The sequence below is a fragment of the Macaca fascicularis genome, chromosome 15 (assembly GCF_037993035.2).
Source record: "Macaca fascicularis isolate 582-1 chromosome 15, T2T-MFA8v1.1".
In the NCBI taxonomy this organism is placed as follows: domain Eukaryota; kingdom Metazoa; phylum Chordata; class Mammalia; order Primates; family Cercopithecidae; genus Macaca; species Macaca fascicularis.
This window is the reverse complement of record NC_088389.1, coordinates 2,811,232-3,054,173: the sequence shown is the minus strand read 5'-3', so window position 1 is coordinate 3,054,173 and position 242,942 is coordinate 2,811,232. Positions and strand designations below refer to the sequence as shown.

The 242,942-nt window shown below is 59.7% G+C and overlaps 10 protein-coding genes and 1 long non-coding RNA gene across 66 annotated transcripts; 4 read left to right on the top strand and 7 right to left on the bottom strand.

Moving 5' to 3' along the window:
• The first annotated feature begins 9,793 nt into the window (after positions 1-9,793).
• GPSM1 (G protein signaling modulator 1) lies at positions 9,794-41,386 on the top strand. Of its 7 annotated transcripts, none has more exons than XM_074016006.1 (14): positions 9,794-10,006; positions 17,266-17,487; positions 18,539-18,674; positions 19,492-19,643; positions 20,012-20,135; positions 20,420-20,535; positions 21,125-21,280; positions 22,187-22,295; positions 23,340-23,463; positions 31,007-31,077; positions 31,890-32,060; positions 37,548-37,704; positions 38,194-38,402; positions 39,849-41,386. In XM_074016006.1, the coding sequence occupies exons 1-14, from the start codon at positions 9,939-9,941 to the stop codon at positions 40,053-40,055; spliced, it is 2,022 nt and encodes a 673-aa protein (XP_073872107.1). In that variant the 5' UTR covers positions 9,794-9,938; the 3' UTR covers positions 40,056-41,386. The 7 variants fall into 7 exon arrangements, with proteins under 7 accessions (XP_073872107.1, XP_065385906.1, XP_005580492.3 ...); XM_065529834.2 differs by having other exon boundaries at positions 39,187-41,386; XM_005580435.4 differs by having other exon boundaries at positions 31,884-32,060.
• A 2,305-nt stretch (positions 41,387-43,691) lies between these two features.
• DNLZ (DNL-type zinc finger) lies at positions 43,692-45,556 on the bottom strand. 2 transcript variants are annotated; one of them, XM_074016013.1, is made up of 3 exons: positions 45,147-45,556; positions 44,772-44,911; positions 43,692-43,971 (listed from the first exon to the last, which is right to left on the bottom strand). In XM_074016013.1, the coding sequence occupies exons 1-3, from the start codon at positions 45,507-45,509 to the stop codon at positions 43,803-43,805; spliced, it is 672 nt and encodes a 223-aa protein (XP_073872114.1). In that variant the 5' UTR covers positions 45,510-45,556; the 3' UTR covers positions 43,692-43,802. The 2 variants fall into 2 exon arrangements, with proteins under 2 accessions (XP_073872114.1, XP_005580487.2); XM_005580430.5 differs by having other exon boundaries at positions 45,288-45,556.
• A 184-nt stretch (positions 45,557-45,740) lies between these two features.
• CARD9 (caspase recruitment domain family member 9) lies at positions 45,741-55,637 on the bottom strand. 6 transcript variants are annotated; one of them, XM_045374163.2, is made up of 14 exons: positions 55,532-55,637; positions 53,874-54,072; positions 53,299-53,436; positions 52,834-53,138; positions 52,515-52,694; positions 52,287-52,430; positions 51,935-52,060; positions 49,365-49,556; positions 48,957-48,998; positions 48,536-48,581; positions 47,637-47,918; positions 46,942-47,018; positions 46,274-46,350; positions 45,741-46,189 (listed from the first exon to the last, which is right to left on the bottom strand). In XM_045374163.2, exons 2-14 carry the CDS (start codon positions 54,055-54,057, stop codon positions 46,093-46,095), a joined length of 1,890 nt encoding a protein of 629 aa, XP_045230098.2. In that variant the 5' UTR covers positions 54,058-54,072; positions 55,532-55,637; the 3' UTR covers positions 45,741-46,092. The 6 variants fall into 6 exon arrangements, with proteins under 6 accessions (XP_045230098.2, XP_045230102.2, XP_045230103.2 ...); XM_045374167.2 differs by having other exon boundaries at positions 55,572-55,637; XM_045374168.2 differs by lacking the exon at positions 55,532-55,637 and adding an exon at positions 54,943-55,002.
• A 1,901-nt stretch (positions 55,638-57,538) lies between these two features.
• SNAPC4 (small nuclear RNA activating complex polypeptide 4) lies at positions 57,539-85,083 on the bottom strand. Of its 10 annotated transcripts, none has more exons than XR_012424094.1 (24): positions 85,025-85,083; positions 83,178-83,320; positions 81,896-81,942; positions 80,521-80,688; positions 80,217-80,342; positions 79,720-79,798; positions 79,171-79,252; positions 77,095-77,199; positions 76,945-77,017; positions 76,369-76,533; positions 71,244-71,391; positions 70,482-70,588; positions 70,240-70,334; positions 66,513-66,607; positions 65,728-65,807; positions 64,854-65,336; positions 63,922-63,999; positions 63,495-63,701; positions 62,963-63,033; positions 62,407-62,517; positions 61,698-61,725; positions 59,479-61,175; positions 58,308-58,446; positions 57,539-57,767 (listed from the first exon to the last, which is right to left on the bottom strand). XR_012424094.1 is itself a non-coding variant. In XM_005580425.4 (24 exons), the coding sequence occupies exons 2-23, from the start codon at positions 83,305-83,307 to the stop codon at positions 58,315-58,317; spliced, it is 4,350 nt and encodes a 1,449-aa protein (XP_005580482.3). In that variant the 5' UTR covers positions 83,308-83,320; positions 85,025-85,083; the 3' UTR covers positions 57,539-57,767; positions 58,308-58,314. The 10 variants fall into 10 exon arrangements, 4 of the variants coding, with proteins under 4 accessions (XP_005580482.3, XP_005580480.3, XP_073872104.1 ...); XR_012424091.1 differs by having other exon boundaries at positions 62,391-62,517; positions 63,495-63,744; positions 83,178-83,316; XR_012424093.1 differs by having other exon boundaries at positions 83,178-83,316.
• Positions 85,084-87,125: 2,042 nt separating this feature from the next.
• Positions 87,126-96,637, bottom strand: ENTR1 (endosome associated trafficking regulator 1). Of its 11 annotated transcripts, none has more exons than XR_012424098.1 (9): positions 96,407-96,637; positions 96,169-96,318; positions 93,565-93,677; positions 92,684-93,299; positions 91,727-91,800; positions 90,907-91,018; positions 90,435-90,497; positions 89,790-89,929; positions 87,126-88,107 (listed from the first exon to the last, which is right to left on the bottom strand). XR_012424098.1 is itself a non-coding variant. In XM_045374161.3 (9 exons), the coding sequence occupies exons 1-9, from the start codon at positions 96,474-96,476 to the stop codon at positions 88,079-88,081; spliced, it is 1,227 nt and encodes a 408-aa protein (XP_045230096.1). In that variant the 5' UTR covers positions 96,477-96,637; the 3' UTR covers positions 87,126-88,078. The 11 variants fall into 11 exon arrangements, 4 of the variants coding, with proteins under 4 accessions (XP_045230096.1, XP_005580477.1, XP_073872113.1 ...); XR_010581317.2 differs by having other exon boundaries at positions 87,126-88,166; positions 90,367-90,497; positions 92,883-93,299; XR_010581316.2 differs by having other exon boundaries at positions 90,367-90,497; positions 92,883-93,299.
• Positions 96,638-96,710: 73 nt separating this feature from the next.
• On the top strand, positions 96,711-110,599 carry PMPCA (peptidase, mitochondrial processing subunit alpha). 3 transcript variants are annotated; one of them, XM_005580422.4, is made up of 13 exons: positions 96,714-96,807; positions 98,074-98,276; positions 98,903-98,982; positions 99,223-99,305; positions 101,277-101,371; positions 103,337-103,437; positions 104,008-104,271; positions 105,070-105,162; positions 105,434-105,552; positions 105,676-105,766; positions 105,892-105,954; positions 108,670-108,814; positions 109,927-110,599. In XM_005580422.4, the coding sequence occupies exons 1-13, from the start codon at positions 96,737-96,739 to the stop codon at positions 110,094-110,096; spliced, it is 1,578 nt and encodes a 525-aa protein (XP_005580479.1). In that variant the 5' UTR covers positions 96,714-96,736; the 3' UTR covers positions 110,097-110,599. The 3 variants fall into 3 exon arrangements, 2 of the variants coding, with proteins under 2 accessions (XP_073872112.1, XP_005580479.1); XR_012424097.1 differs by lacking the exons at positions 108,670-108,814; positions 109,927-110,599 and adding an exon at positions 107,418-107,593 and having other exon boundaries at positions 96,711-96,807; positions 105,892-107,273; XM_074016011.1 differs by lacking the exon at positions 104,008-104,271 and having other exon boundaries at positions 96,711-96,807.
• Positions 110,600-115,652: 5,053 nt separating this feature from the next.
• INPP5E (inositol polyphosphate-5-phosphatase E) lies at positions 115,653-127,742 on the bottom strand. Of its 4 annotated transcripts, none has more exons than XM_074016009.1 (10): positions 126,541-127,742; positions 122,041-122,164; positions 121,332-121,429; positions 120,382-120,506; positions 120,042-120,299; positions 119,573-119,680; positions 118,924-119,085; positions 118,649-118,764; positions 117,945-118,081; positions 115,653-116,771 (listed from the first exon to the last, which is right to left on the bottom strand). In XM_074016009.1, the coding sequence occupies exons 1-10, from the start codon at positions 127,350-127,352 to the stop codon at positions 116,639-116,641; spliced, it is 2,073 nt and encodes a 690-aa protein (XP_073872110.1). In that variant the 5' UTR covers positions 127,353-127,742; the 3' UTR covers positions 115,653-116,638. The 4 variants fall into 4 exon arrangements, with proteins under 4 accessions (XP_073872110.1, XP_045230093.1, XP_065385908.1 ...); XM_045374158.2 differs by having other exon boundaries at positions 120,042-120,161; XM_065529836.1 differs by having other exon boundaries at positions 117,987-118,081; positions 120,042-120,161.
• On the top strand, positions 116,801-117,724 carry LOC135967315 (uncharacterized). Its single transcript, XR_010581318.1, has 3 exons — positions 116,801-116,859; positions 117,449-117,514; positions 117,606-117,724. It is a non-coding gene; the product is annotated as an uncharacterized lncRNA (long non-coding RNA).
• Positions 127,743-128,013: 271 nt separating the features above from the next.
• Positions 128,014-174,911, bottom strand: SEC16A (SEC16 homolog A, endoplasmic reticulum export factor). 20 transcript variants are annotated; one of them, XM_045374150.3, is made up of 33 exons: positions 173,280-173,388; positions 172,716-172,868; positions 170,702-170,842; positions 164,244-167,879; positions 162,226-162,362; positions 158,524-158,621; positions 156,773-156,899; positions 156,081-156,279; positions 155,779-155,953; positions 153,918-154,060; positions 153,176-153,237; positions 152,960-153,098; positions 152,405-152,650; positions 150,694-150,791; positions 149,238-149,319; positions 148,944-149,061; positions 148,636-148,747; positions 148,326-148,431; positions 146,131-146,271; positions 144,427-144,540; positions 143,980-144,169; positions 142,449-142,694; positions 141,450-141,532; positions 139,240-139,392; positions 137,258-137,335; positions 137,026-137,082; positions 136,738-136,849; positions 136,167-136,304; positions 135,813-135,907; positions 134,306-134,380; positions 133,720-133,779; positions 132,509-132,586; positions 128,014-129,716 (listed from the first exon to the last, which is right to left on the bottom strand). In XM_045374150.3, the coding sequence occupies exons 4-33, from the start codon at positions 167,808-167,810 to the stop codon at positions 129,648-129,650; spliced, it is 7,098 nt and encodes a 2,365-aa protein (XP_045230085.2). In that variant the 5' UTR covers positions 167,811-167,879; positions 170,702-170,842; positions 172,716-172,868; positions 173,280-173,388; the 3' UTR covers positions 128,014-129,647. The 20 variants fall into 20 exon arrangements, 18 of the variants coding, with proteins under 18 accessions (XP_045230085.2, XP_045230089.2, XP_015291682.3 ...); XM_045374154.3 differs by lacking the exons at positions 170,702-170,842; positions 172,716-172,868; positions 173,280-173,388 and adding an exon at positions 174,748-174,911 and having other exon boundaries at positions 164,244-164,678; positions 165,390-167,879; XM_015436196.4 differs by lacking the exon at positions 170,702-170,842.
• On the top strand, positions 174,592-176,327 carry LOC102140032 (chromosome 15 C9orf163 homolog). Its single transcript, XM_045374159.3, has one exon. It carries the CDS (start codon positions 174,731-174,733, stop codon positions 175,298-175,300), a length of 570 nt encoding a protein of 189 aa, XP_045230094.2. The 5' UTR covers positions 174,592-174,730; the 3' UTR covers positions 175,301-176,327.
• A 7,916-nt stretch (positions 176,328-184,243) lies between these two features.
• On the bottom strand, positions 184,244-238,264 carry NOTCH1 (notch receptor 1). The gene is made up of 34 exons (XM_005580410.5): positions 237,949-238,264; positions 236,272-236,350; positions 213,660-213,922; positions 212,803-213,141; positions 209,241-209,363; positions 208,366-208,599; positions 207,919-208,074; positions 207,534-207,719; positions 207,063-207,176; positions 205,965-206,078; positions 205,451-205,684; positions 205,258-205,368; positions 204,477-204,669; positions 203,344-203,489; positions 202,974-203,087; positions 201,291-201,410; positions 200,790-200,942; positions 199,877-200,105; positions 198,954-199,155; positions 198,315-198,468; positions 198,038-198,222; positions 197,387-197,519; positions 196,799-197,056; positions 196,610-196,722; positions 195,399-195,970; positions 194,782-195,213; positions 192,962-193,110; positions 192,033-192,249; positions 191,763-191,850; positions 191,509-191,674; positions 190,333-190,628; positions 188,877-189,024; positions 188,668-188,765; positions 184,244-187,381 (listed from the first exon to the last, which is right to left on the bottom strand). Exons 1-34 carry the CDS (start codon positions 238,007-238,009, stop codon positions 185,891-185,893), a joined length of 7,671 nt encoding a protein of 2,556 aa, XP_005580467.3. The 5' UTR covers positions 238,010-238,264; the 3' UTR covers positions 184,244-185,890.
• Between the last annotated feature and the right edge of the window lie 4,678 nt (positions 238,265-242,942).

The following is a 242,942-nucleotide window of genomic DNA, read 5'->3' as shown; positions in this document are numbered from 1 at the left end:
CTATGGAATGAATGTGTGTCCCACAATGCATAGATTGGAGCCCTCACCCCCTGAGTGGGCAGAGTAAGGAAGTGACAAAGGTGACAGGAGGTCCCAAGGCCAGACCCTGATCGATGGGGCTGGAGTCCTAAGAAGGACACACAGTACAGAGCTCACTGTCGCCACCCCCAGGAGAGGCTGTGTGAGGACACAGCACAGGGACAGCTCTCTCTGTGTCAGGACCCAGCCCTCACCAGAAACCGAATCAGAGAACCTTGACCTCACACTGGCATTCCCAGTACTGTGAGAAATGAGCGCTGTCATTTAAGCCGCCCGCCTATGGTGACTTGCTATGCCAGCCCACGCAGACCAAGACACACAATTTTTGAAAACCAAGTCCAGGCCGGGCGCGGTGGCTCACGCCTGTAATCCCAGCAGTTTGGGAGGCCAAGGCGAGTGGATCACGAGGTCAGGAGATGGAGACCATCCTGGCTAACTGGTTCAGTAGAAACCCCGTCTCTACTAAAAATACAAAAAAATTAGCCGGGCGTGGTGGGCTACTTGGGAGGCTGAAGCAGGAGAATGGTGTGAACCAGGGAGGTGAAGCTTGTAGTGAGCCGAGATCGCGCCACTGCACTCCAGCCTGGGTGACAGAGTGAGACTCCATCTCAAAAAAAAAAAAAAAAAGGAAAGAAAAGTCCTGCTGGGCTACTGGACCCCAGTGGAGACAGGCACCCGACCAGGCATGTCAGGTTATGAGGTGGCAAGAGCTGCCCACCGTGAGCTGACACAGCTAGCCCCACCGAACCCTAAGGTGGCATGCCCAGCAGGGTTCGCTGTGCAATGGACATGGATGCATGACGACAGACGTGGGGAAGGCAGAAGGCACCACAGTGTGGGCAGGTGCCCAGTCCCAGTCCCGCGGGGCCCACCCACCCTCGGGGGCTCTCCCAGGACCGCTGGAGGAGGGGTAGCTGGCCAGGCCTGGGTTACCGATGGATAGGCTCAGGGAGCAATGAAATGGGTACAGCTGCACATCAGTGCCTCTGGGGAGGCTCTGAAAGGCTGTGGTGCAGTCACCCTCAGAGGGACTCTGACATTGCCCCGGTCACCCTCGCGTGGGGGAAGGGAAGCAGCCTGAGGGGAGAATAGAAACGGAGTCATGGGCAGTAGCAAATGTCCTCTCTGGCTGGTTAGGAATCTACAAGAAAAAGAAGGAGCCGTCAGGGAAAGGAGACCTGGGCAGAGGCGTGTGGGGAGCGAGTGGGCTCCTGGGAGGCCTGGGCAGAGGTGTGCGGGGTGTGGGGGACTCCTGGGAGCAGAACAGTGTGCCGTCTTTGTATCACAGTCTGCATTCTCTGGAGAGTGACTGCTGAGACACTGAGCAGCCGAGCACACGGCACTGTGCAGCCCGCCGGGCATCAGCCACTCCTGGTGGCCAGGGGCTCGCCCACAAAGTGACCGTGGTGGCAGACAGTCAAACTCTCAGGGACCCAGCGAGCGGTCCAGCTCTGCTCCCTTTCTCCATGCCGCGCTCCTCCCCAGCCGTCCAGTTCCACAGCGGGGTCTCCTCCCTGGGCCCCTGATCTCTGTGTCGCACAGTTTGAGATGCAAACAAACTCCCCGAGTCGATGCAGTGGGGTGTGCAGGGGGCTCAAAGCTGATGCACCTGCACAGGAAACGCAGTCTACCCTCCCCAGATGCCTGCTGGGCTTACCCTGGAGGCCCTGGGCCCAGGGGAGAGGAGTGGGGAGGGGCTGCTGCAGAGGTTGCAGATTTTCATGGCAACCAGTATCGGGTCACTGAGCCCAGGGTGGAAACCGCTCAGCAGAGGCTCAGGGGAGAGACTCCAAGAGGGTAGGTGGGGCCAGACGGGGGTGCAGTGCCTTAGTGTCATGCACATGGTCAGAGAGTCCATCAGACAGACGCACGGCGGGCGCAGGGTGGGGACCCAACTAAGGCCGGCACTGTGGCCTGGGAGGAGCCCCGCCTTGCACCCCATGGCCATCTGGCAGGACATGTCTGCTGCCAACAGTGAGCCCGGCCGGGTGCGGTGGCTCAAGCCTGTAATCCCAGCACTTTGGGAGGCCGAGGCGGGTGGATCACGAGGTCAGGAGATCGAGACTATCCTGGCTAACATGGTGAAACCCCGTCTCTACTAAAAATACAAAAAACTAGCCGGGCGTGGTGGCGGGCGCCTGTAGTCTCAGCTACTTGGGAGGCTGAGGCGGGAGAATGGCGTGAACCCGGGAGGCGGAGCTTGCAGTGAGCCGAGATCACGCCACTGCACTCCAGCCTGGGAGACACAGCGAGACTCCGTCTCAAAAAAAAAAAAAACAAACAAAAAAAAAACAGTGAGCCCAGCATGGGCAGGATGCCCAGCAACGCAGACTGGGCGCTTCTGTAGGCCACCTGGAGTAGCACCTACTCAGCTCCCACAGTGCCTGGTCACCTCCACCCCATGTTCCCCATAAGGCCCAGGCCAACCTGAGCACAGCCCCTGGTCTGCCCTTCCCTGGCCCCGTCCTCATGGTGAAGTGGTCCCAGCACCTGGCATTGTCCTCCCTGCACTGCCGTGCCCACTGCAGGACTGGAATGTGCCCCTCTGGCCTGCCTGGCTGCCCAGCGCGTGGCTGAGGGTTGCAGGGTCTGAAGCAGGGGCAGGCTGGGGCCCGCTGAACTGGGCCTCAGCCGACACCCTAGCTGGACCCTTTCTTTTTTTTCTTTTTTTTTTTTTTTCGAGACAGTGTCGTGCTCTGTTGCCTGGGTTGGAGTGCAATGGTGCCATCTCAGCTCATTGCAACCTCCACCTCCCAGGTTCAAGCGATTCTCCTGCCTCAGCCTCCCGAGTAGCTGGGATTACAGACATGTACCACCATACCCGGTTTATTTTGTATTTTCAGTAGAGATGGGGTTTCACCATGTTAGCCAGGTTGGTCTCGAACTCCTGACCTCTGGTGATCCACCCGCCTTGGCCTCCCAAAGTGCTGGGATTACAGGCGTGAGCCACCGCACCCAGCCCCCTTTCTTTTTTTAATTGAATTTAATTTTAAGCTCTAGGATACACATGCAGGATGGCGGGTTTGTTCCACAGGTAAATGTGTGCCATGGATACAGGTTTGTGTCCCACAATTCATAAACTGAGCCCTCACCCACCAGTGGGAAACTCGGAGTAAGGAGGTGACAAAGGTTACATGAGGTCACGAGGCCGGGCCCTGATAGGTCTGCTGCACCTATCAACCCATCACCTAGGTATTAAGCCCTACAGGCATTAGCTATTTTTCCTAATGCTCTCCCCCACCGCCCTCCCCCAGCGGGCCCCAGTGTGTGTTGTTCCCCTCCCTGTGTCCATGTGTTCTCATTGTTCAGCTCCCATATAAGTGAGAACATGCAGTATTTGGTTCTCTCTTCTTGCGTTAGTTTGCTGAGAATAACGGCTTCCAGCTCCTGCACATCCCTGCAAAGGACATGATCTCGTTCCTTTTTATGGCTGCATAGTATTCTGTGGTGTATACATACCACATTTTCTTTACCCAGTCTGTCACTGATGGACATTTGGGTTGATTCCATGTCCTTGGTATCGTGAACAGTGCTGCAGTGAACATATGCACGCATGTGTCTTTATAATAGAATGATTTGTATTCCTTTGGGTATATACCCAGTAATGGGATTGCTGGGTCAGATGGTATTCCTGGTTCTAAATCTTTGAGGAATCGTCATACTCTCTTCCACAATGGTTGACCTAATTTACATTCCCACCAGCAGTGTAAAAGTGTTCCTATTTCTCCACAACCTTGCCAGCATCTGTTGTTTCTTGACTTTTTAATAGTCACCATTCTGACTGGCATGAGATGGCATCTCATTGTGGTTTTGATTTGCATTTCTCTGATGATCAGTGATGTTTAGCTTTTTTTCATGTGTTTGTTGGCCACACGTATGTCTTCTTTTGAGAAATATCTGTTCGTATCCTTTGCCTACTTTTTAATGAGGTTGTTTTTTTCTTATAAAAGTTCCTTGTAGATTCTGGATATTAGCCCTTTGTCAGATGGATAGATTGCAAAAATTTGCTCCCATTCTGTAGGTTGCCTGTTCACTCTGATGATAGTTTCTTTTGCTGTGCAGAAGCTCTTTAGTTTAATTAGATCCCATTTGTCAATTTTTGCTTTTGTTGCAATTGCTTTTGGTGATTTCATCATAAAATCTTTGGCTGTGCCTATGTCTTGAATGGTATTGCCTAGATTTTCTTCTAGGGTTTTTATAGTTTTGAGTTTTACATTTTAGTCTTTAATCCATCTTGAGTTAATTTTTGTATTATGAGGTGTAAGGAAAGGATCCAGTTTCAGTTTTCTGCATATGGCTAGTCAGTTCTCTCAGCACCATTTATTAAATAGGGAATAATTTCTCCATTGCTTGTTTTTGTCGGGTTTGTCAAAGATCAGGTATTGTAGATGTGTGGTTTTATTTCTGAATTCTCTACTCTGGTCTAAAATTGGTCAATGTGTCTGTGTTTGTATCAGTATCATGCTGTTTTAGTTACTGTAGCCTTGTATTATAGTTTGAAGTCACGTGGTGTGATACCTCCAGCTTTGTTCTTTTTGCTTAGGATTGTCTTGGCAACGCGGGCTCTTTTTTGGTTCCATATGAATTTTAAAATAGTTTTTTTTTCTAATTCTGTGAAGAATGACAACGATAGTTTAATGAGAATAATATTGAACCTATACATTGCTTTGGGCAGTATGGCCATTTTCACGATGTTGATTCTTCCTATCCATGAGCATGGAATGTTTTTCTGTCTGTTTGTGCTGGCTGGACGCCTTCTCTGGTGGTCAGGCCAGGACCTCCCGGCTGTGTCTGCGTGTCCCTGCATGTCCCAAGCCCCGCCCTTCCCCAGGATTGCGAAGCTGTCCTCTCGGTGACATTGCCCAGAGTCTCCACCGGAGGAGGAGAAAGTCCCAAGGCTGTCTGAGGGCCATGAATGAAACGTGCTGTCCCCTCAAAGGCACGGTGGCTGAGCCCAGGAGCTGGGTCCCTCATGGCCAGAGAAACGCACTTCCCCGATGTTCTAGACGGATGGGGCCCTCCTGGAAAAAAGCCCTCTCAGCGTTCAGTGGTGTTTGTGCGTCAGCCCCCCACAGTGCGGGGATTCCAGCGCCCGGCCCGGCCTCATAAGAGACAAAGGCGAGTGTCCTCATAACAGACAAAGACTAGGGCTTTGGGGAGAGAAGGAGAGGCTGTGTGCAGACAGAGGCAGAGAGAGCAGCGACACGGCCACAGCCCAGGAAGGCCTGCAGCCCCCAGAACTGATCTGGGTGAGCATGGACCCTCCTCTGTGACCCCCCGATTCTGGACCCTGGCCCCCCGAGCTGGGAGGAAATACATGTTGTTTTAGGCCACCCGGTGCCGGGTCATTGGTACAGCAGCCCTGCGAGACTCCTTCGAGGCCCACAGCCCAGCACAGCCACGTTTACTGAGTGCCCTCCACACACCAGCCGCGGTGGTGACGCGCTCAGCCTCCCAACAACCCTCGGAGGTGGTGACGGGCGGGGAATGCGGAATGCGCCCTGGGCCTGACAGCTGGGACGTGGAGCCGGGATGTGTACCGCAGCACTGCACGACTTCTCTCCCCCAGAGGGTTCCAGACTCACACCCGGCCATTGCACTCCACAGATGGGAAACTCGCAACTCAAACCCCCAAAAGCGAAAGCTGGGGTGCATTTTCTGTTTGCCTTGGAAGGACTCCCTAGGATTTATTGGGGGCAGCTGATTTGCCTTCCTCGTTCTGTTGGGTTTAGGCTGATGTTAAAAGACTCCCCGCCTACCCCAGACCCTGGGGGAACCGGGGGAGCTGCCCTCGGAAGCCGAGCAGCACAGACTATCCCAGGCATGTGTGCACCTGTCTCTACGTGTGTGTGTGTGTGTGTGTGTGTTTCCTCGGCACTCACAGCATCACCATCTGCCAGGCTGGGTAGGGCACAGGTGAGGAAGACCAAGGAAGTTCCACGTGACCCGCCTTGCCAGGATGAGTGTGAGCTGCCTCCTGTGTGCCCTGCCTGCCCACAGACCCCGGGGACATCACCTGGGTGACAAAGCCTGCAGTTGCCAGCAATCGGCCAGGAATGCTGCACAGCCAGGTGTCTCATACTGGCGTGGGTGTCGTGCGGCCTCACGCAGCCCTTGAGCTATTTCCAGGTGTGGGTATCATCTCCCAGTGAGGTGCTCGGCCCAGGGGTTTCCTTCTGGCTCCTGGTGGAGTTCGTGGGCCCCTCCACCCACCCTGCAGTCCCCAAACTCCAGGGACTTGGAGGTCCCCAAGGAGAGGACAGGGCAGTGGGAGACGCTGTCATGAGGGGACTTAGGTAATGGGGAGGGACACATGCCCAAGCTGTGAGGAGGAATAAGTTCATTCTCAGAGAAACGAGATTATGTGGACATGGTAAACCCAAGTGTTCTTTTTAAGCGAGATTACTGGGAAACAATGTTAAGGCTGAGTGTTCTTTCTACAAGTGTGTGTGTGTGTGTGTGTGTGTGTGTGTGTGTGTGGGAGTCCTTCACTCTCTCCCTCCCCACTCCCAGCCTGCTTCTTCCTTCCCCAGCTTGGAATCCAGCTGAGGCTGGTCAGGAATCATCAGGCCCCAGCATGGGTAATGGCAGCTGCTGGTGGCCCTAACCCCCATTGGGCCCTGCGGGAGCTGCTTGTTGGGGAAGGGGCCTGGAGAGGTGCGAGCAGGAGGAAGCCAGGGTTGTGGGGCCATGGACTGCCACAGCCACCACAGAAACACTCCAACTGCCCCCAGCCCTGGCAAACCAGTGGAGGCGTGTGCTGGTGCTCTGTTCCCAGGGTGGCTTGGGGTCGCCTGGCTGCCTCTCCCGAGCCTGGTCCTCACCCAGGGGCCCACACCAGCCTCAAGTGCCCGCCTCCATCCAGAACCCGAGCTCCCCACTCCTGGGGGCTGAGCCAAGAACCCTGTGGCTGTCCCACCGTCGCCTCCCAGAGCCTTGTCCAGGGCAACAGGTCAAGGAAGAGCTAAGATTTAGAATCAGCCCGGTCAGGTGACGCCTGAGCTGCCACTGCTGTCACCACTTACACACAGGGTGTGTGGACAAAGTGGTGCGTGCCAGGGAGGGCTGAGTGACAGAGAGCAGGCATGTGGCAGGCGCCTGAAGGTGGAGGTGGCGCTGACAATGGCCACCAGTGAGCAGGGCCCTGAGTGTGCTGGGGCTGACTCGAACCCCTTGGCGCTGCCATGCAGAGGCTTGGGAGGGCCCCTCCCCAGGCACATGGGAGGTGATGCCTCCCTGACCACGGAGCCATCATGTCTGCCAGAGGCCCCCCACTGCGCCCTGTGCTGCTGCTCGGGGCCAGAAGGTCCAGTCGATGGGAAATGGCTTGCTTTCCTCTCACGCCCCTTCAGGAGTCAGGCCCGTTAGGGATGGAAGGGGCTGCGCTCCTGGTCCCCTGAGGGAGCAAGCTTCCCGGGCTCTTGGGGGGATCTGGTAAGGTGGATGGTGGGAGGTTCGAGGGTGTCCGGAGCCTGATGGGACGGGGTGGCAGTGGAGGGTCGGCCCCCTAGGGTCTCCCTTCTGGATGTGGACACCACATATCAGGCCTGTCACCTGGCCTCGTCACACTCTGTCTCCGGGGCCTTCATAGGTTTTCTCGACAGGAGAAACAGGTTCCTGGATAGGAGGAGACGCCCCTCTGTGCAGTGTGGCGGGGATATACCCCTAATCAGCCAGGACCCACTGCAGGGGCCCAGCAGGACCAGGCACGAATATGAGAACAATGCGACCCCAGCTGGTCTTGCTGTGTGCCAGGCACACGGACAAGCACCGCACAAACCCCACGCCTCATTGACCCTCCACACCCTGCAGGACGGGTAGCCCTCAGGTGACAGAACCGAGGCTCAGAGAGGGAAAGCAACTTGTGCCAGGTCACACAGCCTCGTAGCCCAGCTCGGCCTAACAAAGCCGGAGCCCTCGAGGGTGCAGGCTTCCCCACAAGTTCTGATATAATGTTGGGGCTCTCCCGGCCCAGGGACACAAGCTCCCAGCTCCCTGCATCAAGGCAGGAGACAAGGAGAAGCTCCTCCAGCAATGACAGCTACGGGGCTGCGAATCCCTCCCTCCCTCCACCATTTGTGCAATGTCATTTGTCCCCACTTGTCACCAGCCTCCCACCACTAACCCAGGGGACCCACAAGGGGCTCATAGTGGTGGTGGGGACCCTCTGTGGGCCTCCTGATGGCAGCAGTGTCTGGGGAAAGAGGGCTGAGCTGAGGCCTGGCACAGGCAGGGCCCCGGGCAGCCCCTGCCCTTACAATGATGCTGGCTCGGGTGCCCAAAGCCCAGAGGAGGCATCCCGGCCCGGAAGGTTGGAGCTTGAATCGAAGGCCTGTTCGCTGCCCGCAGCCAGGCCCAGGGCTGTGGCAAAGGAGGGTGGTGCCCCAGCCAGCCCCACTGCCCCTGCCAGCCAGCAGCCTCGGCCCAGGCTGGAAGGGAGCAAGGCCCTGCCCGACTCCTGCGGTCTTTGGGGGAGGGCATGTGGGCCCAGCAGGCAGCTTGTGCTGCGCTCCAGGGCACAGATGGTTCTCATTCCTGCTGCCTCCCTTACACAGGAAAAACAAACCAGCCCGGGGCCAACAGACCCCTTTTTAACCTCCTGTTTATTTTCCTTCCCATGCTTGAAGCCGCTGACTGTCCTGGGGCGGCATCTGCTGAGGGTCTGGCCAGGGCAGCACTTTCCTGACCTCAGGGCAGCTCCCCCAGGGAGGGGCTGGGGTGCAGGGAGGGGCCCTGAAGGAATGCAGCCCATTTCCTGCTCCCAGACTTGTCCAAGTCATACCCGGGGTCACAGCTGCCTTTCAACGGCCTGGAGTCTCCTGACACCCCAGGAAGGCCCAGGATGGGGTGGGGGGCAGGACAGAATCGGGTGAGGCCGGCTGTGGGCCTGGCTGGCTGCAGGACCCCTCAAGCCATCAGGAGCTGAGGGTGGGTGGAGAGGAAGCCACATCACACCACATAGGCCCACAGGGCTCCAGGAATTCAGACGAGGAGGAGGCAGTAGGGGCTGGGGTCCTGGGACCCCGAGTGAGTACGGCCCACGGTGCTACCTGCATCCTCCCTAAGCCTGCACAGCACCTCGAAGGAAGGAATGAGCAGGCTCCATCCCCATTCCAGGCGAGCTTGGGAGGGGGATGTGGCCACCCAGGGTCTCAGAGGTGGGGGCTTACCAACCATCCCACAGGCCAAGCAGAGCCTGTATTTGTCATCAGCGCCCCAGGTTTCTCTAAAGCAGGCAGACAGCATCCCCACACGGCCTGCACCCCATGGCCAGAGGCGGAAGTTTGGAGAAGGGGGCAAAGCCATGCTGGGGCTGCACAGAAGAGGAGGGGAGAACCCCCGAGGGGTAGGCCGCCCACCAAGGAAGGCAAGGAGGCCTCAGCAGCCCCTCCCCACGTGGACGAGGCAGGCGGCTCACCAGGCAGCCTGTGGATGAAAGGAGCCCAGAGGCCAGCACCGCGCACTGTGACCCAGGGACCCCCGCGGGCCCTCAGAAGTCCCCAGGGGACCAACAGCAAGGCCAGGCCCAGGCCCTCTCCCCTGCACTCCCTGGGGTGGGGTGGGCTGGGGCCCACACCCCCCACCCCCTCCCCGGGACTGCCGGCCTCGCGGAGCCCCTCCCCCAGCGTCCGCCCCGCCCCCCGCAGAGGGAGGCACGCGGCGGTGGCCGCCCGGTCCGCGCCCCCTCCCCGCGCGGGCGGCGGTGACATCACGGCCACGGCGGCGGGAGGGGCGGCGGCGCCCCGCGCACATCACTTCCTCGGCGCCTCCCCGGGGGAGGACGGGCGGACGAGGCGCGGACGGACAGGCGGACAGCAGGGCGGACAGCAGGGCGGGCAGAGGGCAAACGGCCACGGCGCGGGGGGCGCTCCCGGCTCCCGCTCCCGCGCCCCGGACCCATGGCGGGCCCGGCCCCGCCCGCGGCCGAAGAGCTCCCGGGCCCAGCCGCCAGGCGCCTCTACTCCAGGTAGGACGGACCGGGACCAGGGCCGGGGCCGGGGCTGGGGCTGGTGCCGGGACCGGGCCAGGCCGGGACGCGCGGGAGGCTGCAGCCGGGAACAAAGGCAGCTCCGGCGGGCGTGCAGCGTGGCTGGGGACGCGCCCCTCCCTCCGGGCCGAGCCCAGCCAGGCATGTGGCCCGCGTGGGCGTCCCCTGCAGCCCTCTTTCCCCCAAGCCAAGGGGACAGGGGTGGGGGTTGGGGGGCTGGAGGCGGGGCGGGCAGCTTCTCCAGCCTCACTCCCCTGGCACCTGGCAGGGGCACCGTGGGGAGCTTCTCTCCTAAGCCTGGCCCTGCCATGCCTGGGGCACTCAGGGGCATCATGGCCAAAGAGACCTGCTATGGATGGGGCTCTGCCCCTCACCAACCCATTGGGATCCAGCTGGGTTGGAGCCAGCCAGGTGGGTGTGTACCTGCCTGAAAAGGCACCTGCCCTCCAGGCACATTCCTGGGTGATCCCAGTGGCTGGGCTCTGTGCCCCACGCCTGTTGGCGATGACAGGGTGGCCCTGCCCCAGGTGGCATGCCTGCCTGGTGACTCCCAGTGTCCCCCTAGGGGGTGCCCTGGGCCCAGCCGGGCAGGTGCCTGGTGCCCCAAGCAAGGCTGGGTGGTGCCAGGCCTCAGGCAGAGCCACAGGAGCGTGAGGTCCAGGCAGGGGCTTGCGAATGGGTGGTAGCCGTCAGAGGCAGGCCTGGCTCCCCAGAGTGACGGACACTATGGTCCTGTGGACATCCCTAAAACCTGGTGACCTCCCTGATAGAGGTCCCAGCTGCTGACCCCTGGGGGCGCCTAGCCTGGCCCCCAAGGATTCTGTGGCCCCAGCCAAGCAGCAACCTCTGCCTAGGGCACCCAAAAGGAGGCACTGGTGGCGCTGGCAGCGGACAGAAGCCTCGCTGCCTCTGGTCTGCTCTGTGCTGTGGTCCCAGACACAGCCCCATTGTGCCGTCCTGGATGGAGCTCTGAGCCCCTAGCCTGGCTCCTGGGCCCCACGCAGGGGAGGGGCGTGAGGGCGGTTTTGCTGGCAGCTGCTGCCAGGGGCCTGCCCTAAAGGATTTTCAAGGGTTTCCTCCGCTGATCTGATCACAGCCGCATGTGCTCCAGGGCAGCTGTGCTGTGAGGGGGATGGATGGCAGCGCTGGCTGGAGTGAGTTTGAGTGTGAGTGTGTGACTATGAGAGACTGTGTGTGTGGAACTGTGAGACTGGTATCCAGGACCTTAGCCTTGGGTGAGCCCTGCACAGCTGACCACAGAGTCGGGCATTTTCCAGGCTGTGGCTGGAAGCCTGGGGTCCCCTGGGGGCATGCCAGACAGGAGCCAGCCCTGGGCAGGGGCAGTGCTCAGAGGGACCACTCAGAGAGACCCCCGGCCCAGCCTTGCATCCCCCTAAGCAGGGAGTCCAGGTGAGCTCCAGGGTTGAGCCAGGCCCAGACTTGGGGAAGCGCACCACGCCTTCCAGCAGGGTCTGTGATGAGGGCCCCGGGGAGTCTGGACCCCACCGCATGGCCACAGCCAGGTTTGGACAGGCGGTTCCTGGTCAGAGCTGACTTCAGAGGGGGTGGACATGGATGCCTAGAGGCGTCCTGGGCCAGTGGAGGCTGTGGGCTGGACGGGAGGGCCCTTTGCTGTCATGCTGGGACTGGAGAGCAAGACGTGGAAAAGACTCCTGTCTTCTGAAACCCACATGCTGGGGGCAGCCCACCTGCTGGCGTGGGCGGTGGGCACGTGGATGCCCTGCAGGTGGGTGGAATCCATTTGGGCACGCCTCGTGTGGCTGTACTGGGGTCCCTCAATGTGGATGGAGCTCCGGGTTGGCCCAAGGTCTCCTCTGCCCCGTCTAGCCCCTTCCCACACTGACATTCCTTTCTGGAGAGGGGAGTTCCAGTTTTTAAAATGGGGAACTATGCCTGGAAAACACACTGAGAGTGAAGCCCAAGAATGTGCCTGTGAGCCCACCAAGTCCCCAGAGGGGCCCTGGGTGCTGGGTCGGTGGGGACGGGGCCCTGGGTGCTGGGTCGGTGGGAACAGTTAATGCTCAGAACTCTGGCCCACTTGCCAGGGGCCCCCTGGCCCAGAGCAGGGCTTTGGGGTGAAGGGGCCTGGCAGGGACGGGCCGGTGGCTGAGGAGGCCCTGGAGAGTGGGGAAGCCCTGGGTGGTCCTCTCCTGGCCTCGCAGCTGCATTAAGGCCAGCTGAGTGCTCCCCAGGGCTGGGACGGGAGGGGGCAGTAGAGCAACTCATCTTGGGGTGACCCTGTTAGAGGTGCCCACCAAGCAGCAGCCATAAGCTCCCAGACAGGACATCCTCAGGTGCGGATTGGGCTCCCCGCAACCTCTCTGGCCACGTGGCCATGCTATCCCCCATCCTCACTGCGTCCTTCGTCCCTCCCCTGTCCCCCGTCCTGGGCACCATCCCTGGTGGGCCGCTGGGCAGCGACGGGCCCTAGGAATTCCTGGCAAGCCTGACCGCAGGTGCTTCCTACAGCTGGGTGACCTTCAGTCCCCTCTCCAGTGATTCCAGCTCCCGCCATGCTTCCAGTCCTGTCCTGCCCCTCACTCCCCCCCGCCACTGAAGGGGAGTCACTGTGGTTTTCCCTGGGGGTATCTGGCTGGAGGATGGGGCAGATAGAGCCAGCCGTGAGCAGGGTCTCTTGAGCATCTGCGCAGGGGCCAGCATGTAGGTGACAGCCCTGGGGAGAGGCAGGTGCCTATTCTGTTAGCAGGGCTGGGACTGAGGGACATGGCTGGAGGTGGTAGGAGCTGCAGTGCTGGCTTGGGAGCTGGCCTTGGTCGTGGGCACCCCAGCCACCATGGAGGGTTTGGGGGTTCAGTCTGTTGGCGGGGACTGGACAAGGGAGAGGCATTCTAGTCCCTGCCTCACTGTTTGGCCAAGCTATCTTGAAGGTGGACAAATGGCCCGGCCTGAGTAGGACCCCTGAGCCCACAAGGCCTCAGAGTGGGGAGGACAGAGCCCAGAGCCTGAAGACCCCCACCTGTCCTTGGATTCCTGCCTCTGCTCAGACCCCGTGACTGTCTCAGGGACCAGACCCGTCCCCGCCAATCCTCCACCTCTGTCGGGTTCCAGCCTCCTCATGGGCCATAGGTGGCTGGAGGAGCTGGGAGCTCAGCTGAGAAGGACGCTGGGGGTGTGGGAAGTTTGAGGAAAGGAGCCAGGCTAGGGGAGCGTGGTCCATGCCTCCCGAGCCCCATGACCTGGGGAGCGGCATCCCCCAGGCCCCGCCTGGCCTTCACCCCATTAGACCTGGGCCCCTGTTCGCACCTTGGCCAGTCGGGTGAGGGAGAGCACAGAGGGCCCGGTGGACATGGGGCTGGCATGGTGAGGACTCTGAGCCCACCTCCGCCGCCCCATGCCTGCACCGTGGGCTGGTGCCAGGGAGGCTGGGGAGGGGGTTGGAGGGGGGGTCAGGGGTGGAGCAGAGGAAGCACAGGGGCCTGGAGAAATGGGAGGGGGCCGGGGGTGTCAGGGGTGGAGCAGAGGAGGCACAGGGACCTGGAGAAATGGGAGGGGGCTGGGGGGATGGGGTGGAGCAGAGGAGGCACAGGGGCCTGGAGAAATGGGAGGGGGCGGGGGGGGTCAGGGGTGGAGCAGAGGAAGCACAGGGGCCTGGAGAAATGGGAGGGGGCCGGGGGGATCGGGGTGGAGCAGAGGAGGCACAGTGGCCTGGAGAAATGGGAGGGGGCGGGGCCGCCACTGCCCAGAATTCCAGCTTTGCGCAGCCCGGGCCAGGTCTGGGGGAAGAGGTGCTGGGCTGGGGGCACTCACATACTCTGGTGCTCCCGAGTGAGCCCAGTCCTGGGCCAGAGCAGCCTCCGCTGGGAACTGGATAAACGTTTGCAGAGGAGTTGGTGGGTGACTGGCAGAAGGGCAATGCCGCTGGTCCCAGTCCCCAGAGGAGCACGCTGGACAGGATTACCCCAGGGCTCCCCGCCCCGCTGCTGATAAGGCTGACGCAGCCTCTGAGCTGTCCTAGATCCCTTGATCCACGTCAGGGCCTGAGGAGGCCCCCGGGCACCTGCTGGAGGGCTGGCCGTCCCCCGCCGAGCTCTAAACCCACCATCCTGGAGGTCGGAGGGCAGGGAAGCCTGAGGCCAGCTCACCCGCCAGGACCCGTGGCCATGGTGGGGCGAGGGCTGGCTTGGGGGAGGAGGGCCTGGGGCCTGGCAATGCCATCTCCTGCTGTGGAGGGCCCGCCTCTGGCCCTGAGCTTGGCGGAGAAGGCCGTGTGCAAGGTGGTATATGGCGCCCCCCGCCCCCGCCCACTGCTGCTGCCGGTGGGCCTGGAGCTGTGGCTCTACGTGCAGAAGATGCGAAACCTGCAGAGGAAGAGGTGCGGCGGGCAGTGGGTGGCGTGGTCACGTGGGTGTGGGTGCCAGGGCGTGGTTGGAGGTTGTCTTGGGATGAGTGGAGGGGACACCCCACCTGGTGGCTGCATTGCCTGGATCCCAGACTGGAGGTGCAGAATGACCGAGGCCCATTCGTGCACCCTTCCCCGACTTTTAGGCCCAGGCCCTTCCCAGGCCAGAAGCCTCCTTTGCCTTGAGCCTCGAATGCTACGTCTCCGGCCGGAAGGGAGGCGGGAGGCGGCTCCCATAATCAGATCTGTGGAGCAGCAGCGTCTGGGCTCCGCAGACACCCAGGCCTCGGGCCTGAAGCCTCTCTCCTCCAACGTTGCCTGGAAGGAGGGGGCAGTAAGCCGAGTGAGACCACTTGACAAGCGGCTGGGCGGGGCAAGCGGGCCTTAATTAGGAAGCCCTGTGCGTGGCGCTGGCCGCAGGATGGGGCTTGACTGGTTGCCATGGCGACGGGGCTCCTGTGACCCACGTGGCATCCGATGGCCATTCCCAGAGGGATGGGTGAGGTGGCTGTGAGGCACCCGGCAGGTAGTGGGTGGGAGGCCCTGGCCCTGAGGTGAGAGGATCGCTTGAGCTCAGGAGTTTGAGACCAGCCTGGGCAACATAGTCAGACCCCCATCTCTACCAAAAAAAAAAGTAAGTTGGGCGTGATGGTGCAAACCTGCAGTCCCAGATGCTTGGGAGGCTGAGGCAGGAGGATGGCTTGATCCTGGGAGATGGAGGCTGCAGTGAACCAAGATCACATCACTGCACTCCAGCCCGGGTAACAGAGCAAGACTGTGTCTCTATAAAAATAATAGGCCGGGCGCGGTGGCTCAAGCCTGTAATCCCAGCACTTTGGGAGGCCGAGACGGGTGGATCACGAGGTCAGGAGATCGAGACCATCCTGGCTAACACGGTGAAACCCCGTCTCTACTAAAAAATACAAAAAACTAGCCGGGCGAGGTGGCGGGCGCCTGTAGTCCCAGCTACTCGGGAGGCTGAGGCAGGAGAATGGCGTGAACCCGGGAGGCGGAGCTTGCAGTGAGCCGAGATCTGGTCACTGCGCTCCAGCCTGGGCGACAGAGCAAGACTCCGTCTCAAAAAATAAAAATAAAAATAAAAAAATAATAATAATAATAGGGCCAGGCGTGGTGGCTGACGCCTGTAATCCCTGCACTTTGGGAGGCCGAGGTGGGTGGATCACGAGGTCAGGAGATTGCGACCATCCTGGCTAACACGGTGAAACCCCATCTCTATTAAAAAAATTAGCCAGGCGAAGTGGCGGGCACCTGTAGACCCAGCTACTCAGGAGGCTGAGGCAGGAGAATGGCGGGAACCCGCGAGGCGGAGCTTGCAGGGAGCCGAGATCAGGCCACTGCACCCCAGCCTGGGCGACAGAGCAATACTCTGTCTCAAAAAAAAAAAAAAATAGTAATAGCAAAATAAGTTTTAAAAAAGAAAAATAAAAGCAACAGAAAGCAAACAGGAGTGATGGGGCTGGCCTGCAAGCAGCCGAGGCTGAGCCCTTCCCCCACTTCTCTGAAATCAGGTCCCTCCCGGGCTCCAGGTGTGTCTGCCGCCTCCCGGGGTCCCCCCAGGCTGCTCCCTTGCTGAGTCTTGTGTGGCTCTTGCCCTCTGACCCTCGGGGGCACCCTGCAGATGGAGGCCCGCCTGCTCACACTGGGTACCCCATGGCATCTGCTGGGTGTGCCCTCTCCCCACAACCCTTCACCCAGGGCAGTGCAGCAGCCTGAGGCCCACGTGACCTGTAAGAGTAGGATGGAGGAGGACACCCAGCCCCAGGGCAGGCAGCAGGGAGGTGCAGAGCTGGGCAGCCATGGAGTGACCCCCACACTCCTCCCTGGCAGCTGAGTGCCGAGGGCAGCTCCCCAAGGCCCAGGGTGGGGTCCCTCGGTGAGCAGGGCTAGGGTGGCAGCTGACAGGTCCTTGGGGGTTGTGCAGGGCCCAGGGTGAGGGGTTTCTTCTCTGAAGTCCCTGCTCGAAGGTGGGGGACCCAGGGCCAGCCAGGGCATTGGTGTTCAGCAGAGGGACTGGTCCTTGGGGTTGGGCACCGCTCACAGGGTGGAGTTCATCTCGGGACGGGGCGCCATCCGCATCTTCCCACAGCAGCGTGGGGGGTGGTGGGCAGCACGTGGGAACAGCGGGTTCTCAGGCTCGTCCTGGCTGTCAGTGGCAAGTGCTTAGCTCTGTGGGTGGGAGACCAGGAGGACAGGGGCTGGGACTGGCTAACTGTCAGCCACACCTCCCCAGCACGGTGTCCCCTGGAGGCTTGGAGGCTGACTGAATCCCCAGGCCCCGGCTGGGAGAGCTTGGGGGTGGGGGAGGGGCTGAGATCAGATCCCCACCCCACTCGACCCCCATGTGGCCTTCACCAGCCCCCACTACCGTCTGGGAGCCTCAGTTGTTCTTGGTGGGAATTGGGGGGGGCCTCTCCCAGCAGCCGTGGTTGCTCAGGAGGATGGCGAGGGTACCTGGCCCCTGCAGCCCATACCGCTGGGATTTGGGTGAAGGCAAGGTATGGGGGCCACGCCCCCTCCAGCACCGGCCCCTGGGCCTGAGGATCTTGCTGGAGTCACAGACTCTGGCAAGTCACACCTTTGTCCCTGTGGTGTTCCTGACATTGGCCGCATAAGGGGTGGACAGGAGGTGTTGGCAGAGGCGTGCTGGCCGGGGTGCCCTTGGGCCCCACACGTGCTCCGGGCCTGTACCCCAAAGAGACACTTAGGTCTGTGAGCACAGATGTGGCGTGGACCCCAGCCCACACAGGGGCGTCCTCTGTAGTGAAGCCACGGAGGTGCCCGGGCACCGGGGCGACCTTGCCAGGAGTGGGCCATGACACCAAGTTCCTCTGCCCAGGATGGAGGCATCGTGCCTGGAGCTGGCGCTGGAGGGCGAGCGTCTGTGCAAGGCGGGCGACTTCAAGGCAGGCGTGGCCTTCTTTGAGGCCGCCGTGCAGGTGGGCACCGAGGACTTGAAGACACTGAGTGCCATCTACAGCCAGCTGGGCAACGCCTACTTCTACCTGAAGGAGCATGGCCGGGCGCTGGAGTACCACAAGCATGACCTCCTGCTGGCACGGTGAGTGGGGCGGCCCTGCTGGCGGGTGGACACTTCCTGTCCTCAGCAGTTACAGTTTGAAGAGGGGGACAGGGCGAGCAGGGTGTAAGGGAATGCAGCGGGGAAGGCCTCACCTGGAGGGCAGCCAGGGCTCCGGGACCCCCGCAGGGAGCCAGGTTTCAGCTGACAGGCGTGAGTGGGTCTGTGTGTCTGCTTGCAAGAGCCTGGGCCGTGACCCGCATGCTGTGTGTGAGCACTCATGACTATGCGTGGCCCGTCTGTGATCCTGTGTGGCTCAGAGCACCACCCTTTCCCTGGCCCCGAGCCCCGGGCCCACTCCCGGCCACTGCTCAGTGAGGTGCGATCCTGCCCTGGGGGCAGTCCCTGCTTTCCCATGGACCCCAAGCTTCCACTCACAGTCTCCTTCCTGCCCCGCGTCATCCACTCCCCAGTCTCCCCAACCCACTCCCCACCGCTTCTTGGGGTCTTGGGGTATCCAGTTGGGTCCAGCCCCCAGGCCATGCTTTGCAGGAGCACGATTCCCTTGCCTCAGCCCTGCCCAGCGCCCTCCTCCTCAGCCCTACAGCCGCCCTGACCTCCCAGCAGGGCAGAGCTTCTTGGAGCAACCCTCCCACACTGGCCAGTGAGCTCACACTTGCTCCTCAGCACCCAGCCCAGTGTCTGGTGGGCATGCAGCAAATGTCCCCCGAATGAGTTAGCAGGAAGTTAGTTCTCCACTATCAGGCCCCCCAAATCCTCCCCGGACCCTAACAGCTGCAGACCCCAGCCCCCTGCCCCAGGCCCAGGCCTGAGGTCCTGTGTATAGCTCCTGGCACCTCTGCAGCCTGTGTGATGATGGGCAGGATCCTGTGCCCCAGACCCAGCCCAGCAGAGCCCACACCCAGGGCTCTCCTCAGGCCTCACTTGCCCAGCATCACCTCAGGGGACGCAGGCTCCTGTCCACTCCACACTAGTCCCTGAGGCTCAGCTACCCCACCCCATGCTCAGCCTCCCCCGGCCCAGGGGCCTGACCAGTCCTCAGCCTGGCCCCTCACTGCTCCCTGCCGTCCAGGACCATCGGTGACCGCATGGGGGAGGCCAAGGCCAGCGGAAACCTGGGGAACACACTCAAGGTCCTGGGGCGCTTCGACGAGGCTGCCGTCTGCTGCCAGCGGCACCTGAGCATCGCCCAAGAGCAGGGAGACAAGGTGGGGGCTTGGTCCGGGGCTGGGTGCCTCCCACCCCTGCCCGGGCCTGCGTCCAGATCTGGTCGGGGCGGGCGGGTGACACACCATCATCCAGCTCCTCATGGGAGGGATGACAGGGAGGTCGGTCCCCTAGATCCCAAGTGACTCGTGAGAGTGTGGGCCCCCAAAGCGGCCCCCCCCAGCCCATGCTGACACTGCGGCCCAGGCCCTCATCTTCCACCCTCAGCTCTGCCGCCCCTCTCAGTGACCTCCCCCTGAATCAGTCCACACCCCCAGTCACTCACTCCCCGGGGGGCCCAGCGGGAGGCAGCGGGTGGTTCTGGGCTGCAGCAGTGGGAGGCCGAGCTCGATGGTGGTGGTGACAGCAGGAAGAGGGGCTCTGTCCCCGCTTGTGCTGGATCCGAGATAGGCTCTGCTGACCTCCCTCCGTGACCCTGTGAGGCGAGAAAACTGAGGCTGGAGGGACGTGACTTGCCCCCCATCACGCCAGCTGGAGGTGGCCGAGTGGGCTTGAGGCTGCAGCGTCTGGTCCCAGCTGGACCTCTCAGCCTTGGGCATCAGAGGACAGAGCTGAGGACCTGGCGCCCTGGCCACACCAATCCGCACAGGAGGGAGGGGTGGCGAGGGAGGACAGAGGCTGGCTTCCCAGGTGTCCCGTCCTCAGGCCTCCGCCCCTGCCTTAGTGTCTGTGACTCAGTGGGAGCCCCCAAGGCCCCCTGCGTCGAGGGCCGGCACAGTGAGGACACCGGCCTGCTGGCTCTGCACATCCCATGGGGGGCCGTGGAGGCACACCCCCAACCCTCCATGCTGCCCGCAGGTCGGGGAGGCGAGGGCCCTCTACAACATCGGGAACGTGTACCACGCCAAGGGCAAGCAACTGTCCTGGAACGCCGCGAATGCCACGCAGGACCCCGGGCACCTGCCGCCGGATGTCCGAGAGACCCTGTGCAAGGCCTCCGAGTTCTATGAGTGAGTGGGGCTGGGCCGGCCCTGGGACCAGGGCTGGTCTGTGCATTTCTGAGCTCCACAGACACTTCCAGACCCCCAACCCCAGGCCCACACCTCCCGGCAGCTCCCAGGGCAGTGACAGCAGGTCCGCCCAGCGCCCCCTTTCTCAGCTGCAAGCTCCTCCCCTGAGATTGCCCCTGTCTGGGACTGGGGGGACCTGACCAAGCCCTGGACCTCAGAGCTCGAGGACACTGGAGCCCACCCTAGCTACCATCTTTCCAGGGCGTGGCCCTGAGGGCCGCACGGAGGCCACTGCTCAGCTCTTCTAGCCTGGGGTGGGTGAGGACGTGGGCTGGGAGGTACACAGCTCAGAGGCACTCGGCCCCCAGGAGGAACCTGTCCCTGGTGAAGGAGCTGGGCGACCGTGCGGCGCAGGGCAGGGCCTACGGTAACCTGGGCAACACCCACTATTTGCTGGGGAACTTCACAGAGGCCACGACCTTCCACAAGGAGGTGAGCCGGGCAGGGTGACGGGGTGGAGGGGTCGGGCTGCGGCAGGGGCAGGGCTGAGCCACCCGTCTGGCGGTCCCTGAAAGCAGGGCGGGGTGGTGTGGCCCGGCAGCAGGCGCACCCCACCGAGCCCCGGCCTCATCTGCACTTGGTCCTGCGGCTCCTACCTGCTCCCCCAGACACACAGATCTCCGGCCAGCCACCTGGGCAGGGAGGCAGCCCCTGTCCACCCACATCAGGCCCCAGGGCTGCTCCATGACTGCCTGGCCTCGGGTCTGTCTCCGCAGCGCCTGGCCATTGCTAAGGAGTTTGGAGACAAGGCGGCCGAGAGGAGGGCCTACAGCAACCTGGGGAACGCCCACGTCTTCCTGGGGCGCTTCGACGTGGCTGCTGAGTACTACAAGTAGGTGGTCCCCACAATCTCCCAGGGAAACAGCAGGACAGGGGGAGCTGGATGCCACACCAAGGAGGTGCCCGCCCCAAGGTGGGAATCTGACTGCCTCCCCTTCCCTCCCCAGAAGTCAAGGTGGGGTTCTAGGCTGCCCCGGGAAGGGCAGATGGACAAAGCTCATGAGGAGGCAGGTGGTGGGGGAGCCGGCTTATGGGAGGTCTGGGCCATCTGCCTCCTGGCCTGAGCCAGAGCAGTGCCTGCCGGGTGGAGCCCGGCTGTCAGCACTGGGTCCTATACCCAGCCCTAAACTTAGCCCCATCTCAGCCTGAGCAGTGGGCACAGCAGTCCCAGGTCCTCCAGGGAGGAGTGGTGGCTCAGGGTAGTCAGGCGACTTGCCAGAGCCTGCCAGGACCGCCTGTCACCCTGGAGCCAACAGTCCGGCTCTGTGGCCATGTGAGGGTGGGGATGAAGCTGGACCCCAGAGAGGCCCCAGAGGGATTCCGGGGCAGGGGACCACTGGGCAGACTGCGTCCCCATTCTTATCTTCCACCCCTCACCCTGGAACCCTCCTCCTGGGGGCTGACCTTGCCACTGTTCACAGGAAGACGCTGCAACTGTCTCGGCAGCTCAGGGACCAGGCGGTGGAGGCGCAGGCCTGCTATAGCCTGGGCAACACGTACACGCTGCTGCAGGACTATGAGCGTGCGGCCGAGTACCACCTGCGGCACCTGCTCATTGCGCAGGAGCTGGCCGACAGGTGCGTGGCGCGGATGCGGTGGGCAGACCCGGCCCGGCCCACAGACTGAATCACCACAGCCCAGGCGAGGTGGCCGGGGTCCCATCCCCTGCTCTGCCACTGACCGTGCTGTGACCCGGGCAGGGCAGCACCGCTGTGGGGACTGAGCCAGACAGTGTGGACACAGGGCTGGCTGCTGACTCCTGGCACAAGTGGGTGGGGTCCTCCTCCCATCACTCAGTTCGCCACCCTGTTGACCCCCACCACCTGTGTATGTATGTAAATACCAGTCTCTGGACAGAGACAGGCTGGCAAACCACAGGCCCCTAAGTACTGTCCTGTGTGCAGGTCTGGGGTAAGTGGTGGCCAGAACAAGAGGCTCAGAGCCACAGGCCTGTGGCCTTTCACAGGCAGTGGAGAGGAGGAGTCTTCTGAAAGGCTGCCATGCCTGGAGGCTTAAAAGTGGCCCAGGGTTTTCCTTTGTGGGGTGGTGATGAGAATGTTCTGGAATAGACAGAGGTGCCGGTTGCACGGCATGAGTGGACAAAATGACTTGGGGGTGCCTCTGAGGGTGGAGGGAGTGCAAGGAAGCTGGCCGCCAGGGGGCGAGCGAGGCCAAGGGCCCAGAAACTGCCCACAAAGGCAGAACTGGCCACAGGCCAGGTTGCTTGGGCTCTGTGCACTAATCCTTTTAATGGGAATGAAAAAGGCAGAGCTGATTGGGTCTTCTCCTTGAAGGTGGCAGAATTTGTGGGAGGTCCTGGCTAGGGGCGTTATCCTGCCCTCCGGTCTATGCTCCTTGGACCTGGGGGCCCCGATGACCCTCGAAGCCAGGGTCATGCTGGGGCCCTGACCACCAGGGGAGGGGCTGGGGCTGGGGGCAGGCCTGGAGAGGGCGGGTATGAATCCCGTCTCCCTCTCTGGCAGAGTGGGCGAGGGCCGGGCGTGCTGGAGCCTGGGAAATGCCTACGTGTCCATGGGGCGCCCGGCGCAGGCCCTGACCTTCGCCAAGAAGCACCTGCAGATTTCCCAGGAGGTGAGCCAGGCCTGCCCCCAGGGGCCCCAGGCACTGCCCAGCCCACTCCAGACGGGCCGGGTTCACTCTGTCCCGAGCAAGCGTTTGCATGCCTGGGCCGCCCCTCATCCTTTCAGGGCCGTTGCAGCCGCCTGGTCCTTCTGAGGCCTGGTGACAAGGTGTCTACCGCACCTGGGGGTTTTTCCCGCAGCCCCCAGCTGGTGCTTTCCTGGGCAGCTGCGTCTCCTCCTCCTTGGAGAGGTTGCACAGGGTCTCTGTGGGCTCTGTCCATTAGCACCCTCCTACTGTGGTCAGGGCGGAACATCACAGATGAACTCTGGGCCTCCCAGCTCCTGGCTTGTCCTTACATCACTCACTCCCACGCCACCTCCCTCTGCACACCCTGAGTCTGTTCATGCTAAAGATGGTGCCAGCCCCTACTGACCACCATAGCCCCGTGTGGGAGGTGGCCGGGTGGGGAGGCCTGCAGGTGCCCAGGTGAGGGTGGAGAGGGGCAGGCATGCAAAGGTCAGCAGAGCCCTTGTCTGGAGAGCTTCTCCACTGGCAGCCAGGAGGCAGCCCCCGTGTCCCTCTGAGTGCAGGCTACAGCCTCCAGGGCCCTCCAGGGCTCCATGTGGCAGTGCCTCCCGTGCCATGTCACTCTCTCTTCTGCTTGACTTAAGCAAACAGTGCCTGAGAAATGTGGATGTTCCTGGGCGGGTCCCACGGAGCCTCGGCGCACAAGGGCTGAGAGAGGTGCAGCCGGGCGGGGCCGGGCTTCTCGCGCACCAGAGGGCACAGGCCTGGCTGCCTGGGACCCCGTGCATCTCTGGGGTGGGACTAGGGGCTGTTGAGGACCTGTAGGGCCACCTCACCCAGGGACAGAGCCCCAGACTCCACCTCCGGGTCCGCAGTGAGTCCTGGTTCCCTCAGGCCCAGGGGTCAGTGACCAGTTCAGGTCACTGAGGTGGTCAGGGACAGGTGTACTGGGGGCCATTGAGGTCCCCTTGGAGCCCACAGCAGGGCCCCCGGCCACACTTGCCCGCTCCGTCCCGCTCACTGCAGATCGGGGACCGCCATGGGGAGCTCACGGCCCGCATGAACGTGGCACAGCTGCAGCTGGTGCTCGGCCGCCTAACCAGCCCAGCAGCCTCAGAGAAGCCTGACCTGGCCGGCTATGAGGCCCAGGGTGAGTGCCAGGGTTGTGGGGGGGGTCTTGCTCCCCACAGGCACAGACCGGATCGGGAGCTGGGGAGGGGTGGGATAGAGGCCAGGCCAGCATGGCTGAGGTGGCAGCCGCCAGAAAATGGCCCTGCAAGCCAGTTCTTGTTGGCCTCAGGGACAGCACAGGCCTGAGGTTCACTCTGAGCCCCTCCCACCCTCGTCCTGGGTGGCGCCGCAGGGCTGCTGGCTGAAGGACAGGAGGTGGTCACCTACTGCCCGGCTGGCTGCTCCGGGGCCTCCACTCCCCACCTGCCCCTGGAGCACTTGGTGCAGGGAGGGCTTCTGTCCTCAGACCCAGGTGGGAGAGGGCCGCTGGGAGGCAAGAGGGCATCAGCCAGAGGGCTGGGCTGGGCTGGGGGAGCCCCATGTGCCTGGGGCGGTAATCAGGCAAGGCCCAAGGCCAGGCGAGGCCACCGTGGTGACCTCATTCATGTACCACTGGTTGTGCCATGCTGGTCAGCAGTGCTGCACACGGGTCAGAGCATCCCCCACAAAGCGAATAGACTAATAGGTGCCGGGGGTGGTGCCAGGTTGGGCTGGCTTCCTGAGGTGGCTGGCAGTGGGTGAGGGGCAGGTCTAGGGGGAGCAACTGCCCCACCCATGTGTCCCCAACCCCCGAGGGTCTTGAGTTTGCCAGGAGTTGAGCCCCAGCCCCCGAGAAGGGATGCCTGCCTCCCAGAACGTACCTGGTGCCCCCCAGGCCTGCTGAGGACCAGGCTGGGAATACCAGGCTTGGATGTGGTGCTGGGCTGCCAGAGTTTCTTTTTCTTATTTTACTTTTAATAATTAAATGTTTTTATAGAGATAGGGCCTCGCTATGTTGCCCAGGCCAGTGTCAAACTCCCAGCCTCAAGCGATCCTCCCATCTCGGCCTCCCGAAGTGATGGGATTATAGGTGTGAGCCACCGTGCCCAGCCATCCCCTGGGTTTTTGTGCCATGGTGCTCATGGATTTCTGACGATGACCTCTCCTGGGAAATTGGGGGTGCATGTCAGCCACCACAGAGGCCGAGGACAGAGGAAGGAGCAGAGGCTCTGGGGCCCTCAGCGAGCCCGTGGGACCAGGTGCTGTTACCGATGGCGGTGGGTGGGGTATGGGCTGGAATGTGCCCCCCCGGGATATCCAGGCCTATATCTACCCGTGGCCTGGGTTTCTTAAGAGTGGGGGGCTCTGCAGAGAGCTCCTGAGGCACCCCTAGTGCCCCTCCTTTGTCCCTGGCTCGGCACTGCCACCATCTGGGACCCCAGCAGCAACTAGGGGCAGGGCTGGGAGCAGATCTGAAAAGGCTCTTCGGAGGCTGCGGCTCCGGGTCCTCCCAACGTTTTCTTTCTTGGAGCCAAGGAAAAGGGGGGCCGGAGTGGGAGGACGCTGGAACAAAGCAGCTTCTGTCCCTCCTGGCTCCGCTGTGCCTCCCCGAGTGCGGGACCCCTTCCAGCCGGCCCGATGCCTCCTCCCCCAGGGCTGGGGAAGGGTCCGCCTCCCTGCCCAGGGCAGCCCTGCAGCCTGCCTGGGGCCGCCGCCCCGATGCCGCTGCGGGAGGCAGGCTGCACCCCTAGAGTCTGGGCGGCCCTCGGGGAGACCCCCGTTCAGCTGAGCCTGGCAGGGACAGAGCCTTGAGGCCGGAAGTCTGGACTCGGCGCTGCGGGTTTGGGGCGCCACGGAAGGACCCACGCAGCCTCCCCATTCTGCAGGTGCGGAACGCGGGGTGGATCTGCGAGCAGAAGGAGGGAAGTGGGGTGCAGAGACACGCTAGAGCCTGGCCCGTGCGGAGGGGGTGCCGGGGGCTGGGGGCACAGGAGGGCTCTGCCCAGCGGGGTGTGGGCGGGGCGGGGGCGGGGAGGAGGAAGTCGCCTGGGGGCGGGGCTTCAGCTCGCCGGGGACGTGGTGGGGAGTGGCCTTGCTGTTGTGGGCGTGTCCATGGGCGGTGGGCGTGGCAGAGGCTGGTGGGTTTGGTGCCCGGTTGATAAACACGAGGAGACTTAATGTGCGGCTGGAGGACAAAGAATCTTGACGCGGCTTAGTCAGCGTATTAATCTCACCGCCCTCTGCCGGCCCCTCCCCAGCCAGCAGAGAAGCCCCAGACGTGTGTCTGGGGGGCACCTCCCTGCCAGCTGCTGCCCTTGTCCAGCTTCTCTGGGTGTGCGGCCTCTATGAGACCCTGACGGCAACCAGCCCCCGCCTCCCTGGCCAGAGGGCACAGGCCCGGGCCTCCCACACTTGCTCTTGGGCTGCCCTACCCCTCACCCCAGCAAGGGTGCCAGGTACGATGGAGTTTCTGCTGCCGCTCTTGATGCGGGCAGCATAATTGGCATGTTAGGAGGAGGGAGCCAGCCCTGAACCCTACAGGACCTCCCCCTGCCCGTAGCCCGTCTCCGATGGCCCTGCCTGTCCCACAGGGTGTGCGACTGCCCTCGGCCCTGCTGACCGTGCTCGACAGCCCTTCACCCTCTGGACCCTGCTCAGGGCATCGTGAGCATGGTACACAGGAGTTCCCGGGGGAGCATGCCATCAGCCTCCCTGGGAGAAGTCCCCTGAACATCCCGACGGGTGGCCTTGGGGTCAGGGATGTGCCTGGCATGACATCCCTTGCAGTTTAGGCTGTGGGCTCCCGCCCTGGCCAGCTGATTGTGACTTGACCCACTTGTGCCTCAGTGTCCCCATCTAGGAAACAGACCCACCAGTAGTGCTGGGAACAGAACTTGGCAGGGGTGAGAGGCCAGCAAGCCTGAGAGCCCAGAAACCTGTTACGTTCGGGCCCTGGGTGGGCGAGGCAGGCGTGACTGCAGCACGGTCCTCCTGTTCCAGCAGCCCAGTGGCCTTTGGGCAGTCGCAGGGATGGAGGATGCACCCTCTCTGTGCGCCTAAGAGGGCCCAGAGGGGACAGTGTGTGAGAAATGGCACACAGGGTCCTGTACGCAGCAGATACACAGTAAATGCCCGCCGCTCGGTCACCAGGCCCCTGCCGTGTGCCAGGCACTGCTGGGGCCCTCACTGGTACCGAGAGTGCTGAACTGCGTCCAGGGAACCGATAGGTGAGGAAAGGGCAGCCTGGGAGCGAGCCAGATGGGATGAGCTTTGGGAGAAAGAAAAGCCCAGCAGGGGAGGTATGGATAGGAACAGGGAACAGGGGAGGCAGGCTGCAGCAGCTTCGGGAGGTGACCGTCATGGTCCGTTCCGACTGCCCTCACAAAGCACCGCAGGCCGGGGCAGCAGCAGTAGACATTTCCTCCTCACGGCTCTGGAGGCCACAAGGCCAGGGTTGGGGTGCCATGTGCTTGGGCGCTGGCGAGGGTCCTCTTCCTGACTGGCAGACGGCACTTTCTCGCTGTGTCCTCACATAGCAGAGAGAGGGAGGAAGAAGGGGGAGCTTGAGAACACTGGTGGCTTCTCCTAAGGCCACTCGTCATTATGGGGCTCCATCCTCATGACCTCCTGTAAACCTCAGGACCTCCTAACACCATCCCATGGGGAGTTAGGGCTTTGATGATGACACTCCAGCAAAGACTGGAGGTCAGAGAGAAGTGAGCCGCAAGCTTAGACGGAGGAACAGCAGTCTGGGCAGAGGGAACAGCTTGTGCAAAGGGCCTGAGGCAGGGGCCAGCCTGGTGGGAGGAGGGACAGCGGGGAGACTGTCTGGAGCTGATAGAACAAGGAGAGGGCCTTGGCCGAAGAAGGGAGGGCCTTGTGGGCCCTTGAGATCCCGTCTCCAGTGGGGCGGGGCCCTTAGGACCCAGCAGAGGAGGGGCAAGGCCTACGCCAGCCCTTACCACCCCCTTTCTTGGAGAGGGGACTTACGGGCAAGGCTGGGGCAGCAGGCAGGTGAGGGGCAGGTGATCCGGCTGCAGGGAAGTGAGGGGGGGAGGGACTCTGGGTCTGCAGTGAGGCAGGGGCTGCCTGGATTTCAGACCAGAGGTGGGTGTAAAGGAACAGTGGGCAGCTGAAAATCGGGGTTGCTGAGGTCTGAGCCAAGCCGGCAGGGGGTGCTGCCCTGAGGGGTCAGGCAGGCACAGGGGGCACTGAGATGCTCGGGGGGCTTGAGTCGGCCATGGCACATTGTCGAGCTGGGTGAGGACAGAAATGATGACAGTGTGACGGTCAGCGTCGGGTGGCCCTGGGGCGGTGCTGGGAGAAGTTTCCAAACGTTGCGCTCGTAGGCGGGAGAGACAGGAAGCCAAGCCAGTGGGCCGGGCCTGTCTGGACAGCTCAGCCAAGGGCGCTGGACTCACACTCAATGCCTCGGCCGACTCTGCAGACAGAGGATGCATTGAGCCGGGCGCAGCAGGCCTTCCGCTCACCATCCGTGCGTGGCTATGAGGGCGCCCGCCATGGAGCCAGACGCTGGCTGTGTCTCAGAAGGGCATTTCAGCCACTGCTCCAGCCAGGGCCCATCCATGCAGCGTCCTGGTGGAGGGCCAGGCCTGGCAGAAGCAGCTGTGCTGGACCCAGGACCTGGAGGATGCATTGGGGAAACCAAGTCAGGCCCCAGTGGCATTGGGGGGCAGCGGAGGGAGAGCCAGGCTCTCAGGGAGTGCACACTGGGAGATGGAGTGGGGCTCTCGCTGGGTGTGGTAAGTGAAGGGACTGCCCCAGCAGACGTGCCCCTCTGTCATTTCCATGGTGTGGGGAGCAGACCCCGAACTGTGTGGGGTCAGGAGCTGTCCTCAGAGCGACCTTGCTAGTCTGGGTGGGGGTGGGCAGCTGGCAGCCCTTCAGAGAACAGGACACCGGCCCCAGCCCCATTCTGTCCCATTCAGGCTGCACCACCCGAGGCTGGGGCGGCTCCACCACCTGAGGCTGGGGCGGCTCCACTTCAGTGCCTGGCCAGATCCTGAATGTGCCAAAGCTAACCTTGATCCCACTGACCACTGTGACCACAGGGCGGGGCTGGGAGCCCTGCCTGGGGCGTTCGTGTTGCCAGTGGGAGGCGCAGTGGACGGCCCCAGGTCCCAGCGTCCTGCTCAGGCCCTGATGGGCCCCAGGTGAGCCTCTGGCTGCACACGTTTCCATCTCAGGCCTCTGGAGAGCAGGAGCTCAGGGTGTGTCCTCGGAGCCCGGAGGCCAGGCCAGGGAAGTGCACAGCCCATACTCGGCCAGCTCCCATTCCCTGCCCAGCTCTCATGAAGCCCTAGGCATTCGCCGTGGGCTGGTCTGGGGCCAGCGGGCTGGAGGTGGAGGACAGCCTGGGCCCCCAAGTCCTCAGCTCCCTCTGCTCCTGTCCCCTTCCCCCCAGCCGCGTTTAGGATGCTCGCTGTTTAAACAGGTCACATGGACAGGCTCGGGAAGGGACTTCTATAGCAGCCAGGCCTGGCCAGAGGCTCCCGTGTGCCCCATAGGTAGCACCTCGCTGTCCGCCAGGCGCCTTCTTGGCCGTCTGAAGCCCCCAGCGCATCCTCATCGCTGCCGTTCACTAAGTGGGGGCAGGATCCCCTTCCCAGTGCGGGGTGGAGGCTTGGATTCCATTCGGTGGCACAGTACTCAGAGAGCAGCCCTCCAGCAAGACCCAGGCCTGTTCTCATCCCCAGCGTGGGCCTGTAAGGGAGACCCTGAAAGACCCTGACACTCTGGCCCATTTCCTCCCTTCCTCGTGGTCGGGGCCAGGCTCATATTTAAATCAGGGCCACGCTGAGGCTGGGGTCAGGGGGATGTTGGCTGAGTGACCCAGCTGTGCAGGTGAGGCTGGGAGGGGCTGTGTGTGCAGTCCAGTGCCTGAAATGACTGAGTGACTGGCCGCCTGAGCCGGCTCTCTCTATCTGTGGATGTTGCGTTCCCCGGCAGGGCCCAGAACCCAGGGCTAACGGTGGGGTCCAGGTGCACCTGAGGCTCCGGCACCCTGCGTGGCCATTCATGCTAACTTTGACGAGTGCCCCAGCCCTGGTGGCTGTGCCCCCTGATGCAGTAGGGCCTGGACGGGGTAAGGGCGTGTCTGGGACTGCCCTCCACGTCTGCCTGGTGCAGGCAGCCACCAAGCAGCTTCGCTTTAGGAGCTGAGCTCCTCGGGGGATGAGCACAGAGCGGCACTGCCCCACCCGGCCCATCCCTGCCGGCCCAGTCTGATGATAGGGCACTGAGCTCTGAGGCGTAGTAATGGGGCCAAGTCTGCTGGTCTGCAGGTGCCAGGACTGGATTCTCAGAGTGCCCACTGATGTCAGGGCTGGCTCTGGCCCCGCCCTCGGACTCACACCGGGTGTGCGCGGGGCCCCCGGGCACAGCCCGTATCCAGCGTGTCTGCGGGTGGAGGGGCACTTGGTTCCCAGGAAGACTGGGTAAGGGTGGGCGTGGGGGTGTGGGAGCTGTGGGCGAGCGGGGAGGAGGGCCGGGGTCCTCCCAGCTGCGAGAGGCTCCCTGGGGATGTGCCGGGTGTTGGGACAGCAGACAGGGTCCTCAGTGCCAGCCTCGTTCCGCCGTCGTCCCCTCTGCCTGGAACATTCTGCTACCTTTTCCACAGTGGCCGTGCCCCCGTCCATCCCGCCACCTCCTCAGGGAAGCGCCCGCAGACCCTGGCTCTCAGCCACGGCATCAGGCCTTCCCACAGCGCTTCTCGCCTGGTTGGGGATGTTCCCCACATCCCGGATTCCATCCCATTTTTCCGTTGGCCACCTCATTTCTGGTCTGCCAGGTCTGTTGTGTCCTGAATCTGGGTCCCTGTGAGTGCTCCGGGAATGGCTGGACTGAGGTAGGGCCACTCTGCCAAACTCCCAAATCCTTTCGGACCCCTCAGGGCTGAGTGACACCCGCCTCTGCCTGGGCCGTGTTAGGACAGAGGCTTGGAGGTAGGCCTGGCTGTGGGGCTGCCGGGGGGCCCAGGACAGGCACTGGTGGCTCCGCTGAGTCTGTATCTGGCCAGAGTTGGGTCAGGCAGCTGCGCCCCACCACCCCACTGTGGCTAGAGGAGATGGGGGTCGTTTGGGTGGAGACACGGCCAGTAGGGTGAGCCCAGGGCCAGGAGGGATGGACAGGAGCCTGGGGAAGGTCCCACGGCAGAGCTGGTCTGGGGGACTCATCTGAGGCCTTTGCCTCCCCCGCCCTGGCCTGGACTGCCGCAGTGAGCTGGGGGTGGACCCAGAGGCCCGCCCCACCTGCCTCTGGGGCACAGCATGACGCACCCTCAGGAGGGGCATTGGGTGGCCTCACAGAGGTGGCCGAGGGCCACAGGGGCCACCGGAAAGGGGTCCAGGCAGGAGGAGCAGCAGGAGTTGACGCCGGGAGGCCCTGTGCGTGGCGGGGGAGAGGCCTGTCCAGAGCCAGGCCCTTCCAGGACGGGGGAGCCAAAGCCCGACCCCACCTGGCCCCACCCAGGGTGCGCCCCGTCTCGACGCCCGTCCCCTTTGACTGACAGTACACTCGGGGAGATGCAGAGGGACACTCAGACATGGCACTCGCCTCCACAAGGGGGGCTAGCTGTCACAAAGCCACGGCCGGGTTGGTCCTGGGCCCCTGGAGACTCTGGCCTGGCCCACCTGGTGCGAGGTGCCGGGGGGTGCAGGCTGACCGGGTCCCTCTGTCCTCAGGAGCCAGACCCAAGAGGACGCAGAGGCTGAGCGCGGAGACCTGGGACCTGCTGAGACTCCCCCTGGAGCGGGTGAGCCAGGGACACACGGGGCCGATGTCAGCACAGCCGCTGCCAGAGCACGGGCACCGGGGTTAATGAGGCAGAGCCACCACCACCCACCTCAGCCCGTCTGCTGGGGGATAAATGTACCCTCCTGCACAGGCCCATCTGCCACCTGCTCACCCATGTCCCTCAGCGTCTGGCCAGCTGCGCCCCAGGCGAGGCGTGGTCCTCACACATTTCAGGCCCCCATGCTCCACCCAGCCGCTATGTCACTGCACCCTCGGGACCCACAGACAGGGACACCCACTCCTGCCTGCTCCCTACCCTCTCGGACTCTGCACCCGAAGTGGGGACAGCTGCTCCAGGTGCAGACACCAGCTGGGGTTCAGCAAACACAGACGGACAGATTCGGGGACTGCCTGGCGTAGGGCCCTGGGCTGACCCTGTGCCTGCCGGCAGTGGGTGCTGTGTGGCCTGGGCTGGCAGCCTGACCTCTCTGAGCCTCTGGTTCCTCTGGTGTGGCCTGTGTTCAGTTGTGGATGGCCGTCAGGGTTCTGCTGTGGGGACAAGGCCCAAGGACGCCCATAGTCACTGTCATTGCCGGTGTAAGCCGGCCAACATTTACGGGGGTCACTGGCCCTCAAGCGCCCCACCCTGCCTCTCCCGGCCCCAGCCAAGGCCCCACAGCCCCAGTCCTCTTCTCCTCCCTGGGGACTGAGTACCTACTGTGCGCGTCCATGAAATGGAGGCGGCCTGGCCTTCCCTTCAGGGTCCTGGGATGGGGACATTGGTTCACAATCGCCCAGGACATGCACAGCCTTACCCCTCCCCAGGAGCAGAATGGAGACAGCCACCACGCAGGGGACTGGCGGGGGCCCAGCAGGGACTCGCTCCCCATCCCCGTGAGGAGCAGGAAGTACCAGGAAGGCCCGGACGCTGAGAGGAGGCCCCGGGAGGGCAGCCACTCCCCGCTGGACAGCGCCGACGTCCGGGTGCATGTGCCACCCACGGTAGGCGTCTTTGACAGCAGAGCCAGGCTGAGCGGGAGGAGAGCTTGGCAACGGCGCCCCAGCTCCACTGCCAGCCAACGGGCCGGGCCGGGCCAGGCCCGGGCACTCCGGGGAGGCAGGGGTCCCTCCGTGGTGCACCTGGTGCAGTGCTGTCCTGGGAACCCGGGCAGGGGCTCTGGGCAGGGCTGAGGGTTCAGCATTGTGGTCACACCCGGCCTCAGAGGCCCTGGCCACCGAGGAGCCTCCTGGGCACTCTGGGCTGGGCTCTTCTGCAGGGAAGGCCCCGCCTCTCTTTGGGCCCCAGTTTCCATCTCGTTCACCAGTTGGGGGCTGGCTCTTCCAAGCCTTCAGGTGGCCTCTGTCTCTGACCCCAGCCCCCGCCCTCCTTCGTTGGAACCCTCCAGACCCAGCCGCTAGTCGCAGGAGCGTGTCCCTGAAAGGGACTGGCTGCCTCCACTGTGAGAGCTGGGCTGCACAGATGCCCTGATGGGGTGCCCCTTCCTGAGGCGGCTCTTGGAGGCTCTGGCCAGTGAGGTCAAGCCTGTGAACCCTAGCAGGGCCTCGGAGGGGTGGACGAAGCCATTGTAATCCCTGGGGGAATCCGGGGATCTCTGAAACCTGGCGGGGGTCCCTGAGTAGAGGGGCCTGAGGGGCACCCAAGGGGCAGGTGGGAAGCCCCAAGCCACGCCCATGGTTAGGTCCTGGTGTGGAAGTACCTGCAGTTCCTGCCAGGTCAAGGTGCTGGGGCCTCTCCTTGTCAGTGCAGTGGCCGGGGCAGGACCAATGGTGAATGGGGTCGTGGAGGGGATGCAGCTGAGTGGCCTTTGCATGGCTGCCGAGCCCCTGGTAAGGGGACAGCAAGGGGCTAGGTCCACCCAGGGTTCCTCCTGGTCAGGGGCTGGGAGGCCCCACCCTGCCCAACCCCACCTGGGCTCAGGGTCATGAGTGGAGCAGAGGGTCACAGCCCAGCAAGCAGCAGCAGTGCAGCCTGGGGGCCGCCTGGGTCCTCAGGCCTAGCCAGGAGCCCCCCGGCATTGCTGCGGCACACACAAGTGGAGGGAGGGGTGGGGCGATTGCAATGACTGCCAAGTGTATGGGTGGATGGACGGGGACAGACAGACCGGTGGTCAGACTCGGGGACGGCGGACGGACGGGGGACAGACAGACCGGTGGTCAGACTCGGGGATGACGGGGGACAGGCCGGGCCTGTGCCTGGCAGGTGTCAGCTGTGCCAGGGCCACTCCAGCCACGGGGGAGCTGGTTGGTGTTCAGGGGCATAGATGGGCCGAGTCCAGGTTCAGAGGTCAGTCTGGAGCTCCCCCGTGCAGAACAGCTGGGTCCAAACCACTAGAAACAGTCTGAAACTGTTCCTCCGTGGGCACCCACCTGCAGAGGGGTATGGGTTCCAGGGTGGGATTCGCAGCCCCCCGAGGCTGCCCGAGCCCATCCTGCCCACCAGCAGGGTGCAGCCTCCCCTCCCCTCATTCAGCCTCAGCACTGCCCAACCATCTGGGCTGCTTCCATCAGTCCACTGACGGGAGAGGTGCGGAGGGAAGGGTACCCAGGGAGCACCTGGTCAGGCCTTCCTGGTGGTCCTGGTGATCCCCCAACCTCCCTGGGCCTGGAGGGAGGAGCAGGACTGGGACCCAGACACCTGCTCTGTCCACAGCTGGCTCTGCCCACCACATCTGGGTTGCCAAGGAAGGAGCGGGAGGCTGGCAGCGTGTGTGGGGCAGGCCAGCGTCAGCCGGCCTCAGGGACAGATGGCTTTCTAGAAAGCAGAGCCTCTGAGGGCTTCCGGGCTTCACGTCCCCCCAAAAAACTGCCCTGGGTCTGGGCCGGCAGGGCCAGGGGAAACAGTTCCAAATGTCCAGCTGCCTGGCCCTGCTCCCCTGGCCCCTGCAGCCACCACAGGGCAGGACGCCCGGGACAGCCAAGATCCTGGCACCAGACAAACGGGGTTCACAGGGCCTGTGAGGACGTGGCAGGGCCTCTTGGCTTTTCTGCTGACCTGAACCCCACTGGCCTTCCTGAGGTCAGGACCTCGGGTACCGCCCCGAGTAAGGACCGTCTGCACCCTGGTGGCAGCCTGCATGGGGACTGCAGCAACAGTGGGTGGGGGACATATCCCTGGGCTTTCAGTGGCTGGGTGGCCCCCTTCCCTCTCTGCTGGGGTCCTCAGGCGAGGGCTTTCACCTCTGAGTTGGGGTTCTCCTCTGCAAAGTGCAGCCGATACGGACACTGCGCCGTTGCTGTTGCTGACCAGCCAGCCTCTGCCGCTGCCCACCCTGTGCCCAGACAGTGCAGGGGCCTTTGGGGTGTGAGGCGGTGCGGCTGGGTGTGGTCTGGGGGTCCAGAGAACTCATCCTGGGGTGGAGGGTAGGGGGCAGGGCAGGGTTGGCCTCAGAGGCTGGGGACAGTGTGGGTCCAACCAGGAATGAGACAGGGGTAGCAACCAGAGGCTGGAGCTGAGCTGGCCGGGAGGTCCTTGAGCCAGGGCACTGGGGAGCCACCGAGGGCTGTGGGGCAGGAAGGGCCGTCCCGGACAGAGGAATCCAGATGAGGAGGACAGCAACCCTCCCAGCTTCTCTGTGCCTGCCTCTGTAGTCAGGCTGAATAACGAGGTGGTTTTCCCCACCTGGCCCAGCTCTGGAGGGAGGCCCAGGGGCCCAGGTGTCAGCAGGGAAACGGCTCTTCAGCAGGCTGTCCTCCCACACAGCCCTGCAATGTGCCCGCCCACAGGCATGGGGCGGGGAGGCGGGAGGTTCACTGCTGCACTCGCTGGGGGAGGGTTTACGGAGCACGCCTGGGTGTGTGTGCGAGCCCGCATGGTGGATGTGAGCTTGTGCGTGTGTGTGAGCTCGTGCGTGTGTGTGAGCCCGCGTGGTATGTGTGAGCTCCTGCGTGTGTGTGAGTTTGTGTGTGTGTGTGAGCTTGTGCGTGTGTGTGAGCCCGTGTGCGTGTGTGTGAGCCCGTGTGGTGTGTGTGAGCTCCTGCGTGTGTGTGAGCCCGTGTGCGTGTGTGTGAGCCCGTGTGGTGTGTGTGAGCTCCTGCGTGTGTGTGAGCCCGTGTGGTGTGTGTGAGCTCCTGCGTGTGTGTGAGCCCGTGTGCGTGTGTGTGAGTTTGTGCGTGTGTGTGAGTTTGTGCGTGTGTGTGAGCCCATGTGTGCATGCGCTCAAGTGAGCAGGGGCGGGTGCTGGGAGGGCTGAGCCCTTGCCCAGGGTCCTGTTTAAGCCTCAGGCATCCCAGCCTTGAGGCAGCACTTGGCACTTTGGGCAGGGTGGTGGTGGCCCTGAGCACCTTGTGTCCTGCCTGCACTCCGTGTGGCCAAGCACCCAGCGTGGGGCTCCCCGCCGCTGTGGAGAGAGCCTGTGAGCCACGTGAGTCTGGGGTCCCTGGGGTCCTAACAGGTGGAGGCTGAGGGAGCACACGGACCTCCGTGAAGCCGGGTGGGGTGGTCTTGGTCCTCCTCAGGAGAAACTGGGCTTGTGCTAAAGCAGGAGAGACTACAGTCAGACTTAAGGAAGAACTCTGAGACCTCCAGGAAGGAGGGAGCCAGGGGTTGGGGCAAGGGAGGGGTTAGAGCAGGGAGGCGGGACCCTGAGTCCCACTGGAGTGGCCTTGGGGCCAAGGGTCTTGCTCCTGAAGGGCTCAAGGGGCCCCAGACTATCCAGAGCCTCTCCCTGTACCAGGCACTAAGCCTCAGTTTTGCACCTGTGGTCTTAGGCCCCTGCCCGCCATGTGAGGGATGCATTAGCCCCGCAATAGGTGGCCCCGGCCTCAGGGAAGGGGAGGGCTGCCCGACATGGGGCAGGGGCTTCGCCATGGTGCCTGGGACATGGCCCCTGAGGGGTCCTGCCTTTCCCAGGAGGGGCCTTGCTCAGTTCACCTGGGCCCTGGGTCACCTGGGGGAGCCCAGCTTGGCCTCCCACAGAGGCCCCCCCACAGCTGTGCCCAAGCCCATCACAGCCTGGGAGCCAGTCCCTTTTGGACCAGGAGGCCACATCCTCCCAGAGAGGCCTGTGTAGCACCCCCACTGGCACTCAGAGATGCTGGCAACCCCAGTGCCACCCTCTGCCTGGACCTGCAACTCCCGGAGCCCTGGCCCAAGTGGATGTGGCCCTCCCTGCAACCTGGGCCAGTTCTCCCCTCCCTCCTGCCTGGGGAATCGGAGGGAGTAGGGGTGTTGCCATAGACCGGAGCCAGGCCGCAGGAGGACAGAGCCCTGCAGGGAGAAGGAGGTGCTAGAACTCCCTCTCCCCAGGTCTGCCCCAGGGACAGGAGGCACTTGAGGCTTCCATGACAGCTGGGGACTGACTTCAGGGGCCAGAGCCAGGGGCCCTCGGCTCAACTCAGGGTTCCGAATCCCAGCTCTTTTTTGCCCCAGTGTGACCTTGGGCAGGTCACGTATGTCTCTGGGCCTCACTCTCCTGTGCCCTGGGCTGGTTCCAGCAGACAACCGGAAGCAGGACGGGAGCCCCGGTCCTGGGCTGTGGGGATCAGGGGTCGGGAATTCCAGTTGTCTGTCAGCTGCCTGTCTCCTGGGCTGTGGGAGTCAGGTATTGGGAATTCTAGGCAGCATCGGGTACCCAGGAGGTGCCATCTCCGCCAACGTTGCGTTAATTTGTTCAGTTGTGAGCCCAGCGCTGTGCAGGCCTAGAAGAGGCCACCAGCCGTGAGATGGACAGGCTGGGGCCAGGCAAGGTGTGCCAGCGCCATTCGGGAGGTGGACGGGGCTTGGAACCATCACAGCCACCCATCAGCCCTGGGGCAGACCAAGGCCTGTGAAGCTGGGTCACGGGGTAGACCTGCTTCAGCTGGGCCCCCTCGGGGGCGCCACAGGAGACCATGCTCTCCAGCCTCCCTTGTTTGGGTGTGTGGACTGAGGCCCAGGGCGGGGTTCATTCCTTCGAGTTCATTCACACAGCAGACACCGGTGAGGGCTGTGTGGGGCATGGACGCAGGGAGCTCGTGGCAGAGCTGACACAGGGTGTGGTGGGCATAGGGACAGGAGGCACGGGAGGCTTCCCGGGATGTCTGGGGAGCGTTCCAGGCCAAGGCTGGCGAGGCTGGCCCAGGGCAGGTGACGGACAGAGGGCTGGACTGGGGTGGCAGCGATGGGAGGAGAGAAGTAGGGGGGAGTCGGCGGGTGGCAAGGGTGGGTGGCACGTCCTGGGGGAGGGGTAGCTGGGTGCTGAGGGTGGGTGGCACGTCTTGGGGGAGGGGTAGCCAGATGCTGAGGGTGGGTGGCACGTCCCGGGGAGGGGTAGCCGGGTACCGAGGGTGGGTGGCACGTCCCGGGGGAGGTAGCTGGGTACTGAGGGTGGGTGACATGTCCTGGGGGAGGGGTAGCTGATAGGGGGCAGGTGAGGGTCCCAGCCTTGGCCAGGGTCTCAGAAGTGTGTGTGGCCTGGGCAAGCAGCCCCCGGTCTCGTGCAGGGGTCTGCGGGGCTAGCTTTGGCTGCAGTGACCCCACTCCCTCCGCAGAGCATCCCAAGGGCCCCGTCTTCAGACGAGGAGTGCTTCTTTGACCTGCTGACCAAGTTCCAGAGCAGCCGCATGGACGACCAGCGCTGTCCCCTGGATGACGGCCAGGCTGGGGCTGCTGAGGCCACGGCCGCCCCGACGCTGGAGGACAGGATCGGTGAGTGCCTCCCTCAGCCGGGCCCTCCCTTGGGCTTGTCTGCAGGGGCCAGGACCAGGGCTCCTGTCCTGCCTCCAGTGAGGAGCTTTTGGGGGACAGACCAGCAGACCAGCTGCAGAGCACCGTCACCAAGGGCGCCCTCCACAGCCCCCACAGAGCAGCATCCCGGGAAGCGTGTCACCAGTCTGCCCTCCGGAACATACTCAGGCCGCACGGGCGGTCTCGGGGAGGGGGGTGGGCAGGGCGTGGGAGACCGGCGTTGTCCTCCTGTCAGCCCCTGGAAGCCCCAGAGGTGGGCGTGGGAGCCACAGCAGAGGGAGCAGCCGAGAGCTGCCTAGGCTGGTCAGCGGAGACTCCGCCGGGAGCCATGGCCTCAGGAGCACAGTGGGCTGAGCTGGGCTCAGAGGTCAGAGCTCACTGTGGCCGCAGCCCGAGCCTCGGGCCTGACCCCGCACTGGGTCCCAGCCCTCGCCCTCTGCACCTCCGCAGCCCAGCCCTCCATGACGGCCTCGCCCCAGACCGAGGAATTCTTCGACCTCATCGCCAGCTCCCAGAGCCGCCGGCTGGACGACCAGCGGGCCAGCGTGGGCAGCCTGCCGGGGCTTCGGATCACCCACAGCAACGCAGGGCACCTCCGAGGCCATGGCGAGCCCCAGGAGCCAGGAGACGACTTCTTCAACATGCTCATCAAGTACCAGGTGGGCTGCGGCCCGGGCAGGCATGGCTCATGGCCCCTTTGCCATCCACTTGTGTGGTGGGAACTTGTGTGTCCTGGGGGGTGAGGTGGGTGCTGGTTCCTCCATCTCAGGTCATGTTTGAGGGACTCCTGGGGGACTCAGCCAGTGTCACCAGATGACAAGGGGTGTCTGAGCCTGAAGCGCCACTTCTGGGAACCCCAGGCTGCTGGGGATACCAGAGACCCCCACAGAAGGCAACCCCAGGACACCCCCAGGCTGTGCCACCCCCCTGCTGTGCAGGAACTCAGGGTGGGGGCTAGGGGGTCATAGGTCCTAGAGCTCATGGCCTCAGGGATTCCCCACCAGCCCTCCACACCTGGCAGGGAAAACACAGGCCAGATAGCATCCCCAGAGTGGGGAGGGCAGGGGGATCCAGGGCTGCCAGCCGGCTGGCGGGACAAAAACAGGGACCATCCAGGAACCACACAGTGGATGGCAGGGGCGGAGGGTCCAGCCCCAGAGGGCAGAGCCAAGGCTGGGGCTCCAGCCTGGCAGCCACACTGGGAATGCCCTCCTCACCTGTGTGGGGGTGAGCCAGGTAGGGTGGCTGGAGCGGGGACTGTTGAGCCAACAGTTGTCCCAACTGGGACCTCAAACTCTGGGGGTCTCACCATCCCTGTGGGGTGCAGCCACTGCTGGGAAGGGGTTCAGGGTCCCTAGACTTGGAAACAAGCTGGCGGTGGAGGCTACTTGGCCCACGATGCACCAAGCCAGCGAGTTTCCAGGTCTGCCGTCCTCCCTACAGCGGAGAAGAAACCGCGGCCTGGGGCCAGGCATCCGACCAGCCGCCTCCAAACCAGCCCCACCCAAGAGGCCCAGAGTCCCCCGTCCACATGCATGCCTGTGCCAGCTCCCATCCCTCCTGCTCCAGGCCCTTCAGAGAAGCCCAGATGCCCCCTTGGCCCCCTGGCCTGCACGCTGGAGCAGGCGAGGCCCACGGGGTCGGCCACCTGACCCAAGGGGGAGCCCTGGGGAGCGCCACAGTTCGGGCTCTGCAAGCTGAGACCTCAGGCCTGCCAGCGTCAGACCTGGCAGAGGGACGGCCACGCATGCCCGTCCCTGGGGATCAGCAGATCTGGGGAGCAGGCGTCCAACGCCAACCTAGCCACTGTCTCCTGGCCCTGGCGCACCCATGCCCAGTGGGAATCGTTGGACCTGCTTTTCCTGGATGGGCCTGCTGTGGGCTCCTGGGGGGTGGGGGCGGGGCCACCAGAAGACTGTGCGCAGGGCCCGGGCTCCCAGCACAAGCCCCCAGAGCGAGGGAGGCCCCAGAACCAATTCCTTGGGTAGACATGGGGAAGCCCATGAGCAGTGCACGCCGGCCCTCCGGAACCGCCCCTGTTGACCAGCACCCGGACCACTGGACCTGGGGAGGGTGAGGCCGCCAACCGCACTGTGTCCACTCAGTCCTCCAGGATCGATGACCAGCGCTGCCCACCGCCCGACGTGCTGCCCCGGGGCCCTACCATGCCGGACGAGGACTTCTTCAGCCTCATCCAGAGGGTGCAGGCCAAGCGCATGGACGAGCAGCGGGTGGACCTCGCCGGGGGCCCGGAGCAGGGAACAGGCGGCCCGCCCGAGCCCCAGCAGCAGTGCCAGCCTGGTGCGAGCTAAGGCCCTGTGCCCACCGCCAGGCCCGCCCTGCCCCCGCTCCTAGACGCTGGGCTCACAGTCACAGCCACGTCCTCCCGAGGCCATCGCTGAGGACAGGCACTGGGCACGCAGCCCCACGGCCTCCCCGACCCAGAGCAGCAGGCTCAGGCCGAGCTGCCCGCGGCGGGAGGGCGTTCTTCATCCCGGGCTGGCCCCCCATGGCCCTGGACTTGCTCCCTCCTGCCCCGCCGCAGGCCGGATGGGGTCTTCAGCATGTCGGCCCCGACCCGGTGCTGTCAGACTCCTGCACCCTCTCCCCCAAGCCCTTCTCGTTCTGTCCTGCCCTGCCAAATGTGAAACCTGCTGTCTCCCCTACTCTCCCCAAAGGTGTCTCTGAGCCTCTTCTCGGGGCCACCAGGGATAGGGCCACGTTCTTCCCCCCCAGAGCTGGTCTTGGGACGGCCACGTGGCAGGCTTTGTCCCCTCCAGCTTCATCCCGGGGCAGGGCTCCCTCCAAGCCTATCTCCCCACTCCTGCCCGGGCCGGAGGAGGTCTGCAACCACAGAAGGCCCCCCAGACCAGGTCGCAGGGGCAGCTCTGAGGTGCCTCCCCGCTGCAGGGGCCTTGATAGGAGCTGGGCCTGTCTGTAAAGCAGAGGGAATGGCTGGGCATGAACTTTAACACTCCAAACCCCCAAGCCAGGAAAAAGGGCAGGGCCTGGTCCTGGGGACGCTTGCTGGCAGCGGGCACAGTGGTCAGTCAGGGTGGGAGACGGCACCAGGCTCTGTGACCCTCACCCGAGGTGGGGGGTCAGTGGAAGCTGGGGAGGCTTCACTCAGCTCAACCCTGCAGAACCCCCGATGTGAGAACCCCCCTCCTCCCACCAGCTGGGGGAGATGACATCACTGCTGTCTCCCCATGGGGAGGGGGCTCACAGGGCACTGAGTTCAGGATCCTGAGACTGGCAGGACCTGTTGGAGCCTGAGATGGGCCTGAGGTTGCCTGCTCCTGTCCAGACCCAGCCGTGGCATCTCCCGGGGGCCTCACCATGGCCCCACAGCCCCCAGGGCTGGCAGTTCCATCTAGGAGGGAGCCCGCTCTCAGGCTGGGATGGAGAGGCAGTCCTGGGCCCGGCGAGGTGAGCTGCCTCTGGAGGGGCAGGGCCGCACCCCAGGGCAGGGACAGGTGCCCGGACACAGGGTCTCCAGGACGTAGCGCCCCCCCTGCATACTTGAATGTATGTGCGTATTTATTGCTCACATGTGTGTGCCATGTTGTCAGTGGGTCCTTTCCAACCCAAGAGGTACATTTGTTTTTCTGTTTTTTCCTGAAAAATAAAGTCGGCCAAGTGAGTGTGGTCCGTATGGCCTTAGTCCCGGGGGTGACCCAGGTAAGAGGCTGCACCGTGCGTGCAGAGTGTCCACAGATACCCACGGTCTGGGCCCTCTGAGACCTCAGAAAGATGGAGTTCCCACTGCATTTAACCACAGGGGAGCCGGGGCACAGAGGGGTGAAGTGGCTGCCTGCTGTCACCACTGACTCCTGCACCGCTACCTCCTCACGCTGCCAGCCCCTAGGGAAACAGAGCATGCTCTGAGCTGACACTCGAGTGGCCGAGGCCAGCCCCCGAAGCAGCAACCCCCAGGTCAGCCCCACGGCCCCTTGAGGACCCAGCCTGCTGCCATTCACCCTGCAGCCAGTGGGGGGAGGTCCTTTCCTGGAGTCTGATCCGGCTGGGCTCGGGGTCTGGACACTGAGCCACAGTACAGGAGCTGGGGGCAGATCGGCACTTTTGGGGCTTGTCTGGGCGCTGCTTGTGGTGGGCAGCACCCCCACAGGGCCCCTGTCGGGGGACACACAGCTGCGCCGGGCAGTTCGGCTGCCCCTCGCCACAGCCCATCTGGCCACGTTGGCAGCCACAGCCTCTGTGCTGGTTGACTCCGTTGCCGCCTCCACCTCAGAAGGGGCCTTGGGAACCAGAATCAATGTGTACTCCAGGTCCGGGGTCCCGGCCGGCTTGCGGGTGGCGGTACATGCACACAGGGTCCAAGTAACCGTGCAGGGCCTGGGACGGATCACAGCCAGGGAGGTGCAGCAGTGCCCCCCACGCCGCTGGCTGACGCGTGGGACAGCCTCCGAAGGTGCGGCTGAGGAGTCCTCTTAGAGAGGCACACGGTGGTGAGGGATGCCCAGGCCAGCAGCCGTCCCCAGGAGGCAGGGATGTCCTGGAGGCAGGGGGGGCAGAGTGCTGGGAGATCAGGATGGCAAAGCCCCTTGCAGAAACCTGGCTGTGGCAGTGAGGCTGGGGGGAGGGAAGGGCGGAGGAAGACAGGGTCCAGGGGGACCTCAGGCAGAAGCTGGTGGGATGTGTCGGGCACGCTGGGGGTGGCCATAGGTCTTCTCTACTCTAGGAATGTGCCAGCCTCGGGAAGGGTGTCCCTCCAGGGCCAACCTGGGCCCAGAGGTGCTGGCACCAGAGAAAAAAGACACGGTAACATCCACAACCCAACTACTGGCCTCCATCTCCCCAACTGTAAGAGGAGGGATTGGCCCGAGCAACTCTTCTCGCTTGAATCCTGCACTTCCAGGTCCGACGGCTCCCTGGACCTCCCCACGTGCTGGTCCAGGCCCTCTGGAGGCAGTGAGGCACCCAAGCCAAGCCCAGCCCACTGGCCTCTGCACTTCCAGGCCCCCAAGAGACCCCCAGTCAGTGCCTCCATGGAGAAGCAGGCCTGGGTGCGGGTGGCTCAGCGAGAGGAGGACAGTTTCCACAAATGGCACAGAAGGTTCTGGGTGGGAATAATAGAGGGTTGTTGGCTGAGAGGACGGGTAATCGAGTCAAAGCCCACACCACAAGCGCGCTGGGAACAATGCCACCAGGTCGCGGCCTCCCACGGGCCGGATGTGAGCTGGCAGTCCCGGCCGGGTCCTGCTGGCAGGGGCTGCACTGGGTCCCTGTCGTGCTCAGTTCTGCCTCCACCTCCCACCTCGCCCCATTCTCTTTCCTGCCAGAGTGTGGTGGGTGATTAATGCTGAAGGTCACACTGCTCAGAACGCTTCTGCAAATAAACGGGCTCCTGCGTGTGCTCGCTTTCATCAGCACAGGAGCATCCTGTGCACAAACAAGGCTGGGAGACAAACCCCACGTGCCTCGGAGGGCCCGGGGCATCCAGAGCGCCATCCACCAAGGGGAGGAGGCCCAGATGGCTCCCCCGGGAGGGGCCTGGAGCTCCCGACACGTGGCCACACCATAGCTGCTCGTCCTGCCTGGGCCAGCAAGCAGCCCGGTTTGCTCAGTGTCACCGACAGCCAGCGGCCGAGGGCCAGGGCTCAGGTCTGCACTGGCTCACGGAAGGGAGGCCGCCAGAGCTGGCCAGGGGGATGGCAAGGGGCTTGCAGAGGAAGGCTGAGGCTCACAGGGGTGGTGACCTGCTCAAAGTCACGCAGTGACAAACAAGAGGGGCTCTGACTCCACATCCAGCCTCCTTTCCAGGAGACTGTGGCCCCTGTGGGCAAGTCCAAGGCGACTCCGTGTAGGAGGAACTGGTGAGGCGAGAGGTCCTGCGGCTCCAGTGTCCCACCCAGCAGCACCAGGGATTCAGAGCAGTCATTCTAACTCCAGAAAAAGAAATGCCACCAGGGCCACCGGCCCCAGCATCCGTAAGTAATGTCTGTTTATTGATAGAAAACAGGCCATGTCCAGAGAGGCCCAGGGCCAAAACATCCTTCTGGAAGGCAGAAGTCCCACAGTGCTGGGGAGCACAGGGGTCAGCTCGGCTCCGTCTTGCCACGGCCGGGGGGACCCTCATCCTCACCTGCTTCTGGAGCAGCAGTAGATGTGGGGGTCCCTGCAGCCTCTAGAACAAACTCCAGAGCCCCCTCGCCCACCACACGGTGCACCTGCTCGCCTCTGGCCGCCAGGATCTCTTCGATATTTCTGGGAGGCAGGGAGGCAACAAGGTTCTTCAGGGCCCCTGCTCACCCTGCACTTCAGTCCCCTCAGGGTGCCCCATGGCCAGGCCAGAGCTGTAAGCACCAGGACCAGCACTCCTGTGGCATCAGGCCACGTGGGCACTTCAGATGCTGGCCTGTGTGCCCTCACCAACCCTGTCTCTCTGCCAGTATGTGCCACCTGAGGAACCCAGTCCTGCTCCTGCCCCCTATGCACCAGAGGGAAGAGTCTGCAGCCCCAGGTCGGATGGGAGGACAGCCCCAGCTCCAAGGCCCAGGTACCACCAAGTGCCCAGCATGCTGGTCTCAGACCTGCTGTCACTGTTACTGTCCTGCTCAGGACCTCCCGGCCAGGCAAAGCCCGGACCAGGCTCCCAACACCACCTCCACTGCTCTCCCAGCGGCCAGAGCCCAGGCCACACCGCCCGGCCCACACTCCACACTTTGCCGTGGGCCAGCCACTCCGAGACGGCAGAGGGCAAAAAAGTACCACGCCAGAGAGACAAGACTGGCAGTGAGGGCAGAGGGCAGGTAGAGGCAGGGAGGCAGGGCCACAGGGCTGGCAAGATTTAGCAAATGAAAACACAACCCCTACTTCTGGCATACTTAAACTAAACAGCTGTCTGGGGGTTATAGGAAATTCTAATTTAACTGTGTATCTTGTATTGATAAGGTGGCTGGATTGCCCAGGTGAGATCTATAGACCTCCACACTAGGGCACGGTTCCCCCAGGGAGGCCAGGGTTCTGGGTGGACTCCTGGCCCAGCCCTGGGGTACAGGCCTCACCTCTTCCCATTCAGGTCCGAGAACCAACCCAGGTTGTCCGCGATGATGTGGTGGTTCTGGCAGCCGGGGCAGGTCACAATGACCACGCCTTGGTGATAGGCCAGCTTGGAGATGCGCTTGGAGGATCTAGTCCCGCAGACCTGTCTGGGACAGGGCAGCTGGTGAGGCCGTGAGCGCCGCCACGCCCCTCCCGGGAAGACCCGCCCCTCGAGGGGTAGCTCCACCCACCTCACCCTCCAGGGAAGGCCCCGCCCCCGAGAAATAACTCCACCCACCCCCCCAACCGCACCCTCTCCGGGGAGGCCCCGCCCCCGAAACGGCACCACTCCTCCTCGTGGTCCGCCTCCCCTCCTTCCCAGAAGGCCCTACACCCACCTCGCCCCAAGTTGTGGCTCCACCCCTTCCTCTGACTTGACCCCGCCCTCTGCGGGAAGGCCCTGGCGGGCCGCCTCTCCCCGCAGGCTGTGTAGCGCCAGGTGCGGGTCTGTCCCCGATTCCGTGCCGCCGCGTGCCCACCTTGCAGGTGTAGATGAGCTGGTAGTGCGCAGCCTCCACGCGCCCCAGAGCCGCCGCGGGCCCCGGCTCGGAGCTTGAGCGCCGCCAGCCCCAGGCCCAGGCGCGCCGCCTCCCCGCGACCTCTGGACGGGCCCCGCGGCCCCACAGCCGCCTCACGCAGGGCCCTCGGGGCTGCACGCGGCTCAGCAGCCTCGGCGCGCCGCCCAGCACCGCCCGCAGCATCCCGCTCGCCAGCTCCGTCAGCCCCGCCCTGCCGCCATCTTGGAAGTGGGCACCAGGCGGAAGCGGCCTTCCTGGGCTTCCGTCCTCCGGGTTGGGGTCGCGCTGCCCTCTGCCGCCCCCTGGCGGCCTGATGGGGCCCTGCGTCCACGTGCAGCTCGCTGCCGGAGGACACCGAGGCCCCGCAGCGAGGAGGGACGGCCGCGGGGCTGCGCGCGAGTGTCCGAGCGGGAATGCGGGTCACCCGTGCTGTTTATTTATTTAAGCTGCCGTGTTTTCTCACACTTCTACAATGAATGCATGTATTGTGTGTTACATGGTGAAATAGAACAGACCCTGACGTTACACAGATGGCGTGTGCATGGGGGTGGCGAGCACCCGCATGGCCTCCTCAAGCTGAGTGCCGCTTAACAAACAGCCCCCAACGCCAGGCTGCCCGGCTCAGCCTTTCAGGGCACCAGATTCCTCCTTCCAGGCTAAGCCAGCGACGGCTCGGGGGAAGTCTGCGCCCCAGGGCGTCGGCACCCCCAGGTGGCGGGAGGCCGGGCCGGTGGGTGTGCCCTGGACGGGGCCTGCGCTGCTGCGGCTAGGAGCCCTCAGTGTCCGTGTTGTCGCTGCCGGTGGTCTCCTGGTCCGCCTCCCCCTGCCGCCAGCCTTTCTGCATCTTCCGGAGGGCGCGCTTCCTGCGAAGACACAGGTGTCTCAGGCGCAGACCTGGCTGCAGCTCCCCAGCCCGTTTTGGAGAAGCCTGGGGGCCGCCCGCCTACCTGCGGTAGTTCTCGAAACTCTCCTTGAGGCGCCGCCGCTCCTTCTCAGGCGGCTCCCCGCTGCTCAGGCCTGCGTCCTGGAGAAGGGGAAGGGCTTGGGCTCCGGCCGGCTCCCCTGAGGGCACCCTCCCTTCTCTCTCGCACCCCCACTGGCCCCGGTAACTGCAGACTGGTGGGGAGGCGGGGAGCTCAGACAGCCTCAGCTCAGCGCCAAGCTCGCCGCGCTTGGGACCTGCCTGTACCCGGGGAGTGAGCCGGTGTGGGTAGCCTGCATTTCAGATGCCAAGACACAGGCAGGAGGCCAAGCCACGCTCCGGCCTGGGCTCCTGGCCATTGTTTCTACAACAAAGCCCGAGGTAGTCCTTGCTCTCAGGACTCCTGTGTTCACCTACTCAGGGTTGACGCCGCATCCACTGTAAAGTCCCCAAAGAAACCAGGACCAGGCACATCCACCTCCAAGCCCCCCGAAGCTGCTGCAGTACCCAAGAAAACAGGGGCATCCACTTCGCGCCCCAGACAACCGCACCCCAAGCACTGAGGGCTTGTGGTCACCCCTCAGCCGTCGTCGGGGCCACTGCAGGGGGTGCCTAGGGCGAGGAGCCACCCTCCCTGGGATCGGCCACCGTGAGGCCCACAGCTGGGGGGACCCCACCCTGAGGAAGCCTTACATGGGGGGTCGGTGAAAGCTGTTCCTGGTGCAGAGCTGCAAAGGGCTGTTCCGGGCTCCCCGCACCGGCCAGGCATCCTGGAAAGGAGAGTCGTGCCTGTGGGGACTGCCCACCTGCAGGGCCACATACAGCAAGAGTGCCCCACCCCTCCCCGGCATTGCGGACACCTTGTGGGCCTGGTGGGATCCCCACATGGGTCCAGTGTAGACTCTGCCTTCTGTAGAGGAGACTGAGGCCTTATGGCCTCCCTTGCCCATTCATTGCTCCAGGATGCCGCCAGATGCCAGCCCAGGCCCAACGCTCCTGCCAGTGACCATCCCTCCCCGAGGCTGGCTGCCCCCCAGGCAGGAAGGCCTCCCAGACCTCAGGGGAGCTTAAACCCTGGCCTGAGCAGCACTGTCCCCCATCACTCCAAAGCATCTGTGGGCATGGCGGCCCTGGGGAGAGAGTTGGAAACAGCTACAGTGGCGGGGGCAGGGGTACTGCACAATTGGGAGAGAACCTTCAGGTGGCTAGACCCCCTCAGAACCCACCAGGACCTGGGCAGACCAGGGGTCAGGACCCTTGGGCAGAAACCATGCATGTCCAGTCTCAGCCCCGCTGTGGGGAAGGCCAGGCCAGGGCTGTCCTGGCCATTGGCAACCCCTCCTTAGAGCCAGCCTCTCCCCTGCTCACCCTCGGACCTTCATGCCTGCCCCCACTCCTGCCACAGCCACCCAGGGAGATGGTGGCAGTGCCTGAGCTGGACTCCTGGGTCTGCTCGCCTCTGTGCCTACATGGGGGCTTGGCGTCCCCAAGTTCAAGTGTTCTGGGCTGCGGCCAAAGGTGCTGGTCTTCACTTCCCCATCTGCGGCTCCTCCCTCCCCTTCCGCCTCTGCTTGGAGGCCACAGCCTGGTGCTCGGGAAGCTCGTCCAACTCCCACGCAGCCTCCCAGGGCCCCTCTGCTGGGTCCTCCCCGACTCCCACCTGACACCACCTTCAGAGCAAACACCTACCTCATCACCACTATCCGCTCCTGGGCACTCGGGGGCTGCTCCCAGCCAGCCACTCCAGTTCTTCCCCCAGAGAGGCACAGGGGGCCTGCCCTGCCCGCTAGAAGCCCCCACCACTGCCTTACCCCCACTGCACCGGGACACAGCAGGCCCTTGGCCACCCCTGCATTCGGCCCTGTCCCTCAAGCCACGTGGGGCCCCGTCTTGCCCCACTTTCTAGCTTTGTACCCCTGGGCATTTGCTCATCACCACCTCCCTCTGCTCACCTCTGCACCCCGGGGGGCTGCCCAGAGGGGCCCCACACTCTCAGGACAGTGGGCCTGCTCACCTCTGCACCCCGGGGGGCTGCCCAGAGGGGCCCCACACTCTCCACCCCAGGGGACACTTGTCCCACCAGCTGGGCCCCGGGTTCCACTGGGCTCTGTAGTTTGTTCTCTGGGTGACCTTGGCCATTTTACTTATCCCCAGCCCTAGTTTCCGTCTGTGGGGTGGGGGTTGTGGGGGCTGAGACAGGCATTGCGGCACGGGCTGCCTGTGCTGAAGATGGGCCTCGCTTGGGGCAGCCGGGAGGCCTCCAGGTGCACTGCCGTCCCCACCTTACCTTTGTCCGAGAGCTGGGTGTCCTCCAGGTCCTGGGGGAGCGAGAGCTTCCGAAGAGAGGCAAGATGTCCCGTTAGGTCACCCCGCCAAGGACTGGACCCGGCCACACTGCCCACCCCGGCCGTTGCCATCACCCCCTGCACAGAGCTTCTCAGAGACTCAGGTGCTCAGCAGACGGATGTGGGGGAGGCCAGCTAGGAAGGTCCCGCCATGAGGATGCAGGAGCTGGGCACTGTCCATGCCTTGCCTTACCCCTTGAGCCGTCGGAGGCCTTAGTATTTGGCCACCTGCTCTTCCTCCACCGAGCCCAGCCCACTGAGCAGGGCCACGTGACGGGCAGTGTGGGGCTGTGCCTGGTGGCGGCTCAGCCAGAACCCCAGGTGAAGGAAGGCCAGCCTCGTGCCGGCTGGGGTCTCACTCACCTCCTGGGAGCTCCTGGGTGAGCCATCCTCCAGGTCGGAGCTCTGTGGTCATAGAAAACGGGGTGGGTGGGCTGTGGGGGCAGAGGGCTCCCCAGGCACAGGGTGGGCAGGGCACAGAGCGGGATCCTCCAGGGAGCCCTGGGCATGCCCTTAGCCACGCCAGGCCCCCTCCATGCCCAGAGCAACGTGCTAGGCTGCCTGATGGCCAGGCCCAGCACCCACCCTGGCCCTGCAGCCCCATTTCCTGCTGGGGCCCTGAGCTGCTCCTGTGCCCTCACCCCACTGCGAGGGGGGGTTCGGTTAGGTGGGGGCCCGTCACAGAGGAGGGTTGGGTCAGGAAGGCCCATGTTCCCCCGGCCCTGCGTCCCACCCGCTGGCTCCCCTCCCTGCCCCAGGCCCCAGGCCCACCAGCACGAGCGTCTCCAGCTGCTGCCGCCTGAGCCTGCCCTCCACGGCCAGTAGCTGCGCCTCACGCTGGAACACCTGCAGCTGCAGCTCATCTGCCTTCTCACCCAGCTCCCGCACCTGCTTGCGCAGTGCGTCCTTCTCCTGCAGGCCCCGGGCATGCTGCAGGTGCAGCTCCTCCCGTGTGGCGATGGCCTGATGGGACAGTGCAAGGCCGACCCTCAGTGAGGCCCCCAAGCTCGCCCTGGGCCCTCGGCCTGGCTGCCCAGCTCCGAGCAGAGGCCCCGGAGGACGTCAAGCCGCTGGGTGTGGAGGCTGGCCACAGCCCCTCCCTTTATGTGCTCTGTGAACATGAAGTCAGCATCTGAGGGATTGTAAAGGTGACAGTTGTCCCTGCTGCCCTTCTGTCTCCTCCGAAGCCTGCACCCCCGGTGGACACAGCGTGTGCTGTGCACCGGCCCCCCCAACACACACACACGTGCACATTTGATAAATTTTGGATGTGGCTTGATATGGGGACCCTGACTGTCCATGGCTAAAACTCCTTCATGAGCGCAGCACTCTTCACCACCCCTGTCCCCACTGCAGATGCTGAGGTAGGTACAGGAGCGAACGTGCAAACATGACGGCGTGACCACCCCTGCAGCCGAGGCTGGGAGGCCCTCACCTAACCCCTGCCACTGGACTGGAGCAATGGCTGGCAGCTTCCCTAATCCCTGGCCTACCTGCCCCCGCACAGCCCCGTGGGAGCCCTCGCCCTGGGAGCCACACCAACCCCTATGGGGGCACGACTGGATCTGCCCTTTTTTCCCCATCTTGGGGTGGGCCAGGCGTGAGTGAGGCTGTGGTGGGGCCGCACAGGAGTTCTGAGCCTGTGCTGCTCTCATGGTGGCCAGGGCTTGCTTTATGGCCCCAGGGGTCTCGTTTTAAGGCTCCTGATGTGGACAAACTGCCATCCAGAATTTCGCCGAAGAAGCAGTGGTGTCCATTGGAGACAACCTCCAGGATGGGACTCGGGACGGGGCATAGGAAGCAGACACAGCCCTGCCCCGTGACGCTCTATCCGGCTCACAGCATGTAGCACTCGAGGCCTTGCAGGCCTCACTCCGGTGGCCCAGGCTGGAGTGCAGTAGCGCAATGGTGACTTGCTGTAGCCTCAGCCTCCTAAATAGCTGGGACCACAGGCATGCACCACCACGCCAATTTTTTTTTTTTTTTTTTGAGTTGGAGTCTTGCTCTGTCACCCAGGCTAGAGTGCAGTAGTGTGATCTCAGCTCACTGCAACCTCTGCCTCCTGGGTTCAAGCGATTCTCCTGCCTCAGCCTCCTGAGTAGCTGGGACTACAGGTGCCCGCCGCTACACCCGGCTAATTTTTATATTCTTAGTAGAGACGGGGTTTCACCATACTGGCCAGGCTGGTCTTGATCTCGTGACCTCAAGTGTTCCACCTGCCTCGCCCTTCTAGAGTGCTGGGATTACAGGCATGAGCCACCATGCCCGGCCAATTTTTGTATTTTTTATGGAGTTGGGATCTCACCATGTTGCCCAGGCTGCTCTGGAACTCCTGGGCTCAAGTGATCTGCCCGCCTCAGCCTCCCAAAGTGCTGGGATTACAGGCAAGAGCCACTGCGTCCAGCCAAGTTTTTTTTCAAGATTAAAAAAAGCTACTGGTGCCGGGCGCGGTGGCTCAAGCCTGTAATCCCAGCACTTTGGGAGGCCGAGACGGGTGGATCACGAGGTCAGGAGATTGAGACCATCCTGGCTAACCCGGTGAAATCCTGTCTCTACTAAAAAATACAAAAAACTAGCCGGGCGAGGTGGCGGGCGCCTGTAGTCCCAGCAAAAGTAGTCCCAGCTACTCGGGAGGCTGAGGCAGGAGAATGGCGGGAACCCGGGAGGCAGAGCTTGCAGTGAGCTGAGATCCGGCCACTGCACTCCAGTCTGGGTGACAGAGCGAGACTCCGTCTCAAAAAAAAAAAAAAAAAAAAAAGCTACTGGTAAAACAAGACAGAATGTTTTCATAAAATCAAAAAGATATATAGATAGATAGGTGATAGATAATAGATAGATAGATGATAGATAGATGGATGGATGATAGATGATTGATAGATGATTGATAGATAGATGGATGATAGATTGATAGATAGATGATAGATGATTGATAGATAAATAGATAGATGATAGATGGATGGATGGATGGATAGATGGATGACAGGTAAAAGTCTGTAAGGTGGAGCCGGAAGGTTGAACACAGTTTTCCCTGAGAGCAGGCTGGGGTAGGGAAGTATTGACTTCATCACTGTTTACTTTTTTTTAATGTTAAATATTACTTCTGTCATTTAAAAAGCAGGCCAGGTGTGGCAGCTCAGCCTGCAACTCCAGCGCTCTGGGAGGCTGGGGCCGGAGGACTGCTTGAGGCCAGTAGTTTGAGGCCACCCTGGGTGACATAGCAAGACCCCATCTCAAAAACAAATAACAAAGATTAAAAACTCCGTGACAACTGCCCTCAAGGGGTGTGGCCCTGTGCACCCACCTGTGAGTGGGGTGCTTTGCCCGCCCCGTGAGGTGCCCACCTGGTCCCGTTCAATGGCAACCTCCTCCATCTGCAGCAGGATGGCCTCAATGCGGTCCTTGTACATCTTGGAGTCTTTACGCAGGGCCAGGCACTGCAGCTCAAACATCTCCTTCTCCTCCATGCACTGCAAGGGGCAGCAGCTCAGCCCCCACAGGCCTGAGGCCCCCCATTCTGGCCCTTGGGGTGTACTCGGGGAAGGGGCTCAGGAGCATGTGGTCAGGCCAGTTGGGATGTGGGGGGAGGCCATAGGAGTCCCCAGGCCCCACCTTCCAGGCACGGAGTGGGCGGAGCTCAGCCCACCCAGCGTGGCTTGGCCCCCAGGAGCTGCGTCGCCCTGCCTGCCCTCCTACCCGGAGGCGTCGGGCCTCGCCCTGGCGGAGGTCCTTGCGCAGGGAGAAGATGGTGTTGGCCTGCTCCTGGTGGTCCCGCAGTGCCTGCCGCCAGTCCTCTTCCAGTACCTGGATGTAGGGGCTGCTCCTGTCCAGCTTCCCCTCCTGAAGGGGGCAAAAGGCAATGGCCTGGCTGGGAAGGCCCCGGCTGTCCTGCCCGGGCTGCACCCGCCCTGCCTGCGGCCCCACCTGGACGGAGGCCTCCAGCTCCTGCACCCGGGCCTGGAGCAGGGCCTTCTGCTGCTGCAGCTCCCACAGCAGCTCCTGGCTGGGCCTCTGCTCCATGGCGTGCCTCAGCTTCAGCGTGTGCTTGCGCTCCACCTTGCAGTCGTCCTCGGCCTTCATGAGGCTGTGCTTGAGCCGGTCAATCTGCGGAAGGTCCGGTGAGCCCGGCTGTCCCCTCCAGGTGGTGACAACGGACCCACGGGGCCACCCCCGACCGCCCCAGCCTGCAGACCCCACCAGGCCAGGCAAGGGGGGCCTGGTTCCCCGGGGGCAGTGGGCGCACCTCCAGCTGCAGGTCACGGTTCCGCATGAGCGCGGCACCCTTCTCCTCGCTCTGGCGTGCCAGGCGCATGGCCAGGTCGTAGTTCTCCTCCTTGCAGCGCTTGAGCTCACGGCTGCCGGCCTCGCACTCCTCCTTGAGCCTCTGCACCCGCTCCTGGTGCTTGCGCAGCAGGCTGTCCTTCACCCGCAGCTCCTTGATGAAGTCATCCTTGGAGCTCAGCAGCGCGGTCAGGTCCTGCACCTTCTTCTGCAGCTTCATGACCTCGGTCATCAGCAGCTGAGTCAGGCCTGACTCCCCGGACGCGTCTGTGGGCCGCGCCAGCGTTAGACGGTGCCTGTGTTCCCCGGTGGCCCAGCTCTATCACGCCCTGCGCTGTGGCAGGAGCTCAGGGCTCCTAGGGATGGGGCCTGGGCAGAGGACCCAGCACCACTGCCCGCCCCCACCACCGCCTTCCCCGTCACTCACCGATGATCATGGAGAAGACACGGGCCGGCTCCTTGCCCGTGACCTTCTTGTACAGCTGTGGGTAATAGAGTTCCAGGCTCTCGAGGAAGGCCACGTAGCCCTTGTGGCCGGTCCGCTGCAGGATGTCCAAGAGCACGCCTGCGGGCCAGAGGGGCCTAACTGGGGGCGGGGCACAGGCGAGGCAGAGGGCTGGGGTGGGTGGGCCCGGGGGCAGGGACAGATGGAGGCTGGGATGTAGATGAGGTGTGCTGTGGTTTGGGTCGTGGATGAGGCACCCTGTGGGTCTTGGTACTAGGCTGGGGACAAAGTGCTGTCCACCCATCCCTTGGCTGTCTCAGGAGCCCCCGTTGTGGTGGGAGTCCCACTGCCCCTCTTGGCAGCACCGAGCTGGCAGGAGAGGCTGGGGGATAGGGTGGCCATGTGCCAGGGTTGAGGTTGGGCCTCACTGGGACGCCAGGGGCAAAGCCAGGCGGGGCTCTCCTGGGGTCGAGGGTCAGGGTGGCAGAGCGTGCAGCCACCTCCAAGCGGGCTCCTTGGTTGGGTTTGGGGCCTGGGGCCTGCGGGGCAGCACTGACCCACTTTCCGTTTGCGGATGACCAAGTTGGGGTCACTGAGCACCTGCTCCTCATCGTCGGGGTTCAGGACCTTGCACTGCCGCAGGTAGGGCGTGATGCGCGAGGGGTCGATGACCGACGTGAGCATCACCCGGAAGCCCTCCAGGACGCTCCAGCACTCATCGTCGTTCTCGTAGTCCGACATGGCCTCGCAGGCAGGCTGGGGGGTGTGGGGCAGCCGCTGAGAGTGACGCCGGCTCCTGCCCCCACCCAGGCCCGGCTCCCGCTCCTTCTCAGACGCTGGGCCTGGGCTCTCGTCAGGGCTGTCGAGGGGGTCAGCCCAGGGGCATCCAGGAGAGGTACCCGGCTCCATGTCCCATCCCCATGCTGGATCCCCCAGGGAGGCGGCAGAGACAGTGACCCGCTCCCCGCCAGACCAGCCGAGGGCCCCTCCACAGCCTTTCCCAGCCCCTGCTCCTGCCCCTTGGCCATCCGTGTCACCCAGATATGCAGCGGGGGAGACACAGATGGGGTCTGAGAGAGGAACGGCCTCCACGGCATGACTCGCCTCTGGCCTCCGCCTCCTGGACACTCCCACCACGCCCTGGAGCCTACAGGGGCAGCCACCTCCACGGGTGGGCAGCTGTGGGCACCTGCCTGGCACTACGGCCAGCCCAAGCTGGGTGAGAGCAGGTTGGCCAATGACCCTCCCACTAGGGCAGCAGCTGGGGGAGCCGGTTCTGGCGGAACTTCCCCATTCCCCTGACCGACGCCTGCTCACATCCCGCGCTGTGCCCTCCCTCCTCCATGGCCGGCTGTTGATGATGCAAGAGTGGCCACCCAGCCCTGCCCCAGCTGCCAGGGTCGCTGCACCGGCCGGGAAGAGCTGCCCACAGGAGCGTGCCTCTGTCACTCCCCGCCGGCCCCGCAAGCTGGGAGGGGCTGTCGGTGTTGCCCTTGGCTGGCCAGGAGTGCTGCTGTGCTGTTTTCTCCAGGTTCTTAGGTGACGGGCACCCGTCAATCTCTGGACTCTTCTCCTGCCCCCGATGAGGCCCGACCCCCATCCCACTGGCTGAAACAAGAGAACTACCCATGTTGGGACCAGCCACTGCTGTCCCTTTCTGCCAGCGCGGTGGAAGCCTCAGCCGCTGAAAGCCACTCCCTCTGGGACTGGGGCAAGGCTGGGAACAGCCACATGGTCCTGCCTCCCACGCAGGTCCCCGGTCCTCAGCCTCCAGCCCCACTGGGAAATGCTGGTTTCCTGCCTAAAGGAGCTGGGTCACTACTCCTGGAGACACTTGGTCTTTTGAAGTGTTTGGTCTTGGTCTTTTGAAGAATTTCTCAACTTCCCACTGTACTTTGTCACCCCATTCAGGACAGTTTTGACAGACAAGGGGCTGAATAGAAACACCGGCCACACAGCGGACAGTCCTGGGAACACTGGGCCCCTTTCCTGCCTCCCCAGCCTGAAATGCAGGGTCCCATCTGCCACCGTAATGCCACTGAAATGAACATGTCTCCGCCCAGTGGCCATGAAAGGGATGGGGCAGCGCGGCGGAGGCTGCCTGGCTGCCTGTGGGAAGCCTCATGCTGCTCTGCGGGGATCAGCGCCAGGATTCTGAACGAAGCCGGCGCCGACCTTCTTGGTCACTTTTCAGAAAAGTACCAGACCCACCCACCTGAGGGTCTTCCAAGGAGCCACCTGCACGGCAGACGCACCAGGAGCCTGGGACGTGGAGCCTCGGGGAGATGCTGCCTGGGGCTGCAGGGAGGGAGGAGCGTGCCGGACGCCTGTGCACTTCCTGATGGCTTAACTCCACAGTCCCGCCAGTCCTCCCACAGGGGGACAGTCCCTGGTGGCCTGCCTTCTGATTCGTGCAGCCCAGGAGGCCCCGAGAGGCAGACGGAAGTGGAAGTCCTCTGCCCTCCACGGGAAAACTGCTCTCAGCCCTCCCAGCCTGGCCGGGGGCCAGGGGTCCTGAGAATGCCCCAGAGGCCCAGCCCGGGCACCTGGCAAGTAGAAGAGACAGCAGAGACCCCCAGGAGGCTGGACGAGGCCAGACCGCACCCAGCCGCTTTGACCTGGTCATAGGTTTCTGGAGGCTTCTTCAGGAGGGCATGCTCTGCCCTGTGCGGACACCCTTGCCCTCGCCGGCATCTCAGGACAGCGGGGCAGGGCATGTGCAGGGGGGCACACAGCCACACAGCATGCCCAGCACACGCCTTGGTCATGAAAGGGCTGCAGCCCACCTTATGGAGCCCAGGAGGCCACTGCAGCCTGCCAGGGGCCATGGCACCGGCCACCACCCAGCTGCACACGGGGGAGAAGCGTCCCTTTCAGAAGTGTCGCTCGGTATCATTATCCTTGTCACGAGGCATCCTTGCTCTTCTCCAGGATGCACGTGAGGACCGAGGCCACTCCCAGGGTCCCCCAAACCAGCTTCAGAAGCACCGGTGATGGCAGGGCACAGCCCGCCCCCCATCCACAGACGACGGGCAGCAGAGTCTGCCCTGAACTGTGCACTTCGGCGTGGGGGCTGCTGGAGCCTCATCCCTGCAGGCTGGGGAGCCCCCAGGCCCCGCCTCACCGGTAAAGCGGGTCGAACCGAGTTGCCACCCAACAGCTTCGAGAAGGGGGCTGCCAGGCTGGAAGGCCAGGAAGCTGGTGCGGAGCTCGCCTAACCGTTCCCAGCCCCCGGCCCTCAGGCCTGACATCACGCAGTGAGGAGTGGAGTTAGGGGTCCTCTGGGGCTCTCGGGAATGCCACACTCCAGGCTGGGCCCCTCACCAGCAGCATGAGCGAGTGTGCAGGCAGGAGCGCCGTCCTGGGCCCTGCTGGGGAGTGGGCCCGAGCTGGCGCCAGGCCCTCATGACCCAGTGATTCCCCAGCTTGTAAAACGAGGGACCCCAGTGATTTCCCTGTGGTGTCCGTCCTTAGGAATTAACACACATACCATGTTCTCTAACCATGTCGGAAGCTAAAAATCAGTAACAGGTATCTGGAAAATCCCTAAATATTTGGAAATTAAATAATATACCACTAAATAACCCACAGGTCAGAGTGGCCACCAGGAGACTAGGCACCAGTTGCTAGAGAACCAGGCACAGCAACACATGCTCAGGAGCGCGGCCGGCCATGGGACCGTCCTGTCCGCCGGGTGCCGAGGGCTGAGGCCCCACGGTGCTTCCAGTGAGGGAGTGAAACCCAGAGAGCAAAGGGCCTGGGGGCGCTGCTGCCACAGAGACGAAGGAAAGGGAGTGAGGGGACAGACGGAGAAGATGGGGGCTGGTCTTATGCCAAGAAAGGCCCACGCAAAAGGACAGTGAAAGTTGTGGGGGCTGCCATCGTGTCTGGGTAGCCAGGTCACCTGTTCCAGGGAACCCCCTGGGTCAGCTGGGGCGGTGCGAGGGCTGGCAGCCATCTGGGGAGGGTGCCGGCTCAGCATGAAGAACAAAGCCACAGGTGCTTTCCATGAAATGGGCGAAAGCCTGCTTCTCTGCTGGGAGGGCAGCCAGGGTACAGGAGGCCTCGAGGACCCCAGTGCTGGGCCCCCAGCACCCTGCCTGTCCCCGAACTGCCTGCACTAGGGTGGCTCAGCCACCAGGCAGTGGCCTGACCCCAGTCGGGTGGGGGATCCCTGTACACTGCCCAGTATCTCAGGACAATAAAACCACAACAGCCTGTGTCCGGCTCCACAATTAAAAACAGAACTTTACTCCTCCAAGTGTTCAGGTGTGCACTTGGGGAACAGCTGTGCCCCGGGCCACACGGTCAGTTGGCAGGCCTGCCTCTGTTCACTGCGGACCTGGTCGGTGGGTGGCCAGCAGACACCTGGCCTCTGGCTGCCTCTCTCGCAGGCTGGGTGTGGGCTGTTTCTCGTCAGCAGGGCCACGGGCTTCGGAGGCGTGCTTGTCCTGGAACACAGGACACCCAGAGGGTGGGGTGCCCTTGACCCCAGCCAGACCCCAAGCAGCGCTAGGACAGACAGACAGGAACCAAGGCCACCCCAGCGCCAGTCACTCCTGGTCTGCTTGGTGAACCTGACCCACATGTGCCAAGGGCCAGGCACCTGCTGTCTGGGCACCAGGGCCCCAGCAGTGAAAAGTCAGCCCGGTGGGCTGTGGTTGGTGATGGTGGGGAGACGACGGAGCAATGCACGGGAACCGGGCACCGCCAGAGCACAGCGGCCAGGGAGGAGCCCAGACCCCAACAAAGGTAGGGAAAGAACCTGTGGTCAGGGGCGCAGTGGTGCCAAGGCCCGAGGCACGGGTGGCTAGCAGGAAGGATGTGGGTTAAATGCTTCTCCCCCTGGAGGGCCTCCATGACCCAGGACCTGCCCACCTAACCCAGCACAGCTGCTGTGGGCGCTGAAGGCCGAGCAGAGGCAAGACCCCCTGTCTGGACCACTCTGTCCCCTGGGCCGTAGGGCAGCGGCCTCCCCACTCAGGACTCACCTGCTGCTCACACCAGCCGCCTCCGCTTCCGGCTGTGCCTGGCATGCCGGGTTCTGAGCACATCAAGGTCGTCAACATCAAGGTCATTAAAAGCATCCAGGCAGGAGGCGGCAGAGCATCTACCAGAGTCTGGGGGTCCCTGAAACAAAATCCAGGCAGTGGGGACCAGAGTGACGCCCATCCCCCGCGCCATGATGGGCGAGGAAGGGACAGGGAGTGAGAAGGGGTCCTGTGGGCGAGTGTACCACTTGGGACCGGGCACCCTCAGCTTGGGCAGGAGCTGCTCCAGGCACTCCTGGGGCCACACATGACTGTGCTCTCCCTCCCTCAGGGGCTCGGACCCCGTCTAGCCATCCCTGTGGCAGGCCTCCTGCTCCCCCATGGGGCGGCCATCACACCCCAGCAGGGCAGGAGGCTGTACACGGATGTGGCATGGGGGGCCTCTTCCCCTGGCTGGCCGGGGTCCTCCGCCCGCTCTCAGGCATTGCTTCCTCCCTCACTTCAGCCTAGTGACTTGTGAAGCACAACCCTGGGGAGAGATGGAAGGCCTGCCACATTCCCTACGACAGGCCCACAGGTTCAAGCTGAGGCTGCCTGCTCTGGTGGTTTCTCAGGGAGGCCAGCCACCGGCTGCTGCAAGTGGGCACCCTGGCACCAGGTGAGAAGGCCTCTCTGGGGGCCCCATCCATGTGCTTTCTCCTTCAGGGTTCCGAACATGGTTTTGCCTACAGAGCTTGGAAAACTCTTCCCAAGGATACTGAGAGAGGTGACAGCTGAGAGGGACTTTTGGGACCCCAGAAATCCAGGGACAAACACAGCCACTACCCTCCACTGTGCCCGTGGCCCACCCTGCTCAGAGCTGGGTCAGCGTCCGTCCCAGAGCTTCTCACTGACAAGGCCACCTGGCTGGGCAGCACCAGGCCAGCCAGGGGCTCCTGCACGAGAATGAGGCCTCTCTTCTCTTTTCCACACTGCCCCAGAGGGACGCCACTTCTGCAGAATCTACACGCAACTGAGCAGGCCAAGAGCCAGCTTCCTCCTCCTGAGACACCCAGCAGCCAGCCTTCCTGCCCACAACTTCCACCGGCCCCCACCCCACCGCTGTAGGCAGGCAAGGGTGCCCCGGGGACCGCCGCCTGCGTAGGGAAGTGGGGCCGGGCGCGTCCCTTACCTGAATGTGGCGTGTGGCCGCCGTGCAGCCCGGCTGCCCGTCCCTGTCTGCGAGTTCCAGCTCGCTCAGGAGGTCCTCGTCTTCGCTCTCGGAGCCTGCTATGGAGGCTGCTGAGAGGGTGGTGCGGATACCATGGGGGGCCAGGGTGGCCAGGAGCGCAGGGAGGGTGAAGGCCGCCAGGAACCGTGCCCGCAGCAGGAGGTAGGCTGGGTTGTCCCGGAGCTGCCCCCGCACCAGCCCCAGTGAGGCCTGCAGCGCTCCAGCCGGCCGCTCAGCCTCGCCCCCCGCCACCAGGGAGGCGGCCTTGTGCTCCAGGGCCTTCTTGTGGAGCAGGAGGCTGGACAGTGCTCGAAGGCTGCACAGGGCCGGGGGCTGGTAGGGCAGTCTGCTTCCCAGAAGATGTACCCGCACCCCACGCTGGCCCCCCAGCCACTGCTGTGTGGCCGCCTCAGCCTCCTGGGACAGCAGGCCCAGGTCCAGGGCCCCCTTCTCAGGCCCAGGCTGGGGCAGGGATGGCTTCTCCGGGTCCAGAGTTCCCTTGGGCTCTTGTGTTCCTGAGGGGGACCCCAGCGTCCCCCCTGGCTCACTTGCTGGAATGACACCACCAGGGGGTGGCAGCCTCCTGGGCAAGGGGGGTTCTGCTTCAGGGGGGTCGGCCTGGGAGGACGTCCTGGGTGCAGGTATCTCCCTGGCCACCTGGGCCTCTCCAGGGACAACAGCCACACTGGCATCCACTTCTGCAGGACTTTGGGAGGCGGCGTGTGTGGGAGGGGCTGGGGGGACTGTCCTGCAGGAAGGCTCTGGTCCTGAGTTCACATTGGCTGGGGGCTGCCAAGAGCTACTCAACGCTGGGGCCCCAGGGCCCTGGGCTTCAGTCAGGGGAGGCAGCAGAGTGGCCACCAGCCCTGTGGGGCCAGGCGTCCCTGCTGGACTGGAAAGGCCCACCACAGCTGGCACAGGAACAGGGAGAAGCCCCTGGGCTGTGAGCACCCAGGTGACAGGCAGGGGGACACTGGCCGCCACACGTGGCCCTCCTACGTGCGTCAGGCTGAGGGGCTGGATAGGCAGGGGGGTGGGACTGGGGACTGCAGGGAGAAAGGGTGATGCCTCAGGCAGGCTCTGCTTCCGGGATGCAGTGGGGGCCTGCGACTGTCCGAGACCGCTCCCAGGGCAGCTCACAGAGACCCGGCTGGGGCCCAGGCCAGGGGCTCCAGAAGCAGCAGGGGCTGTGCCCTCGGGCCCTGTGAAGGCAGGAGCGAGGGGCAGGGCTTGCATGGTGGAGAGTCTCTTGTCCTTGGCTGAAGGCCCAGCCTCCTGCCAGGAGCCTGAAGTGCCAGGCTTCGCTGCTGCGGGGGTCCCAGGCCCCGAGAGTGGAACATTTGAGACAGTGGGACCCAGGGCTGGGCGGCCGTGTGGGGTGTGCGGTAGAGGGGGCTGGAGGATCACAGGCGAGGAGACCAGCAGGTGGGACGGGAGCACCACCGGGCCCCGGGCGGCCTCCCTGGCACGGGCCTCCTGAAGCCGCTTCTCCTGAAGCAGCTCTGACACAGTCTTGGGCTTGGGTCGGGGGCCGGTCGGAGCCAGTGGGGATGCCTGGGGTAGGGTGCCCTCCACCTGGCTGGACGCCCGTCTTCGGCTCCCTTTGTGGCTGGCACTCTTTGAGGCTTCTTGAGCTGGCACATTTGGGAGGAGGTGGCCTGTGGGGAGGAAAGACCCACACTTGATGAGCCCCAGGCATCTGGCCCAGGGACAGCCCCTCGCTGCCATCCCCTCATCAGGAGGGATCCCATGAGGAGTCTAGGGTCTTGAGCCAAGAAGGGGTCAAGTGGCATGTCCTGGGTCTCCTGAGTCACAGGAGCTACCCCAGACCCCAACGCTCTGGTCAAAACCAGGGCAGTGGGCACTCTGGGAAGCCCAGCCAATTATGCTGGCTGAGACCAGCTGGGAGCCCAGGCCTTGCCCGATGCTGCCGGCGTTGGGCACGGGCGGACCCTCGCTCGAGATGACCCCTGCCTCCGGGCCCCATGCTGAGGAAGCCTCAGGGCTGCAAGGGGGGCCCAAGGAGCTCCAAGCTGGCCCAAGCAGACTCTCATCCCTGTGGTGGGACTCGAGGGATCTCTGTCACCAGGGGCCACAGGCTGTGCTGCTTGGGGGCTGCAGGTGAAAGCCAGGGCCAGGAGAGGCCTCTTCCCCACCAGGGCAGAGAAGCAGAGGGTTACCTGGGGTGCTCTGAGCACTTGAGGGCGCCTAGAAAAGGAGAGGAGAGTCAGCAGCTCAGATGTCCTTCGCGGGCCTGGACCACCTCTCCTAGCATTTGGGCTGTCCCCTGCCACTCCCTGAAATGGGGACGAGGCCCCAAGGGCTGCTGCTGGCCTCCCACACGCCTCTGCAGGAACTCCGGGGCCACAGAAGCAGCCAAGCGTGTGGCACAGCAGGCAAAGGCCTGGCCTCGTGCACCCCCTCAGTGCAGCTCCTCCCAAGGGCGCCTTTGAGAGCTCTTCCGGGGGGTTGGGGACAGGGTGGGGTCCACAAGGAGAGGCAGGGGGCTGGGAGCTGGAGGCCCAGGGGTACCCCACTGCTGTCCCTGCTCCTCCAGTGAGTGACACTGCTTTGTCACCGCACCCCCAGGTGACGGGGCTTGGGGTGAGGCCTTGCTGAACTTGTGTGAGTTTGGTTTCTGGAGCAGAAAGGCAAGAACCAGGCACCCCCAGCAGACCGCCCATGTTCATGACCACCCGGCAGGGCAATGGGGTAACACAGGCACGTGGGCCCCAATGTCAGCCCCGACCCGCACCTGCCTGACCTCCCCCAGCCTCTCAGGGCTGCGTCCCCTCAGGTGGGAAGTACAGATGCCTCCCCAAGGGGTTACGGCGGAGCGGGTGGGGCGGGCAGGGGTCACCCTCACTTCTCACCCCGAGCGTCTGCTACCTGCAGAAGATGCCCTGGTGGGTCCCGAGCACCAGCCTGGGGCAGCCTGGGCGGCAGGGCCTTCCTCTCTCGGACGACCTCCAGGCAGCCGGCAGTATCGATCTGGAACAGCTGAGAGACACGGGAGGCGGCCTCACCGCAGCTGCTTTCGGTAGCAGCTCAGAAGCTCCAGAGGCCTAGGCAGAGCCCGGGGCAGCCCTGAGACTGTGCCAGCCTCCCGTCTGATGCAGACGCGGGGGAGGCAGTGAGGCTGTGGACATCCAGGAGGGCCTCCCATGAGCCCCAGGCCTGCTCTCCTTCCCTGGCATCTTCCACTCATACTGGGGCCCCGGGCACCCCCTTCCCCAGACACCGTTTAGTCGAGGACAGTGCGCGCTGTAGCTGGCACCCCTTCCACATTCACTTGCTAACAGTGTAAGGCATGGAAAGTGCATTTTCAAGGCTAGAAAACTTTAGATAATTAGACTTTAAGGAATGAATCTACTGCAGATTTCAAAACTTCACCAAGAACTTTTTACAAGGCCAAGGAAAACGAAGCTCTGCGCAGGTAGCTTACCTGGGTAAACAGGGTGAACACAGGGGTGCTGGCCAGGCGGGCCTGCTGCAGCTGCTCCCTGAGGCCATCCGCTGCGGGCACAGGGGGAGAAGTGGAAAGCAGCCCCAGCGCCCACGGGCACAGGGGGACAGGTAGACAGCAGCTCCAGCTCCCACGGGCCTTTCGAGAAGGCTCTGGGAACCCTCAAGACTGGGAGCCAGGCCAGCGTGGGAGGGAAGCCTTGGAACCAGCACCCCACAGCCACGGCTGGACAAGGGTGGGCCCTCTGAGCCCTGTCACCACACAAAACAGTGTTAGTCCAGCTGCCACGTGCTTGGCCCAGGAAGAGTGGTGGGGCAGGGAGGGAGGGCTGGCTCTGACTGGGTGTTCTGAAAACCTTCAGGGATGGGAAGCTGACAAGAGGTGGGGCCCACCCCAAAAAGACTCCCCTGCTGAGGCCACTTCCCCAAGTGACCACCGTCTGCTAGGCTGGACGTACTCGTCACCCTCACCCCGGCCCCCAGAAGGCTCCCAGAGGAGCCCCAGGCCATACCTTGAGTCTGCACTGCGGCGGGTCTCTGGGGCACCTGTGTGCAGGGCAGGACAACGTCCCCCACCCAAGGGGTCACAGCCAGCAGCAGCCTGCGGTTCAGGAGCCTCCGGTGCAGAGCGTGTCTCCAGCGCCGCTGCCCACTCTGGGTGGCTCTGTGCCGTAGCCACTGCACATGGGACCGGGCCACGCTGTCACCGGAGCTGACCCCTGGGGACGAGGTGGGCAGGGGTGGTTGTCTCAGCTGCTCTTTCTGTAAAGAGAAGGCGGCACCTGGGGCCCCTGGCCAGGCTCAGCCCCTGGAGTGGACCCTGCCCGGTGGCCAGTGCTGTCCTCCACCCCGTCAGGGCATGATTGGCGGGGAGAGGAATCACTCAGACCAGGGCGGGGTGCGGGGTGGCGTGGGTGCAGGTGTCTGCGGCAGCCTCACCTGTGTGCGGCTCCGAGCAGCCGTGTTGGCCCTGAGCACCCTCAGCACGGTCTCCACAGGCACTGTCAGCCTCCCTCCCTGATGAGAAACTGGCCTGAGGCGGAGCACGTGGGGTGTGTGGCGCACATGGGGGCCTCCCCCTCACCGCCCCCACGCAACCGCCTCTTCACGCAGGCTCCAAAGCGTGCCTGTGCACAGCTGCTCTGCCTCATGGGAACGTCCACCATGGGAAGTGTGGGGTCCCCAGGCAGGGCGTCCCCACAGGGCCTGGCTCCTGGGACACTAACAGGGTCCCACGCCCCCCAGTCAGTTCCTCAGCCTGACAGCAGCAGCCCTTCCAGGTGACGCCCTGGCCTAGGGAGATGCTGGCTGTGCGGCAGTGAGTGCCATGCACTTGGCTCTGCCAGTATCTTCAGGGTCCACTGTCCCCGCCAATAACTCCCAGGACAGACGAGCCTGTTCAACTCTGACTGCTCCCACAGGCACGGCCAGAGATGGGCCCGCACCTAGGGCCTGACATGCTGAAGACCAACCAAGATGGGCAGATGCACCACGAGCCAGGCTGGTCCTAAGTGGGTGGACAGGCCCTTCCCAGGGAGGCCTCCAGGTGCACAGGCTCACGGGGAGGGAGGAGGGGCTCCTCCCGCTGCCGCCTCCGCCCCCCAACCCTGACTTGGGGGTGAAACGTTTCAGAGATGCCTCCAGGTCCAAGTGCCCATTCAGCCATATCCCTGAAACAATCAACGAACTGGGAAAAATGGAGGCTTCCCCAACAGTCCCCACCACGCGCAGCTCTCCAGAGCTCAGCCAGAAGCAGCGCGTTCTGATGCGCACGAACCCTGGGGACCCTGCTGCTGCACCATCCCTGAGCGTCAGCCCTGGTGAGCAGTGACGAAAGTGCATTCCCATGGCGCACCGGGGCCGGGGCCTACCTCGAGGGCCTGCTTCTCTGGGCCCACCGGGTGAGTGTCTGCCGAGTGGGAGGCCTGGGCAGCTCTCGGGACAGGGCTGTGGGCCGTAGCAGGGGCCTGCACTGCACTCGTCTCCTCTCCAGGAGCCACGGCTGTGGCGGAAGCTTCCTTGCTGCCACCTTGGCTGGCACTGGATCCCTTGGGAGGGCTGAGGGAGGCAGCGTGGCCTCCCAGCCAGGCCCCTGCCCCTCCTCTCCATGGCTGGCTGGTGCTCTGCCTGGCAGGAACCCACAGATCCATGTCCGGGACCACATACTGTGGGGACAGCAGGGCTCTGTCACCCTCCCCAGCCTGTGCCTGCTCTGGCTCTGGCTCCTCCTCCTCACTGCTGCTGCTGCTGCCCCTTCCGCTGCCACCACTGCCACTGCTGCTGCTGCTGCTGCTGGAGCTCCACCGGATGCTGTGACGGGCCCTCCGCCGCTGCCTCCGGAGACCCTGCTTCTTCTGAGGGGAGGAAAGGGCTAATTAGAGGCCTTGGCGACCCCAGATCACCCATGACGGCAGCAAGCAGGCCAGCCCTTTGGTACCTCTGGGGTCAAGGGCAGCCACTGCCGAGGCAAGGTCTCCCTCTGCCCTTGGCCACCCAGAAGAAATGCCAAGGCCAGAAACCGAACGCCCCCCTTCCCTCCACCTGCCCCCCCCACTGCCCCCGCCCTCCACTTGTCCCCCGACCCCTCCCCTCCTCCTGCCCCCCTCCTGCCCCCCTCCCATCCTCCTGCCCCCCCGCCCGCTCCTGTCTCCCTGCCCGCCACCTCCCTTCCCTCCTCCTGCCTGCTGGACCCCCGTCGACCAGGCTGCAATCTGGTTTCAGACAAGGAAAGAGCGAATGGCTCACCCCCATCATGATCTTCCACTTGCTCAGACACTGGGAGCCGGACCGATGGGGCAGTTCAGAAGCTATTTTTGCCCAGTGACCTACAAAAGCCAAACCCCATGAAATGGCTTCATCCAAAGATTCTTCCCCAAGACAGGCTGGCTGTTCCCCAGGAGACTTGCTGTGGGCCCCATCAGAGTGGGGCCTCCGGTGCACCCTCACGCTGGGCAAGAACCAGGGGTCAAGCATGTCGGGCACGTTGGGCACTGACAATTTGGCAGCATCTGATTCTCGCTGGATGCTCAGCCCCTTAGGAAAGTTCTGCCAAACGTGTAACTGAGAAGGAGAATCGTCCCTAAGCACACACAGCCCTCACATATCTGCTCCCCCAAAGGCTTCCACACCAGCCATCTCCCACGATTCACACTCTTCACACAGTGCGGGACAGCGGGAGAAGCACGGGTGCTGCTCTCACAGGGCAGAGCTGTGCTATCTGGTGTGTCCTTGAACATGGCAATACCACAGCTAGGATTTACTCTAAGGAGACATTGCAAATATAAGCAAAGACTTAGCTATAAAACACAGCTCACTGGGTGTGGTGGCACACACCTGCAGTTCCAGCTACTTCGGAGGCTGAGGCGGGAGGATGGCTTGAGCCCAAAAGTTTGAGGCTGCAGTGGGCTACAGTCGCGCCACCACACCCCAGCCTGGATGACAGAGCTTGCTCTGTCTTTATCTTGATCTCTTTTCCAAGAAACAAAAAACAACAAAAAAAAAGAAACTAGAACAAACTATCAACAACTTACCAACACCATATTTTCCTATTAATTCAATTAACTGTTCCTCTTCTTTCAAATTCCACCGTCCCTTTTTCAAGCTGAAATGTAATCTCCTGAGATACCTGAAAGTCACATGAAAAGCAAAGAACATTTTAGATGCTAAGATGCTACCCACCGCTGCCCCAAGTTTCTTCTTGGATACGACACTAAAGTGGTTTCTTGGATACGACACTAAAGGTGCAATCAACAAAAGAAAACGATAGAGAAAGTAGACTTCATCAAAAGTAAAGCTTTTGTGTCTCAAAGGACACCATCAAAAAAGCAGGCAGACCGCGTACAGGCTGGGAGAGAACGTTTGCAAATCACGTGTCCGGTAAAGGACTTGTATCTGAAACATACAAAGAACTCTTTTTTTTTTTTGAGACGGAGTCATGCTCTGTCGCCCAGGCTGGAGTGCAGTGGCCGGATCTCAGCTCACTGCAAGCTCCGCCTCCCGGGTACACGCCATTCTCCTGCCTCAGCCTCCCAAGCAGCTGGGACTACAGGCGCCCGCCACTTCGCCCGGCTAGTTTTTTGTATTTTTTAGTAGAGACAGGGTTTCACCGTGTTAGCCAGGATGGTCTCGATCTCCTGACCTCATGATCCGCCCGTCTCGGCCTCCCAAAGTGCTGGGATTACAGGCTTGAGCCACCGCGCCCGGCCCATACAAAGAACTCTTACAAGTCAGTAATACCAAGACAAGTAACGTTAAAAATGGGCAAAGGACTTAAAGAGACACTTCTCTAAAAATCTATTTCTATGAACAGTCACCAACCACATGAAAAGAGCGTCCACATCGGCCACAAGGAAGCGCACGTCAAAACCACGAGATGCCACTTCACACCCGCTAACATCAGCCACAGGGAAGCGCACGTCAAAACCACGAGATGCCACTTCACACTCGCTAACATCAGGCACAGGGAAGCGCACGTCAAAACCACGAGACGCCACTTCACACCCGCTAACATTGGCCACAGGGAAGCGCACGTCAAAACCACAAGACACCACTTCACACCCACTAACATCACTCACAGGGAAGCGCACGTCAAAACCATGAGACACCACTTCACGCCCACTAACATCACCCACAGGGAAGTTCACGTCAAAACCACGAGACGCCACTTCACGCCCGCTAACATCGGCCACAGGGAAGCGCACGTCAAAACCACGAGACGCCACTTCACACCCGCTAACATTGGCCACAGGGAAGCGCACGTCAAAACCACGAGATGCCACTTCACACCCGCTAACATCAGCCACAGGGAAGCGCACGTCAAAACCACGAGATGCCACTTCACACCCGCTAACATTGGCCACAGGGAAGTGCACGTCAAAACCACGAGACGCCACTTCACACCCACTAACATCACTCACAGGGAAGCGCACATCAAAACCATGAGATGCCACTTCACGCCCGCTAACATCAGCCACAGGGAAGCGCACGTCAAAACCACGAGACGCCACTTCACGCCCGCTAACATCGGCCACAGGGAAGCGCGCGTCAAAACCACGAGACGCCACTTCACGCCTGCTAGGATGGCTAGAATCACAGATCACAAGTGCTGGTGACAGTGTGGAAAAACCAGAACCTTCATAGGTTGCTAGTGGGAATACGGAATGGTTCAGCCCCTTGGAAAACAGTCTGGTCATTCCTCAAAAGGTTAAAAACAGCGTTACCACTGCCCCAGCAATTTCCCTCACAGGATACAGCTGGGTAAAATGAACAGATATCTATGTAAAAAAGTGCAAGCGAATGTTCAGAATGCTTTCAGGGTTCGTCCACATTGTACCAGAATTTACAGAAATGTGGTTATTTATATGAGAATCCCACTCCTTTTTTTTTCTGAGACGGAGTCTCACTCTGTAGCTCAGGCTGGAGTGCAGTGTGGCGTGATCTCGGCTCACTGCATGCTCTGCCTCCCAGGTTCAAGCAATTCTCCTGCCTCAGCCTCCTGAGTAGCTGGGATTATAGGTGCCCACCACCATGCGTGGCTAGTTTTTGTATTTTTAGCAGAGACAGGGTTTTACCATATTGGCCGCGCTGGTCTTGAACTCCTGACCTCGTGATCTGTCCGCCTTGGCCTCCCAAAGTGCTGGGATTATAGGCGTGAGGCACCGAGCCCTGCCAACCCCTTTTTAAGGCTGAATGATATTCCCTTGTATGCAAATGTTGTTTTCCACTCATCTGCTGATGAACACTTGGGCTGTGTCCGGCCTTTTACGGTTGTGAACGCTGCTGCTGTGGACATTGTTGTATCTGAGTTCCTACTTTCAATTATTTTGGGTTTTATGTTTATCAGTCTTGGGGGTGTAATTCTATGTTTAACTCTCTGAGGAACTGCCATGCTTTCCACAGAGGCTGGACCATTCTACAATGCGCAAAGGTTTCAATTTCTCGACATCCTTGCCAACACAGTGACTTTTTAAAAAAAAATTAACAGCCATCCCAACGTGTGTGTGGTTTTGACTTGCACTTCCCTAATGACTCATGACGCCGGGCGTCACTGCACATGCTCACTGGCCATCTGTGCATTTCTTTGGAGAGACGGCCACTCAAGTTCTTTGCCCGCGTTTAGATTGGGTTGTTTTCGTTGTTGAACGGCTTTCTTTTTGGGGTGATGAAATGTTTTACAATTGATCGTGATGATGGCTGCACAGCTCAATGAATACTAAATACCAAAAATCACTGACCTCTACAGTTCATTTTGTTTTGAGATGGAATTTCACTCTTGTCGCCCAGGCTGGAGTGCAATGGCGTGATCTCGGCTCACTACAACCTCCGCCTCCCAGTTTCAAGAGATTCTCCTGCCTCCGCCTCTCGAGGAGCTGGGATTACTGGCATGCGCCACCACGCCCGGCTAATTTTGTATTTTTAGTGGAAACGGGGTTTCTCCTTGTTGGTCAGGCTGGTCTCAAACTCCTGACCTCAGGTGATCCGCTGGCCTCGGCCTCCCAAAGTGTTGGGATTACAGGCGTGAGCCCCTGAACCCGGCCTTCTACACTTCATTTTAATTAATTAATTTGTATTTCCTTGAGACAGAGTCTTGCTCTGTCACCCAGGCTGGAGTGCTGTGGCGCAATCTCAGCTTACTTCAACATCCGCCTCCCAGGCTCAAGTGATTCTCCTGCCTCAGTCTCCCAAGTAGCTGGGATTACAGGTGCCCGCTACCACGCCCACTTAATGTTTGTATTTTGAGTAGAGACGGGGTTTTGCCATGTTGACCTGGCCTCAAGTGATCCACCTGCCTTGGCCTCCCAAAGTACTGGGATTACAGGCGTGAGCCACTGCACCCAGCTTCTGAACTATACACTTTAAATGAACGCACTGCATGGTGTGTGAATTATCTCAATGAAGCTGCTTTTGAAAGGACCACAAGCAGGAAAAGGAGGGAGCTGCAGCTGCCTGCCGGGGGCCTGACCATCTGCAGTCTGAGAGAACTCAGACAACAAGGGTCAGGAAAAGCTGCCCAGGGAGTTGTCTCAAGTGGAGCTTGTGCCTTGCTCTGGGCAAATAAGCAATAAAGAAGTCAGGGTTGGAAAAAATAGCTTATCTGGGCCAACCATGGCACACCAAGCACCCACAGGCCGCGCCCTGCTCCTGTGACAGCAAATCACTTCTGGCCGCCGTCGCCCAGCCTGCCCACAGCCTACACGAGAGTGAACCTCGCCACTGACCCACACCAGCCCCTCCCTCACCCAGCGCTGTGCGACTCACCGATCTCGGCACTGGGCATCGCTCCTACCTGGCACCTCTTCCCGGATTTTAAACCAATCCTGCTCCCCGTATTTGGCAACGGCTTGAAGCAACTTCTGCAGGAAGGGACAGGCAGACAAGTGAAGCCTCTGCAGGAACGGCCACAGCCTCCCCACCCCGAACCCAGTCAGAGAAGGGACCACCGCTGAGCACAGCCGCGTTACCCTCCCAGAGCCCAGCTCTCCTAGGGCCCGCACACTTACAGCGTCTTCCTCCGGGGCCCAGTTCCCCTTCTTCAGGCCGGGATCCAAGCTCTTGGTCCATCGGTAAATCAGCTGCATGGAGTCTCTCCCTTCCATATAGTAGACAACTGGAGGCAGAGGGACAGGGAGGTCCTGTGAGGCCGAGACACACACCCTCCATACAGTAGACAGCTAGGGACACAGGGGTCCTGTGGGGCTGAGACACCCACCCTCTGTTCGGTAGACAGCTAAGGACAAGGGGGTTCCGTGGGGCCGAGACACCCACCCTCCAGATGGGTCACACAGAAAAGAGTTACTTTGGCCAGGCGCAGTGGCGTCATGCCTGTAATCCCAGCACTTTGGGAGGCAGAGGCCAGCAGATCACCTAAGGTCAGGAGTTCGAGACCAGCCTGACCAACATGGAGAAACTCCGTCTCTACTAAAAATACAAAATTAGCTAGGCATGGCAGTGCATGCCTGTAATCCCAGCTACTTGGGAGGCTGAGGCACGAGAATCGCTTGAACCCGGGAGGCGGAAGTTGCGGTGAGCCAAGATCATGGCATTGTACTCCATCCTGGGCAATGAGAGCAAAACTCCATCTCAAAAAATAAAAATTAAAAAAAGGAGTCACTTTAGTCACCAAGAAGCGAACTGTGGAATAGCCAGGACTGTCTAAGCCCTCGCCTGTCTTGTTGCCTCTGTGAATTTTCCCTGCAAGCCTCCAGTGTCCTGATGCGGGGCCCTGTGACAGACTAAGAGCCGTCGGGGCGGACGGGCCTCACTTCTGCGGTAGGGGATGTGGCTGCCAACGCGCATCTCCTGCACCAGCTGCGTGAGCATGCGGTCCTCCTCCTCCGTCCACTCCTTGCGTTTCAGAGCTTTGTTCCGCTGCTGGAATTTCTGCAGGCACTGGAAGGCGCTGCGGCTGGTCTTCCCAAGTCCCAAACAAAAGCAAATGAGTGTTACTGCGCGGCAGGATGTCCAGATCTGGCTCTGAGAGTGCCCCAGGGCACAGATGGGCCCGTGAGCCACTGGAGTGACCCTTCTGCAGACTCCAGCTCTCCTCCTCCCAGACTCCTGTGGGCTGATGGAGAGCACCCCACGGTAACGGTAAGAAGACACTACACTCACTAAACAGGACCAAGAAGGACCAGGTGAGAGAGGAATCAAACCTTCACTTAAGAAAATATTTTTAAAAAATTCACAGTAGGTAACTGATACGACTCCAAAACCACATTGCAACTCACTCAACAGAAACTCCCAGCTTGGCAAGGGCTGGGAGATGCAGAGCTCTGTGTGTGGCATGTTCTTTAAATGCAGCTGCTAGCACCTTCTCTCCCTTCTCGAGCTCTAGGGTATCTCGCAGCTGAGGGGTGTGGGGTAGAGGAGGTACAGGACAGCCCTTGGTGTGGTGTCCATGTCTCAGGAGACGCCCTCAGAAGGGAGTGCCTCAAAATGACTCTCCCAGCTTCCCTGCGTGGCTCAGCTCAGCAAACCCACCCTCAGTCCACACGGTGGACCACCTGCCCAGATCTTTTCCTCATGCATCTCCTTATGGGAAGGGGTTTTCCAAGAGCTGATGAGTGTTACCTGAACCCTGTTCTCTGAAAGTGAGCTGCGGGTGGCAGAGGGCGCGCAGGGCTAGGCACGGTGTCGCTGAGCTGTGAGGTTTGTGTTACCTGAACCCTGTTCTCTGAAAGTGAGCTGCTGGGTGGCAGAGGGTGCGCAGGGCTGGACGTGGTGCTGCCGAACTATGAGTTTTGCTTCCAAGGCTTTCTTCCCCACCAAGTCCTTCCCAGCTCGCTACAGCACAGGTCAATCTGAGACTCATTCACCACAAACAAAACCACCACCCCGGGGTGTACGAGCTGTAGGGCAATCCTAGTCAACATGTGTGAACCTCGTCCCCACGCCCACACGGGAGCGCTTCTGGGAGCATCAACACACTCGAGGCCTCACCCGTCCTCCTATACTCAAGCTGGCGCTTCCCAACCAATGGAAAGAGAGACCCTTCTCACACCTATCCCAAGCCTGCCGAAGGATCTGGGAAGGCAAAGGACTGGGGGTGGGGCGGGATTCAGAGCTGGGCCCTGCTGGGAGAGCTGAGAGCAGCAGCTCTCAAAGGGAGCTGGAGTGAGGCTGGAAGGAGGCTGGAGTGAGCTGGAGGGAGGCTGCTGAGGCCTTAGCCTGGCTTTGACAGTGACTAAAAACACTTCCCGGGAAGGAGAAAGAATCTGGTGGGGGAAAGTGCCGGCGTTGCGCTTTCTGATATTAACGGAGAAGCATGTCTGACTATGTGTTCCAAGGAGAAAAAGCCATTAATGGATGGAAGACAGAATTCCCAAAAATCACAAGGAGAAAAACTGGACTTACGGTTTCAGCAAACCAGCAAGACAGAGTGGAAGGAAAAGAGGCCACAAAGTAAAATGGACTCAACACACCAGAGCCAGGGAGAGCACCAGGAACACCCAACCTCCCAACAAAGCCAGAGGCTGCTCAGGCGGTGGGGGACGCGAAACCCAGCGGCACGCTGCTTTCATAAAAACACCTGGAAATGACGATGCATTAAAAGGCTGAAAATACAGGGATGGGCCGGGCGCGGTGGCTCACGCCTGTAATCCCAGCACTTTGGGAGGCCGAGACGGGCAGATCACGAGGTCAGGCATCCTGGCTAACACGATGAAACCCCGTCTCCACTAAAAATACAAAAAATTAGCTGGGCGTGGTGGCGGGTGCCTGTAGTCCCAGCTACTCGAGAGGCTGAGGCAGGAGAATGGCGTGAACCCGGGAGGCAGAGCTTGCAGTGAGCCGAGATCGCGCCACTGCACTCCAGCCTGGGTGACAGAGCCAGACTCCGTCTCAAAAAAAAAAAAAAAAAAAAAAAGAAAGAAAGAAAACACAGGGATGGACAAAAAATGTAAAAAAAAAAAAAAAAAGCAAGAGTGGCAACGTTTCTACCAGGAAGATGGAATTTAAGCTCAAAAAGAATAAGGGAAATAGAGAGATAATGATTTTTTAAAAAAACATAATTTGCAAAGTAAATACAGTCATCACGGCCAGGTGCAGTGGCTGACGCCTGTAATCCAGCACTTTGGGAGGCCATGGCGGGCAGATCACTAGAGGTCAGGAGTTTGAGACCCCTGGCCAACACGGTGAAAACCCGTTTCTATTAAAAATACAAAAATTAGCTGAGTATGGTGGCAGGCGCCTGTAATCCCAGCTACTCAGGAGGCTGAGGCAGGAGAACTGCTTGAACCGGGAGGAAGAGTATGCAGGAAGCCAAGATCGTGGCACTGCAGTCCAGCCTGGGTGACAGAGCTGGACTCTGTCTCAAAAAAAAAACCAACGAAAAACAGTCATCATAAAGTTATGTGGGCTGGGCACAGTGGCTCACACCTGTGATCCTAACACTTTGGGATGAGGCAGAAGGAGTGTTTGAGGCCAGGAGTTTGAGACCAGCCTGGGCAACATGGTAAGACCAGGTCTCTAGTTTTTTTTTTTTTTTTTTTGAGACAGAGTCTCGCTATGTCGCCCAGGGTGGAGTGCAGTGGCCGGATCTCAGCTCACTGCAAGCTCCGCCTCCCGGGTTTTTACGCCATTCTCCTGCCTCAGCCTCCCAAGTAGCCGGGACTACAGGCGCCCACCACCTCGCCCGGCTAGTTTTTTGTATTTTTTAGTAGAGACGGGGTTTCACCGTGTTAGCCAGGATGGTCTCGAACTCCTGACCTCGTGATCCGCCCGTCTCGGCCTCCCAAAGTGCTGGGATTACAGGCTTGAGCCACGGCGCCCGGCCTAGGTCTCTATTAATTACATAAAGTTATGTGTGTGGAGAGTGGGGGGTGGGGGGTAGGGGCGGAGAAGAGCATCATGGAAAAGAGCTAATGCGGCCAGGCATTCATTGGTTCATGCCTGTAATCCCACATTTTGGGAGGCCTAGGCGGGTGGATCACGAGGTCAGGAGTTCGAGACCAGCTTGGCCAATACAGTGAAATCCCATCTCTACTAAAAATACAAAAATCAGTCAGGTATGGTGGTGCGTGCCTGTAGTCCCAGTTACTCGGGAGGCTGAGGCGGGAGAATCGCTTGAACCCGGGAGGCAGAGGTTGCAGTGAGCTGAGATCGCGTCACTGACTCCAGCCTGGGCAACAGAGACAGACTCCATCTCAAAAAAAAAAAAAAAAAAGCGAGCATGAAAGAAAAAGAGCTAATGAGCTAATGCATGCTGGGCTGAACCCCTGGGTGATGGGCTGCTCTGTGCAGCAAACCACCATGGCACACATTCACCTACGAAACGAACCTCACTTCCTGCACGTGCACCCCTGAACTTAATATAAAAAAAAATAAAATAGACCCCGATTAAAAAAAAGTTGTGTGTACCAAACTATGTAGCAGTAAAATATATATAAAAGAAAACCTGACAATTATATATATACTTATTTATTTATTCATGAGACAAGTCTCGCCCTGTCGCCCAGGCTGGAGTGCAGCGGTGCGATCTCGGCTCACTGCAAGCTCCACCTCCCAGGTTCACGCCATTCTCCTGCCTCAGCCTCCTGAGTAGCTGGGACTATAGGCGCCTGCCATCATACCTGGCTAATTTTTTATATTTTTAGTAGAGATGCGGTTTCACTGTGTTAGCCGGGATGGTCTCAATCTCCTGCCCTCGTGGTCCGCCTGCTTCGGCCTCCCAAAGTGCTGGGATTATAGGCGTGAGTCACCGCGCCCGGCCGAAAAACTGATTTTTAATATTATGATGTCAGGACATAGTCAAGTGACATCAACATAACTTTTCAGAATTAAACATTTTTTTTTTTTGAGATGGAGTCTCACTCTGTCGCCAGGCTGGAGCGCAGTGGCGTTATGTCAGTTCACTGCAACCTCCCCCTCCTGGGTTCAAACGATTCTCCTGCCTCAGTCTCCCAAGTAGCTGGGACTACAGGCATGCACCACCACACCCAGCTAATTTTGTATTTTTAGTAGAGACGGGGTTTCTTCATGTTGGTCAGACTGGTCTCGAATTCCAGACCTCAGGTGATCCACCGGCCTCGGCCTCTCAAGGTGCTGGGATTACAGGGGTGAGCCACTGCGTCCGGCAGAATTAAACATCTTTAAAGGCAAACTCAATTTAATAGCTGATATAGATTAGGCCCTACTTACAGAGAAGACTCCTTTTTCTTAAAAACAGTTTTGGCAAGTTTAGCTTGGTTTACTATAATCAGGTGCTCTGCCATAAAAAAAGTAACATATTTGAAAGATGGAGATTTTACACATCATGCCCCTAGTTCATGTTCCAATCAAATTCAGATAAAGAACCACCACAAGAACTCCCAGGAACCCAACTATTTAAAAATGGAAACATACATTCCTAGATAAACCTAGGTCCAAAGAGGCAATAAAAATGGAAACTAGAGCTACCCTGGAAATCTACGAAAAGAAGAGTTCACACCAAGCTGCTCCCAGAAGTGTGGCCTAACAAGCCTTGTTATCAAGACAAGAGACCCAAGTCAGTGAAGAACTGAGCCCTCACTCGGGAAACCAGAAAAGCGGCAAGAACTCACACTAGGAAAAAGCATCCCTTAGAACCATCAACAGAATAAACTCCCCAGGCTGATGGAGACAGACGAAGACGGGAAATAAGGAAGGAGACAGACTCCAGTACGCTGGGCATGCACCGCTGTATGGGGAGACCTGGAGGACTAGGAAGGCCCAGGGGAGCTGCGGCAACGGCCTAGTGGCAGAGAGGGCTGGGCAGGCTCCTTCCCCAAGGCCACAGCCTGGAGGTGGCAACACACAGAAACCTGGTGGCGAGTGAGGACTGAGGACCCCGCACCTGTCCAGCCACCTCCCGCTATAGGGCCCACAGGCCCTCAGGTCTCCTGGCCCCTGGGGTCCAGGCCAGGTCCTTACCCCCAGCTCCTCTGCAATCTTCTGCCACTCCAAGTGGCCGTGTGCAGCCGCGATCGCCTGCAGCTGTTCCACCTCCTCCCCGCTCCACTCCTGCTTGTTGATGCTGGGGTGCTCCGAGTTCTGCCAGAACTTCCGGATCTCCTCTGCGCTGCGGCTGCCTTCAAACTGCACGGACAGAGACACTCAGCCTTGCAGGCCACTGACCCCAGGGCACCCTAGATGCAGCTCCAGGCTGAGCTGTTGCTCTGTGGCAGCTGGAGGCTTCCATGGCTGCAAGTAAGCAGAATCTTCGTCCAACTCACTAGGCCTGACACGGCCAAATACGTAGACTTGGCTCCAAATGCAGCGCCAGGAGCCTTCCAGACTGTCTCAGAAAGGGGGCCAGGCACCAGCAGGAAAGCCCTGAGGCCACTCACCACTACCAACTGCCGGACATGTGCCTGACCCGGGTGGGCAGGGGTCACAGCGGAACCTGTGCCAGGGAGGGTGTGGCCTTACCACCCAATTCCAACCGCACCCGGGCTACAGGGAGCTGCGCTGCGAGCTGCTTGGGGCTCAGACCTGCCCCCAACTTACGTTAATATTGGAAATCTTCTCCCAGTCGTGGCTGTCCAGCCTGTTTCCCAGCAAGGCCTCTTCCGGAAGCTGGCTGGAGGAAGGGATGAGGGTATTGGCGCCACGCCTGGCCTGTGGGCTCCCCTGGGCCCTCCCGGGAGGCCTCCTCACTTGATGTCCTGGATCTCCTTCTCGGCTTCCCTGGCCTGCTTCTCCAGGGCCTGCTTCTCCATCTCATTGGAGACTTTGCTCTGCTTCTGGTGCAAGTAGTCAAGCCTGCAAAGCAGAGCAGAGGCAGAAGGGCTGCAGGCAGAAGGGCTGCTGGTGGGGGACGGGTTCTCTGCGCAGTATAGAGCAAAGAGTGTGAGCTCAGCAGAGATTCCGAGCCTCCCTCACCCTCCCTGCCTCAGCCTCCTCACCCATGAAAGATGCTGTAGCACCCACCTCCAGGCTGCCACTGGGGTGGGAAGGGCTGCAGTGCCTGCTGGCCCCCATGTCTCAGAGCCTCGACACAGCCCTCCAGAACCTCAGTGCCCCAGCTCCCAGCCTGTGCCTGCCTGCTGGCCCCCATGTCTCAGAGCCTCGACACAGCCCTCCGGAGCCTCAGTGCCCCAGCTCCCAGCCTGTGCCTGGCACAGAGACACAGCCATGGGCAGATGTCCTGACTGGTGCCCAGTGAGGAGGCCAGAGGCTGTGAAGTCACAGTAAAGAACCACTCCCCCGAGCAGGCCAGGGAGGAAAACCCAGCTCTCCCCAAGCCTGAGGAGAGACCCACCCGTCGTCACTGCAAACCCTGACCATACACATCAGGCCACGGCTGGCAGGCGGGCCCCAGGACCCCTGGCCTGGCCAAAAGCCTCTCAGTGCCCAGAGATGTCCTGGCAGCTTGTATCCTAAAGACACCCCCTCTGCCTTGAGAGCTCATGGTGGCCGCACAGAAGACAGGTGGGGACCCGCTGTGCTGCTGACGGAGTGGCCAACAAGGTGCTGCTGGGTCTCTGGGCTCTGGGAGCAGCTCTGTCTTTGATCAAAGTTATCAGGACAGCAGCGCCTTCTATCGCGTGTGGACAGTAAGGCCATGCTGTGCCTTGCTTTGGTCACATGATATCACCCCATCAGCAAACACCAGGTTTCAGGCACGGGGAAAGACAGACCCAGAGAAGAGAAGCTGCCCGAGCCACACCCCTTATCATGACCGTGTGGAGCGCCCCGCGCCCCGAGCCACGCCCCCCATCATGGCCGTGGTGACCACCCCGCGCCCCGAGCCACGCCCCCCATCATGGCCGTGGTGACCACCCCGCGCCCCGAGCCACGCCCCCCATCATGGCCGTGGTGACCACCCCGCGCCCCGAGCCACGCCCCTCATCATGGCCGTGTGGACCACCCCATGCCCCGAGCCACGCCCCTCATCATGGCCGTGGTGACCACCCCGCGCCCCGAGCCACGCCCCTCATCATGGCCGTGTGGACCACCCCGCGCCCCGAGCCACGCCCCCCATCATGGCCGTGGTGACCACCCCGCGCCCCGAGCCACGCCCCTCATCATGGCCGTGTGGACCACCCCATGCCCCGAGCCACGCCCCTCATCATGGCCGTGGTGACCACCCCGCACCCCGAGCCACACCCCTCATCATGGCCGTGTGGACCACCCCGTGCCCTGAGCCACGCCCCTCATCATGGCCGTGGTGACCACCCCGCGCCCCGAGCCACGCCCCTCAATGTGGCTGTGTGGACTGATCCTGTGCTTAGCCGCCTGGCCACGAGGAAGCCCCCTTCAGGGGGAAAGGGCATCAAGTCCAGGCATCAGCAGCTCTCCGTGGGTTGGCAGGACCTGCTGCAGAGAACAGGCCCGCAGCTAAGCTGAACCTCTGCCAAGCCCACATCAGCCAGCCTTGACTTTTCCTGTTGGCTGGGAAAGGTTGTTTGTTTTTGAGACAGGGTCTGGCTCTGTTGCCCAGGCTGGAACGCAGTGGTACAATCACAGCTCACTGCAGCCTTGACCTCCTGGGCTCAGTCGATCCTCCCACCTCAGCCTCCCGAGTAGCTGGGACCACAGGCGTGCACCACCACACCCGGCTAACTTTTTTTACTTTTTGAAGAGATGGGGTCTCATCATGTTGCCCAGGCTGGGCTTGAACTCCTGGGCTCAAGAGATCCTCCTGCCTTGGCCTCCCAAAGTGCTAGGATTCCAGGCATGAATCCTGCACCCAGCCTGAAGGCCATTTTTGACCTTCGTTTTTAGACTTACTTCAGTAACTTGGGCTGAAGCAATCGCTGCAGGCGGTCACTCACCACCGACTTTCGGAGCAAGGCCTTTTCCCAGTTTTTCCCTGAGGAGAAGCCACAGTGCCATCACTGAGGGTCTGGATCCTCTCCACGGCCCACTCCCGTGGTCGGTGTACACTCTCCCCAGGCAGTGATGGGGGCCCCACAGCGAGTAAGCAGCACACCGGGCCCACAGGTGAGACCCCTCCACCCAGCCGACATAGCTCCACCCGAGGCTTGGCACCAGCTCACGGGCAGAGCTGCCAGGGCTTTACGGCCCAAGACAAGGCAGGGAGACTGAGTAAGAGGGTAGGGTGTGGCCTGGCCCGTCCCGCATGACTGGCGTTCTGGAAAGGACCTCCTCAATGTGGAAAGGCAGGGGTCAAGGAGCCAGTCCCAGTGGTCAAGGCCTGAAGGAGCCATGAGGTCACAACAGAGAAAGGTCTGAGAACTTAAGAAACTGGGGAAAGCAGGGCCAGGGGGAGGGGTCCCCTGAGTTCAGCGGTGCCGCATGGCCGGCTGGGGCTCTTACATTTGGTCACGAGGAGCTCCTCGAAAGCCTTGATCCCCTGGGCAGCCTTCTCTCGTGTGTCCTCGTTGGCAGGGGGCCCCTGTCAGGGTGCACAGCATCACCACAGGCACAGACCACGTGTGCTCCCTGCAGGCCCGGCACATCCATCCAGAGCCCACAAAAGGACTTGAGCCCCCTGCCTCCTGCCTTCCCGTACTGTGAGGCTGGCGGGTGCAACCCTACCGGCCAATCCATGAGGCCTGCTGCGGTCAGGCCTCGCACAGTCAACACTGGCACTTCCATGAGGGCTTGCTCATCGCTTCACAGGGCAGTCCGGGCAGCCCAGCGCAGAGCAGAGGGCAGCCTGCCCACCACGGAGGAGGCAGTTTGAAGGAGGGTGGCCAATGTTATCTTGAACTCATGGGAATTCACGACTTCCCGCAGCAGGACTTGGGGACAAGGGCCCTTCCCACAGTGCACAGAGCCTTGCCGACAAGAGCAGGGCCTGGGCCACTCACCACACCCGTGACCTTGTCCTTGAAATACGGCTTCATGAAGTGTCCCATGTATGTGCTTGGGGGCAGGCTCCTGCCATCCTTCACCTTGGTGCCTTTGGACCCAGCCAGATCCCTCATGAGCTCCTCCTGTGACAGACACAAGGCAGGGACCCCTCTGTGGACCAGCAGCAGCGACTCTCCCTGTGGAGGGGACCCAGGGCAGAGGAGAGGCAGGAAGCTGGGGAGCCCTGGACCTGGGAGGTCCAGCTGTGGGGGGCTCTGGGGGTGGGGAGGCGTGGGCACCGGGAGCCGAGGCCCGTCCCACCTGCTGCTCCCGGTTCTGGGCCAGCAGCAGGTTGGCCTCAGCCAGCTTCTCTTGGATGACCTCCTGGTAGACCATGTTCAGCTGCAGGCAGGTCTCCGGGTCTTCAGGGAGGGTTTTATCCTTGGGGTCGTCCTCATCATTGCTGGCTTCACCCCACCTTTCTTCTTCCTGGTTATGGGCAAGAAATGGCATGTGAGGGGATGAGACATGGATGTTGCCCTGTCCTCGAGAGCCAGTCGCCCATCGCTGGGCCTCTGGGACACCGAGGCAGCTCCGGCATAGCAACACCCAGTGTGGCAGCAGGAAGTGACCCTGGTGGGCAGCAGGCGGCCGTCTAAGAGTTTGGGAGCGGAGCCTGTTGCTCTCGAGGTGGCCCGTGTGCGCCTTTCCTAATCCACGGCAGGCGGAGCCTCCTGCCTGGAATGCGCCAGGGCTGGGGCTGCTGCGAGGCAGGAGCTTTCCAGGACCACAGGCGTCCTCGTGAACCCTGCACTCTGCCCTGAGCCCCTGTGGTGTGAATCACCAGCGAAGCACGGGGAGCAGGCGTGTGTGGGAGGAAAGTCTCCGCAGAGCCAGGAAGTGGACGCGGTGAAAACGCCCGTCGGGACCCGGGGAGGTGCCCATGGGCTACGGCAGGGTGCTCACCCACAGAAGGCAGACCACACAGCCACGCTAACATGAGGCGACTCAGTACCTACTAACTCCATGGAAAAAGGAAGCAAATCGCCAATGTTTTCCAACGTAAACAAAAGGCAGCTAACAAAACAATGACTGGCCTCACAGAGCGGCTGCCACGTGCTCTTTAGGTGCTCGTGTATTTTTTTTTTTTGAGAGAGGGTCTCACTCCGTCACCCAGGCTGGAGGGCAGTGGTGCAATCACAGCTCACTGAAGCCTCGACCTCCTGGGCTCAAGTGACCCTCCCGCCTCAGCCACCCAACTAGCTGGGTCCACAGCCACGTGCCACTGCACCAGCTAATTTTTGTATAGCTGCTCGTGTTAGCTGACTTGTGCTGGAAACGTCCCTGCTGCCCCACAGGAATCTGAGGCACAGAGCGTTGAGCTGTGAGGGGCAGGACCCAGGTGCACAACTCACAGATTTCCATGAGTGACAGATGCCATGCAGGAGACGGAGGCATACAGCCATGAGCTCAGAAAGAAGTTAAGGGGTGTGATCACCAAGCTGTTAACAGTGGTTATTTCTAGGGACAATTTCAATGACAAATGCTTTCTGATTTTTTTTTTAATAACAAACGCGCATCATTTTCATAATGCAGAAAAACCAATATGGGTTCAAACCACACCCCCTCCCAGGCCACTTTGGAAGGTGCTGGTAGGCCTGACCCAGTGGCACAGCCAGATCAGGCCAGCAGTTACCGAGATCAGGGGATCGGCAGGGTCCAAGTCCTCAGAAGGCAGTGACTCTGTCAGAAACACAAGCAACACGGTGTTGGTGACCAGCATCTGGGTTGGCGTGCGGGCGCAGCTCACCACTGCTTCTTGGGCAGAGGAGAGAGGGCCTGGGGCTGTGAAGCGGTGAGAGCGCCTCAGGCTGAGGCTTGCAATGATCGGACCTTCCCTCTCTGACAGCAGGGTGGGCAATGGACCAAGGCCGGGTCAGCTAGATAGAGAAGACTCTGGCCACACACTGGGGCCCTCCAGGCACACAGGACAAAGCTACACAGGGTTCACTGGACGGCACAGGCTATCTCGCAGTGGAGAGACAGACGGAGAAAGCCTAGCAGAAAATGGACCTGTCCTTCGGGAGCTCCGCCAGTCAGATGGAAGGCACGGACGTAGAGGCCCTGACCACAGAGAAAGATAGCAGGCTGCCTCAGAGGCAGGCCCTAGGTCTGGGAGAGGTGGGAAACAAGGCTGGGGGGTATCCTGTCAGGGAGCAGCTGGTGGGGTTGGGGTAGGCTCAGAAGATAAAGGCAGCATGGAGGGGAGCACGTGGGGAGGGGAGTACGTGGGGAGGGGAGGCTGTGGGGTGGGGAGCCTATGGGGCGTGGAGCACATGGAGTGGGGAGCACGTGTGGTAGGGAGCACATGGGGAGGGGAGCACTTGGGGAGGGGAGCACATGGGGTGGGGACCACATTGGGGTGGGGAGCACACTGGGAGGGGTGCGTGTGAGGAGCAGAGATGCTGGGGGTGTGAGCTGTGGTGACCATCAGGCATGGACTGTCCAGGCTGCCATCGGGTGAGCTCCAGGCTCGCCCTCTCCTCTCAGGATGGTCCACTCCAGAAGCCCTGCACAGGCCCAAGGAGGCCAGGGCCAGACCCTGGGAGGTCTAGAGCCCAGGGTACACACACAGCCAGCTGGCTCAGGGGCTAGCAAACATGGAACTGTCAGAAGCTCTCTGGCTGGAGTACAGGCAAACACCAGTGTTGGCAAAAAATTGGGCTTGGTCTGTACCAGCCATCGTTTTATTACTGTTATTATTATTTTTAGAGGCAGGGTCTTGCTGCATTGCCCAGGCTGGACATGAACTCCTGAGATCGAACAATACTCTCGCCTGAGCCTCCGGAGTCCCTGGGGTTACAGGCCCGAGAGACCACACCTAGCTACCATCACACCCTAATGTGCCTGAGAGGAACCCAGGGAGCAGACCAGCTGTTCTCACCAGGACCCCAGGAGGCCAGGTGCAAGGGGCTCACCTGCTTCAGAATCTGACTCGAGACTTGATTCTGAGACCTCCATGTGGGTGCCCGCGGAGCTGGGATCTAAAATCCTTTCCAGCTCCTTGATCTCCTGTGTTATCTTCTCTCTTTCAGCATCTACATCCATGACTTCTGCCTGCCTCCAAAACACACCCCAAGATGTTAGAAACCAAGACTGTGCTGGGATCCCATTCTCCTTCACACACCTGCCCACAGGGGATGGCAGAGTCTGCTCGGCAGCGGGCACTGGGCTCCCCAGAGAAAGATTAACAGACCAGGCCCAGAATCAGGGAGCCCTGGAGTGGCAACCTCAGACCCCACGAACTCCTGCTATGTGCTCTGCCAGGAGCCTAAGCCCCAAGAACGTCTCCCGCCTGCTCTGAGGCTGCAACCAGCACAGGCAGGGAGTGGACGAACAGGGCAGGCCCCACTGTCCTGTCTCGGCTCCCACACCAAGCCACGCGGAAACTGGGCACCCAATATAGAAACTGTGGGGTGCAGAGGCAAAGTCACTACAGGGCAAGGGCACAGCCCGTGACCCGCTTTGGCCATCCTGCTCTCCCATGGCACAGAGCCAGACCACAGAAGGCATCTGAGAAAAATTCAGAGACACACACTGAGACTGCCCAGGTGACAGGCACTTCCCCCATGGAAGGAAGCTCTCAAAGGCAACCCAAAGGCAAGGCTGGCTGTTCTCTGTGCATCCATAACAGCCCCTGGAATGTGGCAGTGCCTGAGACCGAACAAATGTCTGTCAAGCTTTTTCCTTAGGAACTGTGGTCTAGGAAGTCTGAAGGAAGGACGCTAGAGAAAGAGAGTAGGAGAATGAAGCATCAGCAGAGAAAGTCTAAAGGAATCACTAGCACAGACCCGGGAGCCCAAAACACCCAACAACAAAGGGAAACGCCCTCCCCTGTCCTTGGCGTGGCTCTCCCTGCTGGACACTGACTGGGGCGCTGCCCAACTGGAACAAAACCAAAGCATCCACCCGCCAGCACCGTTAGCCACATCAGCAGCCCAGGTCCCCTCACTCCTTCCCAAAGCCCCTTGTTTAGGCCCGAAATGCTTGTGAACCTGTAAACTCAGCTAACAGCCGGCCAGAAGCAGAGCTGGCAGCGACCGCAGGCCGGTTCAGAGCCTCCGGGCCGGCGGAGACGCTTTCCCCTGGAAGCCTCACGCAAGAGGCGGCTGCTGCCTCCCCTCCCCGAGTTGCTCAGGAGAGCAATGATCGGCAGGAAGGAGGTCAAAGTCACACGTGCTGAGCCACCGACATCAGGGGCTGAACCTCTCCCCGCACTCCTCTCCCAAGGGCTGGTCATGAGGGCTGCCCACCAAAACGGAACGCAGCAGGCGGTCCCTCCCGCCCCAGCTGCGGGGACGCCACTCAGACTCGGCTTGGCCCAGGGAACCCCAGGAAGCGCCAGGGCGATGGGCGTTTAGGCACCGGCTTGGGAGACAGACCCGGCCCAGGCCCAGTTCCGCCTCCTGCTAACTGCGGGACCTGGGGAAACCCCCTCCGAGGCTCGGCCACCGCAGAATCGACGGCGCAGTCCCCGAGACGCACGCGGGCGCCCTGCAGCCGGGACCGCCCCGCCGACACCTCCTCGGAGCCCGCGGGGGCCGCAGCCCGCTCCCAGCCGAGGGGCTCCCAGGCCCGGAATCCTCGCGCGCCCAGGCTCAGCCGGACGGGGCCACGCCGGGCCTCAGTTTCCCCGACTCTGGACGCTGCCCCGCCCCCGTCCCGGGCCTCGGATGTCTGCTCCTCGGGACAGCGCCCCCTCCGCGGGGAGAGCCCAGGAGATGCCAGCGCCACCTGCGCCTTACCTGTTATGCACAGACCTTACCTGCTCGCGCGGACCCAGCCGTCGCCCGGGCGACCGCAGACTCGACGCTTCCGGCGGCTGCAGAACAAGAGCGCCGCGCGCCGGAAGTCCCGCCTCCTGAGGCGCGGGGCACGCCGGGACGGCCGCTGCCCCTGCCTGGACTAGTGGGGCGAACGGCTCGATGCTGCCCTCGCGTGGCCGCCCTGGGGGCCGCCTCCGCGTGCTGTGGAGGGACGCGGGTGGACGCGGGACCCCAAGGCAGGGGACAGGCGAGGACAGGCACCCGGCCACCTGGTCACGACCCGGAAGACCGGCCCTCACTGGCTGTGACCTTCGGTGGCCACCGCTGGACCTCTCTGTGCCTGTTTCATCCTCTGTTAACGGACATCCTGGGGTTTGGTTAAGCAGCGGATGAGAAAGTCTACGTGAAGGGCTTTTCCCGAGCCTGCCCTGCGTGCTCAGGACCGCCCAGGCCAGGCCGAGCTCCAGGCACGTGCAGGAGACTGAGGCCAGAGGGTGGGGGCCCACACCACGCAGAACTTGCTTCCCTGGTCACCTGTGCCCACCCTCTGGGCCCTCTAGGCTGTCCTGGCCTTGAGAACTGCCCCGGGGACCTCCCCTAAGTGGGTATTCATTCCTTCAAGAACGTGCCAGGGCTAACTCAGCCGGGAGCTGGGCAGGGGCCTACAGTTCCTGAGAGCTTGTAAGCACCAGAGGTGCTGCAGACATCCTGGGTCCAGCCAGTTGAGGGGGCCTCCACTCCAGCCTGTGGAGGGCTGGGGGCACCAGCTGGAGAACTATAAAGGGGGTTTGCCCCGTCTGCCCAGGAGGTGGGCTTTTGCTGGCAAAGGGCTAGGCGCCGGTGAGGGCAGGCTGGGAGCTAGGGATTGGCAAGAAACAGATGGAGGGGATGGAACCGGGCGGCTGTGGGCTCCTCGAGCGTCTTGTTCCAGTCCTTGTGTCGTGGTGACCTGCCTGAGCGGGGCTCGAAATCCGGAGGCAGAGGCAGGCAAGTTGTATTTTTTTTTTTTTTTTTTTGAGACGGAAGTCTCACCCTTTCGCCCAGGCTGGAGTACAGTGGTGCGATCTCAGCTCACTGCAAGCTCCGCCTCCCGGGTTCACGCCATTCTCCTGCCTCAGCCTCCCGAGTAGCTGGGCATACAGGTGCCTGCCACCATGTCCGGCTAATTTTTTATATTTTTGATAGAGACGGGGTTTCTCCGTGTTAGCCAGGATGGTCTCCATCTTCTGACCTTGTGATCCGCCCGCCTCGGCTCCCAAAGTGCTGGGATTACAGGCGTGAGCCACCGCGCCCAGCCTATAAGTTGCATTTTTAAACTTCTTACTATTAAACACTTTAAACACAGACAACAAAAGAGATGGGTGTGCAAAACCCACATGCCCATCCCCACCGCGCTTCCCTGGGCCCCATCTGCTCCATGAGCCGCTGGCATGAGGGCCGGGGACCACCCTGCTTCACATGCATCTGGTGGATGGGACCTGCCTGGCCATCTGGCCTTTGTGACTCCCAACCCATAAAATGCTCTCCCCCGAAGGGCCTCAGGGAAGGTCTGTGGCCTGAGGCATCCTTGCGGGATGTCCCCATCCTGCTGCTACAGGGCTCCCTGAGCTGCCTGCACACTCAGAACCTCATTCCGGCACTTTCCAACCACAGCACGCTGTCTCAAGTCAGCTTTGCTAGCAGAATCCAGAGCCTGCTTTCACCAACTGGCAGAAGCGGGAGGTGCGCGGGGCCAGGCAGCAGGGCCCTCCACAGTGGCTGCTGGAAAGCTCTGGCTTTCGCCTGTAGCTAAGACGAGGGGTCTAGCGGTTCAGACACCTTGTTTGAAAAATTCAGCCACGTGATCTGCAAGGATGATCCAACGCTAGAATCCGGTCTGTCCAGCTCTGAGATGTGCAGCTGCATGACTCACACGTCCATCATGTATGGGTCCCTGTGGTCAGGCCCAGGCAGCAGTGGTCTGAGTCTGCCCCTGACCCTGAGGGCTGAGGACCTGACGAGAACCCGCCAGCACAAGGCACCAGTTAGGGCAAGAGCAAGTGAGGTGTGGAAGGCCACGATGTTCTCCAAGGACCAGCTAAGTCAGCAGAGAAGAGACAGTGCGGTCAACTGCAGAATTTATTAAATAAAAAAACTATCATTTGGAACAGGAGGAAAAAAAAAAGTTTAAAAAAAATTCTATAGGAAAAAAGTCAAAAAGGCATTTAGTGTTCATCAACTTCCCTCTGCGGGAGGCCGTCAGAAAGGCAGCTAGGACCTCACACACCCAGGCGGGCGGGCTCTGCACATACTTGAAATTCCTGAATTCTAAACTGCATTGTACAAAATGCTACTTGAAACATCCACCAGAACCCCCAGCCAAAGCGGCGCATCTGGACAGCTTCACAGCACGGAATGTGTGGCCACGGTCCCCGTGGGTCCTGGGGGAGGACAGCAGCAGCCATGCAGTGGCCCCTCCGCACTCGAGCCATGACCACAGGGACCAGCCGCTGGGGCCACCAGAGTGACCCGGGAGCCAGAGGGAGCCCTGAGTGTCGGCGGAAGGCACAGGTCCCTGCCCAGGGTGGCCACCTCAGAGGCGCATTTAGTGTTTGTTCTACTTACGAAAGCAAGGGCAATCAACTGTACTTATCTTACAACTGATGTTCTGGGATGGGATTGGAAAACACTGATTCCAGAACCGCTCTTTTTCTTAAAATCGCTGGCTTTCATGACAGTGTCTTCCAAGAGCTCATCAGAATCTGTAAACACCGCAGGAATTTCGCCACAAAGGGCTGCATAGAAACCACGGGGGCAGCTCGGCCAGGGCTGCTCCCATTGCGGTGGCCAAGAACTGGCTGAGGGCACGACACTGGACTCTTGCGATAAACACTTTACTCTGGGTGAAGACTGCGTATTTAAGGACACAACTGCACATTCAGATCAAGCGGTGGTGATCTCAGGGCATACGCGGAGCTTCATGCTGAAAACACCCAGGGGTCCTCAGGAGTCTTCCTCCTCATCTTTAATTTCAGAAATTCTGTCTATAGATTTAAGGATTTCAGCAACGAGATTCAGTGTCTCAGCTCCGGAAACCAGTTGCCTGAAAGCAAGCACGGATACCAGGATGGGCGGCAGCAGCTACTCGGCAGCAATGGGGCTCTGGGGGGAGAAAGGGGAGGGGCTGGAGGGGAAGAAACGGGGGGTTCCACAGGGGAGGTCGGGGAGAACGGGGAGGGGTTCCAAGGGGTGGGGGAAGGGGAGAGGTTCTGCGTGGGAGGAAGGGGCGGGTCTCCAGGGGGAAGAATGGGGAGGGTTTCCATGGGGGGGGTGGGGGGGAGAAAGGGGAAGGGTTGGTATGGGGAAAAAGGGGGGAGGTTCTGAGGGGGAGAGAGGGGAGGGATTCTGGGGAGGGTGGGGAAGGAAGGGGAGGGATTCCAGGGGGAAGAATGGGGAGGGTTTCCAGGGTGGGGGAAGGCCTTGTTCCACAGGGGAAGGGTAGAACAGGGAGGGGTTCTGGGGGGAGAAAGGTGAGGAGTTCCAGGGAGAAAGGGACAGAGTTCTGTGGGGGAGAAACGGAAAAGGTCCCAGGGAGAAAGGGGTGGGGTTTGCCGGGGGGCGGGGGGGAGAAAGGGACAGGGTTCTGGGGGAGAAAGGGACAGGGTTCTGGGGGAGAAAGGGACAGGGTTCTGGGGGAGAAAGGGACAGGGTTCTGGGGGAGAAAGGGACAGGGTTCTGGGGGAGAAAGGGACAGGGTTCTGGGGGAGAAAGGGACAGGGTTCTGGGGGAGAAAGGGACAGGGTTCTGGGGGAGAAAGGGACAGGGTTCTGGGGGAGAAAGGGCAGGGTTCTGGGGGAGAAAGGGACAGGGTTCTGGGGGAGAAAGGGACAGGGTTCTGGGGGAGAAAGGGACAGGGTTCTGGGGGAGAAAGGGACAGGGTTCTGGGGGAGAAAGGGACAGGGTTCTGGGGGAGAAAGGGACAGGGTTCTGGGGGAGAAAGCGACAGGGTTCTGGGGGAGAAAGGGACAGGGTTCTGGGGGAGAAAGGGACAGGGTTCTGGGGGAGAAAGGGACAGGGTTCTGGGGGAGAAAGGGCAGGGTTCTGGGGGAGAAAGGGACAGGGTTCTGGGGGAGAAAGGGACAGGGTTCTGGGGGAGAAAGGGACAGGGTTCTGGGGGAGAAAGGGGAGGGGTTCCAGGGAGAAAGCGGTGGGGTTTGTGGGGCAGAAAGGGACAGGATTCCTGGGAGAAAGGGAGGCGCTCAAGGGAGAACCACGTTTTCCACTCCTAGCTCCTCTTCGAGGAGACCCATACCTGACTTCACAGGAGACGGCTCCCTTGTCCACAGGGAGTGCTCTGGGGGGCCAAAACCGCCCTGCAGAGCTCAGCCCAGTGGGCGGCAGACACTCACCACTGTCACAGTGATGGTGGCTGGCATGTCCCCAGCCAGGCACAGTAGTAAGGGCCTTCTGGGAATTTGCTTTTTCACCAGGAGGGAAACTACCACTATTTCCTTTATTCAGAGCTTTAGTGTCCACAGGTGGTGGGGCTGTCTGCACCTCCCAGGTGGGCCGATCAGACACTACGAGGTGGGTTAGAAAGCCTGTGGTCTGTCCACAAAGTGACCCAGAGAGCTATCGGGACCACTGAGCACGCGTCCCTCCTTGCGGCTCCCTGGTCCTCCAGCCACAGTGCTGTCAGCCTGGGCCCCCACCCAGTATCACTGACGACCACTCCAATCTCACCCCTTTCCCTGCCAGGCTTCCCAGTGCCTCCCAGGCACTCACTTAATAGAAGCCTGTGCACCGTTCATGACCACCCGGAGGTTCTGCAAGGCCACGTCGGCGTTCTGCTTCACCACAGTCAGGCTGGCGCCCTGGCCGCACCGCAGGGCTTCATTCTCTCGCTGGAAGTTGGAGACCTGCGCCTGGGGGGACGGTTATGGCTAAGGAGAGAGCAGCTTCGAGGCAATCCGGATAAAAGTCACCCCCCAGCGAGGCGAGGACTTACCCGTGGGGGCCTGGCACTCAGGACGGGTGCTCTGGCCTAACTGGGGGCTCGCCTCTGGGACTGGGGGCTTAACAGCTTCCCCTTCACTCCAGTATATGCCTAGCACCTAGCTCTATGGAAACAGGGACTCCCAAGTGGACGCCCCATGCCAGACCCCAAAGTCCCAACAGAACTCCAGGGCCTCCCTCTGCTTCAGGCCCCGACAGGAAGCAGGTGCTGTCCCCATTTGAAGTCCTTTCTCTGCTTGGGCCCAGGGGAAACCCCAGCAGAGTCTTTTATCTCCGTCTGCTTGAATTCATTATCTATGTGACTCCACAGATCAAAGGAAAACACTGAAGTCCTTTCTTTAATTACCTGGAGCAAACTGATTCTATGTGATTCCACAAATCAAAAAAAACACTGAAGTCCTTTCCTTTAATTACCTGGAGCAAACTGATTTCCTGTTTCAGTTTCACGACGTGGTTTTCTGCCTTTACAGCCCGTTTCTGTTACCAAAAAAAAAAAAAAAAAAACCCCACAAAAAGCATCACTGATGTCCTCACATTAATACCGGACACGGGCCTCAACGCAGGGAGCAGGAGGTCACCCAACCTGGCTGTGGCCCTTCACAGCCCCTGTGCCCCACCCAGTCCCGCCTCCAATCTCAGACCACGCATGGGAAGGGCTCACCGTGCAGCGGTTGTGCTCTGGTTTGCCCCCACTCCCCATAGACGGCCTCATGGGCCAGCTATCCCCAGGCACAGGGAGACAGCGATGTCAAGGGACACTGGTCCCAGAGAGCCACATGGCCCTGCTCCCAAGGGCAAGCTGTAGCAGCTGCTGAAGGCAGCCGCACTTTCTCAGGAGCGCTCCTGCCCCACCCAGCTCATCCGACTGAAAGAAAGAAACCCATACGGTCATCAGCTCCAGGTTCTGCTCCACCTGCTGAACCACCGACTCCAAGTCGTGGTAGTCGCTCTCCTCCTTGATCATTTTTGCTTCTAATTTCCGCTCAAGTGTCCTCACCCTTGTTAAAGAAAAATCCGAGTTGTTAATTTCTGTGGCTACTTTTAAGAGGACTACAGAAAGATACCTCATGAGCCAGATAAAACCCGCTAAGAGCCTGTGACGGAATGGGCCTCAAGCACAGTGGGGCGGCGGCAGCAGCCTCAGGTCTAGACCTGCAGCCGGCTACCAGGCAGGCGTGCAGGGAGGGGCTCTCACAGCACTGCTGCTCCAACAAGGAATCTGGTGGCTTTTTGTCTAAAGTTTAAAATAAACCTTCGCCAGACGCCGTGGCTCACGCCTATAATCCCAACACTTTAGGAGCTTGAAGCGAGAGGGTTCCTTGAGCCGAGGAGTTTGAGACAAGCCCGGGCAACACAGTGAGACCCTGTCTCTACAAAAATAAAATTTAAAAATTAGCCAGGTGCAGTGGCAAACACCTGTAGTCTCAGCTACTCAAGAGGCTGAGACGGGAGGATCACCGGAGCCAAGCAGGTCAAGGCGGCAGTGAGCCATGATTGTGCCACTGCACTCGAGCCTGGGTGACACAGCAAGACCCTGTCTCAAAATAAACTTTTATGCACAACACAGAAATGTGTTGGATGCTGAACATTTATATACAATAAAACCCAGATCTGGTTCGACTCTGATTACTTCATTATCATTTAAAAACGGATTTCCCTCTATGTTAGATGTTGTGGATTGCATTCCTAACTGAAAGCTTACATACATTTCTGTTTGAGCTTCAGAGAAGCTCTGAACCTCATTCAGCTTTCTTCTCAGCTTAGAATTTTCATCTTTCAGCTGTGGAGAGAGAACATCCTCATTAGAAAGTCAGCATGTCTCGCTCAAAAGGGTGTGCGCTTCTGCGGTCTGGCTCTAGAGCCTCCTGATAAGCAGAGATGGCTGGGTCAGTGCAGCGTCCACCTGCAGCGCACTACAGAGGAAGACCACGGAGGCCGGCACTTTTCAAAGACCTGTGGTCACAGATGCCAGTTAATTTTACTCAGAGGCCGGGGCAGTGGCTCACGCCTGTAATCCCAGCACTTTGGGAGGCCGACGCGGGTGGATCACCTGAGGTCAGCAGTTTGAGACCAGCCTGGCCAACATGGTGCCCTCGTCTCTACTAAAAATACAAAAATTAGCCAGGAGTGGTGGCAGGCACCTGCAGTCCCAACTACTTGGGTGGCTGAAGCAGGAGAATCACTTGAACTCGGGAGGCAGAGGTTGCAGTGAGCCGAGATCATGCCACTGCACTCCAGCGTGAGCAACACAGTGAGACACTGTCTCAGGAAAAAACAAAAATTTTTTCTTTTTTTTTTGAAACGGAGTTTCGCTTTTGTCACCTAGGCTGGAGTCACCACGCTCAGCCTAATTTTTGTATTTTTAGTAGAGACAGGGGTTTCACCATGTTGGCCGGGCTGGTCTCGAACTCCTGACCTCGTGATCCACCTGCTTCGGTCTCCCAAAGTGCTAAGATTACAGGCGTGAGCCACTGCGCCCGGCTAAACAAAATTTTTTTTTACTCTCATCTTACAAGCTTTTAGGTGATTATAATTTTGTAAAAAATTTTCCTCCTCTTAGACTACTTAGCAAGATGTCCTGAGCTGACGACTGCAGCCAGCCCTTCCTGAGGGTACAGCCCTTTCAGTGCCCAACTGCATCCAATTCACAGCTTCTAGCTCACCAGTCCTCTTTAGCCGGTTCTATTCACACGTGTAACCAGAGGCAAAGTCAAAGGGAAAGTGGATAGCAGGCTGTTACGCAAGTCGTCTCGTCCTGGAAATCAAACCAGGCCACCCAGGAGGCAGGGTAGCTCTAGGTTCTCCCTGGGAGAGGCTGCTCGGACAGGTGCTGTGCCAGAGGGCGTCGCAAGGCTCACTTACTGCTTCGTAACTTATCTGCAGCGTCCGCAGGTGCCTGTCTCCCAGAGACTCTCCATGAGCCGCAAAGTCTGCGCTAGGACTCCCTGCCGGAGAGGCCGGAGACACGCGAGAATCAGTGTCACTCAATGCCCATGGGGGCAGAGACTCAGGCCCTGCCAGCTCCGACGGGGTGGAGAAAAAGGAAAGGTATGTGCTGCAGGGCGATGTGCCGGCACGGACCCGCTCGGGGTGAGTCTGCTCGATGGCGGACGGCAGGTAGGCCCCACTCCATCCAGTGTCCTCATCCTCCTCCTCATCCAGGAGGTCACCGGCCCCTGTCGGGTCCTCAAAAAATGGCTGCTGATACTCCAGGCCATACCCCCCGGTTTGGGAGGGTGGGGAGTTGTGGTCAAGTCCCAGTGAATGCCTCGAGGCTTCCTGAAAAAAAAAAAAGACAAAAAACAGTGGAGGCCATGCTTCTGACTCGGAGTGCATCTTCCTCTCTGTTCTGCCTCGGAACACGAAGAAAGGCCCAATCTCATCTACTGGAAGGAGCCCAGCAGCTTCTGGGCCCAGAGCTGCTCCCCAGCACTGATGCCTGTCCTGCCCTGCCACACTCGTGCACAATCTCCTCCAAAGGAAGCCGCAGAGGCCAGAACAGAAACGTCCCGCGGAGCCATCGCCCACAATGCCGTGGATTTACCTTTGCATAAATCCTGCTGGCCGGGTCCTCTTTTGACAGGCCGAGGTTCTTGGTCTTCAGAAACTCTTTAAAGGAGAATGGATTTGCCTCTTCGAGATCTTCAAATTTGTCATCTGAAATAACAGACGTCACAGATGCATAAAGTCTACTGAAGAGCGCTGAAAGGGAACCTTCCTGTTCACCTGTCTTTCCGGAGCATGGCCACACGTGAGATCGGGTAGCCACGCTCGTCATTCTACCATGACTCAGGTGGCACTAAGAAGCGTGAAGGAGGCCGGGCGCGGTGGCTCACGCCTGTAATCCCAGCACTTTGGGAGGCCGAGGCAGGTGAATCATGAGGTCAGGAGATCGAGACCATCCTGGCTAACACGGTGAAACCCCGTCTCTACTAAAAATGCAAAAAATTAGCCGGGTGTGGCGGCGGGCGCCTGTAGTCCCAGCTACTCCGGAGGCTGAGGCAGGAGAATGGCGTGAACCCGGGAGGCGGAGCTTGCAGTGAGCCGAGATCGCACCACTGCACTCCCGCCTGGGCGACAGAGCGAGACTCCGTCTCAAAAAAAAGCGTGAAGGTGGCTGAAAGTGGGCAGTGACACGGACGTGCGTCTGCATTTGAAATCTTCTCCTTCCACCCCTCGGCCCCTGCTCCCACACTGTGCCGCCCACTAAAACTCCCCTGGGGAGCTTTAAAACGACCCAGGCCACTCCACTGCACACACCCAGTTCCCTGGTGTGAAGTCAACCTGTGCTGGGAGCTCTCAAAGCTCCTCAGGTGATCGGGCGCGGTGGCTCACGCCTGTACTCCCAGCACTGTGGGAGGCCGAGGCGGGCGGATCACGAAGTCAGGAGATTGAGACCATCCCGGCTAACACGGTGACAACCCATCTCTACTAAAAATACAAAAAAATTAGCCGGGCGTGGTGGCGGGCCCCTGTAGTCCCAGCTACTCAGGAGGCTGAGGCAGGAGAATGGCAAGAACCCAGCAGGCGGAGCTTGCCGTGAGCTGAGATCGCAGCCTGGGCGACAGAGTGAGACTCCGTCTCAAAAAAAAAAAAAGCAGCAGCAACGACAAGTTCCTCAGGTGCTGCAAAACTGGGGATCTGGCGCTCTTTGACCCTCTTCCCGACTTTCCTACTTAGGTAACCTAGCTAACGCCCACCTTTCTCTTCTCCCTCTCACCGCTTTCCCACCCTCCGGGGACTTAAGCAGCCACGCTTGGCCCTCCCAGCTGCGAGCCCCATGTAATGCCGGCTCCTGTGGCCCCAGCCCCTGAGGTGGGACTTCCCCACTCCCTGACGTTCCCTCACTCAGGTTCTTCTGCCCTTGCACCTCGCTCCTACTCTAGGGTAGGAGTGAACCCTTGAAATCCCACCCCCACCTGCTCTTTTGGGCTCCAGATACACCATGTAGCCCGTCATATCGACAGTCCTGCCACCAGACATGTGCCTGGCACTGTGTTGGATGGAGACAAGAAGAAAAGGTGACTGAACTACTCTACCTCCAAAATGTGTCTCGTGGCCTCCTGACGGGCTCTGCTTAGAATATTTCCCCTTTTCATAGCCAAAATCTGCAAAGAAACAATGTCACCCACCATGACGGCAGGAAGTCTTTATGACCTCACATTTGTGTTTTGGTTTTGTTGCACATGGAGTCTCCACTGCAGTGGTTCTCACAGCCTAGAGAACCTCTAGAGAACCTTTTTTTTTTTTTTTTTTGAGACGGAGTCTCACTCTGTTGCCCAGGCTGGAGTGCAGTGGCGCAATCTCAGCTCACTGCAAGCTCCGCCTCCCAGGTTCACGACATTCTCCTGCCTCAGCCTCCCCAGTAGCTGGACATACAGGTGCCCACCACCACGCCCGGCTAATTTTTTGTATCTTTTAGTAGAGACAGGGTTTCACCATGTTAGCCAGGATGGTCTCAATCTCCTGACCTCGTGATCCACCTGCCTCGGCCTCCCAAAGTGCTGGGATTCCAGGCATGAGCCACCGCGCCCGGTGGGCCAAGAGAACTTTAAAAAACACGAGCTCCCGGACTTGTGACCCTGGAGATGGCCTGACTCACACAGACTGGCCCTGGTATCTGTGGTCTGAAAGGGGTTCCTCAGTAGGTTTTGAAGCCCAGTCGGAGCGAGCGTGTCCTCTTGTCTTGTGACACCCCCCGAATGTCCTCAGACCCTGGCAGCGCCACACAAACACTCCCGCACACCCCGGGCACCCAGCAGCACTTCTGCTCGGGTAGAACGAGGATGAACCAGATCTGGCCGCTGCCCGGCTGTGGAGGCAGATGGAATGCTCCAGCTCCGTTTCCAATCACCGCCCACTGGGGTGAAGGCCCCCCCACTTCAGCCCCACGAGGAAAGCGGGCCGGCTCCTGTGCTCCCTGGGCACTACCCATCCTGAACTGGAACTGTCTGTCTGGGGGGAGGTCTCCCCACAACCAGACTGTGAGCTCCTAGCAGGGGACTCCGCCTTTGAATTCCGAGTGCCTGGCACGCAGTGAGCGCGGTGCTCATTGTTGGGTCAATGGACGAGCTCTTGCGGCAGCGGAGGTGCCACAGGTGGCGCGGGAACTGGAGGCGTCCCCGGGGCCGGCGCCCTCGTCTCTCACCTGTGTCTCCCACGGAAGCCAGCACCGGGCTGGGCACATAGCACATAAAGGCCGGCCGAATGCCGAAGAAGGGGGAGTCCAGGTCCCTGCCATGGGGGCGCTCACAGTCTAGCTGGGGGAGACAAGACCGGCGCTCATAGAACGCTGGAGCTGGAAGCAACGACAACAGCGACTTTACTGCGCGCCGGGGCGGCCGCCGCCCACCTGAACCGCTGGACTCGGCCCCTGCCCCGCTCACCGTCGGGAATGGCGAGGCTCCGGACTCGGGACAGCGGGGTGGCGCCCGGGCGGCGCGGGTAGCCCGACATCGCCGCGGGCCAGGCGGGGCAGGACCTGCCTAGCCCGGCAGCGGCGGCTTCATGGCCCCGGCTCCGCCCGGGCCGCGGTCCGTGTCGCCCGCCCCCGTCGCCTGCCGCTTGGCCGTCCCCGCTCCTCCGAGCCTCTAGCCGCTGCTTCCGCTCCGAGCACCGGAAGCGCGCGCCGGAACGCCTCGGGTTGTCGCCCAAGGGGGCGGGGAATCCGCGGGCGGAAGCGGAAGTGACGACAGAAGCAGGGGCGGAGACGCAAGATGGCGGCTGTGGTGCTCGTGGCTACGCGGTTGCTGCGGGGGTCGGGTTGTTGGAGCGGCTCGCGGCTGAGGTGAGCCAAAGGCGAACCAGGCTTCAGCCTGGGACCGGGGCGGCTTGAGTCTTTCTGGACGCTCCGTCTTTGGTTTCTACAGGCGACATGGCGCCCGTTCGACGGGCTCGCACTTCGGGACACTGGTGTGGTCCCCGAGGCGACGGGGGCCCTGCCTTGCCTTGCGCCTCAAGCCCGGGGATGCAGTCCTATCTGTCTCTCTCCCCGGCTGCTGGGTCCTCTCCCCCCCTTCACCTCCCGGGTCGACGGGCCTTGTCCGAGGCCATGCTTCATCGCTGCCCCGCGTTTTTTGCCCCCGTGCTTTTGCCGCGTGCTCCCTCAGGAGGCTGAGCCGGTGGGGCCCCAGCTCTGTTAGACCCGCAGGGTTCTGACACGAGGGTCCAGGCTCTCGGTTGATGCGCTCGAGCGTCCGTTGATCTCTGACGTTTAAGAACCCTTTCCGTCCCCACCGCCCCTCCCGCCCAAGTGACCGGGCCTGCCTTTCCCCACGCTGGAACTTTGTTCCGACAGCACAGGCATCGCGCCTCCCCACACAACGAGCGCTGTTTCAGGGGTGCGGAGGTGCTGCCTCCAGGAGATGGATACAGACTGGAGCGTGAACAAAATATCGGCAATCGCGTAAATGCTTTGGAGTAAACAAGCAGCCTTTCGTGATAGGAAATAACAGGAAAGACTAGAGTGATGAGGGATAGTCCTCCATCAGGGTGACATTTAAGGGAAGAGCTGAAGAATGAAAGAAGGGGTAGGCATGGGCAAAGGGCAAAGAAGCTTTGGGGGTGAAGAAGCTTTGGAATGAATCAAATGTGTTCCAGGAATTGACAGAAGAATCAGTGTGACCAGGACCTATGGGGCTGTGGGGGTTCAAGAGATGAGTTTGGAGAGGGAGATAGAGACCAAGTCACACCCCACCTTCGGACCAGGTTAATAAGGGGTATGGCTTCTAAGACTTCAGTGATACTGTTGGAGGGCAGAGCCGTTAAGTGCTTTATGTGTACAAACTGCATTTCGAGTGGGTTACTGTTAATAAGCCCTGTTTTACAGAAATAGCACAAAGACCCAAAGGATGGAACCAGCTTGCTCCAGGTCCTGTGGCTGAGCCTTTGTGGTCAGCCTTTGCTTTGTCTTCCAAAGTCTATAGAAATAAGTACTTTAGAAAGGCAGATACTTACTTTTAACCCAGACGAAACATAACTAACTGCACCTAAGAGGTCATCACAGATTCGTTGTCTCAAGCCTGTTGCAACTGGGCCGCTTTCTCTGTTTTAGGTTTGGACCTTCTGCGTACAGACGGTTTAGTAGTGGTGGTGCCTATCCCAACATCCCCCTCTCTTCTCCTTTACCTGGAGTACCCAAGCCTGTTTTTGCTTCAGTTGATGGACAGGAAAAGTTTGAAACCAAAGTAACCACATTGGATAATGGGCTTCACGTAGCATCTCAGAATAAGTTTGGACAGTTTTGTACAGTAGGAAGTAAGTACTGTTGTGGTGCTGTGGGTGGTCCCGCATTTTTAACATGCACGTGCTTTAGTTGACTGTTAGTTGTAGTTAGCATGCCAATTACGAATTGTACCCTGAGTGGAAGCAAAGTGTACAATTTCATGAATGTTGACCTACATATATACCTGTGAAACCATCAGCACAATCACTCTCATATAGTTAAATCTGATTATCATGTCATATTGAAATGTTTAAATGTTTCTCTTTTTTTTTTTTTTTTTTTTTTTTTTTTTTTTTTTTTTTTTTGAGACGGAGTCTCGCTCTGTCGCCCAGGCTGGAGTGCAGTGGCCGGATCTCAGCTCACTGCAAGCTCCGCCTCCCGGGTTCACGCCATTCTCCTGCCTCAGCCTCCCGAGTAGCTGGGACTACAGGCGCCCACCACCTCGCCCGGCTAGTTTTTTGTATTTTTTTAGTAGAGACGGGGTTTCACCGTGTTAGCCAGGATGGTCTCGATCTCCCGACCTCGTGATCCGCCCGTCTCAGCCTCCCAAAGTGCTGGGATTACAGGCTTGAGCCACCGCGCCCGGCTAAATGTTTCTCTTGATTAAATTTTATTTTGAATATCTGATTTAACCTGTCAATTTTCTTTTTCCTACTAGTTCTTATTAATTCAGGATCAAGATATGAAGCAAAATATCTTAGTGGAATTGCTCACTTTTTGGAAAAATTGGCATTTTCGGTCAGTGCCCAGTTTTCTAATTTTTTAGACTATACTTTTGAAGGATGTTTGAGATTTTTCTTCTCTATAATGGTTATTTTCATAAATTATTAAGTTGCTAAGTTAATGCTAATAAAAGACTTTTAAGTTAATAGATAATTTTTGTACGTAGTGTTAAAAGCAAAAGTAAATTTTAAAAAGACTTGCATTTTAGGGGTAGTCTGGATTGCTCATTTAGGTTTTCCTATTTATTTTTACTAGTCTACTGCTCGATTTGACAGCAAAGATGAAATTCTGCTTACACTGGAAAAGCACGGGGGTATTTGTGACTGCCAGACATCAAGGTACACCAGCTTTTACGTACAAAGTGACTTTGTGTCCGTGGGAACTGATGTCCTCGTCGTTGCTCAGATTCTGTCTGAGCCCCTCCCACTGGGAGGTGTGGAGATTCACAGGGAGAAGAGCCCTGTCCTGGATGGAGAGTTGGGTGGACAGCGCTTACACAGAGAAGCACAGCCCTCAGGACCTCAGTTCACCCCCGTCAGTTCATCCAGGCTGTTGGCTGCATGCCAGGGATGTAGAGCAGGCCCTGTTCCCACATAGAGCAGAGGGCCTTGCATACGTGCTGGACCCAGTAGCCAAAGGCGGTAGGAGCCAGGAGGATGAGCAGCTGACTTGGTCTGGAGTTGGGAAAGGAATAATAGGAGACGCAGGATTGGGCTGGTTCCTGAAGGAACGTGAAGGACTTTGCTAGACACACAGGGCAGAAGGCATTCCAGACCAGGAGACAGCAGGGGCAAAAGGCACTGAGCCAGGGAGGTGCCGGCTGCTTGGTGAAGGGAGGGGACAGTGTTGCCTGGAGCACAGTGCAGTGGTCTTTGCATGCCAGGTGTGGAGCTTGTTCAGAAAGTGCTGGACAATGTGAGATGGGTGGATACAGATCACAGATTTTTAAAATGGTTGATGTTTTAAGTTTGAAAGCTAAAAAAATTATACATAAAAGACACGTCAAATGCTAAGAAATAAAGTAAGCTTGGAGGTAACATACTCACATTCTAAAACAAGGCCTCTTAATACCCGCTGACTCCCAGATGCCCCTGCCAGGCTCCTGCCTGGTGTGTTTGGTCCTCCGACTCTTTTTTTTTTTTTTTTTTTTTTGAGACGGAGTCTCGCTCTGTCGCCCAGACTGGAGTGCAGTGGCGCGATCTCGGCTCACTGCAAGCTCCGCCTCCCGGGTTCACGCCATTCTCCTGCCTCAGCCTCCGGAGTAGCTGGGACTACAGGCGCCCGCCACCACGCCCGGCTAATTTCTTTTTGTATTTTTAGTAGAGATGGGGTTTCACCGTGTTAGCCAGGATGGTCTCGATCTCCTGACCTCGTGATCCGCCCGCCTCGGCCTCCCAAAGTGCTGGGATTACAGGGTCCTCCGACTCTTGACTCAAATCTGACTCATCCCAGATGAACTCCTTTTCCTGGCCAGGTGGCTGGTGTCCTGACTCAGACCCAGCCCCTCTCGCCCTCAGCTCAGGCTTTTGTTTCTGCCATTCTCCCCACGTGAGCCAAAGTCACTGAGAATGGCTCCTCTTCAGGGTGAAGGTCCAGCCAAGTCCCCTCTTCAGAGCCACTGGTGGCCACGTCCTGCCTCCCACGCTCCCTCTTCTTCACAGCTGTTGCGTCTGTTCTGCGCAGTCTCACTTGATCACACTTGATCTCAGATTACCCCGTGATTTCGTGTCTGTCCCATGGGCCAGCTCTGTGCGCTTCTGACTGTTCTGTGCCTTGTGCCGGGAACAGATGTTACAGCGAGACAGAAACTCCATACAAGCCAGCCGTTGCTGTCCCCCTAGCCAGCCAAGGCCGGCCGTGTTTCCACACTCACCAGTGGGTTCATTCAGTCAACAGGAGGCTGGGATGAAACACTTCACCTTTTGAGAGAGACTATAGTTACAAAAACCTCTCTCAGAAGTGGCTCCATTTTGACTCAAGCTGTGTGTAGCTGAGTCCTGCCTACTAAGCATTCACACTGTAAAACAGGAGAAGAGAAAGGGGAAAAGTGTCTGCTGTTCCCCGACAAAGGGTAGGAGGTGCCCCCGGCACGCAAACCTCAAGCATCCCCTGAAATGTCTGCCAGTCCCCAACAAAGGGTAGGAGGTGCCCCTGGCACGCAAAGCCTGAGCGTCCCCCTGGCTGCTCAGCAGAGTGTGAGCTCAGGGCCTGGCATTTGTCCCCCTGGCATGCAAAGCTTGAGCATCCCCTGACTGTTGAGCAGAGTGTAAGCTCAGGACCGGGCATTGTGGGCTTCTTTTTTCTTCCAGAGACACCACGATGTATGCTGTGTCTGCTGATAGCAAAGGCTTGGACACGGTGGTCGGCTTACTGGCTGATGTGGTTCTGCAGCCTCGGCTAACAGGTGTGGATCCCACCCGCTGGCGTTTGAGGTGGGCCTGGACATAGGGAAGGCCAGAAAGGTTTGTGGAAGCCCTGTAGCCGTGAGGAAGAGCACCTTGTAGTTGTGTAACTGGAGCTTCAGGCCAACACAAAGCGACAGCGAGATCTCGTAAGAAATAGTGCTAGGGGCCAGACGCGGTGGCTCACGCCTGTAATCCCAGCAGTTTGGGAGGCCGAGGTGGGCAGATCACGAGGTCAGGAGATCGAGACCATCCTGGCTAACACGGTGAAACCCCATCTCTACTAAAAATATAAAAAATTAATCAGGCATGGTGGCGGGTGCCTGTATGTCCAGCTACTTGGGAGGCTAAGGCAGGAGAATGGTGTGAATCTGGGAGGTGGAGCTTGCAGTGAGCCGAGATCGTGCCACTGTACTTCAGCCTGGGCGACAGAGTGAGACTCTATCTCAAAAAAAAAAAAAAAAGAAGAAAGAAATAGTGCTGGGTCCAGGCACGGTGGCTCACACCTGGAATCCCAGGACTTTGGGAGGCTCAGGCAGGCAGATCGCTTGAGCCCACGAGTTCGGAGTTTGAGACCAGCCTGGGCAACATGGCGAAACCCTGTCTCTACAAAAAAAGATACAAGAATTAGCTGGGTGTGGTTGCTTACACTTGGAGTCCTAGCTACTCTGGAGGCTGAGGTGGGAAGATAGTTTGAGCCTGAGAGGTTGAGGCTGCCGTGACCCATAATTGTGCCACTGCACTCCAGCCTGGGCAACAGAGTGAGGCCCTGTCTCAAAAATAGAAAGGAAGAAAGAAATAGGGCCAGTAGCCAGGCGTGCTGGCTCACGTCTATAATCCCAGCATTTAGGGATGCAGGGATGGGAGGATCACTTGAGCCCAGGACTTCGAGACCAGCCTGAGCAACATAGCAAGACTCTGTTTTCCACAAAAAGGAAAAAAACAAAAAACTGCTGGTGATTGTAAAAGTCCTTGGTGTTTCAGAGAGTGTGTATTTGAGACATCCGTGCCCTGGGATGTTTTTAGTGAAATTGGTTCTTCCGTTTTGGAAGGGTGCCTCCGACTGTCTTTAAACAACTTGAATGGTGTGTGCCAGAAATGTCCATTTCACTGTTTCCATTGCCCTCCTCAGCCTTGCAGATGGCAGGACTTTGAGTCCCTGCCAGGGGGCCAGGAGAGGGGAATGTTGGCTTTTCCAGATACCCTAAGGGTGCCCTGTTTCACAGCAGTCTGGTCTTGGTGTTCAAAGGCTACAGTCCCACGTTAAGATCTTCTTGTCGCAGCTGTACCCTTGACATCTGTCTGTGCCTCTGTTTCTTTTTGGAGATAGAGTCTCGCTCTGTCGCCCAGGCTGGAGTGCAGTGGTGTGATCTTGGCTTATTGCAACCTCCACCTCCCGGGTTCAAGCGATTCTCCTGCCTCAGCCTCCCCAGTAGCTGGGACTACAGGCGCCCACCACCACGCCCAGCTAATTTTTGTATTTTAGTAGAGACGGGGTTTCGCAGTGTTGGCCAGGCTGGTCTTGAACTCCTGACCTCAGGTAATCCGCCCACCTCGGCCTCCCAAAGTGCTGGGATTACAGGCACGAGCCACTGCGCCCAGCAGTGTGCCTCTGTTTCTATGCACCTTCATGTCTGGTCTCGTGTCCTCACAGCAGCACTTGGGATGGAGATGGACAGGTCCGGTATCCTCAGTGCCTTTCACCAGCAAAGAAGCCAGGGCTTAGCAGGCTCACATGGCTGCTTTGTGGCTGATGTGGGATGAGAGGCCCAGGCCTCCCAGCTCCTGCTTCCTGTGGCAGTCCCCCTCACTCACACAAGCACCCAGTCTGCCCCTAGATGAAGGCAGAGGTGACTGCCAACAGCCACCAACAAGCGGCGCTCAGGCCAGCACACAAGCTGTGGGTCACTGCTGTGTTCCTCATCTGTGCCATTGCAGACCGAGCCCGCCTTTGGGTTCTCTTGCAGATGAGGAAGTCGAGATGACGCGGATGGCGGTCCAGTTTGAGCTGGAGGACCTGAACCTGCGACCTGACCCAGAGCCACTTCTCACTGAGATGATTCATGAAGTAAAATGTCAAACTTGAGAATGCCCCTGCACCCCGCTCAGTGACCCTCGTGACACCAGGGGTGGTGGGGAGGGGTTGGTTTGCCTCCTTGATGTTGTCCTTGCAGGTTATGGCTGTGTATGTAACATTTTAGTTTGTGTTTTTTGAGATGAGATCTCTCCACATTGCATACATTGGTCTTGCACTCCTGGGCTCAGCTCAGGTGATCCTCCTGCCTCTGCCTCCCAGGTAGCTGGGATTACAGACGTGAGTCACTGTGCCCAGCTTAGAACATTCTTGATTTTTGAGTCTGTTGTTTATACAATGTTCGTATTTTCCGGTTCTTATAGTAACTAGGTCTTTACTCCTTAACACAATTAATCTTATGCTTTTTGTAAATTTTTATTCTGGAGAGGCAGATTACTCTTTTTATAAATACACACGCAGCTGCTATTGCCAAACTGCAAGTAAAATATCAGCTTGCGTAGGATTTTCCTAGGGCTGGCTGCAGATGGGCGCTGGTGCTGCTTGTTGGAGGAAGCCTGGTCGCGCTGTCTTCAGTCACCTGTGTCTGTGGCTCTTCCCCATTAGGCGGCTTACAGGGAGAACACAGTTGGCCTCCACCGTTTCTGCCCCACAGAAAACATAGCCAAGATCAATCGGGAGGTGCTGCATTCCTACCTGAGGAACTACTACACTCCCGACCGCATGGTGCTGGCCGGTGTGGGTGTGGAACACGAACATCTGGTGGACTGTGCCCAGAAGTACCTCCTGGGAGTCCAGCCGGCCTGGGGGAGCGCAGAGGCCGTGGATGTTGACAGATCCGTGGCCCAGTACACTGGGGGGATTGCCAAGGTGAAGTGGCGGGAACGTCTCATGGCCTCGGGTGGGGAACACGTCCCCTGGCCCGTGGCGTGGCATGTTTTTGTATTGATTCTGAGGGTGATAGGTGTTGACTGCACTTGTCGCTTTGCCTTAACACATACTGTGATCCTACCGCAGGGCAGGGATATGTCCCCTGCTGAGGGTGAGCACTGCTAGGCCTGAGCGCAACTCCCGCAGAAGGTGGACGCAGTTCTTTCCTCAAGGGTGTGGGTCTGCCAGTGCCTGCGTTGCATTTTTTGTTTTGAGACGGAGCCTCGCTCTGTCGCCCAGGCTGGAGTGCAGTGGTGCAGTCTCGGCTCACTGCAAGCTCCGCCTCCTGGGTTCAAGTGATTCTTCTGCCTCAGCTTTCTCACCACCACCAGGCCTGGCTAAATTTTGTATAGAGATGGGGTTTCGCTATGTTGGCCAGGCTGGTCTCAAACTCCTGACCTCATGATCCACCTGCCTCGGCCTCCCAAAATGCTGGGATTACAGGTGTGAGCCACCGTGCCCAGCCTGTATTTATTTGTTTGTTTGTTTATTTATTTATTTATTTTGTATTTTTGGTAGAGATGGAGTTTTGCCATGTTGCCCAGGCTGGTCTTGAACTCCTGGACTCAAGTGATCTGCCCACCTTGACCTCCCCAAATGCTGGGATTTTAGACATGAGCCACCGTGCCTGGCTGGCATTGGATTTCTGTGTAACCACTCTGAGGATGATCTGATCTGGGGTTTGCGAGCCCTCGCTGTTTTTTATGTGGCGACATTTGCTTGTTTTCTTGGTTACAGCTAGAAAGAGACATGTCCAATGTCAGCCTGGGCCCGACCCCCATCCCCGAGCTCACGCACATCATGGTGGGACTGGAGAGCTGCTCCTTCCTGGTGAGTCCTAGTGCTGGGTCTGGTGGCGTTCCTGGTGCCGTGTGGGCTGCTCAGCCAGTTCCGCCCTCCGTCCCTGGTGTCCGACGGCGCTCCTGACGTAGTCTGGGCGGCTCAGCCAGCTCTGCCCTCCGTTCCTGGCATCCAGTGGCACTCCTGACGCAGTGTGGGCTGCCCAGCCAGCCTGGTGTCCTCTGCCCTCTGTGCCTGGTGTCCGACAGCACTCCTGACACGGCGTGGGCGGCTCAGCCAGCTCTGCCCTCCATCCCTGCAGGAGGAGGACTTCATCCCCTTTGCGGTGCTGAACATGATGATGGGCGGAGGCGGCTCCTTCTCAGCTGGCGGGCCCGGCAAGGGCATGTTCTCCAGGCTCTACCTCAACGTGCTCAACAGGTTGGTTGCGCTCTTTTCTGTATTCTCCGGCCAGGCCAGGTGTGTTTTTGGACCATGAGGCCACCTTCCAGGTGACTTTTCTCTAGTTTCCCCTTCACTCCCGTGACTCTCGTTTCCTCCCAGGCACCACTGGATGTATAACGCGACCTCCTACCACCACAGCTACGAGGACACTGGCCTCCTCTGCATCCATGCCAGCGCCGACCCGAGACAGGTGAGGGCCCCGCTTGCCACCGTTCTCAGCACGGCTGCCCTTCCAGACCTGGGCGTCCGTGCCTAGACGGGTCAGCAGGCTGGCGGGCGCAGGCCACACTGTCATCACCTTGCCTTTCTTCACAGGTTCGAGAAATGGTAGAAATCATCACAAAGGAGTTTATTTTGATGGGCGGAACCGTGGATACGGTAAGTGAGGTGTGGCGCCATTTCCAGGCGTACCTGTGGTGTCTGACAGAGGACAGCCACAGTGTAGGAGTGGCCACCTGTGGGCCTGGTCCCCGAGCCTCAGGGCCGAGGTCCTGGCAGAGCAGGACAGGGCGGCCAAGGAGGCACAGCCTGGGGCTGAGCTGCTCCACCTGGGAGCCCACTGGGGCTGTTCTTCCCTGGTCTAAACCCCGAAAACAGAAAAGCAGACCAGCGCCCTCCCCCAGTGCTCGGTCCACTTCTTCTTTGTCTGAGCCACTGGGTGGGTTGTGGGACTGACCGTGTGACCCTCTCTGCTGTGCTGGGAAAACGTTGGAGGAGTTTGTGCATCCTCCTCAGCCGCCCGTGTGGGATGAAGCAGCTCGCACAGGTGGGCTGCAGTGCGGGGTGTCTCGAGCCTTTTCCTGGCTCCATTTTATGTTTGAAACTGTATTTGTTTACCAATTTTGTTTCTTCTATTTAAGATGGAGTCTCACTGTGTCAGCCAGGCTGGAGTATAGTAGCTCAAATTAGGCTTGCTGCAACCTCTACCTCCCGGGTTCAAGCGATTCTCCTGCTTCAGCCTCCCAAATAGCTGGGATTACAGGCACACATCACCACGCCCAGCTAATTTTTGTATTTTTAGTAGAGATGGGGTTTCGCCATGTTGGCCAGGCTGGTCTCGAACTCCTGACCTCAGGTGATCTGCCGCCTCAGTCTCCCAAGGTGCTGGGATTACAATTACAGGTGTGAGCCACCATGCCTCCCTGTTTGCTAATTTTTTAAGCTTAGTTTTTGATGCTTTATATGTTTGGAAACCTTGTTACTTCCTGGACCAGAACTGGTACAAATAAGCGCCGTTTTATACACGCACCCTTTTTTTTTTTTTTTGAGACAGAATCTTGCTTTGTCGCCCAGGCTGGAGTGCAGTGGCTTGATCTCAGCTCACTGCATCTTCTACCTCCCAGGTTCAGGTGATTCTCCTACCTTAGCCTCCTGAGTAGCTGGGATTACAGGTGTGTGTCACCACCATAGCTAATTTTTTTTTATTTTTGTTTTTGAGATGGAGTCTTGCTCCATTGCCCCAGGCTGGAGTGCAGTGGCGCAATCTCGGCTCATTGCAACCTCCGCCTCCCAGGTTCGGGTGATTCTCCTACCTCAGCCTCCTGACTAGCTAGGATTACAGGCACCCACCACCACACCTGGCTAATTTTTTGTGTTTTTAGTAGAGATGGGGTTTCACCATGTTGGCCAGGCTGGTCTTGAACTCCTGACCTCAAGTGATCTGCCCACCTCGGCCTCCCAAAGTACTGGGATTACAGGTATGAGCCACTGCACCCAGCCGCGTGGCTAATTTTTGTATTTTTAGTAGCGACGGGGTTTCACCATCTTGGCCAGGCTGGTCTCGAACCGCTCGACCTCAGGTGATCCACCTGCCTTGGCCTCCCAAAGTGCTGGGATTACAGGTGTGAGCCACCGCGCCTGGCCAGGAAGAGCAGCATTATTCAAGAAATAAAATAGTGGTTAAAATTAATGTGCTTCAGTTCCACTAGTGCACTGCTAGAAAAACAGTCCTCCACTAATGTGAAATCAACGTGAAATAAATATGAAGTATTTAGGTATTTGCCTAAAGTTGCAAAAAGATCTGTCTAAATTAAGAATTATTTTACTTAAAAAAAAAATGGTATACAGGCCAGGTCCGGTGGCTCATGCCTGTAATCCCAGCACTTTGGGAGACCATGGTGGGAGGATCACTTGAGCCCAGGAGTTTAAGACTGGCCTGGGCAATATAGCAAGACCCTGTGTCTATTAATAAAAAAAGCATCTCCACAGCCCATCAGTTTTTGGTGTTTGTTTTTCAGTGTGCTGGTTCCTAGATCTGCAAGCACCCCTGCCTGTGCCCTGAGGCAGTCGCAGGGCAGCCTGGGACCCCCGCTGCCTCCCTCAGAACCTCGCAGGGACTTTGCTAAAATCAGCTGCCTGGGCCCTGTACCTGAGGCATCTGGGGAAGCTCCAGAACCTGTGTTTCATTTGTATTCCCCCTGATTTTGCCGTGTGGCCCCTTTGGGGTCCTGGTATTTAGAGGTTGACTATTTTACCTTCTCCAGCCGTGTCACCCAGACAGTGAAAAGAACTCAAGGGAGGCACATGGCTTCCGTACGCCAAGTGTGGTGGAAGCCAGGCGACATGTAGCATAGCCCTCCCCTAGAAAACCCGAAGGGGAGACCAGCAGGGTTGCCTGTGACTTGGGCCTGTGTCCCAGTGCCCAGAGGGAGGCTCTTCCCTTCCTTCCTTTCTCTTTTGTTTTGGAGATGGAGTTTCGCTCTGTCTCCCAGGCTGGAGTGCAGTGGCCGGATCTCGGCTCACTGCAAGCTCCGCCTCCCGGGTTCACACCGTTCTCCTGCTTCAGCCTCCCGAGTAGCTGGGACTACAGGCGCCCGCCACCGTGCCCGGCTAATTTCTTTTGGTATTTTTAGTAGAGACGGGGTTTCACCGTGTTAGTGTTAGCCAGGATGGTCTCGATCTCCTGACCTCGTGATCCGCCCGCCTCGGCCTCCCAAAGTGGTGGGATTGCAGGCGTGAGCCACCGTGCCCGGCTTCCCTTCCCTTTCTTTTGTTCAGCTTTGGGCACAGAGATGGCCTTTGGCCATCGCTCGAGTGGGGGTGGAAGGTGGCACGGGGTGGGTGTGTGCCCATCTGACTGGACCCTGGCCCCAGGTGGAGCTGGAACGAGCCAAGACGCAGCTGACGTCCATGCTCATGATGAACCTGGAGTCCAGGCCTGTGATCTTCGAGGATGTGGGGAGGCAGGTGCTGGCCACTCGCTCCAGAAAGCTGCCGCATGAGCTGTGCACGCTCATCCGTGAGTACTGCGGGGGCAGTGAGGGGCTGCCACAGGTCTCAGCCAGGCTCAGAGGAGGCCGTCTCGCCCTCCCACAGGCCATGGGGGCCCGTGGTGTGTCTGTCACACCCGGAAGCCGGGGCCTTCACCAGTTGTCCTCAGCAGGGGTGGCCGAGGGCAGGGCCGTGGGGTCACAGACCTGGTCTCACTTCCTGGCCCCACCATGTACCTGCTGCCACCTTGGCAGGTGACCGCACCCTCTGCACCCCTGGGAGCGGCTGTCACTACTTCCCAGAGTTGTTAAAGAGGACGCGAGTGAGTGGGCGAGAAGGGCTCAGTAGAGGACTGCTACGTTCTATGTGGAGTAGCAGTGGATTGGAATGCCGCGCTACCGTTGCTGGCTCTCGGGCAGGAGTCTCAGCCCCAGGTTTCCGGGGCCCCCATGAGTGACCTTAGGAGGCCTGAACTTCCTCAGACTGTGTGCCAAGTTGTATGTGCGTCAGACTCTTCTGGGGGACAGGCTTAAAACCTGGCCCAGGCTGCCTACTAAGTTGGGGTGGCTCAGGCTTATGGTGTCACCTGTGGGTATCTCCTGTCCAGGCCTGGAGTCCCGGGCACTTGCCCTTCCCCATGTGGGCCCTTGTCCTTCCCTCAGGAGCCTCCACTGAAATCCTCCGGCAGTGTCCAGCCTCTCGGGCCTCGTCTTCTGTAGAAAACAGACCCTCCTGGACCCTGTCGCTCCTGTCCTGGGGTTCCTGGTGCAGCCCTCTGGCCCCTCTCACCCCACCCTTCTGTCCATGTGGCCCTCGGGCTCGGGGTTTTCCTGCAGGCCCATCCCAAAGGGAGCTCAGCAGCCAAGGAGCTCGCTCTTCTGTAAATGTGACTTCCTGGGCGGGTTCGTCCTACATTTTTAAGTCATCGCCATGTCCCCATTTACTGAGAACTCACTTCTGTCACTTTTGGACGCACCCTTGGCTACACCCAGTGGCTGCCTTTGGGCCCAGGTACCCCCAGCAGCAGCGCAGCGTGAGTGAGTGGTGCAGACTGGCCACCCCCTCCGTGTGTTTAGTGACGCAGCCTCGGCGTGGAGGCCGTGGCACGCTTCTGTGATGTACATTTGCCCTCTGCACTAGGCAACGTGAAGCCGGAAGACGTGAAGAGAGTTGCTTCTAAGATGCTCCGAGGGAAGCCGGCAGTGGCCGCCCTGGGTGACCTGACTGACCTGCCCACGTACGAGCACATCCAGACTGCCCTGTCGAGCAAGGACGGACGCCTGCCCAGGACGTACCGGCTCTTCCGGTAGAGCCGCTCCCCGGCCTGACAGACCCAGGGGCTGCAGCTGGAGCCTGTTCCTGTGCGTGTTAGTTTGGACACGAATTTAGTTTAAAAAGCTGTCTGGTTGTATGAACAGTGCAGACAATGTCACCACAGCACCCACGCAGTTTGCGTTGCTTCAGAACTCAATGTGCCGATCAGTGGAGTCAGTATTGTGCCTGACCGCCGCAAGCCAGCAAGCAGGTGCAGTGCCCAGCGCTGGAGTGCAGCGTGCCGTGAGGAGGCCGGTCAGTGCTCCCCCTCCTCGGGGGCTCTGGGCACACGGGGCTCCACAGGTTCCTTGGAGGAGCCCTGAGCCGGGAAGCAGCGGAGGCCAGCCTATCAGAGCCTCCCTGGAGGCCACCGTGCTCCTGTGTTGGTACCAGGACTCACCTCTGACAAACAGGACAAGGTGAGGGCCCAGTCTGCTCTGAGGAGCGCGGTCCATGCGTGTGCACGCAGCTTCCCTGGTAATAAACAGCTGGCATCTTAGCTCGGTGTTTTCCTTCTCGCCTGGGGAGGGGCGGTTCTTAAGGGCTGTCTGAATTGGCAGCTTTTCTAACATGGAGGCCTTCCTCCCTGATAATTATCTGGTTGACCCAGTGACTTGAAGCCCGTTCTCATGCGACGTGCTGATTTCACGGTGTCGCAGCATGCACGGGGCGGGGTGACGGCGGGTGATGGTGACTGGCAGCAAAGCCTGCAGATGCCTTAGAGGTAGGGAGTGCCGCCAGTCCGAGGAGCGGCCACAGATGTGGCTGTTTTCAGAGATCCAAAAGGTCGCATGGCTCAGGGAATAGCCACCACAGGGCAACTTTTCATGTGGTCTAAAAACTTGTACAAGTGGCCGGGCGCGGTGGCTCACGCCTCTAAATCCCAGCACTTTGGGAGGCCGAGGCGGGCGGATCACCTGAGGTCGGGAGTTTGAGACCAGCCTGACCAACATGGGGAAACCCCATCTCTACCGAAAATACAAAATTAGCCTGGTGTGGTGGCGGGCACCTGTAATCCCAGCTACTCGGGAGGCTGAGGCAGGAGAATCGCTTGAACCCGGGAGGCGGAGGTTGTAGGGAGCCGAGATGGCGCCACTGCACTGCAGCCTGGGTGACGAGTGAAACTCCATCTCAAAAACAAAAACAAAAAACTTGTACAAGTTAAAACTTGCAACGTTGTTCTCAAACACCCATAGAAACCTTGGGAGCTCCAAGGGGTGTGGGGAGGTCGGGCCTGGGAACCTGCACGGGCCACCTCCGATGCTGCTGTAGTCCAAGGGCAGCTACCTGCACGTGTGACTCAGTGGCCTGCACAGAGCTGTGGGGCACAGTTTTGTCAGGAGGAGAGAACAGTCTCTGGTCCTGTCTTCTGAGTAGCTGAGAAGCTCAGCCTCTGTGGTGTAGACGGGAGAGAAAGTGGATATTTTCAGGAAGTTAAACTTGTAAGCTTTACTCCTGTGAGCCTCTGACTGTCCTCTGGCTATTGTAGTTTCCGTAAGACCTTGTGCCTTTACAACACACTCCAGCGACGGTGCCTGCTTGAATTTGCCCACATGGGAAGCTCAGCTTGCTGCCCATCTGGTGGGATTGGAGGACCGGAGCGGGAGGACGACGGTGTCTGTTTTAACAGTGGACTTCCGTTAGAAACGTCCTGTTGTTGGCCGGGCGCGGTGGCTCAAGCCTGTAATCCCAGCACTTTGGGAGGCCGAGGCGGGCGGATCACGAGGTCAGGAGATCGAGACCATCCTGGCTAACACGGTGAAACCACGTCTCTACTAAAAATACAAAAAGAAATTAGCCGGGCGTGGTGGCGGGCGCCTGTAGTCCCAGCTACTCCGGAGGCTGAGGCAGGAGAATGGCGTGAACCCGGGAGGTGGAGCTTGCAGTGAGCCGAGATCGCGCCACTGCACTCCAGTCTGGGCGACAGAGCGAGACTCCGTCTCAAAAAAAAAAAAAAAAAAAAAAAAAAAGAAACGTCCTGTTGTTACCACACCTGGGACGGCACACAGCCCCTGATGCCCAGCTGCACGGTGAATGCAGAGCTCCCGCACCACAGGCGTCAGGCCTGGGGTTGAGCTGCTGAAGATGCCAGTGAAGCACAGTCCTGCTCCAACTACTGAGAAGCCGGAGGACATTCTAGAAACTGCTACCAATTAGCCCTCAGGGTCTGTGCTTTGGAAGCCAAGGCCAACACAGGTTCTCTCCGTTCCCTGCCACACCCAGCTGGCTCTCCCTCGCTGCCTCCACTCTAACCGCAGGTCACACGCCTGCCTTCCCTGCCACACTCCTCCTCGCCTCGCTTTTTCTTTTCTTTATTTTTTTGAGATGGAGTTTCACGCTTGTTGCCCAGGCTGGAGTGCAGTGGCGTGATCTTGGCTCGTCGCAACCTCCGCCTCCCAAGTTCAAGCGATTCTCCTGCCTCAGCCTCCCGAGTAGCTGGGATTACAGGCGTGCGCCACCACGCTGGCTAATTTTGTATTCTTAGTAGACGCGGGTTTCACCGTGTTGGTCAGGCTGGTCTCCAACTCCCGACCTCAGGTGATCCGCCCACCTTGGCCTCCCAAAGTGCTGGGATGACAGGCGGGAGCCACCGCGCCCGGCCCCACTTCCCTTTTTCTTTGGAACTAAGGTGCACTTGCTGCTTTTTTTAAGATGGTCACCTTCCCCAAGCAGGCCATTTGGTTCATTCCAGTATCGCTGCTGGTGGCTAGACCCTCTGGCCTGGAGCAGGGCTATGAAAACACTTGCTGGACGAAAGACAAGCAAAGCATGCTTGAGAGAACGAGAGCTGAATTTTTTTTTTTTTTGAGACGGAGTCTCCCTTTATGGCCCAGGCTGGAGTGCAGTGGCGTGATCTCTATGGCCCAGGCTGGAGTGCAGTGGCGTGATCTCGGCTCATTGCAAGCTCCACCTCCTGGATTCACGCCATTCTCCTGCCTCAGCCTCCCGAGTAGCTGGGATTATAGGCGACCGCCACCACACCTGGCTAATTTTTGCATTTTTGGTAGAGACGGGGTTTCACCATGTTGGCCAGGTTGGTCTCCAACTCCCAACTTCAGATGATCCACCTGCCTCGGCTTCCCCAGGTGCTGGGATTACAGGCGTGAGCCTCTGCGTCTGGCCCCGAGAGCTGAATTTTTGAAACCACCCTCAGGCGTATTTCACAATTTTTTTTTTTTTTTGAGATGGGAGTTTCATTCTTGTTGCCCAGGCTGGAGTGCAATGGCACGACCTCGGCTCACGCTACGTCTGCCTCATGGGTTCAAGGGATTCTCCTGCCTCGGCCTCCCAAGTAGCTGGGATTACAGGCGCCCACTGCCACACCCGGCTAATTTTTTGTATTTTTAGTAGAGACGGGGTTTCACCATTTTGATCAGGCTGGTGGTGAACTCCTGACCAGCCGCCTAGGCCTCAGGTGATCCACCCACCTGGGCCTCCCAAAGTGCTGAGATTATAGGCATGAGCCACTGCACCTGGCCACATTTGTTTTGCTTTTGCCAAATTTAGCAGTGGAGGATTGTATACCAAAGTTACCACTAATATGAAGCTCTAAGAACCCGCTACTATTGAGCCAGCTTTTTTTTTTTTTTTTTTTTTTTTTTTTTTTTTTTTTTGAGATGAGGCTGGTCCGGGAGTACAGTGATGTAACCACCGCTCATCAGCCTTGACCACCAGGGCTCAGTTGATCCTCCCACCTCAGCCTCCTGAATAGCTGGGACTGTAGGCGCGCACCAACATGTGGGCTAATTCTTATTTTAGAGGTGGGGTCTCACTAGGTTGCCCAGGCTGGTCTCTTAACTCCTGGCTTCAAGCAATCCTCCTGCCTCAGCTTCCCAAAGTGCTGGGATTGTAGATGTGAGCCACTGTGCCTGGCCGTATTTAACAATTCTTTTATTTTCCAGAGATTGGCCAACATCATTTGCATTAGTGTAAACTCCTGAGTGAAATTCCATTCATCTAAAAGCTAGTGGTGAGTGCCAAGGGCATCACCTGGCTTTTGATCTGTGATCGTACTAGACACATCACGCCCCGCCACTCCCCGCCAAAAGACTTGGAGCCTCTTACTCTCAAGCCACAGGACACACTCCAGGGGCGGATCAGAATCTCTTTAACAACTGTTTGGGTCGGAGAAAAGGCCTAGGAACAAGCCATAAAAGCTGACTCATTTTAAGCCCCATTGTCCTAAAACATTTTGGTACAAATTTTCTTTTTTTTTTTTTTTGAGACAGAGTCTCGCTCTGTCGCCCAGGCTGGAGTGCAGTGGCGTGATCTTGGCTCACTACAAGCTCCGCCTCCCGGGTTCACGCCATTCTCCTGCCTCAGCCTCCTGAGTAGCTGAGACTACAGGCGCCTGCCACGGTGCCCGGCTAATTTTTTGTATTTTTAGTAGAGACGGGGTTTCACCGTGGTCTCGATCTCCTCACCTTGTGATCCGCCCGCCTCGGCCTCCCAAAGTGCTGGGATTACAGGCGTGAGCCACCGCGCCCGCCCCAGATTTTCAATGAATTGATTTGAAACTTAGGGCACATTTGTTTGGGCAAAACCTTTTTTTTGTTTTTGGAGATGAGTCTCACTCTGTCACCCGGGCTGGAGTGCAGTGGTGCGATCTTGGCTCACTACAACCTCCGCCTCCCGGGTTCAAGCAATTCTCCTGCCTCAGCCTCCTGGGTAGCTGGGACTACAGGCGCCCGGCTAATTTTTGTATTTTTAGTAGAGACGGTGGGGGGGGGGTCTCACCATTTGGCCTGGTTGGTCTCGAACCCCTGACCTTGTGATCTGCCCACCGGGACCTCCCCAAGTGCCGGGATTACAAGCATGAGCCACCGCACCCGGCCCAAGAGACTCATTTTTATCAAGAGACTGGGTGTTTGTTTCCCTACTTTTTAAGCTGCTGCTAATAAAAGTTTTATGTATTATTCACTGGAATTGTTGATAACCAGCATGGTTCATCAGGTCTGAAGTATTTGTGTCTTCCTCAAACTCTTCTCCAACTAACGCTGATCTCTGGGGCAGTGAACTAGGAATGCAAGATTTCATTTATTTATTTATGTATTTTGAGAGGGAGTCTTGCTCTGCTGCCCAGGCTGGAGTGCAGTGGTGCAATCTCAGCTCACTGCAACCTCTGTCTCCTGGGTTCAAGCGATTCTCCTGCCTCAGCCTCCCGAGTAGCTGGGATTACAGGCACCCGCCACCATGCCCGGCTCATTTTTGTAATTTTAGTAGAGATGGGGTTGGGGGCGGGGGGGGGGTCTCACCATGTTGGCCAGGCTGGTCTCGAACTCCTGACCTTGTGATCTGCCCAGCACTCAGGTGATCCACCCGCCTCAGCCTCCCAAAGTGCTAGGATTATAGACGTGAGCCACCGCACCCAGCCGAATGTAGGATTTTAAAGACAGCAGAGATGAGCTGGACAAGATCACAGTCAGCAGTTAAGGGTTGAGACCAAACTTTTTGCCTGTGGATTTTACAGCCTTTAAAACAAGGACATTGTGAGAACAGGGTATGCATGTATATTGTTTCTTCCAGGTTTCAGTCTTTGGCCAGAAAGAGAGTTTAAGACTCAATATATGCATTTATTTAAAAATATAAATATGGAAAAATAAATAATTTAAAAGACTAGATTGAATGTCCCTAGATTTTCACACATTCAAAGACTACATTTTTTCAAGAGATGGAATGGGACACAAAGCAAGAATGAACGGTTCTAAACTCTCGAAGAAAGAAACCTGGGACATGGTGGGGATCCCTGGCCTAGGTGTTCAAGGTGGTGGCATCCTAAGCTTCCAGCAGTTCCCCAGCCAGGCTCCACTGTCATTCTGTGGCTGGAGTTACAGAAGCAAACGGTCTACGTCACTGAAACCATGAGATGGTTTCATGCCAACAGGCTTGGCTGATGAGAGGAGAGGGGAGGTGGCTTCTCACTCAGCCGGGGAGGCCCTTATGCTGGGGTGCGGGCCTCTTTGCGCCACGGCAGGCGACCTGCAGCCTCGCGGAGGGGAACCGCGCCACGTCCTGGAGGCCATGTGGCTTCCTCAGCTGGGCTCTGGGGCCCACTGAGAGGTCTGAGGCCCCAGGGGTCACCTAGCCCAGGTCCAGCCTGGCTCTGGACACCTGTGTGACATGGGGTGGTGTGTGTTTGAGGGGCTGCCAGGAGGACACAGATGGACGCCTGCTCCGGGTGTGGAGGGAGAGGCTGGCGCAGAGCACGCGGGGATGGGGTGGGGGTGGGGGGGCTCTGTGACTGCCCCCAGGGCACGGGAGCTGCTCAGGACCGGATTCTGACGTCTGCCCCCAAGAGTGGCTGGGGTCTGTGGTACTGCGGCGGGTCCACGCCCTGCCCACCCATGCCATGTGGACCTGCCATGGAGAAGGACAGGCTCACTTAGGGGTGGTTTCCTTCTTGGGACGCTGGCACAGTGGCACGGGCGCCACAGTCCCTCAGATCCGCAAAAGGCGGCAAACTCTTCGTCCTTCCCGCTGGGTTTTGATCAAATACAATCACCCCATGTTGCGGCTGTGGGTCCTCGCTCAGCAAACTTCAAGAAACGGAACAGATGGTGCTGGAGTTCTGACTCTGTAGTGCTTGCTGCCTCTGAATCTCCTTCGAAATCCGTCTTTTAATTCCTAGTAAGTATAGCTCTCTATCAAATTTGCCAGCTGCCAATGGAATGCTGTGGAGGAGGAGGGGGCATTAGGAGGAGGCCAGGCCCAGAAGAGGGGGCATTAGGAGGGGGCCGCGCCCGGAGGAGGGGGCGTTAGGTGGGGGACAGGCCCAGAGGAGGGGGCGTCAGGAGGGGACTGGGCCAGGAGGAGGGGGCGTCAGGAGGGGGCTGGGCCCGGAAGAGGGGGCGTTAGGAGGGGCCGGGCCTGGAGGAGGGGGCGTCAGGTGGGGGCCGGGCCCGGAGGAGGGGGCCGGGCCAGGAGGAGGGGGCGTCAGGAGGGGGCCGGGCCCGGAGGAGGGGGCGTCAGGAGGGGGCCGGGCCCGCAGGAGGGGGCGTCAGGTGGGGGCCGGGCCCGGAGGAGGGGGCGTTAGGTGGGGGCCGGGCCCGGAGGAGGGGGCGTTAGGAGGGGGTCGGGCTTGGAGGAGGGGGCGTTAGGTGGGGGTCGGGCCCGAGGAGGGGGCGTTAGGAAGGGGTCGGGCCCGAGGAGGGGGCGTTAGGTGGGGGCCGGGCCCGGAGGAGGGGGCGTTAGGAAGGGGTCGGGCCCGAGGAGGGGGCGTTAGGAAGGGGTCGGGCCCGAGGAGGGGGCGTTAGGTGGGCGCCGGCCCGGAGGAGGGGGCGTTAGGAGGACGCCCAGGGCCACGAGGAGGGGCGTTAGGTGGGCGCCGGCCCGGAGGAGGGGGCGTTAGGTGGGGGCCAGGCCCGGAGGAGGGGGTGTTAGGAGGACGCCCAGGGCCACGAGGAGGGGGTGTTAGGTGGGCGCCGGCCCGGAGGAGGGGTGTTAGGTGGGCGCCGGCCCGGAGGAGGGGTGTTAGGTGGGCGCTGGCCCGGAGGAGGGGTTGTTAGGTGGGCGCCGGCCCGGGCTGGCACTGCCTCTAAGCACACAGAGGCCTGTTCCTGGGAGAGCCACAGGAAGGACGGGCGGACACCTGAGCGCTTAAGGCCTTCCTCCCCCCAGCTGGCCACACCCAGCCCCCCAGCTGGGCCTCTTCACTGTTCAGAGCCGCTCCCCTTCCTGCCTTCTTCCTGCTCCAGGATGAGTCCAACCCATCCTGGGGCTGCACAGCCCTGAAGGTCCCAGGACAAAGCCCCAAGTGGAACCCCACGATGACAGGGACCCTCTCAGCTCATGGGACGACGGCCCAAGCCCCGGGCCCGAGAGGGAAGGAGCGGGAGAGCACTGACTTGTCTCGCCCCGGCCTCACTTTCACCCGGAAGAGGCCGTACACGGGGCGGTGGTCGGAGGTCTTGATCCCGGGGCAGGAGGAGTAGCTCACGGGACAGATGTCACCCTTGTGGCGGCTTCTGTACAAGACGCGGTCCTTCGGGAAGATTCCGGAGGGAGGAAGTCCAGTTACTCCTGAGGCGCTGTGGGGCGTGGCCCACTCACCTCCCCGCTGTTCTCAAGTGCCCCCCGAGGGAGCCTTCTGGGACCCCCGACACTTATGCCCGTTTTGTTGCCTGGTGTCTGTGGCCAGCTGGGCCAGGGCCTGTCCCTCGCCGCTGGAGACCCTGTGAACAGCGGCTGCTCCTACCCTGCCCTGCCTCAGTGGCTTCTTGAGGCGTCCAGCAGACATCGGGACATGCCCAGAGCTGCAGCCATGGGCCTGGCGGAAGGGTGAGTGAGGGTGCAACGGGCAGAGGCTCTGCACGCCAGGGGCGAGGGCATGGCCGGTGCCCTGTGTGCCAGTCGGCTCACCCAGCCTTGAAAACACCCATGGAGAGGGTGCCGTTCTCCACCAAAGGGGACTCGCCACGAGGCCAGGGTGTAGAGCTGAAGTTCAAGTCAAGGCCGTCCAGGTTCAGACCCCTGATGCCAGGCATTGGCTCCCGGCTGTGGGAGGTGCCCGCCCTGGAAGCACTCTGCGCCGGCCACGGGCGGGGCTCACCGTGTATGAGGGTGTCCTCTGCTTGGAGGTGCTGTCGTACGTGTCCTTCCCGATGTCAAACTTGTATGACGGGAGGAAGTGAATGTCCGGCTCCTGGAAGCCCTTGAAGATGGACCCTGCCACAGGATGGGCACCCGGACCGGCTCAGACCAACTCGTGCCAGCCGTGGCACCCCAGGCCCTCACCTTTCCGCATCTCCCGCCACGCCCGCCCCCCTCCCAGGCCCTCACCTTTCCGCATCTCCCGCCACGCCCGCCCCCCTCCCAGGCCCTCACCTTTCCGCATCTCCCGGATGAGCTGGTCATGCTGCAGCAGCGCCGGCACGTCCACCACCAGGCCCTGGCACAGGAGGGTGTCCACGGCCGTGCGCCCTCCGCTCAGGCGGAAGTTGAAGTCTCCAAACCAGAACACCTCGTCGAAGCGGGTGGTGACGTCCGCTGTGGCACAGTGGGCCATGCATGGGCACAGGCAAGCAACGGCAGGTCCTTCCCCTTCCCCAGAACACGGCCTGGCAGTGGCTCCCAGGGGAAGTGGGTCTCGGGTGCCAGCCAGAGGGGCTGGGCCCCGATTCGCATTGGGACAGCTCCAGAAGGCACCTGGAGCAGCCTCAGGAGCAGACGGCGCCCATGGCAGGGGATGACCATGTCTCCGCTCCTTTCCACACAGCCGGGGGAGGCGGCAGGGCGGGCAGTGGTGAGGACCAGGACCCAGGCTAGCAGGACACGCTGTGAGTGGACGGGATCCGCCCACCCCACTAACCGTGCTAAAGAACCATGAGGGGCTATGCGCTGGGGGCACTTGGACTTTTCGGCCCTCGCTTCCCAGAGCTCAGGACGCTGCCTCTGCAGAGCTGCCGTAAAAACGACGGGCGCCCCGCGTATGAACCACGGCAGCACCACCCGCATGCAGTGTGGGGGCCCTCACCTGCGCTGGAGCGATAGGGGTTGGTGTCGGGCACGTTTCTGGGCAGGGCCAGGGCTTGCACGGTCCTGGTGTAGTCCAGCAGCCGCTCCGCCACCTTCCCGTCGCCCGCTGTGGGAACAGAAATGGGGTAGGGGTCACAGGGTTCTGGGTCTCCCTCAAGAGCCGCCCCCTGGACCATGCCCTGACTGCGCGCCCCCTGCAGACGCAACCCCACCGGGCATCCGCTGCCAGGCCTGGCCAGGGACATTTCTGCCTCGGAGGACGGAGCGCGGGCCCAGCACGGCATGCCCTCAGTGCCGGGGTCTGCTGGGGGTCCTCAGCGTGCATCTTAGCAAGCATGGTGCCCGCCCCACGGCCCTGGGTGGAAGATGAAGCCAGCAGCCAGGATCCCTGCCCTGGGCAGGGTCCTGGTCAGGAGAGGAAGGCTGTTCTCACGCAGCACCTGCGGCACGGGCACCGAGCGACTTACAGGTGAAGTGGGACGTGATGAAGAGGAAGGAGGTGCCAAAAAAGGTGAAGCTGACGCCCAAGGCCCCCTTGGTCTTGATCTGAGACACGATGCGTGTGGTCACCGTGGAGCACTCCACCTCTGTGGGAGGGGCAGCTCTCAGCTCACCTGCGGGACGCTGCAGGCCGGGGGTCGTGGCCAGACCCGCATGCCAGTGAGGGCTCACTCTGGAGCCCGTGTGTGACATAGCAACCCCCAGATCCCAGACGCAAAGCGTGCCTGTCCTGCCAAGGCCACGGGTCAGTCGTGGAAAGTGGGGCTGCCACCCTCCAGCCGCGCCCACCCCTCCAGCCGCACCCACCTGAGCAGAACCAGATGAGGTCCCGGCGGATAAAGAGCGACATGTAGAGCACGCCGTGGGCCGCCGAGGACAGCAGCACGTAGTGCGGGCCCAGCGTCTCCTGCAGACGCGTCTCCCACTCCCGCCTGCAGAGGAGGAAGCGCGGCCGGCTGGGGGACATGGCCTTCCAGCTCCACCACTCCCAGACCTGCCACCCAGAGCCCCTCGAGGAGCTACCAGGGAAACCCCACGACCTGGCCTCGGAGTCCTGCATGGAGACGCATTTGCCAGAGGCCGTTGTGGGCCAGAGTTGGGACCTGCCGGGGGTCACAGGCCCCAGTTCCACTTGAGTGGCTCCCCTGGATCCCTGCCGAGACCCCAGTGAGCAGAGCTCCTCCTGCCTGCATGGCTCATGGGCCAGGGGAGTGGGGCCCACCTCAGCTTGGGGCCAGGGCTCCTTCTCCCAGAGCACCTGTGTGGGCGGCAGCCACCTGCTGTTCCCACCACAACGTGGGGGCCCCAGGAAGCCTCGGAGCCCGGCCGTGCTCCCTGCTGCCCTTCTACTCTCTCACGTCAACAATTTGTTACCAAAATCCAATCTCATTGATTTTAAACTCTCCAAGTTGCCACCAGAAAAGACTCATGTATCCCACCCAGGCGTGGAGGCTGCCCGTGCCCAGCCGCAACCCAGGTCTCAACGCCCACCCGTGCCCAGCCGCAACCCAGGTCTCAACGCCCACCCGTGCCCAGCCGCAACCCAGGTCTCAACGCCCACCCGTGCCCAGCCGCAACCCAGGTCTCAATGCCCACCCGTGCCCAGCCGCAACCCAGGTCTCAACGCCCACCCGTGCCCAGCCGCAACCCAGGTCTCAACGCCCACCCGTGCCCAGCCGCAACCCAGGTCTCAACGCCCAGCAGCTTCAGACACAGCAGCCCCAGGGCAGGCACTGCAGGGCCTGCGGCCGCCCTACCTGTCAGAGCAGCCCTCCTGGACGCCGATGACGTACAGGTCCTGGGCATAGTCGGCCTCGGCTGGGAGCAGGAACTCGTCCAGGCTGGGCGGGAGCTCCTGGGAGGAGGGAGCACGTGGTGGGCCGGCTCCTCCCGAAACCTGCAGGCGCCTGTGGGCGAGTCCCACTGCAGCACCTCGAGTGCCAGCAACTCCTCTGAATGAGGGAAACTGAGGCCACGGCCAAGAAGGGATCTACCCGGTCGGTCTCCAAGGCAGCCTCTGACACACCAAACACACCTCAGGTTGGCCCTCGGCCTCAGTTTCCCTCTCCAAACACGAGTCTATCCAACAACCACCCCTGTGTGACCCCCGTCACTGTGACCCCAGCCTGTGGGGCCCAACCTGCCCCTGAGCCGCCCCACAGGGGCTCTGCTGGCCGCCCTCCCGCTCACCTTGAGCAGACGATTCTCAGCCAGGCCTGGTGACCCAATCCCTTCCCCTCCGTTCTGCGGCCACACGGCCATGGAGGTGCAGGTGGGAGCTCGGGAGGACGGGGGTCCTTACCCACTCTCACCCTCCTGTGCCGCAGCTCGCAGTGGATGCGCCTCGGGGCTCTGCCCTCCCGGCCCCGGGACGAGGCACAGAACTGCCCCGTCTCCCTCACCCACGTCTGTCCAGCACCGCCCCGCCCCGCCCTTCCCTGCCCAGTGCCACCCAGCGCCACTCACCTTCTGGCCCTGCATGTTCCAGGTGGCCACGAAGAGCGCCACGTACCGGTCTGGGAAGTAGCGGGCCAGCTCGTCTGCCCCCAGCAGGGCCCCGCTGGCCAGGAGGCTGCCCTCCAGGTAACTCCTGTGACGGGAGGACCCCAAGCTCAGGGCCAGGCACAGGACACATCCCTGGGGGGGTCTCGGCCAGGTCCCCAGGGACAACAGCAAAACCCACAGAATGTCAGAAGCTGCCCCCGACCCCGAGCAAGGGCTCTGCTGGACGCTGCGGTGCTGCTGTCTGCTCTGCAGGACAACAAGGCCCGACCTGGCCACACAAACACCCAGAGCGGGCTCACACCCCCCCACCTCCCGGGAAGAGGCAGGAGAGGGTGACATCTGGGGCTTTTTGGTGGTGGGGTCCTGGGAGAACCACAGAGAGGAGCTCCCAAACTATAAGCCACGGCTGTGGGCACAGGGCGCTGTTCGGGCAGGGGCTGGTTCTCCTCCTTTCTCCCTGGGCCCCAACACCAGGCAGGATGGCCTAAGACAGGGAGACCAGGCGAGCCACATGGAAACGCGTTAATCTCCTCGACACTCGTGGCTTTGATGCACTTTTGGGTTTGCTTGTTTTGGTTTCTGGTGGGGACAGGGTCTCAGTCTGTGCCCAGGATGGAGTGCAGTGGCACCAACACAGCTCCCTGCAGCCTCCACCTCCAGGGCTCAAGTGATCCTTCTGCCTCAGCCCCCCGAGTAGCTGGAACTCCCGGTGCAGTGCCACCACGCCCGGCCAGTTTTTCATTTTTTATTTTTGTAGAAACAGGGTCTCGCCACATTGTCCAGGCTGGCACTTTCGGATTTTAATACGGCAGTGCACACAAATGGTTAAACACACCGTGTGGCACAGCGACGCCCTGCCCCTCCCCACACTCAGCACCTTCTGCCACGAGGGCTGGTAACCTGTCAAGAGGCAACAGCACACGCCCACTGCTCCGTGGGCCACCCAGTGCTGCAAAAGCCACCAGGGGATGTGGACACACGGAGCCGGCCGTGTGCCTGAGATGCTTGATTTACAGACACTGAAATGTGAAGTTTACAACTTTCTTGTAGTGTGAAACAGTATTAGAATTGTTTTGACCTTTTCCCAACCATGTGGAAATGTAAAACGCGTTCTCAGCTCGCTGACTACACAGAAAGGCCGTGGGCTAGGCTTGCCAGCCCTCCTCCCCACTCCTTCTCTAAGTAACACTTGTGCTGCTCCTTCTAGATACGCCGTCTTCTGACGAGGTTCCCTTTCACAAAGGGAGACGAGAGCACAGTGCCGGATTCTTGTGACCTCCCGTGAGAACTTCCTCAATCCTGGCTGCAGCTCCCCAAGCTTCACTGGACACGATTAAATCATGTCACAGGGAGGAACCTCGCTACCTCACCCCTAAAACTGTTGACAGTTCCAGTCAGGACAACTGTGTTCACGCAGCGGTCATTCGGGACAGAGAGTGTTGCTGTGGCCACTGCTGTCAAGTGATCCCGGGCCCAGCAGGGGCTCCTCGGTCACCAGACTCGAGGCCCATGGCGCCTTTGCCGGCAACGCCCATCATGTCCACACCAGCAGCCGCGTGGCCGGTCTGCCCAGCTCTGTCCAGAGCACGGTTAGTAACAGCAGGCCAGGGGCAGCCCTCACAGTCATCATTCCTGTGTCCCGACACGGGCAGGGGCAGAGCTGCCTCGGACCCCCATCCAGGGCCAGGACACTGCAGAGCTTCTGCGTGAGGATGCACAGGCCGGCTGCTGCAGCCTGGGCCGGCTCTCAGAGCAAAAGGAACTGGTGGGGAGAGCATCCCCCTAACCCGCCCTGGCAGCCCCAAGGCACTGGCAAAGGCCAGCAGCCATTCTGAAACAGGGCGGACCAGCCCGTGCACGTGCGGCCCACAAGCTCAGAATGGGTTTTACTGTGTGGAACGGCAGAGAAAGAAAAAACAGCGAGGTTCCAATGTGCGTCCCTAATAGATTCACCGGCACACAGACGCCCTTTGGTCCCCACTGTCCGTGCCTCACCCTTGACAGAAAGTGTGTGCCGACTCCTATTCTAGAACAGACCGGAGATCTGGAAATGGGAAGTTTTTAGACAGCAGAACTGAGTTAAAGGATCCACATCAACCCTCGTTTCCTGGTTGTTCGAAAACAATGACCTGATCCAAATTTGAGACACGACTGCCATTCTAACAGGTGTATCTACGTAAACTCAATCTGATTTTAAAATGTGATGCTTTAGACGCACGAAGAAATTTTACCCTTTACAAGAAACCCTGCAGTGAATTATTTTAACAAAAGCAACAGTTTTGCCCTGTATGTGACTGCACCTGCCCCATCCACGCACAGGAGGGGAGTATGGTGGGGGAGCCAGGCACAGGCCCTCACTCCATGCCTAAGCCCACCTGCCTGCTGGTGGACCACAGGCGCAGGGAAGTGAGGCTACCTTCGGGGACTGTGGTGAGCTGAACAGTGATCCCCAAAGCCATGTCCACCCCCAGACCTCCAGAACCTTGGAATGGGGCCTTATTTGGAAATAGGGTCTTTGCAGATGTACTTTTTTTTTTTTTTTTTTTTTGTGAGACGGAGTCTCGCTCTATCGCCCAGGCTGGGGTGCAGTGGCGCGATCTCGGCTCACTGCAACCTCCGTCTCCCGGGTTCAAGCCATTCTCCTGCCTCAGCCTCCCGAGTAGCTGGGATTACAGGCGCCTGCCACCACGCCCGGCTAATTTTTCGTTTTTTTTTTTTTTTTTTTTTTTTTTTTTTTTGAGATGGAGTCTCGCTCTGTCACCCAGGCTGGAGTGCAGTGGCCGGATCTCAGCTCACTGCAAGCTCCGCCTCCCGGGTTCACGCCATTCTCCTGCCTCAGCCTCCCGAGTAGCTGGGACTACAGGCGCCTGCCACCTCGCCCGGCTAAGTTTTTGTATTTTTAGTAGAGACGGGGTTTCACTGTGTTAGCCAGGATGGTCTCGATCTCCTGACCTCGTGATCCGCCCGTCTCGGCCTCCCAAAGTGCTGGGATTACAGGCTTGAGCCACCGCGCCCGGCCAATTTTTCGTATTTTTAGTAGAGATGGGGTTTCACCGTGTTAGCCAGGATGGTCTCGATCTCCTGACCTCGCGCCCACCTTGGCCTCCTAGAGTGCTGGGATTACAGGCGTGAGCCACCGCGCCCGGCCTGCAGATGTACTTAATTAAGGATCTTGAGATGAGATCACTCTGGATTTAGGGTAGGCAGTAAATTCAATGACTGGTGTCCTTACAAAAAGAGAGGGGAACACAGAGAGATGGGGAAGAGGACGAGAGAGAGACAGAGAGACAGGGAAGAGGCCACATAAAGACAGAGGCAGAGACCGGAGTGTGCCACAAGCCAAGGAACAACTGGGGCCCCAGGAGCGGGAGGCAGCAGGAGGATCCTCCCCCGAGCCTCTGGAGAGAGGCTGCCTGGCCACACCTTGATTTTAGACTTCTGGCCTCTAGAACTGGGAGAGAGTCCAGCTCTGCTGTTTCAAGCCTCCCAGTCCGTGGCCATGAGTTACAGCGGCCCCAGGACACCACACAGAAACCACCTCACACCACTCCCTTCTCACACCTGCCCTGCCTCCCGCCGTGGCTGACAGACAAGACTTGGGCACCATGGCAGTGGGGAGGGGAGGAAAAGAAGGGTGCGGGTGGTTTTGCCAAGTCACAGTGGGAGCATCTGAGGACAGGCCCCCAGACGGCGACCCCAAGACCAGACCAGGCTTGGGAGAGAGCCCGTGGGTTCAGTGCCGTTCCTTCCAGCAACAGCTCGAGCCACCAAAATGTTCCTCGTGAGAAAGTGGCTAAACAAAGTAGCCTCAACACATCTGGGGCCTCTTGCGGCAGAAAAAAACTAAGGGGGCAGGCTGGGCGCAGTGGCCCACGCCTGGAATCCCAGCACTTTGGGAGGCTGAGGCCAGGAGTTCGAGACCAGCCTGGCCAACATGGGGAAACCCCGTCTCTACTGAAAATACAAAATTTAGCGAGTGTGGTGGCAGGTGCCTGTAATCCCAGACGCTTAGGAGGCCTGAGGCAGGAGGATCCCTTGAACCCAGGAGGTGGAGGTTACAGTGAGCCGGGATTGCGCCACTGCACTCCAGCCTGGGCCACAGAGAAACAAACAAAAACAACCAAAAGGGCAGATCATATACATTGAGGAAATTTCTCAAGACTAAACAAGAAATAGCGCCAGATACATAATTGTATGCAAGATGCCATCTTGTCTACCTTAACACAACGTCACGCCCACGAATGGTTCTGAAACACACAGGAAAAGTTCTGGGAAGTTGGGGAGAGATGGGAAGGGCGCTGCTGTGGGGAGGGGCTGGGAGATGGGGTGGCTGCGGGAGACCCGCTTCATTCTTTCTGTTTAGGCATCCTAAACGCTGCTGATGGGAACGGTCTCACGAGGTTCCAGCAGCCTGAACACTACAATGAAGGCGGCGCAGGGGCTGCACCCACCAGGCCCTACCTGCTGCGGACGTCCTTGCTGCGGATGGGCGCCAGGAGGCTGAAGGAGGATTTGGCCGATCGAAGGGAACAGTCGTCGCAGGCCAGGGGGCTCCGGGGCCGGCCGGGGCCCAGGCTGCTGTGGGCCCGCACCAGGAGCGGCTGCGCGCGGAGCTTGTAGTCTGCAAGATCCGAGTCGACCTTGTTTGCTGTCCTCAGGGAGTCGGAGGCGATGTCCAGGCTCAGGGCAGGCGGCGGGCGCGGGGGCAGCAGGCTGGGCAGCCTGGGCGAGCTCCCTGCCACGGCGGCGTTTCTGTGCAGCAGGTTCGGGGAGCTGCTGGCCACCCCAGAGAGAGGGTTACCCCCCGAGGACGGGCTCCCTCTCTCACTGCCCAGGACCCCGCGGGACTTGGGGATTTCCTGCAAGGAGGTGCTCAGGCAGGGCGGGGAGCAGCTGTGGGCGGGGGCCCCGGGACCCTCGCTCTGCACTGAGCCCCTGGAGGGACTGGTCCCATTCCGGGCTTCCAGGTCTTCCTGGCTGCCTCGAAAACGCCTCCTCCTCCAGCCCTTGTCGTCCAGGGACAGGGCTCGCTCCAGCCGAGGCCTGGCGGGGGGCCGCGGGGTGACGGGTGCTGCCCGGGCTGGCGGGTCCTCGCCGCTGGGCGTGGCCGGGGTGCTGCAGGCAAGCGCCGGGCTCTCGGAGCCCGGAGCATCGGGTGGGGACCCCGCGCGCGGGGCCAGCGGAGCGCCGGGAAGCTGTCCTTGGAGCGTCCTCCCTTCGGGCGGCTGCGGGGCCGGCTCCGAAGGCCGCAGGCTCTCCGCCTTGGACGGCATGGACGGGCCCTCCCAGGGGAGGCCTCGGCGCGGGGCCGCAGGCGGGGCGAGGGGTCAGGGGTGCCGGGTCCGGGGTCGCCGGCGCAGCGAGGAGCAGAAACTGCGCTGCGGCTCCCGCTTGGGCCGGGGGTGGTCGCGGAGGGGCAGGGGCGGCTGCCGCATGGCCCGGGCCCCGGGTCCCGCCAGCCCCTCGGGGCTCCCAGACGCCGTCCCCAGGGCGGTCCGCAGGCAGGGCCTGTCGCGGGCGAGGCTCGACCCCGGCTGGGGCGCCGCTCGGGGAGAGGGGCGGGAACCGGGCACCCCGGGCTGGCCCCGCAGACTCCGAAGCCGACCCCGTACTCGCGGAGGCCCGGCCGCCCAGAGGCGGAGTCAGCCCGGCCGGGACCCAGCAACGGCCGCCGCGGGGCCGCGCCCGGTCCCCGCCCCGCGCCCCGGCCCCGCCCGCAGCGGCCCCTGGCGGCCGGAGGACTGCGCCGCACCGGGCCAGGTCGGCTCTCCCACGCCCCTCCCCGCCCGGCAGCCCCGCAGCCCGGCAGCCCGGCAGGTCCCAGCGAGGGCAGGTCCAAGTCCCCAGAGAGGACCTGGGCGCGGGCCAGGCGAGTGCCGAGGCCTGCGGACACCTGCACTCACTCGCTTCCAACAAACCAAAGGGAACCACAAGTGAAGGTGCTTGAAGGAGCGCAAAATATTTTATTCAACAATTTGCAATGTAACAATTCTCATTTAGGAAAAATAGCCGCTCCCGCCTGGAGGAAGCTTCTTGAATCAAAAGTCGTGGCAGTCGACCCCAGAACAGCGGGCAGGGCCGACCGGTAGAGGTCCCAGGAATCACAGGAGCTGACCAAGAAACAGAGAGGGCTGCCCCGTCACAGGGACTGGCCTTTCTCCAAGTGACAAGGACAAATGGATCCAGTGGGACACGCCTGTGAAACATTTTGGAAAACATCCTGGGTGGTCTGGGCTAAATGATCAAGTGAAACAGAAAGTCAGGAAGGGCCTGTGCTAATTCCGCATTCTACAATTTCTACACTTAAATTTAAACACCAAACAGTTTGTTTCCCCAGCAGAACCTACAGAAATTATCTACTGATTTGTATTAGTATTTAAATCTTTTCTTCAGTCTCTTTAGACTTGACAAGAATACGAAGAGTTTTCAGAACAGTCAGAGAAGCCTTAAAGCTTTGCATCAGTGAGAGGAGGCCCCTCTCTGAGTTCAACAGGGCTGAGTCCACCAGGAGCTACTCAAAGTCTCAGTGTGGCAAAACTTGGGGCAGAAATAAGTTCCAGAGCAGCTGTCAAGAAATTGTGTTAAGATACTCTCCCCAAGATGTTACCAACCCCTGAACCAATGTCCCCCAGGTGAGAAAGTGGGTCACGTGGATTGCACCAGGAAAAGTGCAGCCTTTTAGAGAACTGCATCCAGCCCCCTTCACAATGAGTCTAACCATGCTCCTACACACAAAATGAAGCCCAAATCAAACATCACACCGTCGGTTTTCACCCTGGATGACCACCCTGAGCCATCGTGTCAGACAGCCGGCTCCGTGGGGCTCCTTCCCAGTGACTGGGCCACACGGTGGGCAGTCGCCGGTGCTTTGGGTGCACAAAATCACCCATGGTCCTCATCAGGCCACAGAAAGTAAAGTGAGGCTGGAAACGTCTTTGTTACAGGAAAGAAATTCACTTCAGTAACTAGGGCCTCTCTCAAAAACTGAACTAATGCCGAAGGAACCCCGAGGCTCCTCAGAGACGCTGACTGAGAACACAGCGACCTCCACGCATTCGGCCAGGTTCAAACACGGCGAGGGCCCAGGCGCTGCAGAGCAGGGTCGGGGTCTGCCTCAGACAGTCACTCTTTGCTCCCAGCACCTTAAAGGAAGTGCGGGACTCACTGGGCAGGGACTCACAGCTCGGCTTGGAGAGGCCCTGGTTGCTACCGACCGTGTGGCTCTCCTGTGGCAGAGACAGCTCCAGCCGAATGAACATTCTTAAATGACCAGGAATGCTACATCCTTAAATCATCCTAAATGACTAAGAAAGTCACATCATTCTTTTCGGCAAACAATTCTGAGTCAAAGATTCAGTCTTTCCATCCAGTATCTGAGAGGATGGTGGAATTAATCTTCAAAATAATTCATTATGATGGGCGGTGAGGAGGGAGGCACAGCGTGGGACCAGCTCTGGGTCACTGCCGTGTCTCCCTGGGGGCGGGACGGAGATCGCGGCGGTCGGTCGGGCTCTTCGGGGAGAACAGCAGCGTCAGGGCTCCAAGTGCAAGTTCACAGCAGGGCAAGCCTAGTTCAGCACCAGGTGCTTCCTCTGGTCAATTCTCCCTAGCCTTGAGCTCCCGGAGGTGGCGCAGGCCTGGAACAAAATCAACAGCATGACCTCTGCATGCCTGCCCCCAGGGTGGGCAGTGCCCGGGCGCAGCGTGACAGGGGCTGGTCCACATAATGAACTGCATGGGCCATTGGCGCCGACAAGCTGAAGGCTTCGTTTTTGTTCCTCAAAGCCTCTGGAAACCGACAAGTCAGTGCCAAGTCCTGGGCTCCCTTGAAAGCACCGAGTCCTTAACCATCAGTGTTTACTGTGAGGGTCGCCCGGAGGTGCTGAGGTTTCGTCAGGGCCATGAGACCCAGAGCTGCTCTGCACAGCCAGCCTGGCTGTCCGGAGTCCCGGGAGGAGTGGTGGCCAGGCCTGGCCACTGCAGGGGACGCGGGGACCCCAGGTGCAGACAGCCAGCCAATGCAGGCATCCGTTCTTACTCCCTTGCAAAGCCTCATGGAGGGGAAAGCCAAGGAATTTGTGTAAAGGCACTAACTACATGGCAAAGGAAGCAGGACAACACCAAAATCGACTAGTCTGGATGCAGAAAAGCAGGTGACAGCCAGGGGCAGCTGTGGGGAGTGGTCCTGGGAGCCTCGGCCTTGTTTGTAGAGGACCAGGGCAGGAATGCTGGGCCCCAGCCCGGGAAGCCTGCGGTCAAGAGTGTGTGAGGCCGTGAGGAGTGTGTGAAGCCGTGAGGAGCGTGTGAGGCCGTGAGGAGCGTGTGAGGCCGTGAGGAGCGTGTGAGGCCGTGAGAAGTGTGTGAGGCCGTGAGGAGTGTGTGAGGCCGTGAGGGCAGGCTGGGGTGAGGCCGTGAGGAGCGTGTGAGGCCGTGAGGAGTGTGTGAGGCCGTGAGGGCAGGCTGGGGTGAGGCCGTGAGGAGCGTGTGAGGCCGTGAGGAGCGTGTGAGGCCGTGAGGAGTGTGTGAGGCCGTGAGGGCAGGCTGGGGTGAGGCCGTGAGGAGTGTGTGAGGCCGTGAGGAGTGTGTGAGGCCGTGAGGAGTGTGAGGCCGTGAGGAGTGTGTGAGGCCGTGAGGAGTGTGTGAGGCCGTGAGGAGTGTGAGGCCGTGAGGAGTGTGTGAGGCCGTGAGGGCAGGCTGGGGTGAGGCCGTGAAGAGTGTGTGAGGCCGTGAGGAGTGTGTGAGGCCGTGAGGGCAGGCTGGGGTGACGATGGGGCTGAATCCCAAGATGCCCCAGACCTCGGCCCCCGCTTGGCTCCCCTCCACTGACAGCCAGTCTATACTCCACAGGCAAGGGAGAGGGGAGGAGAGACGAGGCTGAGGGAGGGAAACCGCAGAAAACATTCTAGAACACTCCCCAGCTGAAGGGCATGCATTCAGGCCCAAGGGGACTGAGAGGGAAGCCCTGCAGGTCCCAGGGAAACAGGACCCCGAAAGGGGCTGCAGGCAGAATGGACCTGGAATCTCAGCAACCACAGGCACCAGGAAGCCTAAGGCCACCTGCAGTTCTGAAGAAAGCAAGTTTGGCCCAAGAATGTTACCAGCCAGCCAGAGAGGCCGGAGAAGAAAGGCAGCTCCAGACATGAAAGGCTTCTCCCAAGTCACCCCGGGACCTGTCTGTCAAGAAGCTTCTAAATAAACATACAAAAAAAGCAAGAGCTACTGGAGGATGTGTGTCACCAAGACAAACGGAGTAACTAAGAAAGGCAGCAACACAGGATTCCAAAGCTGCGGGACCCACTCCGGGAGACTCGGGTGCCCAGGCCAAGGGAGGAGAGAACACACTTGGCTCAGAGACCACAGGCTCCAGGAGGACAGAACAGCAGACGTGGCAGAGCTGGGGGCTGAATGAGGGATACACAAGTAGAAAGCCAAGCACATTTTACAAACTGCAACCTAGGAAAAGGCAAAGCGAATGCAGGAGCACGGAGGGCCTGGTGTCCACAGAGAGCTCCACACGGGAGCGCCGAGGGCCTGGTGTCCACAAAGGGCCCCACACGGGAGCGCCGAGGGCCTGGTGTCCACAAAGGGCCCCACACGGGAGCGCTGAGGGCCTGGTGTCCAAACAGAGGGAGAAATGGCAGCCGGGGAGGGCCCAGCGTGGCTCCTCACAGTGCCCTGTGGACTGCCACACAGTAGGTGTGCAACTTTCATTCAGAAAAGAGAAGCTGGGCACGGTGGCTCACGCCTATAATCCCAGCGCTTTGGGAAGCCGAGGTGGGAAGATCGCTTGAGCCTAGTAGTTCAAGACCAGCCTAGGCAACGAGGTGAGACCCTGTCTCTATAAAACATACAAAAATTTGCCAGGTGTGCTGACCGCGCCTGGAGTCCCAGCCATTCAGGAGGCCGAGGCAGGAGAATTGCTTCAGCCCAGGAGGTTAAGGCTGCAGTGAGCTGAGATCAGAGACTGTACCATGACACTCCAGCCTGGGCAACAGAGCGAGACCCTGTCTCAATAAATGTGTGCGTGTGTGTGTGTGTGTGTGTGTGTATATATATATATATTTTTTTTTTTTTTGAGATGGAGTCTTGCTCTGTCGCCCAGGCTGGAGTGCAGTGGCGCAATCTCGGCTTACTACAAGCTCCATGCCCGGCTAATTTTTTGTATTTTTCACAGGGTTTTTGTATTTAACACAGGGTTTCACTGTGTTAGCCAAGATGGTCTTGATCTCCTGACCTTGTCATCCGCCCGCCTCAGCCTCCCAAAGTGCTAGGATTACAGGTGTGAGCCACCGCACCCGGCCATAAATATATATTTTTTAAAAAGAAAGAGAAAGAGAATCTAGGGAAGAAAGCTGCCATCACCGAGCAGCAGGGTCAGGAAGTCAGTGGACGTGTCAGGGTCTCATGGAGAAAGGCAAGGGTCACTCACCTGTGCCAGCTGAGCAGGGTTGTAGAAGGGCACGGCCCCGCTGGGAGGGCCGCCTGCAGCAGGGAGGTCGCCAGGAGCCTGAGAAGCACAGAGAAGTCACCTCAGCGGGGCTGTGCTGCACAGCAGCTGGCATTTCAACTGCAGATACAGACGCCGCTTCTACATGGGATTTACGGTACTTGTAAATAAACTACAGAAGCAGACTGAAGGCACTTCTTGCAACACCAGATTTAGTATTTTATGGTTCATAGAAAAATGGTGAAAATCAAAGCAACGTGCAGAGCCAATGTTTTAAGCACCGGAACATGCAACAGGAAGGTGCACACGGCACTGAGGTGGCGCTGAGCGTGCGAGGCGGTTAGGAGGTGCCCATGGCTGCAGACCTAAGGCTCCAGCCACGACACGAGGCCCAGAGCTCTCATTTGCAGGCAGAAGGGTCACAGCAAGCCTTTCTGCTGAGCCACGGTTGCAGCTGGTGCCGTGACAGGCAGAAGATGAAGGGTTCGTTCACCTCCCTCCCACACTGGCCGCAGGACACCGCCACTGCTGCACTCGCCCCGGCCTCAAACCAATGTTCTCATGCTTGATCAGAAACGAGAAATCTTCCTTCCAGAGGAGAGCATCCTGACCCGGGAAACACTCACGCGGCGAGGCCACGCCCCAGGCCCGTCATTGGAAAAAACAATTCGAGCAAAATGACAGAACCCACTCATTCGCTAGGACACCTCGGGGTTGGTCCAGTCGCCCCGTGTATGTGGATACTGAACAGCAAACCCCCTTTAAAGGAACACTGCTGTAATCCCAGCATTTTGGGAGTCTGAGGTGGGCGGATCACCTGAGATCAGGAGATCGAGACCAGCCTGACCAACATGGAGAAACCCTGTGTCTACTAAAAATACAAAATTAGCTGGGCGTGCTGGCGGGTGCCTGTCATCCCAGCTACTCAGGAAGGCCAAGACAGGAGAATCGCTTGAACCCAGGAGGTGGACGGAGGTTGTGGTGAGCTGAGATCACACCATTGCATTTCAGCCTGGGCAACAAGACTGAAACTCTGTCTCAAATAAAAAAAAGGAACCCTGTAGCCTTGGTCACGTGACGCTGAGGGAGCCAACGGGCGAGGTTAGTGGCAGAGCGCACGCGGCGAACCGGCACCGCGTGCTCAGGGACACAGGCCAGCTCTCATGTTAGTGAGGACCACCAGCCACAGGTACCTGATTAAAATGCTGGCTCACTTCACGTGATAACGAACTCATTGAACTACAGCGCGAAAGCTACAAAACAGCAAGAACACACATAAAACACGGACAAAAGTCAACATGCGCGTCACTGTCCAATCCAAGCCGTCAGTTCCATTTCAAAAGCTTTGTGATGCCATTAGAATCAATATAACCCAAAAGGAAAAAAGCCAGTGTTAGCTTCAGATTCCTGCCTTAACGTAAAGCTGTTACCCCGAAACAACCACTATCTCAGGGGAGGGCTGGGAGGAGAAGTCCAGCCTTGGCCTAAGCCAGCTTCACCTCCTGACACCTCACAATTCAAGACGATTCCATGCTGTTGAGGGGAGGGGACCGGGACTGAGGTGACAACTCAAACCCCTTCACCCTTCCTGAAGCTCCTACATGGTTTTGTTAAAACAAGTGCAATTTTTTTCCCCCAGGAACACCACCTTTGAGGTGCTCTTGTTTCTAAACTGCCTCTTCCTACCCAGTGCCGCCCTCCATAAAGGAAGAGGCACCTGGACAGTGAGCTGCCGGGGAGGCCTGGGCTGTGGGAGGCCCTGGCGTTGGCACTGCTTACCTCTCCTCCCTGGGAACCCTCAGGCTTAGAGGAGGGGAGTTCAGAGCCAGGGAGTGACGCTGCAGAGCTTAAAACCTGCCAAGAAAAAGAAAAATTGCAGCAACCAAATCCCAGGGAATTTAAGCCTCTCACCCCAGGCCGAAAAATAGGAAGCTGTTCTGGCCTGGGTTGCAAACGCCCTCCTCTTCCACGTCAAGTGCTCCTCAGAGAGAAGTGAAAAGAAAGGTGCCTCACACGCGGCTCCAGCCGCACAACCCTGCTGGCTCTGGACCCCCGCAGCTCTCTCCCAGTTGCCTGTGTGCCTATGACAGGCTTGCAATCTGGGGCTACTGTTATTCCCATTTTACAGAGGGGAAAACTGAGGCTTAGAGAGGTGAGTGACTGTCCCATGCTTTACACAGCTGATGAATGGAGAACAGGATTAGGCCCAGGCCTGTCCCACTCCCCCTGTAGAGAGTGCAGTCTGAGCTGCTCTTTTTTTTTTGAGATGGAGTCTCGCTCTGTCGCCCAGGCTGGAGTGCAGTGATGCAATCTCAGCTCACTGCAAGCTCCGCCTCCTGGGTCCAAGCGATTCTTCTGCCTCAGCCTCCTGAGTAGCTGGGATTACAGGCACCTGCCACCACGCCCAGCTAAATTTCGTTTTTAGTAGAGACGGGGCTTCACCATGATGGCCAGGCTGGTCTCGAACTCCTGACCTCAACTGACCCGCCCACCTTGGCCTCCCAAAAAGCTGGGATTACAGGCGTGAGCCACCACTCCCAGCTGGTCAGAGCTGTTCTACTTCACATGGGAGTCATTTGTTTTTTTTTTTTTGAGACGGAGTCTCGCTCTGTGGCCCAGGCTGGAGTGCAGTGGCCGGATCTCAGCTCACTGCAAGCTCCACCTCCCGGGTTTATGCCATTCTCCTGCCTCAGCCTCCCGAGTAGCTGGGACTACAGGCGCCCGCCACCTCGCCCGGCTAGTTTTTTGTATTTTTTAGTAGAGACGGGGTTTCACCGTGTTAGCCAGGATGGTCTCGATCTCCTGACCTCGTGATCCGCCCGTCTCGGCCTCCCAAAGTGCTGGGATTACAGGCTTGAGCCACCGCGCCCGGCCCCTTTGTTATTTTTTTTTTTTGGATGAACATATACTTAACTTTTATTATTGGTAGATAATTTCTCTTTAACTTAGAGTAATTTTATTTTTTCCAATTTTAAAAATTGTAAAATACACATACCATAAAATTTGCCACTTTAATCATTTTTAAGTTTTAAGCACATTCGCCGTGCTGAGCAATCATCACCGTCACCATCCCCAGATCTCCGTCTTCCCAAACAGCTCTGTCCCGCCTGGCACCATGCATTCTACCTGCCGTCTCGATCATACACAAGTGTGAGGCATTTAAGACGGAACACTCTCTGCGTACACACTGGGTACTGACTTGCAGAAGGCAAGGCCCTATCTGGCAGGATGGGGAGGTGACTCCTCACTGGGCACCCTTCCCCTCTTTCCCACCGCAGCCACTCACCTTGGGCTCTGGGGCAGGCTCTAGATTGGCCAGGCCCCTAGCTGGTGCAGGCCCTTCCCTGCCAGTCCCGTCTGGAGGCTGTGGTTCTTCTGCATCTGGGGATGAGAGAGTGAGGAGGCCATGATTCCGTCCAGAACATCCCTGGGGTCTCACTGAAGACACCCAGAGAGGAAGAGAGTTTCGTGCTGCACACACGGCACACTCACGCAGAAACAGGCAAATCATAAAAAAACCACAAACCAACCCCAGGCTCCCTGCGTGCTGACCAGGTCATTCTTTTAACAGGACATTTAGGAGACCCACAGAAAGAGGGTCAAAGGTCAGGAGACTGGGGCTGGTGCTTGTGCCGCCTACCTGGGCTCGGCACAAACAAGTTGGAAGGAATCGGGAGTGGCGCGAGTGGAGCGACAAAGTCCGCAGGAGCAAGAGCCGGCTCGTTCCGCTGGGTCCCACTCGGGTTCAGGACATCCACGTAGCGAGCTCTGCTTCCGGCTGCAAAGGGGAGGGAAGCAAATTGAGGCGAACGCACCAGGCGGCCTCCAGTGCTCACTGTGTCAGAGCAAAAGCACGCAGGGACATGCTGGAAGCCACGTCGTGGCCCAACCCTGACGAGGACACCTTTCTACACGCAGATGTGTTTTGGCTTTTGGCCTTGGGGTGGTTCCCTATCTCACCCCGCTGTGGCACAGGCCCTCTGCTTCTGCACGGACATGGCTGTGCCTACAGCTTGTCAATGCAGACGGCTGTGGAGCCACGTAATGCTCTGGAGAGCTGCGCTCGTCCCCAAGGCTTCCTCCTCGTGACACCAGCGTTACCTTCCACGGTGTGACACCCATCACCTCCTCCCCACGCACAACAGCTACACGCTGGCCTCTCTCGGAGAGTTAATCATTCAAGCAAGCTCCCACTCCAAGGCCACCCTTACCTGCTCTTCTAGAGAACATGTTCACTGGGGCTCCAGGAGGCCCTGCGAGACCCGGCGGCGCAGCCTGCACAGCCTTGGGCAGCGAGGTTGGAGGCGGGGGCGGGGCTTTCTTCTGCAGAGAGAAACGCAGCTTCAGACACGCACTGCACTGCGTGCACCAGAAACCCACTGGGACGGCAGTCAGGACGCTCCACAGGGAGCAGCAGCCGCCCAAATAGCACAGGGCCGCACGAAGCTGTTCCCTCCACTCACACCTCACACCCAGCGGGAACTAAAATGACAATGTACCTCCTCTTCTGGCTCATTCAAATTCACCCACTGGTTTTTCTTCTCATCCCAAACAATCTGCCAAGATTTCAAAAAGAAAAAAGGTCAGTAGACTGAAGCTAAACAGAATTAGAATCTGATTAATGATGACACTTCAAAACTTCAGGAAACACCTACTCAGGTCTGCTCTGAAAGTGAGAGAAAAATCATTACAGTTCCTCGGACATCCCGTGCCGTATTCGACAGCACTCACCGATTTGTTCTTGTCATCTGGCAAATAAGCTTCTGTCTTTTTCTTCCCAGGTAGCCAACGAGAGAACCAGGATTCACCCTAAATATAAAAACCACAAGAAAAACTTTGAAAACACTACGTTCCATGAAATCAGCCAGAGGCAAAAAGACAAATTCTACAGGACACACTTCTGTGAGGCCCCAGAGTCGCCAGATCCAGAGACACCAGGGGAATGGAGGTGGGAGGGAACCGGGAGTTGTTGCTCCGTTTCAAGGGGACAGAGTTTCTGTTTGGGAAGGTGAGAATGGGAAGGTGAGAAAGTTCTGGAAATGGATGGTGGTGATGGTAACACAACACTGTGGATGTACTCAGTGAAACAGAACTGTGCACTCAGAAAATGGTTAAAATGGTGCATTTTGTTATGTGTATTTTACTGTAAATTTAAATAGGTCAGAACAGTAACGTGCCTTCATGAGCTTTTTACGTCTGAACACTGAGAAAGCTTCCGACATCCTGCCCTTTGAGAAGTGGAAGGCAGGCTGTCCAAGTCAGCATGTGTCAGAGGCAGACACGGCCCCTCTGTGTTTCCCATGCGTGGAGAATTTGGTTATTAGGAAAATTTACTTTATTCTTCACATGATGCACTTCATTTTCGTTTGTTTGTTTGTTGAGACAGAGTCTTGCTCTGTTGCCCAGGCTGGAGTGCAATGGCGCGATCTTGGTGTACTGCAACCTCTGCCTCCTGGGTTCAAGCAGTTCTATGCCTCAGTCTCCCGGGTAGCTGGGATTACAGGCGCCCACCACTATGCACAGCTAATTTTGTATTTTTAGTAGAGATTGGGTTTCACCATCTTGGCCAGGCTGATCTTGAACTCCTGACCTCATGATCCACTCGGCCTCCCAGAGTGCTGGTGTGACAGGCGTGAGCTGCCGCGCCCAGCCTCCCAGAGTGCCGGGGTAAAAGATACCATCACAAGTAAAAAGACAATCTACAGATTGGGAGACGATATCACAATCAATACACCTAAGAGGACTTATATCCACAATACAGAAAGGACTCCTGCGAGTCAGTAAGAGATCACCATTAAAAATGGAGAGGAAAGTCAGGTGCAGTGGCTGCAACTGCAGTCCCAGCTATGAGGCGGGAGGATCACTTGGGCCTAGAAGCTTGAGACCAGCCTGGGCAACATAGTGAGACCCCATCTTTATGGGAAAAAAACAACAACAAACAAAAAAATGGATAGAGACTTGAACAAGCACCGCCCCAAAAGGGCAATGAGATGGTAACAGGGACACGAGAAGGTGCCCAGCATCACACCTCGCTGGGGAGATGCAGAGTATAAGCCACAATGAGATGTCATCAGCCCCAGCACAACGGCTAAGTTAAAGAACTGGCACTGCCCAGTATTGGTGAAGACGAGGGATATCTGGGGCCCTTGTCCTCTGCTGCAGGACGTGTGACAAATGTCCAACCAACCAACCAACCATTTCAGACAACTGCTCGGCAGTGTCTCCTAAAGCTGAACACACGCTCGTCCTGCGACCCAAACCCTCCGCTCCTCCGTGCGCACCTAAGGAAAACAAGCACATTCACCAAGAGACTGGCCAGGAGGCTCCCGGGGCCTGAATGCTCCCAGCCCCACACTGAAAGCTGTCCCAAAGTCCACGACTGGGAGAGTCCGTGAGCCGGCGGCAGGCACACACCACAACGACAAGGAGCGGCGGCCGTCTGGTCCCTTGCGGGTGGGTCTGACAGGTAATGGCCAGAGGGGACCTCTGGGGGCCGGACTGTGTCCCCATGCTGACCTGGGTGGGCTATTATCCTGTTATCCGAAGGCACAAATACATAGACACTCATCATGCCGTGTGCACTGCAGACACTCGGCTGTTTGTATCAGGAGGCTGTCTGCATGTGTGGTGAATTAAGAGGCCGGCGCTCTGGGAAGCGTGCCTCCTGTCCAGACCCTGCTGGCCGCTGGGCGCACTGGGGGCAGCTGTACTACCTTCTTAGGTTCCTTCGTCTCTTTCTTGGCTGCTTGTCCGGGTCTCTTCGTTTCGGGAGCGGATGGGAGAGACAGAGGTGGCTGCGTGGGGCCCGAGTCGGCACGATCCCACCCTGGGGGGGCCTCTGAGTCTGGCGCCGTCCTCGAGGGGGCCTGTCACAAGGCAACGCAGAACAGGCTATCCTGGGGCTCCTCACACAGGAACCGAAAGACAGCGGGGACGCGCTTCCCCAGGTGTGTTCCTTAAATATGTCACTGAGAGGCCACATGACTCTGGTGCCCAGAGGGAGTCAGGGAGGGGGCTGGGGAGAGCAGCCCCCTGACTGGGCCTCCCGGAGCCTCTGCCTGGCCTGACTAGAGAAAGCCAGCCGCACTTAATAAGCAGCTCCATCTGGGAGCACTCAGCACTCGAAATGCAAATGCGGACCCTCGACGGAGATTCTGGGCTGGAAGAAATGGAGCGTGAGCACACACTGAGGGAAGACTGGCCAGAGTGGGGCGATGCGCATTCGCAAAGATACAATGATTTTTAAAAATATTTATTCCTGGGTCAAGTCCTAGTGTTTAATAGCTCAACCCTCACTTTTACTTTTCCAGGGACACAATATTTTAAAGGGTAAAACACCGAATGCAAGTTCAAACTACAGCAATCGCCTACTAATGGGATGCCCGGGAAGGGCTGGGTATAAGTAAAGAAGGTTCCAGAATGCGGTCTGTATAAAAGCAACCATCTTATACCAAACATGTCTAATCAGATAAATCTCTCTTTCAGGAAAACCAGTGAAAATGTTAGAAATTCTATTGTATTCCAGGATATCTTGTGAGATAAAAAAAATTAGAAAAGAAATTCTACTGTAGAAAAAGAGATGGTCCAGCCGGGCCCGGTGACTCACACCTGTAATCCCAATACTTCGGGAGGTGGAGGCGGGTGGATCACGAGGTCAGGCCCGGCCGGGCCCGGTGGCTCACACCTGTAATCCCAACACTTCGGGAGGCGGAGGCGGGTGGATCACGAGGTCAGGAGTTCAAGATCAGCCTGGCCAAGATGGTGAAACCCCATCTCTACTAAAAATACAAAAAAAAAAAAAAAAAATGAGCTGGGTGTGGTGGTGGGCGCCTGCAATCCCAGCTACTCGGGAGGCTGAGGCAGAGAATTGCTTAAACCTGGGAGGTGGAGGATGCAGTAAGCCAAGATCGCACCACTGCACTCCAGCCCAGGCAACAGAGTGAAACTCCATCTCAAGAAAAAAAAAAAAGAAAAAAAAAAAAGAAAACGAGATGTCCAGGTGCGGTGGCTCATACCTATAATCCCAGCACTTTGGGAGGCTGAGGCAGGCAGATCACTTGAAGTCAGGAGTTCGAGACTAGCCTGGCTAACATGGCAAAACCCTGTCTCTACCAAAAAATACAAAAATTTAGCCAAGCATGGTGGCACATGCCTGTAGTCCCAGCTACCTGGGAGGCTGAGGCAGGAGAATCGCTTGAACCTGGGAGGCGGAGGTTGCGGTGGACAAGATGGCGCCACTGCACTTCAGCCTGGGTGACAGAATGAAACTATGTCTTAGGGTAAAAAAAAAAAAAGGTCAGGCTTGGTGGCTCACACCCGTAATCCCAGCACTTTGGGAGGCCGAGGTGGGCAGATCACTTGAGCTCAGGAGTTCAAGACCAGCCTGGCCAACATGATGAAACCCCATCTCTACTAAAAATACAAAAATTAGCTGGGCGTGGTGGCACGTGCCTGTAATCCCAGCTACTTGGGAGGCTGAGGCAGAGAACTGCTTGAACCTGGGAGGTGGAGGTTGCGGTGAGCCGAGATTGCGCCACTGCACTCCAGCCTGGACAACAGAGCGGGATGCCATCTCAAAAATACAAAAAGAAAAAGAGATGCAGAAATCAGAGAAGGTGCCCATTTTGGAAGAATTAAAAATAATAAGGGGACTTCATGATATCTGGGTATTTCTTCTACTTAAAGTAACTGTTTTTATGCTACTGAATTCTCTTTCCCGTCTTTCCCTACCAGCGTTTTCACCAACTCTTCATATTTTAAGGATGAAAGCTATTTAGAAGCACTTCCGCTTTAAGAAACAATTTTAGAAACAATTTCATAGTCCTCACTACCATCCTCCTACTTACAACTCAGCAAGGAGTCTGGGTGCCCACTCGATGAACTTTATGGAAAACAAATAGTTTAAGAAAATGTGACAAAGTACCAGAGTAGCAAATTTTCCACCAAAATTTTCTTCGCTTAGCTCGGAAAGGGAGTTTCCAACAGGTGCCTCCGGCGGCACGATCCCTGTCAACGGGAAAGAGAGCAACTGTGATCTCGGTCACGAGGCGGCGGGACGTGTGTGCGGCACACAGATCAACAGGCACACCGCCTTCCCACCCAGCTACCGCCACACCAGCATGGTTTGCAGAAACCAAGACTGAACATCGTCCCACATGTGTGCACACTCTTTTATTTTTAAAGCTAGGCCTGTGTTTTGCTTTGTCCATATATACACATATAGACATAGGCACAGACCAGGGACAAGATCCACCAAATCAACTTCCAGACAGAAGTTCATGACCTGCCCCTGTCTGTCTCACCAGGCGGTCAGGAGGGTCTGAAGACAGATCCCAGGAGACCCATGGCCACCGTGCCCTGCCCCAGATGGCCATTTAAGCTTCTTATCATAACAAAAAGCCAAGTCACAAAAGAAACTGGCATTAACACTACTATCGTAGTGAGACTCTGAACCCATCCAGTCTGTAACTTCCAGAATGTTTGGTCTACATTAAGACAAGTAACGGGCCGGGCGCGGTGGCTCAAGCCTGTAATCCCAGCACTTTGGAAGGCCGAGGCGGGTGGATCACGAGGTCAGGAGATCGAGACTATCCTGGCTAACACAGTGAAACCCCGTCTCTACTAAAAATACAAAAAACTAGCCGGGCGTGGTGGCGGACGCCTGTAGTCTCAGCTACTCGGGAGGCTGACGCGGGAGAATGGCATGAACCCGGGAGGCGGAGCTTGCAGTGAGCCGAGATCACGCCACTGCACTCCAGCCTGGGAGACACAGCGAGACTCCGTCTCAAAAAAAAAAAAAAAAAAAAAGACAAGTAACGTAAGTTGTTTCAAGCTCAAATAACTTCAATCTCTTCCACCAATCCCCACAAACACCACCCCCAGTGCTGCTTCTGCTCTCAAGATAGCATCTCTGCAGCCCCACCTGGGTCTGGGCTCCTGGCTTCCTGGAGCAAGTGTCTCCTTTCCTGCAGAGGCGGCACACCAGGCGGGAGGCCAGGCCCCGGGCACAGCGCTGCAGGATCAGGCCTGGAGGGCTCCGGGAAGCCAAGTGCGGACCCTGGGGTCACACAGCCAGGACCCGGCTCCAGGGACCCCGGGGGCAGGGGCACTGGGAACATTGGCACCCTGGCAGGACTGGCCAACGGGCCGTCAGGGAGCGTCTGCGGAGCTGCATGGGAACAATGGAGAAGAGGCTGGGGTTACTGAGGGTAGCTTGAGTCACTGGAAGGAGCTGATACTCAACATGTTTATGACAAGTGATTTTGTACAGCCCCGTTTCTGTTACAAGGGAGGCCCAACAGAGCAAAGAGCCCTGAAATCACCACTGTACCGAACCATCAGTGGTTTGGAGAAAAGCACAATATTCACTTTCTTTTCCAGGGGTGGGGGCAGGAGGAACACTGTGTCAGAGCACCACGTGGGCTCCTGGGCATGGCCCAGCCCAAACGCAAGCCCACAGCGACCGTCTGGCACAGAGTTCTGCTAGACTCGAGTCCCCTCCTCCATGGTCAGTGGTCAAACAGGCCACTCATTCATTCATTCATTCTTCCGACTCGACATAAAACCTGGGAGGGCTGCTGCCTGCCAGCACCATGCTGGGCCCTGGATGCTTCAAGAACAAAAGAAATGCTGGGTGCTCATGGGGGTCAGGACAGGTGAACTGAGTAAGAAGAGCAAGCGCTAAGGAGAGCAATCAACCAGGACGTGGTAACGGTGTCTGAGGACGAAGCAGAGTGGACGTCAGGCAGGGAGGGTGGACAGCGAGGCAGTGGGCCCAAATCAGGAGTGTGGCTGGTCCATAGCATGGGAGTGGACACAGCACCAGGGCAGGAGGGCTTAGGGCTGACCCTAGAGGGCCTGTGGCCACTGTGAAGACCCTGGCTTGTCCTCAGGTGAGATGGAGACCCTGGAGGGTCTGGGGAAGAAGCAGGAGGCGAGCAGTAAGGAGCCATGCTAATCCAGGCATGCGGCCCTGCGTGCAGGCTGTGCTGGTGAGGTTCACCGACGAAGGAAGCCAAGGAGCATGTGAGAGGAGGGCATCTGGACTTGACTCCCTGCAGCTCTGGGCTGGCCCTTCCTCCCATGGGGCTGACTGGGAGAAGCAGGCTGCAGAGGAGCACAGCCGAGGGTGCTGCCCAGACACGGTGCGGCTGAGGCTCCCGAAGAAGCAAGCAGGGAGGCTGAGCAGGCAGCGGGCACTCAGGGCAGTGTCGCCAGCACATGGGTATTTATGGACATGGAAAGCCATGAGCCTCCATCTCAGCAGGGCAGGAAGCATGAAGGGAAGAAGGGAGGAGACTGAGGAGACCCACAACCACCGTGGTGGTGCGAGACGCTGCCTCAAACAGTCTGCATCTGAAAGCGGTTCTCCAGGAGGCAAGGGCGCAGACCACAGCTCAGCCAGCAGGAAGCCGGGGTCTGTCCAAGGGCAGCAGCCGCGCACCTGGGCTCACCTGAGGGCAGCAGCCGCACGCTGGGGCTCGAGTGCTCAGGGCTCGGCGCAGGCATGGCCAGCAGTGGGTTGGCGATCCCCAGGGCTGCTGGCTGACTGAGTCCTGCCCCGTCCTGCTCCACCTCGGAGCTCGGCGTGCCGGGACACTGCTGCGGGAAGGCTCCGTCCTGATGCCATACTCCAGCCCCCTCCTGAGGGAGAACAAGGCCTGCCCTGTGGAAGCCACTTGTGGCCGCACGGCAGCGCCGCCCACCCGCCACCACCATGCTTGCTGTGTCCCTACTTCAGGACAGGAGGCACTCAACGCCCTTTCTGGGGAATTGGGGAATTCTCATAGGCACACATCTGCAGTTATACTGTCTTTAGATACATACTTTCAGTGTGGACATAACAGGGACAGAAGCCACCTTACCAGATGCCTCTGGGCCACCCCAAGCCAAGGCTGTACCTTGATCTGCTGCTCCACCTGCTGCAGGTGAACCAGCCACGTGGGTGCGGCCAAGGACTCCTCTTCCGGCTTCTCTTTCAGCTGGGGATCGAAGAGTCGTAACTGGGAAGCCATCTAGACATGGGCAAAAATCAGAGGCCCCTGTCACCACCAGGTGATGGCAAGTGAGCCGTCTTCAAAATGTCCAGGCAATGCAGCTTCAGTGTTTACTGGGGATAAGGTCTAATTAGCTGCATACATGTTTCTAGTATGTGCTTAGGTGACATACACGGGATGCTGGGCGACTGTGGGAAGTTGCTGTAGACGACCTCTTGGCCCACGGGCACCGGGTCGGCAGCGCTGGGCACCCCCTGGAACACGCCTGGCCCGAGACTACCACCTGACCATGTGGACCTGACTCAGTAAGAGCTGCACTCCCAGGTAATGTCTGCAAGCTTTCATCGGGAATGTGGGAGACGCAAAGCAGGGCAGAAGGGGGCAGAACACAAGTTTGACCATGTGTTCATAACCACTGAGGCGGGGGATGAGCACCTAAGGATTCATCAATGACTCTCTGAACTTTGAAATGGATCTAAAAATGTCCCTAATACATTTTTTGGGTATCCCATGAGCACGTTCTCACAAATGGAACTACTGACGAGAGATGAAGATCCTGGGGCAACACGGGCGCCGCCTACACCTATCCCGTGGCACCTCCCATACTCTCTGCCAGTCACACCTCCTCCGTTTTACAGGGGAAGAAACTGAGGCTTGCAACAGTGCAGCCAGGACTCAAACAAAGGCTGCTGGACTCTGGACACTTAAGCTATCAACCACCAGACTAAATTTCCTCAAAATAAGAACATCCTGACTGGGCATGGTGGCTGACACCTGTAATCCCAGCACTTTGGGGGGCCAAGGCAGATGCATGCATCACTTGAGGTCACGAGTTCGAGACCAGCCTGGCCAACATGGTGGAACCCCATCTCTACTAAAAATACAAAAAATTGGTCAATCGTGGTGCCTGTAATCCCAGCTACTTGGGAGGCTGAGGCAGGAGCATCACTTGAATCTGGGAGGTGGAGGCTGCAGTGAGCCGAGATCGCACCAAACTGCACTCCAGCCTGGGTGACAGAGTGAGACTCTATTTCAATAAAAAAAGAATATCCTGGGCTGGGCGCGGTGGCTCAAGCCTGTAATCCAGCACTTTGGGAGGCCGAGGCGGGTGGATCACGAGGTCAGGAGATCGAGACCACGGTGAAACCCCCTCTCTACTAAAAATACAAAAACTTAGCCAGGCGCGGTGGTGGGTGCCTGTAGTCCCAGCTACTCGGGAGGCTGAGGCAGGAGAATGGCGTGAACCCGGGAGGCGGAGCTTGCAGTGAGCCGAGATTGCACCACTGCACTCCAGCCTGGGCCACAGAGCAAGACTCCGAGACTCCGTCTCAAAAAAACAAAAAAAAAAACCAGTATCCTACAGACAGTTTCTTCTGATTATGAAACTCGCACCAAGGTTCTGTGCTGGCACGTGGTGCCTGAGAGTCCCCAGACTAAGACGCAAAACACGAAGCCATTCAGAGATCTTCATCTGCCCAAGAGGCAGGTTCTGAGCGTCTACCACAACGCGCATCTGAACCATCGCCACCCCCACGCCCGGGGGCTCTGGCAAGCCCTCCTTCCCTGCAGTCAGCACGGCATCCTGAGGACCGGCGCTGGGGACAGCACCTGCACAAGCTGGCTGATCAGCACTGGGGAGTACAGGTGCGGCTGCGTCAGGATGCTCTTCGAGATGGCCTCACAGTAGTGGAAGGCTTGCGTGGCCAGCCCCATTTCCGCCAGGCGGCAGGAGTAGATGAACTTAAACACCTGAAATGACAGAAACCTTGCTGCCCCGCGGCTCCCCTGCTTCCGAGCATCGCGGATGGACAAAGCCTCACGCTGCCCGGGGGCTCCCCTGCGTCCGAGTATCGCGGATGGACAAAGCCTTGCACTGCCCGGGGGCTCCCCTGCGTCCGAGCATCACCGACGGACAAAGCCTCGCGCTGCCCTGGGGCTCCCCTGCGTCCGAGTATCGTGGTTGGACAAAGCCTCACGATGCCCCGGGGCTCCCCTGAGTCCGAGTATCACCGAAGGACAAAGCCTCGCGCTGCCCCGGGGCTCCCCTGCGTCCGAGTATCGCGGATGGACAAAGCCTTGCGCTGCCCGGGGGCTCCCCTGAGTCCGAGCATCACCGACGGACAAAGCCTTGCGCTGCCCCGATGTTCCCCTGAGTCCGAGTATCACCGAAGGACAAAGCCTCGCGCTGCCCCGGGGCTCCCCTGTGTCCGAGTATCGTGGTTGGACAAAGCCTCATGCTGCCCCGCGGCTCCCCTGCATCCGAGCATCACTGATGGACAAAGCCTCGCGCTGCCCGGGGGCTCCCCTGCGTCCGAGTATCGTGGTTGGACAAAGCCTCAGGCTGCCCCGCGGCTCCCCTGCGTCCGAGCATCACTGATGGACAAAGCCTCGCGCTGCCCCGGGGCTCCCCTGCGTCCGAGCATCACTGATGGACAAAGCCTCGCGCTGCCCGGGGGCTCCCCTGCGTCCGAGAGTCACCCTGGAAGCTGTGGACTCTTCTGGACGCTTCACTCATCATGTCTCCCACCCACCACGCCCGCCGACCACAGTCCTAGTCCCTGTTCCCTGAAGGATTTCAAGAGCAAAGTAAGTGACTAAGCTGGGAAGCAACCCACCCTGCTTTCCCCCCCAACCCCTTTCATGGCGCCACTCGGCTCTCACAGCCACAACACCCCAAGAGCACGGCAGGAAGACCACTGCCTTCCGTGCAGCTCCAGCTGCCCACAGGCATTCTCTAGATACTTCTTTTTTTTTTTTTTTTTTGACAGGGTCTCACTTTGTCACCCAGTCTACAGTGCAGTGGCACAGTCCAGCTCACTGCAGCCTCAATCTCCTGGGCTCAAGCGATGCTCCCACTTCAGCCTCTGAGGAGCTGGAAATACAGGCGCATGCTGCCATGCCTGGCTAATTTTTGTATTTTTTTTTTTTTTTGGTAGAGACAGGGTGTCATTACGTTGCCAGGCTGGTCTCTAATTCCTGAGCTCAGGTAATCCACCCACCTTGGCCTCCCAAAGTACTGGGATTACAGGCATGAGCCACCATGCCCAGCCTCTCTCTATGTATATTTTATACACACCACCCCCATACTGCATCAGAGAATACCTCCCTCAAATATTAAAAACAGCTCATACGGCCGGGCACGGCGGCTCACACCTGTAATCCCAGCACTTTGGGAGGCCGAAGCAGGCAGATCACGAGGTCAGGAGATCGAGACCATCCTGGCTAACACGGTGAAACCCCGTCTCTACTAAAAATACAAAAATTAGCCGGGTGCGGTGGCGGGCGCCTGTAGTCCCAGCTACATGGGAGGCTGAGGCAGGAGAATGGTGTGAACCCGGGAGGCGGAGCTTGCAGTGAGTGGAGACTGCGCCACTGCGCTCCAGCCTGGGCAACAGAGCGAGACTCCGTCTCAAAAAAAAAAAAAACAAAAAAATTAGCACGGCATGGTGGTGCTGCCTGTAGTCCCCGCTACTCTGGAGGCCAAGGGAAATGGCTGAAGCCTGGGAGTGATCAAAGCAGAGTGCACTCCAGCCTGGGCAACGAGTGAGACCCTGTCTCCTTAAAAAAAAAAAAAAAAAAAAAAAGCTCATGAAAATAACTGAAATCAAATGCAAACGGAAAGCCTCAATTCAATGTGATCTAGTTTTTTAGCATTTTAGATCAAATGTCTTCTCAAGATCCTCCCCGAAAAAACTCACATCATTTTTTTCCATAAGAATTCAAAAAATCTAAATAGCCAAAAGCTTGTTAGCACTGAGCGCCTGCCCACCCATGACAGCTGCAGGCTGGCAGCACCTGCTTACCTGGAAACTAGGCAGGGGGCAGGTCTGGGCACCCAGGGACTGGGCGTACTCATAGGCTTCCGTCCTCTGGATTGCTTCATTGGTTGCGAACTTTAAGAATGGCAAACTGTAGAGGAAGCGAATTATTTTGATTTGAAAAACATGGCCAATTATTAGCAGAGTCAACCTCAGAGCAGGTCATCCAGAAGTGTGTCCCACCATGTGACAAATCAAGACATGATTCTGTCCATTTCTGAATTAACTAAAGGAGAAAGATTTCGTCTTACTTTTAAAGGAAAACTTACAGGACTACACTGACTTGCTTCTTTACCTGTGATTTGATCCAATTAAGACAAGCTTTGTAGTTTTCTTCGTATAAACACCAAATCCAACCTGGGCCATAAGGTAGCAAAAGTGGGCCGCGTCTAAGAGGCCCTTCGAAGCTGGAGAGACACGAGAACCAGGCGGAGTCTCAGTGACTGCGGATGCCCGCGGAAGTCAAGCATGTGCACAGAAGGCACTAGAGACGCGAGCTGGACCAAGAAGGCCGGGTTCTTGTGATTTCTGCCAATGCCACAGACAACCGGGCCTTCGGTGCTCCATCATGACGCCTGATGCCCATCTCCACCCCTGACCTACCCAGAGTGTCGCCCATGGTAGCCATCGTCCTGGACTCGACATCCATATTGTTGTTCAAGTTGGACAAGACCATGGCAAGGTGCGGCCTCCAGTCTCCCCATTTCTCGTCTCCACAGCACTAGCATGAGGAAAAACAAAACGAAGCCTCATCCCTGGAAGCCAGCACCGTTTCAATTCCACGCAGCTGGGCTCACCAGCACGAGGAGGCACCTCACGGCCTGTGACAGCGTCACCCATGAGCAAACTCCACACAGGCAGTGGAGCCTGTGCGAGCCACCAGGCAGTGCCACTCACCGTAGACGCGGCGGGCATCCGCCCGGACATGAGCTGGTAGACTGTCTGCAGAGGGTCGTTGATTGGGAGGCTGTTGGCAAACCTGGGCAGACATAAACACAGAAAGACCCCACGCTGGCTCAGCTAAAAGAAAAAGTCCGGCCGGGCGCGGTGGCTCACGCCTGTAATCCCAGCACTTTGGGAGGCCGAAGCGGGCGGATCACCTGAGGTCAGAAGTTAGAGACTAACATGGAGAAACCCGTCTCTACTAAAAATACAAAAATCAGCTGGGTGTGGTGGCATGCACCTGTATTCCCAGCCACTCAGGAGGCTGAGGCAGGAGAATCGCTTGAACCCAGGAGGCAGAGGTTGCAGTGAGCTGGGATCGTGCCACTGCACTCTAGCCTGGGCGACAGAGCAAGCCTCCATCTCAAAAAAATAAATAAATAAAATAGTAATAAACTAAATTAAAAAAAAAAAAACCAGACCTCAGCCCTCTGATGTAATGATCAGACTTATATTTCACTTAGGCAAAGTACACATATCTCAGTATTTTATTTTTCTTTCCCTATCTCAATATTAAAAAAAAAAAAAAAAAGCTGTAAAAGATAAGTCCAGGTGTGGTGGCTCACGCCTGTAATCCCAGCACTTTCAGAAGGTCAAGGTGGGCAGATCCCTTGAGGCCAGGAGTTTGAGACCAGCCTGGCCAACATGGCAAAACCCCATCTCTACTAAAAATACAAAAAATTAGCTGGGTGTGGTGGTGGATGCCTGTGGTCCCAACTACTTGGGAGGCCAAGGCGTGAGGATCACTTGAACCTGGGAGGCAGGGGTTACGGTGAGCTGAGACTGCGCCACTGCACGCCAGCCTGGGCAACAGAGCAAAACTCAAAATTTAAAGAAAAAGCTATAAAAGATGGAGACTAGGCCGGGTGCAATGGCTAACGCCTATAATCCCAGCACTTTGGGAGGCCAAGGCGGGCGGATCACAAGGTCAGGAGATCAAGACCATCCTGGCTAACACGGTGAAACCCCGTCTCTACTAAAAATACAAAAAAACTTAGTTGGGCATGGTGGCGGGCGCCTGTAATCCCAGCTACTCGAGAGGCTGAGGCAGGAGAATGGCGTGAACCTGGGAGGCAGAGCTTGCAGTGAGCCGAGATCACGCCACTGCACTCCAGCCTGGGCAACAGAGCAAGACTCTGTCTCAAAAAAAAAAAAAAAAGATGAAGACTAAGGAATTCACTGAGATTTTATGTGAAGTATTAAAAACCATGCGGTTAATAAAAAACTTTTTAAGCTCTCCACAGCACAACCCAAGGAAGCCTCGAAGCCAAGGAAGCCCGAGTTCGTGTGGGAGCACAGCACAGTCAAGTGAGATCTGCCTGCCACCTGCCACCTGCCACCAGTGTGGACGCTGCGTGCTGCAGGGAGCCAGCAGGGCTCGCCACTGGACCAGGCCACCGTGGGACTGTACCTGGTCATGACTCGGGCGTGTGTCCGGCTGTCCATCTTACTTGCAAGGAGCAGAGCGTGACCCCACAGGCCATTCTTCATTGCAGACTCCAAAGCATCCTGCAAAAGGCATTCCAGGGGCCTTGGTGAGTTATCGGTGGTGCTCACGTGACATGAGTCAAGACAGGCGACAGGCCATGTGTCCTCACGCAGCAGCAGATACACAAACAACCCAAAGGCCTCAAAAACTTATTCACCATTTGGAGATTAAGACACGTCAGCATTTCACTATTTTCCTGAGTTTCAAAGTCCCCGTGGTAGTGGGTATCTGTAGATATTTGCTGCTTTTATCCATTTTCAGCATAAAACATAAGCACGCTAATCACAAATAGGGCTAACCACACCGCACTGCCCACCACGCCGCCCCGTCCACTGGGAAACACACACGGGTCAATTCCCCGGTTCTAACAGGAGGCCTCCGCGAATATCCGTCAGCACAGACAGTGGCTCCAGTAAGGCAGCCTCCCCTTTCGCCAAAATCATCTAGGGTATAATTTAGGACTTCAGGCTAGGAGGCAAAAATGCTACAGTAGAGGAAGATGTTAATAAAAGCTAACAGGTTACACGACTTCAATCAGTTATAAAACATCCATAATAGACTCATACTGATCAGGCCGGGCGCGGTGGCTCATGCCTGTAATCCCAGCACTTTGGGAGACCAAGGCGGGCGGATTGCTTGAGCCCAGGAGTTCGAGACCAGCCTGGCAACATGGTGAAACCCCGTCTCTACGGAAAAAAAAAAAAAAAGTTAGCCCAGCGTGGCGGCGTGCAGCTGTAGTCCCAGCTACTCAGGAGGCTGAGATGGGAGGATCACTTGAACCCAGGAGGTCGAGGCCGCATTAAGCGGTGATCACGCCACTGCACTCCAGCCTGGGCAAGAGCGAGATTTTGTCTCAAAAAATAAAAATAAAAAAATAAAAGTACTGGTCAAATATGCCCTTTCTGAGTTTATCATGATATAAAAGGACGGAGAGCTCTGGGCCTATCCAATGTCTCTGCTATTCAGGGCCACACATGCCCGTGAGACTGGCCTCTCTCCTGCTTAGCACATCCAAAGCGGACATCATGCGCCCTAGACAGGCCCTCCTGTGAACACACTGTCCCTGCTGCAGTCGCTATGGACCCCCCAATCCCACTGTCCCAGAGCAGGCTCCTGTCTCAGGTCCCCCACCTGCCCTGGTCCCCAGGCTGCTGTGGCCCCAGTCACTGGACGCTATACGCACTGGCTGCTCCCCTGCCCGTGGCCTTTCCATGCACTGCGCCTCTGACAGGCTGGGTGCGTCCTCCCAACTCCCAACGACTTCTGGGCTGTGGACTCGAGCCTGACTTTGTGAGAATGCCAAAACTCGTGTCATGCATGTCTCATCTGAGACTTGGCACACACAGCAGGGACACGGCCCGTGCTCAACACGTGCATTTATTGAATGACTGAAAATTCCATCTGCAGGTCTCCAACACTGGAAATAGTTAGAAGGAAACCCACATGAACACCTCCAGAAGGATGGCATAAAAGAGGCCGGCATCGTTCACGAAACAGCAAGACCCGAAGCCCCACACCGCAGCGCGGACGCTCCCGAGAGGGGCCGTGTCCCTCCCCAACGGCTGCATCGCCCGCACCAGGCCCGACCCAGTGGACACCTGCAGGCGCCAGGTGCCATGATGGGCAGGCGCACCTTCTTACGGCCATACAGCAACAGCTCCCTGAACCGCTCCGTCTCTCTCTCAAGAGAGCTGGCAGCAGCCGTCGGACCACCAGTGAGGAAAGAGAGCTGGGCCTCGCCAGACTCCTCCTCTTCCACCTGCTCCACCGCCTCGTTCGTGAAATCAATCAGGTTTGCTTCATTGGGCGACTTCCCAGGAAGCCACACTGTTCTGTGGTCTCGTAAGAGAAGCTCCGCAATGTCGGTCCCTACCACGGTCTGTTCGGGTCAACAGGAACAGGAAGGAGAACAATGGCTCTCAGGTGAGGACGCATTAGATCATCACGGGGACAAAGCCCCACCCTGGACACAGCCAGACCCACAACTACCCGAAAGGCTGGCAAGGCTGGACTGAAACCTCATCTCATCCCAACCGCATGTTCCCTCTCCCTCCCCACCCAGTCCTCGAGGCTCCCACAGCTGGGCAGGCGGATCTCGCCCTGCTCCGCCAGGAGGCTGAGCATGCAATGCCCAAGACGAAATGAAGACCAGCAGAAAGAAACACTCTAGAAGTAAAAAGACACATACCCCATTCTGTCTGCATAGGAGAACAATAAAATTCCAAAGAAGACTTGCAGACTCTTTGTCAATTAAGTTTTCATTCTGCAAACATTTTATAGCTTTGTTCTGTGCAAAATTAATGACATCCACTTTATGGGTATCGTCTCTGTAGAAAGAACACACAGTGAGCAGTGATGTCTGCAAGGCTGGGCTCGCAAAGAAAAGCCTCAACAAGGAACATACTTGGCCAGGGGTCCCGGGAACGCCCGCATCTCCTCCTGCTCAGACGTGTGCTGCAGCAAGGCCTACGAGGAGAGGGCTGTGGGTCAGCGGCAGCCAGTGCACAGCCACCCTGCTGGCAGGCCGGCCAACCCAGGCACAGATGCTGCATGAGAGAGGAGAGGGTGGCCTGGCCCGCCCGCCCCGCCCCGCCCCACAGCGGGTGAAGGTTCTGTCAAGGCTATTACATGGAACATGGCCTGTGTGGGCCACAGCCATGATTTCAAACTTTATTTTAAGCAGTGAAATCCATTTTTTCTCCCCAAATCCTGAGGCAGAACCCCAATACATGTTACAGAAGCCTGTAGAAGCTGCAGGAAGAGGCGCACGCCAGCCCCACTCACCTCGGCAGCGCCGGGCCCATGTGCCACCCCGCTCCCCTCACCTGGGCAGCACAGGGCCCACCCGCTGCATCTATCACTGAAAAGCAGCAATAAAGCAAACATCCCCAAAATGAGGACAGGAAATGCATATATGATCAAACCACGTCTAACACCAAGGCAGACGCTTACAATACTGACTTTTAGGATGACAAAGATATGACCAAACAGAAGAAAAACCCTACACACTGAAAATTCATAGGAATAAACATTTTTCCAAGGACAAGCTCTGTATGTCCAGAGACAAGGTCTGGCAATTGAAGATGACAAACTGCAAAGCACAGAGTTCCCCGGGGCGGCAGAGCAGTGACACCGTGTGCCATTACCTCCATGCTGTGGACCTCCACCAAGGCCGGCTGTCCTTCTGAAGGCAGATTGGGAATCACTTTGATAAGCTGACCGCCAGGGCCAAACCTGGCACAGACATGAGGCACTGAAAATTTTTCAGGAGAAGTTGGCCTTGATGAAACTGCATTTAAGATAAATGGAAAAAGAAACCATCAGCTTGTCACTGTTTGCTGCTTCTGAGCCTAGACTTTCAATGTGCCCACACAGCTGAAATCACCGGTGAGATTTATCATGACAAACTTCCAACTCAAAGTCGGGAATTGTTTAACATCATACTTAAAAGTAGAACTGAAGTGTATGTCAGGAAAAGATAAATGCTGGTATCACCAAGTATGAGAGCTATTCCCTTGCACACTGAGGAAGCTCCTGCGTCACCCTCGCGAGCCGTCCTGAGGCTCCTTTGGCGGCGCGGGCTCCTCCCGGGCCTGGCCGCGCCCGAGCTCTTTCCCTTTCACAAAACCAGATGCAGACTGTGATGACCACACAGCACCCAACAAAAAGGACAGCAAAACACCTCAAGCAAAAAAGAAAATAAGGAGCCAGGCATAGTTGCGCAGGCCTGTGATCCCAGCACTTTGAAAGGATCCAAGGCAGGAGGGCCACCTGACCCCAGGAGATAGCAACCATGACCGCGCCACTGCACTCCAGCCTGGGTGACAGAGCGAGACTGTCTCTTAAAAAAAAAAATAAATAAATCGGCCGGGCGCGGTGGCTCAAGCCTGTAATCCCAGCACTTTGGGAGGCCGAGACGGGTGGATCACGAGATCAGGAGATCGAGACCATCCTGGCTAACATGGTGCAACCCCATCTCTACTAAAAAATACAAAAAAACTAGCCGGGCGAGGTGGCAGGTGCCTGTAGTTCCAGCTACTCACGAGGCTGAGGCAGGAGAATGGCGTAAACCTGGGAGGCGGAGCTTGCAGTGAGCCGAGATCCGGCCACTGCACTCCAGCCTGGGCGACAGAGCGAGACTCCGTCTCAAAAAAAAAAAAATAAAAATAAAAATAAATAAATAAATAAATGAAAAAATGTTGTTAACTGAAACAATACTTTACGAAAGTAAGGCCGAGCACAGTGACTCACACCTGTAATCTGAGCATTTGTAAGACGGAGGACGGATCACTTGAGGTCAGGAGTTTGAGACCAGCCTGGCCAACGTGGCAAAACCCCGTCTCGACTAAAAATACAAAAATTAGCCGTGTATGGTGGCAAACACCTGTAGTCCCAGCTACTCGGGAGGCTGAGGCAGGAGAATCGTTTGAACCCAATGCAGAAGTTGCAGTGAGCCGAGATTGCATCACTGCACTCCAGCCTGGGAGACAGGGTAAGACTCCATCTCAAAAAAAAAAAAAAAAGGAAACTCAGTCAGTCTACTGTTCCATTCTGTAACTTTATATCTTTACATATATTTCTGCAATTTGCCAAGAAAAAGCATTTGAGCATCCTGGAAGGGAACTCTGACATACGGACACCTGCAGGAGCGGAGTCTCCAAGGGGAAGGAGCAGCTCCCTCCTGCAAGCCTGCTGAGCCACGGGGTCTGCGATGGGGATGTGACCAGGGGCCGCCCAGAGCCTGGATGTGGGCTGTCCTCACAGTCACACTTTAAAATGCATGTCGGGGCAGCCAGGGCAGCTCTCAGGCCTTAAGCCAAACTGCAATCGAAGAGACAGCGTCAGCCCGTCCTGACACGCTCTGCCACTTGGAAGGATGGATTGGGTCAGAGCCAGGCCAGGACATCACCATTCCAACCCCAGCCCTGACTCCCGTGTTCGGATCCCAGGCTGGGTGGCCGTCCCAGTGGGGTGAGCCAGTGTCCCTCTGTCCTGCTGAGCACACACCTTGCTCCATGGCAGGCCAGACGGTGTCTGCAGGGTAGCCATACTCTGGGAAGCCGGGGCCACTGTTGAAATTGCTGCGGTAGGTGCCGTAGGCGAAATCACCGTGAAAGGAGCCTGGAGGAAGCGGGGCCTCGTAGGAACTGGCAGCCACATTGTGGCTTCTGTAAATCTGACTCTTAAAAAACAAAGCAAACGGGAAAAATCAGTTCTCCAGGCACAGTGGTAAAAGTTTAGGTACACTGCAAACAGGATGGTGGTTCTAAACACAACCGTCCGCGTGTCTGTGAGGTGCCGCCGCGCACCTGGTGTGAGTGGGAACTGAGGCTGCTACGGCGGCTGGCCAGGCTGTGTGCACTGTGCAGGCTCCGTGCCGAGTGCTCACTGTGGACGCTGCGCCTGTCCACCTCTTCCCCGTAAGGGTCTCTGTGGGGATCGGGGTCGTCGTCAAAACTCCCCGTGAAGCGAGGGTCGTACCTCCAGTTGTTGTCACGTTTCTCGGGCCTAGAGGAAGCCGGGGGACAGAGGCAGAGGAATGGGAGTGCGGGAGGTCCCGTCCCCATGTGCCACGCGGCTGCCCAGGGGCCAAGACTGAGACCCCTGGGGCTGAGCCACAACACACCACACCCGACCCTCAGGGCCCTCTGACGCGCAGCTTTAGAGAAGTCCTGGGAATGCATCTCCAGTGTGGCCACTGCTCTGGGCTGCAGGGCGCGACCGCTAAAAAGGGATGACGAGAAAGCGTGAGCCCAGCCTCCCAGGTGCTCCCAGGGGTGCTGAACAGTCCTCTTGCTGAGGCCAGTTCTCCTCTAACAGTCCACGCTGGGAAATCTGGAAGGGTCTGCTCCCTCCTTCCTTTCAGACAGGGACCAGAACATCAGGCAGATGCTCACCCAAACTACCAAAGCTCTTTATTAAAACCCAGACATGAGGGCAGAGAAGCACTAGTGCGCCCTGGCTGCCCCCAGCCCCTTCCCCCCAGGGGTGCTCCACCAACCTGTCCCCGTAGGCAGAGTGCTCTCTCCTGTACACGTCGTACTCTGCATCACACCAATACCTCCGGTCGTAGGTGCGGGGGTCCCTGACTCTGGCACTGTAGTGGTAACGATCCCAGTGACCTGGATCTGTGAGCAAGGAACTAATGATTAATACAGTAACAATCAAAAGAAGAAATGCCTCAGATATCACTGAAGAAGTGACACCACCCCAGGACTTCATGCTCCAAGAACTCCTCGAGAAACCTAGCTTATCTCCTGGAAACCAGCACAACACCAGGAAGCCATGCGATCTGGAGGGCTCAAGCTACCTAAAGGCAACTGGCTGATTTTTCTCTCAATACTTAAGTGTTTTAGATTAAAAGGAAAAAATATTTTTAGAAAAGGTGCTAAAAGATTTTTTTTTTTTTGAGACAGTCTCGCTCTGTCGCCCAGAGAGGAGTGCGCTGGCATGATCTCAGCTCACTGCAAGCTTCGCCTCCCGGGTTCACACCATTCTCCTGCCTCAGCCTCCCGAGTAGCTGGGACTACAGGCACCCGCCACCATGCCTGGCTAATTTTTTTGTATTTTTAGTAGAGATGGCGTTTCACTGTGTTAGCCAGGATGGTCTCGATCTCCTGACCTCGTGATCCGCCCACCTCGGCCTCCCAAAGTGCTGGGATTACAGGCGTGAGCCACCGCGCTCGGCCAAGATTTCTTTAGTAAGTCCTTTTTCTTCTTTTTTTTTTTAAACAGAGATTGGGTCTTACTATGTTTTGCAGGCTGTTCTTGAACTCCTGGGCTCAAGTGCTTCTCCCATACCTTGGCCTCCCTAAGCGCAGGGATCACAGGCGTGAGCCACTGCGCCCAGCTAGTTCACTTTCACGGTTGCTGCTTTTTACTAGTTAATCCCCTAACTGTAAATTTTACTACTATTTCTTCACCTTAATGTGACTCATAAGGTTTTAAAAAAAAAATCTCAATATTAAAAGGTTACTTTAAAAGGGCTGTAAACGAAATGGATATACCATTTTCAGCAAGTGTTTTTAGCAAGTATTAAGAAAAAGTTCTTAAAAGGTCTTTTATCATCTTTTCTAAAGATGTCTTTTCTTCTTCAAATTTCTATTTAAAACAGGTGCAAATACCAAAGAGGATGCTCGATATTTGTCAAGGGGATTCAGGGCCCAGAGCACGAGAGGTCACAGCCAGGGCAGGAGTGACCAGAGGAGGCTCTTCCTGGGACATGGCCACTGTGCCGCACACACTGCATGGAGGGCTGCAGCTGGCTGCCGCCAGGGAGTACCCAGCTCACTGCCCGGTGGGCGTGGCCCACGTCCACACTGCCCCAGGCAGCAGCTGCCAGCCTCCTGCGGTCAGGAGTGCGGGGAACGTGGCTGGTGGAACTGAGGAGATGGTTTTTCACTTCACTTCCTTTTCATCCGTTTATGTTTACGAAGGCACATGTGGACACAGCAGCTCTCGAACTGCTGGTTATGCTCTGCTAGAAAATCAGAGAAATCTGCCAATATGACAAAGATGCATTCATGCTAAGATTAAGATGAAATTCTGTAATGAAACATATCAATATAATTATTTCCAAATACAAAGTATTTCCAACTATTTTGGCTCTTGGGCAAAAACATAAAGAGACTAATAAAAGGGGACATTTCCTGGAAGTCACCAGCAGGCGCTGGCTGGCCAGGGCTGCACGTCATCAATGTCTTTTGCACAAGGCACCTGCTAAGGCCAGCTGCTTGGAGCTCCTTGACATACCTCCATAATCGTACTGGCTGGAGTAATAACTTGCATAGTAATCGCTCTGACTGCTCCATCCACTTTTGGAACTATAGTATCCTTCAGGATACCCTTGCCTGAAAAAACACACAGTGCTGTTAAAAAGCAAATTACCTATTTCTTAAAGTGTGATATCAGCCAATACAAATAATTCCCAAAGCAACAGGCATTCATCAGAGCACTTTGCTTATACAAAAATTCCAGTTAGAAGATTCAAAACAGTGGCAAGGATGAGACTCTGGAATTTCCCACCACGCGGCTAATTCAAATTCATCTTGGCAAAATAACTCAGCGCCGTCGGCTAAAAAGAACTGACCCTTTTTGTGTTCTCATTGCTGTAGCCTAGAAAAGTCAATGCTAAAATAGGTCCTAGAATTTTTATGCTCAGCAGAGGACAAAATGGACTGAGCTTCTTTTTTTTTCTTCTCGAGACAGGTCTCACTCTGTCGCATAGGCTGGAGTGCAGCGACACGACCTCAGCTCAACACAACCTCCACCTCCCAGGCTCAAACGATCCTCCCACTTCAGCTTCTGAGTAGCTGGGACTACAGGCATGCGCCATCACACCCGGCTAATTTTTTATATTTTTCATAGAGATGGGGTTTCACCATGTTGCTCAGGCTGGTCTCGAACACCTGGAGTCAAGCGATCCACCCACCTCAGCCTCCTAAAGTGCTGGGATTGCAGGAGTGACCCACGGTGCCTGGTCTCACTGAGCCATTCAAACCAACCTAAAATGCCAGTTTCACAGCCTCGACCGCAGACCGCTGGCTGTTGGTGCTCCCTGCATGCGCACAGGGTACCCCATCGGAGCCCCTGTGTGTGCTTCTGGAGTGGGACTCTAAGGGCCCCACCTCCCCCTCAGGTCTCCTGGAGCTGACGAGGTGTCAGAATCCTACACGTGCCCCAGAAAGGCTGGTTTTGTAGACCAAGCCATGATCCTGACTCTCACCAGAGGAAAAGCACAAGTTAGTACAATGATCAAGTATCAGACCTTCTGGTACTGTCAAGATTCTTGAAAGGCCAGCCTGGTAAACACAGTGAGACCCCGTCTCCATACAACAATAAAAAAATTAGCCAGGCATGGTGGCACACACCTGCAGTCCCAGCTACTCAGGAGGCTGAGGCAGGAGGATGGCTTGAGTCCAGCAGGTTTCCAGGCTGCAGTGAGCTATGATGGCACCACTGCACACCAGCCTGGCTAAAAGGGTGAGACCTAAAAAGACTCTTGAAAGGCTGTAAGAGCACCTTATAATTTTCATACAATATTTCATTTTTAGAATGTGGCCCTTCCCACGCCCCTTCGGGAGACGTCACGGGAGCCACACCCGCCGCGGAGGTTGGCTGCTCGGCTGGCGCAGCACCTCTGCATCGAACGGGGCTGTTGCTGGGAGGCACGCGCCCGGCCCACTTGTCCCCTACATCCAACTGCTCAGCCACAGTAACAAGCCCACTTGTCCCCTACATCCAACTGCTCAGCCACAGTAACAAGCCCACTTGTCCCCTACATCCAACTGCTCAGCCACAGTAACAAGCCCACTTGTCCCCTACATCCAACTGCTCAGCCACAGTAACAAGCCCTGCCAACCGACAGCCTGAGTGGCCACTCCAGGGCCTATCACATTCATGTGGGCCACAGCAGGTTCTGGAGAAATTATCTGACTCGGGGTTTCCAAGGAGCTGCCGTCTCCTCAGCCGACCTTTCCAACCCCAGTCACTCACCAGGAGCCACACAGTCTCAAAAACGAACAAGGCCGAGACGGCAGTGCCTGCGGGGATCGGACCACACCAGGCCCAAAGAGGTGAGTCCATGCCACGCACAAGCGTGGAGGCTGAACACACGCACGAGACATGTGCTCCCCAACCAAAGCTGGGGAGGGAGCAGAGAGGACTCCCCAGAGCCTGCACAAGCCAGGGCTGAAGGCAGCCGCAGGATCCGAACACGGGAAGGAAGAGTGAGCCTGTGGGTCCGGTGACAACGTCATTCCTGTGGTGACCTGACCCCACCTCTGGTGAGAGTCCTTCTCTGTATCATGAGCCACCACTGGCCTCTCAGAATCGGTTCCCAGGTGAGCCTGGCAGGGCGGCCAGCAGAAGGAAAACGGAACGGTGAGAACTCCCTGGCTGTCTCTCCTCCATGCTCTCACCTCTCAGGGCCTCTAGGAAACACCTGCCCGCTCACCCTCAGCTGGACCTGGCAGGCTTTGAATCGGAACATGATCTTAACTTCAAACCCCGCTTCCCAAGTGACAGGGTGACACACAGTAGCTCAAACCCTGGGAATTTTCTCACAGTTATAGCCTCTGGAGAGGTGAAGCCTCACAGCGCCGCCTGCTTCACAAAGCACCTCCAACATCCAGCTGCACATGGCCCAGTGTGTGCCCTGGAGCCGAGTACACCAGGGCTAGCCGCGTGGGCAGAGGTTCACACACAGAAACTTTGTCTTCAGATAAGCTCCTGAAAACCTCTAAGAATAAGCCGGAAGAACCTTTCAAACACCAGTGCAGGTACAAAGTCTTCACTAATAACTAGTTTTTCTCTATTACCAAGTTTAAGAAGCAACATCCCCTGGCTGGGAGCCTCTACCTGTGAGACAGTCTCTCCTCAGATCTGACAAGGAGCAGGGGCAGCTAAGGCCCTGGAAGGCGCAGCCTAGCGCGGTGGCCAGCACCATGCCCACCCCTCGCAGGGCTCTGCGCACCTCCTGAGTGGAGATGAAAATCAACAGCGGCCTCCTTGGCTCTAGGGCCCGGGAGGACTCTGACCTGGCTTAAGGGCCTACTCAGCTGAAGGCACAGTGCCACAGGTCTTTCCAAACCCCTCTTCTGTAATGGCAAACAGAGGCATGGCTGGCCTTCAATCAGAGGAGGCAACGTCAAGGAGAAACATAGGCTGGATGGGCGCAGTGGCTCATGCCTGTAATCCCAGCACTTTGGGAGACCAGGGCAGGAGGATCCCTTGAGGTCAGGAGTTCGAGACCAGCCTGGGCAACATAGTGAGACACTAGTCTCTACAAAAAACAATGAACAAAATTAGCTGGGTTTGGTGGGGCATGTCTGTAGTCCCAGCTCCTCGGTGGGCTGAAGTGGGAAGATTGCCGGGGCTCAGGAGGTCAAGGCTGCAGTGAGCCAAGACAGCACCCCTGCACTCCAGCTTGGACAACAGGGTGAGACCTGCCTCAAAAGACAAAAAAAAGAAGAGGCAACACAGGCTTTCAGGCCCTGCTTTCTGTAGCCAGCTGGACAGGTCTAAGAATTAAAGTCACCCCTGTGACCAGTCCCCCCAGGCCTCTGCAGACCTGTGAAAAGCTGCCGTGTCTCTGGGGAGCCCGGACACCCCATCAGCAAATGGCCGGACCAACAGATGAGCCCCGGCCAGAGGGGCTCCAGGACAAGTCAGAGGTTGCTTCTTTGCAGCCCTGAGCAGGGTCTGGCCCGAGCAGAGGTGGGGCCAAACGCTAACTGACCAGCACAGCCAATGCTACCCGGGGCAGTGTTTAATTTCATTGAAAAACACATCCTACAATTTGTCCATACCGAGACAATGTAAACATACGTTAGATAAGTTTGTATAATTCTTCAGAAATACAGAACTTTTCGAGCCACTGTTATCCCCATAGCAAGCAACACAGACATGGGTCTGAGTGTGACAGAGGGGCAGCCAGGGTGGGCATGGCCGCACCTGGGAGGTGGCCGTTCCGAGGAGTGGCTGGCTCGGGAGCTGGGCCGCTCGGGCTCGGGGTAGCGGTAGTTCTCGGCGTACGCAGATGCAGCACTGTCATAGGGCCTGTATCGAGTCTCGTAGAGGCCGTAGACATCCTGTGGGAGGAAGCATTTGGGTAGGATTAGATACCAATCAAGAGCAAGCTCGTTCGACAGCCAGCCTGAGCTCGAAACATCGCAGATGGCTGCTCCCCAGCGGGACTGAGTGTGGCCCTTCCCTCATGCACAACCACACAGACCTCCAAAGTACAGCCACACCCACAGGCAGCGGGGCGTCCTAAGACCCACAGGGCTGGCCCTGTTCACGAGACCCCTGGATGGACCCAGGGCACCAGCATGTCAGCAGACAACCCCAGGGGCCTGTGGTGACTTCTGGAAGGGGCTGTTAGGTTTCTGCTTCCTGACGAGTCCAGTGTGGAGATGCCATGAATTGAACAACCCCTGTGTCCTGCTTCAGATGCCACCTCCGTGAAGTCAGAGAACCAGGGTCCCAGTGAACAGAGCCACAGCCAGGAGCAGCCTCTAAAAGTGGACCGTGCTTTATTCTCGGGAGGCTTCAGCCCCATCACCAACCAATTCGTGGCCACAGATCTGTCCCCAAGGGGGCCACGTGGACACATGAGGATCTGCAGACATGCAGTGCCCTGGGCACACGCCAGAATTCATGCTTAGGGACCTCAAAGCCTCGAGGCTACCGCTGGCTGGCAGGCAATGTGAAATCACAGCAAAGCAGACTTGTCCTTGGCCACCCAGACACCACAGCAAGAGGCATGGTGGGAGGAGTGCACTCTGCGGAGGGACGTGGCTCGCAGCAGCAGGACCGTACAAAGGACCCGAAGTGAGGCCACGGCTTCCCCCTCGCTCTGCATCAGCCCTACCCCACGGCTCCCAGCAGAGCTGAATGTCCTTGTATGGAAATAAAAAGTGCCTGGGCTCCTTCTGGAACCTACACAGGTCTGAGGGGTCAGGTGTGCACCTGGTCATATGCACACAAACCGTGATGCTTGAGGCCCAAGGGGAGGCCCAGCCCCATTCCCCGGGATAGTACCCAGCCAGCCACGGCAGCTTGTTCCTCGGGGCGGGCGCCCTTCTGACTGCAAGGCCTTCCTGTGTGGCCCCAAGTCTGGTTCCAACTGGCCTTACATACTGCAAGACCACGGCTTTCCAACTCCCTATCACGCAACCTTCTACCTGGAGTGACACTGAATCGGTGAACCCAATCAGTGTATGTTGAACTGGGTTAGAGAGTAGGAAAAGCAAATAATGATCACATGTGTACATAGACACTTTTCGAACGACTGCAGGATTACGCGGAACCTAACTCAAACGTCACTCATGAGCTGGAGTCCCTGTGAAAGGAGGCACAGAAGAATCTTCTGCATGAGCACAGCCGGGCCCCGAGCCACAGCCCGCACCACTGCCCGCACCACCACGTGCTGAGAGCAGCCTGCGGGACCCCGCCTCACTCAGCTGCTGCGTGCAGCTCATGCTCCAAAACGGACTATTTTTCTCTCCGTGTTTTTAATCTCCAGGAGGCATTTAAAGAACTATGTGATGTCCAGTGCTTCTGATGTAAGCTTCCAGGGGCCATCCCAGCTTCCCAAGGCGTGCGACACAGAGCTTGTCTGCAGACAGCCAGCAGGAGCAGGGGAGACAGGAAATGGAGGGCTCTTTTTGTCACATTAGCTGGGGAGGCTGGTTCAAATCCTAAGCAGGTATTATAAGCAATTCAAGATGCTAACGTGTGGTGTGAACTAAGGGTGGCCTGTGGTTGGGAGAGCAAGTTCTCGAGTCAGGAGCCCTGTCCACAGGAAGCGTTACTGGAATACCGTTCTCACACCTGCGGGACTGTGGGTGACCTCGGAACCAAGCGAACAAACACGACTAGGGAACACACCGTGAGTGAAAGAGTCAACTAAGAGTCAACTGGTCAAAGCAACGAGAGAAAAGTGAGTTACACACGCGACTCAACTCTACCTGGTAATAGAGGGAGGCTGCGCCAGGCTCCGGTGGGTATGGCGAGGGGTACTGAGGCTGGTAGGCATCGTACAGAGGCCGGTAGTAGTAGTAGGCGGCCAGGTCCTGAGGCGGTGGGCCGGGGGCAAGTGCAGGTACCGGCTGTGGCCATGGCTGCTCTGATGGCACCGCTGCCTGGCTGGAGCCGGTGGACACCAGCGACGCGCTAGAGGACTGAGGAGGCCGAGGCGGCAGCTGCTGACCTGCGTCGGCCGGAGCCAGACTTGCTGGTGGCTGTGCTGAGTTCTGGGCCTGTCCCTGTGCTGGCAGACTCTCTGGATTTGACAGCTCTGACAACGTGGCTTTGGGTACTTGTGGGGAAGCCTGTTGCTGGGGTGGCACCAGCTCCTGCTGGGCTCTTTCGAGGCCAGACTGGCCCTGGGCATCTTTCGTGACCTGCTGATAAAAACGGTCAAGGTTAGGTGCCCCGGGCCCAGATTGTCTGGGATGACTGGCAACAGTTTGCTGAGAAGTGAGGCTGTCAGAATGGGATGGGCTGTACATGCTTACAGGATTTTCCAAAGTCCTGCTTAAGGAAAAGTCTAGGGCTCCGTAAGTGTCTTCCTGACGACTGGAATGGTTTGCCTTATTACCATCAGGCACCAGGGCGCCGTGTGCAGGTGGAACTAACACCACACTTGTGCTTCCAGCAGGGCTATTAGCAAATCCGGGAAGAGCACTTCCTGCCTTACGATCCTTTTGACTTTCCGGAACCAAATTGTCTGGAACTGGCTGGGATGGTGGTTGAACCAGCAAATTAGCAGGCTGATTAGAAACCATTTCAGAAGCACCAGAACCTTGTGGAAAATTACTCTGGGCAACACTGCTAGGCAGAGACAAGCTCAGGACAGAGCCGGTTGGAATCCCAGACAAAGAACTGTTCTCCCCAGAATCACCACCGAGAGCCCAACTGCCGACTGCAGGTCTATCCCCCACCAAAGCCTCTCTCCAGGACTGATTCTTCTCATTAGAGTTCGATAAGGACATAGGAAAGTTAATGGGCTGAGCCAGATTATAGCTGTGATCAGGCTGGGCAATCAAGACTGGCGGATTCTGCAGAGACTCAGTGGGCGGTGAGGATAATAAACTTGCATAACCAGAACTCGCCTGGGACTGAAGGGCCTCCTCCTCTCCCATTTTGGGAGGATTCTCAAGATTCTCCGAAGCACCAATGCCATCTCGGCTCTGCACAGGGGCCGCCGAGCTTGGCTTCCGTGACTGCTGCCCGGACATCGCCTCTTCTGGAGGCTGAACGACTTCAGGTGGCTGAGGTTTCGCAGACACATAAAGCGCTGGGGCTGCAGGGGCCAGAAGGACGTTGCCTCCAAAATCTGGCAGCTCACTTTGCGCCCACAGAGTCGTTGCTGGGCTCTCACACTTCACGGGCCCCTGGGCCCTGGCTAAAGGTCTCTTCTCCGGTGCCGGATACACAGTATCCAAGGGCGGCGCCCCTGCGTGTGGAAGCACGTGCCCAGCTTCCGTGGTGGAGTTAAGAGGCAGGGGACAGACCTGGGGTGCACAGAGGGTCTCCATGTTGTCTGGTGGCTGCTCCAGGTTGCCAGGAGAAGCATCGGGCAGGGCGGCAGCTGGTCTGCACTGCTTCTGGCGGGCACAGGTCTCCCTTACTTCACCAACCACGTTGGCGCGATCTGCCTCAAATGGTTTCACCCCAACTAAGTGGGATTTTACCGGTTCAAAAGAACTATTTGCACTTGTCTGAAATATTCCTGTAGGTTTCGGGGGGCTTGGGGTTGAGGGCTGGGACACGCTGCCCCGGTAATTCTGGCTCACAGTGGTCTCGTCTGTTTCGCCTCCTACGGGAGAAGAATCGATTTGCTTAAAAAAACTACCTGAAGCTTCATCCTCAGGTTTTCCAACTTCTTGCTGGATGAACGTGCCAACCAGCTCCTGGGGCCTGGCTGAGCCTGAGAGCCTTCCGTGGCTTCTGCTGCTGTAGCTGGATGACGCACTGTCAGGGTGTACTGTGTGCAGCGTGGCGTCAGGGGCTCCGGCGTGACACACAGCACCATGCCTGGGCACAGCTGGCCCAGGAAGGGGCCCATATCTGAACTGGTCACTCAGGGAGGAAGGGTCCAAATTGAGGGGCTCACTTGGCAGAACTTCTTGATTCTGAACAAATTCTAAGTTCTCAACATTCTCATACTGCGAGCCACTGGCATCCGGCAGCCCTGTGCCCACTGCGTCACCCCATACATCACCAGTAGCCTCACTGCTGGGGCCTGGGAGAAGGGCCTGGCAGAGGCTGCCTGCCCCCATGTGTGCAGGTGCAGGCGGATGGCCCAGTCCAGGGCTGGAGCAGAAATCGTCAAAGTCTGCTTGACCAGATGAGCCTGCTTTTTCAGATGGGAGATTCTCCTCATTTTCTGTCTCTCCCCCTTGGAAAAACATCGCCAGAGCTCCTGAGGCTCCCGAGTCCGCTTCCAGCGGAGCACAGCCAGCCCCGGCCCCGGCCCCCAGTGGATGGTGCGTGCGGTGTTCTGGGCTATCTCCTTGGGCGAGGGGGTTCACAAGAGCAGAGGCGGGCTGGTGCTCCTTCTTCACTCCTGGATTCTGCCTGAGCTCTGGGCTTGCCCAGTGATTCACAATTCTGGGATTTTGCCTGAATGTATTTTCAGGATCAAAGTTATTGGCCAGGTGGCTTCCAGTTTGCAAGTGGCCCACCTCGTCTCTTCCGTCACTGGGCAAGGCTGCTGGGGGAGCCACCAGAGGGCTGTGTTGCTCGTGACCAGGGCCCTGATGTAGGATGGACGGGGTGGGGAAATGAGGAACGCTGGTGGCACAGGGCACCCCGCTGGGAACAGGTCCTTCAGGGCAGGGTGAACGATGTTGCCCCGAGGGCTGTGGGCCTCCCTGCACTGGCCCCCACTGTCCCGCCATCAGCAGACGAGGCTGGGGGAAGGAAGGGGATGCTGCTGGGGTGACCACACCATCATGTGGGTTTTGCCTGCTCAGGGGTCGGTCGAGCCCAGGCATGTTCCCATGAGAATGGCCCCCATGAGACGGTTCAGGATCCACTCCTGGAATGTAGTGAGGCAGATATGGCGGAGTCTGAACTTCAGGCTCTGAACTGGGACCGACCTCTGTGCTCCTGTTCATCTCAGGCCCAGGAGGTGCTGAAGGTGTCAACACACCAGAAAACGGACTGGCATCTGCTCTGGGCTGTGTCAGAGGTCCAGGCAGGGGCTCACAGGGTCCCTGAGAGCTATCTCTGGCATGTGTGTGAGGCACAAGCAAACCGGGGTGCTGAGAAAAGCCTGATGGGGCTGGGCCTTGCAAGACAGGCAGGCTGCTTTTGGACGAACTGCCCGCCGGTATACTTTGGAGCGCCTGTCTACTAAAAGCAAATGGATCCGTGACCGGCTGCAACGGGCAAGTTATCGGAGCCACTGGTGCATTATTATTGGCCCGTCTCCTGTAAGGGCTGCTAGCCCAGAACACGCTCCGAGGATTCCCGGCTGGAGGTGGCCCAGCCACGCCAGATGGGACCGCCTGGGGTGGCGGCTGCATGACTGAACTCTTGCACAAGTCGATGCTGCTTACAGAAGGAAGCAGAATACAGCTTTTCCTTAATTGGGGCTGAAAAAGAAAAAGAGACAATCAGCATAAAATCCATATATTCAAAGTCCTAGCTGCAATCAGGAAAACTAAGGAAAAAGAGGAACACTGAACATGATTTCACGTCACTTAAATCCCGAGGACTCTCTCTCCCCTACACCCCACCCCAGCAGAGAACACCTGTCCCTGAGGAGCTGCTCTGGGGGGCAGTGGACAGAGTACGTGCCCTGGATGGCCTGGCCGCGAGCTGATGGAGTATATCTAGATGGCCACTCCCTCCTCTGGGATCCTCTACTCACAAGGCCCATCACTGCCGCGGCCCTCCGCCACAACAGCAGGGATGGTGCAGAACCTGGACACCAGTGTGATACGCTACCAGACCCACATATACTCAACATTTTCCTGCAAACCATCCCTAGATCCAGGAGGAAGAGCCAACTCTTCTATTAAGAAAGAAAAACTGGCCAGATGTGGTGGCTTATGCCTGTACTCCCAACACTTTCAAAGGCCAAGGCAGGAGGACCACTTGAGCCCAGGAATTCGAGACCAGCCTGAGCAACAGTGGGATCTTGTTTCTACAAAAAACACAAAAATCAGCCAGGTGTGGTGGTGCACACCTGTAGTCCCAACTACTCAGGAGGCTGAGGCAGGAGGATTGCGTGAGCCTGGGAGGTCGAGGCTGTCGTGAGCTATGACAGCACCACTGCCCTTCAGCCTGGGTGACACAGTGAGTCCCTAGCTCAAAAAAAAAAAAAAAAAGAAAAACTTTATATCATACCTTGTATACATGTTAATTTTAAATTTCAAAAAGGATACAAAAGTTTACAATTCATTCTTCTATTTTCTTTGATGAAAGAGTATTATGAAGTATAGTTATGAAAGCTGCAAAATAGGCTGGGTGCAGTGGCTCATGCCTGTAATCCCAGCACTTTGGGAGGTCAAGGTGGAAGGACTGCTAGAGCCCAGGAGGTCGAGACCAGCCTGGGCAACATAGCAAGACCCTGTCTCTACAAAAGAAGAAAGTGAGCCAGACATGGTGACACACACCTGCAGTCCCAGGGACTCAGGGGGTTAAGGAGGGAAGATCACTTGTGTCCATGAGTTCAAGGCTGCAGTGAGCTATGATTGTACTACCGCAGTCCAGCCTGGGCAACAGAGCAAGACGGCCTCTGTTTAAAAAAATAAATAAATAAAAGATGACACAATCATTTTTTTAAAAAGCTGCAAAGTAAATACATTCATCTAAATGCCTTTTATCACACCTCTTCACAGGTCTCATTTTTTGTACTGTGACTGGCTTGAGGTCTGAAAGGACCACCAGCAAGACAACGTGACCTTTGAACTGGAGCTGTAACTATGCCTGGAATGGAAACGCCCAGGAAATTTAAAGCAGCTTTACAAGGGACAGACTAAATTCCAAAATTTTCAATATGAGGCAGAATTGCCAAGAAACCTCTTATAGAAAACAAAGGGGCAAAAACCTCCATCAGTTTTTAAATAAAATACACTAGATACAAACTTGAACAGTTAACCTGGCCTCTTAAGGCAAAAATTCAAGTGCTATATCTTTAGGAAAGTTCATTTCTTTCTATCAATCTTTCTTCTTCTCAGCACCACCCTCATGAACAAACAGATAAGTTTAGCCAATCAAAGGAAAAACTAAACCAAAGGGGAGGACTCTGGAGTTTAATCCACACTTTTTATTTTTTTTTTTGAGAGGGAGACTCGGTCTGTCGCCCAGGCTGGAGTGCAGTGGCGCGACCTCGGCTCACTGCAAGCTCCGCCTCCCGGGTTCACGCCATTGTCCTGCCTCAGCCTCCTGAGCAGCTGGGACTACAGGCACCTGCCACCATGCCTGGCTAATTTTTTGTATTTTCAGTAGAGACGGGGTTTCACCGTGTTAGCAGGATGGTCTCGATCTCCTGACCTTGTGATCTGCCTGCCTTGGCCTCCCAAAGTGCTGGGACTACAGGCGTGAGCCACCGCGCCCGGCCAATCCACCCATTTCTGCAGATGCATATTGTTTTCATCGTTGGAAATCTTTCTGATATTCCGATAAAAGAAGAAAACATTGGCCAGGTGCAGTGGCTCACACCTGTAAGCCCAGCACTTCTGGAGGCAGGAGGATCACTTGAGTCCAGCAGTTTGAGACCAGCCTGGGCAACACAGCAATACCCCATCTTCATTAAAAAAAAAAAAAAAAAGCCGGTCGTGGTGGGGAGTGCCTGTAGTCCCAACTACTCGGGAGGCTGAGGCGGGAGGATCATTTGAGCCAGGGAGGTTGAGGCTGCAGTGAGCCTTGTTCAAGTCACAACACTCCAGCATGGGCAACAGAGTGCGACTGTCTCAAAAAGAAGACAACACCGATCAATGTATTTTAAGTAAAGTTATTTACAAATTAAAGTTCCTATGCTGACCTAAAAACTAGTCCTGTCAACCTACTGCGTCAACACTGTCACTGCCCACACACGCTCTTTGCTCTGCCAACGGGGGACGCTTTCCAACTGACAGGCACCTTGAAATCCACTTGACTCTAACGGAACTCTACTATTAGGAACAGTAGCAAAGGCTTCATTGAGGTTGTAGGCTCTCATCTGAAAACAAAGAATGTTCACAGCTCTATTTTACATGGACTGAAAGAACGGGCAGAGCATCTCCCTCCGATCTGTGCACTGGCATTATCTTCCATTTGGTCCTACCAGCTGCCACAGCAGACACAGTGACACCTGCAACCATGGCCAGAACACGCAAACTTCCAAGCCCCTCCTGAAACTCCACTGCCAGGAGAACAGAAGTCCTACCTCATTTCTCAAGACACGGCCTTCCCCTGGGAAGATCCTTACCGTCCTCAATAGCTTTTGTTTGCTTTAAACACAGAACATGGGCCTAGAGGTTTATTCCTCGGCTGCTGCTGTAAGAGCAAAACTGAGCGTCCAGGTGAGTGGCTCGGGGCGGCCACTTCTCTTTCTGCAATGTATTTTTGTCTATAAAATGAGAGAATCGATGTGATTATTTTTTCCTGAAAACCCTGGGTTTAATCTTACGAGATTCTACTCACAGTGGATTCTGGGATGTCCTAATCCCAACTGCTGTTTAACAGGCGTGGCCAGGCGCGGTGGCTCACACCTTAATCCCAGCACTTTGGGAGGCCGAGGCAGGCAGATCACGAGGTCAGGAGATCGAGACCATCCTGGCTAACATGGTGAAACCCCGTCTCTACTAAAAAATACAAAAAATTAGCCAGGCGTGGTGGCGAGTGCCTGTAGTCCCAGCTACTCGGGAGGCTGAGGTAGGAGAATGGCGTGAACCTGGGAGGCAGAGCTTGCAGTGAGCTGAGATCCGGCCACTGCACTCCAGCCTGGGCGACAGAGTGAGACTCCTTCTCAAAAAAAAATTCTGTAGCTCTCCTAGACTAAGAACTTTTTTTATAGCAAACACTATCACTTACAAGGAGCATTCCAACCCTCATGCTCCCTAATTGAGAGCTTTTTAGCAACATGCTAGCTTCATTTGGAACAATCCTGTGACTTGAACTGATTTTTTTGATCTTTTTCTCTACTCACCGGGAGAAAAACAATGCAACTGCCTATCACCTATGTCACCACTACAGGGAATTTTATTCTGTAACCTCAAGTCATCTAACTCTTCTACTGTTTCAAAGAGACCAGCTGATCTTGAAGCTGTAGTATTCATAAACTAGCTAGTCAGTTAAACTACCTTGTAACCATGTGGACATGCGGATACCTAAGCAAAACTCTTTTTAGTATAGTTCTGGCTACAGAACTGAGGTATTTAAAACGCATGCACACCCCTCTCCTCTTGCTGCCACTGGCTTCACATTTTTTTTTTTTGAGACGGAGTCTTGCTCTGTCACCCAGGCTGGGGTGCAGTGGCCGGATCTCAGCTCACTGCAAGCTCCGCTTCCCAGGTTCACGCCATTGTCCTGCCTCAGCCTCCCAAGTAGCTGGGACTACAGGCGCCCGCCACCTCACCCGGCTATTTTTTTGTATTTTTTAGTAGAGACGGGGTTTCACCGTGTTAGCCAGGATGGTCTCGATCTCCTGACCTCGTGATCCACCCATCTCGGCCTCCCAAAGTGCTGCGATTACAGGCTTGAGCCACCGCGCCCAGCCTGGCTTCACATTTTAAGTGAGGAAAACAATAGTGTGCCAGGAAGCCCCTGACCTTACCTGCTGCCTACAGTCTCCCTCACGGTGGCTGCTAGTGACGCCCTGTCAGACTATGGGACGCTTGACACAAAGACATGATTCAACTCCAACTCTTCTAAGTTAGAATCGCAACCACATACAGTTAGATGTTGAAAAGGAAGCCAGCGACAGAGGAGGCCAGCAGCCTAACACTGCTGAAAATGACGAAGACCCAAAAGGACAGCCTGGTATTCATGAAAGATGCTTACAGAAGAAGAAATCACATTAACATTTACCCACTACCATGGCCTCTTGCTGGGTTTGGCAGAAAAAGAAAAATAAAATAAAAAGAAGGAAAAAAGAAAAAAACAAATGTGCCCACTGCCTCAAAGAAAACTTTCAGTACAATTTTGAGACTCACTGTAGTAACCACTATTAAGAGTAAACGAGGAACAAGGAATAAGAAAGAAACGCTATTTTGCCTCTTGTCTACAAGATACTAGCACCGGAACCCTAAGAAAGGGCGTGGCGAAAAAACGCAGGGAGGCTGTATTGTGCTGAAACTTGCAAAAGTATCACTCTAGGAAGAACTGTCTACGGTTTTGTTTGCTTCGTATTGTCACATGGGGGATGGGAAATACCTCTTTGGTTAACATCGGCATCATACATGTAAAACAAAATCTTAATATACAATCCACATCCAACTTACAAGTCATTTAAAAGTGTTCTTAAGCGGCGAAAACTGACTTTAAATGGCTCTGATGTTTCTGAAGACTCTACTGTAACACTTCATCACAAAGGGGCGAGCCGGATCACTCATACTCTTCTAACCCTCGGCCTCTGTTGCAACACCCTGATCGCCCTATCAAGAAATTACAAACAAACAACTCTACTCTTTGGTTCAAATGTAAATGTCTCTCTTCACCAGCATCGCTAAGGAAGCCTTCCAGCCAGTGAGGACAAGACACGCTCATTTTAAAAGTTGGAGTCTTACGAGGGGTGCCTGGGGGTCCAGCCTCCCGCCCCGGGAACCGGCGTCACCGCAGCCCAGCCAGGTCCACGCCATTCCCTCGAATCCCACCGCGGCCCGCGCCGCGCCCGGCCTCCCGCTCTGGCCCGGACGTCTGTCCCCTCGCCCGGCCCCGGCGGGACCCGAGCTGCGCCGCCCGCTCGGGGCTGGGCCCAGCCGCCTCCTTTCCTCCGCGCCCCGGCCTCCACGGCCTGGCTCCGCCGGCCGGCCACCGCCTTCCTCCTCCCGCGCTCGCCCCCCTACCCGCGCGGCTGAGACCGATCCCTCAGGAGCCGCGGGCGAAATCCCACCCGGCGCTGGCGACGAGCGCAGACACAGCAGCCGCCGCAGCCATCTTGGCACATCCGGCTCCGGTCTCCGCGGCCGCCGCGCCGCCGACGTGTCCGGCTTGCGACATCAGCGCGCGCCCCGCCCCTGGCCCCGCCCCTGGTCTCGTCGGCCCAGACGCGTTCTTATTGAACCCCTCACGGCCCATCCCTCGGCCCCGCCCCTCGCCGGCGTCCGTCCTCCCCGCCTCATTCTTTCGTCCCGCCCCCCGCCCGTCTTTCCCACGCCTGATCCTGTCGTTCCCGTCCCCCTTGGCCCCGCCCCTCTTCCGTCTTTCCTCGCTTCATTCTTTTGTCCCGCCCCCTTGGCCCCGCCCGTCGTCCGCCTTTCTCCGCCTCATCCTGTCGTTCCCGCCCCTTTGGCCCCGCCCCTCGGCCGTCCTTCCCCGCCCGTGGCCCCGCCCCCCGCCGGCGTCCGTCCGCCGCCTCACCGCTTAGCCCCGCCCCTTGCCACCTGCCCGGCTGGGCGCGCCGGGGTCGCCCCCGGACGTCGCCCTGGTTACGCTGGCTTTCTCCCAGTCTGTTTTCGTTTTAAGATGTGAGAAGAGATGGGATTCTTCAATCAAGGCCACAAGGGGGAAATCAGTCTGCAGGACCGATGCCAGCAGGCTCACGCACCGAGAACGGCTACTCCGCCGAGCCGAGAAGCGCGGGGCCCTGACTCCGGCGTGCTGCTCGCATTCTTCCGTTGGGCTGGCAGGCTGGAGGGCAGGCGGCGGCGGTCGCGCATGCGCCCGGGTCGGCCGGGGTTGCGGGCCGCGCAGGGCCGACTGCGCCTGCGCGCTGGTTGCCTGGCTACGGCGCGGCCGCGGGCCGGGAGCGGCGCCGGAAGTTGGTGGTTGGCTACCGCCAGTCCCTGTCCAGCGTCCTGGGGTTTCCCCGACGCATCTTCTCCTGGCCCTTCGCTCTGCACAGAGGCCCGGGCAGGGAGGGACGGCCCGGCCACCGCGCGGAGCCGGGTCTCCGCCGACTCGCAAGGGGGACGCTCCGGCTGCTCGTCCCCGAGCTCCGCCCTGCGCTTTTGCTGCGCTGGGCCCTCCCAGACCCACCCTGGCCCCGGCCCCGCTGTCCTCCCGGGGAGAAACGGCCTTTTTGGTTCGTCCCCTCGGCCGCCAGCCCCACAGGGGCGTGGGGGTCCCAGCCCTGGCTGAGTGCACGTCGGTGGCGAGTGGGCCTGGGCGCTTGGGCGGCCAGAGGGACCCAGCGGCGGGGTGAGGCTGGTAGGCGCTCCTGCCCCTGCCGAGACCAGGCCAGGCAGCATTCACGCCCTCCTGCGGAAGATCGCAGGGAACAGGTGGGCGCTATCATCTGTGCCCTGGTTTTCCGGAGGAGCCGAGGGAGGCTGAGCGGGTGAGGAAGAGGCCAGCCATGCCCGACCCACTCACCTGCACATCTGCCTGGCGAGGGCAGGGAAGAGCCGCGGCCTTCCTCTGCTGCTCCTTCCAGAGGGCAGGGGCCGTGGTGGGGGTGCCCACCCGATGGCATTGCCGGAGGCTGAGCTCCCAGCAGCGGCTGAGGTCCTCCCTGGGTGGGAGCCACCCTTGTCCCCAGCTGGGCCAGAGGCTGGTTAAGGAGGGGGTGGTACCCGTGCCACGCCAGCAGAGCCCCAGGCGGTGCAGAGAGAGCTTCAGTCTGGCTGACGTGGCACTAGGGCCACTCTGCTCAGCTAACATTTGCCTTTCAGGAGTCAGATTCCTGACCTGTTTGAACAGCGTTAGGGAGCACGTGGTAAGGCCCAGCCCCAGCCCCGCTGCCCCCATCTGCTGCTTCCCGGTGGTCGAGGCGCTCTGCACCCTCCGCGGAGGGAGGTATCATTGTTTGCCCTTCACAAAGAGGGGGATGCAGAGGTGGGTGCTGCCTCTCAGGCGTCAGGCTCACCCCTTCTGCTCACGAGTTCAAAGAACCCAAGAACCAGGAGCCCAGGGCTCGACCTTCTAGGGTCCTCCAAAACCCTGTGGTCCCACCCAGGTGGGCACTAAGCTATGGGAGAGACCATAGCTGCAGAAACCAATTCTGCCATAGGCATAAAATGCAAGGTTTCTCTGGACCCCAGGGCAGGGATGGTAGAAAGCAGCTTCTGTTGGCTCCTAGGGGTGTGAATCACCACATCACCTGCAGGGGGCCCGCTGCCCTTCTTCCCCCCGCCTCCCTAATCCTGAGTGATGGAGACAGCTAGCAGCAGTTTGTAGCCTGATGTGGAGTGGAGGGTTCCTGCACCCTGCACCTGAGCCCATCCAGCCTCTGGGCCATAGGCTCTTTTGTTGAAGGTCCAGCCTGCCCCTGAGATGCTATGTGCCCTTTTTCAACTTCCTTAGTCTCTGAGCATCAAGTCTTCATCTCTAAGATAGAGCAAGATGAGCACCTAAACGTTTCAGGGCTGAAACGGGGTTGCCAGGACGACAAGCATGGCAGGGGCGAATGGGGACATCAGGTGACTGGCTGCGAGCCAGCAGAGGCGTCCACCCAGTGCTGGGAGGTGTCCCGCCCGTGGTGGCCATCACTATTCCTGGTGGGGCTTTGTTGCCTTTGCCTGCAGCATCCGCTGGTTTCTCCATTCTCCCAGTCTCTGCCCCTGCTCACACTTGGAGGCTGGACACAAACGTCACCACCTCCCTGAACCCCCCTAGGTGGGCTGGAATCAGCACCTGGTGCAAAGCTCTGTGGCCACTGCTGTACGGCGTGATGCAGAGCACACAGGACAGGCTCGTGTACGTCCAGGCTGTGCCAGGAAACCTGCTGCCTTTGTGTCATCACAGCCTTGGGCACGGTGTGTCCTTGGTGCCTCCGCCAGGTCAGCTCCTCCCATTAGCTGTGCTGTCCGGCATGGGGGCCGCTGGTGCTTGCTGTGAGACCGAGCTAGGCTCTAAGTGTAAACTACATGGTGGGTTGTGAAGGATGCAAATATCGAATCGATCATTTTTTATTGCACATTAAAATGAGAATATCTTGGATGTATCAGATTACATTAAAATACTATTAAATTTTATTTCCCCTTTTTTTTTTTTTGACATGGCTGCTAGGAAATGTAAAACTCCATATGGGGCTGGTGTCATGTTTCCACTGGACAGTGCTGGTCTAGGAGGCAGGCACTCAGCGCCCCTAGCCTGTGCTTATAGCCTCCTATGATAGGGGGCCTGAAATGCCGGAGGCTGCCGAGTGGACCTGGCTGTTCGCTCACAACCGGCGGGCCAGTGGCGGTCCTCCTGGGAGCCCCCGGCAGAGCAGCGGTCTCAGTGAACGCAGGACGGCCCCTCGCCATGAGCCTCTGCCCCTCTTTCCTACCTGGTGTGAAATAGCAGTGGCAAGTATGTCTGGGTGCTTGTGGAGGTTTACTGGGCAGGCCTGCTCCCCGCTGGATGCCGTCCTCCGCCCCTGACACAGACCCTTGGTCCTGGACACTGAAGCGGGAGGCTTGGCCTGGAGAGAGGAAGAGGAAGTCTGTGAGACAGGTTGGCTGGGTGGTCCAGGCAAGAAAACATATGAAGGCCTCCAAGGTGGAAAGAACTGACACGCAACACTTCCCGGAGGAGGAGGGAATAGGGCTGGGAAGCCGGAATGGGGAGAGGAAGCGGATCTGGAGGCAGGGTCCTTAGAGTCTATTCTGTGGCATTTGTTCGTCAGACCCCTGCAGTAAACGGGTCCCTGTCTGCATGCCACCAGGCTGGCCAGAGAGTGGGCCAGGCCTCCTCTTCTTACCCTCATGGAGGAGAGGAAGTCAACTCTGTGGGGGAAGGCCAGACCCCCCCAGGGCCACGGTGGGCAGCGTGGAGGGAGCCTCAGGCCCACTCGCGTCCATGTACAAGGCCTGCCAGGCACACAACATAGGGTCCGCAGACAGATGCCCACCACGCTGCCACCCCCTACCCGTGTTCTACTCACCTCTGAGCCCCACCCTAACCACACCGCTCATCAGGGGTGTGCAGCAAGACAGCACTGTCCACTGTCTAGGCCTTCCCAGGGCTGACGTGAGGCTGAAGGTGCAGCCTCGCCCTGGCAGATGTGCCCTTGCTCTGGGCTGCTGGTGACTGGGCCCCACAGAGCCTCCTCGCAGCACAGACAAAGGCATCGCCTTTTGGGGCCCCACCTGGTTAGCAGAGCACAGGGAAGATGGCTCCAGTGATGGTGGGCTAACTACCGTGTGTCCAGCTGTACTGCAAGCTTCCAGAAGCCGGAGACCCTCGGCCACCACCCAGGTGTTCAGCCTTGGACAAGGTACCTGGCCTCTCCGAGCCTCTGCCTCCTCCCCTGTAAAAGGAGGTGACAGCCTTGCCCTTTTCTGGCCTCTGCAAGGACTCCCTGGACCTGACCTCACAGGGTGGCAAGCGTGTCCTCCACACAAGGCCTCCCCCGAGGCACGGGGCACGTTGACGGCATTGCCAGCAACCTCGTTACTGCAGGAACGTCACGCTCCTCATCTCCAGCATCTTCAAGCATGTTGGGCACATAGCAGGAATGAGAGAACATTTTTCTGGAATCATTGAGCCAAGTACTTACCATGTAAGGTGCTAAAAAGCACTAGGGATGAAGCAGAAAGCTCAAGGCTGATGTCGATGTCACAGTAACCTGGGACTGCAGGCCACCAGGGCCACAGGAGGAACTGCTGGGTGTCCTTGAGCTGCAGCGGGGCCCTGGTAAGCCCACGAGTCCTCCGTCCCCAAACCATGCACAGATGTCTGCTGAGCCCCTGCTGTACCCCAGGCACTGCTAGGAGCTGGGCTGTGGCCATGAGACAGGCCCAGCCTCTGCCCGGGGGGGAACATGGATGCTGGGCGGTCACAGATGTGCCCGTGAAGAGGGCACCGTGTGGCGCCTGCTGGGGACAGGCAGGAGGAGAAGGAGCATTTCTAGCTGAAGTGAACAGTCCACATGAGGCTTCCGTGGGGCGAGGGGCCGGTGGGTGTGGGCTGGTGTGGACTCTGTAGGCCCTGCTAAGAGACTTGCAGTGATGTCTGTAAGTATGGGAAGCTTCCAGAGGATTTTCAGCCAGGAGTGACGCAACCAGTTTGGGCCCCAAAGGCTCTCCAGGTTAGGGTTAGGGCTAGGGACTAGGGAGAGCCAGGGCCCAGGAGGCAGCCTTGGATGGCCTAGGAGAAAGAGGTGCTGAACCTGGGAGAGTCCCCGAGAACCCGGGAGAGTCCCCGAGGGCACAGCCCCAGCACGGCACAGGATTCACACACGTCAGGCAGGAGAGAGTCCTGAGCATTGAGTGCTGATTTCAGTGACTGGCATGGATTTGGTGGCCTGGGGACTGTGGATAGGGAAGAGAAAAGGGCCAGGGTGGATCTGGGAAGAGCTCCAGTATTTGATGTCAGGCCGGTCATGGCATTAACTCCTGGCAAAGTATCTGACGCCAGGCTGGCCATGGTGTTGACTCCTGGCAAAGTGACCCTACAACCCCGTTCTCCCCTCTCAGCAGCCATCTCCCTGTCAGAAAAGTCACCAGGCTGGATGGCATCAGCTCTGTGGGCCCTCCCGGTCCTCTGAGGGCAGGTGACTCCTTGTGGTTTGACATGGACCGGGAATCACATAGCCCCAGCTCACTGAATGGGTGAACTTGGCTAAGTCGCCTAACCTCTTCGAGCTCCAGCTCCTCACATGTAAAACAGGGTAATAACACTGTCGCCCAGGATGGCCCTGGGCGTGGGGTGAGGGCCGTTTGGAAGGCATGGCACTCACCTGCCCTGTGGTCACTCGGGAAGATCTATGGGGCGCTGGCAGAGAACTGCCACCAGGGGGAAGCAGACAGCTGCCTCCAAGTCTGCCAAAGTAACAGTTGCACGCTGGCCAGGTGCGGTGGCTCCCACCTGTCATCTCAGCATTTTGGGAGGCCAAGATGGAAGGATCACTTGAACCTAGGGGTTTGAGACCAGCCTGGGCAACATAGCAAGATTCCATCTCCACAAAAAGAAAAAAAAGTAAAATTATACATTTTTTTTTTTTTTTTTTTTTTGAGACTGAGTCTCACTCTATCCCCTAGTGCAGTGGTGCAATCTCAGCTCACTGCAACCTCCTCCTTCTGGATTCAAGCAATTCTCCTGCCTCAGCCTCCCAAGTAACTGAGATTCTAGGTGCCTACCGTGGCGTCCCCAGCTAATTTTTGTATTTTTAGTGGAGAGGGGGTTTCACCATGTTGGCCAGGCTGGTCTCGAACTCCTGACCTCAGGTGATCCTCCAGCCTCGGCCTCCCGAAGTGCTGGGATGACAGGTGTAAGCCACCACACCTGGCCATAGTTATAACTTTTCTAAGGTCCATTTTATTAAATGAAGAAATGCTAAACAGAACAACGAAGGCTGTGGTAGAATGTGCACGTTTGTGTGGACCCAGGGCATATTTTCACCAGAAAATCCCATGCAATAGAGTGGAAGATATACCAAAAGCCACAGCAAATATCATGCATGATGCTGCAGAAAATTATAACTCCTAATAAACACTGAGAGTGTGTCCTGTGCTGTGAGGTCCAGGGATGGGCCACAAGTTCAAGGTTATGTGAAGAACACCAGAAACCTGCCTCTGAGGCCCTGGGCACCTGTTGTGTTGGGCATAAATAAAGCTTTGCAGTTCAGTCCTGCAACCTCCCTGAGCCTAGGCTTGTCCATCTTAAAATGTGGACGGTTAGGACACCTGCTGAAGGGGACACCAGGCTTAACTGTGCCAACGCAGCATGCAGGTGGAGAACAAAGAATGCGACTGAAAACCTCGTGACAATAACAAGAGCCGTTCCCTTTCTGAGCCCTCACCATGCGCCCAGCGTGCACCAGCAGCTCACCATGGCAGGCCCGGGGCCAGCACCCAGGTCCCCACTTGACCCCTGAGGACACTGAGGTGCAGCAACAGCCAGGACAGCAGCTGCCAGGTGGAAAGCAAAGACACAAAGCAGCCAGATCGGGAGTCACATCGGGGCAGGCGAGTGAGGCGCCGCCCAGCCACCTTCAAGATGCAGACTGAAGAATAGCCTTTCCCAAAACATGCTTGCTCACTGACCCTGCGTCTTCAAAGCCTGAGTAACGTGGGAGGCCCTGCAATGCCCCCTCTGACAGACCTCCACTAATGCCGGCACTTTCAATGCACCGGGACCAAGCTGGACCACACCGTTTAGGTTTCGTTTTGAAACACTTTTACTTTTGCAGACGAATACGTTGGTGTCCCACTGGGAACTGCTGCTGGTGGATGCTCACCATAGGAAGCAGCCGTGTGGCGTTCCCCCTTGTCTGCCTCTGCCCAGCGCTGCCCCCTCCAGCAGAGTTCCTCAGGTATGGTTCGTGGATTGGGTCCACGATGAGATAAGGAGCCATGCAGAATGAAATCAGCTCCACCACTGAGCACGCAGTTGAGCCCCACAAACACCCTTTGCAAGTGAGACTTTCGGGATGAAGGCAGTATGGGCCTGTCGATCCCTGGAGCAGCCCGGAGGCTGCAGCACCGTGCTTCCCTCCTGGACGGGGGCTACGGCCCCGTGCTTCCCTCCTGGACGGGGGCTACGGCCCCGTGCTTCCCTCCTGGATGGGGGCTACGGCCCCGTGCTTCCCTCTTGGATGGAGGCAGCCCTGCCTGCCGGTGGCCTGATTTATGGGCCCTGATGCGACGGTGCCTCGGGGCTCTTGGGATCCTCCTTTGCTCTGGCCAGAGGGATGCGGCGCCACACTCGGGGTTCATGCCGGCAGTGGCACGGAGTGAGTCGCCAGGCTGAAGATACACTTGGTGATTTCCTGCACTGAGTGGAGCTGTCTGGAGCCCCCTTGGCATCCTGCTGAAGAGTTTGAATCTGCACATGAGCCTCCTGGAGATATTGAACACCTTTTAAAGCGTGGCCAGGCCCAATCCAGGGTGCTGTGAGTGTACCGTCCACCCTGGGTTTCAAAGACACAGTACCAAAAACAAACAAAAAAAAGAATATAAAACATCTTATTCATGGGCGGTCATGGTGGCTCACGCCTGTAATCCCAGCACTTTGGAAGGCCGAGGCAGGCAGGCCACGAGGTCAAGAGATCAAGACCAGCCTGGCCAACATGGTGAAACCCCATCTTTACTAAAAATACAAAAATTAGCTGGGCATGGTGGCGGGCGCCTATAATCCAAGCTACTTGGGAGGCTGAGGCAGGAGAATCACTTGCCCAGGGAGGCGGACGTTGCAGTGAGCCAAGATTACGCCACCGCACTCCAGCCTGAGCAACAAAGTGAGACTCCATCTCAAAAAACAAAAAACAAAACCTCATTCACTTTTTATATTGATTGTGTTGAAATAATATTTTTGATATATTGGATTAAGCTATAGTGTTAACATAAACTTTACCTGTTTCTTTTTACCTTTTTAATGTGGCTACTGAAATATTTAAAGTTGCATATATGGCCAGGGACAGTGGCCCACACCCGTAGTCCCAGCACTTTGGGAGGCCAAGGTGAGGAGAGGGCTGCATGAGCTCAGGAGTTCGAGACCAACCTGGGCAACAAAGTGAGATCCCCGTCTCTGCAAAAAATAACAACAACAAAAAAATAGGTGGGTGAGGTGGTGTGCACCTGTAGTCCCAGCTGCTAGAAAGGCCAAGGTGGGAGGATCACCTGAGCCCAGGAGGTTGAGGCTGCAGTGAGCTATGATTGCACCACTGCACTCCAGCCTGGGTGACAGAGCAAGACCCTGTCTCAAAAACATTTTTTTAATTAAAAAAAATAACATATTGAGGTGAGATTCACAGAACCTAAAACTAACCATTTTACAGTATACACGTTAGGCCAGGTGCAGTGGCTCACGCCTGTGACCTTAGCACTTTAAGAGGCTGAGGCGGGTGGATCACTTGAGAGCAGGAGTTTGAAACCAGCCTGGCCAACATGGTGAAACCCAATCTCTACTAAAAATACAAAAAAATTAGCCAGGTGTGGTGATGGGCGCCTGTAATCCCAGTTACTTTGGAGGCTGAGGCAGGAGAATCACTTGAACACAGAGGCGGAGGTTGCAGTGAGCCAAGATTACGCCACCACACTCCAGCCCGGGTGACAGAGCGAGACTCCGTCTTAAAAAAAAAAAAAAAAAAAGTGTCCACGTTATTGGCATTTAGTGCATTCGAAGGGCTGTACACGCACCACCTCTCCCTGGGTCTAGAACATTTGCATCACTCCAAAGTAAAAACCTGGGCCGTTTAGCAGCCACTCCCATTTCCTCCTCCCCCCGGCTCTGGGAACCATCAATCTACAAAAGGGTACCCCATAGAAATGGAGTCATTGCACGTGCGGCCCTCTGCGGCTGGCACCTTTCACTGAGCGTGGCGCTTCCACGGCTTGTCTGCACGGTGGGTGTCAGTGCCTCCTTTTCTACGGTGGAACCATATTCCCTTGTGCGCATTCGTCAGGGTTCTTCCAGGAAACGGAGCCTATAAGACGTGCCTCCGGAGAGATGATTGCAGGGAACTGGCCACGAGACCTCGAGGCCTGCAGGTCCCAGGGTCTGCAGTTGCAGGCAGGAGGCCTGACGGCATTGCGAGTCCGAAGGCCGGTAGGCTCCAGGCCCAGGAACAGCCCACGTTTTCAGTCCAAGTCTGAAGGCAGGAAAAGACCATTGTCCAGTGCAAGCGGTCAGGTGGGAGGACCCCTCTCACTCGGCCTATTGTCCTCCCCGGGCCTCCGCGGACCGCACGGGGCCCACCCACACCGGGGAGGGCGGGCCCGCCTTACCCAGGCTGTGGATGCAAATGCGAACCTCATCCTGAACACCTCAGAGACACACTCCGTTTGGCGAAACGGCCTGGCCGAGCTGACACTAAGGTTCACCGTCACAGCAGACGATTTTGCTGACCCGTCGTTGGCAGTGGACACTCAGGCCATCTGGCTGTACCGAGTGCTGCCGGGAGAGTGAGTGGCCCCGTCCTTTTGTTTGAGTCCCTGTTTTCACTTCTTTCGGGCAGACCCCCAAGAGTGGAATTTCAAGGTGCTGCGAGTTTTATGGGCAGGACTCCGGCTGGGTCCACCCACTTTGAAGACGTCAGGGCACTCACTGCACGGTGGCCCCTCCTGGTCCTGGTGCCCAGCACTGGCTGGCAGACGCAGCCCCTAGGCATAGTGGAGGCCTCAGTCTCACATCCCTCCTTGGAGAGGTTGGGCCCAGGGTAGGCAGCACTTTGCAATCCAAAGAGGGACCTCAGACTCCCCACCGCTCTGGTTTGAAGTCACTGGCCTGCCCTGAAGGTCTGGGGCCGGGCAGAGGCCCAGGCAGGCAGTGGGGAGAGAAGGGGCCCACCGTTGTGCAGGGCTGGCAGCTCTACTCAGGGGCAGCACCCCAGGACCAGGCCGCCTCTGTCTAGCTCAGCCGGTCCCTTAGGATCACAGAACTTTCCAGACTCTGCCATGCCCCATGCTGCCCTGCTCAGAGGCTTCAACAGCTCCCTTTGCTCTCCTGTAGGGGCCAGAGTCCTCCCTGTGGTCTCCAGCCCACAGAGGGGTCATGCCACTGCCTCAAGGCCCTCCCTACGCAGCCCCCTGCCTACTGCAGAGCTCCCTGAGGGGCTGTCCCCAGGATGGCTGGGTGGGACCTTCATCCCTCTGAGGCTGAGAGAAGAGACCCGAGCCGCCAGGAGGGCCAGACTCACTCGTGGGTGTCCTGGGGCACGTGGGTGTCACCCCAGGCACGAGCCCCACCTCCCATAGGGCTGCAACCCCCTTGCTGCTGTGTGTCCATCTCCCTACAAAGGGCCTGGATCAGGCAGGCTGCAGACACCGTGGAGCCCTTGGAGGCAGCATGGTCCCTGCACCCCCGTGGGCCGGGACTTGGCAGCCTCACTGTCACTCTCCCAGAAGAAGGGGCCCTCGACTCCCGGCTCCCTCAGAGAATAGCAGCTCTCCCTCCCTCCCAGAAAGGGAGTCGAAGGCCAGAGCAGAGGGGAGTGGAAGCCGGATCGCCATCAGTATCATTTTTATTGCAAATCAGTTAACAAAAAAGATGAAAAAAATACATCATCTACAGTTCCGCATGTAGATCACTTTTTTAAAAGCTGTCTTTTTCTGTAAACTACACTCTATTTTATAAAACACAGTAAAAATCAACATTTTGAGATGCATCTGGTCATGCCCCCGGGGATGGCACCACGCGGCCCCCGTTGAGCCGGGGGAGGCTGCCCTGAGGAATGCAGGTGGCACGGCGGCGGAGGCGTCCCCAGCGCACGGGCAGCAGGCGGCACGGCGCGGAGTGTCCCCAGTGATGGGCGGCTGAGGCTCCCCGAGCTGAGCTGAGTCTGACGTCCCTCATCAGCATGACACACAACAGACTCATTCATTGAGATTTTTTAAACAAAATCCACCTTTAAAACCATATTTACAGACATTTTTTCTGCCATAGGCTATACTTGGTATCGCAAGAATCTGCTCCTCCCAAACTAGGAGGGGTGGCCCAAGGGCAGCCCCCGCCTCCCTCTAGCCCCTGCCCGACCGCGTGCCCCCTGCCAGGGCTGCGGGGACAGGACCAAAGGATGCAGCCCACGGCGTTCCACAGCTCGATGTGCCCGGCTCTGGCAAGTCTCCTACAAAACACGGGAGCCCACGGGGAGTCGGGTCCCGCGAGCCGGGCCCCAGGCTGTGTTGCTGGCGCATCTTCCTCGGAGCCTGGGGGACGCTGTGCAGGTTGAGATGCTGGGGCTGCCACCAGGGTCAGCCCAGGCAGTGTCTTTCCCCAGAAACGGGTAGGATGCCTCCGTGTGTGACCCAAGCGAGTGCCACAGTCCACACATCTCATGTCTGACATGCACGATGCCTACATTTCAAGAATGGGCAGGGGGCCGGGGTGGTACTGGAGGGACCACGAACTTGTTTAACCAACGAACAACTACGTAATACTGAACCTGAAACAAAGATTCATGATTGGTACCATGTGTGCACTCTTGGCATACACACTCCAAGAACACATTTTCACAAGCATGCTTGCAAAAAACCATTTAAAAACACATCGCAACATCTAACCCATATCCTTTTACTTCAGTTTCCTATTTCAGATGCAAATTAATCCATGCCAAAGGTGTGCCGGCTTTGCCTCCGTTTGCCTCTGGATGCAGCTTCTCCTAACACGCAGGTGATGCTGGCGGAGTGGCCGGGCTGGCTTGGGGTTGGGTGGGCGGCGAGGAAAGGGCGCGGCCTGGGCGCCCCAGGAGCTTTTTGGACTATGCTCGTTCAACTTCCCTTCTCCAACATCACTTCTTTTTGGATTTTGAAAAAAGGAATCAATAAATAAATGGCATTTATAAATCATGAATCTTTTTCATCCTGGGTAGGAAAACCCTGGTTCTCAGAATTTGCTTGTTTTCTTGTAACAGATAAAAGTTTCTACCTGGAGCCAGATGAAACAGTACATATAAATAAAAAGGCAGTGTTTCGTGTAAAATAAAAGTACATAAATAAATACTAAAAAAAAACATTAAAATCCTTGTTCTTATTTTGTATAAAAACACGTGTTTTTAAAAAAGGCTCCTTTGGTCGGCCCCGGCGTCCACAGATCGCGTACAGACGCCCGCAGGGCTTGGGAAAGGAAGCCGGGGTCCCGTGGGGCGCGCTGTTTACTTGAAGGCCTCCGGAATGCGGGCGATCTGGGACTGCATGCTGGTGGGCGGGCTGGAGACGCCCTCAGACCAGTCGGAGACGTTGGAATGTGGGGACGAGCTGGACCACTGGTCAGGGGACTCGGGGGACGGGGTGAGGAAGGGGTGCTCAGGCACCTGCAGTTGGTGGCTGGGGGTGTTGTCCACAGGCGAGGAGGAATAGCTGTGCTGCGAGGGGGGCGTCAGGAACTGGGCCGCGGTCACAGGTGGGACCAGCGAGGACGGCAGCGACGTGGGCAGAGCGGGGCTCTCCTGGGGTAGAATGGTGTGCACCGCCAGGCTACTGGGGCCCAGTGGCTGCACGTCTGCCTGGCTCGGTTCTCCGCCCAGGAAGCTCCGGCCCAGGTGGCCGCTGGCTGCTGAGCTCACGCCAAGGTGCGGCTGTGGCGGTGGCGGTGGCGGCTGCAGGTTTGGCTGCTGCTGGATGTTTGGTGGCTGCAGGTTCTGCTGCTGCATCTGTAAGTTTTGCGGCTGCACCTGCTGGGTCTGCACCAGGTGAGGCTGGGTGGCCAGCCGGGTGCTGGGCAGGCCCTGGTAGCTCATCATCTGGGACAGGGCGCTGGCAGCAAGGCTACTGTGCAGCGGGCCCACCATGCCATGCTGCAGGGAGGGGGCCTGCGTGCTCAGGGGGCCTGGTGCCACGCTCCCCCGCAGAGGGTTGTATTGGTTCGGCACCATGCCGCTCTGCAGCCGGGACAGCCACTCGCACTGACCATTCAAACTGGTGGACCCGCCCACGGTGAAATTCATGGCTCCTCCGCTGCTGCAGCCCAGGACGGTGCTGGTGCCGGAAGCCACGGGCAGGTGGGAGAGACGCGGGGGGCCGGCCTCGAAGGCCAGCCGGCTGCCCCCACCCAGTGCCGCCATCTCTGGCTTGGCCGCCACGTTCAGGTGCCCGATGCCCAGGTGGGTGTCGGGCATACCGGGCAGGTGGTTGAGGGGCACAGACGGAGACTGCTGGAACGGAGAGGGCAGCAGTGGCGGCGAGGCCACGTCCGACAGGTAGCCGTGGGGCGACTCCAGGGAGTCCACGGGTGAGAGCATGCCGGAGCTGTCCAGCAGGCAGCCCTTGCCGTCCTGGGACTTCTTCCTCCGCGCCTTGAGGTCCTTGGCCTCCTTGCTCCCACAGGCCAGGCCTTTGCTGCTGGGCTTACGGACCTTCTTACCCTGCACGCCGGGCTTGAGGCTGCCCAGGTAGCCGTTGGGTGAGCACAGCGGAGGCGACAGGGTGGGCGTGCCCCCCAGTGGGGCTCCGTGCAGCTGCGGGCTGCGCACCAGGTTGTACTCGTCCAGCAGCCTCACGATGTCATGGTGCATGCGCTCCTGTGCGATGTCACGCGGCAGGCGGTCCATATGGTCCGTGATGTCCCGGTTGGCAAAGTGGTCCAGCAGCACCTTGGCGGTCTCGTAGCTGCCCTCCCGGGCGGCCAGAAACAGGGGTGTCTCCTCCTGGGGGACGAGGGTGGGGGCTGGTGAGGGGGGCCAGGCCTGGCGTGGGGACCCTCCCCAAGGCTCCATCACCAGAGGGAACAGCAGTACGACCTCCTCCATGGGGTGCGGGGAGGCAGGCTGCTCCTCAGGACCCCGCCCCAGCATCCTGCAACCACCTAGCCTGATTCCTGTTAAATGTTAAGGCTTCTGAAACCCACCCAGAGGGGAGGTCTGTGCAGTCCTCTATCCCAGATCGGCAGGGCTCCACCTCTACGCAGGGGTCACAGACTCCACTGAAAATCTAACCAACTGTAGGCCCTCTTCCCTGCCCCCAACAAGGCACGAAAGACATTTCTGGAGCGGTTCAGAGGCACCGGTGAGGGCACCAGAGAGGGAGCTCGTCATACAGACGGCCACCAAGCCACACTGGTGGCCACCAAGCTCCTTCCCGGGGTCTCCTCTGTGTGGTGGACACATCGCAGGTCTGAGTGAGGCTGCTGTGTAGGAGTGGGAAGGGGCTTCCCAAGCCTCGATGCCCTCTGGGGCCCAGTCTCTGTGGGGCCATGCCACCACAAACTGGGGAGCGCCTGGGCCAACATGCCCTGGTGCCCAGGCCCGCTGTGTGCCCTCGCCCAGGAGGGACGCCTTAGCCTGACATGCCAAGGGGGCGGCAGGAGTTGGGGGCGGGGGTGAGGGTTCGAGCGGCAGGGAGGTGGGGGTGTCTGCACCTGTGCCCTGAGCACTCAGGGGAACCCGACAGCGTTGAGGTCAGCAGCTCGCCCAGGAGCTGCAGTGGCAGGATGAGTGCTGGGGGCAGCTCCCCTTGGATAAAGAGCTGCTCACATTCACACCAAGAGCCGTGCCCTGCGCCACACATGTTCTGGCTCAATCTGCACCACCTGGGCCACCACATTCCCATCCCCACCCCCACCTGGTGACAGCTGGGGACAGAAGGCGAGGTCCAGGTGACAGTGACAGAGCAGCGGCGGCAGCAGCATTCCCCACGCCAGGCTGTGGGCTCCACCATGACTGCTGCCCAGGAGGGCAGGGCCGGGTCTGTGGGGTGAGCCACCGTGTCCGACAGCTGGACCTGGGCTTGGCAGGGCTCCGTAAACAGGGGTGGAAGGAGGGGAGGAGCACTAGCGAGGTGCCCAGCACCGTGCGGGTGGGGCCTGCATGCGGGCCCAGGGACCCTTGAGACCCGGTGGGTCAGGTCCTTGCGTCCCTGCGCCCCGCGGGTTCGGCCCTCACTTCTCTGTGGATTCAGCCCCGCGTCTCCCGTCGCGTCCCGGCCTCGCGCTCACCTTGTTGTTCTGCATGTCTTTATTGGCCCCGTTCTTCAGGAGCACGACCGCGGCATCCACGTTGTTCACGGCGGCGGCCCAGTGCAGGGCAGACTTGCCTGTGTGAAAGAGGCAGACGGGGCTGGAGACCAGCTGGAGGCAGCCCGGCCCCACCCATCCCTACGGCAGCCCCGCCCCACGACAGCACAGCCCTGCCCCTGTGGGCTCACCCAGGTCGTCCACAGCATTGACGTCAGCGTGCGAGTTGATGAGGTCCTCCAGCATGCCCTCCACAGCCAGGCGGGCAGCCAGGATCAGCGGCGTCGTGCCGTCGTGCATGCGGGCATCCAGGTCCGTGGCTCGGTTCCGGATCAGGATCTGGGCAACGGGGAGAGGCTCAGGTGGGTGCTGGGCAGACGTGCACTGATGCCTCCTGCCCAGAACGAATGCCTGGACGGGAGGCCCCACTGCCTTCGCGACACAGAGACCCTCCTGAGATCTGCACAGCCGGGCAAGATGAAATACCACGGGGCTGCCCCAAAGAGGGGCCGGGATGGGGGTAGGGGCTGTGCTGCCCACACACAGGCCCCTTGGTGACAGTGGGGTCCATCGTGACCACGTGTGACCTCATTTAATCCTCACAGTGGTCCTACCTGCCATGACCACCTACAAAACACAGAGGTCAAGCCCTTGCCCCCAACGGGGGTCACAGCTGGCACTTGGGAAGCCGGGCTCACAGCCCTACAGCCGTCGCAGAACCGCCGAGCTACAGTGTCCAGCTGTGCCCGGAGAGCAGTAGGCAGCCCTTGTAATGCAGCCTGGCCTTGGCCTCTGGCAGGAGGGATGGCCCCTCCTCCCTGGCGGGTGCAAAAGGCAGGGGCCAAGTGCCATGCAGCACTGGCCTGATTCCTGCAAAGCACCCAGGAATTTCCACATCTGTGCAAAGAAGGCAGCTGAGAGAGGCACACAGCAAACCATACGGGGCTCCCTTCGATGTTCCTTCCGCTCACCTACATTTATTTCTGCAGGATGATGACGTGTCACCTGAGCTAAGAAATCATGAAACGAGAAGCCCTGCGGTAACTCTCCTGGGCTGTGCCCATCTGAACCTGCTCTAGGGCCGCCTGGAGCCTGGGGACTCACAGCAGGGGTGACTGCAAAGGCAGCCCCTGCCAGGGACGTTCCCCGGAGACCCAGGCATCCAAATCCCTAAATCCATTTCTTGCCACGAGCTCACCGGCAAGCTGAGCCCTAGGTCCGCAGGCACCAAGCGGCAGCCTCTAAACCCTTCTTCTCACTGCCACAGGCTACGCCGGCAGCCAGGGTTGAGGGAGGGGTGGGGCCGCGAGGGGCTGCAGCGGTGGGACCTGGACCTTGAGCAAGGCCCACAACCCTGATGGAGCCTGTCTTGCGGGGGGTGGGCAGGCGCTGCCTCACTCAGCAGGTCCCCCAGGCCTCCTGCCAGACCCGCCTCTGCCTGGCTTCCCTGGAGAACACAGATGCGCCCGACCCCGCCCCCTCCCGTCGCACCTCGCTGACTGCAAAGGTCCTGGGTGGAGGCACCAGCTGTCCCGGACTCAGCTGTGCTCGGGGTCAGGCTCCCATGGCTACGTAAGCCTGGCCACTGTCCCGGACCACCCGGTGCCCTGAGGAGGGCAGGTGGGCACACAGGCAGCTGCTGCCTACCTGGAAGACACCTTGTGCGTCGGCAGACACAGCTGCGTGCAGCGGGGTGCGGCCCATGTTGTCCTGGATGTTGGCGTCTGCGCTGGCCTCCAGCAGGCGCTTGGCGGCATCAGAGCGTGAGTAGCGGGCAGCCAGGTGCAAGGCAGTCTCGCCCGTGCGGTCGGTCTGGTTGTGCAGGCTGGCGCCCTGGTAGATGAAGTCGGAGATGACGGCCGGCGCGTCCTCCTCCTCCTCGCTGTTGCCCGTCTCCAGGCCGCCCCCACTGCAGGAGGCGATCATGAGGGGGGTGAAGCCGTCTGCAGGGGCAGAGACGGGTGCTCAGTCTGGAGGGCTGGTCCCCAGCTGCAGCCCAGGGGGAGGGGGGCAGCAGCCCCGAGCTCAATGGGCCACAGTGTAGATGCACCACGCAGCCACCAAGGGGCAGCTGAAGTCCGCCTGGGCTGCTCAGTGGACAGAGCTGAGTCCAGCAGTCAACTCCTGACGGGCAGCTGCTTCCTGACCTGCCCAAGACCAGGCACCCAAAATCCACCCAGGAAAAAGATGACGCCAGAAACATGCAGTTAGAAAATCAACGCTTTGGCTGGGTGCAGCGGCTCATGGGCACAGTGGCTCACGCTATAGCTGCAGCACTGTGGGAGGCTGAGGCAGGCGGATCCCCTGAGATCAGGAGTTCGAGACCAGCCTGGCCAACGTGGTGAAACTCCGTCTCTACTAAAAATACAAAAAGTAGCTGGGCGTGGTGGTGGGTGCCTGTAATCCCAGCTACTTGGGAGGCTGAGGCAGGAGAATTGCTTGAATCCAAGAGGTGGAGGCTGCGGGGAGCTGAGATCGTGCCGCTGCACTCTAGCCTGGGTGACAGAGCAAGACTCTGTCTCAAAAAAAGAAAAAAAAAAAAAGAAAATCTACGCTTTTCATATCTCAAGAAAGAGGTTTCAGAAGAGAGTAATTTACAGGGACATAGTGACCGTGCGGCATCGCCCCAGGAGAGGGTTGATGGAAGAACAGGAGGACTCCAGGACCCCCCATCCACTCTGAACGGGAAATACCCCAAGGATGAAAGCTCTCACCCCCAACTCTAAGTTTCCAGAGTATCAACCGTACCCCAGCCTCGGGGCTTAGGGGAGAGAGGCAGGTGGGCCACGGAGCTAGGGAAGCCCTGGCTGCTGGCACCCTTACCAGGCCCGCGGACATTGACGTCCATGCAGTCGGCGTCAACCTCACCCTGGGGCGGCGTGGGGGCCATGGCAGACATGCGCAGGTCAGCGGCATCCAGGTGCTGCTGAGTCCACTGCCGGTGGTCTGTCTGGTCGTCCAGGTCAGGCAGAACCACGGGCTCCTCGAACTACGTAGGAGGAGTGAGCAGAGGTGTGTCAGGGCAGCCCGGTGGCAGGTGCCCAGGAGCCCGGGAGCCCGGGAGCCTTGCGACTCACCCGGAACTTCTTGGTCTCCAGGTCCTCGTCCCCCCACTCATTCTGGTTGTCGTCCATGAGGGCACCATCTGAGGCGTTCTTCAGGGGCCTGGGGGTGAGGGTTCGAGAAGTGAGGCTGAGAAAGCTCCCTAGGAAGCCCCCAGAGGCCCCTAGCCCAGGCCTCGCGTGGGAAGTGGGCCCTGCATCAGGAGGGGCAGACCCCCCATGAGGATGCTTGGCCAGGTCCCACCTCCCCCCGGGGCCCCAGAAGCAGGGGCAGCGTCCGCTCACTTCAGGCCCACAGAGTCCTCGCCGAGGGGCTCCCGCCGCTTCTTCTTGCTGGCCTCGGACACCTTGAAGCCCTCAGGGAACCAGAGTTGGCCATGCTGCCGCCGGCGCTTGCGGGACAGCAGCACCCCGCAGCCCACGAAGAACAGGAGCACAAAGGCGGCCGCCGCCACGTACATGAAATGCAGCTGCGCCGGCGGGGGCGGCTCCACGGTCTCACCTGCGGGCACAGGGGCCAGGGGCAGGCGCTGGGACATCAGGCGGCGGCTACGCAGCAGGCTGGTGGCCGGGGGGCAGCGGACTGGCTCCGCGGCCAGGCGCCTCCTCACCCACTCTCCTCCATCCCGCCCCCCAAAATAAGGTCATTTTCTACGCGATTAATCAGAATTGCAAACTATCGCTAAATTCTCTCCTGCACCAGCCGACTCTATCTGGAGACGGCTTTTACTTTTTTCTCCTTTAAGGGAGGAGGATTAGTCAACTTCAAATCGCTGCACTTGCATTGAGCTGTTAAGACAAAGGATTTAGAGGGATTTTCAAGATACAAACTTCAACACTTCACATGACACCGATCAATTCTTCTCTCTCTCTCTTTTTTTTCTTTAAAAAAAGCCGTAATGATTTTGAAATAATACCCAACAAAGAAAATTCAGGGGGAAGGGGTGGGGAGAGAAGCAGGCACCCATTTTCCCGTGACTGGACTCGTTCCCGGGTGGCTCCACCGGCAGCTGTCACCGCCACAGGTGGGGAGGGAGTGCCATTCAGAAAATTCCAGAAAAGCCCTACCCCAACTCGGATGGTGACGTGCACACCCGTGGGTGGCAACTGGCACAACCAACCAGCGTGTCTGGGGCACAAGGGGATGGCATCCCCTGGAGGTAGAGCCTGTTCCCGGCGATGCTGGGCTGGGGAACAGAGAAGGAGCCACTCACTCTGCACGGCCTCGATCTTGTAGGGGATGTTGAGGCTGCCCAGCGAGGCGAGCGCCCCCAGGAAGGCGGCCACGTCGGTGGCGCTCTGGAAGCACTGCGAGGAGGCCTGCACACACTGCCGGTTGTCAATCTCCAGGTAGACGATGGAGCTGGGGGGATAACCAGACAGGGGCTGGGGCCCGAGGCTTCCTCCTCCCCCACCCACCAGCCGGGGACGCTGCCCCAGGGATACCGCAGCCCATGACGCCACAGTCAGGACGTGGCGAGGCAGCCTGGGGCGGCGGGAAGCCAGGTCTGATCTGACAGCAGCTGCCCTGCAGGGGACTGGTGCCCCTGCAGCCCCTAGACTCTGGCCAGTACTGATCACGGCTCATCCCAGATAACTGCCAATGCGCTCTCCCTGGCCTGTCCTGCCACCCTCTCTGGCTCCTGCTGGTGCCACAAACACGTTTCCTCATATCGGGACAGAGAACTTGCCAGGAGCCCAGTTCTGCCCTAGGAGTCATCCCCAGGTCCCGTGGGAAGCGCAGGTGTGCGGTGGGGGTGGGCGCAGTTGTGCGGTGGGGGTGGGCTGTGTGGTGATGCTGGCTGGGGGTGAGCTCTGCTCCCTGCTGGGACTCCTGCTCCCCAGGGCTGGGTTCCCATGATCAGGATCCCAACCAGCCTGTGAGATGATGCTTCTGACTTCCGGGGCTGTTCCAAGCCAGCAGAACTGACGGGCAAACCCACCACGGTCAGGCACACCAAGGGCACAACCAATCTGGCTCCTGGGTCCAGCTGCCCCAGATCGAGTAGGCATGGGCAGGAGCCTCGTGGGGTGCCCCCTGTACTCAGGCTGCCCCTGCCTGTGTTCTCCCACCATGGACCACCCCTCCCCCCACCAGCTCCTCCTCCATCTGCAAGGCCCAGCAATGCCCCCTCCCAAGACCTGCACCTGCCTCCTCTCCAGCCTAAGCCAGGCAGATGCCATGACCAAATGGCATTCTCGTCTGGGGGTGGGTCTGTTCAGCCCTGTGGGAGCGCCTGGAGAGCTGAGTTTTTTGTTTTTTATTTCTTTTAATACATTTTTTTTTTTTTTGAGACGGAGTCTTGCTCTGTCGCCCAGGCTTGGAGTGCAGTGGTGCCATCTTGGCTCACTGCAAGCTCCGCCTCCCGGGTTCCCGCCATTCTCCTGCCTCAGCCTCCCGAGTAGCTGGGACTACAGTTGCCTGCCACCATGCCCGGCTAATTTTTTTTATTTTTAGTAGAGACGGGGTTTCACTGTGTTAGCCAAGATGGTCTTGATCTCCTGACCTCATGATCCGCCCACCTTGGCCTCCCAAAGTGCTAGGATTACAGGCGTGAGCCACCGCGCCCGGCCAATACATTTTTTTTTAAAAAAAAACAGAGACAAGGTCTCCCTATGTTGCCCAGGCTGGTCTCGAACTCTTAGGCTCAAGGGCTCCTCCTGCCTCAGCATCCCAAAGTGCTGGGATTACAGGCGTGACCCTCCTCAGCTGGCAGAGGGCTGAGTTTTAATCAGGGCCGTACCCAGTGCCTAGGGCACAGCTCAATCTCAAAATCACCTACTGGGCACAGGAGCGCCGCCTGCCCAGGGGAAGGGTGTGGCTCTGGGGTCAGGGCCCTGAGCTGGAATGCTGCCTCTGCTCCTTGCCTGTGCGGGCCCTGAGGTCCCAGGTCCTCTCGGAACCTCCGTCTCTTTTACCCTAAAGTGGGGAGAGTACTGCTTGCCGCGGCGCCGGCTGTGAGGGGCAGGGAGGCCGTGGGGAAGGGCCCAGGAGAGGTGCCGAGATTGAGCGCGGGCGCCGGGTCTCACTCACCCGCGGACGTCCATGGGGTCCAGCTCCCTCCGCCGCCGCCCACCGCCACCGCCACCAGGGAGCAGCGAGGCCTTCACCTGGCCCAGCAAGGCCTCGGGGGCGGCCCAGCCCTCGGCGGCACGCTTGATGGGGTGCTTGCGCAGCTCCTCCTCGCGGCCGTAGTACGGGAAGATCATCTGCTGGCCGTGCGCGTCGCGCTTGAAGACCACGTTGGTGTGCAGCACCCGGCTGAGCTCCCGCAGGAAGTGGAAGGAGCTGTTGCGCAGCTGCTCCGGGGGCATCAGCACCACCACCACCAGCGTGCCCGCCGCCAGCCTCTCCGGCACATGCTCCGCGCAGTCCAGCCCGTCCCACTCGCACTCCGCGCTGTTGCAGCCCTGGTCGCAGTGCCCGTCGCTGAAGTGGTCCTTGCAGTACTGGTCGTACAGGGGGCTGTGGGGAGTGGGACACGCTCAGGCCACCTTCCTTGCGGGCCTCGCACCCGCTGGCCGGCCGCGGGGGACGTCCCTGCACCCCCTGAGCAGAGTCTTAGGAACTGCGTGCTGGCCTCTGGGCCCTAATCCAGGCCACATCCAAGTTCAGGTCCTCCCTCAGCCCCATGCGCCCCGCAGCCTTACTTGCACTGGCCTTCGGCGCGCTGGCAATCGAAGCCGTCGAAGAGGCAGCCGGCCGAGTTGCACTGGCTGTCACAGTGGCCGTCGCTGAAGTACTTCCAGCACTGCAGAGACTGCGTGCAGTTCTTCCAGGGGTCATTGAAGTTGAGGGAGCAGTCGCCGCCGTCCCAGCCGCACGCGTGGTTGTTGCACTGCAGGCTGCAGACCTTGTTGCCCGCGTCCTCCTGGCACTCGGGCAGCTCGCACGCCTCCTCGATCTGCGGCGGGGGGATGTCGCGCCCGGCCCCGCCCCCGAAGCTGTAGTCCAGGATGTGGCACAAGAGCCCGTTGAATTTGGCGGGGCACAGGCAACGGTAGAAGGGGCTCTCCGACGTGGGCTCACAGGTCCCCTGGTTGTAGCAGGGGTTGCCGCCCAGGCAGGGGCTGCTGGCCGGGAACTGGCACTCAGGGCCCGTGAAGGGGCCCAGGCACAGGCAGGTGGGGCTGCGCGGGCCAGAGATGCACGTGCCACCGTTGAGGCAGCGCAGGCTGCCGCAGGTGCGAGCGTCATTCTCACACGTGGCGCCCTCGAAGCCCTGCCCGGGAGGGAAGGCAAGACAATGTCAGGGTGGGCCGTCCCCCACCGCCCGCCACCTCGCGCCCAGCCCCCGGCCAGCAGTTCCACCGCTCTCCCCTAACCTGGGAGGCAGCCTACAGCCTTGTCCCCAGCAGCAAAACCCTTTACAAACATTCTATCGACAGAGAAAAATTAGGGGGTGCCAGGGGGTCGGGAGATGGAGGAAGGGGTACACTGGTGGAGCGCTGAGGACTTTAGGGCAGGGACTCTCTGCCATAATCCTGCGAGGGTGGGCAGGCGTGTCATACCTCAGCCCAAACCTACAACCACAAAGCCAAGGGCAAGCCCCAGCTACAGGAAGGGCTGGTGTTGGTAACAATGTATCAGTGAAATCTGGAGTGAAATTAGCAAGCTGCTAATCAGGAGAACTGCGTGCAGGGGAGAGCCACCCCAGGGCATCTACTTTCCACTCCATTTTTCTATAAATCTAAAATGTCTCTAAAATCATTTATTGAAACTAAAAAAAAATGATGTCAGGGTGATGAGGAGGATGAAGGCTATGAGGATCGCTGCCCAGTCTGTGCCCCAAGGCCCTCAGGTGGACCTTCCCAGGTGTCTCCCCTGGAGGGCCCCCACCTCCCTGCACCCCTGCACCTACCGCAGGGCACTTGCAGATGAACCCACGGGCGGTGTTGGAGGCCACGGCGCAGGTGCCCCCATTCTTACAGGGCTTGCCCTTACAGCCGTTGATGACTGACTCGCAGCGGCGCCCTGGGGGTGAGAGCAGGGCAGTGAGAGGCTCACCCTGCTGCCCTGCAAGCCCCACCCGCCCGGGCACGGCACCCACCGGTGTGACCGGCACGGCACTCGCAGTGGAAGTCGTTGACGCGCTGCACGCAGTTCTGGGTGCCGCGGGCGTCGCAGGGATTGGAGAGGCACTCGTTGACATCCCCCTCGCAGCGCTCACCCACGAAGCCCGGCGGGCAGGTACAGCTGTAGCCGCCCACCTGGTCCACGCAGGTGCCGTTGTTGAAGCACTTGGGGCTCCGGGACACGGGGTCAACAGGGGGGTTGCAGTCGTCCACGTTGATCTCACAGTGCACACCTGTGGGGCCAGGTGCCATCAGCGGCCCGAACTCACTGCTGTGCCAGCCCTGCCGTGCCGCGTGTCCATCCCAGACAACAAGCGCTCAGGTCTGGGGCTGCACGGACGCTCGGGTGAGCCAGGTGCAGAGGGTGCCGTGGAGACGGCCTTCCCGCTGGGCCCCCCACTCTGGGCCCTTTCCCCAGGCAGCTCTGCGTTGGCCTTTGCCTCACGTGGGAAACTGGGAGTTTCTGGCTGGTTCCTGGATGCCTCGGGCCAATCACGGGGTGCCTGCCCTACCCCTGCCCTGGCCATGGATGCCCAATAAGCCCTCCGTGCGGTGGCCCTTACCCTGTGTGCCCCGTGGGCAGGAGCACTTGTAGGTGTTGGGGAGGTCAAGGCAGGTGCCCCCGTTCTGGCAAGGGTGGGACAGGCACTCATCAATCTCCTCAGAGCAGTTCACCCCGTGGTAGCCGGCCACGCACTGTGCAGGCAACAGAACAAGGGGCCCTGCGGCTCAGTTGGTGCCAGGATGCAGCGTTCCCCCACCCCACCGTGAGGGCTGACAGGGCCACGTGAGCTGCCCTCAGGTCCAGCGAAGCCACAGGCCCCTCGCTCCTGTCAGACCTGGAGGGAGACCCAGCCCAACAGACCCTGGCGGGGCCTCAGTGACCGGAGTCACTGCCTGTTGGGGGTGGGTGGACTCCGTCCCGTAGGATAGAGGTGAGGGTCTCAGAGTAGGTGTTGGCCAAGCCCAGACACAATCTAGAGAAAGGGAAAACCCCATCCCACTTCTCAGCAATATTCACCCTCCTTCGGGCTCTCCACAGGCCGCCTCTTCCAGGTGGTCTACCCTGATTACCCCAGCCCTCCCCTAATGAGACTGAACGGTGCATGGGCCTATCAGGTTCAGTTTTCTCCACTGTGCCAGCTCCCAGTCAGGGCCCAGTGTGTGGCAACACTCGTGTCAGCCACAACCCTCACCCTAGGATGGGACCCCACCTTGCAGGAGTAGCCGCCCAGGTAGTCTGTGCAAGTGGCCCCGTTCTGGCAGGGGCTGGGTGAGCACTCGTCCACCAGGTCCTCACAGTAGCTGCCCGTGTAGCCTGCCTGGCAACGGCAGTGGTGCGTGTTGCCCGCATCCACGCAGAGCCCTCCATGCTGGCACAGCCGGGCAACATCAACGCCTGTGGGGGTTGGGGTGGGGGACAGGTGAGGCCCAGGCCCACGGAGGACCTTGGCAGGCTGGGACCCGAGCCGGGTGGGCACAGCGGGTTACCTTGTCGCTGCGCAGCCACCTCACAGGACACGCTGGGCACATCACAGTAAAGGCCGGTCCAGCCACTGGGGCACTCGCAGCGGTACTGGGTGTGGGTCTGCCAGCATTTGCCACCATTCTTGCAGGGCGAGGAGTCACACCAGTGCACGAGGTTCTGGGGACAGGCTGGGGTCAGCCGTGTGCCCACCCCCCTGGCCATTTCCCCAGTAGCTCAGAACGCACATCCACCAAGGGGCCTACTCCAACCTGGGCCTCAACCCATTCTACAGAAGTGGAAACTGCCGTCCCTGGACTCCCCACCGCCCCCACATGGAAAACAGCCTGGGCTGGGTCTCCCTCAGGGCCCTCAGCAGGTCCAGACCACCCTCGGCCTTTGCTAGAAGGAACGTCTTTCCTCAATCCCCCCAATTCCTGAGCTCCTGCCCTGGCTCCAGAAACCCAGACTGAAATGAAGATGCTTGCTGCTCCCGCATCAGATTCCTTCACTGGCTGCTCAGACCCCCGAAGCCCTCTGCCCAGGAGTGTAGGGGTGACCTTGAGCCGACACGGTGGGACCTGGGGGTAACCATTCCCTCCCCCTGCGGGCAGGCACCCACCCAGAGCCCCTCCCTCGGGCACCTCTGTGGCTGGCGCACTCACCTGGCAGTTGGGGCCGGTGTAGCCCTGGGGGCAGGTGCACCTGTAGGAGCCGCAGCCGTCCTGACAAGTGCCGCCATGCAGGCAGGGCTGTGAGTCACACTCGTTGACATCGTGCTGGCAGTAGCTGCCCGTGAAGCCAGGTGGACACAGGCAGGTGAACGAGTTGATTCCGTCCACGCAGGTGCCACCATTGAAGCAGGAGCTGCAGGGGGGTGGACAGGCAGGGGCTGAGAGGAGGACATTGGTGGTCCCCGCTCCAGCAGACACTACCTCGCCAGCACCTCCCCTTCCGCTCAGCCCTAAGGGGCCTGATGGCCAGAACAGGCCCAGGGCAGCCTGGCTGATCCAGGGAAGCCAGCGAGAGCCCGGGGCCCGGCTCTCACGCCATGTCACACCTCCATTTCCTGCCTTCTTTATAAGTCAGGTCGAGAGTGGCTTTACCAAACGCACAGGCATAGGGTGGTTAAAGTAAGAATGAGGGAGAAACCAGAACCTGCCCTGGTAATACGGGAGGTAATTAACGTCAGAAATCAGGGATGAGACTGACGTTTACCACATGAGCTTCCTGGCAACCACGGCAAAAAGGAAACAAGAGTGACAGAGTTCTCGTTGTCTAATAGAAGGAGGCGCACCAGTTCTTCAGGACGGACTACTGGCGTTCCTGGTGCGGGACACAGGAGGAGGTCACAGTGGCCCTCTCAGGAGGGACACGTTGGTACAATGAACAATGTCTGGACTCAATGCAGCCAGCACTAAGTGCCCAGCAGGCCTAGGTGGACGCCTGCGTGGTGTGCCCGGCTGCAACCAGTGCTAAGTGCCCAGCAGGCCCGGGCAGACGCTTGCGTGGTGTGTCAGGCTGCCAGCTACTGCGTGTGGCCCACACTGCCCGTTTCCCCCCATGGCCTCACTCGAGCCCCGCGCACCTCTCTGTGCAGTCGGGCGTGTTGTTCTCACAGTGGATCCCGCTGAAGCCCGCGGGACAGGTGCACGTGTAGCTGTCCACGCAGTCCGTGCAGTTGGCCCCGTTGCGGCAGGGGTCACTGGCACACTCGTTGATGTCCTCCTCACAGAAAGTGCCCTGGAAGCCGGGCAGGCAGTCGCAGAAGGCCGTGTTGATGCCGTCTGTGCAGGAGCCGCCGTTGTGACACGGGTCTGGGAGGGGACGGAAGGGTGTGTGAGGGGCAGACACAAACCCACACTTGTGGGAGGGGGCTGGGAAGGCTGCGGACAGCCCAGCCTTTCATTGTCAGGGCTGCAGCGAGCCGCCCTGGGACAAAGGTGTCCAGTGGGGAGCCCCAGCACCCACAGGCTGCATCACATCCATCTCCTGTGCTTGGGGTCTCTCTCTCCCCACCTGCTCCTGTCCTCAAGTCCCAGGGCAGGGGACAGCTTTGCAGGTTTCACAGACCAAGCAGGGGAGGAGTGACAGTTCTTGCCTCTGCCTGCCAGGTGATGCCAGCAAGACCCCCGGCTTCTGCCAACCTCAACCTCTATGAAGCAGGGCCGGGGAGACCTGAGCGCGCTGGCCTGCAGTGGGGCCTGACGAGCCCGGCGGGAGTGCAGGCCGGGCCCAAGCCATCCTCAGCTCAGCAAAGAGCCGCGGGAGGGCCTATCATGACTCTCTCGCAAAGTGCAGGGAGGGGCAAGCCGGCCCTGGGGCCCTCCTGAACCACCCTGGCCATCCCTCAGCACATCCCTCACACCCGACCCAACCCTCCCAGCCACACTCCGGCCTCGCCTGGGCGCTTATGGCCAGCACCATGTGCACCAACCCTGCCCAGGGAAACTGAGGCCTGAGAGCTTCCGGGAGGCGGCCAGAGCCACGGGGCCACTCACTGGGCCGGCAGTCGTCGATGTCAGTCTCGCAGTTGCGCCCGCTGTAGCCGGCCTGGCAGTGGCAGCGGTAGCCGCCGTGGGTGTTTTGGCAGGACGCGCCGTGCCGGCACGGGCTCACAACACACTCATTGATGTCGACCTCACAGGTCTGCCCTGCGGGGCAGGAGGAGGCCAGTTGGTCACCAGCAGCCCCTGGCCCTCCAGGCCCTTCCCAGGCTGGCCCACCCACCTATAGTGCCTCTCCCGACCCCCAGGAGTGGGCTTCCGTGGCCCCAGGACCATCCTGTCTCCCCTAATTTTGGCCTAAGAAGGTCACAGGAACTGGAGTTGGGAAGGGTGCTCCCAGGTCAATTCCTGATTCCAGAGCTTCTCTGACCAGGGCCTCCTCAGCACCCACTGGCTCCTCTCCGAAGGCTCATCTAGCCTGCCTGGGAGCTGCCTGTGTCCCGAAGACGTCCTGACCTCCCGTCCCAGCCCCCGCTGGCCCTGGGCCAGCCTCACCTTGCCAGCCCGTGGGGCAGACGCAGGAGAAGCTCTCATAGTCCTCGGATTCCCTGCACTCCCCACCGTTTCTGCAGGGGCTGGGGGCACACGGGGCCAGCACCACCTCACACGTGGCGCCTGCGGGAAGGAGACACACGTGACCCCAGGGGCCTCACCCGGAGGGATCTCCCGAATGAAGGCCGCTCGGCCACCACCTGCTGGTCTTTCTGCCATCAGAGCGCCGTCTGCTGGTCCCGCCGGGAGGCAAATGTGCACGGAGACCCCTGAGTGCTCCTGGCTATGTCAGGACCCTGACCCAGGGGTGGAGTGGAGCACAGATTGGAGGACGCTGAAGACAAGCTGCACAAACGTGCTCAGAAGCCACCCCTCATTCCCGGTTGGCAGCGGGGCACAGCCTAGGCCTCACCCCGCCAGGAGTGCCCAGGAACAAGGACTGCACCAGCGGAGGCGGCCTCAGCCGGGTGGGCTCCACGACACTCCAAGCACCTGGGCCCACCCCTGACGCCAGCCCCCTCATCTCCGGGTGATGACGAAAGGTCCTGGCCTGAGACCGAGGCCTGAAACTAATCCTGGGACTTCGTGTCACAAGCAGCAAACGCCCATCACGGGAGGCCAACGAAAAAGGGCTGCGATGGAGAGGACAGGCCCAGGCCCTCAGCACATCCTGTGTGTCGGGGGCATCAGGCACAGCCTGGGGACCTCTAGGACCATGCAGGGTGTCTGGCAAAGGCTGTGTGGGAACCACGTGCACAGCCGAGGGCCTTTTCTGCACAACCCCATGGCTGAGCTTCCTGTTTATAACCGTGGGGACTGCGTTATCTTCCCTGTCCCCCATTATCTCCCTGGCCTGCTGGGGCGACTTTCCAGGGCCTCTCTTCCTATTGGTTTCCACGGTGACCTGGGCAGGCAGGAACTGCGCCAGAGTTTCCGACAATTGTGCAAAAGGAAGCAGGAAGCGGGCAGATAGGAAGCGGGTCAGCACCGCCGCTCCTACCACCGGCCCGATCGACGTGTCCAAAAGGGACAGGGGCGCCCGGCGGTGGAGGGAGGGTCCTCACTGACTGACACGGGAGAGAAAACCCAGGTCCTTAACTTTGGTCAAAGAAAACAGCGTTTTGGCCACAGGCTGCTGGATGTCATGGGAACCACAGGCGTGGAACCTCCAGCCTGGCCGCCTGGCCAGGCAGGCCCACCCTGACCAGGCCCCGAGGCAGCACCCTCCGCCTGCTCCTGAGGAGCACCAGGACCCTGGTGCTTGTGGACTCTTCTTTGTCTTTTCTAGAGGAGATCATTTCCTGCGATCCCCTTGGCTGGGTTCACGGCAGGGGCTGGACAGTTGGGGGAACTTACCCCTCCCTGCTCAGCCGAAACAGAGGGTTCCTTGTTCCCCTCACACAAAGAGGGCCCGCCGTCAAAGGAATCCCTCAGGCCCGGCTGGCGGGGGTGGGGAAGCCCGGCCCCCAGAGGCCCCCAGCAGGGTGGGCGCTGGGAGCACAGAGCCCAAGGGCCCAGGTCCAGCCCCAAGAAAGCCACCACTTTACCCGCCAGTCACGGCTTCCCAGGCTGCCCCCACACCTGGCCCCACCCTCTCCAGCACAGGCCCCGCCCTCTCCAGCATAGGCCCTGCCCCCTTCAGCACAGACCCCGCCCTCTCCAGCACAGGCCCCACCCACCCCTCACCTGTGTAGGGCAGCAGGCAGTTGCACTTGTACCCCGCAACGTCGTCAATACACGTGCCCTGGTTCAGACACGGGTTGGATGCACACTCGTTGATGTTGGTCTGGCAGTTGGGACCTGGTGGGAAGGGGACAGCACTCAACATGTCCAGCACCCCCAGGCACCTTGGGAGGGCCCCACAACAGCAGCCCTGGGCCTGCTCCCCACCCCAGGCCCCTCCTCATCTCCGAGAGCCAGAGGCCTGGAGCTAAGGCTTTGCCACAGGAGGGAGACACCATGCATGGTGCTGGCTGGACCTGGGTCCCATCCTGTGTCTCCAGCTCCCCAGACTCGAGGGCAGCCCTCTGCACTGAGAAATGCACAGCCCACTCACCACTGAAGCCCTCCCGGCAGGTGCACACATAGCCACTGGTCATGTCTTTGCAGGTGCCACCGTTGACACAAGGGTTGGATTCACACTCATTATTGTTGATGTCACAGTTGGTCCCGCTCCACCCAGGGTCACAGTCGCACTTGTACCTGCAAGGGGGACCACACTGCAGTCAAGGGAGGCCCGAGCAGCACGGCCAGGGCCTGGACACTCCTGGGTCTGCAGTGCCCCATGGGCTGGCTGAGGTGCCCATCTACTCAGACTCGCAGAGTCCTTTAGTGGGGGCAGGTTGGGCACAGTGGCTCACACCTGTAATCCCAGCACTTTGGGAGGCAGAGGTGGGTGAGTCACTTGAGGCCAGGAGTTCGAGACCAGCCTGGCCAACGTGGCGAAACTCCCCCACCCTGTCTATACTAAGAATACAAAAATTAACCAGGTGTGGTGGCGCACGCCCATAATCTCAGCTACTCAGGAGGCCGAGGCAGGGGAATCACTTGAACCTGGATGGTGGAGGCTGCAGTGAGCTGAGATCATGCCACTGGACTCCAGCCTGGACAACAGAGTGAGGCTCTGTCTCAAAATAAAGAAAGAATGTGAGGGCTACAGTGCTTCCCATAACCAAGACTGCGACAGGGTTTGGTTCGTTAGCAAGGGGATCATGCCAAGCGTAGGGCAGTGGGGTGCTGTGAAAAGACCCCCGCCACTTGCCCGCTGTGTGGCCCTGAACAAAGCAAGTGCCTCCTCTGTGCCAAATGAGGGCAATGAGGTCCCTGCTGATTTAAATGGTCCCATCCAGGCAGAGTGCTGCCAGGCCCATCATGGACATCAGAAACACTCGCTGCTGCGACCATGCAAACGTGTTTCAGGGGTCACTGTGGACCCGTGTCCGGAGCCCACCATGCAGCCCACAAGGACACGTGGCACAGAGCTGCTGGGTGCAGGGCTGCCGGGTGTGGACTGCAGACCGACTGAGGACCCAGAAGCACATGCGTCCCCGAGGGGAGCTCCCTGCCACCCGGCCCCGTCCGAGGTCCGTTTCTGGCCCATCTCAAGCTCTGTGCAGGTGCCACCCTCCTGGCAGCAGAGCTCCCAGGGTTTAGGACTGATGTGTCCCCACGATCGGCCCCGCCGCATACCCGTTGAGGCTGTCCCGGCAGGCCCCGTGAACACAGGGGTTGCTGTTGCACTCATTGACCTCAGACAGGCAGGTGGGGTCGTGGTAGCCCTCGGGGCAGCGGCAGGTGAAGCCATTGATGCCGTCCTGGCAGGTGCCCCCGTTGTGGCAGGGGTTGCCCGCACACTCATCGATGTTGATGTTGCACATGCTCCCTGCAGGCAGGGGTGGGTCAGACTCAAAGGCCCAGAGCCCGGGGGTCCCACCCACATCAACCTCGGTTTCCCTGTCTGTTGAGCCAGGGCGATCACCCTTCTGGACGCATCCTTCCAGATGTCAGAAACTGTCTTAGGTCACAGTGTGCCACGTGCCAGCCTCCCCGGGCACCAGTGCCCACTCAAGTCATCCTCCCAGGGGGCCCAGCGGCAGGGGCTGCTATGGCCCTGACTGATGGGAATCTGAGGCCCACAGAGGCAGAGGGACCTGCTCAAAGGTGCTGGTGAGTCACAGAGGAAGAAGGAACTCAAGCCTGGCCTCAGGGCTGGCCGCTCCCTCTTGGCCTGCTGGGCCACCGTGCCAACACGGCCTGGGACAGCTCTGACCAGAGACAAGGGGTAGGGGGTGGAGGGCGCCCACCATGCTGCTGGCTGTAGCCCTGGCCCTGCTGCAGTCTCTGCTGCAGACTAGTCTGCCCAGGTGGGCAGCCTCAAAGCCCCCACCCAACCCCTCAGCAACCCCGGGGCAGTGGCTGACCTTGACCTGTGAGCGCAGTCCAGTCAGCCCCCATGTGCAGGGCCACTCACCTGTGTAGCCCGGCTCACAGGCACACTCGTAGCCGTCGATCTTGTCCAGACAGGTGCCCGAGTCGCAGGGGCTGCTGGCACAGTCGTCCAGGTTGATCTCGCAGTTGGGTCCTGAAGGGGTGGCACGTGGCGGTCAGTTCCCGGACCCACCCTACCCACTGGCTACCCGCCTGCCACACGCCTGGCTGGCCACCTGTGGTCCCCTTCAGACAGAAGCAGAGGTAGGCGTTGTCGCGGTCCTGGCAGGTGCCCCCGTGGCGGCAGGGCTGGCTGGAGCACTCGTTGATGTTGGTCTCGCAGTGGTGGCCCGTGTAACCCGGGCGGCAGAGGCAGGTGAAGGTGGCGACGCCGTCCTTGCAGGAGCCGTAGTGGCAGGGGTCGGGGTCGCACTCATCAATGTCCACCTCGCAGTGCATCCCTGTGTACCCTGGACCACGGGAGGGGCGGGCACGGGAAGAATCAGGACTGGCTGCTCCCAGGACACCCATGACCAGACCTGGGGTCGCCTGTACCCACCTGAGGAGGGCTCCGGGCATGTCTTTTGTGGAGGGGCGTTCCCACCCACCCAGGATTGGGGCTGAGCTGTGCTCTTGGTCTCTGGACCAGGTGGCCCAGACCAAGATGTCTAAGACCTTGTCACCTTCACTGCCCTGAGTGCCTTCTCCCCTGTACCCTGTCCCTTCCCGCTGGTGGGCGCCAGCCCGCACCTTCTGTGCACACGCAGGTGTAAGTGTTGGGTCCGTCCAGGCACTTGGCACCATTCTTGCAGGGGGTGCTGGCACACTCATCCACGTCATACTGGCAGAGGTGCCCAGTGAAGCCTGGGGCCGGGGAGGAGAGGGAGTCATGTGCAACAGCATTATGGGTCTTCAGGGACCCCCGGCCAGACCCCAGCAGTGAGCTCCCAGCTGGGTTCCCCGGGGCACACTCAGCCTAGGCTCAGCCAACCCCAGGCTCTCCCTGCCTCCCGCCGCCCACTCCCCGGATCAAAGCCCCTCCGCCAGCACCGCACGCCCTCGCTCCCACAGAAGGGGCCTTTTTCCCAAACCGACTGGGTTGCTATGGCTACAGTGGAGCCGGGCGGAGAATGGGGCTCCCCTCGCTCCCGTGTCTGGGACGGCTAATCTGTCTCGGGAGCCTGGGCTTGGACTGGCAACACCTCCCTGGGTTCTGCGCCCGGCCCCCGGCTCTGGGACAGATGGAAACACCTTTCACCCAGGCCCCTACGAGTTCCTCCAAGTCCGCCCCGGGCGGCCATCATCTCCACCGCAGGCCAACCTGCCCCACGGGGTTCTCTGCGTACCCTGGCCTTGCGGCTGGCGTGCCACTGGGCAGGGGACATGGCAAGACGGGGCAGGCTGGCCTCCCTCCCAGCCTCGAGCCCTCAGAAAGCCAGGCTGGAGCCTCCTCCCTGTCTGGGCACCACGGCTCCTGGTACACCCTTTTCTCCAGGCAGGAGCGGCTGCACCCAGATCAAGGAGGATCTCCTGGCCCTGGGCTCCACCGTGACCCTCCGGCAAGCTCCCACTCCCCACTGGGCCCTGCCCTTCAGGGAAGTCTGAAAACACCCCCATCCACTCATGAGGCAAAACACTCTGTCCCGGGAACCTGAACACAACCCACAGCCAGGTACCCCTCAGGAGGCCGGGGTGCAGACGACCCCTCAGGAGGCCAGGGTGCAGACGGCCCAGGGGCAGGGGACACAACCCTCGGCCAGGCACCCCTCAGGAGGCTGGGGTGCAGACAACCCCTCAGGAGGCCGGGGTGCAGACGGCCCAGGGGCAGGGGGTGGGGGCGGCCCTCACCCGTGGGGCACTCGCACTGGAACTCATTGATCTTGTCCAGGCAGCGGCCATTGTGCAGGCAGGGGCTGCTGGCGCACTCATCCGTGTTGACCTCGCAGTGCACACCCTCGTAGCCTGTGGGGTGGGGGAACAGTGAGGGGGGCACGCGCAGCCCCAGTGCCCCACTGGGCACAGCTGGGGACTCGGGATGGACACAACCCCTGCCTTGAGCCCAGTATCCCAGCCACCAAGGACCTTCTGTGCACCTGCCCCCCTGCAGCCCCCAGCCCGGCACCCTCATCTACCTAGCACTGCCGCATGCTCTGCTGGCCCTGTGGCCTGGCCTCAGTTTCCCCATGCCCTGTGCAGGCTGTGGGCCCAGAAGGCACAGAGGCTGGGGAAGGGGAAGCGGCCCACAGATGCTCCCGGGGCTGCCCCTCCAAGGCTGCCCAGCCTCGACTCAGTTTCCCGCCCTGGCCCCGGCGGGCGCACCAGGCATGCAGATGCACTGGAACTCCCCGATCTGGTCCAGGCAGGTGGCGTCGTTCTGGCACGGGTTCGAGACACACTCGTTGACGTCGATCTCGCAGCGGGGGCCCGTGTAGCCCTGCAGGCACTGGCACTCGAAGGAGCCCAGCGTGTTGATGCACTTGCCCGCGTGCTCGCAGGGGTTGGCACCTGGCAAGGGCACACGGGTGAGAGGCTTCTCCAGGCACTCTGGCCCCTGCAACACCTCGCCGCACATCCCCCACGTCGGACTGGCAGGGTCCCATCCCCCATCCAACTGAGCACCCCCTGAAGCCAGAAATGACTTCCCACCGGCTCTGGGGCCAGGCTGCTACCCCCATCCGGACGCACCCCCTGTGCCAGCACCTACCCAGCGAGCACTCGTCCACGTCCTGGCTGCAGGCCGGGCCCGTGTACCCCGAGGGGCAGGTGCAGATGGCCTTGCCGTTGACAGGGTTGGTGTCGCAGTTGGAGCCCTCATTGCAGGGGTTACTGATACATGCATCGTTGAGGTGACACAGCAGACCTGCGCAGGCAGCGGCGGTCAGCAGGCACGGCCCCTGGGCCAGCCATGGCGCACCACCCACGACTGGGGTCCATCCCCACTGGCACCCCAGGAGGAGCTGCCCGCCATGACCCCATCGAGGGTCCCGTGACACTCAGGGAGACTCATGGCCACCACCGGCCTCCCTGACCAGAAAGGCCCTTTCAGGTTATCCTGGGCACAGGAGGGCCATAGTCCCTGGGTGAGGTCACACAGGTCAGGCCTGGCCCATGTGAGCCCCCACCGCGCCCACCTGGGCCTCAGGGCACTCACCTGTGCGGCCGTGGGGACACTCGCAGTAGAAGGAGGCCACGCGGTCATGGCAGGTGGCGCCGTGGAAGCAGGCGGCGCTGGCGCAGTCATCGATGTTCTCGCTGCAGTCCTCACCGGTCCAGCCGTTGACACACACGCAGTTGTAGCCACCGTGGGTGTTGTGGCAGGTCCCGCCATTCTGGCAGGCATTTGGCATCAGCTGGCACTCGTCCACGTCCTCGGTACAGTACTGACCTGCAGGGAACATGAGCTGTCGGCCCCGGGCAGCTGCCACTCCCTGAGTTCCTTGTCCCTTAAGATGCAGTGCTGCAATGCCACCCCCTCCAGGAAGCCTTCCTGGGCTGACTCCTCCACCCACCGCCAGCCTCAATCACTCCTTCCTCTGCACGCCCAGCACCATGGGGGAGTCTTGCCTCCTCTTTGTGCTCTGTGGACATGGCTGCGTCGGGGTGGACATGGCTGCATCAGGGTGCCCCTGCGCCTATCACCCCACCAGAGGGTAATTCCCGAGCGCAGAGCCTGTCTGTTCATCTGGGCATCACTGTGACTGGCCCAGGAAGCGTGGCCTGAGTGGGGTGCTGAAGGCCCTCAATGCCAGGACACCCCACTGGGCACAGGGGCTGCCTGGGGCCAGGTTGCAAACGGCCCACACAGACCAACCAGGGCCCTGTCTATGCTGACCCCCGAGGTGAGGGGCGTCAGACCCTGGCCACAGGGAGTGGGGCCCCCCATCATGTTTCCTTCTCGGCCAACCCCAGCCTGCCTGGCCCGGGACAGGGTCTTGGCTGCTCCGCACTCTGCCCGTGAGTGCAGTTCAGTAAGTGAGTAGTAGCCCCGCCCCGGCTGCCCCGCCCTGCGGCCACCAGTGTACGCACCTGTCCACTCTGGCGGGCAGCGGCAGTTGTAGGTGTTCACGCCGTCCACACAGGCGCCCCCATTCTTGCAGTTGTTTCCTGGACAGTCGTCGATATTTTCCTCGCAGTTCTGGCCGGTGAAGCCTGCCACAAAAGGTGCTGGGTCAGCCTCTTCCCTGAGGTCCAAGCCGGTTCCTGCCTGGACCCCCAACACGCTGCTCTGGACACAATTGCCTGGCCTCCACGGCCCTGCCCTGGGGCCCCTGGGATCTGTGCCTGTCCCCTGCCTCACTCCAGTGCCCAGAGGGACACGTCCTGCTCTAAAGAATCATTTTGGACAGGGCTGGCTAAACAGGGACTCAGGAACACCGGGTTCCAGATTCTGTCATAAAAACCCTTGTGTCTCTTGGAGTTTCCGGCAGCTCCCACACCTGGGTGCCGCCTGCATGCTCAGAGCTCCCTACAATGTCTAAGTAGGGGGGCCATGTACCCCATCTTTGGGGGCTGACACTGGGGCCTGGGCTCTGAGCAGCAGGGGACATGGGGCCGGGAGGCTGCTGGTTGGGGCAGGCTGGGCCCCGGCAGCCCTGGGGACGCTGCAGAGACTCAGATGGCCCATCCTTCCTGGGCAGAGCTCTGGCGCCCACCTCCTCCTCCACCTTCTCCACAAGCTGCCGGGGGCCCCCTCCCCCGAGGCATGGCCCCACCCAGGCCTCCAGGGCAGCCAGTTAGCTATTAATCCACTCAACTCCCGCTGGTTCAATCATCAACCCAGAAAGGCGCGTTCGGCAACAGCCAAACCTGCAGCCGGTTACTAATTGCTGCCCTCCCGAGATGCCTTTGAACCCCCCTTGCCCTTGGAGCTCCCACCTGCTCGGCCCCTCCCTCTGAGACATTGCGCCACCGCCACCACCCTGCCCGTCCCCGTCCGTCCACCGGACCGGAGCAAAGGCAGGCAGCCAGAGACAACCAAAATCCAAAATGCAAAACGGCTTGGGGAGCACCCGAAATCAGAGCCCAGCCCCGGCGCGGTGGCTCCCGCCTGGAATCCCAGCACTTTGGGAGGCTGAAGCGGCCCGACAGCTTGCACCCAGGCGTTCAAGACCAGCTGGGACAACATGGCGAAACCCTGTCTCTATAAAAAAAATACAAGAAGTAGCAAAGCATGGTGGCGCGCGCCTGTGGTCCCAGCTACTTGAGGGGCTGAGGCAGGAGGATCGTTTTAGCCTGGGAGGTCAAGGCTGCAGTGAGCTGAGGGTGCGTCACTATATTCCAGCCTGAGTGACACAGACCCTGTCTCAAAAAAAAAAAAAAAATCAGAGCCTGGAGCCTGAGTCCCGGTCCCCACTCATGTGTGGGACCCTGCACCCCGGCTCTTAGGTAGGTGGGGCCCCTGGCTGGGCCTGCGACCCCGGGGCTGTCCTGCACAGTGCTGGCTGAGGAACACAGGTGGGAAAGAGGGCGGGGAAGCCAGTGAGAGCCCCGTGGACCCCAGCTGGCCCCTCTGCAACGCAGCCTCAGCCAGTGACCCTAAGAGGAGACAGTGCTGACATGCCAGGCAGGCTGTGCGACTCCAAATCCCAGCCAGCTCCCCGGCCTGCAAAGCTCAGGGCTGCCCGCGTCTCTGTTCCCCGTGACTCCACACACAGCTGTCTCCTGGGCTCCCTGACCACCAGAGGCGGCTGAGGGCCCCTCAGGGGGCCTGGGTGCAGGGGCCACCTGGGAGAGCGTGAAGCTGGGGTCTGGCAGGCCTGAGTCATTTGCGGAGGCCCCCGGATGGTTATCTCATCCTGAAACGGCCAGACCCCACAGCAGGCAGTGAGCACAGCCCTCACCGAAGGGGTGGCCCAGCCCCCAGCCTGTGAGATCTGCCCACTCTCAAGTAAGTAAACCCCGCCAGCCCCTCCCCTTCCCTCCCTGCCCACTCCCCAGGGCCCTGAGCTGCCCCTGCACAGGCAGTGGCTCTGAGCAGGCCCAGCACCCTGCTGCTGGGCCTCACCAGGAGGTTCTCACCCACCCTGCCCAAGATGGGAGGGTGTCAGCTCTGCACACAGGTGGCCTTGGACAAGGCTGCACACACCCCACCTGCCCTAGCCTGAACCACAGCCCCCCGAGAGCTCGGCCCCTCAACCCATGTGACTGCAGCTAGGGTCCCATGGCTGCTAGGAAGGCATCTGAGCCCCCATCAGCAGAAGGACTCTGCGCCCCACCCTGCAGAGATCCAAGCCGGCCAGGGAGTGCCTGTCCCCACCCCACGCTCGCCCAGTGACTTGCAGGAAACGCACACGTCTGGCGTCTGCACGAAGTTGGCTGGGCTCAGCTGACTGGGCAGCCAGGGAGCTTCCCCTTTGCAGAGGCCAGGCCAGCCTGGGGCTTCCAAGGGGGTGGAGCAGCCCTTGGGTCACCCGTGGGTCAGCCAGGACCCTGTGCACCCCCCGGCCCCACCCCTGCCTGAAGGCCCTCTCCCCATTCCCACCTAACAGCCATTCTGTGCAGCTGAGACTGGAGGTTTCCTTTTTTCTTTTTTTTTCTTTTTTTTTTTTTTTTTTTTTTTTTTTGAGACGGAGTCTCGCTCTGTCACCCAGGCTGGAGTGCGGTGGCTGGACCTCTGCTCACTGCAAGCTCCGCCTCCTGGGTTTACACCATTCTCCTGCCTCAGCCTCCCGAGTAGCTGGGACTACAGGCGCTCGCCACCTCGCCCGGCTAGTTTTTTGTATTTTTTTTTTTTTTAGTAGAGACGGGGTTTCACCGTGTTAGCCAGGATGGTCTCGATCTCCTAACCTCGTGATCCGCCCGTCTCGGCCTCCCAAAGTGCTGGGATTACAGGCTTGAGCCACCGCGCCCGGCCTAATTTTTTTTTTCTTTTGTATTTTTAGTAGAGACAGGGTTTCACTGTGTTAGCCAGGATGGTCTGGATCTCCTGACCTCGTGATCCGCCTGCCTCGGCCTCCCAAAGTGCTGGGATTATAGGTGTGAGCCACCGTGCCTGGCCAAGACTGGAGGTTTTCAAACTTTTCAAACTCTTCCTTATTTCTAGAGCTGCTGCAAAATTTACTCAAACAAGAACTACAGCACAGAGGCTCCTACATACAACACAGGGATCAGGGAGCTGCTGGAGGCACGGGCAGGGGGTTGTGCCTACCTGTCACCCCCACCCACAGGAGACCAGCAGGACAGCAGGAAGGGCCACGGTTCAGGGAAGTGATAGTGCAACCCGCAGCTCCCACACCCTCTCCAGCCCCAGCCCCACTGCAGGGGAAACCCCAGGAGTTGCGCAAGTCAGGGTGCCTGCACTGGGGGGAGGCAGGGCGTCCTACAGCTCGAATGTGAGCTCCAAGGAACTCAAAAGACACAGGCTGGCACCCAGACCCTGTGCAAGTGTCTTCCCAGTGCACACCCCGCTCCAGACGCGCCACCCCTGCCACATCACCACTTGCAGTCTGGGGAACTCGCCACCCTGCCTTCCCAACTCCCCGCCATGGGCCCTCCCAGGGCTCCCCCTACACCAGGTGCCCCCGTCCCCGCCCCTCGGGCCTGGCAGCCGGGGAGGGGCTTGTGCACCCCGGCCGGCGGGTAGCACTACCTGGCAGGCAGGCGCACTCGTGGGTGACGTCACCCGTGGGGCGGCAGGTGCCCCCGTTCTGGCAGGGTGAGGGGCTGCAGGGCACGTAGGGCCGCTCACAGTTGGGCCCGGTGTGGGTGGCGCGGCAGACGCAGCGGTAGGAGCCGACCTCGTTGTGGCAGGTGCCTCCATGGCGGCAGAGCCCCGGGTTCTGGCCGCACTCGTTGACATCCTGCCGGCAGGTGGGGCCGTGGAAGCTGGGTGGGCAGTGGCAGATGTAGGAGGCCTCGAAGGGCAGGCACTGGCCACCGTTGGCACAGGGGTTGGAGGCGCAGGGGTCAGCCTGCTGGCATGATTTCCCTGGGGACAAGGGGACAAGAGGGTTGTGCTGGCCTCACTGCTCCCCGAGGCCAGGCCTTCCCTCCCTTCAGGCCCCCTGGAAGTGCCAGCCTAGGTGCTATCACATTTGATCCTCAGGACCTGCTGTGAGACCGGTCACCTTTGGTAGATGAAGGACCACAGGTCCCAAGAGGCCTGAGCCCGGGCCGTCTCCTCCCAGAGCTGACACCTCCAGACACCCTTCACCCTAACAGGTGAGGGTCAGTGCATGGCAGGAGGAAGGGGGCAGGGGCAAAGCCTGGACACAGAGGCTCCCCTTGTCTCGCAGAAGCAGGGACAGCAAGGGTTGGGCCAGAGCAAGCAGCTGAAAACGAGGTGACTCCGGGGCTAGGAGCGGGGCGGGGACCCTGGGTCAGGGGCTCCCAATTACTTCCGGGTCACAGACCCGGGCCTGGATCCCGCCAAGTACCTCGAGTTGCATGGGCAGCTGGTGGCGGGCCTGGGTCTGCCCACCCCTCAGGCTGTGGGTCCTCCCTCACCTGACCAGCCGGGCGGGCAGCGGCACTTGTACTCCGTGAGCGTGAGCAGGTCGCAGGTGCCCCCATTACGGCAGGGGTTGGTGAGGCAAGCGTTGTCCAGGGGCGTGAGGCAGAGGGGCCCAGAGAAGCCCAGGGGACAGCTGCAGGCGTAGTCTGCCATGCCTCCACGGTCCACCACGTGGCATGTCCCGGCGTTCTTGCAGGGGGTGCTGAGGCACGGGTTGGGGTCCTGGCATCGCGGGCCCACGAAGGCCCCGCCACAGCTGTTGGCAGATGTGCCAGGGCAGTTAGTTCCCACCTGCTTCCCCAGCGCCCCCACCAGTCAGCACCGGGCACCTGTCATGGGCACAGCTGCCTCCCCCCACACCCCGGGCACGGGCGAGATGGCTGCTTAGCAGGGCTCCCTTAGGGCTGACGAAATGCTCTGGAACTAGACAGATGCCGTGATTGCACAACTTTGGGAATGTACTGAATGTCACTAAATGAGGCTGAGGCAGGAGAATCGCTTGAATCCGGGAGGCAGAGGTTGTAGCCAGCCGAAATCACGCCACTGCACTCCAGCCTGGGCGACAGAGCAAGACTCAAAAAAAAAAAAAAAAAGAGAGAGAGAGAGAAAGAAAAACGACTGCTAACTGGGGGAACAAGCTAGATACTAGGATATTCCAGCAGGACCCAGCTTGGACTCCACAGCCCAGGCAGGGGTCTGGGTCTACACCCGCAGAGAGCCATGGAGAGAAGCCATGCACATCAGCTCCGTAGGGCCTCCGGGTCTGCAGGCGTATCTGCTTTTCTTTCCGGCTTTGCTACAGCGAACAGGCATTGCTTGGGCAGTAACGAAGGTCGTGGTTTTTCCAACCTTCAGGTGTCAACATGATGGCAGCTGTGGAAAGCGTGGATTGCCTTCCCGTGCCCCTTCCTACGTGGAAGCCTCTTTTTTTTTTTTTTTTTTTTGAGACGGAATCTCGCTCTGTTGCCCAGGCTGGAGTGCAGTTGTGTGATCTCGGCTCACTGCAACCTCTGCCTCCCAGGTTCAAGCGATTCTCCTGCCTCAGCCTCCTGAATAGCTGGGACTACAGGCGCCCAACACCACGCCCAGCTAATTTTTTTTTTTTTTTTTTTTTTTGAGACGGAGTCTCGCTCTGTCACCCAGGCTGGAGTGCAGTGGCCGGATCTCAGCTCACTGCAAGCTCCGCCCCCCGGGTTCCCACCATTCTCCTGCCTCAGCCTCCCGAGTAGCTGGGACTACAGGCGCCCGCCACCTCGCCTGGCTAGTTTTTTTGTATTTTTTTTAGTAGAGATGGGGTTTCACCGTGTTAGCCAGGATGGTCTCGATCTCCTGACCTCGTGATCCGCCCGTCTTGGCCTCCCGAAGTGCTGGGATTATAGGCTTGAGCCACCGCGCCCGGCCACACCCAGTTAATTTTTGTATTTTTAGTAGAGACGGGGTTTCTCCATGTTGGTCAGGATGCTCTTGATGTCTTGACCTTATGATCCACCCACCTCGGCCTCCCAAAGTGCTGTGATTACAGGCGTGAGCCACCGCATCCGGCCAAGAAGGCTTTCTGATGGGACACCTAACGCTGAGACCACACTGGGGATGCAGGTCGGCCCATTCCCTGCCCATGCTCAGCCCCTGGACACGTTTCTCTTTCCACATCGAGTCTTCATAACACACATCCAGGCACATCGGCCGGGAGCAGAAGCATCCACATTACAGCCAGGGAAACCAAGGTGCCAGGAGGACGCCCCTCTGCCAGGTCTCTGCAGCCCCATCAGGGTGGGCGAAAGGCCGCTCCTCACCCTGGACACACAGTCCAGGCTCAGACAGAACAAGGGGAGCCAGGGGAGCGGTCCTGCATCTCCGCCCAGGCCTGGTCTCACCTGTTCCCTGTGGTGACGGGCGCAGAGCCTGCCCCCCCAGCCACCTGCTGTGGTCATAAATCTCTGGCCCCAGTCACCTCCTGGCCTTACGCTTCGGGGGAAGGTCTGGGACCCGCCGGGCGCCGCTCTTCCCAGTAGTGAAGCCTCTGAAGCAGAACATGCCACCAGGCCCCAGCAGCCCCAGCGGCCTGGGAAGGCAGCGGCCCCACAGCTCAGGCCCTGGGTGGGCGTGGCCTCCTCTAGATGGGATGTACAGGGGGAACCGTCCTGCCTTCCAGAGCCTACCTGGGTGGGAGGCTGCGGCGGCCACCTGCCCCAGGACCGGCCCTGAAGCTGCCAGCTTCGCACGGGACCCCCACCGGCCCCCCAAGTCCTCGCTTCCTCTCCCGCTTATTCCCACCCCAGTGTCTCCAATCAAACCTGTGATATGTGTGACGGTGGCCTGGGGGGGGCCTTACCCTGAGGGGCTTGTGGAGGCTGGGGGCGCGGTTCCTGTGCGTTTCTCAGCAACCAGCCACGCCCCTGTCCCAAAGGCCCAGGAGACATCTGTCTTCCCTGAAGGCTTTTACCCGTGGCCACGGCTTGGGTAGAGAGAACGCAAAAGGGCCACTCTGGCCGACCATCTGTTGCCAGAAGCCAAAAGTCCCAAACCAACTGGCTTAAAGAAAACACATGTCACCCCCTCCAAAGGGGCTCTGGGGAGTTCACTCGGCCCTTGCTACGGCTCCCACCAGCCCAGTGAGTGACGGGCACAGCCCTGGAATGAAGCTCCCCCTCCCCCATCCTGTGTGGCCGGTCACTCCGGGGCTGCAGCGACAGACCTGCCTCTCCGGGCACCTGTGGGGAGGGCAGGCGTGGTTCCCACTGCACTCAGATCCAGTTACAGGCTGGCTGGTCCCCGAGGCAGAGCTGCCGCTGGGAACCCGTGGAGCCCACAGGCTGGGCTGGGCTGTGGCCTCAGGAGGGGCCCTCCCTCCACATAAATGCTCCATTGTCAGGCAGGAGTTGGCCACGGCTCCCGCTTGGAGAAAAGGCCCTTTTTTCTTTCCCAGCCGCTGACGAAGTCGGCAGGGGGTGGGTGCAGGACACAGGGCGCTGGGCCATCAAAGCAGGGGCTGGAGCTTCCTCAGCCTGGCCCATGCAAGCCGGTCCCCTGCCTCCCGGGCCCTCAAGGCTCCAAGGAGCGGGAAAAGCTCACCTGCTGGGCAAGACGGGGAGAGGGGCAGGGGAGGCCCACCCCACAGCTTTAGGGGACTCCACATGAGCTGCCCAGGGGGGACCCCAGGGGGACACAGTGGTGGTCCAAGCCCCTAGAGCAGTCTCCCGCCAAGTGTCCTGAGGTCACCGGACATAGGTTGTCCCCAGATGGACCACAACGCTCTGCCCGGACACCAGGCCCCACTCCCCACCCAACGTGGAGGACTGTGGGAGAATCTGCCCAACCAAACGCATCCCAGTTAACGAGGCTGTATCACGCCGGGCCAGCAAGAGGAAAACACGCCCCATAAATCAGGCGTCGGTGCTCGGACAAAGGGCAGCTGGGAGCAGGTGTCGGACGTGGCGGCAGCTGCTCCCAGCGGGTGGGGCAGGAGCCCCAGCCGGAGGCCTGAGGAGGCTCCCGTGGGGGAATGCAGGCTGAGAGGGCCCATTGTCCGCCCCCACTCCCAGCCTGGGCACCGGACACCACAGGGAAGGCCCCCGCCCCAGCCCCACAGCCACGGCCTGGAGGTGCTGCAGGATGTGCTAGGGGCAGGGAACCGGCCGAGCCTGGAGAACGTTCTGAGCCAGGTGTGGGGGGCAGCTTTGGGCACAGTCTCCCGCTGCTGCTGTGGGCAGCCTCCAGCCTGTGCCCCCCGCCGGTCTGCACCTCTCTCCCACCTGGCCACAGAGCTGGAGCGCCTACAGACATCTGACACCTGCCCTCCGCACAGCACCCAGACGTCCCTGAGAAGGTGGGAGGGACCTCAGGCCAGCAGCTTGGCCATGGCCAGGACCACCAGCCTGTGACCAAACCCCTCATGGCCCTGGCACTGGCCACACCCCCAGTACCCAGGCCACTCTGTCTTCAACGCTGTCCCGGCGGGCGGGCGGGTGTGAACCGTGAGTCGGGTGCCAGGGCTTGGCCAAGTAAGGTAGCACCCAACAGCCGCCTCGCCCACGGGGATCCTCAGCGCTTCCATGAGTGACCCGCACCCCACCCTCCACCGTCCCCTTATCTCCTCCTGTCGGGCGGTGGGGAGACCCCTCTGGGGCTAAAAAGGGGGGCTTGAGATAGGCAACGCCAGTCTCCCCCGACTGGATGAGACAGCTGCCCTGTCCACCAAGCCACCCAGCTCTTGGGCTCCCACGGTGGAGAACCAGCCCACGCCAGGTGTGCCCCCACAGACTCCTCTTCTGTGCCTCCCTCTTAGGGTCACCTGGTACCTGCCTGTCCCATCCCCCACACTCAGTGGCCTGGCAGTGCAGGGCTAACCTGTCCTGTCTGGGCCCCCGCAGGTAAGCAGCGGGCGGGGGCTCCAGGAGGGCTGGGGGGGGAGGGTGCCAAGTGGCCCCGGCACCTGCTGTGCCACCACCACCACCTCCACCGCCACCGCCACCGCCTCTGCTTGGTTCCCGCCTCAGTATTTCCACTGTGCTGCTCCCACCCTCCCTGCCAGGCCCACTCCATAGAAATGCGACTCCAGAAAGCAGCGGGAGGCAGATGCTGCCTCGACCTTTCACCCAGGACTAATTCTAAATTGTGCTGTTTTCCTTTCTAAGCTAAGCAGCCATCTGCCGCCCCTAGGGGACAGATGACAGTTCCCTCCGCCCCAAAATGAGAAGGAGGGGCAAGAGGAACTCAGTGGGGGCAGGACTCACTCAGTTCCTCCCCTCAAGGAGTTTATGGTCATGCAGGGCCAGGGATGGGGGTACAGGCTCAGGTCGAACAGAAGGGTGGGGGCACGGGGTCAGCTGAACCCAAGCCAGCTGGCGGGGGTGGGTGCTGTGGCCCTCGCTGCACCAGCAACAGGAACCAGAGACCCTGGGCGGCGGCGGGCGGGGGTGCTTCCCACGGTTCCAACAGGTGACAGCACCTACCAAGGCAGGGATGGACAGACAGTGGGGGGATGGGCAGGGACAGTGGGGGGTGGGTGGGCGGGGTGGTGGGGGTGGGCAGGGGCGGTGGGGGGTGGGCAGGGGTGGTGGGGGGTGGGCAGGGGTGGTGGGGGGTGGGCAGGGGCGGTGGGGAGGACAGGCAGGGACAGTGGGGGGACGGGCAGGGACAGTGCCGGGATGGGCAGGGAAAGTGCAAGGATGGACAGGGACAGTAGGGGGATGGGCAGGGACAGTGATGGGGCCAGACAGGGACACGGAGGGGGACAGGCAGGGACACAGAGGGGAACAGGCAGGGACAGTGTGGGGGTGGGCAGGGACAGTGGGGGGACGGGCAAGGACAGTGCGGGGGGGCAGGGAATGTGTAAGGACTTTGTGGGGGTTGGGGAATGGGCAGGGACAGTGTGGCGTATGGGCAGGGACATTGGGGGGGACAGGGAGGGACACTGCAGGGGATGGGCAGGGACAGCGTGGGGGTGTGGGGAATGTGCAGGGACCATGCGGGAATGGGCAGGGATAGTGTTGGGGATGAGCAGGGACATTGGGGGGGACAGGGAGGGACAGCATGGGGGATGGGCAGGGACAGCGTGGGGGATGGGCAGGGACATTGGGGGGGACAGGGAGGGACAGCGTGGGGAATGGGCAGGGACAGTGCAGGGGCCGCTCCAGTGCACAGGAGTCGCAGTTCCTAGAGCAGAAGGAACGACCCTGCACACCCGGCTTCCTGGGAAGGGAAAGGGAGGAGCCACCTGGCTGAAATCAGCATATTAACACACCCCACCTCTTCCCCAGCAGTCACAGGTCCAGCCCCACCTGCCCTCCTTGGGCCTTGATGCCAATCCCAGCCCATCGTCCCGCCACAGCAGCTCAAGGGTTCCCTGGCAGCAATGTGGCCCCTCACAGGGCAATAAAGGGGGGTCTTCTCCTCCCCAGACACCCCCAACAGCTGCTGCTCCCAGGGAGCCCGTGGCCACGTCCTGCAGGAGCCAAACGCTAGGCAGCCGGCCTGAGGGTGCCCCTGCCCCTGGGACCCCTCCCTCACCAGCAGGACCTGCCCCCAGCCTCAAGGGGTTTTCTGCCCAGAGGGGAGTCTAGAGCTCCCACTGTGCCTGCTCCTGCCATGGTGGGGCACCCCCACACTCTACCCAGACCCAGATCCTGCCATACTCTGCTAAGACCCAGCAAAGCTGGCCACCTTCTGCCCACACCACTGACAGTGGGCCCCACACCAGGTGACCTGGGCCACACAGACAGGCCCGCCCATCGGCCTGCCCAAGCAAATGGGGCCATATGTGCACTGGTCAGGGGGGACACTGTGACCCCCTACTGGAGATGGGGAGACAAGGCCAGACCCAGGGGGGTGACTGCTTCCCGAGGCAGGCTTCCATGAGGCCAACGAGCTCACTCCAGCCCGGACCAAGGCTTCTGGGGCAGGGGGAGTCCTGAGACCTCAGCCCTTCCCTCGGGCGTAGGCCAGTCCAAGTTTCCCAAATCCCAGTGGGCACCACCCACCTTCCAGGAGGCACTGGCTGCTAAGAAATAAGCTGGGATGGCCGGGCGCAGTGGCTAAAGCCTGTAATCCCAGCACTTTGGGAGGCCGAGGCCGGTGGATCATGAGGTCAGGAGATGGAGACCATCCTGGCTAACATGGTGAAACCCCATCTCTACTAAAAAACACAGAAAAGTAGCCGGGCGAGGTGGCGGGCGCCTGTAGTCCCAGCTACTCGGGAGGCTGAGGCAGGAGAATGGCGTAAACCCAGGAGGCGGAGCTTGCAGTGAGCTGAGATCCGGCCACTGCACTCCAGCTTGGGTAACAGAGTAAGACTCTATCTCAAAAAAAAAAAAAAAAAAAAAAATGAGCTGGGTAGGGGGCTGGGAGCCCCACCTGGGGTCCTCTCCCATTGGAACGGCCAAGCAGCCCAGCCCTGGGGGATGCAGGAGCCTTGGGAAGATGCTGGAACCTCGTTGCTCACAGCCCCTTCCCTGGCCTCCTCAAATACCCCAGAACAAAGATTTACAGCAACGAAGTCCCCAGGTTCCTCAAACCTGCCAGGACCGTTTCCCAAGCCCTGTTCAAACAGCTGGCTGGAGCCTCTGCAGTGGCCGGGAGGCTTTGAAAGGTGCCCTGCAGCCACCGATCTTTCTTCCCTTTCTGTTCCCAGCTTCCTTCCCCACCTTGGACAGGAGAGAGGGATGCAGGCACGGAGGGGGCCGAGGGGACCCACAGGAGCCCAGCACCGCCAGGCCTGCTCACCGTTGGGGAACAAAACCACCAGTTTGGGGGCGGCAATGTGGGATGGTTGCCTCCAACCACCACCTGTGGTCCCACCTGAGCTGTGGCCTTCCTCAGCCCCTGCAGCCGTTGGGCTGGAGCTGCTGAAAGCTGCTCGGGGGCCCTGCCCTGCCTCCTAGGGCCCCAGGAAGGAGGAAAGGGGCAGTGGAGACTTCAGGGAGGCAGGGGCCCAGAAAAGGGGCTAGCCCCAAACAGCCACCACTCCTGAGACAGCAGGCAGCAGGGGGCTGAGTCCGGTGGGGCGGGGGTCGTGGCCGGCCCGCCACAGAGCAGGGACCCAGCCGGAGTCTGAGCCGGGGCCGGGCTTTCCGGCCCAAACAGCTGTTGCCGGCACCCCCGGCTCTTTTGTCTGCAAATCTTTTCCCCCAGTTGCATCCTCGGATAGTGTAAAATGTGCTGGAGGAGGAAGTGCAGGAAGGCCAGGTTTCCTCCTCTGGCTCCAGGGAAACCCTTTGTGTGGGAGGCGGGATGGGGCAGAACCTGTCCTCCCAGGAAGTCACCTTTCCCGAAGCCGGGAAAACAATGCCCCACAGAGGCGCCCTCACCCGACGTGGGAACGGCTGCCCACATCTGACGGACAGAAGGCCCGTGGAGACGGCAGCGCTGGGGTGGCCGCTCTGGGGGGCATGTGGCCAGCCCCTCCCCCAAACGCCAAGGCACAGCCCAACAGGCTCCGGGACACCAGGAGCCAGGTGTCACCAAAGTGCCCCGCAGGCTGTTTGGAGTATGAAAAACGCCGGCTGGAGCCCCACCCGTTGCTCCACCGCGGGCATTTCCCACACGGGCCCCCCAAAAGCAGGCATGTGCATCCTGCCCTGGGCCTCCCCGATGCCGGTCACCCCAACGGCCCCTAGGGATCCATGTGGAAAAGCCTCTTGGGCTGGAGAGGCCCCGATGGTCACGACACGCCGGGCCTCTGCTCCCAAGAAGACCCAGTCCAGCCCTGCACCGCATGATGGCTCAGGGGCAGGGAAGGCAACGGACAGGCCCATAGCAGCGCTGCTGGAAGGCTCAACCCACACTCCACGAATGAAGTCGGGCATCACAGGCCACGCTCCAGGCCAGCGCCTGACAGGCTTCTGGCGACTTCCCACCACTGCTCCGAACAGATCCTGTCGCTGGGGGCGGCGGGAAGGGGCTGCCCGGAGGGCCTCCTGTTCTCCTCTGGAGAGAGCCCCACAGGCAGCGGAGCAGTCACCTGGGGGTGCTGGCTCCACGTCCAGCGTCCTTGTTAAGAATACTGCAGGGAGGGGCAGGACCTCTAGACATCTGCCCGGCACACACCAGCCCAGGGATGAGGACGCTGAGCCCACGCCCCTCCTGGCCTGACCTACACTCGGGCTTTCCAAGCTCTGTCTCGTGGGACCCCACAACCGTCCTGGGGGCGTGTAATGGGCCCGTTTTCACAGGTGAGAAAACGGGGCAGGTGTGCCCAGCACACCACCTGCGTCTGAAGGCAGCTCAGAACCACTCCTGCTGATGGAGACCAGAGCGGGGCAGGGCAGGGCAGCTTCCCAGGGTGGCGCAGGAGCGGCAGAAGCTCCCTGGGAAAGAGGAGGAAGGCGCGTGTCCCCCGCACCCCCAGCCCCGCCCGGACGGTCTGGATGCTCTGCCTGACCACCTGATCTTCCAGGACCGGGAAGTCTGGAGCAGACAAAGCGTTCTTACAGCTCCACCGAAACACAAAACCCTAGGGTGGTGGGGGCAGGGCCCTGGGTGAGAGAGGCCCAGACTCCCGCTCCTCTTTCTTCCTCCCGCCCAGCAGGAGGGCACCGACGCCCCTTCACCCACGGCACCCGCGGGGCATCGGCACTGGTGGACGAGGGACGAAGCCGAAGCTCACACTGCCAGAGGTGCACTCCTGGCCTCCCAGGGGCAGACACCACCATCCTGTGCCTCCTCCCGCCCGTCCCGGGAAACCATGAGGACACCTCTGCGCTGCCTCCCGACTCGGCCACAGATGGACGGCGGTTTCCGTGGTGGCCCCAGAGGTCACCCCATCCCCATCCCACCTGCCGGCTCCCCGCTCTCCGACCACACGAGGCACAGAGGAGCCTCCGAGCCCAGGAATCCTCCTCTCGGAACACTCCTCGCCTGCCCAGTCCCAGCGCCCAGTCCGGCTCACATACAGGCCCACTGTGCCCTTGGCACCCCCTCAGAGCCTCACTCTGCCCAGGCCCAGCGCGGTCACCGGGCGCCTGGGCCTCCACACACTTGGGAAGTGGGATCCAGGCAGGTGCCCGCAGCCCTGGGAGGGGCCCATGAGGAGGGCCCCCCCCCCGGGGCAGGGGCCTGCAGTGCCACAACCTGGGGGACACCAGAGTGTCCCAGGACTGCTAGCACAGGTCGGGGACGGTCTGGGGTACCTTTCCATGTGGGGAAAGTTGGGGGTTCTTGGGCTGGACTTGGCAGGTTCTAAAACTTCTGTCCCTCCAAGGCACTGAATAATGCCCAGCCTCGCCCAGTGCCTTGTGGCCTCGCCCAAATATCTCGCACTACCTCACCCAATCCTGCAGGACCTCGCCCAAATCCCACACATGACCTGGATCAAATAGATCACAACCTCGTGCAAATCCCACACGGTCTCCCCAGAGCCTGTGGCTGGGGCTGGCCTCTGGGAGAGACCTTCCTGGAGGGGCCTCCACAGCACCAGGAAGGGGCTCCAGGGTGGATGACACAGATGACACACCCCCGGGGGAGCCGGGCGTGCCGCCTGAGACCCAGCTACATGTCCCATGGCTGCCACGACTCTGCTGCCAACTCAAAAGAAAGTGCAACAACTCGAGACAGTCGCCGCAAGGACGGCAGCTGGCGCTGTCAGGAGCCCTGGGGGACACTTCATGGCCCCGGCCGCCTCCCATCTCCTAAGGAGGAAGGGACCTCAGAGAGGTGGCAGTGGCCCAGGGTCACACAGCCCACATGGGGGAAAGAGGCCCACAGCCTGAGATGTCAACCCAGTGCCACCCCACGCCTGGAAGGGGGAAGGTCTGGAGGGGGTGGCCGGCCTGGACTGCAGCCACCCACCTGCCTCCACCTTCATTCCCAGTGCCCACTGGCCCCAGGGCTGCCGACAGCCCAGCCAGGCCCGTCCACCAGAGAGCTGCAGAGCTCTGTGCTGGGCCAGACTTTGGAGGCTGCCAGGACAGGACCTCATCACGGCCTGAGCCCCGCCACCACGTGGACCCTGGACACTCAGTCCCGCCTGGCCTCCCCACCTGGCCCTTCGTCAGACAGGAATGAAGCCAGCCTCCTTCTGACCACTGAAGGGGAAGTAGGAGGGTCCACCAGCAGGGGCTGCACCCTGGGAGCTGGGACCAACCCAGGTCCCTCTGTAACGATGGAGAGTGGAGGCCCAGGGGGCAGACTCTGGCCCAGCCCCCTCCGCCCACCAGCCAGCTCCCAGCCTGAACTCAGCATCTCTTACTGAAAAGCCGTCAGGGAAACCACACGTGTTCAAGCCCTGGCTGCTCCCCCAAACCTCTCTCATTTCCAGTAACTGTGTTTCCGCTCGTCAATAGCTGAAACCGGGCGGAACTTGTGGGGGCCCCGCCGCGTGGCCCTGCTGTGCCGCACACGGCTCATCCATCCCCCGGCTGCGGGGAGTCAGCTCTCACCGCCCACCTCCTTCCCAGATAGTCTCTGTGCCCACTTGACGGCTTGGCAAGCCCGGTCCCTGCCCTGCCACGGCCACAGGGGCCTCAGAGAGGGCAGGCCAGGGTCGGGGCCTGAGCTGCTGCCTCCCACAGGGTTGAGGGCAGGACACTCATCTGAGGCTTGGGTGGGGCAATGGCACCTCCTCGGGCCCCCGGGCAGGCTCAGTGACCGTGGGACTACAGCAGGGAAAATTCTGGGCCGAAAGCTCCAGCCTCCTACTAAGGCATCTGTCTGCAAATGCACCTTAACCTGTCTGCTTGGGCTGTAGGGAAACCTGTTTCAGGGAAAGTGAGGGACGTGCCAGTCTCCTCCCTTGGACCTGATGAGGCACGAACGCGTCTCTAATAAAGCCGGGTCTCCCCGCCGTGGCTCCCCAGGCAGGTGCCTGTGGCTCAGGCCATGAGTCACGCTGGGTGACCCCAGTATGGGGAAGAGGGCAGGAGGCCGGGAGCCACCGCCTCTGTGCCCAGTTGTCATCTCGGCACGAGGGCGACCATCGGCTTCGTCCTGCCCTCCACGTCTGAGGGCTTTCGGGATGTGGTGGGGGACGAGGAGTCCACTTCTCAAACCCGGTGCATCCTGCCGGGCCGCTACACTCACAAAGAGGCTGACTCAACACAGGACCTGCTTCCCCGGGCCTTAGCTCAGGCGAGGGCAAGGCTGGCCTCCTGTGCTACCTGTGGAAGTTTGTTCAGCAAATTGACAGTGTCAACAGAACGTCAAGGGGGCATTTACCCAGCTTTAAACAACCAATTCAAGCCCTTCAGAGACACATAACGGATGCCCAGACCAGGGGACAGTGTAGACAGGGACGACGGTCTGATGACAAACTCTCACCTGCTGATTAGAGCCTGTCGCCAACCTCAGTGCCAGGCGGAGCAGAAGCAACAACACAACGATTTCTTGGGGGGAAAATCTCAACAAGCACCCTAGCAGCCGGCGGGCCTCCCGCTGAGTGAGAACAGCGCCCGCCGGGCCCAGCGGTCGGAACAGCCCCGCACAGGCGAGGCCTGTGACTGTTCTGTGGCCACTGGTCCCCACCGCGGCGGTAGGCTCTGTTGGGGGAGGGTCCGGGCAGCATCTGGGCCTGGCCTGATCCAGAGACGCCCTCGGTACTGGGCACTCGCAGACTGTGATTGTGAGGACCCCGATGGGGCCTGGCTGCTGCGTGTGTCTGGGAACTGCAGGTGTGGGTGTCAGAGGCAACGCCTCTCCTGGGCACCCCCAGCACATCAGAACCCCCCAGTCCCTCCCCAGAGAGCCCCCCAGTCCCTCCCCAGAGAGCCCCCCAGTCCCTCCCCAGAGAGCCCCCAGTCCCTCCCCAGAGAGCCCCCCAGTCCCTCCCCAGAGAGCCCCCAGTCCCTCCCCAGAGAGCCCCCCAGTCCCTCCCCAGAGAGCCCCCCAGTCCCTCCCCACAGAACCCCCCAGTCCCTCCCCAGAGAGCCCCCCAGTCCCTCCCCAGAGAGCCCCCCAGTCCCTCCCCAGAGAGCCCCCCAGTCCCTCCCCAGAGAGCCCCCCAGTCCCTCCCCACAGAGCCCCCCAGTCCCTCCCCAGAGAGCCCCCCAGTCCCTCCCCACAGAGCCCCCCAGTCCCTCCCCAGAGAACCCCCCAGTCCCTCCCCAGAGAGCCCCCCAGTCCCTCCCCACAGAGCCCCCCAGTCCCTCCCCACAGAACCCCCCAGTCCCTCCCCAGAGAGCCCCCCAGTCCCTCCCCAGAGAGCCCCCCAGTCCCTCCCCAGAGAGCCCCCAGTCCCTCCCCAGAGAGCCCCCCAGTCCCTCCCCACAGAACCCCCCAGTCCCTCCCCACAGAACCCCCCAGTCCCTCCCCAGAGAGCCCCCCAGTCCCTCCCCAGAGAGCCCCCCAGTCCCTCCCCAGAGAGCCCCCAGTCCCTCCCCAGAGAGCCCCCCAGTCCCTCCCCAGAGAGCCCCCCAGTCCCTCCCCACAGAACCCCCCAGTCCCTCCCCAGAGAGCCCCCCAGTCCCTCCCCAGAGAGCCCCCCAGTCCCTCCCCAGAGAGCCCCCCAGTCCCTCCCCAGAGAGCCCCCCAGTCCCTCCCCACAGAGCCCCCCAGTCCCTCCCCAGAGAGCCCCCCAGTCCCTCCCCACAGAGCCCCCCAGTCCCTCCCCAGAGAGCCCCCCAGTCCCTCCCCACAGAACCCCCCAGTCCCTCCCCAGAGAGCCCCCCAGTCCCTCCCCAGAGAGCCCCCCAGTCCCTCCCCACAGAACCCCCCAGTCCCTCCCCAGAGAGCCCCCCAGTCCCTCCTCACAGAACCCCCCAGTCCCTCCCCAGAGAGCCCCCCAGTCCCTCCCCAGAGAGCCCCCCAGTCCCTCCTCACAGAACCCCCCAGTCCCTCCCCAGAGAGCCCCCCAGTCCCTCCCCAGAGAGCCCCCCAGTCCCTCCTCACAGAACCCCCCAGTCCCTCCCCAGAGAGCCCCCCAGTCCCTCCTCACAGAACCCCCCAGTCCCTCCCCAGAGAGCCCCCAGTCCCTCCCCACAGAGTCCCCCAGTCCCTCCCCAGAGAGCCCCCCAGTCCCCCCCAGAGAGCCCCCCAGTCCCTCCCCAGAGAACCCCCAGTTCCCCCCAAAGAGCCCCCCAGTCCCTCCCCACAGAACCCCCAGTCCCCCCCAAAGAGCCCCCCACTCCCTCCCCACAGAGTCCTCCAGTCCCTCCCCAGAGAACCCCCCAGTCCCTCCCCACAGAACCCCCCAGTCCCTCCCCACAGGGCCTCCCCAGTCCCTCCCCACAGGGCCTCCCACTCCCTCCCCACAGGGCCCCCCAGTCCCTCCCCACAGAATCCCCAGTCCCCCCCAGAGAACCCCCCAGTCCCCCCCAGAGAGCCCCCCAGTCCCTCCCCAGAGAACCCCCCAGTCCCTCCCCACAGAGCCCCCAGTCCCTCCCCAGAGAGCCCCCCAGTCCCTCCCCACAGGGCCTCCCCAGTCCCTCCCCACAGAGCCCCCCACTCCCTCCCCACAGAGCCCCCCACTCCCTCCCCACAGAGCCCCCCTAGTCCCTCCCCACAGGCCCCACTGGACACCAGGCCCCAGACCTCCTTCCAGGAAATTGCAGGAACCACAGCAGGGCAGCCCCACAGGCCAGACCTCAGGGAACTGCTGCCTCACCCCCGCCCCCGAGAGCCCTGGCGTCTGGGCTGCAGCTGAGGCTGAGGGCTGGGGACTTGCAGGATGGGATCTCCCGCCTAAGGGGTGCAGCCAGGTGGGAAGGGCTGGGCCCCCAGGGTTCACAAGGCCCCTTGGGGACCCACGCAAAGCCACCACTTTGCATTAGGGAGGGCATGCGGAGAGGGCCTTGTGTAACCGTTTGAGCTAATCTGGAGTGTAGACTGCAAGACGCCCCCAATCCTGGGCCCCTGAGCCTGTGAGTTGGGGGTTCAGAGACGAGGCCTCTACAGAAATCTCCCTCCCAGGGGCAATGGGTGCAGGGTGGGGGGGTGCACTGAGGACACTGCTGGGGAGTTTCTCCTCCCAGAATTCCACAGGTCTCGGAGATACACAGAAAGCAACCCCAAAATGCTGGGACCGCCCAACTACCCTGCACCACCACCACTGGGGCAACCAGGCACCCCGATGCTAACACTCACGCATCCGCCTGACAGGGAGACGTCCCCCAGCTGCCTGCATACGGGGCCTCGGTGTCAAGGGCCACTGGCTGGCCTGGTGCCCTGCAGGGAACATGGCGCTTCCCTGTCCCAAGGGCAACTCAGAGAGGATGCTATCTGTGTCTCAGAGTGAGGGGCCAGGCTCCTAGCCCTCTCCTGTGCCACACGGGCCAGGGTCCCGGCCAGGGCATAGCCAGTCACTCTAAGCTGACCCTGAGGGTCCGGGGGGAGAAGCAGCCTGGAGAAAACCACACCGAGCTCTGTCCAGGGAAGAGAAAGCCCCGGAACAGGTCGACCAGGCGGGTGGGGGCTGAGATGCCTGGCCTGCCCCTGGATGCGTCCAAAGCCTCAGCGCCCCCAGCTGCCCCAGCCCCTGCCCTCCTTTGGTCTGGAGCTCCCTGCTGCGGACCCTGTCCCAGCCAGCGTGGAAGCTGCTCTGTGGTGGGCCTCACTTGAAGGCCACGGCAGGGGCATCCAGGTGGGGTCCCACAGCACTGACTTTGCACGCAGGAGGCCATGGAGGCTGCAGTGTCCACCCCCAGCTTGTGGCCAAGCCCGTCCGTCCTGCGGCCTGGTTCTGAAGCGGCGTGCTCCTCCCCTGCCCAGGGGGGCCTGCAGCTGCCGTGCCCACCCATGCCCCAGGGTCCAGCATGTAGTAGACGCTCAATAAAGACCATCAACCCTGCATTCTTACAGCACCAGGCGTGTGGGAGCTGAGTGACCGTGGACCCATTATGTGCCTCCTGAGGGCTGAGGGATGCTGAAGAGCTTGGCGGCTGACGTGAGTGAGGCCCGGGGACAGATTGTGAACCTGTCTCGGAGTCCTGAGCTGGGCAGGGGCCGCAGGCATGCCAGACCATCCTACAGATTCACCTGGGAACATGCCAGGACTCACTCCAGGGGGCTCTGTGGCTGCTGGGTGGCCGCACCGGCCCAGAGCGAGCACCATCTCTTCCGGGAAACCACCCTGGATGCCCTCCCAAAAATCGCCTCCTCTGGACTGTCTGGGAACTGGGATGCTGGTGGCCCCCTCTAGCCAGTCCCTGATGCTTTTGGCGGCTAAAATCTAGTCCTCAGAAGAATGCAGTTCTAGTCCATGCATGGCACGGATGAACCTTAAACACATCACGCTCAGTGAAAGAAGCCGGGGGCCAAAGACCGCCCTCAGTACAATTCCATTCAGAGGCAATGTCCAGAAGAGGCAAATTCATAGAGACAGAAAGCGGGTTAGTGGTTGCCAGGGGCTGGGGCAGTCAGGGAAGAGTGACGGTATTTGGGTACAGTTTCTGTTGTGTGCAGTGAGAAAGTCCTAGAACTAGACAATGGTTGAATGAACTTGTGAATGTGTTAGATGCCAATGAACAGCACGCTTTAGTTCAAAAGCCACATTTTCAGCCTGGGCAACACAGCAAGATCCCACCTCTACAAAAAATTTAAAAATTGGTCAGGCACGGTGGTGCACACCTGTAGTCCCAGCTACTCTGGAGGTGGAGGCAGGAGGATCGCTTGAGCCCAGGAGTTTGAGGATGCAGTCGGCCATGATCCCACCACTTCACTCCAGCCTGTGTGACAGAGTGAGACCCCATCTCCAAAAACAAAAAACGTGGCCGTGTACGGTGGCTCACGCTTGTAATCCCAGCGCTTTGAGAGGCCGAGGCAGGTGGATCACCTGAGGTCAGGAGTTGGAGACCGGCCTGACCAATATGGTAAAACCTCGTCCCTACTAAAAATACAAAAATTAGCTGGGAGTGGTGGTGTGCGCCTGTAGTCCCAGCTACTCAGGAGGATCACTTGAATGTGGGAGGCGGAGGTTGTAGTGAGCCAAAATTGCATCACTGCACTCCAGTCTGGGTGACAGAGCAAGATTCCATCTCAAAAAACAAACAAACAAAAGAAAGGCAAATTTTGTAACATGAGTAAGTGTGGGTGTCGGAGGCAAAGCCTCCCCTGGGCACCCCCAGCACATCAGAGCCCCCCAGTCCCTCCCCAGAATCCCCCCATATACAGATGCATCCCCCAGATCTAGTCCTTAGCTCCCTTTGCTCCCAGGGAGCAGGGTGGGGTGGGGCAGGGCCACAAGGAGAACCCAACCAGGCAACTTTGAAAAAGGGCTTCCCGGCCGGGCGCGGTGGCTCAAGCCTGTAATCCCAGCACTTTGGGAGGCCGAGACGGGTGGATCACGAGGTCAGGAGATCGAGACCATCCTGGCGAACACCGTGAAACCCCGTCTCTACTAAAAAATACAAAAAACTAGCCGGGCGAGGTGGCGGGCGCCTGTAGTCCCAGCTACTCGGGAGGCTGAGGCAGGAGAATGGCGTAAACCTGGGAGGCGGAGCTTGCAGTGAGCTGAGATCCGGCCACTGCACTCCAGCCCGGGCTACAGAGCGAGACTCCGCCTCAAAAAAAAAAAAAAAAAAGAAAGAAAAAGGGCTTCCCTCCGCCCTCCTACCCCTGCAGCCACTGCCCCATCCCCAGCTGGGGAGACCACCGAGCCCAGTGCAGGCCTTGCCACAGGGCCCACGGCCACCACCACGCCTTCAGCCCGACGCAGGGTCCCGCTGGCTGTCGTTGGAAGGGAATTACAGACAGATGGGGAAACTGAGGCCCAGGGAGGAGACAGTGTGGGGACCACAGCAAATCAGAGCCAGCCCTGCTTCGCATCCCCTCGGAGCTCTGGGTCCCACGGAAGAAAGCCCCAGTGCTGCCTGGGAAACTCCAGGCCATCAAAAGCATCCTGGCCCACAGGTGTGATGCCCCAAAGCCAGCCGCTCGTGAAAGCTGCTGGTATTTCCTCCTCAGCCCTGGGAAAGATCCGGAAAGTTCTGGAGACGCCTGCACATGAAGGTGAAAGCTGACGCCAGCCTGCCTCAGATCCCCACGCCCTCGCAGCCACAGCGTTCCCACCGGTGCGCTGGGGATGAAACGGCACTGGCACACCTGGAGGGTGGGCGGCCGCCTGCCAGGGCTTTTACGAGGCTGGGTAACAGCAGCGTCCTGAGCATGAGCTGTCATCGCTGCATTATTGAGGAAGGCAAGCTAGACACCCAATCGATTCTGCAAAGCCACATCCTTTCACTATTTATAGACGAGACATGAAACAGGAAAGGTCCCCTCCCCACAGCAAAAGGGTGCAGTCCCTCGGCCCGGCCTGGAACTGCCCAGTGGGCACCAGGGGCCGCCACTGCCCATCGCAGGTGCAGGGAATGAGGAACGAGGCCAGTCCCGGCTCCCGTGGGGTCTCCAGTTTGCTGCCCACATCTGGGGGTCCCCATGCCCAGCTCTGCCCTGTGGAAGCACTTCCCCAGTGCACTGTCTGCCCTGCCCTGCCCTACCCTCTTCCTGCCAGGAACGCTGTTTTCTTTCTCTCTCTCTTTCTCTATTATTATTTTTTTCAATGGAAAACATGTTGGCCGCTGTTCAGAGGCGGGGCCTGCCCCAAGGAGCCAGCTTCCTTCAGAACTCTCCAGGCTCCCACCCCAGTCTCTGCCCCAGGCCTTCCTGTTCCTGAAGTCTCCCCAGTCTGAGTAGGTGAGACTTTCTATTTGACACTGCCTGGGTTTTTTGTTTTTTTTGTTTTTTTGAGACAGAGTCTCACTTTGTTGCCCAGGCCCAGAGTGCAGTGACACGATCTCGGCTCACTGCAGCTTCCGTCTCCTGGGTTCAAAGGATCCCCAAAGGATCCTTCTGCCTCAGCTTCCAAAGTAGCTGGTGTTACAGGCACATGCCACTGCGCCTGGGTAATTTCTGTATTTTTAGTAGAGACAGGGGTTTTGCCATGTTGGCCAGGCTGGTCTTGAACTCCTGACCTCAGGTGATCTGAACTCCTCGGACGCTGCATGTTTTTAAACATGTTTTTCTAACCGGGGCGCCCTTGAAGACCAGGTTCTGCATAAACAGGAGGTCCTGTCACAGACCTTTCCGCTCAGCTCAGCACGAGGAGGAGAATCAACCTGTTCCTCCCCTGGCCGCACCCAAGACAAGGCAGGTGACTCAATGGAAACAGCCAGACCGGGTGACAGGAGACACCCCGTCCCTCCCAGGCCGGCTGCAGGGCCAAGTCACTTCCCGCCTGAGCCTCCTTCCTCCTCTTTTAAGGGGAAGCCACGCCCCCAGCCCGCTTGTAGTCGGGAAGTGACGGGGCAGGCTGGGGCTGTGGTTAGGGACATTCGCTTGGGAGATGGAGAGGGGCAGGGCTGGTGGGAACTCTGCCGCTGCTGTGTGATCCTGGGGCCGATGGCAACTTCTCTGGGTCTCGTCCTCTCACTAACCGGTGCCTGATCCAGACAGCTTTACGGGGCTGCCAGGAGCTATGCCAGGCCACCGCCGAGCCGGTACACCTCCAACATGTCCCACACGTGAGCCGGGTGTCTCTCTCACCCCTTGCTGGGAAGTCAACTTCACGGGAGCAGGGCAGCAGGGGCCGTGTCTGCCCTGTCCCCACCGGGGGCCTGCCCTGGAGCAGAACACAGCACACAGCAGGTGCTCAAATGCGTCTGTGAACTGAAGCCATCCTGGGAGATGGACTTCCCCGGAGCCGGAGCCATCCTGGGAGATGGATTTCCCCGGAGCCGGCAAATCCCTCCCCAGGTAGTGCCAGGCCCGGCCCACCAGGCAGCACCTTTAGGAGTCTCTGAATTCACTCATCAATCAATTAAACATTCAGAAAGGAGGCTCTGGAAACCAGCGCTGGCAGCCGACGGGGAGAAGGCGGGGGAAAGGAGTACCGACCAAGTGCCCTCTCCACACGGTTCTCATGCCATCCTCACGCACCACCAAGAGATCCAGTGTGTATCAGCCTGGCTGACACGCTGGGGAAACTGAGGCTTGCATGACCTGATGACCCAAGGTCACGGAGCTAGTGGGTGGCCAGGTCAGGCCTCAGACACAAGGTCGTCCAAAGCTAAAGCCCACCAACCAGCAGGCAGCTGGACATCCTCCTGGAGGTGCTGGGTGTGACAGCCTACCCTCATTTCTCCCAGCTCCTGGAAGACGCCATGTGCAATTCTGACTCTGCCATCAGCAGGCAACATCCTAGCCGCCCCCGCCTCGATGCCCAGCCCAGACCCAGGCAGCCTGGGAGAGCATTTCAGACCAAGGACACAGTCTCACCCAGACAGGTAAGGTCCCTGCAGCTCTTCCCGCCTCTCCTCAAAACAAAGGCAAAAAAGGGGGAGCCCTCTTCAGTATCCCCTGCTCACACTGATGGAGCTGACGAGGGGGCTGGAGAAGAGCCAAGGGCCACAGTGACCCCCTGGGCCTGCTCAAAAGGCCACTATCTCCGACCACAGCCACCACGGCCACACCGCAGGTGCCCAGAGACCAAGCATCCTCCACCCGGGTGTTTTCTACCTGGCCACTGGCTGACCAGGCCACAGTGACACTCTGACCTCCTGGGAAGGCATTTTGCACCAACAAAACCACTTTTTCCAATCCCGAGCTCTGCAGCCACCTGATTGGCAGCTTCCGGTGAAGGTTCCTTCGCTTGGGGTGGAAAGAAATGATTCACCCAGTACTAGTGTGCCAGGCACTGTAACCCCCAGCAAGACCAGGCCCCTTCTACAGCAGAAGTAGCAACTGGCACCAAAAATCAAAGCTCTTTCCGGGCTCACAGCTGGATACCACGGGGCCGGGATTCACACGCAGGCTGGCAGGGCTCCAAAAGCCTGCACCCCAAATGCTTTCGAGAAACAGTGTGGGTTTCTCCCCTTGCTGGGAGAGCCAGGCTTCCTGCAGGTGCCCTGGCCAACTCCTGGACAGACCTCCTGGGCCTTCTGAGAAGGACAAGCAGGAATGGGAAGGCGGAGGCGCCTGAGGGGTGTACGTTGGGTGGGGCTCAAGGCCAGGGAGGAAGCGGCCGCAATGCTCCCCAAACTGCTGGGTGAGCCCTGACCTGTGCCTCCGCAAGCCGGGCCCGGCTGTGGCCCTGGCCTCCAACCCTGCAGCCCAGAGGCGGGAGCCTGAGGACGCACTTCCGTCCCATCTTCTCGTTGGACTTGTGGGGTGTGCACAATGGGGTCTCTGTGGGCTGAGCTCGGCTGCCTGTCAGGCCAAACTGAAGCAGGCTTCCCGCCAAGAAGGAGGGGGCGCCAGGCCCCAGCGAAGGGGACAAGGCCAGGCACCAAAGCCCTGGTCAGTGGCCTGCCTTGGGCAGGAAACAGCTCACCAGGATCCCAGGTTTGGGGAATGGGAGAGTGGGCCCATGACACAAGTGTTTTGCGGCCCTGTGGCAGGGTTTTGGCCCAGACATCAGGGAGCTGCAGCCATCTGTACCCCAAAGCACAGCCCTCTGGCCTGTGGAGACCTCAGTCCCAGATCCCTGTGGGCCAAGCTGTTCCTACTGCCTAGTGCCACTGAGAAGAAGCAACAGGCCCCCAATTTTCCCAGCACGGCATTCCTCCCACCCTCCCAAAGTCCTCTGCAGGAGCAAGAAGCTTCTCCCAGAGACCTGAATGGGTGGAGGCAAAGTCCGAGCCGGGAGCGCGGTGGCGGGGAACGGGGTTATACATTCTGGGAAGCCACGCATAATTAATCACACGGCATTAATCCGCCTCCCCCAACAATAGCTGCTGCACTTCCCCTGGATCCCAGCTGTCGGTCTCTGAATGAAAGGAAACAAGATTTAGGGCATCAAGCGTCCGTGCGGCTTCTGCAGGGGGAGAAGGGGGCCCCAAAAAGCAAAAAAAAAAAAAAAAAAAAAAAGTAGTGTGCGCATTCATTAGTGTCTGACAAAGACACAGCCGGCTTTGTCCATTAAACTGCTCACGGACCTGCTTAATTGGCTTCAGTTTGGGGAGGGTGGGGGCCGGGGAGGGAGGGGGGCTGCTGCCCACAGGCTGGGCAGTCGGCGCAGGCAGGAGCCGGGCTGGGGTTGTCAAGGGAATGGGACCTTCTACAGTTGGAATGAGGGCGCCCAGACTGGCTGGGGAGCCATTTCTTCATCTGTAGCTCCTGGGGGGCGGAGGGAACTCTTTTTCCAGCCACCAAACACCTCCTCATTATTCTCATCAGGGATGGACTCAAGTTGAAGGGCATCGGCCACAGCAGAACAGTTCCCCACCGCCGACTGGCACTCACAGGCAGGCAGGAGGGAGCGGTTCCCCGCGACTTCCCAGCCCCCTCCATGCCCATTTTACATCTGAGCCTGGCAGACCAAAAGGGCCACGGGATTTGGAGGTCAGAGTTTGCAGATGCCAGGACAGAAACCAGACTCAATAATTACCCCACACCCCGCGCCAAAAGATGAGTTCCGCCTTCTCTTCCCCAGCCCCAGCCTGAGGCCGGGAGGAGGGAGCTGGGGCAAACAAGAGCCCAAAGGCGGGTCCAATTGTGAAGGGTCAATTTCCTTCAAAGAGGCATCACCCGCCCAGAGGGGGCATCACCCACCCAGAGGTGGCATCACCTGTGCCCAAAGGAGGCATCACCCACCCAGAGGAGGCATCACCACCAGCCCAGGAGGCATCACCTGTGCCCAGGAGGTATCACCACCAGCCCAGAAGGCATCACCCACCCATAGAGGGTATCACCCACCCAGGGGGCATCACCTGTGCCCAGAGGAGGCATCACCCATCAAGAGGAGGCATCACCACCAGCCCAAGAGGCATCACCACCCACCCAGGAGGCATCACCCCTGGAGAGGAGGCATCACCTGTGCCCAGGAGGCATCATCACCTGCCCAGGAGGCATCACCCGCCCAGAGGAGGTGCCCCAAGTTGGCAGGGTGGTGGGGTCTGGGCTTCTCAGTAAATGGTCCAGAGCTTCCCCTGACAGATCAACTGTTTCTTGGGGACTTTAAGAAGAATTGGGGTCCTGGGACTCCCACTTAGTAACCCAGGAGCCTGAGGTGGCCCACAGAGGAGTGCCTAAGCCCCCAGCAGTCAGACCAGCTCCACACGCAGCATAATTGCTGGTGATTAAGTAATTGCCAGACTTTGTCCAATAAAAGTCAGCACGTGACCGTGCCCAGACTCTGGGCCATCTCCAGAAGACAATGCCCCAGGGTTCTGTCCCCAGCGCGGCTGCAGAAGGCAGGGGCTCTGCCCTCAACAAAGCAACAGGTCCCGCAGGGGTGGTACTCACACGCAGGCCTCCGTGCCATTGGCCGCTTCACACTTCCCGCCATTCAGGCAGGTCTCACCCGGCTGGGAGCACCGCGGGCCTAGGCAGGGGCAGGAGAAGAGAGGTCAGTCTCACCCGCACCACCGAAGGCCCTTGTTACCCTGGGGGTGGGACCCGCACCCAGCCGAGGGGCACTGTCCTCCCCCGACCCTGGACGCCTCTACTCAGTGACATGGGTTACCAGGGCAGGGGACCACAGGAAGCCCCACCATGAAACCAAAGGGCGTCAACATTCTGCCCAGAGTTCTGTAGTCAGAAATGGGGGGAAGAGGAGCAGCAGGGAACACGTCCTGCTTGAAGCAGGATGGGGTGGCCTGACGTGCCGCCTGGACGCAGTGGGGTAAAAGCAGAGACAAAGTGGGCTACTCTCCCAAGCGTTGCCCCCCACCCCAGAGGCTCACTGGGGAGGCTGGCAGAGCAGGGCCCCCCATCCAGCCGCCGAGATTGCCTCTGTTCAAACCCGTTCTGCAAGGGGGCAGAGCTGGACGGCGGGAAGGGGGGGTGGCCACACTCAGCTCCCGCCCGTGGGAAAATGCGACAGCTGCTCGCCCGCTGCCCCGCCCGCCAACAAAGCGCCGGCCTCCGCCTCAGAATCAGAGCGGCCCATTGTGGAGTCGGGGCCGCCTCCAGGGGCACCAGGACTGCACCCCGGAGACCCGGCCCCGCCTCCGCCGACACCCAATACCTGCTCCCGCGGGCGCGCATCTCTAGGGCAGCCCCCAAACACACACAGGAGGGGGATGAAGGTCCCCCATTCGGAAGGAATTCGACCCCATCTCGAGAAGGGATCAATTACTCAAGCCCCTCCCTCCCCATCTTAGGGGGCTGAGAAACGGGGGAGGGTGGTGTGACATAGAGCAGCACTTTCTGGAAGAGAACAAATAATTCTCGCCTGCAACTCCCGGAGAAAGAGTGGATTAATCACTCGATTCCCCAGAGACCCCCCTCGATGTGCGGCGAGGAGAGATGTAAGAGCCCCCCACCCGCGTCCCGCTCTCCACCCCCAAGCTCTCCAAACTTCAACTCTGCAAAGCAAAAGGAAAAGTTCAGTGCCCCCCGGCACGAAGGCTTCTTACGCAAACCCCTCCCCCAAACTGAGAGCTGGGCTGGGGGGCACCGGCGGGCGGGGCGACCGGGAGCCCGGGGCCCCAGCCGGGCCGCGCGGGTCAGTGAAGGCGAACGCGGCGCCGCGGAGCCCACACTCCGCGCCCCAACATCCGCCCCGGCGTGGGCCAGAAGCGAAGAAGAAAGAAGATAAATGGCCCGGAGAAGCAACAGGAAACCAAAACCGACTCTATTCAAATCGAAAAGTAGTAGGCAGCCCGCCCGCCCGGCCGACCGGCGGCAAGCCCCACGCGCGGCGGGTGAAGGGCGGGCCCGGGTAGGGCCTCCGGGACCCCAGCACCTCACGCCGGCCTCCAAACTCGGCTCCAGGCACGGGCGGCGCGAGTCCGCCTCCACGGGGGGATCGAGGGGGAGGGTCGGTCCTCCCCCAGCCCGGGACTCCAAGAACCCCACGCCCCGGGCCGCCCGCTTTTCCCTCTCCACGCCCGCTCCCAGCCACGGGGCGCGTGCGCCGGGCGCTGCCGTTTCCAAAGAGCGCGGAAAGTGGGGGCTCGCGGGTGGGTGGGCGCCTACCTCGTGCGGCGAGCGCGGGCAGCAGCGCCAGGCAGAGCAGGGGCGCCAGGAGCGGCGGCATGCCTCCCCCCCGCTGCCCTCTGCGCCCGGACGGCGGCCTCCTGCGCTGGCCGGCGGGGCTGGGACGCACACGCGCGGCGGACGGTCCCGGGGCGGCGGCGGACAGTCCCGCCCTCTCTTCCCCGGCTGGCAGTTGGCGCTGTGCTCCCGCGGGCTCCCGGGCCCGTCTCCGCGCCTGGCTCGTTCCTTCGCTGCGCTCGCACCCGCGCCCCGCGCCCCGCGCCCCTGCGCTCCCTCCCGCGGCCGAGGCACTAGTGAGGCTCAGAGTCGAGGTGCGCTCCGCCCCCACCGGCCCCGCCCCGCCCGGCCCCGCCCCCACCGGTCCCCCCGCCCCCTCCGCGGCCGCCTCCTCCCGCGCGCTGGGTCCGCCTTTGCGCCTCCCCGAGCTGAGCCGCGCGTCCCGAGCCCAGCCTCTCCGGGGAGGAGGGACCCGGCGGCGCGGCGTGGGTCGGGAGCGGGCGCCTGGGACTACTTCTCGTTTGAAAGTTTTCAGAGGCCAAAAGTTTGAGCCGGGGCTGCGGAAGGATCCGGCTCTGGCCGTTGCCGCGCTCGGCGACAATTGGCGACGGAAGTTTGCATGTGAATAAGCGGAGGAGCCCGGGGTGGAGTAGGGAGGGCGAGGCCGCAGGCAGCTGTGTCCACCGTGCTCTGGGCCGGGCGGGGAGCAGCTGAGGCCACGTTGGGGGACCCCGGGCCCGGGGCAGGGCTTTGGGAGAAGTGGCCTAGCCGTGGGTGCGCCCCTAGCCCAGCGGCTTCTCTCCCTCCCCAGGGCCCCGTGGCTGCGGCTTTAGGCGTCCAGAGGATCGATCGCCGCCAGACACCCCTGGCCGTGATTGCCTGAGCACTTGACCGCGAGGGATGGGGGCGCAGCGGCCTCAGGGCAGGGAGTTTAGGGCGCCCCAAGGGAGCAGCCTGGACCAGTGCCTCGCGGACGTATTGCGCCCCGCTGCCCCAGGGGGGACCCGCGTCGACATGCTCCTCGGTCACCGTCCTCCTCCTGCCGGGGCGCCGCCTGCCTAAGGTGGCCCCAGAAAGCACAAACGGGTCGGGCGGATCTGCCGCTGGCGCCGGCGCAGCCCCTCCCACGTGCCCCTTCCGGCTGATTTATTTCTCCACCACGATGCCAGGCACGGGCACCCTGTGCCAAGCCTGGTTAAGCGCCAGGAGTCCAAAATGCCTGCCATAGTCCCTGCGCAAAGTTCACAGCCTCGTGCTGGGGACAAACAGCGCCCCCTCCCCACTCCAACACAGGGTGGTGAGTGCGATGGCAGAAGGCGCTGGGGGCTCTCCTGGAGTAGGAGGGCTATGCCTGCCCTGAAGGGAGACTGAAAGGCTGAGAGGGACCTAGGACTCGGGAGCCTGGGGGAGTGGCTGCAGAAACCGCAGAGCATGGTGGCAGAGGGAGGCACAGAAAGCGGGACAAATCTCACACCTGACTCCAGCGAGCCTTTCCTGGCACACCTCTTGCCAAGTGCTGAGCACTCTGGAAACAGCCAGTGCAGACGGCCTATCCCCCCCTGTAGCTGCTGCTGGGAGCCTCCCTCGCCTGCGTCCTCCCAGAAGCTGGCCTCACTTCTCCAGGCCTGGGGTAACATCTCGGGGTCAGCGCCCCAGGAGAGGAGGCGTCTGGAGGCAGCAGAGATGTTTATGTAACAGCAGCCCGGCAGCCTGGAGGAGCAGATTTTCCATAGAAGGAAGCGCGGGGCTGTGCGGCTCCCAGGCTGAGGACACTGCCCACCACGACGTCCTCTGCTCCCGGTAGGTGGGGGTGGGGTGGGGCACAGGGAGGCCTGAAGGCCTCAGGCCTAGTGTTGATCGGGTGCAACTGCCTGTGTGCCTCCGTTGGCATCTCTGCCTGTGAGCCCCAGGCCAGAAGTAATGGCCCATGTAGCCCTAGCTCGGGGGCCAGTCCTCAACATTTTTCGAAGGGGTGGCCTGGGAGGGGCGGCCTGGGAGGGGAGGGGATCCCTGGACGGGGGTTCTCCCCTGGTCTGCCCCAGCTGTGCTGACAGCATCTCCACCTGGGGCCTCTATCCTCTACCAGCAGAGAAGAGAGTGGCCCATTCGATGTCCACTCGTCAAGCCGCCCAGCAGCCAGGCACATTCATAAGCCCATGTTACAGATGGTGGAGCTGGGTGCACAGACCTGAGGGAAGCACAGGCCTCAGCCTCCCAGCTCCCAACGCCTGCACCACCCACAGCCGGGAGTACCCCATGGACAGCTGGTACTGAGGAGAAGCAAGGGATGAGGGGGATGGGCCTCCCCTCCCCACCAGCCTGGGAAGGGGGTGGGCCCCTGGCAAGTAGGTGAGAAGCTTCATTCACAAGTTGTCCGGGCTTCCCATTCCTCTTTTTCAGGCCAGTGGGTGTGGGCAGTGGGGGAAGGCAGGGGTCCTACCGAGCAGGAGTGTATCTGCTGCCCTGGGGCCTGGAGACCTTCTCCTGCAGGTCAGGGGGGCAGCACCGGGCAGCGGGCATTGCAGGGGCTAAAGAGAAACAAAAGAAAGCAGGTTGTGTGCAGGGCACCCCAGCCACTCCAGAAACCCAATCAGAAGGTGGGGGCTAGGACCCCAAGAAGCCGAATTGGGGTGCAGTGCTGCCAGGCCTCCCCCGTGGGAGTCACTTTGGGCTTCCTGTCCCAGCTTGTGGTGGGAGCTGGGACAAGGTTCCCGGGGTACCCCTGAGGGCAGGGGTACCCTGAATGAAGGGGCTGTTCCCAAGCTGGCCAAGGAGCCTGGAAGCAGAGGAGATGGGGCCGCAGAGCCGGGTTTGCAGAGGGGAGAGGCAGACGTGGCCCGCAGCCCCCTCTTCTTCAGAGGCCACGTGCAGGTGCTGAGGGGAGAGCAGCCTAGGCGTTGCACCCCAGGAGACTGAACTGGGTCAGTTCCCCCTCGTTTGCTGCCAGAGAAATGGGGGTATCATTGTCAGGGTGGGCTAAGGAGGCCCTGCTGACATTGGCCCAACCAGGCCCCTCCTTTGCGGCTGCTGTGGGGGCTTTCGAGAGCAGAGCAGACCCCAAGTGTGTGGAGAGGCGAAAGCACAGCTGGTCAGCACACGGGGACAGCGACGGAGCTCCTGCCGCCTGTTTGGCCCCAGGTGCTGTGCAGCACGGAGACCCAGGTGACCTTAAAACACCCCAGGGCTGGCTCCGGCCCCAGAGAGATGTGGTCTGAGTGGGGGGGTCAGCAGTGACCCGGTGGGTGGGTGTATTTGAGGGCTGCCTGTGTTGAAAGCTCTGCGGTTGATTCTAAGGAGCGGCCAGAGCTGAGACTCCCAGTTCTGAGCCCAAGGCCCCTTTCCTTTCTGCAGGAATACATCTTGCCTCTTGCTGCCCCCATGACCCTGTGGCGCTGGGGGGCAGGGAGCGCGATGCTCCCCATTTTTCAGGAGGGAAGCTGAGGCTCAGAGACATGAGGATGCCAGCTCAAGGCCCAGCCAGGCCTTGGTTCTCAGCTGCTGTCATCCAGTAGGGTAAGTCGGCCCCCCAGGGGGTGTTGGGGGACACTCCTCCCCTCCCCCACACTCACGGTCTGTTCACTGTGCAAGGCAGCAGGCTGGACTTGGAGCAGGGACCATCGCTTGGCATGGCCACGTTGGAGTGGCCCCTGGGACTGAAAGCAGGGGGCGTGGGGGCTCTGAAGCGGGGCTAAGTGTGGGGACTTCCCGTGGCGGGTACCCTCCCGGGTCCTGGGTGGGGGCCACCACCAGGCAGCTATGGGAACATTCCAGACCACCTAGGGGTAGGGCTCCTTCACCTCTTGAAGCTGACTGTAAAAGACATCTGACCTGCATGCGAAGCTCAAGCTCAGAGGCCTTCAGGGTGTCCGGCCTCCAGGGTCCCTCCTACGCAGCCTCCATGTCCCCATCCACTGCAGCCCCTGACCATCGGGCGCACCGTAGGGCCTTCGAGGGCTGCCAGGCCTCAGGCTCTGCTGCACCAAGTGATTTTGAAAGTCCCATCTGCCTTTATCCACTTAAAAAGAACTTGGGGCCAGGCGCAGTGGCTCAAGCCTGTAATCCCAGCACTTTGGGAGGCCAAGACGGGCGGATCACGAGGTCAGGAGATCGAGACCATCCTGGCTAACATGGTGAAACCCCATCTCTACTAAAAAAAAAATACAAAAAACTAGCCGGGCGAGGTGGCGGGCGCCTGTAGTCCCAGCTACTCGGGAGGCTGAGGCAGGAGAATGGCGTAAACCCGGGAGGCAGAGCTTTCAGTGAGCTGAGATCCGGCCACTGCACTCCAGCCTGGGCGACAGAGGGAGACTCCGTCTCAAAAAAAAAAAAAAAAAAAAAAAAAGAACTTGGGACACTTCCTCGAGGTTGGGCATTTTTTCAGATGTGGTTTCATGTCTGGCTTGCAACCTGGTCACCTGTGCTGGGCGGTCTGCTGTGACGCACCTGGCTGTCCTTCCTCTAGGATGGATTTGGGCTGGCCCTTGTTTCAGGAGGCTGGGGTCTGGAATCTGCTGCCCCTGCTGCATGCAGACAGCCACCGTCACCCAGGCCCAGGGGTGCCCGCAGGTGCTGGGCATCTCACCCTGGCCCTCACAGGGGTCCCTCACACCCTGCACCTCTCGGTCTGTGCCGTGGACTTCCCTGCTCTGCTGTCGCAGGCCTTGTCCTCTGCCAAAGCAGTGTCTTCCCCACGTGTCCCTGAGACTCCTCAGCCATCCCAGAGGCTCTCGGCCGTCTGAGCGCCCCCGAACACGAAGCTTTCCTGACCCACTCTGTGTATGAGGCAGAACCCGTCCCTGTCAGGACCCAGGACCCACACCAGAGGATCCGGAAGATTTGCTGACTGACCTGACTGCAAGAAGCTGAAGGAATGTGGGCGCAGGCCCAGCAGCGGCTTGCGTGGTACCAAGTCAACTGGCTGTCCATGCAAGCCACTGTGACCGGCCCTCCTGTTGGCATCTGGAGCCCTCCCTGGA

Bases quoted from the DNA above. Each gene is read 5' to 3' on its own strand.
- INPP5E (XM_074016009.1), bottom strand. From the start codon at position 127,352: ATGCCGTCCAAGGCGGAGAGCCTGCGGCCTTCGGAGCCGGCCCCGCAG. The intron at 120,507-121,331 runs GTAGGGCGGCCG...CCTCCTCTGCAG, and splicing joins CAGGAGGGCTGCTCTGACAG to GCGGGAGTGGGAGACGCGTC. The intron at 116,772-117,944 runs GTCAGTGCTCTC...CCTCCTCCACAG, and splicing joins GTGAGGCCGGGGCGAGACAA to CATTCCATTGGCAGCTGGCA.
- PMPCA (XM_005580422.4), top strand. From the start codon at position 96,737: ATGGCGGCTGTGGTGCTCGTGGCTACGCGGTTGCTGCGGGGGTCGGGT. The intron at 98,277-98,902 runs GTAAGTACTGTT...TTTTCCTACTAG, and splicing joins ACAGTTTTGTACAGTAGGAA to TTCTTATTAATTCAGGATCA. The intron at 104,272-105,069 runs GTGAAGTGGCGG...TCTTGGTTACAG, and splicing joins ACACTGGGGGGATTGCCAAG to CTAGAAAGAGACATGTCCAA.
- CARD9 (XM_045374165.2), bottom strand. From the start codon at position 54,225: ATGGAGCCGGGTACCTCTCCTGGATGCCCCTGGGCTGACCCCCTCGAC. The intron at 48,999-49,364 runs GTGGGCCTGGGG...CTATGACCACAG, and splicing joins AGCTGGAGACGCTCGTGCTG to AGCTCCGACCTGGAGGATGG. The intron at 47,019-47,636 runs GCAGGCATGAAG...TCTCCTTTCCAG, and splicing joins TGGCTGTGGCAGGAGTGGGG to GATGCCTGGCCGGTGCGGGG.
- ENTR1 (XM_005580420.4), bottom strand. From the start codon at position 96,476: ATGTCGGGCTACCCGCGCCGCCCGGGCGCCACCCCGCTGTCCCGAGTC. The intron at 89,930-90,434 runs GTAATTAAAGGA...CCGTCCCCCCAG, and splicing joins AGGAAATCAGTTTGCTCCAG to GCGCAGGTCTCCAACTTCCA. The intron at 88,108-89,789 runs GTGAGTGCCTGG...GCTTGCTTTCAG, and splicing joins GGTGCACAGGCTTCTATTAA to GCAACTGGTTTCCGGAGCTG.
- SNAPC4 (XM_005580425.4), bottom strand. From the start codon at position 83,307: ATGGATGTAGATGCTGAAAGAGAGAAGATAACACAGGAGATCAAGGAG. The intron at 70,589-71,243 runs GTGAGGCCCGTC...CTCTGCCTCCAG, and splicing joins CCACATCCCCTACCGCAGAA to TTGTCTACTATATGGAAGGG. The intron at 62,518-62,962 runs GTAAGCTACCTG...CGTGTCTCTCAG, and splicing joins TGTTCACCCTGTTTACCCAG to CTGTTCCAGATCGATACTGC.
- SEC16A (XM_045374148.3), bottom strand. From the start codon at position 173,380: ATGTGCCAAGATGGCTGCGGCGGCTGCTGTGTCTGCGCTCGTCGCCAG. The intron at 154,061-155,778 runs GTGTGTGCTCAG...TCTTAAATGCAG, and splicing joins CTGGCCTGCCATGGAGCAAG to TTTCATCAAGGCCAACTTCT. The intron at 153,238-153,917 runs GTAATGGCACAC...CTCTCCTCGTAG, and splicing joins TGGAGGTCCACAGCATGGAG to GCCTTGCTGCAGCACACGTC.
- LOC102140032 (XM_045374159.3), top strand. From the start codon at position 174,731: ATGCCCGACCCACTCACCTGCACATCTGCCTGGCGAGGGCAGGGAAGA.
- NOTCH1 (XM_005580410.5), bottom strand. From the start codon at position 238,009: ATGCCGCCGCTCCTGGCGCCCCTGCTCTGCCTGGCGCTGCTGCCCGCG. The intron at 199,156-199,876 runs GTGCGCGGGGCT...ACCCCCCTGCAG, and splicing joins ACGCCCGACTGCACAGAGAG to CTCCTGCTTCAATGGTGGCA. The intron at 196,723-196,798 runs GTGGGTGCCGTG...TCTCACCCCCAG, and splicing joins GTGCCGTGCCGGTCACACCG to GGCGCCGCTGCGAGTCAGTC.
- DNLZ (XM_074016013.1), bottom strand. From the start codon at position 45,509: ATGCTGCGGGCGGTGCTGGGCGGCGCGCCGAGGCTGCTGAGCCGCGTG. The intron at 44,912-45,146 runs GTGGGTGTAGGG...TGTCCCAGACAG, and splicing joins GAGCCACAACTTGGGGCGAG to GTCTGCGGGACTAGATCCTC. The intron at 43,972-44,771 runs GTGAGGCCTGTA...CCTGCCTCCCAG, and splicing joins TCGGACCTGAATGGGAAGAG to AAATATCGAAGAGATCCTGG.
- GPSM1 (XM_065529833.2), top strand. From the start codon at position 9,939: ATGGCGGGCCCGGCCCCGCCCGCGGCCGAAGAGCTCCCGGGCCCAGCC. The intron at 10,007-17,265 runs GTAGGACGGACC...TCCTCTGCCCAG, and splicing joins GCCAGGCGCCTCTACTCCAG to GATGGAGGCATCGTGCCTGG. The intron at 20,136-20,419 runs GTGAGCCGGGCA...CTGTCTCCGCAG, and splicing joins CCACGACCTTCCACAAGGAG to CGCCTGGCCATTGCTAAGGA.